The sequence below is a fragment of the Podarcis raffonei genome, chromosome 2 (genome assembly GCF_027172205.1).
Source record: "Podarcis raffonei isolate rPodRaf1 chromosome 2, rPodRaf1.pri, whole genome shotgun sequence".
Classification (NCBI taxonomy): Eukaryota; Metazoa; Chordata; class Lepidosauria; order Squamata; family Lacertidae; genus Podarcis; species Podarcis raffonei.
In genome coordinates this window covers 43,926,408-44,214,765 of record NC_070603.1, presented here as the reverse complement: position 1 = coordinate 44,214,765, position 288,358 = coordinate 43,926,408, and the positions used below count along the sequence as shown (strand labels likewise).

At 45.2% G+C, this 288,358-nt stretch overlaps 2 protein-coding genes and 2 long non-coding RNA genes across 11 annotated transcripts; 1 reads left to right on the top strand and 3 right to left on the bottom strand.

Moving 5' to 3' along the window:
• Positions 1-620: 620 nt before the first annotated feature.
• Positions 621-9,383, bottom strand: ASF1B (anti-silencing function 1B histone chaperone). Its single transcript, XM_053376334.1, has 4 exons — positions 9,161-9,383; positions 4,428-4,543; positions 2,807-2,983; positions 621-1,721 (listed from the first exon to the last, which is right to left on the bottom strand). The coding sequence occupies exons 1-4, from the start codon at positions 9,267-9,269 to the stop codon at positions 1,524-1,526; spliced, it is 600 nt and encodes a 199-aa protein (XP_053232309.1). The 5' UTR covers positions 9,270-9,383; the 3' UTR covers positions 621-1,523.
• Positions 9,384-119,016: 109,633 nt separating this feature from the next.
• On the bottom strand, positions 119,017-139,265 carry LOC128407676 (uncharacterized). The gene is made up of 3 exons (XR_008328856.1): positions 139,171-139,265; positions 121,174-121,371; positions 119,017-119,196 (listed from the first exon to the last, which is right to left on the bottom strand). It is a non-coding gene; the product is annotated as an uncharacterized LOC128407676 (long non-coding RNA).
• Positions 139,266-139,319: 54 nt separating this feature from the next.
• On the top strand, positions 139,320-260,411 carry ADGRL1 (adhesion G protein-coupled receptor L1). Of its 8 annotated transcripts, none has more exons than XM_053376328.1 (24): positions 139,323-140,688; positions 201,685-201,830; positions 211,005-211,221; positions 219,031-219,140; positions 231,824-231,838; positions 239,596-240,396; positions 242,041-242,355; positions 242,876-242,979; positions 243,104-243,289; positions 244,564-244,602; positions 245,994-246,177; positions 248,869-248,991; positions 249,129-249,334; positions 249,643-249,813; positions 250,219-250,428; positions 251,057-251,277; positions 252,040-252,106; positions 252,861-252,952; positions 255,250-255,418; positions 256,130-256,258; positions 256,403-256,499; positions 256,892-257,020; positions 257,539-257,556; positions 259,298-260,411. In XM_053376328.1, the coding sequence occupies exons 2-24, from the start codon at positions 201,761-201,763 to the stop codon at positions 260,074-260,076; spliced, it is 4,452 nt and encodes a 1,483-aa protein (XP_053232303.1). In that variant the 5' UTR covers positions 139,323-140,688; positions 201,685-201,760; the 3' UTR covers positions 260,077-260,411. The 8 variants fall into 8 exon arrangements, with proteins under 8 accessions (XP_053232298.1, XP_053232306.1, XP_053232305.1 ...); XM_053376324.1 differs by having other exon boundaries at positions 231,821-231,838; XM_053376333.1 differs by having other exon boundaries at positions 139,324-140,688; positions 231,821-231,838; positions 257,539-257,587; positions 259,298-259,485.
• Positions 260,412-260,513: 102 nt separating this feature from the next.
• LOC128407675 (uncharacterized) lies at positions 260,514-269,116 on the bottom strand. Its single transcript, XR_008328855.1, has 2 exons — positions 268,581-269,116; positions 260,514-261,656 (listed from the first exon to the last, which is right to left on the bottom strand). It is a non-coding gene; the product is annotated as an uncharacterized LOC128407675 (long non-coding RNA).
• Between the last annotated feature and the right edge of the window lie 19,242 nt (positions 269,117-288,358).

The following is a 288,358-nucleotide window of genomic DNA, read 5'->3' as shown; positions in this document are numbered from 1 at the left end:
GCTTTTCCCCTGAAGTGATACTTTTGTCATCTTTGCATTACTATCTTTTACATGCTATATTACTGTTTTACTGTTTTTCTATTTTCCTGGGGCATTGGCTTGAGTCTCCTTGGGCAGGGAGGACTCACTCACACACTAGAACATGGTTTGGCATTATATCTGATCTAAACCTACCACAAGTTATTTTATATAAAAAATTGACACTAACCTATGACACTATATTAACTGAAAATAGTAATCTGGTCGTGACCATCATCAGGGGTGGTATCCAACTTGCTCTTTCCATCAGCATAAAGACTTACACTCGCACAACAAGTGTTGTGCCCTGCACCCTCCCTAATTCAGGGTCAGGGAAATCCCTAGGACAGATTTAGGGGGCATGACGTGTATTGCAGTAGGTTGGACTAGATGACCCTCAGGATCTCTTCCAACTCTACAATTTTCTTACAGATCTTTAACACTGCATACAACTATATTTTGCCACTCCTGCTTTAAGGAAGCAAATTTTACCTACATATTTTTTAACCTCGCCAAAATGAGTAGTCCCTTGCAGCAAAATCTTTAATAAGGTCCTCTCGGTATTCAACCAACTAGATACCACTTAAGAATTCACAAAATAGTTTATTCCAAAAAGTTTTATTGGTCAGACATACAACGCAAAAATGTTTTAAACACCTATATGCTGTGTTCATCTCTAAAATACCAGGGAGAGAAAGAGAGATCAAGTATCAGGGCAGGTAATAACAGAAAAGAAGGGTGTGCGACTGGAGGCAGGCCAGGAAAAAACCAAGTGCAGGCCTTTTGAAGAAAGGCATGTTTCCTCTGTGGAGGGATTTGTAAACTTAGCCACTGTCTAAAGGAGTTGATGCAATTCCTGCTCACTGTGGCCTTAGGCAGATTTTGGGTCAGTGGTAGAAAGAAGGCCAACTGGTGCAAGCTAAAAGGGGGAGCTCTCAAAAGCAGTGCTGGGACCCCTGTGCAAATAGGTAAATTGTACAGCTTAAATCTCATAATCCATCACCTTTTACTAAGCACAGATTGTAAAATTGGGACAGGCTTATCAACTCCTGAGAGGCATCAAGGCCTGACTGTAATTGCTAGCTATTCTGCCAGCAGAAACTCATCTAGACTTAGCTGTGTTGCAACAGAAAACTGTCCTGAAAAGAAGGCACCCACTATGCTAGATTCCCAGGAAATGGGTGCTCAAAATAACAAGGAAGCTCCCATTGCTCAGCCTTCTGGAGACCTGGAACAAAGGAGGGAAACACAGGGTTCTTGTTTATGCAGCTAGACTAGGTACCTGTCAAGGGTTAGTGGCAGGAGGATCCAAGTATCAATGAAGAAATACTATGACAGAACAGACCTGTAGATCTGTTACAAACCCCAACATGAAAAGGACTCTGAATTGTCAATCTCCATAGACATACCAGTTGCTTCATTATCCCAAATCCCTCCTACATCTCCCACAAAAACTTGTCAGCTGCTCTTCACTGCGCAGGGTCCTCAACATTATTGTGGTTGGATCACATACAGTCCATGGAATTCTCTGGTTGCAGACCCATGGAATGGACCAAGCCTTTGATGTAGACACAGCTAGGAGGCAGGAAGCTATCAGGTTCTGGGTCTACATTTTCAATATTGTCCATCTGGTCTCTAGGACCATCCCAATTGATGTGGAAACGGGTGACTCTGGGGTTGGATGCCAAGATATTCCTCTGGAGCTGGAAGTAAGAAAAACAGGGGTCAAAGTTACATAGGTTTATGTTTAGATCAACTTTCTAGGCTGACAGCTACTCAATTCCTGCAGCAATATCAAGAAAGGAGAGGGGTAACAGAAGTAAAAAATGGTTTTAAAAGTTAACACTATTTTATTTTATGACAACATAGAGAGAAAATTCATATCTGGGTGTAATCCTTCCAATTCTATTTCACATTGGTAATCCTTCTTACTTTTTGACATGTACAGGGGACCTACTTTACCTTGCACATTGGGGTTCAAAATGGCAAACGACTTGAACCAAACTCCATAGTCCATAGGCTCTGAAAATCTGCTTCTGTTCCTCAGTAACCCCAATTTTCTTTCAATGCTTTGAAGCCCTTTGTCAGAGCACGAACCTTCCCAGGAGGTAATCATCAATGTCTCCTCAACTCACGGAGCCGAGTAGGTACCTCACTAAACATATTAATCTTCTCTTTGAGATTTAAAGCTCCCTCAAACTACTCTGCTGCAGCCACATCAATCAGCACGTAATATGATGAAGATGCAAGTACAAACAAGGTTTTATCTGAATGCAGCTGTAGCAGGCCATTATCACTACTCTATTCTACAAAGTGTATTTAAGTTGTGCTATAACTCCTGGAAAAAAACAACAAAGCTCCATTCTATATCACAAGGGCTGCCCACTCCACAGGTCAAAATGCACTGTCTTATTCAGAATGCAGGCAATAAATTAATACTGAGCTGAACTCATTGTATAACTTTCTGCTTCATATCGTCATCCAAAATAACATCTACCCTCCCCCAGCATAGCATTTTCCAACACTGCAAAGTGACTGGGTCTCAAAGGCTACTACTCTGGCCTTGCAAGGATTTTGTACTCCCCAAAAGAAATGGGAACCGCCAGGCTGGGGGCCAAATACAACCCCCCCCCCCCGGTCTCTCTATCTGGACTCTCCCCAAGCCACACCCCTCACTTGCCTTGCTTTGCATCCTGTTAAAGGTCCCCAATCCAAATTCCCAAGGCAAGGACATGGCCTTCATTAAGGCCAAGATGGACAACCTGCTTTTATCAGATCAGTGTCTCACCTGGGAGAAGTCTGGCTTGAGGGGTGGGTTTTCTCTTAGCTCAGGATCCATATATTCATTGTTGACATAGTATCCAATGCGGATGAATTCTTGGCCCAGATAGGTACAAGTGATAAGTATTACTGTAACTCCCACAGCATCACTTTCAGGGATTAGATCAGGGTTGGGGGCATTGGCCTGCAGAGAAAACGGCAAAACAAGGTAAGTGACATTTTCATCTTGCCTGTCTTTAAAAGAAAACTCAGGACAGCATGCTAGAGGCTTTTCCATTTCATCCTCATTGCAATTCTTGAAGAATATTAAAACTTTAAATTACCCATTCAGTTTCTGGGCTGAGTGGAGATTTGAACCTAGGTCTGCCTGGTCTAATCTTGAATGACAATACTACAGAGTCCTCATTCAAGATCCATTGAAGTGTATATAACCAGGAATGGGCTTATGTTGGTGGAACAAAGTGATACAGTTATAGAAGAAATGCCAACAGACTGGAGTTCATAATCAAGGCTTTTTTTATTTCTCTCGGTGTTGTGCAACAACAAAGACAAGCAACAAAAATATGTAATCTCAGAAAACCAAGCAAAAGATTCAGGTAATTATCCTCATGTCAGTTCACCATGATTGTAAAATTATTTTGGAGAGAGAAAGCTAGACTACAGGTGGTAGAAAGGCCAAGGATGGAGTTATACTTCAGCACAAATTGAAAGCAAGTAAGCAATGCAGTTGCAGTTCCAAAGCCAGTGAACTGGGCCACTAATTTAATCAGCCTCCATCTTAGTTTAGTGTTCTAACAAGAATTGCTATCCTGAAAGCACTGGCTAACTATGTCGTTAAGAGTTGTACCACCCCAGAATGCAGCAATGCCCTGTAATTACTACAGTAATGTTATCAACACAGGTCAAAGAGCCACATTTTTTTTTTCTTGAGCAAAAAGGATATGAGACTTTGATATTAACACATTTATGTGTTTATATCAGGAGCAGCAATTCATTTTCAATAATCACTTTTTCCTCTAAAGGGTGGAAAAGCATTTAATCAGCACCCCCACCAAAATGAAACAGCTTTCTCAAGCTGCAATTTCCCCCAAACACCGAGTAACACTAGAATACACGGCAGGGCTGTAATACGCCACTCTCTCTCCATTTCCTCATATTAGTATAGCAACACCAGGTGACTTTTCATGACTAATGTGGCCCATGTTTTCTCAACCTAAATAGCACTCTAGCCACACACAATATGGATATGCTAATGATGGACTTTATTTGCATGGTACTTTAAAAAAATGTTGACATACTCAGAAAAGCATCATAAAAAAAATGAACTTAAATCAGAGTTAGAACACAAACTCCTGTACTTTACAGCTACCTTTTAATTTTGGTGGACATGCTATTGCCCAGTTATAGGTAACTGAGAAATCCAGATTTTAGTGCATTTTCTCCAGGTAACAATCACTTCTCTATTAGGGAAAATGAAAATTAAAAAAGCTTAAAAATGAAGCAGGAGGTCCCTTTCCAATGAATCTGTCAATCTTTCTCCATTGTCTGAATCTAAAGAGAAAAATCTAGAGATTGGAGCCTTAGGCTTATCTTTCCTATCCTTCCCCAAGAGCTAGATCTAAACTTACTTCAAACACAAACATATGCCTCCCAGCTGGAACAGGTCCCACCAGCACTGAGTCAAGAACTTGGTCATATTCCTCACTCTCTGCAGAGCCCACATAGATGATCTTCCACTCCAAATCTGAAAGGTAAAAGCAACAAGGATCAGTTGGCAAGAGTGTGGGCATCAGAATCCTAGACGTATTGAGGGAAATTTCCCTTCATCTTCAGAAAGCCAATTGAAATACACCATTGAAATACACATTGAAATATACCATTAGCACCAGTGTTTAGAGAATGTGTACACCAGTTCAAGAGCAGGGCTGAATAACCTCTATTGTTTTCCAGTGTCTCAAAAAAACCTTTTCATATCCACAATTCATATTGTTAAACGATGGGGGAATACTGATATAATGTTTGCAAAGCAATGGGCTCAATCTGGAAGCACTCTCACAGCGTTCAGTACAGATGCCTCTCTCTCTCTCCAGGTCAAGGTCTGCAAATCTGCCATTTAAGTCAGCAGTGGGCATCACTCATAATCTCATCAAGATTCCTCACCACAATCCTTGGAGCAGCTTAGTAAAAAGTTTATTTTACATGTTTCTTTTCTTTTTTTTAAAGAAGAGATGCAGATGCAATTAAATGCAAACATACAAATAGAGTTTTAAATTCTTTTTCTTTAGAAAAGCCAGATAGCTTTCCTGCATAGGGGAGGAGCCAACTGCAAAGGCTCCCACCATGGGTGAAGAATCTGCTATGCAAAATCAGCTGTGACTTCCAGTTAGCTATTATGTCTGTCTTGAACCTTTATGGATCATCTCATTAGACAAGAGTCAGAAAATATTGTGCACAATCTGCTATGATAGACCATTGGTGCAGCTATGAAGGCTAGTAGTTCTCTCACATGGAACCGTAATGCTAATTAACAAGAACTTGTATCCAATGATGTGAGGTCATGAATAAATAAAGTCCACTGTTCCACATTTTTGTGCCAAAAACAATGCAAGTCAAAAGGGATGTTAGCAAACGGAGCAATCATCAGGAGCAACAATAAACTATAAGGAGCTGTGAGGAATGTGCAAAAGTACCCCCGTTTGCTCACCAGAAATCCCTCTTTGCTGTCATGGCTTTTTGCTAAGAAAGAACTCTGAACAGGAGATGAGAATCTGAAATAGGAAGTTGTTCCTATGCTGCAGCTCACTCTCATGTGTCTTCTTCTACAAAGTTTACTACTTTGCAGGTAGCACTTTTTTGGCATTTGTCCACGGAGGTTATTAAATTTAGAAAACTTGCAGCTGCTCCTAAGTTGAAAAGGCCATACACATCCTGCCCCAAAGTAAAGGATCTCACTGTGATTTTCTGTACCTCCATTTCTCCCCAATCTCAACACTCTTAAGAGAAGTCTGGTCTTAATAATAATAATAATAATAATAATAATAATAATAATAATAATAATAATAATAATTTATTATTTATACCCCGCCCATCTGGCTGGGTTTCCCCAGCCACTCTGGGCGGCTTCCAACTGAATATTAAAAACAGTACAGCATCAGACATTAAAAACTTCCCTAAAGAGGGCTGCCTTCAGTTGTCTTTTAAAAGTAAAATAGTTGTTTATTGCTTTGACATCTGCTGGGAGGGCGTTCAACAGGGCAGGCGTCACTACCGAGAAGGCCCTCTGCCTGGTTCCCTGTAACCTTACTTCTCGCAATGAGGGAACCGCCAGAAGGCCCTCGGTGCTGGATCTCAGTGTCCGGGCTGAACGATGGGGGTGGAGACGCTCCTTCAGGTATACAGGACCGAGGCCGTTTAGGGCTTTAAAGGTCAGCACCAACACTTTGAATTGTGCTCAGAAACGTACTGGGAGCCAATGCAGATCTCTCAGAACCGGTGTTATGTGGTCCCGGCGGCCACTCCCAGTCACCAGTCTAGCTGCCGCATTCTGGATTAATTGCAGTTTCCGGGTCACCTTCAAAGGTAGCCCCACATAGAGCGCGTTGCAGTAGTCCAAGCGGGAGATAACTAGAGCATGCACCACTCTGGCAAGACAGTCCGCGGGCAGATAGGGTCTTAGCCTGCGTATCAGGTGGAGCTGGTAGACAGCTGCCCTGGACACAGAATTAACCTGTGCCTCCATGGACAGCTGTGAGTCCAAAATGACTCCCAGGCTGCGCACCTGGTCCTTCAGGGGCACAGTTACCCCATTCAGGACCAGGGAATCCCCCAGTATGTGAAGGCCCTATGCTTTATTTTTAAAAAGCAATGGCAAAACTTTGCATGATGTATAAATTATGTGCAACTTATCCCTGAGGGAACCAGGGCAGTCAACATCCCCCACTACAGCCCTGACACTAAAACATGCCCCTCTGCCAATCCTGCTCTGCTCAGCTGACTCCCTGCTTGCAACTTCTGAAGCTTCACCAAGCACTGCCCAAACACTTTCAAATATATCTTTTCCAGCTGTAAGGCTAGCCATTCAGTTCTTCTAATAAAAACTACAATTCCCAGCATACTGAACTATGCACCCAATACCAAATTTCATGGTTGTATAGAAAAACAGTGGAATCAAAAGAACAGCATGTGAAATGATAAGAAAGGTGAGAATAAGATGCTCACCTATATTTTATGGCAGTGTTCCCCTTTTTGCATGCTATTCCCCAAGTTTATGCATCATAAACTCTATTTTAAGAGCCTGACTACAATTTTTCTCTGTGGAGAGGGCCATAATTTAGTAAGCTCTTGATTTGCACTTGTGCCTGCTGCTCATAAGAAAATCAGTAGCCTAAATTTAAGGTTAAGGAAACCTTGTAAACCTTCAAGAGAACAACCATTTAGAAAGCCAGATTTCTCACTATGTCCCACAATGACATTTTTAGCCCACTCCTACCCTGGGACAGAAGCAGCAACTTTCCATCAAAGCAGTCCTGAACCAAGTCAAACTTGCTTCACACAATCCAATGTAGTGGAAGATCACCAAGGAGTAGAAGTCAGGAAGGCAGTGATTTTCAATTTAACAATCCAGAACCCACAATTAAAAAGGGACTAGTAGGGGAAGATACTGGTATGGTCCCAAGGAGTAGGCAGAATAGTACCACAGAATAAAGGGGCTTTGGCGTTCTCTCAGAAGAACAGTTGATAGGGCTAGAGCCAATGACAGGTAGTCAACTTATTCTAGTTTTGCCCCCATGTTCATCCTTGTTGAGTACTGAAATGGTAACAGATTAAGGAGGAGCAAGATGATATCCAGTGCTACTGCCTGGATAGGATGCAAGTGGCAGGTGGGGGTTAGCTGAGGGCAGGTTGACTTTAGTGGGCCACTGCCCCATTTGACCTAACAGACCAGCCTTCATGATTTTCCACTAGACCACTGCAACATCTAGTGAAGAATTATTAAACACCATAAGAAATTGATGACAACAATAAACATTCAACTGAAATTGAAAGAATTCAGATAAGAAGTTACCAACTCTATAGAGTACAACTCCTAGTTTTGCTATGTTACTGCCAATGAATGCCTAGGAAGGCATAGCTTTTAACCATGTGCATCTCCCAGGCTTACTATTGGCTAATGACCAGCTGTATTCCCACTATGGCATTCAAGAAACTCTTCCTATAGGAACAAATAAAGAGCCTATGATTTATTGGAGAGAAAGATTACGGGCACTCATTCCGGAGCTCTCTGCTGATCTCATCAAGCAGCTACACCTTGCCCCCACAGGGCTGCTGGCATTGAGGTCAGGACATGGCCTGTGCTAGGGCTCCCAACAGTGTATAACCCCCACCCCAAAACAGCCAATGAGGCAACCTAAGGCCCATGGGCCGAATGCGGCCCAATTGCCTTCTAAATACGGCCCATGTATGGTCTGGGAATCAGTGTTTTTTTACATGAGTAGAATGTGTGCTTTTATTTAAAATGCATCTCTGGGTTATTTGTGGGGCATAGGAATTCGTTCATTCCCCCCCCCAATATATTCTGGCACACCACATGTTCTGAGGGACGGTGGACTGGCCCATGGCTGAAAAAGGTTGATGACCCCTGATTTAAATCCTACCTTTACCCCAAGGAGCTAAATGAGACATGCATAGCTTTCCCCCTCAACCCACTTCTAAAAACCCTGTGATGTAGGTTAGATGCCAAGCTCAAGGTCACCCAGGGAGCTGCCTGACTGAGTAAGGATTTGAACCATGGTCTCCTCAGCCCAAATCTCCACCCCACACTGGCTCTTTGCCCAGAGCAACAGTATTGCTGGCTGGGGCTTCCTGGCAGAGGCCAAGGCCTCATTCAGAAGAATGGTCAGAAGGACACCCCACATCCGGTGGCATTTTGAAGTCTCTGTGTGTATTTATACGTATATGCGCGCGTGCGCGCGCGCACACCCCCCCCCCCATCTCAAGAGCATCCTCGCCCCAATTAAGCTGCTAAGTCTCTGCAGGCCAAAAACTTAAGGCACCAAGTTCATAAAAGCTGTATTTTTATTTTTAAACGTAGTTAGAAGGTATAGCGCCCACGTAGCAGACCCTGTGTGGAGAGCCGCGTCCAGGCTGGCAAAATAAAGCCACAGCGGAAGCCCCGGGAGTGGAGGCGCGCGCGTGGGGGGGCACCCAGCCCTGCCATCCTGGGCGGAGGGGTGGGGGCTCCCGGGCGTCGGTTGCGGGCGGGCGGCCGCCTCGTGCGACGGAACCTGGCTCGGGCTGAGGGTCGGTTGGGGAACGAGGCTCCTGGCGCGGGAGCTTCTCCCTCCCCCCCCCCCGTACTCACCGTGAGGCAACGCCTCCCCGCACTCGAATTGCACCTGGAAGCGGAGCGGGTGGCCGAAGGGGCTCGGGTTCTCCAGCAACGAAACTCCCAGGACAGACACCCGCGCCATGACAGATCTCTTCTTTTCCCCCCGCCCGCCTTGCCTGCTTCCTTCTCCCTCTCAAGCCCAAACGCCGAAAGCCCACTCCCCGCGCGCCGCCGGCTTAACGACGGAACGGCGGAGCCACCAATCCCCGCGCGGCGATCGGAAACGCCGCAGCCAACCCCAGAGCTTCGCGCCTCGGCTCCCCCGCCTACTCCTCGCGCCCGGCCACGCCCACCGCTCCCTCCGCCAATCCGCCTGCCCGACTCTGTCCCTGGCGGGAGCTAAATCTAAACAATAAGCGTTCGACTCCGAGTCTTCCTCCCTCCGCTCCCCTCCCCTCGCGCGCGCTGACCTTCGCCGCCCACCGCCAATCAGCGCGCGTTCTGCCTGTTCCGTTCTGCGCGCTCAAAACGCGCAGGCGGCCAATTGGTGCCTTTTGGCGAGTTATTAAGGGACCGGAGCCAACGAGGAATTCGAAAGACGGGCGAGGAAACGTTCTTTGGCAAGCCTAAAAGTCCCACGTCACGTGCAGATCAGTTTTGACGTTCTACACTGGCTTAATAAATGAAATCCCTGCAGAGTTTCGAAGAACGTTCAGCAAATCTGAGGTGAAGCTTCTGCAACTAGCTTCTGTCTCCCTCTTTCCGTCTAGACAGAACATGAAGGCCCCTTAGTCGACAGAAGGAATGTTACATTTAAAGTACACGGCTTCCCGCAAAGAATCCTGAGAGCTGTGGTTTCCCCCATTTAAAAAAAAAGTAAAGGTAAAGGATCCCTGACAGTTATGTCCAGCTGCGAACGACTCTGGGGTTGCAGCGCTCATCTCGCTTTACTGGCCGGCGTTTGTCTGCAGACAGTTTTTCCGCAGCAGAACACCAAAATCAGAGCAGCACACAGAAATGCCTTTTACCTTCTCCTCCAGACAAGTACCTATTTATCTACTTGCACTTTTTGGCGTGCTTTGGACCTGCTAGGTTGGCAGGAGCTCACCCCGTCACGGATTCGAACCACCGACCTTCCAATCAGCAAGCCCTAGGCTCAGTGTTTTAGACCACAGCGCCACCCATTTCCCTTAGTTTTCCCTATTACAGAGACACAGTTCCCAGCACCCTTAAACTACAGTTCCCAGAATTCTTTGAAGAAAGCCATAGATCTTAAATGTATGATGTGGAGCGGCCCGGGGGGGAGGCGGGATATGCTACCCTAAAACAAGGCAAGGTAACATCTTTATAACCTGCTCTGCTTCTTTATCAGTATATGAGCAGCACCATTTCTCTGGCTGTATCTTCACTGCCACCAGTGCCCCCCACGTCCGATTGTTAGCCCTCAACTTTTCCTTAACCCTTGTCTTTTCAGTAATTGCAATACCTTTTTTGCAGTATTGCATCATATCTGTGTTAGGCACAGCAGCTCCTAGTACCAAATATACACAAAATTGCTGTGCAGCATATTTATAAATGGCATATACAATATTTTGATGAGAAATAGCTCAGTAGCCACAAGTTGATTATCACAGTCATGGACTGTTTGGATGCAGAGGAGGGGTGGGAGGTGCCACCAGCTGGGGAGCTCCCAAAGGAACCCCCATGGGAAGGAAGCTCAGAGCCAGGGGATTGGTGGTGGGATGATGATGAGTGGTCAGAGGGAGAAGAGGGGGCAGTCTGGGAGATGTCAGAAACTGAAGAGGCAACAGGGTTTAGTGAGCAGGAAGAGGCTATGGCAGAGGGCAGTCCAGACTCAGAGGCAGAAGTAGAGGCTGGAGAGGAGTGGGGACAGGCTGCTGAAGAAGCCAGGGGGTCTCTCCCTCCTGCTGTGACCGGCTCACCTTCCCGCTGGTTTCCCAGAACACGCAGAGAAATGAAGAAGGCAGAGCAAAGAGAGACAAGACAATCCTGAGATTGCTTGGGAGGGATCTGGGGGAAGAAGATTCTTAGGGAATGGTGGGGAGGCGGGACCCTCAGTCCTTGCAACTACCTCATTGGGGCAAGATCTCAGAGCCGTAGCTAGGTGATCTTGCGCCCCTGGCAGAACTGTCCAGAGTGCGCCCCCAGCCACTGACAAATTGCTCTTCTTTCCGCCTCTCCTCCAACCCACCCACCCCATTCAATTCACCCTTGCCACCCCCTAGCTATGGCCCTGCAAGACCTACTGGAGTTGCTGTGATCGCTAGGCCTACACTGTTTTGGTTTCTTTGAATAAAGAGTTAACTTCACTGACACTGGGTGTTTTATTGCTGATCTGTTCCTGAGAAGTATAGCAAGTTTGTATTTAAGTTTGTTGGTAGTACAAACTTAACATTGCCTTGCTATACTTGGTAGTTAACTTATGGCTGTTGAATTATTAGTTTAAGGCTGTGTACACATTAATGTTTGCTCTGATTCTAGTGAGCTCCCATGGCTGACATTTGAAGCTACAATGTGTGTCGCAGGTGTGAAGCAACCAAGCTGATAATGTGCATCAGGTGACGACAATCCCCACCCTCTCTCTGGTATGTACAGCAACATAAAATGTGACTTAAACTGTGAGGTGTATGTGTGATCTCACTGTTTTAAGATACTAATGTGTATATAGCCTAAGTCAGGGGTAGAGAACCTGTGGCCCTCCAAATCAGCCCCTACTAGCATGGACAATGGTCAGGGATAATGGGAGTTGTAGTCCAACAGCACGTGGCGGGCCACAGATTTCTTCACCTATGGTTCAAACGATGGTTTGGGATTTCGGGATTGCACTTGCGAGTTCTTGTTAGCCAGGAATGAAGTGATTATGCAAGGCCACTGAGTATGTTGCTTTCATTGACTTCAATATTAGTTTGAGGTACAAAAGTGTCCCTCAGAAATACCGAAAACCCTCCAAACAGTGTGTACATGCCTAGATGGCATAGATAATGGCAAAGATGCTAGGGTTGTCAACTGTCACCCATATGGGGTTGCTATAGCTAATTCCACAAAGGGTGGAATTGCAGCATAGCTCTAAAGCAATTGTTCTGTCATTGCAAGAATTTCTGTTTGCGCAATGGAAGATTCTCTCATGGGCCCTCTAAATCTATGCTAGGGGTTCTCCCAACTCTCTAGAGCAAAAATCCTTGTGCTGGTGTAACTCAGTGTATTCTTAAGCCTTATGGGTTGTATTCTACTATCTGCATCATTTTATGAAAAAGCTGGCTGCTTTTCAGCTTTAGATGGACTTTATGTGGGACATGGAGACGAAACACGGTCTTGTGAAATTACACAGCCCAACATCAGATTCAATTGGGTTGCTGTCCCCTGCGTGCACAGTATCAGAGCACCAAGACATTCTGATCTGGGTGCTTACCGTACTGGCACACTAGCACAGCAAAAGTCAGTACAGGGGAACCTGACTTAAAGGTAACAGCACCCATCTGCTGTAACTAAGGACAGATTTAAATCAGGCCTAAGAAAGAGCAGTTTAATCTCAAAACGCAACTACACCTCAACAAGATATGAGGTCTGCTTGTGCAGTGTGGGTCACTGTCTGCTGCCTAAATTCCCTGATCAGCATTTGGGCAAATCACTATGAATCCCTCATCCCCTTCTTTGCACCAACAGTTGCATTTCTGGCTAGAAGCATGCAGTACAATATAGCAATATTACAGTTTTGCTAGCAAAACAGATTTGTAGATAAAGGCCTATGGAGTTAAATGTATATACAGTGGTACCTCAGGTTACAGATGCTTCAGGTTACAGTCTCCGCTAACTTAGAAATAGTACCTCGGATTAAGAACTTTGCTTCAGGATGAGAACAGAAATCGTGCTCCAGCAGTGTGGCAGCGGTGGGAGGCCCCATTAGCTAAAATGGTACCTCAGGTTAAGAGCAGTTTCAGGTTAAGAATGGACCTCCAGAACAAATTAAGTTCTTAACCCAAGGTACCACTGTATTGTATACAAATGGGGTTTGGGCCTCCTTACCACTTAATCTGATGTTGATTTGAGTACATCCATGAGCGTTGATTTCAGTGGACATAAATACAGTATGCCTGTGTGCATAGGATTCAACCCTGGACGTTTTAATAGACCAACAGCTGCACATGGCCTTGTGCTCAGGCACTCTATACCTTCTTAATCCCAGCTGCAGCTTCACTCTCAAGCTCCATCTGCCGACATTCAAACATGGAGGGAGATCAACACTTATCCATACTAGGTTTGCCAACTACTGTGCTATGCAGGTGGGGAGGAATTGTTCAGGACAACCTATGCATTTGTGTTCTACCCCCTGCCCCCAGATCTGCCTTTTACCATAATGTAGGGCTGTTGAGAGGCATTCTTGCAAGTTTTAGCCCACACCTATCCCTGTTTTCTCCAAAATAAGTTAAAGTGATCTCAATTAGATTTCCTTCCAGGTAAGTAAGCTAAGGAAATCTATTCACCATCATCTATCATCCCTTATGTCCCTGATGGGTTAACACACTTATTGCATCTCAGCTGTCAAACCTGTCAGAGCCAATGCTTTGGCTCCCAGCTGCTGGCTGGTTGGAATGGCAATGAAGTCAGTATCCTGGTCCCACCAGCAGAGAGCAGGAGTCATCCTTATCTGAGCTGCAGTACTTGTGCTGATGAATCTGGGCTGGGAGTGACTTGGTTAGGGGGCAGAACAGTGGAAGGGCTCCCAGAAGTTCCCAGTTGGCTCAGATTAAGACCGACCTAGCATAAGACATGTGCCAACCGATATCCATCCACGTATACAGAAACCTTTATGTATGCATACATGTGTATTGGCATGTGCATTAAAAATGCAACTCTGCAGCAGAGAAAAGTAAGCCTTTCCTCTGGGTACCCCAGCAGATTATTTTTGCTGCACACCCACACAGTTCCACACATGCACGCCCAAAGGAAACAGCATGAAAATAAGCCTCCCATATGCACAAACCCTTTCTCTCACTGAGACATTTGCATCCTCCCATGGTGTGCTCCTATTATATTAATGGTAGAAATAATCGCGCTTATCTCTAGAGTAACCTTGAGATTCCTGTGTAGTGTTTGTCATAGTAATGATCATAATTGTTATGTTATTTATATAGCCCCCCACCTATGCCAATTGGTGCCTGGGGAGCTTAATATCAAAATTCAACAATAAAATACAACAAGGCCACACTAGAAATCTATATTTTTATATATAAAAACGTTTCTGGGTTTTTTTAATAAAGAGAGAGCATGTGATGAGACATATGGTTCAAATCCCTCACATCCCTGCAAAGCTGCTTGTGGCTAAAAGCCCGTCAAGAGAGAGAAACCACAGGCTTGTAATGTCTGCAGGTAAGTGGTTAGATAGCAGATGGTCTACACCAATTAATATCTGACCACAAACGAGAGGGTAGCATGTTAGGAAGCTCCTAGGCATTCGTGCATCCCCCCACATGCCCAGTACAGCTACATAAAGCACTCCCACCCCAGCACACTTGAACAGCAGAATATTAAAGCACACATCTTGAAGGCTGAAGCTGCAATCCAGCACAGAGCTGAGTGTTCTCAAGGTGTGCCTAAATTGTGACCCGCGTGACTCTTCCTACCTCCAGCAAGTGGCATCTCGGCTACCACTAAGAGAAGTAACGGGGTTCCTACTTGTGTGTGCTAGATGCTGTGTGGTGCAAGTCAGACTTCCTTAGCAACATCCACTATAGTGCTGGAGACTAGAGAAAGGGGAAGAAAGAGTGGGAGAGGGTAAGGAAGGAACTAATGGAAGGGAGGCTGAGGAAGTAACAGCATAAAGAATGTGACAAAGAGCTGGAGAGGAATGTGCATGGGGGAGGACTCTCTCTGCAATAACATGGCATCAGACTAAAAGTAGAACAGAAGCTATGTTCCTTGGAATTCACAGCTCTCTGGCAGCAAGCAACAGAAAACCCCTAATTCTCAGAGTATTAAGTAAACAAGGAAAATAACAATGAAAGTCCTTGGAAGGAATCCATCCCAATATGATGGATTAATAGAGGTCTTGGAGGAGAGATGTTTTCCCTTCCCAGTTACTGATCCCTACCCCATCGTTTAATACGCACATTTAAGATGGGCATTGCTAACTCACCATGGGCATTGCTAACTGACCAATCACATCGGTTCTGTCCCCCTAACAAAATTTCTGGCTACGCCCATGGCACTCACCAAAGGCACATTAACTGCTGTACAAACCCTCAAATCTACAAGTGGCAGGACATGCAGACAAGGCGTCAAGGAAACACCGAGAAATAGTCACACACAGTGCTTCAGGGTTTCAAGTACTTTGGAACTGCAAGAAAGAGATGTCTGAAGCAATTTGGAAAGAACTGATTGAATTTTCATTCTGCGATGGAATTGAAATATAGCAAAAGGGACTGTGAAGTGAAAGATGAAACCCAAAGCCCAGCTCTTCCCAGACTACAGTCCAACTTGTCCTTGCTCAGAAGCACAGCGTTCCCACACCTTGGCAGAGGCCCCTTTATGTGGTATAATTAGCCACAGCCTTGCAACACAATCAGATTGTTGGTTTCACTAATAGCCTGGAATTATGTCAATTTGGAGCCATTTTGGAAAGATCCGTGAGAGCAGGGGAAATGTTAATAAGGAGCCTGCACTGTTGCTAATGGACTACAGGGGGGAGGGCTGTGTGATGGCCCATCTACATCTGGGACTTGATAACATGCAAGGTTCTTGGTGGTGAAAACTAGAGGCACAGGCCCATCAGGTGACCTAGGAATCTCCCAATATGTTAATGAAGATTTCTGAATAAACAGAATCCTTGTACGGTGGTACCTTGGTTCTCAAACTTAATCTGTTCCGGAATTCTGTTCTAAAACCAAAGCATTCCAAAACCAAGGTGTGCTTTCCCATAGAAAGTAATGCAAAATGGATTAATCCATTCCAGACTTTTAAAAGCAACCCCTAAAACAGCAGTTTAACATGAATTTTACTAACGAGACCATTGAGCCATAAAATGAAAGCAATAAACAATGTACTGCAGTCACACAATCAGTAGCTGAACTGGGTTCCACACAGTCAAAAAAACAAAACAAAGAAGCTGCAAAAACGCAAAATAAATAGCAAAAGTAGACAGACCTCAGCATAACACTCAAAACGGAGCACATTCAGCTTCCAAAAAAAGTTCGCAAACCGGAACATTTACTTCCGGGTTTGCAGTGTTTGGGTTCCAAGTTGTTTGAGTACCAAGGCGTTTGAGAACCACGGTACCACTGTATGAATCTTTCCCAGCAGAAGCACCACCTAGGAGAGGCTCAGTGAGAAGCACTACCTCGGAGAGGGGTGACCAACAAGGTGTTATCTGGATGTCCCATCATCCCTCACCATTGGTCACACTGCCTGGGACAGATGGGACTTGGAGTCCAACAGGCTCTAGAGTGCCCTGCATTAGCTACCCTATCTTAGAAAACAAGGTTCACTTGAAAGTCGCCCTAGCCCAAGGTGGACTTCATTTGGCCTCAATGAGAGAAACGCTTTTAGCCAACCTTCAAGAAACAGAGGAGAGCAGCTGTGGATTGTATCCTGCCAACTTGGTTCCAAACCCTTTCACCAAGCAGCTAGAACCAGTTCACCACCAGAACATGAACATTCCCCGTAGCAATTGCTGCATGAAGATAAACATTTCCTCTCGGGGTGCTCAGTGCTCTGAACCTACAGAAATGACCACTGATCTAGTTGGTTGTAAAAAGGCACCAGGACCCAGCACCAGCCTCTCAGTTGCTGTTCCGATGCCATCTAATCTCCTGCGATTCCATCTTCGGGCTGCCAGTTCCAGCTCATTGATGCCCTTGCCTTCTGCAGATGAGCCCAGCGGTGTGTCTCCAAGCTACAAGTCCCCACCTACAATCTTCCTGACATCTCAGCCATGGCCTCGCTAGAGTCCTGCGAGATCTGGCAGCGTCGAAGGGAGAAAAATATCCTCAGATAGCCTGTTATTAGGAGAGGACCATTACACTGCAGCAAGAAGCAGAAATGAATTTAATGAGATGGGGCTGTTGCTACAGCCTCAAAGACAGCTGTGCGGGATCCCACTTTTTAGGCTGCGTCTCCAGTCTGTGGGCACCAGATGACAGCGCTCTGCCACAGCCTCAGCTCCTTGGCTGACACGGACTCTTCTCTCCTTGATGTGCTAAAGTCTCAGAAGGGGCACTTGATTCAGGAGGTCTTCAGGTTTCACATTTCAGACTTGGGTGTGCCCCTTTAGGTGCTTTGGTGGCAGCTGTATTTGGCCGGGTTTCTCCTTGACCGTTCTTGCTGATGTAAAAAGTTGAAGTATAAGAAGCTTCTGGGGCAACCCAGAGGGTGCTGCTGAGACACTCTGGGAAACAAGGAGACGGGTGGGAGGAAAGCGTCTCTCCATATCAATTTTTTTATTTTATTTTTTTAGTGAAAGCCTCAGCTTTGTGGTCTTCTTATTGAGAAATTACCACGTTTCCTGTGGGAAATTGGAAGATGGGCGAAGATTTTCTTTATTTCACACACTAGGGCTGTTTTCCAATAATAAACTTGCAGACTTGGAAGACAATCAACGCTCTCCCCGCCCCCCATTCCTTCCTTCCACTTTAATAATTCTTGCTATATTCCTTTAATTTTGATGTTTTAAATGTGTAACTGAATCCCCACCGAGCACTGTCTGCACAATATTTAAAATATATATCACTAAGCGCCAACATGGAGGCTCACATTGCATAATGACGAGCCGTCACCCATACTATCAGCACACACCATATACATCCAGCAGGGCAGGCCCTTGCCAGGGGCACATCCAGCACATAGGAAAGCTCATGGCTTCCCCCAAAGAATACTGGGAAGTGTAGTTTGTTTAGGGTGCTAAAAATTGCACCTCAGTGGGGACAAACTACAGTTCCCAATATTCTTTGCGGCAGGGGTGTGTGCTTTAAATCTATGGTGTGGATGTGGCCATAAGGAACTGCTGCGTGTATGTGATCTATGGGTATGAGCTGCCTTCCCCACCATTGCCCCAGCTTCATTTTACGTCGATTGGTTCTCCTTCCTCTGTTCCTGCGCTCTTCTTTGTGCCGTCTGAAACAGGAATAGACAACAGACAAAAGGCATACAGTGGTGCCTCGCAAGACGAACGCCTTGCAAAACGAAAAACTCGCAAGACGAAAGAGTTTTCCGTTTTGGAGGTGCTTCGCAAAACGAATTTCCCTATGGGCTTGCTTCGCAAGAAGAAAGCCCATAGGGAAATCTCCGCCGGCCTTCAGAAGAGGTCCTGGACCTCTTCTGAAGGCCGGCGGCGGGCCAAAGTCTTTGCTCCCCCCGCCTGCCTTCCCGGGACAGCGGAGACTTCTCCGCTGTCCCGGGCGATCTGAAAATGCTGGCGGGCGGCAGCGAAAGGTTCCGCTGTCCTGGGGGCTTTTAAAATGCTGGCAGTCGGGAGGAAAGCCCTCCTGTCCCCGGAGCTTGCGGGGTGGGAGGTGGGGAGAAGGGCTTTTCTTCCCACCGCCAGCCTTCAGAACAGCCTTCTGAAGGCTGGCGGTGGGAAGAAAAGCCCTTGTCGTCCCCCCAGCCTTCAGAAGAGGTCGGGGAACAGACTGTCCCCGGACCTGGTCTGAAGGCGGTTTCCATAGGAACGCATTGATTGATTTTCAATGCATTCCTATGGGAAACCGTGCTTCGCAAGACGAAAAACTCGCAAGAAGAAAAAACTTGCGGAACGAATTAATTTCGTCTTGCAAGGCACCACTGTATATGGGGTGTTATCTCTGTGAGTAAATCTGCAGGAACTTCATGGGGTCCAGTCTTCTGTGTGCCTGTCTGTTTACTTATCCTCACAAGGAAATGCCTCAGCCTGCCCTTTGAAGGGGGCAAACCTGCAAGTACAGTGGTTCTCCTCATGTCACAAGAAACAGTCCCTTTCATGGGGGACTGAGGACCAAAAAATCCCGTGATACTTTCTCAACAAGGTTTTCAATCAGCCAGTCAAACAAAAACCAAATAACAGAGGCTGCATCCGCACCATATATTTAAAGCCCATTGCTTCACTCAAAGAATCCTGGGAACTGTATTTCACTCCTCACAGAGCTGCAATTCCCGGCACCCTTCACAAGCTACAGTTGCCAGGATTCTTTGGGGGAAGCCGCATGCTTTAAATATGCTTCAAGTGTGCTTTAAATGTTGGGTGAGGTTGGTTACAGAGTCCCCAGTTCAAATCTGACCCTTATCACGAACTCAGCAGGTGGTCTTCTGCAAAATACTATCTGTCATCCTCATCACTTTCTATAATGCAGGGATAATAATCCCAGCTTACTTTTCAAGGTTGCCCTAAGCCTTACTGAGATAATATATGTGAAGCATTGTCAGCCTTCCAAAATGCTATATAGATGCTAGGTATTATTGTTAGTAGTAGTCATATATCTTGGGAAGTACCAGATATAGGCAGTACCTTAGGCCTCCTGAAGCCTAGAATGACCCTCCAGACATTAAACAGTACGTGTGCTTGGCTCGTGGTCATTGCTCCATACTTTGTTGACAGAAGTAACAGGCTGGGTTTTTGAAAATGGGCCAAGCACCATATGGTGGTGCTGCTGCTTCAATCTGGGCCAGGACCAATATTTTTCTTCCAGATTGCTGGCTCAGTGGATTTTTTTCTAAGCAGGGTGCACCAGCTACTCAGTATACCTTGCATGTCCCTGAATTTGTTGTCAGCTTTGGAGGGCAACCAGGCTACGATCCTATACCTGCTTACCTAGGACTTACTTCTGAGACGACACGCTTCAGATCGTGCTGTCATTGTGAAGTGTGGTGCACCTCCTCTCCTCTCTCTTATATGCAGTTGTGAAGGCGATTTGGGGCAATGGTCTAGCATAAGGCAAATGAACATTAAAATGAAATTGCTATTTTATCGCTCACAGAGACATGAGACTGAGTTGCACGGAGCTTTGAAGCAGCTCTTAGATGCTCACCAAAAGGGTTCCATTAAGAAACGTAGCCCACTTTCTGAGGTGCGGCACCTGAGCACATCACCCTACAAGAAGGCTGGGCTTGAGGGACATCTCCTTGGGGCAAAGAGAACCCGGAAAGGCAAAATGGTGCTCCTAAGGAGTCGGGTGGAGGGAGGGAGAACAAGGACTTGCACCGCCTGTCCCTTAATGCTGTGCTCTAGCCCCTAGGCCATCCCACCTTTTTCATCAGATAATAGCAGCAGTGACTTATTCCCTGTCTGACAGAAGATTGACCCTTTCAGCTCAGCCTCCCCGTGGGTTTAACTCCTTCCAAATAGCCCACGGCCAGGCTCGCTCCGTAGGCAGCGGGGGATGCCCCCCTCCCCTCTGCTATGCAGACGGGTGTGCGGGAATTGGCTGCACAGCTGCCTGGCAGGGAAGGAGCCAGCTCGTCTGGCATCGATTAGGTTTCATGTGAAGCTTTCAAACCCTGGGTAACTTCCTGGGGAGCTGGGAGGAAAGAAGGGGAGACCAGGGTTCTTGGGGGGGGGTAGCTGGTGTTTAGGCTGGAGAGAATCCCAGAATTCGGGTGGGGGGGAGGAGGAATGGGGCAGGATAGGGCAGGGTGGGAAATACCCCGTGGAAGTGCCAGCTGACAAAGGAGGGAATTAGACCAGTCAAAACAGTTCAAGTGCCAGATCACAGAAGACCAAGTCCAGAGTGGGGACTTACTAGGAACAGGGGCAACGTACCACAATGATACCCGGCTCATTTTTGGTTTATTCCAGCATCTTTTGTAAGGGGTCGGGGCTTAGGCCTGGGTGGAACACACACACACCCCACACACTCGGGCCCCCACACATTGGAAGCCCCTCTTACCACATGAAAACAGCCCTTCCTTTCAGAACTGAGAGGAAGGCAATCCATACATTCAGTGGCACTTCTTGCTATCTTTTAAGTCTAGCACTGAAAACAAATCCTGAGGCAGATTCCCGGCAAAAATGAAGTGCTCTTTAGTACCCTGGCCTGACTTTAAGCCTGCTTAATTCATGATTTGGTGCCAGGCAGCTCTGTAGAACTCATGTATCTCCTAAAACCTCCATTTTCAGCATCCGCCTGGTTTGTTACAACCTTTTTAATGAGACAATTTATACGGTCCCTGCACAGCTGAGGGAAACCTCTCCTAATTTTCAGACCACAGAGCACCTCTTTATGTCAAACCCAGACAAGATGGCTTTGCCGTAGCTCCCTTTTCTCATTTACCCTTTCTCTTTGTTTCCTTTTGGGGGTTGGTTAAAGTGTGGCAAGACGCTGCCACTGGTTTGTACTTTTCACTGCATAAGGTTGGTTGAAATATTTTGAGTCGGGATTGGGAATTGCCCAGATGATTGCTGACTTCGGTTTTCTCCTCTTCCTCTCTCATAGGAACTTTCCAATCAGTTGAAAATGCATGAGTCTTTATATATATATATATATATATATATATATATATATATATATATATAACTATATCCATGCTACCTCTAGACCAGCTCTAGATCTTATCTTTATAAGCATCATTGTGATAGGGTTTCCATATTTCAAACAGTGAAAATCCAGACAGAAAAGTTTTTGAGGGTTTTTTTGTGCAAAGTTGTTGACATGGGGGGAGGGGCAAAGGTGTTTTTTTTGAGTTTTGCCCAAAGCTGTTGTCCTGAGCTGCCATACATCCAGATTTTCCTGGACATTTTGCCGATTTCCACACAGACACTGCTAGAGACAGTAGTATTCCGGATATGTCTAGGAAATTCCAAATGTATGGCAACCCTACATTGTGAGAGGATGGCCATATTCCTCTTCTGTGCTTTACTTTGTTTTGAAAACATGAATGCGCCCCTCTGCTGGAAAGACACATTGCCTCCTAAGACCCAAAATAATTAATTAAATAATTTCTATATATTTCCAATATTGAACGAATTAACAAGTTTACAACATGGTAAGGGCATCATGGGAAAGGCAAGAGGCACTAGAGATGACGCAAACTAGATTCCATAGACGCCCACCATGACATTTGAATAACCACCTTCCATGCAGCAGTTACAATCGAGTGGATGTGTTGGTTGGAAGTGGGGGGGGGAAGCCATATTTTCATACTAATCAGACATTGACATTTGCATGCTGTGAATATGCATTTTGTCTGCAACAGAAGCACTACTTTTGAGGGAAGACATTTAGATCTCAGGCACCAAATGAGACTAACAACTGTCTATTTATTGAGCAAAATAAAGACTGGCTGGGATGACTATCATTCAGTTTGGATTGTTGTCTCTGCTTTGTTAGGAGATTGCTTGACCTCGGCAACTCTTGGGTTCCAAAGGATGACAGGCCAATTTGCATTCCACCTCTCCTCTGCCAGGAGTCTTTGGGTCACACAGGAGAGTTGACTGGCAATATTGGACCCTGTGCCCATGCCAGCTGCCAGCTGGCAGGGAATGGCCAGTGGAGACTGGGCAGATGCTTCAGCCACCCCCTTGTGGTTCCCATTCAATTTGTAGCTCCTTGGCAAGTGTGCAGATGTTTCTCTAAGCAATAATGTCACGGAAACCTTCAAACACCTGGATCCACAAGTGCACAAGGAGCTTCATGATCTGTTAGTCATTAGCAGTTCATCTCTTGGGCTCTTGGGCTGCCCTTCACATGGTTTAATATTGTGAAGTTGTTGGCATTTTCAAAAGGCTCCAATTTCTCAACTTAGAGGTGCTGATATCTTAAAGAAGGCTGCATTACAACATTGAAAATCTATTGACAACTCAAGCAACAGTTCTTGATCATTGACACTATGTGGGTCCTTGTGATAGTTTTTTCTCATGCCAACTGTGCTGTAACAACATTTCTTTACTACCAATTGACACAAACTGCCTCTAGTAGTTCCCTTCAATGAATGGTCCAATCTGTGGAAATGCAATAGTCTCGCCTAGATTATTTGACCTGTGGGTTCCCCTCCCCCCCGACACCTGAACAGGGCCAAGAGCTCAGAACCAACTTTACAACTCAGTGGGACTTACTCCTGATTAAACCTGTTAATTATTAAACCAGCTAGCAAAGCCCAGTCTGTGCACCCACATTTTATTTGTGTGCTGCCTTTCCACAGTTCAAAGCATGCTCAAGACAGCTTATAATATGAAAAAATACATAGCCGCAACACAACAAAAATAGTCCTAAACAATAAACCAAATAGCAAAAAAATACACAACCGTATTAAACGATTTCCATGTAAGCCACAAGGTCTAAAATAACAATGCATAAAACCAACAGCAATAACAGCAACCCCACCACCATCGACCCCCCCCACCAAACAACACCCCAGCCCATGTTGTTCCCTAGGATTCTAATACAAAGCATCTCTAATTTAGCAGTTCATCTGAACTCAGCACCTCCAGTGCAGCACGTAAACCAATCACAATGCAATTAAAAATGTACATTTATTTCTAAATGTCCTGGAGATTCTAAGTGGAAACAAAGGAGACAACAGGAAGCAAAGACGTCATAAAGAGTGTATCTTTTCCAAGTATAATTGTATCTAAGTTTACTCCCATATTGATTTCAGTGGTAACTATTTCACCTTTGATTCATTTACATTTCCAATCCAATGTAATTACGCCTGATTTGCATTGCTTTCATCTTCCCTGCATTTCATTCCGGTAAAAGATGTTGCAGTTTACTAACACTCCATTGACCCTCACTATCTATTTTTACTGCAGTTGTGCAAATCTGTGTGGCTTCTTGTGGCAAGAAGATTATCTTCATTAGACGATATTCCCATGGAAAAAGAAACCTCCTGGGGAATCACAAAATCTCCATAAGGCCCCAGAGCAGGTTACAGCAATTTAAGAATATTAAAAACAGTTTAGATGGCTCAGATGGCTTTAAAGGGGGGTTATTTTGACAAATTCATGGAGGGCATGGCTACTAGTCATCACGACTGCTTTGTATTACCTCAAGTATCAGAGGCAGTAGTCCTCTGAGCATCAGTGCTGCAGATCATGTGTGAGAGAACAATATTGCCCTCTTGTCCTATTTGTGAGCTTCCCATAGGGATCTCCACTTGGCCAGTGCTGGAAGCAGGACGATGGAATAGATGGGCATTTGGCTTGATCCAGCAGCTAGACTCTTCTTAAATTCTTAAATTAAAAACTTATTGTTGGCAGCACACAGTTTATGACCAACAGAGCTGCTGGATTTCCTATGAACCCACCCAGTTTCTGAAATCTGGTAGAGAAACCCTCTGAACAGCCCCATATCCACCTAGTGTGTGATATGTGTTAACATGAGAGAAGGTATTATCAATCACAGCACCCCATGGATTGCCTACTTGTCATCTTCAGAGATTTGGCTGGTGCCAACCCTGCTGGGCTTTTAGATGCCTATTGAAGGCCTATTTATTCATCCAAGCCATTGGTTAAGATTGAACATTGAGAAGCACCCAGTATTCTGCAGTTTTCCTGTGGTAAGTTTTAGATTGTCTGGGATTTTTAATGAAGAGTAGGCTAAAAGTGCTTGAAATAACCACCATTTAGGCTGCAGCTGATAGAAGCGAACTACTTGATAAATGGTCACTCAGGAGTCATTTCCTATACTGTATCTAGGATTGCAGCCTTAGTCCCTACTTGTAGGGTTTGTCCCCTACTGTGTCTAGTCCTACTGTGCAGAGCGGAGTCAGGTGAACTGCCCTATCTATTGCTGCCAGTGCAAGGATTAGCACGACAAGTTAAAACTCTAGTTTATGGACGATACCGAACTCCCAAAGCTTTCGTTTTCTACAGACATCCTTATCAGTGTCTAAAGCAACCCAGCTTATTTCTTCTCGTGGTTACTTCAGCGTTCAGGTTCTCCTAGGCTTCTATCAGCTAAATTGCAGTTGAAAACCAGAATAATTGAAATGAAAGCCTAGAAGGAACTTGCATTTATCGGGACTTCTAGACTTGCTCCTTGGTATGCATCAATTAAACAGCGAGATTGCTGGGAGGAAAATCTAACAGAAGTAGGCCAAAGTAATGCCAGAAGGACATTTGCTGCCCTACGCTACTAAATAAGACCATCTATGCCTTTGGAGGGACAGTATTCAGAAAAGCCATACACCCAGAAACTCTTTGTATTTGTGGTGCTAATTGTACCGAAGATTTACCACTTAGCGCTGCAGCATCATTTTGATCAGAAAAGGCTTCCTTGAGCCAATTCTATGTTAAACCCTGTACTCGGGGAAAAATAAAGTTACAGTTGCATGGAACAGAGCGTACGTTCTAATTGTTACAAACCGGTACCGACTCAATGTTGGGATTTAACAAACATTTTCACACATACCTGAAAAACATCCCCTTCGCCCTTTCTGGCAATTTTTCACACTCCTTTGCAAACGAATGTAAAACCTCTCCCTCGGTCCACGCAGGATGTGCCCTTGGAGGAAATTCTAACATAAACCTCACAGAAGAGCAGTGTTGCATGGTTCAAGGAGGTGGTGTGGTATGCCGTATCACTAGGACAGATGAACACAAGCATATTCTTACCGCAGGTAGTGGGTGCCCCTTGGTGTGTTCAGGCACTGCAAGACTTACTCAAGGGCAAAGAGGGTCCACTGGCAGAGAGGTCAATTGTAGATGGAGCCAGAGCCAATGGCAGGCACATTCAACTATTTCTGGTTGGGCCCCCATCCTCCCGCTTGCTGAATTCTATAATGGCAAAACTGAGAATAAGGAGAAGCAAGGTGACAGCCAGTGCTACCTTTTGGGCAGGATCTAAGTAAGAAGGCAGGCAGGTGGGGATTGGCTAAGGGCAGAATGAGTTGGGTGGGGCAGTGCCCCGTTTGCCCCAACAGACCAACCTTCATTGGTCATGAGGAACTGCCCAATAAGGGAGCTCGAGTGAAGTTGCATGGGCTTTATAAACATAGCTACATACTGGGCCCATTTGTTCATGGTAGATGTACTAAAGGAAGGGCAGAAATAAGCTGTTGAGGTATGAGGCTGGATTGATAAGACATCTAGTGCTGGACCAGCTGCTGTGTGCTTTTGCTTCTGTGGCTTGTATCTGTACAACATTCTAGGAAAAGGTAAGAAGCAACATGGCAGGTTCAAGGGACATGGAGGCAAGGAAGAGGAAGTGCAGAATTCCAGGGCGATGTAGAAGGCAAATAAATGAATCCAACAGGTTCTCTAGTGGTGGGAGGTGGGCAAAGCCAAACCCGATTGATGACACTTTATAAACCAGCCCTAAGACAGGGGACTCGGCTATACAGCCGCAAATAAAATGTTTTAAGTGTGTTTTAAGTACAATATATAATGTGACACTAGATGGTGATGGCGAGCCTTACTGAAAATTCAATGTGTTTTTAAAAACGCTTTTTCAGAACGGTTTTTATATGTGTGTAGATTCCACCAGGGTGATATGACAGATAACCCCACACATCACAGAGAAAATGTTTCACTCTGCATCACAGAATTGTAGTCAGAAGAGACCCTAAGAGTGAGCTAGTCCAACCCCTGCAATGCAGGAATAAAGGAGGAGTGTTTTGTATAACATAATCGGATGTCCATCAACAATGTTGTAACCGATGTATTGCTTACGTATTGTATTATTTGTGTAATAAAATGCAAAATGTGTGATAAAGCTGTAGTGCAGATGCAGTTAAAATATAATTTAATTAGAGTGCAGCTCTGATCCATTCAAATCAGTGGTGGTTTCATCTTTCACTTCAGCAAGATGTGGGTTGCTTTTTTTGACAAACAGTGCCCCCAATCTTTTCCCGCATTTCCCCCCATGGATGGGCCAAGTTCTATGATCCAGTGATTAAGTGGTTGATGGGTCTGGCTTCCCTCTCCTACTGTCATTCCATCTCATTTCTTTCTCCCCCCCCCCTCATTTATATATTCCTTTCTTCAAGAAACCTTGACTCTCAGCAGGAAAAAAATAGCAAAGCAAAAGCAGCATCCCCTCAGCAGAAGCATTTAATGACAGCCTGCATTGTGCGTAATGAACCACCCTGCCTGTCTTCCTACTTTGCCCATTTGTGCACACTCTTATTTGGGAGGGGGGAGCGGGGGAGGGGAGAGAACTACCAGGAATGGCAAGCCACAAATTATGTTTTTAAAAATCCTGAAATTCTGGGGGTAGGGGGAAGCAGAAATAGGTTTTTGGATGGCCCATAAACATATATTTTCTAGTTTTCTACTGCAACTTTACATAGAAAACATCAAAAACCAAGCAGGGGGAAAAAACCCTGAGAAAAAAACTCCTAAATTTTATCTATGTGATGTTGGTGATTTCAGGCACGTAAAATCTCAATAGTTCCATGCACACATTGTATACATTGTTTATTATTATTATTATAACTATTAATGTATATACCACATTATTATTATTAGTTTAGATACCACTTCCAATCAGTTTGCAAGTTCATAAACCAGTTGCACAAATGTTAAAATAGAAACACCCATAATTTAAACAAACAATAGAACAATACCATTACAACCATTAAAACCATGTGTAATTTCATCAGCTCCATTCTGGGCAAGTTGATCAGAGGCTATAGGCGCAGCAACTACTTATGGCGCTTGTTTAGACACTGTTGTGCCCTGCTAAAAGCACAAGAAGTGCCCAGGCAACTTTCTCCCAAGGATACCCCTGTGCTAACTGCTTGGCTTAGTCCAGTCTCATGATTATCCCTGCTGCCAGAATAGTAATTAACCTTCACACCCTTGGCAACGGTGTATTACATTGACAAGTGCATGGAATGGACAGTATCCCATACAACCTAATTCCTTAATGCAGCAGTGTAAGGGGAAAATAATACAGGAATGTGCATCATGTAGTATTGTACAGTTCATATTAAAGGCTTATATACCTTCACTCTTGGGAATGGTGTATGTACGTTCTCAATGCACAGACATACACTCTTGCAGTGGCACATGCAAATGTGCATCTTGTGTTATGCTTTGTGCAAATACTTCATTTGGTGCTTTGTAGATAGATTGTGTCAAGAGACAGCAAACAAAGAAACACTACATGGAAAATTACATATTCAAGAACATTTATTCCGTACAAAAAACACTTTCTGACACATAATTACTCTAACTTTGTACGCACAAAGTATAACTCATCGCATATGTCCGTGTGCACACACACACACAACAAAATATGCCATTGCTGATCAATACAAGCACACATACATAAAGAATAACTAGGATATATGTAGTTACAGATAAAATATTCAACTGTACAGGCATGGTATGCCCAGAGTACACAGGAATAAATGCACATGGTAAAATATAAAACACAGCTCTGCCAACAGATGCATATACCCTGGCTGTGTACTACATAGCTACTTCATCTCCCCTTCATCTCTCTCCACTCCAACGCAGTTGTCCCAGAAATGGTGAGGTGTAGATAAATATTTTATCTTTCTTTTTGTTTGACAGCTGAGTAGGAATTTGTCAAAGTTTGAATTTTAATGTGAAAAGAATATTCTGAAATGCATCTAATTTAAAAAGGCAGCTTCAGGTGTAGGTGGCAACAGAACCCAGGAGCTTAGATTCACAGGGGCTAAGCTACAATGTGTGTGTGTGTGTGTGTGTGTGTGTGTATTACACACATACACACACGCAAACACACACAGGTCTGTAGAACGCTTATCGCGGATGTAACAGAACAGCCTACCATTTTCACTTTAAGAGAAACTGTCCCAAGCATTCAATCTAGGAATTTATCCATTTATGCCCCAGAATAACCACACAGCAACAGGTGAGTCACTAGGAAAAATTCACATCCACTCAGCTGCAGTAGTTGCTACTTCATTGCAATAACATGAGTAAAGAGCAAAGCAGCTTCTCATCAAATGTACATTCAGTGACCACGTGCACGAAGATGAAATTAAATAGAGCAGCCCAAACCTTTTGAAGGGAAGAACAGCTTTGAAGAACACACAATGAAGAAATAACAACAACAAGCAATTATAATTAATTGATTGATTAATAAAAACTGCAAGTGATCAACGAACAGTTGGCGGGAGTGGGTAAAGCCAAGAATTCGCTCTGTTCTCAGGGAGAAACAGGCGGCTGGAATGCCTGCCTTACAATCTGTGTGAATTGTGAGGGACTGGTTGGAGGAACAAGGGGTGCTGAGCCAGGATCCCCAACTCTAGTCATTAAAGGGACATCCTCACTTTTTGCTTTTTCTGGGGCTGCAAGTGACCCATAAAGTGAGTGGTGGCAGAATCTACCAGATAGGAAAACACTGCAGGGCTGTTGCAGAGTAGTGGGGCAAGGAAGCGGGCGAGAGTCTCTTTCCTGAGCATTCCCACTTCTATACAATCCCTACCTGACTCTGCACAAAATAAAAAGGGCACTGCACTGCAACCTTCTGCCAAATAAGGAAGGAGACAGCATGCTAAAACCCAGGGGACTGAACCTGAGATTCACAGCATGTGATTCCATTCCTTGCAACGTACACCTGGTCATATTTTGCAGGAACGCCTTTTATAATTTCTACTCTCGTGATGTTGGGATGGTGGCCTTGGTACAGAATTTTGCATTGCCTTGTTATGACCTTGTAAATCCACAGCTAAGCTTCTCAGGTCGGAATGATCATCTAGCTAAGAATCAGAGATCACAATTTAGTAGCAGTTTTTTTTTTTAAAAAAAGGTTGAAGTGTGGAAGATACTTGTCTAAGGAAAATATTTGTACTAAGCTAATAACAGTTCCTTTGTTCTTTGAGACAAGAAGTTTGCCAGCTACAGCAGAAGCTAGAAAGCATAAAAACCCAGACTCTTCACTTGTGTACATGTTAAGTTCCCATAATGGGTCAAACAGGAGCTATAGGTGAAATTTTCACTGTGTGTGTATGTGTGAGTGAGTGAGTGACGGGACAGTGCTGGAAGTAAGGGGGTCACCTCCCTGCTTCCCCATGCTTCAGTATCTTGAGTCTGAATTTAAGGTATGGTGAAGCAATTATATGCTAAATTCTTAATGCGGCTAGTCAGACCAGGGAGCTCCAGTGTCACACCTAATTGAGTACTCAGTGTGAAATACATTTCACAATTCTCATCTGAGTACTGTGGTTTACTATTGCATTTTTATTGGTATACAAAGTCTGTGGCTTTTGTGACTTCCATTCTTTAATTGCTGTAAACCAAATTTGCCACCTTAGTTATATCACTGTGTTGGCCTATTGTGACATGGGACCCAACATTGTCATGATATATTTGCAGCATGATTCTCTGTCACAAATAGAATGGAGTAGCCATTATAAAGCAATGGAAGTTCTTTCCCTGTCCTGCTAATCTTTTACCTGAAATCTGGATGCTACAGAGAGCAGTCACTCTGCTTTTTATGCCGAGCAGCTACCAATATTTTAAAATGTCTCTACAACTGGGAACAATGCCACAATTCTCTTGTCATGTGGTCAAGGAACAGTCACTGAGAAGAATTTTAAAGGGCCCCACACAGACCCATTCTCTACAGAGAAATAATTGCATTCCAGTAGAGACCCAGTATGGCGGGGACATTACTCAGTAACGTAAGCAGCATAATGATTAATTCAGTTCTGGCTTAGTGTGCAACAAATTTCCTTGCGAATTCTCAAGAAATCAATTGATTTTGCTGTATGCTAAAATATATACAAATATAGTTCCCTAAAGAAGAATTGCGCTATCTGAGAATAGCAGATTGCTTGTTGGCCAACATCAACTTATTAATAGAGTAGCAGCAACAATCAAAACTAACCACCTAACGACTAGGGATGAGGGAGATAGTCAATTCAGTTTGCATTAAAGGTAAACCTTCCTAACCTGCGCTTGGGCCAGGTTTTAACTCAGTTGTTGCATGTATGGAATGAGGTCCATTCACGCAACCATATTCCCCAAATCTGTTCTGGAGGGTTTGTCGAAACCCCTGAACAGGTTTAGGGGGCAGGCAGGGGACAGGTGAGCGGCGGGGGAAGGTCTTGCTGCATGAGCAGACCTCGTCCTGTGCATGTATACCCCACTTAGTGCTATACTGAGTTCCACCCCAAACACAGCCATTCTTCAAAACTTGAAATGCTCCTAATTTTGCAATGCAGTTCTCCACCCAAGTAATATGTACAGAAATGTATAGGCTAAGTATGCATAAAAATTCAAAGTGAAAATAACATGTACAAAAATTTAGGGGAACTGGTTTGCAATTTTCCCCAAAATTATATTAGACAAATTGTATTATATTAGACAAATTATATTATATTAGACAAAATTGCATAGAAAAATGTGTAGGTTAGGAGAAAATGTCAGTAAAATGCTGATGAATTCTCATGAGGACCTTTTTAGAAAAATGCAAACTGATATGGAAAAGTGGGGAACTGAACTTAAGAGTGAAAAAATGATAAACTGAAAGAAGCTGAAGTTGATAGGAGTTGGCTCCTGTGGAGCAGGGAAATAGGGGTTCAGATGGTCCCTAAGATATGCTGGACCTAAGTTGTGTAGGGCTTCATAAATTAATACAAGGACCTTGAACCTGGCTCAGTAGTAAATGGGAAGCCTGCGCAGATATTCTACACTAGCTGAAGCTTCTGCACTGGGCTCAAGGGCAGCCGCACATAGAGCACATTGCAGTAATCTAATCTCTCACCCTGATCTAAGGTAAAGTATAGGATAGTTCAGTTAAACTCTTGAAATGCATCAGATTTCTATACATATCTGAGTTTCACAAATTACCGTAACACTTTCCCCTCTGGCAAAGAGATCTATTCTTCACTTAATCCAGGAATGACAAACTTGTGGCCCTATAAGGCTTTTAAATGTACCAATTTTGAAAATGGTGTTATTAATTGAAAGATTCAGGTTGTCTGATTATTATAAGATTAATAGAATTAATAAAAGCTAATGCTGAAATAGGTAACAGGGCATAAGCTGACAATGGAAGATTCCTGGAATTATTAAGAGCTGATATCTATAGCATCACAGTTGTTCAGAAAGAAGTGAGAAATTGCCCAGTACAAAAATTGGAAAGAATTGTGTGTCTGAGGGTTCTGATTTTTGGACAAGAGATAGGACATTTTATTTTAAGTGACCCAGTTGAAAAGGGTGGTGGTTCTGAAACGGCATGCTAAAACATGAAAATAGGCGATGTTAACTAGTTTTGGACCATCAGCAGACTCCTGGTGGATCATGAAAGAAGGGGTTACACGAGGGGTTGTCAACCTGGCCCCTACTGCCCACTAGTGGGCATTTCAGGATTCTAGGTGGGCGGTAGGGGGTTCTACGGCACAAGTTGAATCCTTCCATCGAGCGCTGGTGGGCAGTAAGGAAATTTTACCATCAAGAAAGATGCATTAGTGGGCAGTACCCACTACCCCTGGTTTACACGGTATCATAGATATGAATTGTCCAAGCATGAAACCTAAAATCTTGGCATCATTGAAACGGGACCTAAATTAGTTTTTTGAAACTACCTTTTTGAAACCTTTTTGAAGCTACCATATAAAGGCTATGTATTAAGCTCAAGAAGCACTGTTCTCTACTAATTGAGGAGCCCCACCTCCAGGGATGTAAAATAGGGCTGCCATATGTCCAGAGTTTCCCGGATATTACCAGGATTTCAAAGGATTTCAACAACTTTTGACGTGTCCTGGTTTTTACTTTTTGAAATATGGCAACCCTAGAAATGTTCTTCTGACTGAGGGAAGTCCCACCTTCAGAGCTGCCTTCCTCAACTTTAAAGCTTTGAGACAGGTTTGGGGTGTTGCTTTCAGGGGGCACTAAGGGGGAAGAAGGGGGTAAGCCCTTTTGTGCAAGCGGAAGGTCTCACACAGGGCTTGTGCTGATGGGGTTCCTTAAATGAATCCCACCCAATAGCTTTAATCCCTGACAACCCTCCAGATGTTGTTTGGTTCTGGCTCCTATTGTCCCCAGCCAGCATGGCCAGTCCTCAGGGATGAATGGAGCTGTAGTCCAGGAACATCTGCAAGGCCACAGGTCTCTCAATCCCACTTTAATCCTTTCTGGTATATAAACATTTCTTACTCCATTAATAATTTGATTATTTCAAAGTGCTAGAAAGAGCAGTGCTAAGCTGTTCAGTGCCATTTTCAGGGCTCAGAGGTGCCATTTTTTTCACTTCTACTGTCAAGTAATTTACTACGTGGAGGGGAAACAACAACATAACATGAGTCAATGTGAAAACACAACATAAATGTCAAGCTATGCAGTAAGCTCTGGTATTACAGTTTGCAGTCATTAAGCTACAAATCACATATCAACACTGTGTTTTATGCATCTTTGTTTCACTACAATTATATGTCCTGGGAAGCAACTGACAAGATTGAGCATACTGCAAAATAATAGATGTGCAGTCCTCACACATGACAATTTACATACCAATAGCTTGTTTCCCTGTATGGAAGTGCCAGGGTCAGTATCACAATGCTGTTGGAATCAGGATTGGATTGGCAGGTGGTGACACAAGAGGTAAGAAGAAATTGGGGTGGGGGCTAAATGGTGGGAACCTGAGTCAGAGGAATGGGGAATATTCCCTTTTCACCCTAACCTCCGCCACTTCAGAAGGGGGAGTGGGGGTGCTGGCTCTGCTCCCCTCCACACTTTCCTCCCCAGCAGAGAGCCTCAGAGGAGGCTAGGGAGGGCTTGGAACAGCCAAGGGAAGAGGAGGAACTAGAGGCAGCAGCAACTAAACAGGAGCCTGAGAAGGAAGGTTCAGTTTTGTCACCTTGGACCAGTGACTGCCTTCTCAGATGGGAGCAGACTCCCCTCCCCTCAAAGGCGTGTGCATTTGCAATCCTGACATTTGCACAAAGTCAGCGAGTTTCACATGTAGGCAAACCACATCTTTAAAAGCTGTTGGAACATCTTCATTGTTTCCATCCAGTTCTGAACTTCTGGCCCCTGTTCTTCACCTCCTAAACCAAGACGCCTGAGCCTTGTGTCTGTTACTGAGCCTGTACCCTGAATAAATATCTATTTCTTACTTACAAGTAAAAGTCTCTGCTTATGTGTTTGGGTTGGGAAAGATACCTGTCTTTCGGTTTGCAGATTGTTTCAAGGAGTGTGAATTAGATAGTTTCTCATTAAAATGCAAACAAAATTGAATTTCTCCTCCATCCCTACATCTATGGGGGTGTATGGCAACTTCAGGTGGGTTCCTGGACGTATTCTTTGAACTACGGTATTTATTCTGAAGAGGGACATGATCAAGGGAGCTGACACAGCTTCTTACAATGGGAGAAGGTACCTGCCATGAATAAGCCCCCAGCTCCACTGTGCCAGAGGTCCACCGGGACTGCTTTGAATATTTTACAACTTCCTTGAATTATTAACTATACGTTACTGACTTAATTGAAGGGGGAGTGGCTGCGGTTCCCTCGGGACATGTTGGTGGGGGGTCTTGAAGACAGCTAATGTGTCTGAGGCCCATGAATAAAGGATGGCAGTGCTGTGTGATGAGGTGTTGGTGATGGCCCCACTTCCCCCATGCTAGGAGGGAATTGGGACAGGGAACCAAAAGGGCAAGGAGACACCAGCTGCTGTGACAGAGGAGAATGGAGCTATATCAAGCCATCTGCTTCCTCCCTCTTTCTGTGATGCAATTAGATATTTGGTCCAATGGTGGGGAAGGGAGAGAACTCCTGAATATGTTAGCTGATGGATTTGAAATGGTGGTGAGGTGCATATGTGTGTGTGTTTGTGAAGAGAGGAACCAAAGCGCACCACAGGAGGCCATTGTCCTTTGTTTCAACTTTGGTATCGTGCTTCACCTCTCAGATGTGAGTTCGATGCTCAGTTTGGGGAAATGAAGGAGGCACAGCTTGAGTCTTGCAGTCTATGGAGAGTCGTGGATTTTGTCCCTCAGAGACACTTTCCCTTCATGGTTTCATCACAGAGAGGGAATATATATCTGTGCCTATCTGCCCCAATGAATCACTTTTGGGGTTCTAAGTGCTGAGGGGGTGGGTGGGTCTTGAATGGCAGCCTCCTTAATCTCTTGCATCACAAGCATTCTGGGCCTTTATCCAGTCAGTCAGGCTAGGCTCCATGCCGCAAGGGTGACCTCTAAACTGCAGCGCTATCTTGAGTACTCTCTGCTTGCCCCACAGCCTGAAGATTGTCTGCTGACCTCCCAAAGCAATGGAGAGGCACCGTGCCCTATAAATCCCTTCCCTTTGGTTTGGGCTAGTCCGGCAGCCTGAGCAGCTTGTCGTACTGAGTAGCAATGCAGGAGCCCCTCAAAGACGCCTCATCGCACCTCTCCAGACTGGTATTTGACCTCCAGCCTGCCCGTAACTATGTCTTCTGCTCCCTCCAGCCCTTGGTTTCCTGATAACCTTGTCTGGTTCACGACCTTCAGCCTATTCAGGATTAGGCCTTCCTCCTCTGGCTCACGTGGCCTCTGTCAGAACCTGACCCTGTGGCAGCCTGTCACAAGCTAGGCCTCAAGCCTGACATTTCCCAGTTCCTGGATGCGACAGCTGATGAAGAAGCTCACTTTAACCCAATAACATCTACTGACTTTTCTCCCAGAGAAGATTTAATAAGAGATTTGATCCGGTTTTACAAGGACGAAAGTGGGTGAGTACAAGAGGAGGCTTCTGCTGGAAGATGGCTCTGCAGCACGGTGGGGGAATCCTTTGGCTGGGGAGAATTGGCTGCTCGACAGAGGGGAATTTGCAAACTTTGCCATGAAAGGTGGAAGTTCCTCCATCTTTACCGAAAAGAGATGGGATTGAAATTTCTGCCTTGGATCTTTCTTTCTTTCTTTCTTTCTTTCTTTCTTTCTTTCTTTCTTTCTTTCTTTTAGGAAGGCAGGATAGAATTGTCAAAAATAACTGCAATGTGTTATATATTGGTGGGTGGGGGGTAAGGAAAACAAATGTATGAATACAAAATAAGGAGGGCTGTTTAAGCTGTAGTTCTGTTCTACTAAAAACAACAACACAAAAACCTCTAAGGGCTTACAGCGGATCATAAGAGCATCTCTCCACTACCCTGCGGCCACCCTGGAGCTCCTCAAACTTCACTGCCACCACGCTGCACCATCCCAGTCCCTGCGAGCCCAGCACCACTTCTGCTGGGAAGACATCAATGATTGCCCCCCTCCCAGCTACTGCTGTGTTTCAGACATATGGAAATAAATTGCAATAGACTTGAAGAGTATGCAAAGGTAATACAGAAATATTTCGGAATGCATGATATCCAAGGAAATGCTGAGGGAATATGGCATTTTTGGCTTAGGAACAATACTTCAAATACTTCAGGGTGCTCAATGGATTCCATGTACATTATGCTAGCAATCATTCTCTGCATTCAAACAGAGTTCTCAATTGTCTCCAACAGGGATGCATGAGAACTTCAGTTTGGTCTACGTGCTATCCTTTGAAATTCATACTTCTCCAAATTTTGTGATGCAACTTTCCAACCAAAATATGCATGAATATGCATATATGAAAGTGTGTATGTTAGTGGAAATAACATACAAAAATGCATTAAATTTGGGGAGAGAAATTGCTTGCAAAGATGTTTACATTAGGAAAAATGTATACAAAATGTATGTGTTGGGAGGTATGCTCGATAAAATGCCGATGAACTTTTCTAAGAACTTTAAAAGAAATCATCAATTGATGTGGAAGTGTGGTGGACTGAAGATAGGAAAAATAAGAAATCAAATCTAATGCATCCACCCCTAGTAGCCTGCTTAAGAAAATAAAATTATTATATTTATTATTAAAGCTCAACAGCAGCCAGAGCATGTGTGCCGTGAAGTAATTACGGCACCGCGCGGTACTGACTTTGGGCACCCACAGCAGGGGGCCCAAGTTGGCACCCCTGCCTGGGACACAGTTAGAGGCAAGACCAAGGCCACACCCACACCATACCTTTAAAGCACAATTATACCTCTTTAACAAGTGTGGCATCCCCAAAAGAATCCTAGGAACTAGTTAGTTAAGGGTGCTGAGAGATGTTAGGAGACCCCGTTCCCCTCACAAAGCTACAATTCCTAGAGTGGTTTAATAATCAGTCCTTTTCCCTAGGGAACTGGGAATTGTAGCTTTGTGAAAGGAATAGGGGTTTCCTAACACCTCTGATCATCCTTAACAAACTTCTGTTCCCAGGTTCCTTGGGGAAAACTATGACTGTGGTATAATAGTGTTTTAAATATATGGTGCAGATGTAGCCTGACTAATAGGTAGGGTTTAAGTCAAATATCAGTAGGGACGCGGGTGGCACTGTGGGTTAAACCACAGAGCCTAGGACTTGCCTATCAGAAGGTCGGTGGTTTGAATCCCAGCAACGGGGCGAGCTCCCGTTGCTCGGTCCCTACTCCTGCCAACCTAGCAGTTCAAAAGCATGTCAAAGTGCAAGTAGATAAATAGGTACCGCTCCGGCGGGAAGGTAAACAGCGTTTCCATGTGCTGCTCTGATTCACCAGAAGCAGCTTAGTCATGCTGGCCACGTGACCCGGAAGCTGTACACCGGCTCCCTTGGCCAATAAAGCGAGATGAGCACCACAACCCCACAGTTGGTCACAACTGGACCTAATGGTCAGGGGTCCCTTTACCATTACCTTTAAGTCAAATATCAGATGACTGGATGGCTCCAATATCAGCCTGAAGTCTATTGAGAGCTGAAATACTGCCATCAGGATGTATGTACTGTAGCCTCGACCTCCCTGGAATTGATCAGCCTCTGCTTCTGAGCACGGCTGGCATCCCTGCTGCTGCCTCAGAATCTGGCATGGTGGTGAACACAGGATGCCCAGAACTAAAGGAATTTCCATAGAGGATTCATCTACATCTGTGGTTGTTGGCAATATAACATTATCGGAACAGGAGGTAGAGAAGACATGGCTCCTTGGAATTTATCCTCTCCTTCTCTATGTCTGAGAAAGTTTTTGTAACGGGTTGCCTCTGTGGCTGCTTCCTGAGATGGCCCAGTGAGAGGATCCCCCTTATTATGATGGTCCCTGATGTCCTAGGATTCCTCTTCTGATGCAGATGCAACATGATGACAAGATCCTGGAAGACAAGATGAAAGCAAGTGCTCCCCAGTTGCATTTTGTGCACAGCCACCAGCCAGGAGAATGCATTATGACATTTGGCCGTTAATATGCAATAAAACAATCTTTGTAAATTTCATTAAAATTGGGTTAAGATAAAAATATGCCAGACAGAACACAGCCAATAGAACCTTAATTGGCTCCTTCCCAGAGGAGAGCTGTGCTCCGTTTTCAGTGTTTTTGCCACCAGGACCTACAGAAACAACCACAGTTCTTGCGGCTCCAGAGAAGAACTGTGGCCATGGAGACCCTCCCAAAGGCCACACCCACAAACACCTCCTGTCCTGAAGCCAATGAAACTCATGAACTTGGCTGCTTATGTATCCATTTTGAAAGCCTGTCAATATCTTCCACTGGCCTAGAATGGTTGGTTGTTTATCAGGAAAACTGAAAAATCCATCCTGACAACTGTAATGTTTACACATCTGCTCCAGGTCATCTGGTTGTGTGTTTTATTATATTTTTCATTAGAGGAGAGTAAGAAGGGAGGGACTTTTCATGGAAACTTCAGACAGTAGAAAAACATTCCACTTTCATCAACTAAAGGGGGGTGTTTGCCCATTCAGAGTGAGGACAGTATTGATCCAGGAAGCATTGTTGTTTGGCTTTCTGAGATCACCATTTAGCCAAATCTGATTGGCTATAGAGCATTTTAATATAATGTTCGCTATGTGGTCTCTTATTGGTTGGGATTGCCCATATGACTATTCCTAGCAAGAAGACTCCCCACAAAATGGTGCTGAAATAGCAATAGGCTGTGAAAGCAGCACAGTGCACAAGGTGCATATTTGCTTCATTTGGGTGTTTCCCCCTAAGAAAATGTTTTATGTCCCTGTCCCTCCACTCTGCTCTGGAGAATGAAACAGCTTAACATCTGGCGGAGCCCTGTTTTTATTCTAGATCATATGTTATCAATCGCTCAATCTCTCTCTAGCTATAGGCAGAGTCTGGCCATGAAACAATGCAAGATACTAGTTGGCCACAGTCTACATTTATAATTAGTGCTGGCCTTTTCCCCCCATTAAAACCTATGCATTTCCACTGACTACCTCTCTGAATCTTCCTGGGTCCATGAGGTACACATAACCAACTCAAATCTCTTTTGCCCAGGGGGAAGAAAAGTGTCGCAAGCTATGCCCTTGTTTGCCAAGTCCCTCCACACGGCCAATTCATTTCTTAAACTGTGGTAAAGGAGGATGGGGAAAAACACAACTGAGGACAGTAGAGAAGAACTATATCCTATGTATTGGATATGATGTGATACCAGGTAAGCCAAAAGAGCCTTTTGTCTTTTTGAACTTGCACATCACACTGTTATTTCATATTTAGTCTGTGATCCGCTGTCCTCAGTAGCACTGATATTCCCCAAATGAGGTCAACACACTGTTCTGGCAGGCGCTGCAGACAAAAGGTGAGAGACAATCTCTGCCTCAAAGAGCTTTCTGAGCCTGTGTAGAGACAGACAGGAAAAGAGCTAGGGATTGAGCCCAGGTGACCTGCCTGTCAGCTCAATAACTGGTGGGTGAGGAGGAGAGACTGAAGGAAAGCCAGGTGCAAGGGGGAAGGTCCCCTGCAAGGAGAGTCGATGGCCAAGAAGAAGAAGAGAAAACACTCGGCAAACACATAACAGCATTTTAAGGCATGTTCCTGTTTTGGCTTCAGGTATAATATTGTCAGTCCAGAGTGTGGCTTCCTGCTGGCTAAAAAGAGATAAAGAGAGGCTCTCCAGCTGCTTGATCCTGCCATGCTAGCCCTGAGAATTTTTATTTTTAAAAAATCACATAAGCCACTATTAAAATCATTCAAATGGAATAATACTAAAAATGGGCTACTTTCCTTGGCTTCAGAGAGCTGCATAAATACGGAGCAAAATCCAGACTAAGTTCAGCGCGTTTCAGTCCTGTTGATTTTAATGAGAGAAGAGTGTTTAAGCATATTCTTGACTTTGTCCTATTGAAATCAGTAGACTTTTAAGTGCCTAACTATTGTGCTAGTTTTAGCTGTGTTCATTCTCATGCATTTGCTCAGACAACTGGACACTTTAAACTCACACCTAGGAAAGGGACTACAGATTGAAGCTATGCGGGTTGCACTGAGGAATTAAAACAGAGAGGTGGTATGATTTACATTTGGAGCTTGGCAACTTCAGGGCTGCTTCCAGAGATAGAGGGTGTGTTGGCTAGGGTGAGAGGAAAAATTCAGCATGGTGCACATTTGAATGGGAATCTACCTAATCCACATTTTCTGGAAACAACTCACAAACTAAAATGCAACTGTTCTTTTAAATCTGCACTACTCTGAATTTTGGAATGCAGTTTTCCAACTGAAACATGTGTACATAAATAAATATATTAGAGAAAAGTGTGCATGGGGGTTGTTTTTAAACGATGATGATAATAATGAAAGATTTAATGCAGAAATGTTGCCAACTGAGCAAGACAGAGAAATCAGAAACTGGGAAAAACCAGAATTGATAGATTCATCTATCCTGAGTGTTGGTCGTTATTGATGGCACAGTCCCAAAGAGGGCCGTTTTTGCAACACCTTAAGTCACACTTGCTTCACATAGTTTAAGATTATTCACTTCTATAATCTCCGCATCTCCTGAATCATTCCCTGGTATATGAATTCCAAGGTAGAGTGCCATATTGAAGCACAGTATGAATGGGGCAGAGCAGAGATGGGGAATGTGTGCCTTGTCTCCAGATGCCATTGGATTCCAAGTCCCGATAAGCCCCAAGCAACATGGTCCAGAGGAATGGTGGGAGTTGCATTCCAACAACTTATAGAAGGTTACAGTTTCCCCAACCCTTGATTATACAGTGGGATTTATAATATTTTGCAAGGCCAAACAACACTATTTGCCACAGAGAAAGAAAGCAGGGAAGGCATGACCAGGAACATAAGAAGACCCTGCAGTGACCCACCTAGTCCAGCATCTTGTCTTCGCTGTGGCCACCCAGATGCCAGTGGGAAATAGACAAGAGGGCTCTCCCCTCCTGTGGTTTCCAGCAACTGGTATTCAGAAGCATTACTGCCTCTGACTGTGGAGGCAGAGCACAGCCATTGTGTCTAGTAGCAGTGGAGGCATGGAAGGAGGGGATAGGAGGCATTGGGACATTTCTTCATTTGCTCTGGCAAGAATTATTTGCCAGCAACCTTGTTTTCACCATTAGCCATTGAGATTCCTTCAGATGCCGACGATGAGAAGGTGGTCTTCGGTGACTTGTATAGTGCAACAAAAGTGGGACAAAAAATTAAACCGGAACATATGTCTACCCTGAAACTTTTGCAGCTGCAAACAGGGTTGAAAGGGAATTATGCATAACCACTCCAGTACAACCATGAATGCACAATAAACAGGATGTATTGAGGGACCATTAGTATTTATTATATGATTCTTGTTTTTTAGATGAGCTTCCCATGTGTTATTTAATCAATATTATAGCAGCTCTTTAAAGTAGGCAACTATTATTATCCCTTGGACTGCTAAGGCTGGGAGCAAGTGGTTCGCCTGAGGCCACCCTCTGAGCAAATGGCAGAGATGAAGCTCAAAGTAGAGACTGCCCAGCACACAGCTCGATTTTGTAACCACAACACTTTCCCACTGCTGTGGACAGCGCTAAATTAGAATAACAAAATGATTTTTGTATGTGTCCACCACAGGCAGGCCCCTTGCGCAGCAGTATGTGGTTGAGTCTCCGCCACTCGGAACAGATCGTGAGTGTGTGGAGGAAAGCTAAATCCCTTCTGTGACTCACTTCTTTAGTCTCAAGAAGGATCGGAATGGGTTGAAAGCTTTTAATTGAATTGGCTTTCTGACACAGGAGTGTTTGCATGATGGACAACATGAGTACCAAATGTCCAAGTGCTAAAAGTTCTGCTGTGGTTCTGAGGGTGGAACTGTGCATTACACACAGACACACACCCATGTAAAGAAAGCCAAAACTTCTTAGGGAAAAGCAGGGGCAGGGGATCAGGTAGGAGGGGAGGAGGAAGAGGAGATGCTTAATCCATTCCTCACCTGTTACTTCTCATAGCTCTCAGTCACTTGCCTCTTGCCTCACAGGGTTGCAAAAGTATGTTTGTGGAGGCAGTTTTGGAGTCCTGCATCTAGTGAAGAGCAACTAGGGGAGAAGGATATGGGCAAGGAAATGATTAAGCATGTACATATAGGCTCCTTCTTTACAACTTTTTGTTTTTTGTTCCATACATTAGTGGTTGCATGCGCCCTAAGGCTGCAGTCTGAAGCACATTACCTAGGAGGAGTAAACTCCAGTAAACACACCAGGACAAAGTATGGTGACTTTGCTGCCAAGTAAACATGCATTTGTTTGCATTGCAATGTTCACATTAAGTCCCAGTTGCTCAGCTTATATAGAAATCAGTGGGCCTGCTGGCTTCATTACCAAAAGGTGCAAACACTGATTTTCACAGCAGCAACAGAATGTACTCTAAGTGTGCCTCTGATGTAGGTGGGTTTCATCCCCGCCCTTTCAAAACTGCTCCTTTCTGACTGATGTAAGCTGCTATGTAACATTCCCTAAAGTGGGAGTCACCAGCCTTCATTGGTGCCCCCATGCAGGTTCAGTCCCTGTCGTTTCCATGTAGGGCTGGGGAATAGCATTGTCTGGAAACCCTGGATAGCCACTGTCAGTCAGTGTAGACAATAAGAACGTAAGAAGAACCTGCTGGATCAGACCAGTGGCCCATCTAGACCAGCATCCTGTAGCCACCCAGATGCCTGTGCGAAACCCTCAGGCACAACCCAAGTTCAGGAGCACTGTCCCCTCCTGCTGTTTATAGCAACTGGTGTGCAGAAGGATACTACACTAGATGGACCAATAATCTGGCTTGGAATGAAGAAGCTTCCAATATTCCTATGAAGCAATTTCTGGCACATCAGAAGGCCAGGAGCAGGGTTTTGGTGTCTCCGATCTTTGATCATCTGAGAACTGCCAGCCCCTCCTTCTGCATTATTTCAGACTAGCAAAGCAGCTAGAATATTCCTTGCACTGACAGCTGCCTATATATTTTTTCATATCATTTTTGGATCTGTTTGTCCCACTCGTTTTCAGTAGCCGGTTGTGCTTTCGGGGAGAGTCTGGTAAAGTTTTGGCATCACACTGCAGCGACACAATTGACGGCCTATTCTTTCCCATGGGCATTTACCCATCATATTGCATTGTTGACATAGTGTAAATCTGTTACCCGTGGGAGATTGTAGCATTGTGTGAAGGCGAGTGTGTGTGTAAAATACAAATCAGTGTATTCCGGGGGATGTGGAATATGAGAGAGAGAGAGAAAGAGAGAGAGACCAGTTTAATATAGACACTGCAGTTTCAGGGACAATTTTCACCTTCCTCTGCCCAATCTGTCTGAGCTGTGGTTGCTAAGCATCACAAAGTATGGCATCCCCAGGATCCGTTTTTGTCGAAATCTTCTCCCCAGGATGCTAAGACCTGCCTGACAGCTGAGAAGGCAGGCTGGATTTCTGCTCTCTGCTTGCAATGCCTTTTCTTTGGGGGGGGGGGACGACTGGCAGGATGAAGCAGGTTGGTGGGAAGGCTAAAGAGAGCAGCAACGTCTTTCAGCAGAGCCACAGATGGCTGCTGTGCTTCCCTTTAGCTGCTCCAGGCCCTCCTAGGAAGCTGAGTCCAGGACATGATTATTTATCATTTATTGAATGCTGTCAGTGCTGCAGAGCCCTAGAGAGAGACAATCTCTGCCCCAAGGAGGTTGCTGTCTGGATCAGACAGGCAGGGCAAGGAGGAAGGTGGCAAGGGAGGGTGTGGAGGCCAGGCTTGCTGACAGATGCTTGGCTGGACTTGAGGAATCACTTTGGCTGAGAGCATACAGGGCCAGCTGAAGACAGAGAGCACAAGGGAAAGGGATGGGAGTATTTGGGCTACTGTAACTCTAAGTGTGAGATAAAATAAGGGGAAGGACCATAGCTCAGTGGTATAGCATTTGCCTTGCATGAGGAAGGTATCAGGTTCAATCCCCAGCATCTCTAGGTATGACTGGCAAAGGCTGCTGCCTGAAATCCTGAAAGCCACTACTAGTCCATATAACCAATGCTGAGCTAGATAGACCAATGGTCTGACTCAGTATAAGGAAGCTTCCTAATAAAGGTATGTAAGAAGGAGAGGCAAGGATTGTGTCTGCAAATGGATGGAAACCAGGGTGCTATCTCACCCTCAGGATTGTGGGTGCCTGCCACTGCAACGCAGGCATGTGACATCACATGCAGATGCCTGCATGTGTGCATGTGATGTTGCATGTCCATATTGCAATGGCAGCCGCTGGTGACTCCTCTTCCTCCTCCTATCCCCTGCTAGCAGGGCACCCTTTCCCATGGGGAGCGGCTCTGACTCAGAAGCAGAGAGACTTCTCTGCATCTGAGCTCCACCCCCTGGAAAAGGGTGCCTCGCTGGCTGGCTGTGGAGGGCAGAACTGAGCTTCTTTTCTCTTGAAGGAAGCACTGCTGCTGCTTGCCAGCTTTTTTGTTGACTTTGTGGATGCCCAGCCCCACAATTATATTATTGTGGGTGCCCAACCTAGAGTTGGTTCCTATGATGGAAACCAAGAGTAGGGATGGAGAAGGAATTCAATTCAATTCACATTTAAAGGTGAACCTGTCTCATTCACACTTCCTGGAACAATATGCAAAATGAAGCCTTTTGTTGAAATTTGACTTTGAATTTTGCAGTGCAGTTCACCGGCCAAGTGATGTGTAGAGATATGCATATGCTAGGGTAAATTGTGCATACAAATGCTTATATTAACAAAAATAACATGCCAATATGTGCAATAGTAGAGGAAAATGCATGCATGTATGTATGGGAAATTTGCACCAAAATGCTGATGAATTTTCATGAACAAATCTGATGCAGAAATGCAAAGGACTGAACACTGGAAAAATAAGAAACAAAGAAACCACCCATCCTTGTCCACGGGTGGGCAGAAGGTAGACAAGAGCCCTACAGCTGGGGGGGGGCAGTGGGTAGACCGTGTGGGCAGGCCCCGCAGTGAGTGCTGTCCAGCATTTTGTCACTCCCCTCAGTGGTGACACCCGGGGCGGTCCACACCCACTGCACCCCCCTTCCTTCACCCCTACCCCATAGTTCCCTGTGAAGGGGGATTGATTGTTAAACCACTCTGGAAATTGTAGCTCTGGAAGGGGGTCAGCACCCTTAACTACAGCTCCCAGAATTCTTTGGGGGAAAGACATGACAATTTAAAGTGGTATGATACTGCTTTAAATGTGTGGTGTGAATGTGGCTTAAGGTGTACAGTAGATTGGCAAGATCTCCCAATTGTTCAGCAACAACAAAATTATTCTCCTCCACCTTAACCCCCCCCCACCATATTGCCCCAAATGAAGAAGACTTTCCTCAGAACGTATTTTCACACTGAAGGACCATGAGCTCAACTCAAAACAAATTCCTGTGCTCACTCAGCAGCTGTTCAGAGGCAGCATATTCTTCACATTCCTAAGTAATGTAGGCTCTAGTCAGTGGGCCCTGGCTCCAGTCAGTGGGTCTGAGGGCTCTAATGCGCACAAAGTGGATCCACAAGCCTGAAATCTGCTTTTTCTTACAATCAGCACAGCTGGGAACTGTGATGCCAGTGATGGGCTGGACTTACTAGGTCATCCCCACATTGTTGATGGGGGTGCTCTCATCTTCTCTGCTGCCTACGTAATGCCCCATGCACAGAGGATCACTTGGAACTAAATAAATGCCTTAATCAGAGGAGGGCATTTTATGATAGTCCCTTAGCTGCTGTTTTAGGCAGTTGTGGGGATACATGTGATTTATCTCTCCTGCCCCACATGTTTCCCAGTCTCTCTGCAGCTCTGTGCCTGGCTAAGGAGGGCAGTAAGAGCTGTGGGCACACACTAGGGTGTTAATGTGCACATGAATCTCTGTTTCCATGTGATCTCCAGCTCTGCATTTTCTTACTCAGGCTATTTCATTTTTTATTTAAAATATTTATATACTGCCTTTCTCATTATATATTTCTACACCGCCTTTTTCAGGGTGGTTCACAATGACATAAACATAACAATACCCAGATCCACTCATGCTGTGTCCCATGGGAACTCTATTTAGCTACCTGCTTGGCTCCTTCTCTCCCTGATGCACTTGGTTTGGTCAGATAATCCTTGCTGTAAATCAGAGTGTTCTGCCACCTTCCAAGGGGCCCAGCAATCATGAATTCTGTGTATTCTGGCTGACAGGACTTTCAAGCCAAGTGGAATAGCCTCACTAAGGGCCTCTCCAGACTGGTGGGTTTTGTGTGTGGGTGTTTTCTGCAATGGAACATTGTCGCAATAATAGTGCATTAGTGCTGAATTTATGCTGGATTTTCCACACACCATTCTGCTTTACTAGTTGTTCTGTGATGTTTCCCCAGTTTTACCACATTGTTGCTGCCTGGGCACTCCTGCACTGTCCTGCCTCAAGAGCAGGGCAAAAAATAAACTACAACATTTGTGGTATGAAAAGTGACAGTATTTCAGGAGGGAGTTACGGAACATGCACTGATCAGAAAAAAAGTAGTACGTCTGCCTTAAAACATTCGCAGGGGCAAGCAGTATTGAAAGCAGGATCATGTACAACTGCTTGGATGCCGCCATGAGTGCAAATAATGTGAATGCACAATAGAAAGGATGTCTGGAGAGGCATCAGCCTCTCAAACTTTTTTCTCAGGTCCACACTTTCCGAATAAAATTTTTGCTTGCGCCACACCGAATTTTTTATTGATTAAGAAATACATTGGAAAAGGAAAAGAAACAACTAGCACTGCTTGATTTATAACATAGAACAAAACTGTTTTATAATATGATCATGGGACATCTATAAAGTATAAAACAAAGCAGCTAAAATTTCTGCAAAAAAATAATATTTTGATACTATACTGTACTGCACTGAAATGTTTAGATGTTTCTTTGAGTGCCCTTGAATCTTTCCGCCACACTTGCCATTGTTTCCTGCCATACCAGTGTGGTACCCCAAACCCTTTGAGAACCACCTTTAAAACTAATTTGGTACCTGGGCCCTAGATGCAAGATGAGTTTTAAAGCAATGTCAGGATCTGAAAGAACCCTCGTTCCAAGGTGAGCTCAAGGTGAACAGATGAATGAACAGGAGAGGGCTGGGCAGAATCCAGCTTGCTCAGCCACCATGACCCACACAGAGGAAGGTTGGATTCTGCAGGCCTCCTCCTGCAGAACACACTTAGGCCTAGCTAGCCTCTTTGCTTTGAGATGATAAAGAACTGGAGCAAAGTAATGAACAAATCCGTGAAAATTTCCTTGTGGAATTAAAAGGGATGGCAGAAGGATAGCTTCCTGCCAAAAGTAGGCTGAGGCTCCTATGACTGTTATGCCCCTGCCCACCTGCTCCTCCTGCAACGATCACCATATACCTTACCTCACTTGGAGGCTTCATAAGGAAGGACAGTGCAGAGCACCAGCCTCAGGTTCTTTTTACAGTGGCCTTGCCATTCCTCACTTCCTGCTTGCTCTCAGCATGCCATGGCTCCTTCATTTATCATTCCCAAGTCCATAGCATGCTTGACATGCCTTTCTCCTGAGGCTGCTCCTGAGTTGGAACGGCTTCCATGCCTTGGATCTGCCCAATTCTTTCAAGAGCCTAGTGTTGTTCAGATTTCTCACAAAGCCTTCTCCTTGCTCCTCCACCATCCCATAGCCATAGGTTCATGCTGCTTTCCAGAGCTCCAGCTTGCTCACATGAGACCCATTGTTATGAGCAGCAGCAAGCCACCTAAGCCAAATGTTTTGCTCTAGACTGGGAGTAGCCAGGCTGGGGCACTCCAGATGTTCTTGGACTCCAACTCCCATCAGCACCAGCCAGCATGACCAGCGGACAGGGATGATGGAAGTTGTAATCCAGCAACATCTGGAAGGTACTGCATTGACTACCTCTGCTCTAGACACTAGGCCTCAGTTGCCCTGCCTACTGAAGAATTACCTGATATGGCTCATTCACTCCGCGTGCAGCTGCTAGAGAGGTAATATGTAGGATTGCCATTTTGGGGGAGGATGAATTTGCATGCAAATGCAGGTGAATGCTCACAGCATGAGAATGTACATGTAGATCTGACTGCGGCTGGCTGTGTCGGCTGTGGCATATCCAGCACTTCAGTCTCAGTACTTGAGCCACTGGGTAAGCCAGCTCATTCACATATTGCCTTTTTGCTAATTTGATGCTGAATAACACACAGGAAGTAGCCCAGGCAGTGAGCGAGAAGATAATGGGATCAACCTGGCATCCCAGTTGGCGATCAGAATCCCCAGCCAGTGTAAACCAGACCTAAAGCCAGTAGATAATTCTAAGCAAAGTTGGGGCTTAGCTCCAGCAGCCCCTCAAGGGCCAGAGAGTGGCAGGTGTCAAGTGAAGGCGGTAGGGGGACAGGGGCTGCCACGTGCTGAGATGGCGCATTGCATGGGGCCTGGAACTGATCCCAGCAGCCTGACTTCTTGTCTAGCAGGCGGCTGTTCCACCTGTTCCATTTGGAGTCTCCCCACACTGTGTGTGTGTCTGTACAGGAAGGAGGGTGGTTGGGGCCGAAGAAGCTGGTGAGGCCAGATCTTCCCAGCAAGAGCCATGTCCCTGTCCTGCTATTACCATATTTATGAGGCTCAGCAGAGCGTAAGCATCCTAACCTGCTGCCGACCTCCCCCTTCGCAGCGTCCTTCCCCTTCACCAGCAAGGGTGCCATGAGATATTCATGAGCAGCCTCGTTCCTGTCGAGCTGGGGCCTAAGGCTGGCTGGCAGCGAGTGCATTTTTTATTAATGGGCTTCTGGAGTAAGGGGTATGCAGATGTGTGTGCATGCGTGCGCGTGCATAGAGCCCAGAAGTGCCAGCACGCTAGAGCGAGTCACAGGGAGAGACAGATGCACGCTGCAATCATGGATCGCCCTAATATCCATGCTGTACATGTGGGTGCACCCATTCTGTACATATACATGCATCTATATGTACATGCCTAGCCCTGGTAGGAAGTTGCTACATATATACAAATACACATGCCACAGAAAGACAAAATACAGACGGGACATCCCAAGTGCCTGTCCATTCCTTGCAGCAATTCCCAACATTTACAGCACATTTGCATTATTCTCACTCTGGATTTAATGTGAGAGGCTCCTGGTTTGGTGGTGTGGCAATCTGGCAGCAAGCAGAACTCAAACACACCACATAGCAAGCACAGAAACATATGTGCATATACCCTGAGTAGCATTGTGGGGTAGGGGTAACACATGCTTGATGCAACATTGTCTAACTTCACTGCAAACAAATCAGAATGAACGCTCAGTAAATAGCTGATGTTGTCTAACCTCCTTGCAAACTTTGTGCTCAATAAACATGTCATCAGGAAGATGAGAGAGAAGCTAGTTCCCCATCATCACTGTCAGCTGGGATTGTGAGAGCAGTGTTGTTTTTTGTTTGTTTGCTTGCTTTCCTTTTCTACCCTAAAGAATAGCCATAGTGGCTGTCTGAGTACTGCTACCAACATTAGGCCCCATGGATACCAATAATTGCAGCATGTGCTTTGTAGAGCTTAGGGTGGCTCTGCAGAAACATGTAGGTTGAGTCTCCAGTCCTGCCCCACTAATCTTGTACTGAAAGCTGGAAGCCGTGTGTCTTATTGTCCTACAGAAACAAATGAGTAGGTAACAAGAATAGTGCTTCGCTTATCTCCTTGCACAAAGACCGCTCAGGCCTTCATTGTGAGACATTTGGGGCTGTTTTCCTGCCACTTTTCTTTTGACACAAGTGTGTTACATACAATTCCCTGGAGCAGTAGGGACATTTAGGGCACTGATTGCTTTCAGACAGTGGGGAGGGCGGAAACATAGACTTGTATTCAACTAAGTTCCACTCAGAGTAGACCCACAGAAATTCATGAACTTAAGCTAGTCATGACCATTAATTTCAGTGGGTTTACTCTGAGTAGGACTAACACTGGATACAAGCCATTCGTACCAAGGGTGCAATCCTATGCACATTACTTGGGAAGAACTGCAACTGAACTCGGTGAAGCTTAAATTGAACATGTAAGGCTGTAAGGTTATTGCAGAGGGTTGCATTACCAATTTTAGTGATGCACATTTGTTACGTGTACATTTTATTGAATTCTTTTATTGCCGAACCTTTCCTGTGTCTATGCTTCTTCTCCAACAGTAGCAGCAACAAATATTTAAGGTTTTGATCTCTTAGCCTCATCCGGAGAAAAATGGCTTTTAAAATGCAGCTGTTTAGCACTACCCTCCTGCCCACCTCTAATGCACCTTAAATCACTCTCACCTTTCACATTATAGCCATTTGGCAGCAGTCCTGACCTGGATGCTTGTTCTGCTGCCATGTGCTTTGGCCCTTGTTTATGACCTATACTCCTCTGCATGGCTGCTCTACTCTGCTTCTCCTGTTCTCCTTCTCCAGCCTAACTCGATGTTCCTTTCTCCTATCCTGCTGCACCTGCATGCCCATTTCCCTCCTTCTTAGAAATCCCAAGGAGCCCAGCTGCTGCCTCCATGAGCTGATCTCCCTTGCTATGATGTGTGTCCTGCACTATATTACCTTGAGGGATATTCAGTTCCCTCCTGGATCCCTGCTTGGATGCAGCACCCCTATAATGCAGCGTTAACTTCATCTTGGACTCTGTCCAGCAAAGACCACACATGCCTGGTTTGCAGCATTTGCTGCCTGATCTATGTATATTTACTCTGAAAAAAGTCCTGATGCTTAGGACACTTCAACACAGCAGTTTATTGTGGACTTGGTCCTGCTCATGTGAGCAAGTTTAGTGCAGCATCCTCATAAAAACACTGCCCTGTATTATTTCCCCATTTAATCTGGATTTAGCACTTTTGGTAGAACGGTTTGATGAGAATCAAGGTGGCTTTTTAATAATATTTTTCCTGCATATCGGTATACATAGGAATATTACACACTATTATTTCCATCTTTAGAGAGTTGTTGCCTAAGTTTCACTAATGTTTCACTCTTTAAAAGTGATGTCTCCAAAAGTGCTTTTAGACAATCCTAAAGTGCAACTCTTCAAAGACTGAGGTGTGTACAGACCATTGACCATATTCCCCACAGTGACTGGCACCAGGTCTGTGGGGTTTCCTACTGGGGGCATTCTCGGCTCTACCTGGAGATTCCAAGGATTGACCAGGATTGACTAAGGGAGTTGGACCAGATAATTCCTGTGGTCCAAGGAAATTATGGCTAAACATATTGTTTGCATGTAGAGCAAGAGGGAGGAATGTCTAGAATTAATTCTTCTTTAATAAAGTGAACTTGTGTATAGTTTTAAACAAGCTCCTGTCTCTAGTGTTTCCTTGGGCAGTCCATCCCTCAGTCTGGATTTTCTCATACCAGAGATACTCCGGAAAAGAAAACGTATGAGAAAATCTAGACTGAGGGAGAGGAAAGAGTGGCCGTGATTTGAAAGGGAACATCATATGGACATCAGAGAATTAATGGAGGCACAGAAAGCTTACTGTCCACATTAAACAACAGCATAGATGAATCCAGAGTGAAACCACTGGTCCACCTAGTTCAGTATTGTCTATACTCACTGGCAGTAGCTTTCCAGGGCTTCAGGCACAAGGTTTCCCCAGCCCCACCTAGAGATACCATGAACTGGGACCTCCTGTGCTCTATTGCTGAGCTACAGTCCTTCAGCAAAAGTATAGCTCCCCTTCACCTTTCAGCAAGGAAACCACCGGTGGTGAGACTCTTACAACCAGTAGCTAGCTGCACAAGGGACAGGATGCTATTGGCTGGTTTCGTCTAGGAAGACTGGCTCAGAGTTCTATAGACCTCTGATCATTATGGTATATCACCTTTGGTTGTCTGTCCACATGCAGAGGTGGACAAACCCAGAGGAAGTCCCCAAACACAAGCAACTGCTTCCTACTTCTTATGCTGTTTGGGCTAATGGGCATTCTGAAAAGTGGGAGCATGGACCATCCTTTCCTTTTGAGTTGCATGCAGAGAATCTCATTAGTGGTAGCAACAGAACTAAAGATGGAACTGGAGAAACTCCCAGCTAATAAGAAAGACTTTAAGAAATGCCAAGTTCCCTACTTGAGGGTTGCTATGTTATAACCTGGAAACAGCAAACTGGAATTTTTACTTTTATGCAAACATAGTAAGATTTGGATTATTCCAGTGGTGGAAGTTGGTTATGGATGGCGGTTATGGAAACTGGTTTTGTATTATGCAGGGCAGGATTCAGAATTATGTTAAGTCAGCTTTAGTGCAAGATATGGTGTCATCTGGAGAACACACCTTTGTCTGTAAATGTAGTGGGGGAAATTGCTGCAGAAGTACTTCCCACTTCTTTCCTTTCCAGACACCATTGCTCCTCTGTTGAAGCAGGTGGGGCTTCAGTTTTGCCCTGTAGCTGATGGGTGAGGAAGGTAAGCAGTAGGTCCCAAGAAGCAATGAGATGAGAGATCAGCAGCAGCAACCTCTCCCAGTATAGGCGCTGCATTCAGTGTAAAGTTGGTGCTCTCCAGGCTGAATCCTCGCAACTTTACCTGCTCTGCAGCATCTGTAGCACAACTGTAAATCCTGCCCTGCCTAATCCCAAACCACCTGACATCACACATGAGTAGAAACTTGTTTGCCCATTAACAGTCATGAACCCTTAGCTAGAAGAAGGTCACAACAGCACCACCTGGTGATCCCTGTCACAACAACCTCAGTCACTACAGGTGTTAATAATGATTACCAACACATACAATTATGGATTATCATAATTAATTGGCATAGAAGAAAGTGGTAATTATTCTCATTGTGCATATAGTTATCGGCAATCTTACATATTTCCGTAATAGCCAATTACAATTATTAATCAATTCCTGGGGTTTAGTAAAAAATGATGAGTGTTAACAGCCCTGCCATAAATGGTCACTGATGTTGAAAATATAGGCTATCTGCCATCATTGGTCTGCTCAGTAATTATTGCTATTTGTTATTAATTATTACGATTGTGTTTTAACAGTCTCATTCCCGTTGAAAGCACAATGGTGTGTGAATTTGTCCTTGAGGGACTTTGCCAAGAGTAAAAATCTCATTAAGGGGCTTGAGGTTCTTTTTATTTTATTTAAAAAAATAGATTAGGATTTCTGCGTTGTGTTTTTTCCCTGCCTATTTGATTTGAATTAGTGAGATAATGAGCTCCCAGAGGTGTGAGATGCCGACAATTCCCAATCAAAGCACAGGAGAGGAATTAAAGGGAGTGAGAGAGAGAGAAAAAGTAAAGGCCTTCCTATGCTCCAAAAGATCTAAAACATCATTTTCAGAAATGGAACCAATTGCTCCTTCTGTGCCTTGTGAGCCATATAGTTCACTATGAGAACCCAGGATGGGCTCATCAGTAGTTGCTAAATCGCGCCTTTGCAGCCCTTTGCTCAGGTCTGTTTATGGCAGCATCCAATAAAAACCTCCCTTTCTGCTGCTACTGGAAAGTGGCATATCTGAGTGTGGGAACTGATTGCATGCATAGGATATTTGATTTTTTTGTTTATTATTAATTTCACCTCATCAGCAAGAGCTGCACCAGGAGGGCAGCATCTGAGGTGGAGTGAGGTGGAGCTGCTCACACAATTGCTCGCGGGGCATGATTTCACTTGGCAAGAATAATAAGGCTGGGTGGATAGTTTAGCAGGGACCGTCTGCCATCAGTGCATCAGAGACTGCCCAGCAGTAACGTATCTGTTGTCTTTTTGGTGGCTACTGAAAACCTTCCTCTTGCAACAAGTCTTGTACATAAAGATCTTTCCCTGTCCGGTACTGGAATTGTTTTTCATATGCTTTTATTTTTTTATTGCCTGTTGTTTGCTACTCCAGGCCCCTACTCCAGGCTTAGGAACAGAGGCGGGGGGAATATACATTTAAATAAAAGTAATCCTTATCCTCGTCTCACACCCTGTTACCTTTGCTGTAAAACTGAAATTAACTGTCTGAGTGGGAGGGGGGTACCCATAATTATAAACATTTATGGGACCAACAGGGATACATGCACATCAAGCTAATTTCATAAGAGAATTGATTGAGCAATGCAATGAGACCCTAGTGTGTGGGAGCACTCTGACTCGTTTGAAAGAGAGGAAGAGGAAGAGAGTGGTTTTGTATATGCTCTCACCATCTATTCTGATCTCTAGGAAAGCTGGTATTTATTGGTATTATTGTTCCAGATCACATGACCAAAGCAGCAAAACTGTGCCTGGGATTTTAGCCACTGTCTGCCTAGGTTCTCCAGGGTCAAGGGTCAAGCTTTTCCCCAGTCTCGCTGCCTGGAGATGCTTGGACTGAACCTGGTCCATCTGTGTGCAAGAATATGCTGAGTTCTGACCCTGCCTTCTTTGAAGGGGCTTCAGGAGCCAAATGTGCCATCCTCTCAAAGCATGGATACATGTACCCAGACTGTCACTGTTTAGGTTTGCAAAATTAAAGTGGATTATAGTGCTTTGTCCCAAAGTACAACAAATGCACTTTTAAAAATACAACAGACTTTTTTGCAGTTAGAGAAGTGACAGGGAAATGCATTGAAAGTAGATCAAGATGAATGCTAATAAAGACCAGACATAAACTAACCTCTGTCTAAGCTTTGTGCAAGCAAATAAGGATGAATGCTCAAGAAATAGGTTGTCTGGAAGTAGCCCCAAGACTGTAGGAGGGCAAAGGTGTCAGGAAATGTGCTTTTATGAAAGAGATATTCCAGGATAAGATGAGATCACATATCAGTATGGTTTTTAGAAGCAGCTTCCAGGTTTTTGTTTTGTTTTTAAATCAGGACATTTTCATCAAAGTTTAGTGTGAACCAGCAGAGAGGTCAAGGGATTAGCACTTATTAGGTCAGGTCTGGTGGTCATTTGCTACTTCCCAGCAAAGGGGAACATAATCTTTGCAAAATGTTATGAATTTGTGCCACCTGGAAAGCAGGAAGCTTAACCTGAGCTAAGGATGTAGCAGGCAGGGCAGAAATGTTGCATTCACCTTGGTGCTCAGGCCAAATAAATCAAAGCATACTTCTACTCTGAATGCAGCTTATACCAGACTATGTCTTATATATTAACCAGACCTGTGAGCCCAGGGCTCTTAATCTTTCCACCCAAACCTTCCCTGCTCCTACACTTGTCTGGCACAGCTGGAGATACTGTTATCCACCCACTTGCAACCTTGGGGTCATCTTTGACTCTACTTTGTCATTTTCTCACATCCAAGTGGTCGCAAATCCTGCTACTTCTCCCTTTTCAGCCACTCCATGAACAGCCTTTCTCTTTCTTTCTAGAGCTAGTGGTTAAACCTTGTCTATGCTCCAGTCACGTCTTATCTATATTACAGTAACCTCCTCCTTGCTGGTCTGGCTGCCAAGTCTCCCCACCTCTCCTGTTCCGCTAAATTCATTGTTCTCTCCTGCTCCTATGCTGTAGGTCTCTGCACTGTCTACATCAGTTCCAAACATCTAGCCCTTACATTTATAGCTTTTATTCACGCTGATTATATGTTATGGCTTATCTTCCTCTACCATACCAGCTGCTCCCTGCTTCTTCAGACCTGAGCCCCACACCTTCTTTGCTGCTCTGATCACTCCTTCCTTTTTGCAAAGTTCATCTGCTCTTGCTGTCCCTCCCGCTAGAAAGTAGGTGCATACATAGCCCCATATGGAGTTCACAGGCTTCCTTAAACTCTTTGGGGTGAACAACGGACAATTCCACAGAACCACACAAACAGATACACTTGCTTGACAGATGCCGTAGAACTAACACTGACCTCATGCCTCCATATTGCCCTGTGGAGCTGACAACCCCACTTTAGCAAATTCCTATAGAACAGATCGTCATTGGCCCCACAGAGCTTAATTCAGTGTTCATGCATCATTCACACACACACACATGCAGTTGTCATTTGCTAAGGCTTAGCCTGGTTCCTTCCTCCCCGCCTTCGGCACCTGTGCACCGTGTGCTGGGGGATTAGGGGCTTTGCTGGCTCTGAGCTATGCTGGGCCCTCCCTGCTCTGGTTATTTCCCCAGGGATGGGGGATGTTTGCTCAAGGTAAACACTGTCTGGGGGATGAAGCTGGTACAGCATTCTGCTTTCTCTTCCACTCTTCCATGCTAGCCTTGTGCTACAATTTGTCCTTGTTTACTTCCAACCTCTGCCCCTCCCAAGCCCAAGCAGATCCAATGCTGCAAATGCCCTCCAAGCCAGCTGCTCCCCACAATTCCAGACCTGAATCCCTCCCCCTTCTTCGACATTATCCTTTATCCAGCTGTAGCCTCCCTGCCTTGCGATCTACGCCCTGGACTTCCTGTAGATCTGCTAATGCCTTTCAGTCTTGACATGCACACAAGCTCTGCATTAGTTCAGCTCTGGACTGCCCTGGCTGATTCTACTCAGTGTTAGTCTTGATTTACAGCCTTCCACATTTTTTGGTCCGAAATGTGACCAAGATACTTTTCAGCAAATCATGGGACCTTGTTGCCCTTGGTTCCAGGTACTGTTTTACTCACACCAGAGTAATGTAGCAGGGTGAAGCGACTTTCTTCCAGAGGCAGCATGAAAGGGGGATGGTGAGGAGGGAATTACTGTAATGAAACCAAGAATCGGTGTCTGTATGGTACACTGAGACTTCTTAAAGCCATTCCCCTTAAATCCCACTCCCCATTCCTTGTAGGGGTGAGGAGTGGTATTTAAGAACTTCAGAAGAGCCCTGCTAGATTAGACCAAAGACCTATCCAGTCCAGTACTCTGTTCTCACAGTGGTCAACCAGATGGCTATGGGAAGCTCACACACAATTGGGCTCCAACACTGGCCCACCCAGTCAGAGTACGAAGAATGGATAGTTTCTGCCCCTGCCAATCCATGTGAGACTGTAAGACCAAGGTCTGAGAAGCCTTGTGAGTTCCATAGAACGAAAACAACAGATGAAGGTTGCTTCCAGGCAATCTGTTTATTGAGCATTTGTTCTTACTTGTTTTCACAAAGTGTGCAGGAAGGTCAGATGGCAGTGGTTATATATTGAACAGCCATTCTGATTTGTTTACAGCGTGGAGCTCAAGGTTCGCCTACATGGGTTTTCATCCACCCCATTTTATCCTCACGAGAACCCTGTGAGGTAGGTTAGACTAAGAGACGGTGGCTAGCCCATGGTCACCCAGTGAACTTCATGACCTAGTGGAGATTTGAACCCTGGCCTCCCAGGTCCTAGTCCAGCGCTGTAAACATCCTTCACCATACTGGCCGGTGTTATATGATGCTGCGTCAAAGCAATTGTTATCCCACATGAGGGATGTGGGAGAAAATTGATTCAGTTTAAGGTGATTGTATCAGATTTACACTTTCTGAAACAGTATGAGAACTGAAACACAGCCCTCCTTTCAAATTTATGCGGATCCAAATGTTGTGATGCAACCAAAATTTTTACAAAAATGCATATATTAGGGGAAGTGGACATTAAAAAGTATATTTTGAGTGAAAATAACATGCAAAAATGCATTATATTGGGAAACATGCTCGTAATAATAGGTAAATTAGTCAAAACCACATACAAAAATGTGTTATTAGGAGAAATTCACACTCAAATGGTGATTAATTTTCATGAGGGTTTCTTTTTTTAATTATAAATTGCTGCAGAAATGTGGGGAACAGAATTGAATATTGGCCAAAAAAAAACCTTCCACCCCTATCCCACTCTCCTGTGTGTTTCCCTATCAATTTTCTTATTGTAAAAAGTCTGATTTTGGGGAGAGGGGAAACAGATTTGTTGCACAAAAGTGCCAGATAAATTGTGCAACCCAAATTACCCAGTCCGTGACAGAATCCCACCTGAAAATAGTGACAGTCTGGAAATGCCCCAGGTTAGATTGTGCCACTTGCTGGAATAACTGATGTTCAAGAGCAAAATTTCACACAGAAATCTTCTACCAGGGTTGCCATATGTCCAAAATTTCCTGGACATAGCCAGAATACTGTATTCAGAAGCAGTGTCTGGGTGGAAATCGTTGAAATGTCTGGGAACATCCGGACATATGGCAACTGATGTCGGAAGGCTAGATTTTGGCAAATTTCCTTTAAAATAGCTCAAAAGGGTCTCTTTTTTGAGTTAAACAACTTTCGCCAAAACCAAAAAAGCTCAACAACTTTGCCCACCCCACCCCCCAGCTTTTTGAAATATGGCAGCCCTACTTCAAGGGGTTGGGGGTGAGACTTCCAGGGGTTGGGGTGAGACCAGCAACCCTAAAGTGATGTTGTTACATAACAAGCAGTGTTAACCTGGTGAGATTTGGTGCTGTATAAATAAATAGGTGGCCCAGAAGGTTTTGAGGAGGATCTATACATTGCATTCAAGAATGGAAAACCCTATTCTTTCACTTATGGATAGCCAAGGTCGTAGCCATCCAGATGTTTTTGGACTCCAGCTCTCTAGCCAGCATGGTCAATGGTAGCACAAGGTTAGGAGTTGCATCATTTTATTTATTTATAAAAAATATTCGTATGGCTCCGTATCATAAAAATGTATCACAGCAGTTTACAACATAAAACCAGACAATGGAATCATATTAAGTTAAGAACAAGTTAAAAACAAAAAGAAATAAAAAAACAAACATCAGTAGACCATTGTAGAGGATGTCCTTTTAATTGCCTGCATAGGTCACGATCTGGCAGAACAGAGAAGTTTTCAGAAGGCATTTAAAAGTTGGCACAGAAGGCACCCGCTGAATCTCTGTTGTTGTTGTTGATATTATTGTTTACTCATTGCTTACTACAAAAATGTCTCAAAATGATTTACAGTCATAAATGCATGCACATTTAGAAAATGCAAAACACATCAACAAAATAAAAAGAACATTAATTGACTCATTGTGCTCATTCTGCAGTAACATAAAAAGGACAAATCCTATGCTACCTTTGCAGATTATAAAACATCTGCACTGACTGCTCATCTATTACTGAGCAAGGGTGTATTAATTTACAAAGCCCTGAGGAACTTAGGTACAGGGTACTTTACGGACGGCTTACAGTCTCATATCCCAATTTGATAAGTGAGAACATCAGCAGGAGCACTGTTGGTTGCCCCCCGACTTGGCGAGGCTCACCTGACAGCAGCAAGAAACTGAGCCTTTAGTGTCATCACCCCAGTCCTGTGGAATGCTCTGCCAATTGAGATTCAGCAGGCGCCTTCTGTTTTAGTCTGTAAATGCCTGCTGATAAATTTTCTATGCCAGCAAGCTTATGCAAGCAATTAAGAAAATATCTATCTGTAATTGATAGTTGATCTCTGATTTTAAATTTGTACATGGCTTTTTTATTGTATATAAGTAGGTTTGCTGCGGATTGCTTTGGTATTTCTTATGACTAGCAATATACAAATATTTAAATAAAAAAATAACATAAAAAGTAAAATATTGGTTCTAAGAACACATTTGCAACAGAGAGAATTAGCTGTAAGAGTATTATTTTCAAACTGTGCCTTAAGAAATATTTCACTCCTCATTCTGAAAGAGAAAATGTTTTATACAACAGTTTTCTCACCCCAAGTTTTGAGTTTTTCCATCTCACACCTTGGACAAATATTTTCATCCCATCCCCCCTCCATTTCGCCCTCAGGCCTTCATATCTCTCGCACCATATCACATGATGGGCCTCTCTGAATATCACTTCATAGAGAGGCCATTTTTGGCAACATCTGCAGAGCAAAACTAAAATAAAAGTTGGTCCTTGGTTAAATGGAACACACACAAAACAGCAGGAAATCACTATAGTACATGAGAGTGCAACATTTCTCAGATCTCCATCCTCCATGTATCTGTCTTCAAAGCTCAACTGATGGAGAGCCAGACCTCTACTTTGTGAAATGACCCCCTTAGTTATGGTTTTGAAGTCTGGTGGGGGTGAGGAGATTATTTGGCTAAATCGAGTGAAGTCATGGGCTTGGCTTGTGAATTTCATGAACAGCTCTTCTTTTTCCCTCTCCAGTCCTAGCACTTTCTGGCTTATTCAAAAAACATTGTGCAAATACTGCTTAAAATGCAACTGGAGGGGAAGTGGGGAATGACCTTGCTGTGTTTTAAGCTGCTAATGTGGACATACTCTTAGCTTGGCCATTCTCTCAGTTTTGAAAAGAGTTTTCCCATTAGTGGTCAGTAAAATCGGTAACTTGGCGATGACTCTGAATGTCTTTTCTGCACATGTTTCTAATTTTAAAGGGAGACTTTTCCTTTAAACATTTACCTGAGCAGAGCAGCACTAGGCAACCAATAACATGCTCCTGGCAGGCCAACTACTTCCTGCGTATTCACAGAACAGACATTTTCTCTCAAGCAGAGTTTGTTTACAATAGGCAGGAAAGCTTTTGGGGCAGTAAAACAAAGGACTCTTTAATTTAAAACACATCTCTAGCTAACTTAATTTTGCTTGCCCTTAATATTACTAGAACAGGCTACTTTCACACTTGCTTTGTTGCGTTGTCATAGGAGAAGCTCTTTGTTCCCAGAACTGGCACAACTGCCTGTGGCCAACCTCAGCTACAGTCCTCCCTTAGACGAAGGAGGCATCCATTTGAGCCAGCAGGACAGGAGGGACCCAGAAGCAGATCATAGTTCAACCCCACATCTAAGGGACCTGAAAGTGTGTGTGTGTGTGTGTGTGTGTGTGTGTGTTTAGCAAGATTATTCCTCTCCCCTCATTTCTCTAGAATTCCAACATGACATCCTTCCTAAGAACCAATAGTTCTTGGGCAATCTCTTATGCAAATGTGGTCTCAGTGTGGAACTGAAAATATGTGGGAAACCACAGTTTGCAAAGCTCCCAATGGGAGAGTAACTGCTTGCACAAGCAATGCACATAACATAACTGTGAATGAGAACCACAAATTGCTCCCATGAAGGAACTTAACCAGCTTAGCCAACCAACTAAATCTGTGTTTGCACTGGACTTGCAACATTGACTGTAGGAAGATAGGTGAAGGGAACAGAAGGGAAGATTCCCCCCCCCCCCTTATATAGTCAACATGGCTTTTTTGTATAGTTAACAGAAGCAAGTTATTAATAACATCGTGAACAGAAGTACATCATAATGAGCTACAAGCAAGTTTTGTGGATGGCCAATTTGCATGACATATTTTCACACATATGAAATCATGATTGCAGTCATGCCAGAAGTCAGTCAACCAGTAGCTGCTAGAACTGGTCTAAAAGCAACAGTAGGTGCTTTTGTGTATAATGGCAATACTATTATGGTTTACTCCCCTGCTCCAGCCACTTCCAAGGTGGTGGTGGGGTGGAAAATGTGCTTTAAATGTGTGGTGTGTTTGCAGCCAATGTACTGATAGAATGGGTGTCTAAGTGAGTGTTTTGGTACTAGTAACTATCTCTGTGTGATTAGCGTACCAGAAGCAAGCAGAGATTGGTTGTCAGTTTCTTAGTGCCAACCCACTGCATCTTGCAGCAACAGCTTCTGTGAACAGGAGGAGCAGGGTGGAAATCGTTCTTGGATGTGGATGCAGACAACGATCCAAAGAACGATCCATTATAGGCCTAAATGATGAACAATCTAAATTAAAACCCAGAGTTGATTTTTTAATCCAAATTTCAAGGCAAATCTTTCATCTCTTTATAGCATCCTCTCTGCACAGCTACCAAACTAATTGCTTTTTAAAAAATAGTTGTGTGTCAAAATAGACACCCGCTATTCCCAGTTAGTGGACGCCCAGTAAGTATGATCTGGACACATAATGTTAATATAATGAAATGGGGAAAAATAATGATTTCAAATATGAAATGAATAGTAATATATTTAAGCATACCATTTTAGTAACATTCTCACACACAAAAAAACATTTAAAGTGAAGTGGACTGGCTTTATTTCAAACACTGTTAGTAGTTGTATTGTTGTTGTTGTTTAGTCGTTTAGTCGTGTCCGACTCTTCGTGACCCCATGGACCAGAGCACGCCAGGCACTTCTGTCCTCCACTGCCTCCCGCAGTTTGATCAAACTCATGCTGGTAGCTTCAAGAACACCAGCCAACCATCTCATCCTCTGTCGTCCCCTTCTCCTTGTGCCCTCCATCTTTCCCAACATCAGGGTCTTTTCCAGGGAGTCTTCTCTTCTCATGAGGTGGCCAAAGTATTGGAGCCTCAGCTTCACGATCTGTCCTTCCAGTGAGCACTCAGGGCTGATTTCCTTAAGAATGGATACATTTGATCTTCTTGCAGTCCATGGGACTCTCAAGAGTCTCCTCCAGCACCATAATTCAAAAGCATCAATTCTTCGGCGATCAGCCTTCTTTATGGTCCAGCTCTCACTTCCATACATCACTACTGGGAAAACCATAGCTTTTACTATACGGACCTTTGTTGGCAAGGTGATGTCTCTACTTTTTAAGATGCTGTCTAGGTTTGTCATTGCTTTTCTCCCAAGAAGCAGGCGTCTTTTAATTTCGTGACTGCTGTCACCATCTGCAGTGATCATGGAGCCCAAGAAAGTAAAATCTCTTACTGCCTCCATTTCTTCCCCTTCTATTTGCCAGGAGGTGATGGGACCAGTGGCCATGATCTTCGTTTTTTTGATGTTGAGCTTCAGACCATATTTTGCGCTCTCCTCTTTCACCCTCAATAAAAGGTTCTTTAATTCCTCCTCACTTTCTGCCATCAAGGTTGTGTCATCTGCATATCTGAGGTTGTTGATATTTCTTCCAGCAATCTTAATTCTGGCTTCGGATTCATCCAGCCCAGCCTTTCGCATGATGAATTCTGCATATAAGTTAAATAAGCAGGGAGACAATATACAGCCTTGTCGTACTCCTTTCCCAATTTTGAACCAATCAGTTGTTCCATATCCAGTTCTAACTGTAGCTTCTTGTCCCACATAGAGATTTCTCAGGAGACAGATGAGGTGATCAGGCACTCCCATTTCTTTAAGAACTTGCCATAGTTTGCTGTGGTCGACACAGTCAAAGGCTTTTGCATAGTCAATGAAGCAGAAGTAGATGTCTTTCTGGAACTCTCTAGCTTTCTCCATAATCCAGCGCACGTTTGCAATTTGGTCTCTGGTTCCTCTGCCTCTTCTAAATCCAGCTTGCACTTCTGGGAGTTCTCGGTCCACATACTGCTTGAGCCTTCCTTGTAGAATTTTAAGCATAACCTTGCTAGCGTGTGAAATGAGTACAATTGTGCGGTAGTTGGAGCATTCTTTGGCACTGCCCTTCTTTGGGATTGGGATGTAGACTGATCTTCTCCAATCCTCTGGCCACTGCTGAGTTTTCCAAACTTGCTGGCATATTGAGTGTAGCACCTTAACAGCATCATCTTTTAAAATTTTAAATAGTTCAGGAATACCATCACTTCCACTGGCCTTGTTATTTGCAGTGCTTTCTAAGGCCCATTTGACTTCACTCTCCAGGATGTCTGGCTCAAGGTCAGCAATCACACTACCTGGGGTGTACGAGACATCCATATCTTTCTGGTATAATTCCTCTGTGTATTCTTGCCACCTCTTCTTGATGTCTTCTGCTTCTGTTAGGTCCTTACCACTTTTGTCCTTTATTATGGTAATCTTTGTACGAAATGTTCCTTTCATATCTCCGATTTTCTTGAACAGATCTCTGGTTCTTCCCATTCTGTTGTTTTCCTCTATTTCTTTGCATTGCTTGTTTAAGAAGGCCTTCTTGTCTCTCCTTGCTATTCTTTGGAAATCTGCATTCAATTTCCTGTATCTTTCACTATCTCCCTCGCATTTTGCTTGCCTTCTCTCCCCCGCTATTTGTAAGGCCTTGTTGGACAGCCACTTTGCTTTCTTGCATTTCTTTTTCATTGGGATGGTTTTAGTTGCTGCCTCCTGTATAATGTTACGAGCCTCCATCCATAGTTCTTCAGGCACTCTGTCCAGCAAATCTAAATCCTTAAACCTGTTCCTCACTTCCACTGTGTATTCATAAGGGATTTGGTTTAGATTGTATCTTACCGGCCCAGTGGTTTTTCCTACTTTCTTCAGTTTAAGCTTGAATTTTGCTATAAGAAGCTGATGATCTGAGCCACAGTCAGCTCCAGGTCTTGTTTTTGCTGACTGTATAGAGCTTCTCCATCTTTGGCTGCAGAGAATATAATCAATCTGATTTTGATGTTGCCCATCTGGTGATGTCCATGTGTAGAGTCGTCTCTTGTGTTGTTGGAAAAGCGTGTTTGTGATGACCAGCTTGTTCTCTTGACAGAACTCTATTAGCCTTTGCCCTGCTTCGTTTTGATCTCCAAGGCCAAACTTGCCAGTTGTTCCTTTTATCTCTTGATTCCCTACTTTAGCATTCCAATCCCCTATAATGAGAAGAACATCCTTCGTTGGTGTCACTTCTATAAGGTCTTGTAAGTCTTCATAGAATTGGTCAATTTCAGTTTCTTCAGCACCAGTAGTTGGTGCATAAACTTGGATTACTGTGATGTTAAAAGGTCTGCCTTGGATTCGTATCGAGATCATTCTATCATTTTTGAGATTGCATCCCAGTACAGCTTTCGCCACTCTTTTGTTGACTATGAGGGCCACTCCATTTCTTTTACGGGTTTCTTGCCCACAGTAGTAGATATGATAGTCATCCGAACTGAATTATCCCATTCCCGTCCATTTCAGTTCACTGATTCCCAGGATGTCAATATTTATTCTTGCCCTCTCATTTTTGACCACATCCAACTTACCCAGGTTCATGGTTCTTACATTCCAGGTTCCTATGCAATATTTTTCTTTACAGCATTGGACTTTCCTTTCGCTTCCATGCATATCCGCAACTGAGCGTCCTTTCGGCTTTGGCCCAGCCGCTTCATCAGCTCTGGATCTACTTGTACTTGTCCTCCGCTCTTCCCCAGTAGCATGTTGGACGCCTTCCGACCTGAGGGGCTCATCTTCCAGCGTCATAACTTTTATATGCCTGTTGTCTTTGTCCATGGAGTTTTCTTGGCAGGGATACTGGAGTGGCTTGCCGGTTCCTCCTCCAGGTGGATCACGTTTGGTCCAAACTCTCCACTATGACCTGTTCATCTTGGGTGCCCTGCTCGGCATAGTTCATAGCTTCTCTGAGTTATTCAAGCCCTTTCGCCACGGCAAGGCAGTGATCCATGAAGGGGAGTAGTTGTATACCAACTATTATTATTATTTATTAAAATTATATACTGCCCTTCATCCAAAGATCATAGGATGATTTACAGTATAAAAACATAATATAACAACAACAACAACTTACTAAGTATATCAGCAGTAAAAACTATACAGTGGTACCTCTGGTTACGTACTTAATTCGTTCTGGAAGTCTGTTCTTAACCTGAAACTGTTCTTAACCTGAAGCACCACTTTAGCTAATGGGGCCTCCCGCTGCTGCTGCGCTGCCGGAGCACAATTTCTGTTCTCATCCTGAAGCAAAGTTCTTAACCCGAGGTACTATTTCTGGGTTAGTGGAGTCTGTAACCTGAAGCGTCTGTAACCTGAAGCATATGTAACCCGAGGTACCACTGTACAAAAATGTGTTCATTAATACAATGGGTGGGTAGTGGATTTGGATGAATCTCAAATCTTAAACCAAAGTGGATGGTTTGAAGAGATTGTGCATTTGTCAGAGGCAAAGAGGGAATGGTCTGAGGCACCCCCAAACCGAAGCAGGAACTCATGAAGTGCTTTGTGGTTGCATTGTGGGTGGACAGTGGACTTCCTGTTTCAATTTCTTTTAAAATGGCAAGAGAGATACAGAAGTGCTATTATCATAGAATCCAGAACTACTAGGGGAACATCCAGTGCTGCCCTCTCCAGAAGCCAAGCCCATTCACCAACTTCCCACCGACAAGCAGTGGCTGGATATAGATTGTGATCTAGAAACAGGGTTATATTTCCTTCCAGGTCCAGATTCAAATTTGCATGCAGATCTTTTCTCCTTCTGCTGCTTTTCCATCTTTAACACTGTAATTCACAAGCAGCCTTGAAAGAGGCGAAACCTGCCAAGGCTGCTAAGCAACAAAGCACAAAGGAAAATGGAAGCTGTTGCCACAAGCTTTTGGCGCGCACACCCTTGAGCCTTTGCCCTTCTTTGGCTTTGCAGAGCATGCACCTATCCCCAGCATCAGCAGAGAGAGGAGATGCTTGGATCATCTGCCCAGGTAGAGATCGAGTGGTGAATTTTAACATCTGTTGATTGCCTGCAGTCTTTACCTGTGGTACATTTGCAGGGCAGTTTGGCTTTGCCAAGAGCTTGGATTCCTGGAGGGGCCAACCAGGCCTGTCTCAGCAGTTCCTGACTGCAGCGAGAGGGTGCATGTGGCTAACCCAACCTCTTGGTGAGAGGTGGAACAGTGAGCTGGTGAGAGGATGGAATCCATTCATGAAGCTGGGTGGGTGGTAAATAATGCGAGGGTGGGTTGGACTTGTCACTGGAGTCTCAAGTAGCTCCTGTGGCTTGGAGTGCTTATGCCCAGCTCAGGCTGGCCCCCCATCTACAGCCATCCTTGGCCTGGGATATCTTGACTTCAGTTGCCCATGCTCTAGTGACTTCCTGCCCAGTCTACTGTAATGTGCCCTTGAAGGTGGCCTGCTAAGTGGGGCAGCCCGATGGGACCATGTGACACCAGTCCTGAAAGCCCTGCAAAGCCTGCCAGTGAGCTACCAGACCCAATCAAGGTGTTAGTACTAGCATATATATTTGTTTAATAGCTTGGGACCCAAGTACATAAAAGAGGACCTTTCCTAATATTGGCCATTTTGGTCTCTACGGTCAGCAGGTGAGCTGATGTTGGTGCTGCTGCTACCAGGGACTGTCCAGTTGGTGGCAGGGTCTTTTCAGTGGTGGTCCCCAGTTGTGGGATGCCCTCCTTAGCAAGGTGGATCCATCTCCATCATGATCAGCTTTCAGGAGGAATGTGAAAACTTTCCTGTGTACCATTTGGTGGCTGAAGAATACTGGCCCTGGCAAGCACTGCCGGATTTATGTATATGCTAAGTAGGCTGAAGTCTGGGGCCTCGCCAGCCTGCCAGCCCACTCCCCAGAGGGCAATCTCCCCTTTCCCAAAATTGCAAACCTAAGACTTCATGCAAGGGCAGGGCAACTTGGGCCTCTAAATCTAGGGGACCTCGCCAGCCTGCCAACTCCCCAGCAGGCAACCTCCCCTCTCCCAAAATTGCAAACCCAAGACTTCATGCGAGGGCAGGGCAACTCAGGCCTCTAAATCTAGGGGGCCTTGCCAGCCTGCCCGCTCCCCAGTGCCACAGTCTCCCCTCTCCCAAAATTGCAAACCCAAGACTTCATGCGAGGGCAGGGCAACTCAGGCCCAGCAACTATGAGACTCAGGGCTAGTCAGTGGGGCCCAAGTTGAAGCAGTGGGGCGCAACTTGATTTTTTTTGTAGGGCCCCAGTTCACAGTCAAAGTGAACTGGGCGGTCCGCAGGGCCCAATTTGGCCAAATTGCTCCAATTGCCTTAAGGTCAGCCCTGATGAGATTGTGCAGGGGTTGGACTGACAAGCCCTGCACCTTCTAGGTCCCTGGTATCACTATTCAGAGTACAGACTCAAGGACTTGTTATGGAAATAAAGGCAGGGCACTTATTGGAAATCAGTTTTGTAACCTCTTCCCCCCAAAACCCCGAGACAATGAGCCCAGCCACCTTTTATTCACAGTCGCATAAGCACTACACTACAGCATGGCCATAAACCTGTACGTTCAACTGCTAAAATATACGCCTAATATGTAGCAATGGAGATATATGTTGCTGCTTTATGAATGAACACTGTGTTTTATGAATGGACTCTGTATTTTGTGAATTACCTAAGAGCCACCAATAGGGAGCTCTAGAATCTGACAGCTAACCAATTGCATACTACCAAACAGCGACCCTTATTGCTGAAAGCAGGTAACCAGCAGGGAATGCTTCAGCTCAGCCTTTGCACTATTGACTGAACACCCCCTGCTGTGCAGATAATGGAGAAAGCTTGTAAATGGTATCCCTTCTGGCATCCAGGCCAGCTCTATTACGCTGGTGTAAACCCTGGTGCACCAGAAACCCAGAATAACAGCAAATAAAATCCGCTCATACATCAGCGACTGATAAGACTTGCCAACCAGTTTTTCCAAAGTCTTCCTAAATTATAAAGCTCCAAAATACAGGCCAAAAGAGAACAGGTCTGGGAAGAGCAAGGCATACAATGGGCACCACCAGTGAAAAGGCCCTGCTCCATGTAGCTCCTCCTCTGTCATTTGATAGGATGCCCACTTGCCCTCCTTCTTGACATGGAATGCTCTCTGTTGGAGTCTCCAGGTCCAATACAAAGACCATAAGAAGGGAGAGCAGGGACCTTGAAGTTCCCAACAGCTGTTATGCAAGCAAGCAAGCACACAGATCACCTTTGTCACAGCCAGAATGCCTATGTCCTGGCCAGGCCTGTGCCCAATCTTGTTTTTGTACAATCTTGTTTGTTCTCAGTAACCAAAATTATATTATCAAAATATACAAGCAGAAAAGTTGTTTTCCTTCATTTGCAAGGAATCGTACAAAACAAAGAGGCACTAATAAAGAAAAGTTCCAGGGTGGCAACAGAAAGCAAACTAAAAATCCTTTTGCAGTTCATCAAAACTATCCAGCAATATCAAGTTACAGTGATACCTTGGGTTACAAATGCTTCAGGTTACAGACTCCGCTAACTCAGAAGTAGTACATTGGGTTAAGAACTTTACTTCAAGATGAGAACAGAAATTGTGCTCCGGCAGCGCAGCAGCAGCGGGAGGCCCCATTAGCTAAAGTGGTACCTCAGGCTAAGAACAGTTTCAGGTTAAGAAAGGACCTCCGGAATTAATTAAGTTCTTAACCAGAGGTACCACTGTATAGGAAAACTGGTGCTATTAACAGTAATCCTTCTAGTTGGTTAATTGGTTCAGCAACTTGCATGCACATGACGTGTGATGCTAATTATTTCCTCAAAGAGTTAAATGATAACTAATCAGAGGCAGCTGCAGTTGCAAATGGCAACAAAATATCTGTGAAAGGAAGAGGAGCAGGTTTTCTCAAGTGTGTTGCAGGTAGAAATACTGTTTGTAATGAAGTGAGAGCAGTAGTTTACTTGCTCAAATTAACAAATAAGAAAGTTTTGAGAATTTAAATTCTAGATTAAAATTGATTACTTAATTGAGAAGGGGATTGTAACAAAAACACAGAGGCCTAATTTGAATAGTAGAGTGCCTGGTATCTGGTGGGCAACCTCATCCTTTATTTCCACACTGTGGCTGCAGACCAAATGATCTGTCAGGAGAGTTATGAGATTCAGGTGAGGGTCAGATGCCTTGTCAATCCCAGCAGGTATATAAGAGGCATTTGCCCTGGCCAGGCCTTCATTTTTTTAAGAATAACATTACAATTTCATTTTCCTAAAAAATAATGCTTATTCCACAAAAGGTTTGCAAAGTTCAGTTATTGCAAAAGTTTTTCAGTGTTAATTTTATGCATTTTTAAAAATCACCATGGTATTTAACAATAATATCTTATGTCCTTTAGAGGAGAAAATGTGAATTGCAGAATTTTAAATACCTGTCATTACCCTTGGCTTCACTCAGTTTTGTTTATAACACTCTGCCATTTTCTTCTAGTTGTGAGGGTGGGGGATGGGGAGGGGCCTCGCAAGTGGAGTAGCCTAGGGCCTCTCTTCATCTAAGTCTGGCCCTGGTGGCAAGCCTGAGATCACTGGGAGAAATCATGTTTTTAACTATAACGGAGAATGCCTTTAAACAAAAACCCATTGTGTATGTGTTTGGCCTCCTGAGCAACTTTGGAAGGAAAGGTGGGATATAAATTTAATAAATACATCAATGTCCACCCAGCCTTGTCCATCCCTACCTCCCTCACCTCTGCAAAGGGCAATATATCAGCAAATATGCTTCTACCTAAATACAAATCCAGGCACCCCTGACTTTGGCACCATTTTAGCCTATACACTCCATCCTCACCTCCTCACCCTGACCCACTATTCTGTCTTGCATGTCATAATGACACCTGGAGACAACAGATTGGCAGGGAACCTGCAAAAGTCACATTTGGAGCACAAATCCAAACTGCTGTCAGTCCCAGTGTTTTCGAAATGGTTGGCCCCAGGAACTTTGAGGGTGGGTTGTCAGGCTGTTGGCAGTCAGCAATGAGGACAGTAAGCTACAAAGGACTGAGGCTGCGCGTAGCAGCTAGCTTTTCAAAGAGCTGGAGGCGGTGTTGTAGAGGTGTCATTGCCCACGGCACACATGCTCATTTTTTGTGTGTCCTCCCATGATCTTTGGTCAAATCAGTTTTGTAGGTTTTCTCACTGCTTCAAGCTGTCCTTTGGAAAAGCTGGCCTTCAGCTGATGTTGTAGCAGGCCTGTATACATTTCACTGTGAGGGTCATCCACTTGGATAGTGCCCATCACAAGTTCTAAAAATATATATGCCCTGTCCTGAGAGGGTTGGTTTTAACAGTTGCTGCTTTAAAAAAGAATGAGAAGCAAAAATACAGGTGCTTATCTGCATGTCCTTCTATAAAGGGGTGGTGGGGTGATGAATCAGTGCAAGGTTATTTGCAACTTCTCTGCAATCTTCTGCCATGCAAAAACATTCTTGTCTCTTCCTCCTCCCCGTTAGGTAGGGCTGTTGGCCTAATATTGGGGAGAGGTATCTCATGAGATTGGGGCTCAGATTTTTCAGTAGGCATGCAAATTTCATATGCATCTCTTCCGTTCTCTTCAACCCTGGCATGTCGCCAGGGCCTCCAAGTCCATCTAAGGTCATGCTTTCATTTTGCATTGGGAGGAAAAAATATTTTTGTATGCTGTTTTCAGTCTGGCAGACACCCCTGCCGAAGTTTGGGGCACCTGGGTACTCCCAGGGGCCTTTGGGCACATTTTAAATTCACAGTGTGGGATAACCACCCTCGTATAACCAACATGCTTGTCAAATTAATGTATGAAGGGGTTAAGACCATAGAGTAAGCTGTCCTGCCGGACTTACCTCACCTTCCAAGGAACTAGGTAATCAGACCTATTGTTATTCCTCTTTGGTCTACCTGAGAAGCTCAGCATGTAAAGAAGTCTGAGCTGGTTGCTCCAAGCTCAGACCGCATGGCTCTAACAAGGCTTTCTTGTGCTCCTATGCCAATAATTTAGGAACCTTTACCACTGTAACTAAGCCAGGTTTCACTGCCTATGTTACCTGACTGGTGTGTGGAAAAGCACATGAACCTGCCCTTTGAAGAGTTTGTAAGTAAACCAATGTTGAACTTACCAAATGTGTGGCCTTTTTCTGTGCTGGGGAAAAGGGGAGCTTTGGAAGGAACTTAGAAGGACATATTTTAAATGCCTGACACTGTATTTCCATGCTTTACTTTGCTGCATATTTTGCGATTTTAAATCTCTGCTAGGGTTCTCTCACCAAATAGTGCTTGCCACAAACCTGGATCTTGGTGTCCAGAGAATTCTCCTTTTATACAACCTATTTTTTCCTTGCTACCAACATGGCAGGCAGCCCTCCCCCTCTGAAGAGTTTGGGACACCTGGGTACCCCCAGAGGCCTTTGGGCAACTTTTTACTTCACAACCCCCTTGCTCTGCACAGCTCCTTTGCTTAGGATTACTAACATCTGGTACCTTATAACATCCTCAGACCAGGGGGACAGAGCAAGGAGGAGAGACTTGCAGCCCAAGGACCACATTTCCTTCTGGCCAACCTTCTGGGGTCCACATGCCAATGGCAGGTGGGGCCAGAGGCAGAAGTGGGTAGAGCCAGAAATGCAAATTTTAGCTCTGTGCAGTTGGGTAGACACCCCTCTCTCTCCTCCATCCAGACAAGCAAGAGGCATATTCCAGAATATATTCCAGCCAGGCAAAAACACTTGAGTTGCAAAGCAGAACCAGTGAGTGGCATGGCCTGGGGAGTCTTCCAAGGGCCAACAGAGGCCTGGAGAGTCATAATTGGTCCCCAGGCCTGCAGTTCCCCAGGCCTGCCCTAGCAGATACAGTGAGTTGAGCATGGTAGAGTTGTGTAGGGAAGTACGTGCATCAGCAATCCCTATAGCTGCCATTGCCAAGTTGTTGTTTGGTATGCCACCATCCCCTGGTCCTGCTTTGTTCCAGAGAGTCTGTGGGGTCAGTTATGGAGGAGGCACACTCATACGTTCTGCCGTCTGTCATGTGAAGTGGTGTGCTTGGGCTTGAGCTCAGCTATCTAGCTCCTTAGTGCTCATACTCGGGTCACTCCATTCAAGCATGCACGTTAAATGCAATCCTGCTGATTTTTATTCAAAATATTCTGGCAGTCAACCCAAAACTTCTGGCTTTTGTACAAAAAATTCTGGCAGCTGGCCCAGAGTCAAAAGGGGGGGGGGAGAAGCAGCTGATAGTTTGATATTCCTGGTTGGCAGCCCTACCCTCACTGGTGGGTGCTTCTGGTTTAAGCTTTGGATCAGAAATGGCTGTTGTTTCTGGTTGACCTCTCTTGGGAAACTGCACCCTTTAGGGAGAAATGGACTACACCAGTGATCCTATGGGTTAGTCAATTTCACCAGTCCATTGGCTTGCAGCCGTAGGAAATAATTAGAGCAAGGCAATCAGATTAGGAAAATGGACCTTACATGCTGCACTGTCCTCTTATTATTTTCCAAAGACTAAAGTTAATTGATTGGTCAACTCAAGCACAAAAAAGTTTGACGAACAGGTATATCCCATCTGTTTGTTCAGCTACACATACTTCCTCTCTCTTCTCAGCTATCACATCAGGCTCTCTGGAAATGCAAGTGTTTCTTTTCTTCCCAAACCGCTGCTTATGTTTATATTTATTAATGCTTGTTCAAAAGCATTTTTAAACTGCATAATATTTTTAAAAATCTCTAAGCAGTGTACAATATGTTGTTAAAATTTGTTAGTGACCTTATCTTGCCCAGGGTGACACAAAGCGACTTAGAACCAGACAACCAACCAGACAATAAACCCCACATAGATACATTAAAACCAAGAGGAAATAAATACATTAAAACATCCCGCCCACTTCTAAAAGGCTGCAGATAGTTAAAGGACAAACAATATCATTCAAACAAAAAAGACAGCCTCAAGCAAATAAAGCAGCAGTATAAAAGGCATATAAAAACAAATAAAAGAGGAATTCAGGGCATTAAAATACATCAAACAGGGTCGGATCTTATGGGTCAGGAAAAGTCCAGGTAAAAATATATTTACAAGGCAGTTGAAGAAACTGATGGTTGCTGATTTATATATATATGGCAGAGGGAAGAGTATTCCATAATACAGGGGCAATACCAGAAAATGCCCATATTCGGGTCACCACCCAATGATATTCTGTAGGTTATGGTATGTTCCCTAGACAATCTAAGTAATCTTACAGGTCTATACAGGGGCAGATGATCTTTCAGCTCTGAGTTATTCAGGGCTTTATATGTTAACAAGACCTTTAACATGGCCCAGTAACCATGCTATGCTATTTAGATTGCTATGCTGTGCTGGCTCTGTTATTTGGCTGGTGACTACAGACATTTTGAAAGAGAAAATGGAACAAAGTTCTGAGTGAGAAAAGAACTTGGTCTTTCATCACAGATACTTCTTGGAAATCTCAGAAACCTTAGTACTTTCCAAATAATCAGCCAAGTCCAGCAAATGTCAGATTGTGCAACAAAATGGGCAAAAGTGTTTCCCGTTAGTAGTGTTTACATGGACAATAGTGAACTTCTGCTCTTGCTGACAACATTGTATCACCTCTGTAAGAATTATTTAGGAATGAGCACCTGCCTAATTTCTGTAGCTGTCATAGTCACTATGTACATTGCATGCCCTGCTTTCTCTCAAGAAAGAATCAAGTTCGCTATAGCCATGTGGGCCACCAATTGGCAACCACTGCTCTATTGCATTTTACTATAATTCCTTGTCAGCTCTCAGTGTGGAAGACAGTTTCAACATAGGACTTACTGGCATTTCTGGTACTGAATTGAACTGGGAGTCACTCTCATTGCCAATGCCAGGTGTGTAGAACTTTAATACTATTATTATTACTAATTCAATTTATACCCTACCCAAAGGAGCCCATGAGAGATGCAGGGACAGAGTAATGACTGTGGCCATACAGTTTAATGGCCAGTGGCTGTTGCAGTCCTTTCCCCCACTAGTCTGTATTTCCCTTACCTAAAGAAACACCAACAATTATCTCTCCGCTTCATGTGTCCTTTGAGTTTTTGGGTTGTTAACTAGGGCTTTCAAATCTCTCTGTCTCTTTCTCTCTCACTCTCATGCACACACCTGGCAACATTGTGCCTGTTTTAGATTCCCACCAAACATAAAAATTGCTCCTCACAAAACACACCTCAGGTTTTAGCAAATTGCCCCTTCAAAGGGTTTTTGAAGTTCCCCCACAGAATCCAAATCCAGCAGACACCGCACGCACCATTCGCTGGCAGGCAGGTGTCTTGCACTTTTGGCTTTTACAAAGTGTAAAATGAACATTCCAAATCAGGCCAGAAGCTGGGAACTGTGTGCGACTGTTGTCTTCCTAGTTCTGTGACCACACTAGAGTAAGAGGTCCCTCTCTGAGCCCAGTCTGGGTAAAAATATTGTTTGTGTGAAGCAAGTGCAAGAAGCCCACTTCCACAGCAGGCTCATAAATTTTGTATATCTGCAAACACCCCAGCACACATACATACACACACACACACACACACACACACACACACACACCAGAAAAGGAAGGAAAGCAGACTCTAAGATTTCCTTAAAGTAAAGTGATTTATTTGTTCATGCGAAGCTGGCTGCAGATTCTTGCTGATTCCAGAATTAGTGGAATTCTGGAAGGTGGAGGGTCTTTGTCAGTTCAGAAAAGAGATCTGATGAAGTAGGTGGGAGGGATACAGGGACAGATACTTTCCCCTGCTCGCTTGTGACTGTGGCTTGCCTGGGACCCAGATTAAAATATATTAAAGAGATGCCCCCCATTTAAGGGTGAGCCACCAGGCAGTCCTGCCCTGTCTTGTCCTGGGACTCTTGGCAGAGACAACAGGATTTCAGACTCACCCTATGCTTGGCAGCAGTTCATATTAGCAATAATCACCTGCTTACCCTTTTATTGTATAAAAAAACCTGTTTACATATTGTATCCGATCCCTTTGCTTTATACTTTTTGTTCATTTTTGTTACATACATAAATGCTTAGATGAAGAACAGTTTAAGATTAAAACAACAATCAATGATTTACATAATTTGATAGTATCTCGTCTATCTGACTTTAAAAAAGAACCTTTCCCAAACTCTAATTGCCTAACTGCCTATGTAACTTCATTACAGCATCCACAGCCTGTATTTTTACAAGCTGCAAATGTATAAGGGACAACTGAGTTTCTTTCCAGTATTTTGGCATCTCGTGTTTTTGCAGCTGCCAGTAAACAAAAGACAGTTTCTCTCGAGTTTGTCTCTCTTGAAGTAACAGACATAAAAGGGTTACTTGCAGATCCAAAACAGAAGCAAAATGTTTGACAGCTTATTAATGAGTATGAGTATATGAGTATTCTTTGCCAAACCCTTCTGAAACAGGTGAGGGTGAGCTCATCTCTACCTACCCCTGGCAGTGGGCTGGAGCAATGAGAGGGCCGCATCACGGGTTAGGGATGAGCAGCACTGGCTGAGTCAGCTCTGCCTCTCCTGGAAGGAGGAAAGGTCTTTGGCAAGTCTCTCCTACAGCAACCATCTGTCCCCTTGAGGCATGACCCTCTCTCCCTCTGGGGATGGAAGAACTGTGTTGCTCACAAGGCAAAGGAGGCAGGGTCTGTAAACTCCCTGTCTTCACACACACACACACACACACACACACACACACACACACAAGCATACACCCTCTTGCGTGTCAAGCTGCTTGTGGCAGATGCCCCTCCTTCTCTGTTCTCGGCACACATTGCCCAGGAACAGAGTGAGATCATTGCATCACTGTCAGAGTCATTTGTTTGCAGTGTCGCCACGCGGCGTCTTCCGAGTGTTGTGCTTGCTCCCAGATGCAAGGAGCATGGCTCATGGCTGGCCTCTGTCTGACCTCACACACAGCTGACACTCTCAACAGCTGGCTAGTGGGCTACCCTGAGTATAGAAGAGAAGGAGTCGCAAAGGAGGCATTGGGAGGAGACAGACTGCGGCATCAACTTTCTCCCCCCCTCTCTCTGTGTATTATATTAGGTAGGAAGGGTGGGGGATATGAAGCCAAAGCCCCAAGCTCTGAGAGGGTATCTCTTGATTAGGAGAGGGTCTAAGACCTAGGAGTCTGCACTTGGCGACAGTGGCGGAGGAAGCCACTCGGGCACCTGAGATGGCGTGCCCAGGGGCGGGGCGAGCCACCCATAGGAGTGGGGCGCACCACGGGGCCTCTGGAGCCTGCCTGCCTCCTCCCACCCAGCCACCCTCAGCTTGGAGGAGAGGCAGTGGGCAGTGCAGAGGCTGTGTGCGCCTAAGCCACCACGTCTCTCCCAGAAGAGACGTGTGGCTCGGGTGCGCTGCAGACCCTGCGGTGAGTGCCGCCTGGCATTTTATTACCCCCCCCCTCAGTGGGGCGGTCCCAGGGCAGTCCGCACTCACCACACACCCCTTCCTCCGTCCCTGCTTGGTGATGCTCCCAGCAGATATACGTAACTCTTGGGTTTGGGGTGCTCTCCTTGGAACCATTTGACACCCCCAGCTCTCCACCCACCTCTTCCCTTTCTCCTTTTCACCTGTCCAATCATAGGTTGCTTCCAGATGACTTGTTTATTGAGCACCCAGCCTGGTTTGTTTGCAAGGAGGTTAGATGACACCAGTTACGTATTGAGCATTTGTTCTGATTTGATTGCAGAGGGGTTAGATGAAGTTCTGTCAAGCCACACTTCCCAGTGCATTTTCCTGTCACTGTTCATATTGCTGAAAGTCCAATCTTCTGGGAAAGTAGCTTTCATTGTTTAAGCTGAATTTACTGGGATATGATTGAATCCCACCCTGAAATAGCAACGGAGTCTGCACCAGGGTCACCAATTTTCTCCACTCTCTCCCCTTCCTCTGCTGCCTCCGACCCCACAGAATCTGCCGGCAGTTAGCTATTCACAGTCAAGGCTGGTTCCTAGGACAAACGTTTCATAAGAATCTGGGCAGCATTAGCTGGCAGGAGTCTCTCTCCAATCTCCCCGCTCACCGCTTCTTTACAGAGCAGCACCCTACCAGCCACATGCCAAGTGCTGATTGTTACAGGTCTGGGGCCCTGGCTGATCTGGAACAGTCATGATTAGTGGGCTGGAAAATTGAGAGGGGTGACTCTCTGAGAAGAGGTCAATTGGCTGTGGCCTGCTATAGGATTGGCTAAGTCCTGTATATAGCGGGGTGGGGAAGGGAGTCAGTGAAGAGAGAAGGAGACAAACAGGAAAAGCAAAATTTATCCAGGATTGGCTTCTTTTCCCCTTAGAGGAATTTAGAGAGAACAGGACTCAGCTCCCCTCTTTCCCTTCAGAGCTCTCTCCCATAGCCCAGCAGATGTAAGTCCTCAAGACCATTTGGGACTCTATGCTCTATGCACTGTAGTCCTTCGAAAGCAGAACTGACCCTTCTATTTCTCTAGAACTCCTGCACTATTCCCTGATGGTTTCCTACTTCTCTGTGTCCATGGATAAGATTCTATGCAAGATGCTAGATGATTTTCAGGCTCTCAGTTTATTGACAATGTGAGGTTTTCCCTCCGCTACTGGTCTCTGAGTAGAGATTCATGTGGGTCTCCTTTTTGTTACTAGTACAACACACATGTAGACTGTGGGCTATCAGGCTAACACAAATAAACCCACAATCCAAGAGCACTGACACATTGATTAACCTGCTGACCCATTATTTTTTGGGGGGTGGATTCACACAACTACTTGTTTGCATCACAAGTGATTTCTTGTAATCGCCTTGTGGTTCTGGTTGAGATCTTTCCATTAGACTGCAAAAAGTCACACGTGGTACAAACAAATGGTTGTGTAAAATCTACCCAGAAAAACCAAGCATGAAGTCATGTGTGAAATAGTTTTTGACCCTGCTGAGGGGCAGAAGGAGAGAAGGAGATGGGATTACCTTTTCCACTGATTGTGCATGCGCAAACATACACAGAGAGTAAATGCAACCCTTGGCAGAAAAAAAGGTTCACCACTCCTAGAAATCTCTTACCTTGCCTATCTCCCAGATCTAAGATTACCTGGAAATAAACATTATGTAGAAGGGGAATCCTTCAGACCTTTTTTTTTTCCCAGAACAGAAGCAAGCTAAATGACATATTGGAAACAAATTACCAATAGTCAAGTAGGGAGTGGAAGAGAGAGTGGGCTTCAAGTCATAACCCTTGGATTGGTGGTTTAGTGTATAGTGTGTGTGTGTGTGTGTGTGTGTGAGAGAGAGAGAGAGAGAGAGAGAGAGAGAGAGAGAGAGAGAGAGAGAGCATGCACCGCAAGCCAGGGATGGTAATTCCTGGCAGTCACCAGAGGGAGACAGGGCATGCCCTAACAGCAGGAGAGTCCCCTCTAGGCCAGTTCTCTAAGGGATTAATAACATGGCACAGCAGGAGGGCAGCGTTTTTTAGCCCCAGCCCCTGTGCTAATATGTCTAATTGATGCATTAATGAGGGTTCTAATTCCTTGCTAACAGGATGAGATCACCAGCAATGAAGGGTTACAACAGCCCAGTGTCCCACCCACTCCCACCTCCTCTTGCTCCACGGTTGCCTCTGTCTCCACTCTTTTCACCCCTTGCCCATCCATCTGCATTTGCCTCTCTCCACTCCGCCCTCCTGAACAGGCTGGCGCCTGGGGCTTCCTTGGCAGCCCATTAACTCAGCAGGCCCCTGCACACTGACAGCTACCCTGTCTGTGATTCAATGGGATTAACACAGCCTTTATATCCTAATCATCCATGCTGGCATTGTGCAGCCTCACCACTCAGAGCCATGTGCCATAGGCTTGTTACTAACAGAATGGCTATGTGTTTGCCATATTGGCCCCCTCTTTCCCAGCCTTTGAGAGACGAGTGAACCCAGGAATCCTGGCTGGTACCCTCTTCCAGTTTAATCTATCCCTCCTAATTATCCTTTGTTGGTGACCTATCACCAACATGACACATGCAGGCACCAATGTACCCACCAGTGCCTCCTAAGGTGTCCATGAAAAAGCTCAGCAAATATCCCCTAAAATTCCAGACTGCATGAGTGACTGTTTGCTTTTTCTGCCCATTTCCTGGTTGCACTGGCTCAGCCTCTCGTACACTGATTTTACCCCCTTAAACTTGCCCAGATTTCATTGGATGACAGGACCAGATACCCTTCCTCCCTTCTGATAAGAAGTGAAAATACATTCTCTTTGAGAGGGCACAGAGGAAGCTGATATAGGTGTCTTGTTTATATTGATGGGAGGGCATGGCCACACCATTCTGTGGCCCTGTCTCTTTTTCTGCTATTTTAAATGTGGCAGCCATTTTATGTTATGTAGCACCCCCACAGCAGCCATTTTCTGACAGGTGCTACTGCACCTTATCAAAATCCCAAATGTATCCACTGATCCAAAAATAGTGACTCCTGAACTTGGGGGAGGGAAGTGAATCCCTGGAATTCCTTCTTAGAATTTATAGATATTGACCTTCAGTTGTGGATTCGGATCCACAAGTGTGGTTTGTGTCAACATCTAAGGTGGGTTAGTGGTACACAGCATTGCTATCAACCCCACCACTAAGGCAACAGTGAATTAAATGGGGTTTTTCCAAATTGCAAGCTGGGTTGAAGGTGTATCCTATGTCAGACAAATTGGAAACCATTGCAATAGATTATGGGTGCAGGGAGCTGAACTTCAGTCAGAGAAGACTTTGCCCATTTTTGAATCTGTCTGTTTATACTTTAACACTGATGGCATAATGTTAACTGACATGTTTATTTAAACCTGGCTTCCAGCATCTCCCACCCACCAAGCCTTTTATGACCCTCTCAGAATCACATGCCCTTTACAGCATTTCACCCATCTCATCTCTTGAAACAGTGACATCCAGAAAGCCCAATCTTGTACATTTGGATGCAGGCAAGAGACCTGTGTGATCTGCTCCCAGTTTATTGAGGAAACCCTGCTGTATTCCCTTCATTAGCTGGGCAGTTGTACATTCTGATCGCAGCAACACAATAGACTTTCCTGCCTACCCCATTGAAAGGGCTGCTGGTGCCCACTCTAGCATCAGCAAGCATCCTGAGGGATGATATGAACCCATAACCTCAGAACCCAGAGGCTCCTGGGCTGCCAGCTGAGCCACATCACCAGGGCATGAGGCATTCTCAAAAAATTGAGAGATTGGACAGTCAAAGCACATAAATCCCACCCTTGGGCATGATGCATTGTTCAGGCACAACCCCTCCGCCTTCTGCATTCCAGCCAACCTAACCTAAAGTCTCATTTGCTGATAGGAAAGGGCTATGTAAAAATGTCCTTCGTCCAGGGCATTAAAGGAAAATGCCATGCCCTTTCCCTTCCCAGGAGGCACTGTTGCCTTGAGCAGCTCTGGCTAGATGAACATTTGTCCCCTTTTCCCTTTCCTCCTCCTATAATATTTGGTTTCACGCTGATTTTGTTTCCCTAACTAGATATTACTGAGCAATGCTTTACCTAGCATGCAGCAAATTCAAGATGATGGAAGGGTGTGTGCACTGTTGGGGGTCAGAGGGACTGGGAATTAAAAGTTGTTGATGTGAGGTGGAGTCATGCAAATAACTCTGCAGTCAAAAACATAGGAAGGGTGCAAGCAAGCAATACTAATTTACAAATAAGTGCACATAATTAGTGTTTGTCGCAGGACTGCAAGGATGGCCAATCTTTAAGTATCAGGGCAGTGCTTTTAATAGTTGTGCGGAAGAGGGAATGTAGGAGGAAGCTGCCTCAGTGTTTAGCTCAGTGTTGTCTACACTGACTGGCAGGGCTGCAGGCAGGGAGTCTCTCCCAACCCAACTGGAGATGCCAGGGATTATTATGAAGGTTTATTTATTGCCTACCATCCGTGTCTCAAGGTGATGTACAAAATACAATAAGAACAGCTAAAAATAAAACAGGTAATAGCAGCTTCCCCCCTAAATCAAGTAAATAAATAAAAATACTTTACTAACTGACCAATCACAGAGAGCTCTGTTCTGCCCCCCAACCCAAATCCAGGGGAAAAGCTCACACCTCTCATTTAATTTGTATACATACTTAAGGTACATACGTAAGAGGTTCGTTTTTAATTATATTTTTGGAATGATTCATGTTCTTTTGTAGCTACATTGTTTTCTACTTTCTGGGTGTCCCATGATCATATTATAAAATAGTTGTGTTCTGTGTTATAAATCAAGCACTGCCTAGAAGTTGTTTCTTTTTCTTTCCCAACATATTTCGTATCAATAAAAAATTCAGTGTGTTGCAAGCAAATTTTTTTTCTGAAAGTGTGGCTCAGAGAAAAATGTTTGAGAACCACTAGTCTAGATGGACTTTTGTCCTGATCCAGCAGGACTTGCCATATATTCCTCTAGATCCAATCTTCAAACTATCCAATTGGAAGAGTGAGACAGGTGGAGACTGCTGCCCCTTCTCCTTAGTCCTGTCACTGCTCACTGACTGAGAGAGGGCAGGTGATCAGGCCTTAACAGTAAGGAGTAGCAGTAGCAAGGTTGGGAGACTCTGGGGGTGGATCCCCTCGTGGTGCGTGGGTCTCAGCAGGTGGCTGATGATGCTGACCTCTGAGAATCCCCTATATGTGCAAACCACAAAAAGCAAGCTGCATCAACCATTCAGTTTTGTTGTTGTTGGGGTGCAGACTGTATGCTAAAGCAGCCTGCCATGCTCAGTGGTTAAATTCCTGTATCAGTACGATTGCAGGCTATCCTACATGGAAGTTTTAACATGAGTGATATGGTGATAATGCAATCCTGTGTACGGTGCACTTGTACAGAACGGGCTGGTCATAATCAGGTTGCCAGTTTTCGTGGCAATTTCAGGTAGGTTTCCATCTGCCCAGTGGGTATCTGTACTGGCCTTAAGATTTTGGCTGTGCAGCCAAATTCTAGTCATTTCTAATCTCCAAAAGGGCTGCTGAAAAGCATGGGTCAGAACTGTGGCATGGGGGGGGGGAGATGGGTTGCTAAATAAAGCACCACCAACGTGCTGCAGCTTCAGGGATGGGGCATAAGAGTCCCTTCAAAGCTCCACAATATTGCTGCCTGTGCATTTGGGAAGGGAATAAAGAAGGCCCCAGTGCTGCAAGTCAGCCTTCCAGTCCTCTTTACAAAGCCTCTAGCCTCAGGCTGCAAGGACCGCTTCTAACGGAAAGTAGAAAAATCTTTAGCACATCATTTCCCCCGCTAGAAGTCTGAAGAGGGAGGCACGATCAGACCTTGGCGTGCGCAAGCAGCACTGCCTAATGAGACCATATGCAATTACTGCAATATGCCGCCATCACTTTCTGTCACACACAGCCGGGTATCACAGCCTCCTGAAACCAGTCCGGCAGACAGACCAAACAATAAACAAGTGGTGTAACCACAAACTGCACACCAATTGAGTGGGCAAGGGTGGGGATGAGAGGCTGGGAGTGCAGGAAGGGGGAGGGCAAGTGCATGCATGGGGAAAGCAGCTCTTTTGCAGGAATGAAAAACAATATGCACACAAATGCGTATTATCCATCGGCAAACACAAGGCCAATTTTAGTACAATGTTTTCAAATTGTAACAGCTCGCACAGAGGAAAAACATTACATCAGAGACACCTAGATTAGAATAAAAAATCTATATTACGATGTAATCAAGATAAGACTATTGCCTGTTTGGATTTCTGTCTACTCCTGCTCACAGATTTTTTTTCCTGGGGGGAGCTAGGGAAATCCATGGTGGATTTTGTCTTCAAACACAATGTTGTTCGTACACATTTCTCCACAGATACATGTTCATCATCCTTAGCATCATTTATTGTTTCGAGTGCACTTAACATGTACTAAGCATTTTACAATAAATCAAAAATATTGGCCTGTAATGGATGGGGGAGGGAAACTACACTTGTCTGGGTTATGGCATGATCAAAATTAAAACCATTAAGGCAAAAGCTTTGTCTCCTGTGCCTCTGCATAACCCATATGAGTTTTTAGCATGTCGGTGTAAAGTTCTTCATGTGTATTTGTCAACTGGAAGAAAAGTGCTATGTCAGAATCGCCACACAGAGCCGTTCACAGCCTGCTTGTTCACACTTGTGAAAACACATTTTTGGTTGAATTGTGCTTGTTGTGACTGCTAATGAAGGAGCCCTATTTCTTGATTTTTAAATTTTATTTAAGAGGTATTCATGTATTAGTATAGCTCTCTCTCACCTCCTCGCCCACAAATGCCTCTTCGCAAACCAATTGTGAGACTGCTGCATGAGAGGATTAGACCACAAAAGGGGTCGAGAAGTCTCCTTCCCCGTTTTTGCAGCGTCTGCTCGGATCCTGGCCGCGAGGTTTGGGGTGCAAACAGTTGCATCGATTTACGTTCCCTAATCCTAATCTATACATTCCGGGCAAGAAAAGTATATAATAATTCCACCCTTTGCATCCAGCCCTTTGCATCCGTTTCGGTGAAATGTTTGTCATCCTCCCCGGCCCCTCCCCGCGACAGAAATACAGCTGTGGGGAGCGCGGGGGGGACGACACACACGAGGCGGCAGCTCCAAAGCCCCTGGGCTTGGCGTGTGCCCACACACCACCCGCCAGCCGTCATGCTCCTGCTGATGATGGATGAGACACAGTGAACGACACCTCCTGGAGGGGGTGGGGGGAGGCGGGAAGAGGAGCTGAAATTCATTTCCAAAGAGAAATAAATAAACTTGCCCACCCTGGGGCTGCCGTCACCGCTGTATTAGCCAGGCTTTAATTTCGTTTTTGATTTGATATGATTTCATTGCAACTCAGGTTTTTGTGTGTGTGGAGGGTGTGTGTGTGTGTGTGTGTGTTTGACGAGGGGGGAATGGAGAGAGAAGGAAATATCATTGGGAGAAACGCAAGTGGATCTGGTTGTGTTGAATGTGAGAAGAGCAGCAAGTCCCGGACACTCACTCTCTCTCTCAGTCGGAGGGAAGAGGCTGGAGCGGGAGAGGCGAGGGAGGAGCCAGGAGGAGTCCGGCAGTTCTGGGAGGGAAGCCGAGAGGCAAGAAGCCCGGAAATCTAGAAGCTTCTTTTGGCTGCTGTGCAACGTTAGGCCTTCCTTCGCTCTTGACCTCGTGCATCCATCCTCAGTGGGTTAGGAGAGCTGACCTACAAGTAGCGAATCCACTTATTTGCTTTCTCTGGTTAAAACAGAGCAAAGCGCCTTGGATGTCCTATATGTGAGTGATGAAGTGCCTCAGGCCATCATGGATATTAGGGCCAGACTGCTTTCCTGGTGGAATTTTCCAGCTCTGCTTCCTGTCTGTTCCTCTAAGGGCCCTTGAGGTCCCAAGACTTACTCTATATTTTACACAAAGAGCTTTTAAAAAATCTTCTCTGCTGGTTTTAATAAATCGAGGGATTGAATGTCGGAAGATTCAGGACATATAAAAAAGAAAGCACATCTTCACACAGCACATAGTTAAACTTTGGAACAATGGAGGAGGCAATGTTGGCTGCCAGCCTAGATGGCTTTAAAAGAGGATTAGACCAATTCATGGAGGAAAGGGCCTTTAAAGGTTACTAGCCGTGATGGCTATGCTCTCTCCCCACAGTTAGAGGCAGCCATGCTTCCGAATACCAGTGGCTGGAAGTCACAGGAGTGCTGTCATGCTCAAATTCTGCTTGGGGGTTTCCCACAGGCGTCTGGTTGGCAACTTGTGAGAATAAGATCAGAGGTTGATTTAGGAGAGCACGACCGGTTTGCTCGCACTGGGCACTGATCCTAGGGAGCGCCGCTTGCAACCTGTGTTGGGGTGTCCCATCTTTTCCCCTAGCAAACATCTTGTGCCATCAACAGCTGGGCAGATGGGGAACAAGCACAGCTTTCCTGGCACGGAGATACAGCTGTTAAAAGCACTGATCCTTGGAAATGTGTGTGTGGCCAGAGTGGCAACTGAAGCCCACAGAGAGTGGAAGGGTTTGGTGTGGTCCACAGTCATCCATGGAGCTCTCTTCGGTTAAGCAAAAAATAGAACTTGGTTAAAGTGTGCAAGGAATGAAGGAACTCCAAGTTGTGTCAATCCCATTGTTCTCCCAGCTTTGGTTGCAGAAAGTCAAACCTGACTATGATCGCTTCAGTTCCAACTTCTGACCAGTAGTGGGCATAGTAGGAATCCAGTGGCAGCATCTGATATGAGTTGATTTCAAACACTAATCTCTGGCTCACGTCCTTTCCATGGGAGGATTTTCTGAGCTAACAACCCAGAAAGTCCACTTCCCCCTGCTGTCATCAACAAGCCACTATATAAAGAGTTTTCAAAGAGAATAGAGGGCATCATATAATAATCTGTAGGGATGGAATTACCTGAGAACTACAGAATGTCCTTATTTGTGTGAAGCAGAGGGGGGTGGGGAGAGAGACATCAGAGTCCTTCACAGCAGTGATTGATTCCATTTATTTGTAAAAGTATTTGTATACTGCAGTTTCATAAAATATCAAAGTAATGTACAACAATGATAGTACAATAAAAACCACACAAAAATTAAAACAGATCACTAGCTGAATATTTCAGAAAATGTTTTTCTTAATTGTCTGCATAAGCTTGGTGGCAAGGGAAATTTTTCAGCAAATGTTCAAAGGCTCAAACAGAATGTGTCTGCTGAAGAGTATTCCATAGGAGTGGGCCAATAACACAGAGGGCTCAGTTTTGTGTCAATGTCAGATAAGCTTCACCAACTTGGGCGACAACCAGGGACATTCCCACAGATAATCTCAGTGATCAAGCTGGGATATGAGGGTTCAGGTGGTCCCTAAGGCACCCTGGATATAAGTTGTTAGGGCTTTGTAATTTCATACAAGGACCTTTATTTGCCAGAGGCTATGCTGTGGTCTCAGAGGTGCCATCAATGCAGAAGTTTGTGGCAGAAATCCAAGGTACCATTCAGCAAGTTCTTGTTATTAGAGAGGGCCTGGAGTATTTTGCAGCAGGTCCCAGATATGCCCCTTCCTCTCCTTTAAAAACATTTTATTTTTACTTTGCTTAAAAGCAACTGGGTGCTGTTCTCATGAGACCCCAGCTTCCCACCTTTTTAATTTCCTAGAGGCATTCACAAAGATTAAAAAGCATATCCAAATTCATTCAAGTTTGTTTCATGGGCCTGTGCCTTGAGTCCCTTAAATACCTAGTAATGTTACTGAGCAAGGGGATCCCTCTAATGCAGCAGGGTTGGCTTTCCATATTTTAAATACACATTAACATGTAAAGAACACTCCCACGAGCACCCCCTGCCATACACAGTAAAAGCAGAGCCTAATTATCTAACAGTACTACTGTACTCTGCAGGGAGAAGATTCCCACTGTAAGCTCACCTCAGCATGGTTGTGCGAACATTTCCTAGCACTCTAAAGGCCTGTCTGCAAAGGACTCGCCACTCCTCAGTCCTTGGCTCATTTGTGCACAGAAATCTTTGCAGCCACCCAGCAACCGTGCATTGATTGCTCCAATCTCCTGCCCATCCACAAGACAGATGCAGAGAACTGTGATCTCTGCACAGGTGGCACAGCCCATGTGAGGGAATGAATGATATTGATGTGCCAAATCCTCAAAGACAACATGCCTTCTTTTCTGACACCCTGGGCGCTTCCAGACTGTTGCTATTTTCAGGTGGGATTTAATCACATCCCAGCAAATTCAGGTCGAGCAGTTATAGTTGTTTGGGATGTCTTGCACAGCGAACACACTGCCCCACTTCCAAATTGGACTTTTTGCCTTAAGGAAAGTGATGGGGAAATCCACAGGAAAGTGTGAGCTATCACTTACTTTGATGCAACACATGTAACTTCTTCACAAATCAGAAAGAATGCTCATTAAATAGCTAACATCATCTAATCTTCCTGCAACCAAATCAGGATCAATGCTCAATAAGGAGGTCAATTGAAAGGGCCGAATTTCCTACACCTGGATATGAACTTAAGCGCCAAACTGAGAGCACAGGAAGATGTATGTGCAGGTGTACCTACAATTATTCTAGTACACACTGAGAGTCCCTCCAGACAGGCTGGATGAGGATGATGGGGCAGTGCCCCATTCACCCTAAAGGACCTATCTCTGCTGATTTACTCATTGAATGTGTGGAAGGGGGTCCTGAATGTTTTTGGGGGAGGAAGGAAACTTCAGCATACCAAGCCATAACTCAGTAAGGCCCTAATGTTTCACAGTATGATCCATTGAGAAAGGCAGCCATGCCCTTCACTTCATTACACAGAGTGCCACACAGTGTGCTGCTCTGCCAAGGAGTCTGGATCTCCCTGGTTCAGAGGGAAACAATGAGGAGCTAGTAAGGGACTAGACACAGGCGGCAGCAGCAACAACAGGATGCCTCATCCCGCCTTGCCCCGGTGTCTGTCTGTGTTTCCCTCTTGGTGATGTCTTCATGAAGCTGCCAGCTGCACAGCTGTCAGGGCCAAGGGGCTGCATTCAACTCCCACTATTCAGTGCTTTTAAAAAAAGAGGAGGCCTGCCAGGCTCAGTTGAAGCCCCTTGAGCCCCCGCCCTTGGCACCTGATCGATGGGTTGAGTGATGGGTTTGTGGGGCTGGTGTGAGAAAACCTCCCATAGCTGTTCAAGCATGCAGCTGCTGTACCTGGCCCTCACCCCATCTATCAGCAAGGGTGGCAGGCAGCCAATCCTTTCCCCTCTCACACACACACCCCACGCCCGACACACACACATATATGCAGAATCATAAGACAAGACAGACTTGCTCAGTCACTCTGGGGCTCCCCATATAGTATGAAGATGCAGTATGTAGCAGGGGGAAAGAGTGACATAGTTAGATAATTTTAGACCCTGGATTTAATGGACTTATTTCAAAATGTGGTCATCCAGCCTTTCTACATTTGGATCACACACACACACACACACACACACACACACACACACACAGCATTCCCCCTCCTCATTCTGCTGAACTTGGCCCTAGACTCCTGCCCCCAAGTCCTTCCTGCCCTGATGGCACCATTGGGTAAAAAGGTGGGGATCTGGGTCATGCTCATCAATGCACAGCACTCTTCAGATTAATTAAACCAGAATAACTGGCACCTTCTTGCCCTGCTGTCACAGTCACTAATGTGGGTTAGAATCACCATTGCACATGTTTGTTCAATGCAACAGCAGGCAGAGGGCTCACCCTTTTGTGACTTTTCCTGTTTATGTTGACCAAAAAAGGGCTAACAACTCAACCCGAATGGTTCCTGACAATGTGCTCCAATGTGCTCTCAGGCATCAAGAAGATCCCATCAAACTGTCACAGGTCTCATCACAGAGCAAAAGAAAGCAGCTCTGGAAAATCCCCAGCAATGCAGATATATGTGGCATTATCATGTTACAGAGCCTTCTGCTTCTGGATATGGAGGATGCTGGTAAGGAACAAGAACAGAAAGCAAGGGAACCCAAACTTACAGAGAGTGGTGATCTATGAATTGTACCTACTTTCAAAGCAGAGATGAATCTGTCGCCCTCCAAAGGTTGTTGCTTTACCACAATGTCTTAGTCTTTAATGTGAGCTACACTGGTCTGCCATATTTGGGGTGGGTGGGAAGACATATGTTACCCCCCATATGCTCCATATATATGCAGCCAGGACAGTTAGATGCCATCATTATTTGTCCTTATCAGCATTTCTTGAAGTCCAAATGGATGCCAGTATTGTTAAACCACAAAGTCACTGAGGCTGGAAAAGGCAACCAGATATCCATTAAAGAGAAGTCTTGTCTGAAGAGGGGGGAAGTGAAAGAGCCAAGCTCTGGCACATCATTTATGATAATACAAGGCAAGCCAAGAATAAATCAGGGAAGAAAATCACTAAACAAATTAAACTAATAATAAACATGTATTTAAATGCACAATGATCAGGAAACCAGCTAGAGGCAATAGAATCCTTGGAAGATAAAGGTGTAAGAGGAATATTAAAGGAAGATGGGAAAATTGCAGGGAAGCCAACTGAATTATCTGCATCAGTCTTCACTGCAGAATGTGTTAAAGAGATCCCCACACCTAGAACTTTGTTTTGAAGTATTATGTCAAACAGGTGTGTGAGAAGAGGATGGTTTATGTAGGCATGGGGAACCTGCCACATGCTATTGGACTCCAAATCCCACAGCCCTAGCCAGTGCTTCTCATTCCGTCAGTCACTTTGTTGGAGAGCAGGAAGGATTTAAGTACAATACATAAACAGAAGGAACAACCTACTCTGCCTGTATGTTCGTTTACTTATTTCCTTCCTTCCTTTGCAAAATGATTTGTTAAGTTCTGCAGTGGGGCAATGCTGGCAATTTTTTCATTTTCTGGACTGAACCAAGTCACTGCTCTGCCTAAACATTTGCCTCACGACTAGGTGAAATGGCAAGACATGGTCCTGCACCACAAAGCTCACAGTATGAAATCAAGGGTGGCAGAAGGGAAATTGGAAGACTAGAGGGGACAAGATGATGCAGAAGTTGTCTGGCTCGAGACAAATGCCACTCCAGTGTGGTTTAGCTAGCAAGGCGTTAGCGAGCAGAGCAGTGTGTCTGCACAGAGGGAATTTGAGGACACATTGCCACTGCCTATAGAGGCAAGGATTGGATTGTTCAAGGACCCGGACAGATTCATAGGACACCAACAACGTTGTTGACAAATTCTTTTCCTTTCTTCCCCGCTCCCATGGTGATCAGGAGCCATTTTTGTTGTGAAGATATTTTTTTATTTTTGCAATGCATATGTCACCCATCTGAAATCTGACCACTCATATAGAAACAATTCACAAATAATTCTATAGACAAAACCGCTAAGCTCAAGGAGAGCCAAGGAATTTTACTTTGGAGATCTCTCCATCCAGCTCACAATGTCAGTTTCAAACCTTCCTATTTGCCCTCTCTTTACCCCACCCAGGTGAGTAAGCAGTAAAGATCTTTGCAGAAGGCTAAAAATTAAAGGGGGTTGTGTTTTGCAACTTCAGGTGTGATATTGTCAGCCCAGCGTGTATCCGTTAGTCTGGTGGCTTTAACTTTTCAAAATGTGTTTTGGGGACCTGTAAGTTTCTGGGCAGCTTATTGGGGGTTCCTCAATGAGAAAGTCCAGTAATGACAGACAAAATTCCTTGAAAGGCAGCATTTGGTTCACACGCAGACCAAGAAAGAAGCTCAGTAAGAATGGCCAGTGACAGGTATATTAGGAGGGATGTATCTACAGATTCATGTATTAATGAAAATGACACATGCAAATGCATTATATTAGGGGAAATTGCATGCTAAAAGGTGTACATTAGGAGCAATGCACTCTAAAAAATGCTGAGGAATTTAGGGGTGACATTTTTTTTAAGTTGTAGACATGTGGTGAACTATGACTGGAATACTTAGAAAAAGAGAGACCTAAATGGGAAGATTTGCTCAGTCCCAGCTAAGGGTACATCTTAGATTTGAACACACCTAGAATCCTCTGTGATATCCAAAGGTGTCCACTATCTGCACACTCTGCCCCAGAGAGTAGTCAATTTCCCATTCAGAGTAGTGAGTTAGGAATAAGATACTGTAAATCTGGTTTTGATTCCAAACACTGCCTACTCTAACCCAGGGGGAATCTACTGGTAGATTTCAGGGTGGCTTACAGTAGATCAGCAAGAGTTTCTGACTCTCACTTATTGAACAATAGTAACGCCACACTGAGAGTGCACCCCACCAACCAAAACAAAGAAATCAAAAACAAAAGCAAGCTGCTGAAGCCAAAAGGCTTGCAGGGGTAGGGGAAGCACAAAGGCTTTCTGAGGGTGCTTTAGAGCACCATGAAGTTGTCCCCGCCCCCCCCCCCCGATGTGTTTCACGTCTCTCCCCCCCTATAGCTGTTCACATCGCCATGGCTTCAATTCTTTTCTGTTTGTGTACACACCAGGGGACATGAAGGGGTAGAGATGTCTTTACCCTGTGCAAAGGGGTTCACACCTTGACTAGGGATGAATTAGGAATGCCTTAAGGACTCCAATCAGTGTAAAACTGGTTTGAGAAACAAGACACCAAACAGTAGTATCCTATAACAAAGTACAGGATATATATGCATTTTGGAAAATGCATACAATTAACATTAAGAACTCAGCACTGGAAACGCCATGAGTACACAGGAAACGGGAATGCAAACACAAGTGTATGTGAAAGAATTGTGTGAGGCTCAGTTCCAGCACAGGAAACAAATTCCTGGACTTACGTGCTCAGACAGACTCTGTTCCTTTGTTCAATCCCACCAGCTTGGATTGTGCACACCTTGTAGGTCACTTTTTGCATCCCTTCCAGCAAGAAAATAGATGGGAGAGATGGTTAGAGCAGTCCTTTCTCTTGGAACTAGGGAAACTTCTTTGACACAAAAAAGTACGGTAGCTATCACACTATCCAGGCAGATTTCAGTTCTGCTGCCACCTCTCATTTCATAGTTTGACAGGTTCTAAAGTGCCCACTTTTATATTCTGGTGCAAAACAGGAAGGAGCAGAAGAGCCAGTGTCTGAAAAAAAGAAGAAGTTACCTTGTTAGGCAGAGAGAGTGTGTCTCCTTTCCCCATTACAGGTCTGCATGATTCTGAAACTGTGCAATGCAGATGACTGGGGAATCAGGTGTGTGTGTGTGTGTGTGTGTGTGTGCGCGCGCGCTGCCTATGCAAGGATTGGATGCTATGAATCAGTCACAGAAGCACACCCCCACCCTAACCCTGCACTCCTGACATCAAAGAAACGTGGGACAGACACTTTCAGAAAAACCTGCTTCTTCTAGAACTGCCTAAGCAACATGAGCTTGTCAAGAATACATTCTTCCGATTTCCCTCCATGCGTCATTCCCAGGAACTGCATTTGCTGCACCATGTGCCATAGATAGCTACATCATCCAAGTCCAATTAATTGTGTGCAGTTATAGCAAGTGGGCTTCTTGCTAGCTCAAGCATTTTCTCCAGTTCAGTTTGCCAGTTATCCCTCTATCAGTGTGATTCCTTAGAAGCCTTTCTGTCATCAGGGATCTAATCTCTCATACATAGCTGCCAATGGCCATTGGTCACTGCCATTCACCTCTACTCTCCTAGCCTTGGACCGCTAATCTCCCTCGTTTGATTTTACCTCCAAATCCTAAACCCCAGTCCTCTGATGTTCCATCCTCAGATAGTCAATGAATTACCTAGGTGCTTTCACACATTACATAAGAAGCACCTTTAAGAGACTTTCTCACACTATTCTGCACATGTGTGTATGTTGTTAATGAAAGGCAGAAAGCAGAGCAGAACCTCTCTTTCAAGCAAATGGACACCTACCCAAATGAGGTTTTACATTCTCATTACTGGAAATGCAAAGCTCCATTCAATCATAATATATGGTTGTGAACGTAGACACCCCCCCTTTTTTTTCTTTTTTGCTGAAGTCCTGGATGTTGCTGGGGGCTGCCAAGTCAGAACATGTGACACAATTTTGCACCAGTGTGTTTCCAGACCCAATCCAAAGTGCAAGTATTGACCCTGAATAATCCTACTTTAAGATCAGCTTCTGAGGTCCTGCTGGTATGCCTGTTTGTAAGATCAATTTGGCTGGCAGAGACGAGGGACAGGGCCATCTTGATGGGGGCCCAATGGTTATTGAACTCCCTTATGAATTCTTGGCCTCTATGGTATAGTCTTACAAATGGGCCACTTCTTGTTTTCCATGCTCCCTTTCCCAGATAGTTTTCCTGTGATTCTGAGTTGTTTATATTTGTTTATTGGCATCCTTATGTTATTATCTAGATCTAAAATAAGGTATTCCACTCTGATGTCTAATACATCTGTTCTTCTGTGGCAGCTGCTTTGTGAGGCAGCCTGCAAATACATCCAGAAAATAAAGAATACCACCAAGAGCTGTTTGACTCCTTGAACTTCCCTAAAAAGCTCACAGGGACACACAGACAGGATTACACTCTTTACTCCAGATTAATTAATCCGCCCAGAGGCTTCCCCTGCTTGTTCTTGACACCCCACATACTATAGCAAGTGCCATAAGAAGTACTAGCTAAGGAACAAGTTGGCTTTAGGCAGAAACAGATCCCCACCCCCAGCCCCTTGATGGCAGGCACCAGATAGCAGGAGATTATTCGCTGTGAAATTAGTTGTAGGACAAAGAGGAAACAGATCCTCTTCAGTGCCCCTTAATTTCAACACTTTCCCCATCCTCCACACCTAGATTTACCAGCAAGTCTTTGGTTCTGTACTGTTACAGTCCCTCACATCTCTTGCAATTCTCCTTCTTGCAATCATAGCCTTTGGGCTTTATCCTACACACACACACACACACACACACACACACACACACACACACACAGTTAGTTCATAGCTTTTATAAATGCCATCTGCTAGGGAAACTAATGCTGGGCTGCTGTAATCCCTCCCTATCCACTGAGCAAATGCCAGTGTCAGGCAGCTGCCATGTGTGGCATTCATTGAAGCAGGTTTTGTGCTGGCAGCCCAGTCTGGTCAGCTGTGCCTGCTACACCCACATTAGGGGCAACAGGCGCTGAGGAGAGAAAGGAAGCAGGCACTGTCCCTTTACAGTAGCTCACACCTCAGGAAGTGGTGGGTGGAAACTGGAGAAATAATAAACAGGGAGCATGACTCCTTCCTATCCACGAAGCACCTTCCTTTGCTTCTTCCTTCCTGGAAGACCAGGTACTCCCTACTTGCCCATTCAGACTTTCCCTAGGCCACGCCTCTTCTCTCCTAGCCACACCTCTCCCAGGCCCTACTGCAGGCCCTCAAGTGCTTTTGCCTGGCTGGAACGAATCTTTGAACTGTGAGAATGCCTCTTGCTTGGCTGGTGGAAAGGGTAGGCGCGCATGCAGTTGCTAGTTTTTGTCTGACTGGAATATATAGCCTATAAGGTAAGAGTCACAGCCCATGTTCAGGCCATGTTTCCCTCCTACCATTCCCATGTGGCCATTGGAAGGTGTCCTACAAGCAAATGCAACCCTCAAGCTGAAAAGGGTTCCCTAGTCCTGAGGAGGAGGAATCGAGGAACAGTTTACCTGCCTTGTAGACAGGTGGATGGACCAGGCTGTTGGGGAGGCAGCAGGATTCAGGGAACACCAATGGGAGTAAGTGGCTTGAGGGTTTGACGAGGATGTTGAGTAGGCAGTAGAGTTGCCAAGTGACCAGAGGTTAACAAAAAACATCCTGGCCCGCTATGTGCATTAAGAGCAACTTGATGCAGATAGATAAGCAAGCAAAAGTTTGTTTCATAGCATGAGGGTAAACATTATTGCTTGTTACTGTTTGCGAGTTAAGCTGCTATTAAAGTCATAGTTGCAGAAGTCAGCTGAAAAGCTGGCAACCCTAGTAGCAATGGAATATTAGGTGTTGGCAAACAAGCTCTGTTATTCCTTGCCTCCCTTTTGTTCCAGCCTCAGACTCACTCTCTCTGGTGCTCTTCTAGAGAGCAAAAGGTGGAAGTGTGTGTGTGTGTGTGTGTGTGTGTGTGTGTGTGTGTGTGTAGGTCCCAACCAGTCCAGAAGTAAGCCTCTTTAGCTTCACACTTGCACAATCTTGGTTACCACAGTAGCAAGGCCTTAGCTGCCTCTGGCCCTTTAAGTCTAGGCAGAGGGTTATATATATATTTCCCACCTTTTTGTCTTTTTTCCCCTTTTATAAAGGAATCAAGGTATCGAGCGGCGCCTTGGGGGGGCTCACAGCTGCTGTTGCTGTGGCAACCAGCCTTACTAACCTGTAATTGGTACAGAAAAGCAACCTGGTTTAAAGTTATTACAATGAAGGCAGACCAGATTTCTAGCCGATTAGAAACCTCCCCAGGTGCTGGTATAAATAGAAATGGAGAGAGGGGCATGGGGATGACTCCATGCAGGGCACAGAAGCTCAATAGGGGGCACTCTCCTCTTGCAGTCATTGTTGGTCTTGTCTGGCACAGGAGGAGAGCAGGGGAAGGCTTGGTTACCCCCTAGGAAACTGTTGTGCCACACCTCTAGGGCAGGGGGCGCTGTATTGCAGAGAACGCCGTAGGTGGCCTCTTAGTCAAATTAAGATGCGTCAGGATTCAAATCTAGATTTAGATTGAGGGAGGCTGCAGCAAAATGTTCTTGTTTTGTTTTTGTTTTAGTGCCAGCTCCTCTCCTTGGGTAGTCTTAGGGTTTTATTCATATCATTAATTTTATAATTGATGCCCCACTTGGAGAATCTTTTTGATTGAAAACTGGGCTATAGTTTCATCATCATCATCATCATCATCAACAACAAAATGTTTCAGTGTGGAATGGTTTTGATCAGGTTCTAGTCATTCAGCTTCCCTTCCCCTTATTTCTTTCTCCCTACAACTCAGTACTCCATGCCCAGTGAACAAGCACATTGGGGTGTTTGGGTCTTCTCTCCCCATTTGGTGCTTCTTATCCTTTTCGTTTCTTTTTTTCTTTGGAAGGGGAGAGATGGAGTAGAAGGTCTGGTCCCTGTTCCATTAAATTATTTGATTTCTCCATTGATGCCTTTGGGTAGCTTTCTCTTCCATCCCAGGGGACACTGAAAAATAGCTTGTCAGTGTGAATCAGGAACTGACCTATCCAGACAACAATATAGTTCTTTCTGTCACACATCCACACACTCACACACACACACCTGTGTTTCTATTGCAGACATTCCCTTCTATTCCTCCTCTTACCCAGTTCTCAGGGCTTTTTCTCTCTCTCCCAGTCTCCCAAAATTGCATGTCAGCAAGTCATTATGAGGCTGTTTAGGGGTTCACCTTCCTAGGATTTTCCCTTCAGGTTTCTTTAACTTGTGCATACCTTGATGTTACCCCAAATCTGCTGTTCTCTCTTGGGCAGCATTATTATGTTTTTGGCTACATAAGCACAAAATACTTGAATTGGTATTATTAGTATATAGATATTTGGCACAGCAAGGTATACATGTGCCACTACAGTGTGTGCTAGGGAAAATCCTACATGTTTTTACCGTGTGTTGTTGTTTAAAACAGAAGTAGCTGAGGGAGGCACCTCTGAAATGTCAGAAGGGCCTGTTAGAAGTGTGAAATCCATTTTGTAGGTCTCTCTGGAAACTTCTCTGGACTTCATGGTCTCTCATTCACTAGTCCCCTGAGTTATTTTCTAGCCACTTTCCTGTATACATTTGAAAAATGCAAGGAGTGGGCAGGCAACCTCGTAGGCCACTGTCACAAGGATCAAATGCACATCTGTTTTGAATTTGAACACACACACCCAAATTATGCTGGTGTTCAGCTTGTGCTGGTCTCCTGGTTGGTCAGCATTACAGAGAAAGGGAAATTGTTCAAACCTGTAAGGGTGGAGGAAGAGAAAAACAAGAAGTTGGAGGAGGAGGCAATACTGATACCGTCTGTTATGTGCTTCAAAATGTCAGCTTGCATTCTTGCATTTTCCTCAATTGCGCTTGGAGCACAATATATCTCTCACCCTCTTTCCTGCCATGCGGCCTCTACCCTCATTCCTTTTTGGTGCTTTCTTATTTCAAAGCCCAATTTGTGGCGTGTCTTTGATGATGTTGCAGAACAGAAGGGGGCACTAGGGGGCACTGTGCTGCAGGGAGTAAGATAGGTGTCTGTTTGAGTATTGTGCCAGGGATATAGGTGCTTCAGGTGGCAGGGAACCTGTATCTGTTAGTGGTTGGTGAGAAACTCCCACCCTCCAAAAGAAAAAGAAAAAAGCAGTAGGAAGCAAGCTCTGAGACTCTGAAGGACCACTGCCAGTCAGAGCAGACAATCCTGGGATAGTTGGATATACAGTCTCACTTGCTATAAGGCAGCTTCCTATGTTCCTAACCACATACATACATACCCAGCTGCTCTGTTTCTGAAGAAAAGCATATTCCATCTTTTTACAGAAAAAGCTCATTTGAATGAGTGAAACACTGGAGGTGGCTGGTATTTTGCTTACAGTTTTTCTGGTTCCTGTTTTCATCCCATCATTTTCTTTTACGAAAGACAAGTCAGGTTTGACTTTTACATTTCAGGCTACATTTTAGTTGGACTTGCACCTCTGATCTACTAGCAGGTGTGATCCTGGTTCCTCTGAGTCTGTTTAGAGAGGTCATGCCCATCAGTCCTAGCTTGAATGAAGGTCTTGCTCTATCAGTGGGGAGGGGTCTTATGGGCTGTTTTTTCCTACTTTGCAGAAGGGAGATGTGGCAAAAAAAGCAGAGTTCAGGAAAGAACCATGGCTTTCAGGGAAATGATTGAGCATGACCAGCTCATTGGATCAAGCAGTCTCGAATCCTGTCCCTAAGGTTGCCCAGCACTAAATGCATTGCTCCATGTGGGTAAAAACCATCCCTGTCCTGGCTCTCACTAGTGGACACAGTACTTGGACTCTCAATGCAGTTTTTGCCAAAGGTTTTCATGCATAGAACCCTGTGGTACAGAGGTTACATAGCACATCGGTCAGGTTAAGATACATGGCAAACCACAAGCTAAGACATAGTCCCAACACTTGACATGCCCCCAAGGCTCTCCTTTTGAAGAGCAGGGTGGGCACAGTCATTCGCCTGGTTGGCAAGCAAGTGGGCACTGCTTTGAGTAGGCTGGGTTTGCTGAGTCTCTTTGCATCAGCACGATCATATTCACGTTATTGGCACTGGAGGTGGAGTTGATGAGGCTGGCTGATTGGAAAGCCAAAAGAATGTGAGGGCCATTGACTCTGCTGGGGATTGGGTAAGTTCTTTTCTTGCCAAAATGGAAGCCTGGCGGTGGCGAAACATCCCATCTGAATTGTTCATCTTGAGCATCTTAAAACCAGTGGCAGATAAATAAACTGGGAAAGACTGCAAATGTGTGGGTGGACTTGCGCAGATGATCTTGATGAAGCGGAGAACTGAGCTGAAAATGGCAAAATAAAAGCTGAACAAAGACTAATGTGCAGTGTGTTAACCAGATGCAAGGAAACACAAATGCACAAATATACAAGGGGGAGAACAGCTGCTAAGAACAGCGAAATAGGATAGGGGGCTGCAGTGGTTCTCAGACCATGTGGTCCATAGAATGTAAGAGTCTTGGGAGGTGAGGAATATCTAAGAGGGGCAAGGAAACCTTTTTTCAACCCAAGAGCTGCATTCCCTTCTGGGCAACCTTGCAGGGGCTACATCCAGTCGTGGGGGGAGGCAGAGGCAAAAGTGGGCAGAGCAATGAATGTGCTTTTCAGCTTCCTATGGTAGGCTACTTTTCAGCCATAGAAAGGTCATAGGTGTCTGCACACACCCACACCCACACTGTCCATTTAAAGCACATGGCTTCCCCCAAATATGAGAACGGTAGTTTACTCCCTTACAGAGCTACAGAACTGTCAGCTCATTTGACAAACTTCTGTCCCCAGGATTTTTTTTATTTTTGGGTGGAGGAGTGTATGGGACAGGACACCATGTGCTTTACCTGGATGGTGGGCCTGTGATCATAGTCTCTCTATTTTCCATCCAGGCAATCAGCACACAGATCAAGGGCACATTCGAGCCAGGCAAAAGCAGTCCAGGTCTGGTGCAGGATGTAGTCTTTGCATCATTTGCATGCAAAGAATGTATTCTATCTCTGTGCCCATCATGCTTGCTGAACTCAGTTCATTCTTGGCCTCGTATTTTATTTTATGTTGCCTTTCTCCTCTAGAAGGGGCCTTATAAGTTCTGACCTCCAGCAGTCCAGTATCATACTGGTTCCTGGAACTTGGCCCTAACCCTAAAAGCATAAACCACCTGTAAGCAACAGTGGATGCTTTTATGAGTCTAGGTTTATATAACATGGTCTGTTTTCCTATATTATGCCTTGGCAGGGGTCCTCCCCCAAAGTGGCCTATAAATAAATTAATTGATAAAACTCAGTCCACAACAGGACCCTCTTTCTGTTTGCCAGCCCTTCGTACGGTAAGCACTCAGATACATGACATAATGTTTACACGTGCTATATGGGAGATCCCTACACTACATCTAGGTGCAATGATCCTACAGGACTCTCTGCACACTTTATTTAGCTTTCTGTGGGGTTCATGATTACTGTTATGGCAGTGCTTAGCACACAGTCTGTCTTGACATATGCAACACTACAAAAACAAAGGGAAAAACCTCCGGCTTCACTCTAATAATGAATCAGCACCTGGAGCCCAACCACAACAGACTGGTCCTTTAAGTCCATGGAAACACAGTAGTGTGCCTTGTCTAATAATTTAATCTTTGCAACCCTCAAATAACAAGCAAGTGTTTGTACCTTAGCCATGGCTGAGCAGCATGCTCAGGTGTACAGGGATCCAAATACTCTGGCTGACACCTAAGGGTGCACCTGCCTTTGCTGGCTCCTGTTTGGTCATGGAAATGCACATATTCTTCCTTTTCTGGGGCCAAGGTGGGGGCAGACCCTTGCCTTGGCTCAAACAAAGCAGGAAGGTCAGGGACAGGAAAGGAATGGGCAGGGAACAATGGCTCAGAATTGAGAAGCTGAGGCCGTCTCAGTGAATGGTCCATTGTGCCACTGACACCAGCTGTTTGCCTTTCACCAGCAGGCGGCAGGGGACAGAACTTCCTCTTTCTACCAGGGAATTTTTTTTAAATAGCTAAAGTGGAAGAATTGACTGTCTCCCTGGCTTCCTCCAGAGCTTTTCAGAGACAGGTGTGAATGAGTTTCAAAGCACCCACTGAAGTAGAAGCCAGACAAACAAGAGTACAGAAGGGAAGGGGCACTCTTCTATGAGGAAATTGAGGCAAAGAGAAAAAAAAGACCCCCAAGCAGGCAGCAACAGAGCGCAGAGTGGAAATAAGGCATTCCCCTAAGCCTTCTAGGTACAACAAGGGTGACCTGAAATAAATTGTTGAAGTGTCTCCTCACCTCCCAGCAGGATGGCTCCTGCTCAAGTTTCCAGACAACCATACTTTCCTCCATAATACTATAAAATGTGAGGAGCTTCAGCAGGACATTTCACTGCCTTCCCCCCACCCACTATAAGCCCAAATTTTCTCTTTTTGTTTTCCAGTTGATGCTGAATATCCCATGCTGTTTTTTGCCCCCTTGGTCATGTTTTTGAAAGCATGGGTTCCCCTTCCCATATTTCTGAAAACCTCAGGGTTTACTTGCTTTACTTGTATGGTGTGGATGTGTGGCAACCAGCTGACTTTCCTGAGAAGGCTTTCAGCCTCTAGCTGGGCCTTCCTTAGAAGCAATACTGCCGCAGGCTTGGGTGCTTACTAATGTGTAGGCCTTTTGGTAGATGGGAGCTTTGTCACTTGTGCTGATTGGCACCTTCAACATGTGGCTTATGGGTGGCTAGCGCTGTGATTCAGAGTGCCAGTCACTCACAAAATACATTACATCTGTAAGTGTCCTAAAGGGGCAGTTGAAGGGATTTAGGAGGACAACAGGAAACTGCCTTAGAGCAAATGACTGCATCAGGCCAACACGGCTACCTACCTGAATCTAGTGCCTTAGAGCAGGTTCCAGCTCAGCATTGTCTGCACTGATTGTCTGCTGTTTTCAGGGTTTCAGGCAAGAATCTCTCCAACCTGAAGATACCTGGGATGTTTTGCATATAAAGCAGCCCTTCCCCAAAGAATTGCCTGGGGTGGCTGAGCTTTAGAGTATACATGCTTGCAGGTGATGGAGGAGTGATGCATCCCCTTCCCCTTCTCAATGCAGATTCCATACCACAGTCTATGAGTCGGGTGCTCCATGTGGATGCCTCTCTCTTTTTGGAGGAGAGACAGCAAACTATGGAGCTATGAATGTGTTTTCTTTACTGTGCATTTTGAATCCGAGTGGTGCCAAACCTGTCTGAAATGTGTGCAAACTTCCCCTCCCGTCTTCTTCTTGGAACCAAGTGCTACTGCTGAAAAAATTAGCGTCTTGATCCAACGACAACTGTATGCTGGAAACCAAAGTTGTGTAAATCAAATGTTCATAAGCTGTTTAATTTGCATAAAGTATTTTGCTTATAGCAAGCCTGCAGACTTCAGCTTTCCTGAGTGCGCAAATCTTTGATTTTGACCTGCAGTCAACACAGATCACACTGGGTATTTATGTAGTTATGAATCCTGTGCTCTTAAAAGCACTTGACTGGGAGATAGAAGGATTTAATGACTCGTGTGGTTGGAATTAAACCCAGACCCTACAGGAACTTTTCATGGTTTGTGATGAATGCCCTTCAGACTGTGGCAGACCCAGTCTTGGAAAATAGGGAGCTGCCTTATTATACCAGGCAAGTTCAATGGTCCAACTAGCTCAGTATTGCCTATGCAAATCAGCAGTGGCTCTAAATGGTTTCAGACGGGGTCTTTCCTAGCTCTACCTGGAGATGCCAGGATTGAACCTGGAACGTTCTGCATGCAAGGTCTGTGTTCTACCACTGAGCTATGACTAGTCTGTCTTTCAAAAGATGGTAAGAGAGCACCAGAGGAGTATGTCTGGGTCTACTATAGGTTATCCACACAAACCCGACTCTCCTTCCATGGTTAGATTCCAGGACCCTTGGCATTCAAATCCCCTAGTGTTAACCATTAGACCTCCCTCTCTCTCTCTCCTTAGAGATGGGAAATCTAGACTTCCCAACCGTCTCCTCTAAGTCTACAAAACCCAACACTCCTCCAGAAGAGTGAGCTGTTAATGTTTTGTTTTGAACCCAGGCAGTCTCAGAAGCCCCACATTTATAGCACTGGAAGGAATCACTGCAGACCCAGTGTCCTAGCTGTCACTATGACTGTCCCCCTTTGTCTTCTCTCCTTCCCGATCCAGAAGGAGGTTCTCTCAAGACGGCAGATTAATGTTGCAAAATTAAATTTTCTCTGCTTCCTAGCAACGGTCGTCACGGTGCCAGGGTGGGGGTGGGAGGGACACATCAGGGTATCACATCCCTTTTTTTCCCTGTCTCCCAGTGTCTCGTGTTATTCATACTGTGTTGACATCATTAGAATCCAATTCCTATTTCCTAGGGGAGCCTCTGCCATCGACAGCCATGCATTCTTGTGTGATGGTTGAGGGCGTGACACACATACCGTTCCTGCACATGGAAACAAACTCTGCTCCCTTGTACATATATACACAGAGGAGGCTGCCAGGCAAAGAAGCTTGCCATGTGCACAAGGTTGCATATACAAGCTAACGAATATGCAAATACAAACCCCATCACAAAGGCAGGCGTGCACACAGTCTTTGAAACAGGCAAATCCATAGATGCACATGTTTCTGCACACAGATGCTCAAGAGCAGCACACAGTTATACAAAAAATGAGGGCACACACATGCATTGTCACATCCACATGCACAAACAGTTGCACACCCATGCCTACTCAGAACAGAACCCATCTGTTTACATGCCAGAGCAGGTGAACACACAGATGCTATCTTGCTAAGAACATCAGTGCAGCTCAAGAACAGCCAGAATTTGAGAAGATTGGGCTTCTCTGTGCCAAAGGGAGTGACGTGTTTGAATGACATGTTAGATGCGTGTGCAAGACTCCTCATTTCTCTTGATACCTGTATGGTATCAGGGTGATTAAAAATATATACCTATATATATTCAAAGCCCGCCCATAAATGCTAAAGGCGGCTTACAAAAACATAAAATAGCTGATGATATAAATAGTACACAGCATAACAAAAGCAACAGCAACCATAAAACATTAGCAGCACAAATTCCTTTCCTTCTCACGGATAGCACTATTAGATCATTTTCACCTGTTCAATTCCCCCAAGCTTGCTTGAATAAATAAGATTTAGAAAGCTCTCTGTATAGCTTAAGAGGGAGGCATACTGACTCACCTCCACTTGCAATTCTTTCCAGAGCCTTGGAGCTATTTGGGGAAAGGTCCAGAGTCTTCCTGCCACCATCAAAATCTCTGAGAGTGGAACCCTGAGAGGTGTGAGGATGCCAGGTCTTGAAGGGCCTTTAAAGGTCAAAAACGACACCTTTGGTTTTGAAGCTCAGGATTCTTTGAAACCTATGGATTTCATGCCCTCCTGTTGTCATAGCAGGGACTGGTGGGGATTTAGGGTTCCTGGACTTGTAAGGGGCCTGCTGGGCTCCTGCTGTCTTTGCAAAAGGATGACACTGAGCTATGGTCAGCTCATTCCCTCCGTTGCTTCTAGCAACGGGGGCAGAAGCCTGGAGTTAATGTGGATTCAGATTCAAGATGGTCTGATCCTGCAAAACAGATGGTTTGCATCTATTTCCAGTTGTGCATTATGCAAACACCACAGGTGCATGTTAAGTTCACCTCAACAGGAGAGCATTTCAAACAGCCAAAGAGCTTAGAGTTATCTAGACTGAGGAATGAGTCACTAGGCCAAGCAACCCATATGGATCCACTTTATTCTGAGGCAGACTCTTGGTCTACCTAGCAACTACTTGTTGGAACACCTTGCTCCTCAGGGTCTGCACAGCGCTGTTTTTGTTGGTCTTCACTGCTTTTTTCTTCCAAGGGCTATGTTCACTCAGGGGTAATTGGTTTGGGAGACACATGCAGATGTAAAGTGGGCCTCTCCGCCTGTATGAATTTGGGGTGCACTATAGTCTGAAAGGGGACGCAGGTGGCGCTGTGGGTTAAACCACAGAGCCTAGGACTTGCCAGTCAGAAGGTCAGCGGTTCGAATCCCCACAACGGGGTGAGCTCCCGTTGCTCAGTCCCTGCTCCTGCCAACCTATCAGTTTGAAAGCACGTCAAAGTGCAAGTAGATAAATAGGTACCACTCCAGCGGGAAGGTAAACGGCATTTCCATGCGCTGCTCTGGTTCACCAGAAGCAGCTTAGTCATGCTGGCCACATGACCTGGAAGCTGTACGCCGGCTCCCTCGGCCAATAAAGCAAGATGAGTGCCACAACCCCAGAGTCACTCACGACTGGACCTAACGGTCAGGGGCCCCTTTACCTTTACCTATAGTCTGAAAGACATTTTGTTGCAGTGAGCCATTGGTGAGGTTTTTTTTTAAAAGTTGCTTTCTTTGATGTACTACTTTATTGATTGCCACTGTTTTGTTGCTTTTGTGATTGCTTTATTGTTTATGTGTTGTTGTTGTTGTCTTTAAAAAGATGTTTGCTGCCTTAAAAAAACATCCCACAATAAAAACAACATCTGACTGGCTCTGGATTTCAGAGGTCTCAGGCAGAAAGGGGCTGTTTCCCCAGTCCTGGTTCCTGTGGTCCTCCTCCCCACCACAGCTGAAGGTGCTGAGGCTGAAACTGGGGCCTTGTGTGTGCCAAACGATTGCTATGTCACAGAGCTATGGGTCCTTGTCCATCAACAGCAGCACATTAAGTTGAAGTACTCGCACGCAATTCTCTTTTTTTGTGTCAGAGAACGCAGACTTTCTCTTTGAAATAAAAGCATCCTGTTTCCTGATCCCATTTTCTACATTTTTCACAACCCAATTAGATTTTGCTGGTGTGGTTGCATCCTGAAAATAGCTGGCAGTTTTAGAATCATTACAAAACCTCCACACTCCTTTATCCTGCCTTTCTAGCACAGCCAGATACCACTAGTAGCTACCATTTTTGCACTTTGCTTGTGTTTAAAATGTATCATCCCCTACATTCTTGTCTGGGCTAGAGATAGTTGCACCTCTGCAAACAATTATTCATTATCTTGTAAACCACACTGAGGATTTTGTTTTAACAATCAAGCGGTTTAATACATTTTATTAAAGAAATAAATAAATAAGTATCTGGACTTCTAAGCAACTTACCTTTCTCTCCCTGAGCAATCCTCCATTTCACCTGCAGTTCTATATTTTTAGGCCCTTGGGCACCTTGGGGTTTGTAAGCAAGTACTGTGGTCATCTTCTCCAGAACAACCTCCACCCCAAAGACACAGAAAGAAAGTGTGCACCCACTTTACTTTCCTAAGGTATCTGGGTAAAACTAAGATCCAGCAGAATTTATCTCAGCCTTGAAAAGGCCTTGGAAGTGAAAAACGAAGTAGGAAAGAGCATCACTCTTCCCACTTCTTCCTTCGGCTCTTATGTCCTTCTTGAAGAAAAAAGGTAATCACCATCACGACCAAGATCACTCAAGAGGCTTTGTTGACATCAGGGGAAGAGCTCAAGGGTGCCACTGCTCCTGCAGGTGCCATATTGGCAACTGTTCCTTTATACAATAATATTATAGTTCCATATCTATATGTGATGATGTCATACTGTCGTACGTTCTCTAACCTCTTCATGCTAAAACTCAATGCAAATAGAGTTCTGTATGAGCAGTGGGCCTTCCGCATGGCTGCCTCTGTTCATCATATCAGCAAGTTGCAGCCATTGCAAACAATGTATTCCATGGCAGAGCTGCTTGTGTAAACTTGGCCTTTAAACTTGGTATTTCTGCCTCTTAATAGATGTTGTTGGAGGGCTCAGTTGTTTATTCTGCTGCCTTGAGTGGTGTCCGGTCTTCTTTTCATCAGCAGAGCCACCTGTTTGCGAAATCATCTCAAAATGAAATTGATGAGCTTGAGCTTTCCAAACTATTTTTGCCACCATGCATAATGGTGTGCCTCTAGATACAACAGCTGTGAGTTCCTGAGTTCTCCTTCAGCCTTTATGAAATGATTATTATTTTTTTAAGACTAAAAAAAAAAACCCTCACCAGCTGTCATAGCCTCAGCACATCTCCACGAAAAGTGTTAGTTCACAAGAGGGATGGGGGGAGAGACATGTGGCCTTCCAGATGTGGTTGAACTTTAGCTCCCATCAGCCCCAGTCAACATGGCCAACTATTAGGGACGATGGAAGTTGTAGCCTAACAACATCTGCAGGGCTCCATCCCTGGATTATAATGGCTCATCATTTCCTTTCATTCCCAGCCTTATTGTCAAAATTCATGTTACACATGAGCCTTCTAGGTGTCCTGTGTCCCTTCCTGAATTATATTCTCTAATGAGGTTAGTTATCTATCCCATTTTTGCATCCTTTCCCGCTAATCAAACTGGCTACTTTGTAGCTGTGTCACTAGGAAGATGGCAGCTACAGTAGAACCTCGTGTTACGTACCGTCTCCCTTGTGAACGCTGCGGGTTACAAGCTCCGCTAACCCAGAAGTAGATGCTCCTGGTTGCGACCTTTGCCCCAGAATGCAAGTGGAATTCGCATGCCAGCAGCGCAGCAGCAGCGGGAGGCGCCATTAGCAAAAGCGCGCCTCATGTTACGAGCGGTTTCGGGTTGAGAACGGACCTCCGGAACAAATTAAGTTCGTAACCAGAGGTACCACTGTATACGGAAAGAACAGACCTTTCTCTAGGACTGTAGTTGAATCCAAGGATGGGGAAATGGTGGCCCTCTTGATGCCACTGGAGTACAACTCCTGTCAGCCCTGACTTTTGGCCATGCTGCCTGGGGCTAGTAAGGGTTGGGAGGGCCACATTCCCCACCCCGGCTTAACCAGACTCTCTGATAATGCTTCGAAAATTACCGTGTGATATGGCATTCAGGGCTTTCCTGTTGTTCTCCGATCATTGGGTGCAGCTTGTGGGAGATGGGGAAATGCTGGCTGTGATGGTGACATATCATACACACATTCCTGTTACTACTTGTTATAACAGAGAGGCACATGAGGAGATAGGCTCCTCCACGCTACAGCCCTGTTGTGCCTCCTGATGCGATGCGTGGTAGTAGACCAAGAACTAAGAGCACCAGCCATGCGTATCCTGGGATGCAGCAGCCTGGATGAGTCATGTTGAGGGGAATGATGATGTACAGCAGGAGGTTAGAATGTCTCCAGGGAATCAGAATGCCTGAAACTGCCCTAGACGAAGACTCAGTTGAGTACAGTGCTACCTCGGGTTAAGAACTTAATTCGTTCTGGAGGTCTGTTCTTAACCTGAAACTGTTCTTAACCTGAAGCACCACTTTAGCTAATGGGGCCTCCTGCTGCCGCCGTGCCGCCACTGGGCGATTTCTGTTCTCACCCTGAAGCAAAGTTCTTAACCCGAGGTACTATTTCTGGGTTAGCGGAGTCTGTAACCTGAAGCATCTGTAACATGAAGCGTCTGTAACCCGAGGTACCACTGTAGTCCACTTTGAGGAGAGGTGGCACTTAAGAATAAAGCAGCTCATGCTCTTCTCTTCTGTTCAGTAAGACATTAAGCCTGCCACTGGTTCCTTACAATGCCTTTGTGAACACAGCAGCAAAGGGAATGCTGTTTGTGGAATCAAGTGTCCAAAAGAGACCCTTAAGCTCAGAGAATTCTTAGCTGCTCCTGGCCAGCACTGCTTCTTGTTTCTTGTGCCACTCATTGTTTGTTTTTAATTTTATGTCAGCTCTTAAAATACCATTTAATCACCAAAGTTTCTAAGCATAAAAATTACAAAAAGCATATGGTGGATAAAATCAATTAAAATTAATCATAAAAGCAGAAAAACAGTCTGGAAAACAGAAAGACTGACTGCTCTAATAGTCATTCCATCTCCCCCAGGGAAGTCAGGCAACTGTATTCTGTGATGGGGCTAGAGATCTAAATAAACAATAATTAAAAAATAAAAAGTGCTCCACTACACTCCCTTACCAGACTACCATTCCCAGGATTCTTTGGGGGGGGGGGGCTAAGCCTTGATAATTCAACTGATACAAAGCCAATATATATTTGTAGTTTAGTAATGCTCATAGCCTGAAGACTCTTCTCTTAGATTAATTACAATATCTCCTTCTTCACGTCTCTTCCAGAATACCCAGCAGCTTCTCCTCCATAACTGACTAGCCGCACAGTTCTGGGGGAACTGGAATAGATTTTCATTTTTATTATTAAATTTAAATACCACCTTTAATTGAAAGATCACAGGGCAGTTTACAACATAAAAATACAAAATGAGAACACAAAATACATAATAAAACAGAAACCAATAGCCCCCTCCCACAAACACATTTAAAAGGACAGAAAATGTTAATCAGTCAAAGGCCTGGTTATAGAAAAACATTTTCACCTGGCACCTAAATATATGTAATGCAGTTGCGGGCAGGCGATCCTCAAGGGGGAGAGCACTCCACAAATGGGGAGCCACCACAGAAAAGGCCCATTCTTGTGTTGCCACCCTCCAGACCTCTCATGGAGGAGGCACATGAACAAGAGCCTCAGATGATGATCACAGGGTCCAGGTTGGTTTATATGGGCAGAGGCAGTCCGTGAGGTATGGTGGTCCTGAGCCATTTAAGTAGGATCATTGTAATATGCTCATACTGTCTTGTCCCAATCAGCAAGCTGGCCACTGAATTCTGCACCAGCTGAAGTTTCCGAACCATCTTCAGAGGGAGCCCTACATATAGCGCATTGCAGTAATCTAATCTAGAGGTTACCAGATTAACTCTAGGGAATAAATAAATATGCAATTTGAATGGTATATTCCACTCATATGAAAATATCTGAATTCTAAACAACAAAAGAAACACAATTCCCAAAATTGTACTTTTAAAACATTTATGCTGGGTAGCAGTGCTCCAATTGATTTTCAGTTTATTCACATTTGAGTTATTTGCTTTCTATTCAGAATGTTTCCTTTCTTTCATTATTGTCATTTCCCCCCCTGTTGGGTTTCTTTTAGCTGCAACAATGGTCCGTTCATTTTCATAACTGGTGATGAAACCATTGTTGCTGATGATGGAGGACCATAATAGGCTTCTAGTTCTTTTCCTGCCTCCCTTTGGCTTTAGCTACTAGCCTGGTCTCTTGGGCTGCCAAGAGCGAGTGGGGAAGACCTAGCTATGAAAGGCAATGTCCTAGGAACAGAAGAGTCCAGTTGTGTTGGGTTGACGGCCATACCTTCCTTGGCCTGATCTTTCCCTGGTTACCACCACCCCTATCAGCATATGCCACTGGAAGCCTTAATCAAGCAGAGGCAGCTGCTGTGCAACGCAGGGAACCCAGGCGGCTTTGTTACAAGGGCATGGGGTACATAGCATTGGCAGGAATCTATTTAGCAATAACCCAGAGGCAATGACAGCTGCTTGGCTCCAATCCTGGCTTCACAGGTGGCTGCCACAGCTCCAGGATGAAGCTGGCAGCAGCATGGACCTCCTTGACTGTAGATCTGTGTGAATTGCTATTTACCTGGAGACATATCCAAAGGAGATGTGTCCCATTCCTGCTTTCAGGACTTCAGTAATGTTGAGCACCATGCAATGTTTCACCAAGGAAGGATGGGAAGGTCATATCTGTAAATATCGTGGGGCCAATAACTGGCAACAAATGCCATTCAAATGTATTATATATTTATATATCAATGGAAGAGGTGCCTGAATATTTTCTCCCTCAAGAACTCAAATTTCCACAGTCCTTTAGCAATCTAGGTACAGGACTTATTAACAAACTGAGCTAATTTTAACCTGCCAAATCCAAATCTCAAAATTAAGTTTACTCTGAGAAAAAGTCCTTGTGTTTGTGTGTGTGTGTGTGTTGTTAAACTCAGTGGGGAGTGTTGTAAATAAAAATATGCCCTTTTCCCTTATGGGGTATCCAAGAGCCCATATAGAGTCCTTACATAGGTTCCCTATTGGTAGGAGAAAATAACAGAGGCCAACCAGAGAATATTGAGAAGCAAAGCAGCTAGTAAGCTTGATCTTTATTGATCTGTTGCAACAGGGTACTCCCCTCACACGCAGGAGAGGAAGAGGACCCCCCAAAAATGCTGTGCAAGGGCTTATAAAGACTTTTGAAATTCCCATCCTCTAGATCCAGACCACCCCCAGAAACATTATGCATTCATCACAGAAGGGGTGTAACCTAAGACCACCCCTCAGATAAGGCGGTCTAAAACAGAACATTTGCATGTTGTTTTCTCCTGTCGCTTTGTTTATTTCCTGTCTGACAGGTTACTTGATTGGATTTCTTGGGGAGCCTGGGCAGTCTTTTGTAATGATAAGGCTCACACCCTTATTCAAACACAGATTAAGACAGGATTTGTGAAGGAAGAGACAATGGGGAGGCTTTTCCGTTTTGACCATGCAGAGAAACATTTGCTCAGTTTAGGAATCAAAATGGTTCCAGGTTGGCTTTCCTGTGCTGTTCTATGTACGTGTGGTTATGAACACTGCCATATATCTAAGACCATAAAATTCCTATCACAGGAGGAAGGTCAGACCTGATGGGGAATTCCTTCTTTCCCCTCCCCTTGAGGATGGGAGTTTTGTTTCAATACTTTGTAACCTTTCACCTTCACATTTGCCTTGAGAGAAATGGATTTCCATGAGAAATGATGGTATGAAGAGTAATTAAGAAGGGTGTTGGAGATATGAGGAAAGATGGCATCTGGTGCTAAGTAATGTGAGATGTGAAAGCTAAGTGCCCTGGTGCCTTCCAAAGATGTCCTTGGAATGAAAGAATGTAGGTCAGAGTCTCGGAAGAGTTTGCGGTTCCCTTGAAATCAGGGAGGGTCTCGGTGCATTGCTGGAAGTGCCCTGCAGTGGGAAGAGGAGAGGGCTGTGTCTGGCCCATGGGAGTCTATGAAACTGGAGCTGAAGGAAAGACCTTCGAAGAAAAGGATGGACTACATCTTATGAGTCTGTGGAGCTCAGGGTGCCTCTTCTAAGACTCCCATTCCCCCTGCAAGAGAACATTTATTTGAGGCTAGATGGATTTGTGGCGCAAGTAATCTGAACCATCATGGAACTGGGGTTTGTCAGTACTGGGGAAGGAGGCATATCCCATATTTCTCTGCCCACTTTCCACCAGTAAGGCATCAGCCCAAAAATGCTGTTTTCTGAGGGGTTTGGTGCAGCCATGCAGTTGAAGCAGCTGTTTCCTCTGTGCATTTCTTCCTTATGTCCTCTCCTTTCAGCTTCCTTCAAATCACTATTTAGCCAGCATAAATAGTTTGCCATTACAGTGGTCATTGAGTCCTGGCCTCAATAGGTTATTATGGGATTGTCTGATGAGTTTTGCACAAACACAGTGATTTCTCAGCTCGGTTACTTACCATAGAAGTTACTTAAAAGAGGAGACTGCTTCACTTATTTACAGTTGTGCTAGGGTTAGACTCTGGGTCAGTGAGAATTATCTGCCAGCTAGCTGAGGTAACAATGATAACTGAATCACTGGGTTAATGATTGGGATCCACAGTTAAGTAGAGACTGCGGGAGGGGAGAGACTCTGTGGGAGGGGAGAGTCTCTTTTTATATCACAAGAATCTCTCACTCTCTTAATGCTGCAAGGGATCTTTTTGTGATGTAAAAGGAGAGAGTTACAACTAAATTCTCAGCATGTTAGAAGTAAGTCCCCCCCACTCCTGCTCAGTTCAGTGGGATGTATCAGGGTAGAGGAAGTTGTTCAGCCCACAGGCTGTTTCCTCATTGACAACCTTTCAGGAGCTGCATATCAGTGGGGTGTGGGGGTGTGGCAGGAGCAAAAGTGGGTGGAGCAGCAGGTGTGACTAGGCAGATCCACACCATACATTTGAAGCACATCCAACACACATTGAAAGCACAGTACTTCCCACAAAGCATCCTGGGATCTGTAGTCCCCCCCTCACAGAGACAGAACTCCCAGCATCCTTAACAAACTACAGTTTCCAGGATTCTTTGGGGAAAGTAACATTCTTTAAATATGCACTGGATTTGCTTTCAATGCACAGTATGGTTCTGCTCTTAGTTCAATTGCCTACATTCCAAGCATAAAGGTAAAGGTAAAGGTACCCCTGCCCGTATGGGCCAGTCTTGACAGACTCTGGGGTTGTGCGCCCATCTCACTCAAGAGGCCGGGGGCCAGCGCTGTCCGGAGACACTTCCGGGTCACGTGGCCAGCATGACAAAGCTGCATCTGGCGAGCCAGCGCAGCACACGGAAACGCCGTTTACCTTCCCGCCAGTAAGCGGTCCCTATTTATCTACTTGCACCCGGGGGTGCTTTCGAACTGCTAGGTTGGCAGGCGCTGGGACCGAGCAGCGGGAGCGCACCCCGCTGCGGGGATTCGAACCGCGACCTTTCGATCGGCAAGCCCTAGGCGCTGAGGCTTTTACCCACAGCGCCACCCGCGTCCCGCATTCCAAGCATACAATCCTAGAAATTGCTAATAAACAAACAGACCCCCACTTCTCCAGGCAGGCAAGCAAGAGCTCAAGGAAACGTTTCAGCCAGGCACAAGCACTCAAGGAGGGTGAGGAGCAGGACCTGGAGGAGGGTGTCTTTCCTTGCATTTCTTGCTTGTATCCTCTCCTTTCCACTTACTACAACCCCTGCCACCCCACTGCCCAGGCCAGTTCTTTCCCACCCTTGCGATATACAGCCAGGCAAACATGCCTACAGTTGTGGCAATGGCATTAGTTGGAGATGGTGAGAGAAGACATTGTGCAGGGAAATAGCATTAGTTGGTTACAGCAGAAAATAAGGAGGTAATGGGTTTAGTAGCTTAGAAGAGGGGTGGGCACAGTTAAGAGCACAAGAAGAACCTGCCAGATCAGACCAATGGCCCATCTCGTTAAGCATCCTGTTCTCATGGGGGCCAACTAGATGCCTGTGGGAAACAGCAAGCAGAACTTGAGCTCAAGCAGACTTTCCCCTCCTGCAGTTTCCAGCAACTGGTGTCAGATCTCTGGGTAGTTTCCAGTAGATTGTTGTTGTTTAGTCGTGTCTGACTCTTCGTGACCCCATGGACCAGAGCACGCCAGGCACTCCTGTCTTCCACTGCCTCCCGCAGTTTGGTCAAACTCATGCTGGTGGCTTCGAGAACACTATCCAATCATCTCGTCCTCTGTCATCCCCTTCTCCTTGTGCCCTCCATCTTTCCCAACATCAGGGTCTTTTCCAGAGAGTCTTCTCTTCTCATGAGGTGGCCAAAGTATTGGAGCCTCCAGTAGATTAGCAACAACATAAATACGTGTGTGTGTGTGTGTGTGTATGTGTGTCCCCTAAATTAGGCTGCTGAAGCAAATAAAGCTTGGTGAGGGGAAACAGGAGTGGCTATTTATGTGAAAAGACTGTGAGCTCAATTCTAGTACTAAAAACAGTTTCCTGGTCTGGACTCAGAGGCACCCCATTCTTTAATTCTACAGCTCTCTTGGTTAGAGCATGATGCTGATAACACCAAGGTCACAGGTTTGAACGTCATATGGGACAGCTGCATATTCCTGCATTGCAGGAGGTTGGACTAGATGAACCTCGGGGTCCCATCCAACTTTATTGGAATCATAGAATTCTATCTGTTCCTTGCCTGCTACATTACTGTAGCATTGTTTGGACGTAGTACAAAATCAACGGCTGAAGTCTGCTCATCGCTGGCATGGGAGAAGGGAGCTTCTGGGGTGGGCGGGCGGCTGGTGCCTCCTTGTTTCTGCCCCCACCTCAGGAAAGAAAACTGAGCCGAGCTAGTCTAATCAAAGTGGGACCTGGGACTCCTATTCAGGGCTGGTGCCATTGTGTGTCAGCTGTGAGCCTCTCTGAGAACTGTGCAGAGAAACGGGGTCAGGAGCCAGGAAGACAGTTCAAACACAAAAACCAATGCAAGAGGGGGAGCCAAAGTCAGAGTCAAGCAGAGCCAAGGTCACAGCCAAGGAGTCTGTCAAGCGGAGCAGAAAGCAGGGAGTAGCAATGAAGCTAGAGACAGGCAGGTCAGAGGAACAGAGAGACCGGGAAGTGGAGATCAGGAATTCAAGCACACACTGACGGATAAAGCCAATGCAAAGCCACTCGGGATTGCAGGCGGCGTTTGTGTTTACCAGGGAGTGCAGGCCTTGCCCTTTCAAAATGATTGTGGCCACCGCCTCTCCGAAACGAGTTTCCCCCGGTGGCAATGCCCCCCTAAGAAACAACTGCCTCCTCCTATGGTTCTTAAGGCGGTTGCCACAAACAAAAGCTGCCCCTGTTCCAGTAGCCAATGCCACCTGCACCTGCCAGTGGGATTAATACACCAAAGGAGGTCTTTGGGAAAGGAGGCCACCATTTCTGTTTGTCTCCTCCTTCATGCTGCTTCTGGGAGCCAGTGTGGTGTAGTGGTTAAGAGCGATAGACTCGTAATCTGGTGAACTGGGTTTGCGTCTCCGCTCCTGCACATGCAGCTGCTGGGTGACCTTGGGCTAGTCACACTTCTCTGAAGTCTCTCAGCCTCACTCACCTCACAGAGTGTTTGTTGTGGGGGAGGAAGGGAAAGGAGAAGGTTAGCCACTTTGAGACTCCTTAGGGTAGTGATAAAGCGGGATATCAAATCCAAACTATTCTTCTTCTCTTCTTCCTAACTGCTGGTCCGTGATGTGATGGGGCATCCGCTACTAATGGATCACCGAGGATGAAAGCAGACTGTTCTTATATTGCACTTCTGGAAAACAGAGGGCGGTATCAAAACGCTGATTGAGAAGTGATTGAGAAGGATGGGAGGCAGGTATGGGCAAAGCATGCCACAACCTGACCAGGGCAGCCAGGAGCTCTTGATGCTTCAGACCTGTAATCAGAGAAACATATTGCAGGGCATTTTCCTACAGCCAGAGGACTTGGAACACACACAGGCTGAGGATGATGTGCTTGGAGGAGGGGTCTCTGGCACCCTCAAGCCTATTTGCCCCTCTCCTCTTGCCAGAGACAGGGGCAGTGAGATATTCCACAAGTGCAAAAGATCTAGGAAATGTATTTCTTCTCCTCCCACCTCCCCCACCCGCCACGCTCCCCAGGAAGATTAAAGCCCCATTGTTCTCTTGCCAATTTTAGCCCATTAAGTGAGCTAATCACAAGGAAAGGCCATTATTAGCTGAACAACACGGTGTAAATTATTAATGCAAAAAGCAGGATTGCATCCCTGGAGAGACATCCTGGGCTTCAGCCATCAGGGATAGCCCTGGTTCAGGGAGCCCTTCGAAGAGAGAGAGAGAGAGAGAGAGAGAGAGAGAGAGAGAGAGAGAGAGAGAGAGAAGGCAGTTTTCTGCAGAAGGTAGCACTCATCACCTGCACCAGCAGGGAAAAGGGAAGGCGTGCAAGACGTCCATATCCAGGAGGAGCAGCGATGCAGCTGTAGCCCTGCATGTGAAGGAGACAGTAGTGGCTGTCTTAAAAGATGCAGGAGTCTCCAGAGGGAGTCTTGGATCCAGTCCAGACCTCTGTAATCCTGGGGATCAGGTGTGCTGGTTCATTGCTCCCAGTCAGGCTTTCCACTGGGCTGAGAGGGACCTAAGCATGCTTGCGGTCTCTGCCATGAATCCCAACAAACTCTATTCAGGATGGGTTTCAGCTTTCAAAGATGCCTGATCTCTAGTCAGCTTAGTATTCAAACACAGGCAGGAAACAGGCTACGGTGAGCCAGGCCATTGCTTCTCCCTGCCTGCTTACTGGCAGCTGCCTCAGGCAGGGCTTTTTTCCTGCTCTGCTCCCTTTAACTCAGGGATGAGGGACCTTTCTCAGCCTGAGGGCAGCTGCATTCCCTTCTGAGCAACCTTCCAGAGGCCACATGCCAAGGGTGGGCAGGGCCAGGGGCAAAAGTGTGTGGAGGAATGACCGTCATACAGCAAGCTAGTTTCTACACACCTCTATCCTTCATCTAGGCAAGCAAGAGACATGATTGGAATTCAGGGACACATTCCAGCCAGGCAAAAATACCCAAGGAGTGTGCGAAGCAGGGCAGTGAGGGGGGTGCAGCCTGGGGAGAAGGGGAGTGTCCTGGGAAAGGGGGAGAGTTCTGGGTCAGTTAGAGAGGCCTGGGGAACCACATTCAGCCCCCCAAGTCTTAGATCTCCCCACCTTAACTGGAGATGTGGATGAAACCTGGGACCCTCTATGTTTAAAGCCAGTTGTCTGCCACTGAGTTATGCCTCCCCACCCTCCATGCTTTATAGAGCATTACATTTTTATTTCACTTTTCCTCCAAGGAGTCTAGGGTGGGTGCACACGGTCCTCCCACTCTCCCACCCAATTCTGTATTCACAACAAACCTGTGAGGAAGGCTAATCGGAGAGGCTTGTGAGCTTCATGGCTGAGTGGGTGAGATTTGAACCTGTGTCTACTGGCTGTGCCCTACTTTGTGCTTCCTCTGGTGGCAAACAATTGATGGATGCGTTGTGAGTCAGCAGGGCAGCTCCAGAGGCAGGAGAGAAACAAGAGAATATGAAGGGCTCTCAGCCGACAAAGGCACACTAGCTCCTCCTCATGCCCACAGGTGGCAGAACCTTGTCTCAAGGATGGACAGTTTCCTGCCCTGCAGTGGGCTGTGTTTGTGCAGACGTGCAGCGCATTCCCAGGGGCCTCGGTTCTCTGAGCTGGAGGGAGCATCATCCTACATGAGAGCACCAGGGAGGGAGCCCTGACGCGAATCTCAGCTCTGCAATGTCTCCTTTATGCTTGCCAAGAGAGGAGGAGTCTCTGTTTGTCACCCTCTGCATCTTTTGCCTCCACTGATGCTTTAAGATAAATGTGTCTCCATGGGAGTGAATGAGCAATTAAGAACGGAGCTGAAGAAACGGGGGCAGCTTGTGAAATCTGTGTCTCTGTCACGGCCTAGCAGCTCAACGGTGCAAGGCACCACCTATATGTTAAGAGTGCCTTTCAGGAGAGAAACAAGCACTCGGGGCAGAAGGGAACTTGCCTGCCGCCTTGTTGTCGTGTTTTTTGTTTGTTTGTCTGCTTGCTTGCATGCATGCAGGATTCCACTTCTGCTCCTGTCTCAGACAGATGGGCGGGATGGAAGGAATGCTGGACCTGATGCCATTGCTCAGTTTTCTCTGCTGCTGCAGAGCTTGTGGCTGCTGCTGCTGCTGTTGTTGCTGCTGCTGCTGCGTTTGGCCAACCAGTCCCCCGCCCTCCGCACTCGACCTTCTTTCTGGGAAGCTGCACCCTCTGGGCTCCCCCCTGGCCTGGCACCGGCGCCATTCTCTCAGCCAATGTGGTACCCGACTCTCCTGCCAGACTGGAATTGGCGTTGCCTTCTCGTAAATCATGCTCTGAGCAGCGTGGGCTGGGAAATACAGTTGTAGGAGGGGAGAGTGGCAAAACCCAGAGGTGGGGCGGCAGGGAGAGTTATAACAGGGAAGGGCCTGCAAGGCCATTAGTAAGGCAGGGAGGGAAACACTAATGGAAGAGCCTTGGGAGTAGGGAAAAGGGAAAAGGGGGGGGGGTTGATTGAAGAGTTTAATTAAAAAGAAATAGAGGCTGCTTCTTGTGGATTTGCCTCCCCTCCCCGAATCTGCAGGGTCTGCAAGGCTGCATTTCTGGCTCTCTGCAAACAGTACATCTGTGTGCGATATTAATTCATTAAAGTCATAAGCAAAAGGCAATACCTGAACTATATACTCTTCTGCAAAGCCTTGCAATTTTTTCCATATCGTTTTATTCAAACATTTGTATCTCATCCTCCTGGTGTAAAACAAAAACAAAAAAACATAACTCAGGGCACTTTGCCGCATACATGACATTACAGTTGTGTTAAACAATATAAAACAATTACCAAAAAGGAGACAGATCAGCAGTTTTTAAACAAAATAAAAATAAAGAACACTGTCTGCCTCATGAAATAAAAGTCTATTGGAAGGGGGAAATATTCATAGATATACCTGGTGAAGAATAGCAAGGGAGAAGGTCATTCTTCTGAAACTGGGTAATGTCATCTAACATACATCGCACCTCCGTGGAATGTCACCTACCCACCATCCTGCATCTTTGAGCAATGCAACATTTACTTGTACTGTACTACATGCATCTGCACACCTGTGGACAAGGAAACATGTGCCTCCCAGTCATATTGCAGGTTTCCTAGGGTGCTTCTGGGTAGGTGTTTATTGTGGGAGCAGTACTCCTCATGCCTGATAGTTTTTGCAGTGTACATATGACGTCATTGACATCAAGACACCAGCCTGTATTCCACCCCCGCCACCCCCACTCTAATCTGGATTTACCCTCTCCAGAGGAAATTCAGTCAGTGAAAAAAGTCTGCTGCCAACAAAGCATTTGCAATATCTCAATGTCTCATTTGCAACTTAAGCTCTCCCCCCACCCCACCCCGTCCTGAAGCATCCCATGTCATGTTGCATACCTCCACATCCTCACCTTGTAAGTGCAACACAAACGCAAAGCCGTAAAGTGACTTCTCATATCCTAATAGTGAGTTGCGATTTCAGTTAAGGAGGAGGAAGCAAATCTTTACTAATTAATCTTTACTGATCTGTTTCAATCTATGCAGGGGAGGTGGGCGTGAGGGAAAAACCAGTGAAAGTTAACATTAAGCAACCATGACATATCACCCCCTCCTTTTCCTCCTGAGAGCGGAACTTTCACTCCACAAATATTCTAAACTGTATATTGCGGCGGGTGGGGTGGGGGTGGGGAAATAGACCAGGGATGTGATTGTATTATTACAATCTCCTCGCTTAGGAAAGGTCAAAGCTATTATTTATTTATTTCATTTTTGAGTCACTTCCCATGACGCATCCTGAAGCGATTTACAATATAATCGGTGTATATATATATAAAACAGTTACATATATAAAAACAGTTAAAACAACCTTTAAAATAAAAAAGCAAGTAGGCCTTTCCATATAAATAGCTGGAAAATAACAACAGTACACATATAAAATCAATTCAAATCCACTGCAGATACTAGCTGAATCATAAATGGTATGCTTTTAATGCTGAAGGTCTCAGGTTTGATCCTCGCCATCTCTAGGTAGGGCTAGGGAAGACTACTGCTTGAAACCCTGGTCGGATTCAGCATAAGGCGGAAAGAGGTTTCAGGGGCAGCACGACAGATTTGGATGAGAGAATAAAGGCAATTTCTGCTGTCTTTGTAATATTTGTTTTATCTACAAATAATATTAGCAGCACCTACTGGAAGCAAGCAAACGCCTAAAAATAGGCAGCAGATCCAGAGAAACAGTGGGAAGCTGCACCGCTGCCTGCAGAGAGGTGCAGAGAAAGCTCATCTCATACCCCACCTGTGAAATGGAATTGCTTATTCAGGAGACCATCCACAATCATTAAAGAACATTAACATTCCTTTATCAAGGACTTGACCACTCATTCACAGTGATCAAGCCAGCTGAGCTCACAACAGTATATTTGAGAGTACTGGAGAGAAAAATACATGATAAGCTACTAAGGGCGAATGTGTTTCCCTAATATGTCTCTTAAAGTGAATCATAGTCCATTATTCGCCATGTGGTTTCTCACATTACTGATCTATAAAGGTGCACTACCACTCCCATCACAGCATGTGGGACAGATGAGAAGGGAAGTGTTCTCTTTCTCCCCTACCCTTTTTGCTTGGTCTCGAGCCTCGTGTAGCCATTGCAGAACTGGGGAAGTTCATTTTAAAAAGGAACTAGTTCTAGTTCAAGGTTGACATGTCCCAGAAGGAACTAATTCCAGTTCACTTTTGTTTCTTTATAAAATAAACTGGTTCAGTTCACATTCAGTTCGCAGTTCGATTCAAATTGTTTCAAATGATTCTTCGCATCTCTCCCTGCACCCAGACTTCAGAATGTTACAAGCTACTGTGCTGAAGTATAAACTATATTTAAAGTCTATAGTTAAGACTAAGGAAGCATCAAGGCACGCACACACAGCAGAATGTGAATTGTTTGGTTTATTTCCCCTACCAATTCCTATCTTTAAGCTTAAAGGCCCCCCAAAGTCAAAAACACATGCAAGAGAATGAACTTGATGATGAACTAGAAATAATTCAGTGAACTTAATTCATGCTCTGTGCACTGCACAATTATGGGGACTATTTTCAGGTGTAGTTCAGAGATTTTGAGCTAATTCAGTGAATTTTGCTAAACCAAACCAGTTCATTCCAAGCACATCTTTTTCTTAAAAATTGATATATTATTGCTGGATCCATCCTGCCCTCAGAGGACTTGGTTTTAATTGTTTAATTCATGCTGTGGGAATGCTCACTTATAACAAAAACACTTTAGTGAGCACTTTAATGTTACGGCAGTGGGGAAAACCCAACGTAGAAGTCTGTTGTCATGAAACCACAAAGGAAGGAAATTACCGGTAATCTCTGGGCGATGCTTTACAGCCACAAAACAAATGCTGTGCACCTTACATACAACACCCCACCCTGCCCAAAAAGTCCTAAGAATCCAGCAGCTCAGAGGCTTATTTGTCTGCCTTGGTTATCTTTAGCTAAATACAAATGATAATTTGAAAGACTTGTGCTTGAGACTGCTGCCAGTCGGAGGGAATACTGGACTAGATGGGCAAATAGTCTGACATGGTGTAAGGCAGCTTCCTATGTGGGCTCTGACAACATGGAGGGAGACAAGGCCCTTGGGGCATGCAGGAGAGCTTGCTGAGGGGGGAGCCTGTTTGCCTCCATCCTAAAATAAAAGTAGGTCATAAAGTGCACATCCAAGAAAAAGAAAGAAAGAAAGAAAGAATAAGGAAAAAGGCTTCTTCAGAGTGGAGCACAGGAGCTGGGGTGGTTGATGTTTGCTACTTTTAGAGAGCAAGATATCACCCTTTCCAAAATTAAATAGGATATCACCCTTTCTAAAATTAAATAGGAGCCCTCCTTTCAAACCTTGAAAATAACATGATTATTGCAGAGTGGGGAGGGATTCAATGTTGACATCCGCGATGCCTGTGTCAGCCATCCCTTTTAGAAAGGGCAGCTTTGCCATCAGTGGAAGCGAAGGCTGTCTTTCTCACAAGGTGGGGCTGCCACCTTTCTGAGGAAGAAGCCAATAGAAAACCAATTATTTCCTTAAAACCAACAGAGACGTCAGTAGCCATGTGGCCAAGCTCAAATGCTGATGTGTAGGGCATGGCTGTGTGTGGCATGCCAAAAAAGAGGGCAAAGGAGGGCAAAGGTTTGCATCAAATTTACATTTGGTCATTTATAGGCATTGATTCAAATTTATAAATAATTCTTACAGTTTAAGTAGAAAAACAATAAATCTCACCATCGTGGGGAAAGGCCATGGCCTGTGTGTGGCTGTTCAGTCTGCTGTTCAGGTGTTCGCTGTGGTTGGGCAGCATCAAGTCCCTCCCTGATACTCTCCCTCTAGCTCTAAACCAGATTTGGACAGGACCACTCAGAGGGCCTTCGCCTGACAGCCCTTCAGAATTGAGGACCATCCTCTGTAGAGTAGGTCTAGAAACTGGTAGGATGAGAAACAGTTTTAGTTACATGAGGTGTGTTTGTTTTAGTTCAGAGGTTTTTGCCTAAACTGAGCATCTTCCTTAAATAAGGAAACATCTTTTGAAAAGGACAGATTTTACAGGTGAGTTTAAAACTGAGAATCAACCACAAACACCTTGATCTCAATAACTGGTGCATTTTTCATAAGAATTAAGGATGTTAACTGTATGCAATGAACAAAAGGCAACAGAAGATTTAAAATAAGCACAAGCTTACACTGTACCTAAGAAGTGAAAAAATAGCTGCAATATGTTCTTTAAAGAAAAACAAAACAGTTTCATCTTGCACTGCACACCGATACAAAAGAAGGGTCAAGAAACAGAGTGAGGATGCAATCCAACCAAAGTCAAGCACTTTCGCATCTTCAAAGGGAGATTGATGCTGAGCACGTGCTTCATTTTCCTGTTGAAATCAATGAGCCTTCTTTTGCAATTTGCCGAGCAGATTTTTTTATTTTTTGGTCTGGTAAAGCAAGGACAAGCTTCCTGCTGCTGTGAGCACATTCTGGAAGATCATGAGAGGCAACGTTCGGGCAAGTGGGTCACTCTGGGAGTACTCACAATTCCCCATGAAGCCAGGGGATGTGGGGCTCTACTTGCAGTGGGGTGCCTGCCAGTCAGCCTTTCCTCTCCCTCTTCTGGGCAGGACTCCTCCTTTCGTTCCCTTTATCAAGAGGGTGGCAAAGGAGCAGCACAAAGTTTCCAGCCCTGAAAAGGAAGGGGAGGAGCTGCTGACTCCTGCCTGCTGTATCTGCCTACAACAGGTGCATACAATCCAGATCACTCCGAGGGAGACATTGACATTTCCTGATTAACGCAAGGGGCCCACATCACCACAGTAATTGCCGGGAATTATTTTTGCTACATTTTTAATGTTTTCTTTTTAACCTATTCTCTGTCTCCCCACCACCACTGCCAAGCCCATTTCTTTCTGTACCTCATAGCATATTACAGTGGTACCTTGGGTTAAGTACGTAATTCGTTCCGGAGTTCCGTACTTTACCTGAAACTGTTCTTAACCTGAAGCACCACTTTAGCTAATGGGGCCTCCTGCTGCTGCCGCGCCGCCAGAGCAAAATTTCTGTTCTCATCCTGAAGCAAAGTTCTTAATCTGAAGCAGTGGCGTAGCGTGGGGGGTGCCAGGGGTGCCGGCCGCACCGGGCGCAACATCTGGGGGGGGCGCGAGTCCAGAGGGCCCAGCCGTGTCGTGCCCTCGGCCCGCCCCTATTGTCAGAGCGGCCGGCCAGCCTCCGCCTGCTCCTACCTTGCCCACCCGAGGACTGCGGCAGCGCCCGCCCCCGTGGCCACCTACCCCCGCCTCGCCCATTGGCTTGCCTCCCTCGGCCCCGCCTCTCTCCGATGGCCGCGGGGGTGTCCTGCTCGGCGCCGGCGCCTTTTTTCAGGAGGTAGGGAGGCTGGACGGGGAGGTGGGGTTGGAAGCGGGCAGAGAAGGAGGGGAGCTCGTAGCCAAAAGGGCTGCGCCGGCCGGCAAAGGGCCGGGGAAAGTTTGGAGAGGAGAAACGCACCATCATGATTTCCCGGTGGAAGCGGCAGGATTAGGGATGGCGAAGCGTAATTACGCACTAATTTCGCTGGGTGAGAGCTTCGGGGATCGATCGGCGGAAATGGGAATCAATTGGAATATGAGAAAGAGAGAGAGAGAGGGACCATCATTCATAGGCATAGATTTGTAGGGTTAGGGGGCGCAAATCCACGGGTTAGGGGGCGCAAATTACTTGCCTTGCCCCGGGTGCTGACAACCCACGCTACGCCACTGATCTGAAGCACTATTTCTGGGTTAATGGAGTCTGTAACCTGAAGCGTATGTAACCTGAAGCGTATGTAACCCGAGGTACCACTGTATTTGTTGTTGCCCTGTTCTTTTTGGCACCAGGTCTCTGTTGCCCTCTTTTTTCTCCTCTGCACACACCCAAGTATTATTTTCTCTCTTTGTGCTGTTAGAGGTCTCTCTATTCCTTCTGTTATCCCAGGCATAGGTTCTTCTGAACCCTTCTTTTCATCTGCACCCCATAGCACTCTCCTCTCCCTGCATCACCATCATAACATTGCACCCCCACATCTCTTACCTTTCCCTTTTCTCTCTTTTGGTCTGTCCTCCCATTTTGCACTTTCTCTGTCACCTCCACTTCTCTGTTTCTCCACCCTACTGGTGTCTGTCTACCCCAAATTTCAAGTTATCACTATTTTTCTTCCCTTTGTTCCCTGTCTCTGTTTGTTCTTACTGAGCTCAGCAGCAGCAACAGCACACAAGGCTTTTACTCCCCCAGCAATTCACAGCAGTAAAGGAGAAACTGGTAGGCCATGCGGTGAGCCTGCTTGGATGTAACAGAGTGGAAAAATACAGAGTATTGTACTGTCCTTAAACATGGAAGTTGCATTTCTATGGTAGGCGTGTTCTCCGTGAACAATATGAACACAGGGCTAGCTTGTTTAGAAAATGGGGGGGGAAAGAACATCTCGAAGCACTTTAAACAAATCAGAACACACACCAAAAAAAGACGATTAAATTGCATATGTGATTCAAATTAAAGTAATGGGGGAAATAACAGATGCCACACTCTTCCGCAGAAAGAGAATGTGCTGACAGGTATGAGCTAACTGTCCATTCTCTGTCTGCACAACGTATGACCTGGATTATTCCACTGGCTCAGTTATCTTGCCAGGTGCCACTATCAATTTGTCCTTAGTAGCATTATGCAGGAGTTTATTGGAGACCAGACTCAATTTTCCTGGCCTTTTTATCATAGCCAGATTTATGTGCTTTATTTCCCCAACCTTCAGGTTACCCAGTTCTGTTCCACATTGTAGCTATTAGAAGATTCTAATACATGTATCGCATATGTGAGCCTTGTGTTCACTAACAACTCTGCATCATTCTAGTAGTATAATAGTAGTAGTCGTCGTCTACACAGGGATGCTAGGGGCAGAGCTCCCAGGCTCAGGCACCTCCTATATGTGGTTTGTGTGCCCCCTCACATAGAACCATAGAATCTTAGAGATGGAAGTGACCCCAAAGGTCATCTAGTTCAACCCCCTGCAATGCAGGAATCTCGGCTAAAGCATCCATGGCAGATGGCCACCCAACCTCTGCTTAAAAACCTCCAAGGAAGGAGAGTTCACCACCTCTTACTGTCAGAAACTTTTTCCAAATGTTTAGTCAGAATCTCATTTCTTGTAGCTTGAAGCCATAGGTTCAAGTCCTACCTTCCAGAGCAGGATAAAACAAGCATACTCCCTCATCCATGTGACAGCCCTTAAGATATTTGGAGGTGGCTATCATATCTCCTCTCGGTCTCCTCTTTTCCAGGCTAAACATACCCAGCTCCTTCAAGCGCTCCTCATAAGACTTAGTTTCCAGACCCTTGATCATCTTGGTTGCCCTCCTCTGCACATGTTCCAGCTTGTTAACATCCTTCTCAAATTGTGGTGCCCAGAATTGGACACAGTATTCCAAGTGTGGTCTGACTAAGGCAGGCCCCTGACAGTTAAGTCCAGTCGCGAATGACTCTGGGGATGCGGTGCTCATCTCGCTTTACAGGTCGAGGGAGACGGCGTTTGTCCGCGGACAGGTTTTCCAGGTCATGTGGCCAGCATGACTAAGCCGCTTCTGGCAAAACCAGAGCAGCGCACAGAAACGCCGTTTACCTTCCCGCCAGAGCAGTACCTATTTATCTAATTGCACTTTGATGTGCTTTTGAACTGTTAGGTTGGCAGGAGCAGGGACCAAGCAACAGGAGCTCACCCCGTCGCGGGGATTCAAACCGCCGAGCTTCTGATCAGCAAGCCGTAGGCTCAGTACTTCCCTTGATCTGGACGCTATAATTCTTTTGATGCAGTCTAGAATAGCATTAGTGGGGTTTTTTGCTGCTGCATCACACTGTTGACTCACGCTAAGCTTGTGGTCCACTAAGAGATTCTTTAAACACCTGAACAAGCTCATTTCTGTCCAGCCCCCTGAATAGCATGAACTTCATGGAGCCTCACCAGCTAACCCTCAACTGCAGCACTTCAAAGCACCTGGCTTGATTAGGCATTTGAAGATCTTTGCCTGTGAAATTAATACAGTGGCTAATTTGCTTCAGGATGTTGGGGGGGGGGGTGAAACAAAGGTCAATCCTGATTGGCCACTCCGGAGGAAGACAGGAATGAGGACAAGGCAGGAAGGAATACTGAGGTCTGGGTGGAACAAAAGATCAAAACCAACCTCAGAACTCCCTAAAATTCCTAACTTTTAACCCCTGGCTTCTCAGCACTTAAGGGACAGGGGACATCTCTCCTTCCTGCACCCTGCCTAGCCAGCTTCAACTCAAGGGATCCTCAGATATTAACAGAGGTAAGGGGGAAAGGAGGCATGTCCTTCTGTCCCAAGTCACACACCCCACATTTCTCTGGAAACTGCAAAGGGCCTTATTCAATCCCTGCTTTGGACTTGAGCTTCCACTTTGGCCAGTTCTGTCCAATGTGTTGCTCTCACTTTGTCACTTCTCTGTTCCAAGGAAGGAGAGGGTGAGAGAGAGAGAGAGAGAGAGAGAGAGAATTTATACATGCAGAGTTGTAAACTATACATTCTGTGTTCTCATTCTAAAAATAACCCCTCTCCCAAAACACAGAAGGAAGCATGTGCACACACATATATAGTAAAGTGTGTCTGGTAACTCACAAACCTGTCAGCTGCTATGTGGCAAAATGGCAGCCTCCTTCTAGATACTGGGGACTGCTGATTGGTGTGCAGTTTAGTGTGTTCCAGATAGGACTGCTCGTCTGCTCACGACTTTTTCTTTTAGAGATGGTGAAGTGGGGCCAGGGACGAGGTCACTGCCAGGAGGAGCATCTGGCATAAAGCAGTGACTCGTGCATGTGCCCTGGCTGCAGCAGAGTAGCCCTGCTTATTGATGATCATCCCTGTGGACTCAAAAAGTGTGCTGTATCCTGAATTGGAGGGTGAAGAGGTATCTGGGTCACTCTGTCATTGTAAGCCTATTAATGGATTATTATTTTTTAAGAAATAAGCATTTTTATGCATGTGTTGGGGAGGGAGCGGGAACAAGTGAATTGCTCAGTTTGCATTCTAATAAGGAATGTTGCAAAGCCTACATTTTTGCTGAGGCAGGTGGAGGGTCAGTGTGCCCATTTTATCATCGATTTTTAGAGGGTTCGTTATCATTGATGAAGTGCTTGGGTGAGATTCAGGGAGAGGCTTGTGCATTCCAGCGCAGGTTTGCAACAGAAGATGACCACTGTAGGAGGAGGAGGAGGAAGCCAAGGTTAAGGTACCAGAGTCTGCTCTTTGTGCGTCACATACAAACTCACAGGACTTCTCCATGGTGCCTTTTCACACTAGATAACCATTTTGTCCATTAAAAACCAGATGGAAAAGGCACCCTGGGGTTCCAACAACAGTCAAGAGTAAATGTGATGAAGAGTTATGCAGACTCTCATGTTCAGCTCTTGTGGAATCCCAACTATACTGTTAAACCCCCACTGATGCTCAGAACTAACATAGTTCCCAGCAGCTTTTATGGGTATTGATGTTTCTGTAGGATAGGAAAAAACCCTGTTGAACAAAATTAAGCTTTATTTAGTAAGAAGGGGGGAGGGAGGTAAAGTGGCTTATGTGCGCACAGAGGGCTACCTAGTTCTTGACTAGCCATCTTGATCCTATCCATGATTACTTTGAAGCAAACATTGTTAATTTCAGTGCAAAGTACTTCAAAGTAAGTGCACATAGGATTGCAGCATCTCAGTACAAGTTGTTAAATACCACATACTAAGGCAAAACTGAAATTGGAGTTACAGTACCTGATCATTCTTCTAGAAAGAAATATCTGTTCCCTGGACCCATATGCACATAAAGGTCCTGATCAGTTGGTTATGCCAAACTTATTTCCTTGTTAAAGGACCTTGTTAATGTATAGTTGTGTGATAAGTCCATCAGTAAATATGTGATCAGCCTTACTGAAAACCACTCTTGGAACAGTGCGTTAGAGAATGTAGTTTTGGGCTGAATGCTTTTACTTTAGCTTTTATGCACCTGACCTCTTTCAAGCAAACCTATCCTCTAAATAAGCTGCTACAGACAGACTTATAAACTAGCAGAACAGCAGTACAAGTCAAACAGCAATAGAAAGAATGCAGGGCATTGGCATAATATTCTCATAAATGCAGTTCTCCAGCGATATTCATAGTGCTGATTCAAAATAGATAAGACACCCTCAACTCTTAAGAGGGGTGTGTACAAAGTCCCTCCATAGAGCTGAGTTACTGCTCCCATGAACACTGTCAATTGGTTCAAACTCAACAAAGAGTATTTTGTGGCACCTCCAGCATTTTTTCTATGAAAATGGTGATGTCCCATTCCATAATGATAATTTTACTATTTATATCTCACAAAACTTACTGAGTTGCCCCAGCCACTCTGGGCAGCTTCCAACATATATAAAAACATAATAAAACATTAAACATTTTTTTTTAAAAAAAACCTTTCTCTTTACAGGATTGCCTTCAGATGGCTTGGGGTTCGGATAACTCCATACCCTCCAATATTTCTCCAATGAAAATAGGGGTGTTCTAAGGAAAAGTGGACATTCTGGGATCAAATCAGAAATTCTGATTGCTTCTCTAAATCAGGTAAGGTAAAGGTAAAGAGACCCCTGACTGTTAAGTCCAGTCGCGAACGACTCTGGGGTTGCGGCGTTCCTCTTGCTTTACTGGCTGAGGAAGCTGGCATTTGTCCACAGACAGCTTCTGGGTCATGTGGCCAGCATGACTAAGCTGCTTTTGGCAAACCAGAGCAGCGCACGGAAATGCCGTTTACCTTCCCGCCGGAGCAGTACCTATTTATCTACTTGCATTTTGACATGCTTTTGAACTGCTAGGTTGGCAGGAGCTGGGACCGAGCAACGGGAGCTCACCCCGTCACGGGGATTCGAACCACTGACCTTCCGATCAGCAAGCCCTAAGCTCTGTGGTTTACACCACAGCGCCACCTGCGTGGAAAATAGGAAAATGGAAAATAGGGACACTTGGAGGGTCTGCTTCAGGTGGGATTCTACTAACAATTCCCACTAGCACAAGCTTGCGCAAGGACTTCTGCTCACACAACAAGGCTTGCTCTCCTCTATCCCACCCTGCCCGTGCCCCCCAAATTGGCTCTGGGGTAGGGTTGGGAGAACCCCAGAACCACACATAGTGGGGAGAAGAGGAGGATTGAACCTTCTGGCAGGCTAAAATGTTTGCACTGACAGAACGATTGCCATAGCTCCATGCTGAAATCCTCCCTGAACAAATAACAGTTTTATGATGACATGCAATTTAGTGGACTAGAGTCCAGTACATCAGATGCATCTGATGAAGTGGACTCTTGTCCATTAAAGCTTGTGCCATAATAAAATTGTTAGTCTTTTAGGTGTCACCAGAATGTTTTTTGATTTTTTTTTTTGCAACAGACCAATATGCCTGCCTCTCCGGAAATTGGTTCAAGTTGCTGTTGTTGCCACCACCACCGATTAACTGGTTAACTGAATACTCAATTAAAAACTCAATACTCCATCATTTCAGCACACCCCCTGGGACTCCATCCAGAGAGGAATTGCTTTTCCAGTCCTGGAGGGATTCTCCGTGCTCATAGGGAGGCAGTCACCCACCCAACATAAACAGCTCTATCTATACCCGAGAATTCCTGCTACGTAACTTATATCCTGTACAGCTTTCTGCACCACAATGCAAGAGAAACCCCAACTGGGAATACAATCACTTTTGCCTGTAGTTTTGGTCCTTTCCTTTGCCTCCATCCACTTCATGAGCACTCAAGACTGGTAAGAGTGTTTTCCCCAGTATGAATCATCTCGAACTCTGTGATCAGCGGGTGAGGCCTTGTTGGTGGCACTGCCATTGGAGGCTGCCCTGCTTGGCTGTGACTCACTTTTCAGTGGCAGTTCCCCATTTGTAGAATGTTCTCCCTAGTGGGATGTGTATGTATCCCTCATTATTAACTTTCAGGAGGAATTTAAAAACATTACTGTTTATTCAGGCATTTGATGGCTGAAAGACACTGTTCCTGGCAACCTTGAGGTCACTGGTTGAGATCAAGTTTTTAGCTCTTCTTAGAATGTTTTAAAACTTTTTAGATTACAGTGTTACATACACATACGGGTTACATACACTTCAGGTTACATATGCTTCAGGTTACAGACTGCCCTAACCCAGGAATAGAGCTTCAGGTTAAGAACTTTGCTTCAGGATGAGAACAGAAATCGTGCTCCGGCGGCGTGGCGGCAGCAGAAGGCCCCATTAGCTAAAGTGGTGCTTCAGGTTAAGAACAGTTTCAGGTTAAGTACGGACCTCCGGAACGAATTACTGGTAAGTGCTTAACCCGAGGTACCACTGTATTATTTGGGGCTCCCCCCCCCCCGTTAATAGGCATGGCAATTCAAATAATGCATTCACGCTATATCTTGTGATTGACTACGCAGGTGGGGCTTACCTGAGTCCCCCCAATATTTTATTCAAGTTGGCACCCCTGGTAGCCAACAATCAAGCTTTTCAAGTCACAATTATACTGGCCAGGTCTCAGCAACGGCAATGGCAAAGAGCAAGGCTGTGATACACTGTAATATATTTCTTCAGGTGATTAATCTAAGTTAATTACAGTAGTAGACCTTTGCTTTCTGTCCTAGTTGATTCTGTTACTGAAGGCACACATGGCGGGTCCCCCCGGCTATATTTCGGGGGCCATGTGCTTTGCCCAACCCCTTTGGCCTCAGATGAGAAAGTAGAGACCTCCAATTCACCATCTTCTCCTCCTCCTGTCCACAATTTCCCTTTTTTCCAAGTGGGGATTATGTAATTATGACACTTTTATATTTGGTTCAGCAACTATGAAAATCTGATGTTGTAGCCAGCTAAATCATTGCATCATTGCATGCATGGAACAGCTTCCATGAGTGAAACAGAAATTACCATTCCTCTTTCCTCTGCTTGGATTTCCACCCACCTTCCAGAGCAGATTGGTGGGGCGGGGGGCATGGGTGGGAGGAGGAGTTCCATTGCACTTGTGGAACTCATTCTGCTTGCACAGGGACTTAATTGAATCCAGCCCCTGGTGTTAACACCAAGGAAATAAGAATGGAGGCAATGTTCACACATAACGAACATTCAGATTAGGAATGTGAAAATAGTGCTCATCAGGTCTTCCATAGGTTCATAAGACAATCTTGGCTATTAGTTTCACGCCTTTTCTCTGAGACCCCCTTTCTGTTTGGCCCTTCACCCTTATGCAAGAATTGCTCTAGTCTCATAAGACCATATCTCACGTGGTGCATTTGCTCATTTCCTACCTGAATGTTCTCTCCCCAAATTTCCAGACTGTTGCTGTGTAGTAGTCACCTCTGGATCTCTTATCAGCACCCTTTCAGTTTCCACATTTCTAAGGCAGGCCACTGTGCCACATCAATACTTTCCAGTGTTTTAAGACTTATAATTAGGGCTGTCAGCCTGTTAGAGAACTGTTAGTTCATTACAATAATCAGACCTTTACCCGATCAGTTAATTAATTGATCGAATTTAAATAAATGTGCATATTACCAAAAACCCCTCAATACAGATGTTTTTGAGATATTGACGGAAACGTGAGAGAGGTAACAATTGAATAAACAAAGATTGCAAGAAGGAAAGGTCATCATTTATGTCCCCCACCCTTTACATTTCCAGAGGGGTAGCCATGTGAGTTCGCTGCAGCAAAAAACAACCAGGAGGCTAACATGCAGATCATGGAACAAGCTTACATTTATTTATGTATTTTTATTTGCAAAAAAATAAAATCATTCTATGCACCCTCAAGATTAAGAAAATAAATTGTCATGGCAGTGAACAGTATCAGATCAACAATAAAATTACAGTCACAGAACAAAGACAAAATATATCACCAGTCAGTAGATCAGACTGATAGATTCACATAGCTGGATCACCTCCCTCCAGGGTAAACTGACCATACCCTGCTGGCTACATTCAATTAGCCAGGAGGGACAGTTATCAGGAGAGCAAATAGTAGAGCACATTTACTGCAAGCATCTTCTGATGATATCAGGTCACATAAGCCAATCCTATATAACAAGGAAAGATGTGATATTGCATGCCTTGCTAGGAACTGCCAAAGCCATGGTGTCAAGATTGCTCCAAAGGTGAGCCATTGTACCTTCAAATTCTTACACAAATATGTGTCATAGTGCGCCTTCAAGGGTCCAGTGGCGTGTCTTCCAGGGACAACCACCTCCAGAGCACGCCTCAAGAATGCAACAAAGTATGTCTTCTTTGCTATCCTCACTGTCACATGATGGTGCAATTACGAGCTCTAACCAGTGTTCAGTCAGTCTCAGAACAAGATTTCCACCACCTCTCGTTGCAATCCAGGCTGTTTTATTACCATAATAAATCATACCATAATAAATTTGTTAGTCAAGAGAGTCTTATTTTTTCTTTATAAGTTGAGCTAAGACACCAGAACCAAAATAGCATAATGTCTGTGCTCCCCTTCCCAACCCCCCCTGTGCTCTCTACTCACATTCTGCTAATTAAAACTTGCCCCACCAGTTAATCATTTTAAACTTTACACTCTGATCCATGTTTGATAATTCAAATTGCACTGAGGAAGCTGCATCAGGTGTTTGATACTTGGTTGGAAAGGTTAAGGAAAGGCTAAGCAAAGGTGTGGCTTATGGAAAACTAGTATTGTATTCCAGGATTAATGAAAAGTATAAAGGTAAAGGACCCCTGGATGGTTAAGTCCAGTCAAAAGTGACTATGGGGTGTGGCGCTCATCTTGCTTCAGGCCAAGGGAGTCAGCGTTTGTTCACAGACAGCTTTCCGGGTCATGTGGCCAGTATGACTAAACCACTTCTGGTACAATGGAACACCGTGACAGAAGACAGAGCGCAAGGAAACGTCGTTTACCTTCCCTCTGCAGTGGTACCTATTTATCTGCTTGCACCGGTATGCTTTTGAACTGCTAGGTTGGCAGAAGCTGGAACAAAGCAATGGGATCTCACCCCATCATGTGAATTTGAACTGCCAACCTTCCAATCAGCAGGTCCAAGAGGCTCAGTGGTTTAGACCCCAGTGCCACCCACATCCCCTCAAGGATGAATAAAGTGTTAATGAACATTTATGCACCCCAAGAGCCCTCTTAAAAGTCCATGAGTAAACAGTGGGATAATGATCTGCAAAAACAACCCCGCTTAAGCAACACTATGGAATGCTGTTCCTGGCATTGAAGGTATTTGGTGAAGGAAAAAATTACTGTGCATATTTGCTTGTTTTCAGCTTTTGGTTTGATTTTGTGATGAATTTCTGCTGCTTTATTCTCCACATGGTTTATGTACACTGCTTAGAAATGCTAATGATTAAGTGTTATATAAATGCCTTAAATAAATAATCAAAATGTTCATTTAATCCATCTGCTTTACATTGCTGGAAGACTTGTTTAGAGGGTTGTTCAACAACATGGACTTGGCAGAAGAGCAGCTTGGCCCTTCAGTAGAAGCTCAAGTTCAGCAGGCAAGGGCAGAAACCAATCAACAGAAGGATACTAAGTTTGAGAAATGAATGTAGAAGTGTTGAGAAATCAAAATATTTGTTTAAAAACCAAGGAGGACACAAACTCACCCAACCCTTTGGCATTATTCTTTAAAAAATTGGGCAAGATTCTCCTAATGAGCCCCATCAGCGGATGCCTTGCACAAGGACTTCCACTTGGGAAACAGGGCTTTCCCTTCCCCCTCTTTTCTTTCCCAGGCATTCCCCACAACGTTGGTTCTGGGGGGAGAACACACGGGGGGGGGGGAGCAGAGAGATAGGATCATTCTATCTGGCAAGCAGAGATGTTTGTGCAGATGGAAAGACTGGAAGAACACAACATTGAACTCCATCCAACATGTTCTTTTGTAACAACATTCTTTGAGTAACTTGAGTGGTAACAGCTGTGACAAAAAGGTGGAGGTTATGCATGATGCATCTGTAGAGGCAGCCAGCCCCTAGGACGGGTGGGGAACCTCAGGCTTAGGGGCCAAATAGTCCGCCAGGCCTCTCAAGCTCGTCCTCCTCTAATCCCCCCTTGAGTGCTTTTGGTCTACCTGGGATGTGCTTTTGAACCATTTGCCTCTTGCTTGCCCAGATGTAGAGACCTCTGACTTTTGCAGGCCCAGAATTTAGCCTAGCCTACAAAGGCAAGAGCCCCATCTATTGTTCTGCCCACTTTTGCCTCTGGGAAGAATTCAAAATAGTACTCAGGAGACTGTCTAGTCAGCACAAGCATTTCAGCTTGCCAGACAAAATGATCTCCCCTCTCCCCCGCTCTTCTGGGTTTCCCCCCGACACACACACACACCAGCCAATTGGAGAGGGGCATGAGAGGAAGGGACAAAAATCCCCATTGCACCAGCAGAAGACCTTGAAGACCTCTGGTTCCACCCACCATAAACATGCAACTCCCATAAGGGAATGTGACCTGTGGTCTCAAAATGTTTCTCCACTCCTGCCCTAGATTGAGGGATGTGTGTGAAGAGACTGTCCCAAAAGCCAAAGAGAATTCTGGAAGCTGGAGAGAGGCATGTAGGGGGGTGGGAAAGAGACAGAGAGGAGGGAGGAATTATTCCGAGAATGGGTGTGTGACAAGGGTTAGAGTGGCCTTATGTTTTGCAATCCAGGGTTGACAAAACACTCCTGCTGCTCTCTGAGTGGACCACTGTCATCTCTAAGGAGTGATCTGCTTGGCTGAGCCACTGCAATAGCCTGCAAAGTGATACCACACAGCCAACATGTACTGCCAATAACTTATTCCCTTCAAAGGCTGTGGCATATTTACTCACATTGGCCTTAATCATCAATGCACTCTGCCTGTCGATCTGCAAAATAGGAAAGCCTTTGAGGCTCAGGGTAGATTGTCAATAAAGCTCCTGTCCCTTCTTCCCACTACAGAAGATGTTGCAACAGTGTTCCCTCAGCAGAAACCTTACAAGGCTACAGAAGTAACATCTGGATTTCACTGGTGAATTTCCCCTGGAAACAGCCACCAACTACGTCTTGGGAGGAAAAGGGTAAGTTGAAACCGGTGGCACATGTCACAATAGCTCCCTCCTTGGCCAAAGTAGTAGCAGGGCTGGATTTGCTGGGGCTTCCAGGTAATGGCTCATACAGCTGTTGTGCATTCTCCTTTCCTTCTCCAGATTATACTACAGATGTTATTCTGGGAAATACTAGCATAGAAGAATTGATTCCCCAAGACTACATAACCATGACTTAGCCCAGATCTTTGGAGGACAAAGTGTATTATGTGAGCATCTCAGATTCATTTTTTAAACAAAATGAATTTCTAACCCTTGTGGCAGCAGAGAAAAGCTTGAAAAGGTGAATCCAAATGACACAAAAAGGGATTGGTTTAGTGGAAAACCTGGACTGGATTTGTAAGCACTGGACCATAGAGAGAAAAGGACTTTGCCTCCAGCAAGCAGGAGGGAAAAAATGGTCTGGTTTTCTCTTGGTGGGAATGAACAACGATGATAAAAAAACCCGGAATCATTTAGGTTGGCAAGGGAATTACAGGCAGCCCCAGTCCTGTGCATGTTTACTCAGAAGCAAATCATAGTGAGTTCAATTAGATATACTCCCAAGTAAATGTGCATGGGACTGTAGTCTTAAAGTGGAGATAATAAATGTTTTCAGACATTTTAGTTTTGGAAAGCATGTAAGAGAGATGGGCTGTCTGATCTTTCATTTATTCGTGCTCTTGGATGGAACATTTAAAGAAGGATTTTGTGCCTGTGTGTGACAAGTGCATGTGGGCTGGGTTAAATGGGTTTTACAAACACAAAGAGCTGCCTCAGAAAACCAGATTCAGCTTCCATATGCCACTTCTTTGTAGAGGTTTGCTGAGACTTCTAAAGCAGATAAGCCCTGATTAGAAACACAAGTAAAATGCCTCAAAACAATATTGGTGGAGGGGGAAAAAGAGAGATAATGAGTCGCACTATCCAAGACAGGGAGATGGATAGTGGTGTTGATTTTAAAATTCTCCCTATTTTGTCATCTTCTAGTTACAAATAACAATATTTCTTTTTTTTTAAAAAAAAATTATTAAAATGTTCCATTGTAATACATTAAAAAATCAAAAAACAAAAAACAAAAAAGTTTAAAAACACAGAATTCACAATCCTTATTTTCAATAACATATTTCCCTGACTTCCCCACACCTCCCCCTCTTGTATTCCAATTCATATTGTTGGTTCAACAAGTTCTTATCCGTAATTTTTAACCTTTTTATATTTAGTTCATTTTAAAAAACCAATTTTGCCTTATAAACATCAATAGTAATACATCAGTGCTTATTCTTAAAACCTTTTTCTAAAGTCGGCCTAAATTCCCTTCCACGATTTCCTCAATTCTCAAACAGATAACAAAAGTAAAAACAAAACAGATTATAATTATACACCCTTTGGATTCCCAAACTCCACCCCCCCTTTCCCGGTTTCAATCCCCAACAAACGTCCATCAATCAATCAATCAATCAATCTACTATCAGCCTGGAGATCTCACGTCCAAGGCTCTTAATTCTCTCTCAGTTCCTCTCTGCCGGTTTTTTTGATAGTCCTTGGTATTAAACACCAAATCTCGGAGAAGCACTAGTCCAATAGGGTCCATGTTTCTTCCAGCCAGACCTCCATACTTAAAAGTGGAGCCTGAATCTTGTTTCTTACTCCTTTCAAGTCCAAATGTCCCCAAAGCTCCAACTTCCACCTTAATCAAATTTGTAATCCTTGGGTCTTCCGATCTCCACATAAGGAGATCTCTCCATTCTTCAGTCTCCAATTCGACCAAATTTTCACCATGAAGTTCTTATTTTCCTTTGTAACCATCATGTCAGGCCTCTGGCTCTCCTTTGTCATCTGCAACATTACATCTCCTCCTTCCTTTTCCTCAGAAACAACATATATCTCTTTCTTCACACTCTCAAAACTCTCAAGTTTCTCTTCTTGTCCAGCTGCATGGGCTTCCTGAGTCAATTCCTTATCAAATCCAATGGATTTGTTTACTGCTAAGTCCAGAGTTGCAACATTTGTAGCCAAAACATCAATTTGGCCTTGTAACTTTCCCAAGAGAAGAAACACTCTGTCCAATTCAGCCTGAATTTTCCCTCCTTCAGCCATTCTTGTAATGTCCCAAAATCCCTTCTAGAGGGATTTTGGTTACTTAGTATTCCTTCCAGTTCAAATCCAAAAGTCAAATTAGTTTGTATCAGTTCTTCCTTATTTTCAACAAAGTATAGTCAAATTGTAACAAATATAGCCAGCAGAAGCAGCAGAAACAAAGTTCTCTTTTTCCGTCTTGACAGCTAATTTGACAGCTGTCAAACTCTTCAATGCCTTTTCAACAGGCTCTCTCGCGGATCACTCCCGGGTCCGGGGGGGTGGTGGCACTTCAGCTCCCAAAATTAGCTCTTATCCTCCAGTAAAATTTCTTCTAGTGCCAAATCGTGAAATTAATGTCTTTTACCCAATAATAAAAGAAAGAATTCTCTCGACCTTAGTTAGCAGGTCCTTGCTTTAGATTGTTTACAGGACGGGGAGACAGACTTCCTGTTTACGCCTTCCCCGATCGTGCCTAATTCACGAAAGAAAAATTTCTTTAGAAATCCAATTTCCGTAATACTCACGGGTTGTTATTTTAAAGTCCAAATCACAAGAAGAAGTCAGCACTCTCCGGCCATGGCAGCGCGGCTTCACTCCGCAGGAGAAGCAGTCGACTCTCAGCACCGTGCCGCTCACCCCGTCCCCCGTTCCGAAGCCTTTAAAAAGGCTCCTTCGCAGGTCGGGGGGGCACAAATGGTGCCCGCCGAGTCACCAGGTTCACAGGCTTCACCGCCTGTGATTTTTAAGGGTCCCCGCGTCGCCGCAGCGGTAAGACCCTAATCCTGTGGAGCCGATTCCCTCCGGAGCTTGGAGGGAATCCGCCATTAGCCGATGGCGCTAACCCGGAAGTCTTCAACTAACAATATTTCTTACAACTCATTTATGTGAGATGACGCTTAGCCCTCGGAAACTACCTTGCCCTTTTCACTTCCTTGCTTCTAATTCTGCAACCCTGCGGAGATACACCTGGGAACATACACAGGGGGACTTCCTTCCACATAAATAGGCATAGTGTGGTGGCTTTGTTTTCTAATACAGGGACGGGGAGTCTGTGGCCCTTTAGATGGCGTTGGACTCTCAACTCCTATCAACCCCAGACAGCATGGGCAGTGGTCAGGGATGATGGGAGTTCTAGTCCAACAACATCTGGTGAGTCACACCTCTTCTAATGTTGCTGCTCCCACCACCACTGCATTTGCTCCAGCCAAAATGGCTCGAGGTATTTTCCTGGAGTAAATGGCAAGTAAGACATGCCCAGTGGTGGAGCATGTGCCTAAGATGCAGACTCATTCCTCAGCACTGCCAGTTTAAGTAGCCCTGGAAGCAGAACTGGGATAGCTAAGCAATTGCTGCTGGGGGTACCTTTACCTTTTTATGGCAGATACAATAGCTCCTGCCTGTCAATTGGACTGCAGCATATTTCCCCACAAAAATTACTAGTTACGTGTTTCTCAAATCTGTGCTTTATCTTGAGAGAGGCAATTTATAAAAGGGCAGGTAAGACACTCACTTCACACTCAGAGGTTAATAACTTCACCTTTCTCACAGAGCTCCTGGGAGCATCTTGTTTTGTCACTTGGCATCAACAATGTATACAAAATGGCACTGAATATGCCAGGGATTGAACTCTGGGACTCTCTGCATGCTATGAGATACATAGCACCTTCCCATTTCTGTCCAGAGGACTTAAGGTTTGGGGAGCCAGTGCCCTCACAAGCATTGTTTAGTGTGAGTTTCAATAAACCCCAGTCAGCATGGACAACGGTCCGGAATGACAGGAAATGAAATCCAACAAGATCTAGAGGGACCACAAATTCCCTTCCCCTGATATAGAGGGACTATCAGGGATGGACTTGCGAAACATGCAAGCAACCACCAAAACTATTTTGTATTAAAAAATGGCAAGCTAAGCCACAAGTCTCTGCAGTGGTGATACCTTTGTGCAGGAATTAAGAAGCTGTGAGTCTAGCTTTAGGCCAAACACCTTTGGGTTCATGGAGAGAAGTGTGGAACATGGAATTCTTCCTTTGGTCTGCCAGCGCTCCTGTTCTGCTGACAAGCAGGCACGATATGCACCAACCCTCCACTAGCTGCCATGCAATACTGCAGCACAAAGCAATTCGGAGAGGGTTTTCCTTTGTCCCTGCCTCTCACTCAAAGTCCCACAGCTTGTGAATCGGGAACAGGCCTTTCATTCTCTTGTTACCTACTTGGGTGTTTCAGCCAGGTAAAGGAACAAGCCCTGACCATATTTTGAACCTGCCGCCTTCCCCTCCAAGCACATTTGCCTGAGTGTCCTCTAAGTCTAGCCAGGGTAAACCCAGTTCTTATGATTTGCTAGAAGTTAGCATTCACCTGGCTGGCTCCAGTCCTAAAGAGAAAGTCCGTCTCTCTCTTTTCCCCGCCCCCCTTTAAAGCCTGAAAGTCCAGTGTCATGGTGCCAGCCCACTCTGGCTCTCCCGCTTCACACCTGACCTGAGCCACGGTCCCTTCGCCGGCGGCGCGAGGTGGAAGTCCACTTTCCCCACCACTCCTTCCCCCGCTCACTTCCCGCTTCCATACCTCTCCAGTGCCGCGTTTTTGGCCTGGCTGGGCTTATCCCTCTTCATCCCTGCAGCGAACCTTCCTCCCGCTCCCCCATCTCTTTGCCCTGTTCTCCGGGCTTCCTCCCCTCCCCGCCGCGCCATTCCCGGCCGGATCTCCTCAAGATCTTTCCTTCTCCTCTGAATCCCCCCTCCTCGGTTCCGCTCCAGATTTTCCTCCCTGTGCGATGCGTGCGTGTGCACCTCCCCTCGGCCTCCCAGGTGTATCCGTCCCTTCTGGAACCCGCTCTGCTTTTCCGTTCCTGCCTTCCCCAGCTCGGAGTGGAACTGGCTGGCCCGCCGCCGCCGCGTGCGCAAAGTAGCAAGCTTCTCCCGCCACCCCCGGGGCATTCTCGCTGGAGGCTCCTGGCTCTGAGGCCCAGTATCTAGCCGAGGGCGCCGGACTAAGGAAGGGGGCTCGCCGCCGCCGCGGAGCGCCTCTGCGCGCCTTCACCTTCCTTTGGCGAGCGAGTCTGCCGGGAGGGGGCGCCCCAGCCAGAGGAGAGCGAACGGTTCCTTTGGCGAAGGGGAATCCGGCGGCAGGCGAGGCAGCCGAAGCCCTCACGCCGCCGAGAAGCACCGGGGGCCGCTGCGACGCTCGAGGGCGCAAGGCGAGGCCCGGCGGCCCGACCTCCTGAGGAGCACCGAGTCCCCCCCCCCACCGCCCGGGGTTGGCGGGGAGCGCGCGTGTGCCTGTTTGTGTGCACCGAGGCGGGGGAAGCGCAGGAGAGGAGCGACGAGCAGGCAGACGGAGCCCCCACCCCGCCGCCGCCGCCAGCGCGCGCGCGCCTGTGTGTGTGTGTGTGTGTGTGAGAGAGAGAGAGAGAGAGAGAGAGAGAGAGAGAGAGAGAGAGAGAGAGATCGGGGGTGGGGGTGGCTCTCGCTTCGCTTGCCTCCACCGTCTCCAAAATGCCCGGACTGCTTTCCACGGATGGATATATTTTAAGACTTCCTTTCGCATTGCTAGGCGAGGCGGTTCGCCGGCTGGAGGCGTCCGCCAGTGACATCTCATCGGGGGAAGGAGGGCTTTGATTTGGCCCCTTCTCTGCCTGCCTGCCTCCCTCCTCCTCCCCCCCTCCCTTCTGCTATTTTGGGAGGGGGCGGCTGCAAACAAAAAAAATTAAACCCCACAAAAAAAAAGCCAACAAAAAGGGACGGCGCTTGATTTATAACAGAACGCCCCATCTCTCTCCCCTTGTCCCTGCTCTTTAACTCGCTGTCCCTCCAGGGGCAAAACAATCCGAGATCAGGACGCGTCGTGGTTTTTGTGTGTTTATGTGTGAGTGTGGGGTGTGTGTGTGCGCGCCCCCCCTTTCCACGTTTCTCTGAAATCGACGCCCCAAGGGGGAGCAATCGGAAGAAGATCGAGATCGCGCATCACGCATCCGATCGCCTCGTGTTTCCGAATACCTGAGGGGGCTCAAGCCCTGCCGTCCTGGCGGCGGGATGGATTAGGGATCCCTGAATGGAGGAACCCGACGGGGCTGGATCGCAGAAGGTAAAGACGAGGCTTGTCTTCTCAGGGGATTGCGCGTGGGGTTGGCGTGCTGGTGGCTGGGGGGGGGGGACTGGGCTGGCGAGCCTTGCCTATCTCCACCCCCCCCCCGGTTTCTCATCGATGACCCTTGCTGGCTTCGGACACCTGGCTAAATCGGACTGATGGCGAGGCTTTATTTGAGAGGCGGGAGGTGCTGGTGGCTTTGGCACAGGTTTCATTTTAAATCGGGGTGGTGGTGGTGGTGTGTGAGAGGAAGTAGGAGGTGCAATCTTTTTTTATTATTTGTTTGGAAACCTGATCTGTCCTCGCCTTGAGATCTGCCCGCTCCCCGGTGGTTTGGGTCTATGTTGGTGGACCTGATGTTTGGTTAGCGTTTCTCACAGACAGGCTTTCTTTGCGCTACAGAGACTTGTACGGGGGAGGGGGGGGATGATGCTGACTGGACTACGAGGCTGGGAGGAAGGGACCATTTCCTCCTCTTCTCTCTCTCTCTCTCTCTCTCTCTCTCCCCCCTCCGCATTTTCTCCGGAGATTTTGTGATCGGACGGGCTCTGCAAATGCGGAGGTCCTTTTTCCGCCCACGGATGAGGCGGCCGCTTGTCCTCCGCTGGGTCTGCGTATTGCTCAAGACAAAGCCATCTGCAAAAATAAAATTAAAAAAAAACACCCCTTCCCTTCCCCTCGTCGCGGTTACTGCGGTATTCCTCCCCCCGCCACACACACACAAGAGCACGCCTTTTATATATATGTGGCGGGGGTGGAGTTGGGGGGGGTTGAGAAAAAGAGCCATTACCCTCCAAATACCGTAATGCACAAAGAGGAGGGAAGGGCTTTTTCTCCAGATCTTGTCTCTCTTCTTATCCTTGCTCCCCACCCCTCCACTCCGGTCAATTTTGCTGCAGGAGGGGGGGGGGAAAAGCCGGAACCGGGACAGGTTCGTGGTAGTAGCTGCCCCTTTGCCGTCCCCTGTAATGTTTTCCCCCTCCTCCAAATTTCCCTGATACGTGTCTTTATGTAACAGACACGCTTTATAGGAGGCGGACACACATACACACACGTGCGCGCGTGCGCATATCCTTTTTCCCACGTACAGTTTCAAGATGGGAGGAGGATGCAGGCGGAATGGTTAATCAGGCGGGGGGGGCGCGCGCATTGGCTTGCTGCGATGGCTCTTGGGCTTTGCCATCCACCCCCCTCGATGCCCACCCCGCCCCCGCAGCCGACGAGCATCTCGCTCTGGGGGCGGGCTGATGTGCCCCTTACTTCACCTCAGGCCAGGCCCTTCTGGAAGCAGCCCACCTTCTGGGCGGCTGGTGGGTCCCCTGAGCCGGGAATTTGTCTGGGAGTCCGATTCTGTGGCACCGGGGGCCCTGATCTCATTCTGCTCCCTCTAGTCAGGATGTTCTCTGAATCAATGGGCACCTTGTATAATGTCTCCCCGATTCCCACTGACCCATGTGAAGGAAAGAGCTAGCAGAGAATTCGGGGAGGGAGATAATCGAGAAGAAATGTACCTGATATTCTTAAATTACTGCATCCACAATCATATAACACCCCCCCAACCGTTCTCCATGCCACCTTTCCCTGCCAATAGCTTTCTGGTCTAAGGCTGCCTCCTATTTCAGAAGGACAGGAGATTCTTTTAAACTAGCATTATTTCCCCAAACCAGTATGGTGGAAAAAGCAGAATGGTTAGATTGATGATTGCTGCAAACCCAGTTAGATTTCAAATTCTTCCAAAGGGGTGGAAGGTGGAGGGAGGTGAACAGGTCCAACCTTATTATGATAGGATGCTGGGAGCTCTTCCCTCAGTTGGGAAATAAACAGGCTGGGGAAAGATTTATTTATTTATTTATTTATTTACCATTGGGAAATAAGATGGATCGAGAAGGGGCTCTCTCTCTGTGTGTGTAGACACAGAACGATTAGCAAAAGGCGAGTGAGAAGAGATTGACAGATACAGACGTGGAAAGGGGGGGATGGGGGGAAGAGATGAAGGATGAACAGATGGATGGATGAAGGGGGAATGGATGATCAGATAAAGAACCTGTTAGTAATCGCTCCATCCTCCTCTCTTTTCTGCCTCTCCCCAAATTTATTGTCCATAAGGCCCTCCCTCCCGGACCAATTTCCTGTGGTTGCTTTCTGCTTTCAGCAGTGATTGAATGGTATATATCCCCCCCCCCCCGTGAATGTCTCTTCACAGTGCTGTCTCTCTTGGCAAAGGTGAGTCAAACGAGGAGCTGTAAAACATCTTTGGGGGTAGGAAAATATGAGGGTTGTGTTGAAAGGAAGGAATTGCCAGCAGGAGACAGAAGTTGGCCTGGCTTGATGAAACCCTCTCATTTTGGTACTTGGAGAGGAAGAAAGGCAAGGTTGTTCAGCGCACTGCTAAAGGTTTTAATTCTGCTCTGATTTTCCAACCCCCCCTTTTTTGCCTGGGGAAGAGCCATAGTTCAGTGGTAGAGCATCTGCCTTGCATGCAGAAGGCCTCTGGTTCAGTCTGTGGCATTTCCAGGTAGGAGAAACCCCAGAGAACTCCGGCCAGCCAGTGTAGACAGTACTAAACAAGATGAACCCCCCCCCACTGGTCTGTCTTGGTCCTCCGTTTCCAGTCCTGCTCCTCATCTTTAATCATCTCTTCACAAAACAAGGAAATCATTGCTTGGACCAATAGAGGGTACTTGCAAGTCTCCACCTGCAAGTCTCCAGTTTGAGAGTGTCTCACAACATATTGTATATCAAATATCCATGCAGCTGAACTCCTGAGAATATTGGTAAAGAGATGCACCAGTTCACTGCTGTTTGAGCATTCCTAGGGTAGTTAGAGGCAATGCAGTTCAGGAGATGCTTTAGAAGCTTTCAGAACATTTGTGTAGCAAAACAACAAACAAACAAACAAAAAACCCAGGGGAAAATAAAGAAAGACAAACACCCCTTCTAAAACCCCTCTGGAACAAGAATGATCATGGGCTAGGCTTCACTGGTTGGATGACATCTGTCTGTTTCGAAAGACATATTGAGAAAAATTGTGGAATGTTCGTTTGGGTTTGGGAGATTTGGAATCCAGAACACCTGGGCTCTTTTTGAATTTCTTAACAGGCAGGCTGTTGCTATTGCCAATCTTTAATTGCAAACATCAGATGCGCTGGGGTTTAAGTGTACCTGAGAGTTGTGACTCCTAACCTGGAAGTTTATCCCTCTAGTGTGATTCGATTGGCTGTATGGAGTCCCTGTGGGGTGAGGGAAAGTTACTACATTTTTCATAAGATCCAGAGCTTCACCCTTATTATTGAAATCTGGTTAAACCCTGAGCTCTATGATGTTGTATGTGGGGTGGGGCATGTTTTTGGAACAAAGGCTTGGGAAGTATTTTGCATGCATTGCTCAGAAAGTCCCAAACATTGAGTGAGCATCAAGAGGAAAACTATATTAATGGGTACCAGTCATTGCAGGTTCAGAGGCAGCATGCTCTGAAAACTAGGAGCTGGAGTGTCCTCCTTGCGGTTATTATGGGACACAGGAAGCTGGAGTAGATGGGCCTTTGGTCTGATGCAGCAGGGCTCTCTTATGTTCTTGTGGGAATAAGACCTTCATTCTAGGTGCCCCCCAAATAGTAGCAGGGTTTGGTTTTTTATCTCCCCCTTTGGATGTTAGGCTGCTGAGCTGCTTTTCTTTACCCGTGTCTTCCTTGCATTGGCCTGATTTAAGAAAGTGATGAGACAGAGAGGTAGGATCATATTATTTTTGTTATTTATTTAATTTCTAACTGCCCTTCACCACAGGGCAAATTACAATATGAAAACACAAAAATACACATAATAGTAATACAAACATGCATACCATAATAACAAACAAAACAACACAAACACCCAATTTAAAAGGGCATAATAGTTTAATTAGCCAAAGGCCTAAGAGAAGAGGAATACTTTTGCCTGACATCTCAAGATTTGTAATGAAAGTGCCAGGCAAGCCTCCCTAGGAAGAACATTCCACACTGCAGAAAAAGCTCATTCTCATGTTACCACCTTCTGGGCCTCTCTTGGAGGGGGTACACAAAGAAGGGCCTCAGATGATGATCACAGGGTCCGGGTTGGTTCATATGGGGAGGGGTGGTCCTTGAGGTATTGCGGTGCTGAGCTGATGATTTGTCCTATATACCTGGAGACCTTTTGGGGCAGGAATGCCAGTCTGAATTGGGATGGGTAGTTCCAGCCATGAATTCCATGTCAAGGGCCTGTAAGGCTCTACAGTGCCGGCCGTTATTCATGTTCAGTGACTCTGATAAGCTAGAGGGGCAAAATTTTAGGTTGGGCCTCATTATGTCAGAAAATATCTGTAATTGATATAAAATTGGTCATATTTCCTTACCTTCTTTCCCCCTCTACTCAGGATGTATATTTCTTGAGATCAAAGATGGTCTCTTGCTGTGATAATATGGCACCAATTGGAAAGATAATCTAGGTGCAACTGAAATTCAAGTAATAATCCTAGCCCTTTTCATATCTGCAAACTCATTGAAAGCAGCCGATAAACATCCTAGTATGATGAGAGGAAAGGAGATTGTTTATACCTTTACAGTGTTTTTGGGAGCACATCCCTGGTTTTTGGAAGCCCTGTGTATTTATCAGATGCCTACAAAGCACATAGTACTTTTTACCCACCAGAAATCTAATGGAGGAAGATGAGTGAATCTCTTTTGTCCTGTAATATGCGCAAGCATATGCCCACCCTCCTTACAAACCACATTTGCCGTGGCTTAATTGTACCCCAAGTACTGCAGCTACTTTTGAAGGTGCTTTGCTGGGCATAGGCCCCATTCTGTCAAATGAGTCCAGGGGGCTGTGTGTAAAGGGCCCTAAATGCAGGATTCTGTTGTTTGCATGGAGGATGGGGATATATGGGCCCATATTATAAATTTTCAAATTCAGCTAGGATGTATCCTGCATCTAGTGGATAATACGTGCTATGTTCTTTGGAGACAAACAATAAATACGTGAAAAATGATATTTTTAGATAGACTCTTTCCAGTGATAAGCATCCAACTTAGCATCCAGAGGCCAGGAAGATTTCATTTCCCCCCTTGAATATTGTAACACTGGAGGGTGTTTCCATGGATGCTATTTATTTCCCTTGGAGGTGTACAGTTTCTTTTTGGAATTGAAAATAGGGTTTGGATTGTGGAAAACAAGTCCTTTCCAAAGCCCCTATTTGCTAACTCCCATCTGGAAAGCAGCAGATTCTTTCACTTTTAGTAATATGGTCCAAAAATGGATTCCCCCAAGATTTCCTTTGTTCTAGTAGGGAGGAGTTCCATAACCCAAGTATATGAAGGAGGGTGGGGGTGAGAAAAATGCAGGCCTGAAGTAAGTGTCCTCTTCCCTCTGACGCAGGGGTCCATTTTGCCCTCTGAAAACCATGCCTCCGTTTTTGTTGCAGCTGTGGAGTGTGCTGTATGTGGTAGGTACAAGCATAGTTCGTTTTTGTAGCTCGGTGCAAATGGACCCTGGCCCCAGTTTGGTGTGAGTTGGCTTCCCTTTTCAGGAGCCAATACAGCTGGGTCCCCCCGGCCGATATAAATCAGCATTGCCTCTCTTAAATGAATGGAAACTGTGCTGATGAACGCCAGCTGGAGGTGTGTAGCCTTTTGCCAAGCACCTTTGTGCTGCAGCCCCTGTGACAGGGCCTTCGCTTACGTGAGCCTGTGGCATTTGCCCGGAGCCAGTATCCTGTTATTTTTAAAGAAGGCCATCTTCTGAAACTGACATTGCAGCACAAAAATGCCTCTGAGCAGGGAGCTCTTCAACCAAATCTAAATCAGCATCTCCCTGCATAGGCACAACCTTCCCTGAGAAACCTCACCAGCTCCTATAAGCCCAGGGGGTTGTGTGTGTGTGTGTGTCCGTCCGTCCAGAGCGACTGATGTGACAAGAAGAATTCCCTTCCATGCCTGATCATGTGGGATGCAGATTCCTACAGAGATGTCAGCCATTTGCAAGCCACCAAGTGTTTCCTTTGAGTTAAGGAGTTTGACTTTCCAAGAGAACAGAGACAGCAGTCTGGCATCTGATGGCTTGTTGTGCAGACAGACCATGGGATGCAGGCAGGGGAGGGGGAGGGAGCAATTATTTAAATAATAATAAAGTATTTTCTCTTCCTCCGTTCCTACAATGTGTGGGTGGCTTTTTCTTAGATTGTATATAGAAGAGGTTTTTATTTTAATGATTATTATTTAGCTGGGGAGCGTGTGGGCGTCTGCAGCCAATTTCTGAAGCTGCGCTACCTGTCTCGTGTTCAGCGGGGGGGGGGATATTTCCCCCGAGGGCCTTCTGCAGTGGCACTGAATATATTAGTGACTGCTCACACGCATGCCTACATGATTGTGTGTGAGCGCACGCACACACAAAAATGTGCAACTCCACCCATGTTCTCTTCAGCATGCATGTGCTTGTGTACATGCCCTCCATCACTCACGTGTATACACTGTCTCTTTTGTCATGCACTTTCCTGTGATCAGCACAGCAGAGGAGTCTTTCCTTTTTCCCCCGTGTCAGCAAGTGCTTGGGGATTAGAATAATATGCTGGGGATGATTAAGGGATGGCAATCTGCTTGGAGGTGATGCAGACAAATGGGAGGGAGGGGATAGCCTCATCCTCCTCTCCTCCCCTGTCCTGTCCTGTCTGTTATCACCAGACAGTATCTAAGACCAACCTATCCATAGCCAGATCATCTGTTCTCATAGTCTTCATTTTTAGTCTTCTCTCGTAGTTTTCAACCATTTCGGTAGTGGGCTCCAAACTCCCCTTCCTTGGTTCCACACCCCAGATCTTTCAGCAGGACTGGTGTTGTCTTCCGGCACCCTCGGGCAGCTGCTGGAGAAGTCCCATGCCCTGGCAGGGCCCACCATGGACCTTTGTACTCCACAAAAACAATAACAACTCCAATCCTTTTTATTTTTGTTTTTTTGTAGGCTTGAGTCAACTATTTTAATTTCCTGCAATGTACCAGTGTAACACCACGTCGGGGGCATTGTGGGAAATTTGATGGAAGCAGCTGCCGGCAATGCTGTTCAGAGTATTGTGGGGGTAGCTCTTGACCATGACTGCCTGCCCTGGTGGAGCAGAACTGCAGCAAAAGTCTTCTGGAAGGAGAAGTGGTGGTGAGGTAATGGTGCCACCCGTGAGCTGTTTCTCACCCAGGGCCCCCTCAGACCAGGAGGGGGCCTTCTCAAAGACACTCATAAATGCCTACCTGAACCTTAAGATGCTCTTTCAATCTCTAGTCTGGGTGCCCCCACCAAGTTAAATGGAGGAGGGCTGTCAGGGAGCAATAGCCCCCTAGCTATGGAATATTCTCCTCAGAGAGACTCACCTGGTACCTTCTTTATGGTGAAAAGTACATTTTTATTCACCCAAGGATTTTCATTGCATTTTGAATCTGAACTGTTTCGTGCTGGCCCTGTTGCAATGAAAGTTTTTTTAACCCGTCTTTTGTTTTGTAATGTTTATTTTAATTCTTATATATTGTATTTTTAACATTGATTTGTAAGTCACCCAGCGAATATTTATTGACGGGCTGCTATATAAATGCAACAAATAAATGAAAAACAGAGAGAGGGGGAGAGAGAGTCTGTTACCTTCCTACAACAATGCATTTCACTGTGTCAGGTACCACTAAAGATATTTATGGCTGGCCATGGAAAGGATAGTGGTTAAGTTAGATCTTCCACTTCACTGCTTGACACATTGGTTAGGCTCTACATTCAAATGAATAAGGCTTCTGTAGTACTTTCTATCCCATATTTACACTTTTTATCATAGCAATGATATTCACACATAAGTACAAGGAGCATGAGAGAGTTTCAATATGTGCTTTTGGTGTCAGTTTCCCTTTTGGCAAACCCAATCTGCCAATACCTATGTATCTTTGCATCTCTTCAGGCAAGCAAGAGGTTAACTTCCTGCAAAAGGATGATTAGTTAAGGTTGTTATTGCTCTAAGAAGAAGAAGAAAAGAATTATACTATTGCTTATTTGCATGTGTTGATTATCATGCATGCAAATGTGAAATTGCTTCTCGCCTAGCAGTGATATTGAGTTTAAAAATGCACCTGGTTCAGCTGAGTCAAAACTGGCCTGGTGGAGGCCCCTAATGATGACTGAGCTGTAGGATATGGGTGAAACCTATTTAGAGTGGAATTATAAATTCAGTCCTTCCTGCTTGCTTTGGGATCTCCATGAAAAAGAAGGGGAGAAGGAATAGTGATGGATGCCCTGGAGTTGTAGAAATGGTTTGATGCAGTCGTTCAAAGGAGAAGAAGAGGCAGAATAGAGGGATATGGTACCTATGGTCATTGCTGATCCAAGATGATCCTAGGGAGTGTTGTGCTACAAGTAGCCTTGGAGGATGTTTGGAGATGGTCTCAAAAGTTGCTATCTGTCACAAGCTGTTTCTAGACTGTAGGACAGTATGGTGAAGCTGCCTTCCTTGTTGTAGGAAGCACTGTAGCCAGTTGGCCCACTGACATACCAAAGAAATGGAGCATAATAGAAGAGATACTTAAATATAAGGCCAATGAAAAATTACGGTAAGCCTACCAAACTTGTGACTTTCATGGTATGGTCTGAAGGCAGATGAGGCTCCCATCTTGCTGAAGCTAAGCAAGCCTGGGTCTAGCCTGTACATAGGTGGGAGATCACCAAGGAGCTACATGTATACCACCTTGGAGGAAGAAACGAGGGATATAAAGTGTTAGGAAATCAATACAATGTGAATGTGATAATGAACATGAGACACCTGGATCAGACCAAAGGCCTCCTGGTCTAGCTTTCCCTCCTGTGGGAAATTAGGATTATCTTTTTGTCTCATCTATTTAGCAGATTTATACACCACTTTGGGAGGAAATCTCTTGCCACAGTATCGTCCCAACAACACATTTACACTAAGTCACATGGAACTACATTTGCCATGTTATTGCCCATTCACTCGTTTTGGAGAGAGACATTTGGAGCTAATCACATCCTAAATGATCTGGTTTCATCAGTAAACTTGGCCACCTCGCTGCTCAGTCCTAACTTCAGAACGTTTAGGAACAAGATGAAATGCACCAGCTCCAATACAGATCCTTGGGGGGCTCTTATTTCTTACACTATTCCACAGTGGGAAATAACAATCTATTCCTACCTTCTGCTTCCTGTTCTTTACTCAGTTGCCAATTCCTAAGAGGACTTCTCTTATTCCACAACTACAGTGGTACCTCGGTTTACGAACTTAATCTATTCTGGAAGTCTGTTCTTAAACCAAAGCCGTTCTTAAACTGAGCCACGCTTTCCCTAATGAGGAATCCCGCCACTGGTGCCCTTCCACCATTCGGCTTCCATTCGTAGACCAAGGTAAAGTTCGCCAACTGGAACACTACTTCCAGTTTTGCAGAGTTCGAATTCCGAATAGTTCGTAAACAGCGCTGTTCTTAAACCAAGGTACCACTGCACTAAGTTTGGACACTGGATCAGTCCTGTCTTATGAACCTCTTACATCACCTCACCATGTGGCACAAAATTGCAATAAGCTGATGTGTTATGTGAAGAAGAATTAGTTGTCCATCAAATTTACTGGGTAACCCCAAGCATGAGACAGTCATGAGGAATAAACATAGTATATATAACACAAAGTTGACTTGGTAGGATTGCAGTATTATATAAGTGAACAATATAAATACCGGTAATTGTCTTAAAAGAGCTTTCCTTTAAGAACCGAACGCTTTAAATTTCAAATTGTCTGTTCTACCTCGGCTTGCAGATTAATCCTATGCATGTTTACTCTTTTAAATCACTGGGTAATGGTTGAGGGCAGGGAGGAAAAGAGAGTTGGGCCACGCTGCTCACCTTTTCTAACAGATAGGAAAGCAGAGTGAGGAGCTGGCATCAACTTAGGTTTTTTTCTGAGTGCTAGGAAGCCACTCCAGTTTGTTCACAGTCACTCAGCAGCCAATTTTTCCTTGCCACTCGCTCCCTTGGCTTGAGTGAGACTTAAGACTTTTTGCCCTGGAGCTGAAGTAAGGGGGGACCAGGCCAGCTGAGTCTAGCTGAGTCCAGCTCTGTTGCAGCTTGTAGCCACACAATGAAAGGGGGACGTGACAGTCCAGCTCATGGGTAGGCAAACTAAGATCCGGGGGCCAGATCCGGCCCAATTGCTTTCTAAATCTGGCCCGCAGAGGGTCCAGGAATCAGCGTGCTATTACATGAGTAGAATGTGTCCTTTTATTTAAAATGCATCTCTGGGTTATTTGTGGGTCATAGGAATTCATTCATTCCCCCCCCCCAAAAAAAAATATAGTCCGGCCCCTCAAGGTCTGAGGAACAGTGGACCGGCCCCCTGCTGAAAAAGTTTGCTGACCCCTGGTCCAGCTCATTTACACCTGGAGCTGCATGCTCAGCAGCACTGACACTGACAACAGCTCAATCACTCGTGGGTGGATATGGGAGAGAGAGAGAGAGAGAGAGAGAGTGAGTGTGTGCAAAAACTCACTGTCTGAGACTGGTGGCTCATCTTGCCTAATGGTAGGGCTGGATCTGAACTCAAAGAGCCCAACAAAGATGGTGGCAACAGGATTAGCTTTTTCAGAAGCCATGCTGATTTTTCTCCAGCATGACTATATGCTTAATAATTTTTCCTTTATTAATGATTTCCACCAGGAGAAGGCATTGAGCTAACTGGCCTATAATTTCAGAGACTCACACTTTTCCTTTACTTCTCACTAGCCCCACTACCTACCCAAGTCCCCCTGTTACACTGACTTTACAGGCATAGAAAGTGCAAGGTAGCCTTGTCATTAAGCAGAGTGAATGGCCGCCTCAGGTGATGGACACAGGTGGAGTTGGGGGGTGGCACAACAGATTTGTGAGTGTGGTGTGGCCTTCCCTGCACCTTAAAAGTTGGTCTGCTGCCCTGATGTACAGTGGAGGATGTTATCTCATTGTCAGTGAGATTCCACTGCCAGTCTAGTTGACTTCTGTATGTAGAATAGGGGAGGCCATCTTGCCCTTTGCCTCAGGCAGCTAAGTGTCTTGGTATAGGCCTGAGACAGTGAGATCACATTCCCAACTCTTTGCCGTTGTTCCACAATCTGCCTTGGGATGACACAATCTTTGGAGCTCAAATGGGCTCATATCATGGTTAAGGGATTGTCTTTCAACATATTGCTCTTTTTTTCCAGTGTCTTATGGTGAGTAATGGAAAAGAGACTTCCTATACCCTGAGATGTCCCTTGGCTGAGGAAAGAGGGCTCCCTGCAGAGTGAGGGGTCCTGTTTCCCTCGTACCCTAGCAGCAGGGAGGAATATTTTTCGGTATTTACATTTTCTTTCAGCTCTCTTGCTTTCCCCAGGCTTGGGATAGCTCAGCTGAGCAGACATGCATGGCACTTTAGCAAAGGACCTGTTCTGCTGCCAAAGAAATGTTTGGGGACAGTAGCCACATACTTCTAGCCAGTACACAGTAGCAGTGCTAATACTGAGAGGTCACTGTGGCAGCTATGGACCTTACTCAGGCTGGCTTCAGCTGGACAAACTGCACAACGTGGCCAGTAGTTCCACTCTTCAGAGCAGAGATGGGAAACCCATGGCCCACCAGACCTTGTTGAACTCCAGCTCCCATCAGCCCCAGCTAGCATGACCAGTAGTGCGGGATGATGGTTGTTGAAGTACTGCTTTTAGATGTGCCTGGAACACCTAAAGTCTGGGCATATGAAGGCAGCTTTCCATCTTTCAGTGAAGACTCCCTTATAGCAATAAGATACTGCACATTCCAGAATTCTTCCTCTGTATCTCTTGCCCTTTTTTAGATGAAGGGAAGATATATTTCCGAATCTGTATTTTTTAAAATGAGTGAGCTTTTAAGAACTCTTCATGAATAGGGACTGAAAGTAAAATAAAAATAAAAAATAGGAATACACAAGGTTTTAGGAAAAAGGAACCAATATCCTCCCACTGCGCCCCAAATTGGCATCTTATAAAAATGTTTAGTATCTTATTTGCAGGTAAAGTGGTAAGTGGATGTGTAACCTTCTACCATGTGAAGGTTGTGTGCTGGTAATCTTATTAACCAACCATGTTTTTAAACAGTCGTTTGATAGCCATAGGAATTGCAGGCAAGCAGAAGAGCAAGGCTGGTTGGCGGAGGAGGAATGGAGCACTCTGTCCCTCTTCTGCATCCAGGATAGAAACCATGCAGGCAGTGAGAGGATGGAAGCCCCCTCCTGCTTGCACAGCCCAGTCATACAGTGGGCCGTTGCAGGAGAGATGGAGCTCTACCCCTCCTTTGCCAGCCCACAGCAGGCTAAAAGCGTTTCTTTGCAGGCCAGTAACTTCTGGACTTACTCACAAGGCTGTAGTTAACAGCCTCTATTTATGCCATGGAGGTGGTGGGAAGGCACATTCCTCCATAGCAGCGGGAAGGGAGATAAAAAGTGCACAGAGCAATAAATGCAACTTTTGCTTTTGCACTGTAGGGTAAATTCCAGCCATGCAAAAGTTAGAGGTTTCCACACATACCCTCTATCTCACACAGTATTTTTATCCAGGCAAGCACCAGGCATTATCTCAGTTAAAGGAAACCTGTCAGCCAGGCAAAAGCAGTCAAGGAGGGCACAGAGCAGGACCAGTGAAGGATGTGGCCTGGGGATGGTGTGTGTGTCTATATGGAGAGGCCTTCAGGGCTGCAAATGTCCCCCAGCCCTCAAGTTCCCCCCTCCTGAATTAGGCCAACCCATTCCTTTGTTTTAGGGAAGACTCTACTGCTTTTATTCCCCCCCTTCTTTCAAGCAGCACATATGGTCATTGCCACACTGTGTTATCATCACAACTCTGCGAGTTAAGTTAGGCTGAGGAGAGGGGGCAGGCCAGGTGATTTTTGACATCTGAGTGAGGATTTGAACCTGGGTCTCCTTGTTCCTAGTCCAGCACTCTAACCACTACACCACACCACATCCCTAGTTCACTGCATCAACCTCAGCTCAGAGAAGTGACTTAATTCATTTTTATTAAAAAAAATTGCTTTGAGTCAAAGCTCTGCCCCCAAAAGAGCTCTGCCTAGCTCAGAATCTTATATCCAGCACTCTGGTCATTAGTTAGCTCAAGAAACATGTTCTTCTGGTTTAGGCTATCTCTGTATTTTAATATACAAATGAGTGTGACTAGAGAACAAAAGTTGCCAGTATAAATTCCTCCAAGGCAGATAGATGCCCATCAGGGTTCCGTGGGTTCTTTTGTATAAATACCTGCCCCAATCACACAGCATGACAGTGGCATCTTAGTAGCGATGCTGACAACTGTAAAGCCAATCTGATAGCTAATTATTGAAAAACACAAACAATTGCTTCTCATTTACCTTCCCCCCCCTTGTTCTCTTCACCCTCTCCACCTAACTTTTCCACCTTCCTTCCAATCCATCCCTTTCTCTTCCTCAGCAATCTTCCCATCCATAGCTCCCACCCGCTTCTCTGCAAAGGCTGCGGCTAATTGATAGGATAACTGGGCGCAGACGTGATTATGGCGATAATTGGTTGGAGCCAAGCTGGGGAGAAGAGCTCCAGTTTAATTTGGTCAGGGGCTCAGAGCGTTTGGTGGGGGGGGGGAGTGTCCTAATTGAGTTTCCGACAAAGCAGCACATTCCCTTCCTGCTGCTGGGGGCGGGAAGACAAGGATGAGCACACTTGTTGTGTGATGTACACCAACTTTCTTTTGTCCTAGAAGGGTGTAAGTTGGAGCAAGAACAACAAAGCTGGAAACTCAGCTCTTTACCACTTTGATACGTTGTGATGCAACTGTAGGTATGTTTGGTTTTTTGCAGGGTTTGCCAATATTTTGCTCCTCAGATTGTGCTGGACTCTGGCTCCCATCAGCGAATAGGAGGATGGGAGCCATAGCACAAAACAAGTCTGGAAGGCCTAATCTATGGCTCAACAGTTTACAGCTGGCACCATTAGTTGCCAGTCTATAAACAAGAGAGCCACTATTTTCCTGCAGGCCTACTTTTGAGAAACGGGGGTGGGGGATCGACCTGGCATCCTGAAAGTGGCCTGTCCATGAAGCCACTTGCTGTATGGGGGAGCTTGCCCCCCACAGTACTCCCATGCCACATGGCATCATGGATCATAAGACCCAGGAGCCTTGGCTTCCTTGCCCATTGCCCCTCAGTGCTGGCCCATCAGTGAACAGAGCTTTGCCTCCTGATCACCAGGACTGCAGGTGACACATACACATTTCACTCCACTCGCACATGTGAGGCTGAGAGGGTCATTGACTGAAAACTGTAAAGCCAAGCTGTAAACATTGACTAAGTGCTCCCAGGACCGGTCCCTGCAGGAGCCATGTGGATTAATGAGCATTAATTAGCTCCTGCTTGCCTGTCACCAGGGGATCCCAACTCACCTTGCAGACAGGGCTGAATGTGCTCAGAGAGGCAGAGCGGAAAAGAGAACCTTTCAGCCAAGGCTCTGAGTTCTTTGCTTTCCTAGCCCCTCTCTACCCCCCACTGCTAACCTCCCACAGAGTGGCCTTGGCTTTCAGGACTTCTTAACTCCCTTGCCCTAGCAGCTATCTGTGGTTAGGAATTTGCTCCAGAGCAATAGGTTCTGTTTCAAGCGTACTATTTGATCTACTCTTAATTACAGTAGCTACCCAGCTTCAACTTGGACTTTTCACTAATTTTGTTGTACAGCAAGCTTCTGATCATGGCAAGATTGCTGGGAACATACTAAGTGCTAAATGTATTTCTGCAGTTGGTTTCTCCTAACTCCACTATGTTGGGCTGTGACCGAAGAATAATCTCTAATGCAAACTACCTCAAATGGGTGAGTGCTGCAAGAAATCACAGGCTGCTTTGGCAAGTAATGCTCTCTTTTTTCATTAGTATTATATTTAGAAGAGGAGGAGAAGGAGATGGGACCTTAACTCAGCATGTGCTCCTTTGCATGCAGGTCCCAGGTCCAATCATTGGCATCTCTGGTTAGAAGCATCAAGAAGCTCCTGATATGCAAGCCCTGGGGAGCTGCTGCTGCTACTCAAAAGTGGAGAAGGTTGGTCTAGGGCAAGTGTTGGGAACCCTGGACCCTCTAAATGCTGCTGAGCAACAGCTCCCATCAGTCCCACCAGCAATCATAGCCCATGGCTGTGGATGATGGGAGCTGTAGTTCAGCAACACATAGAGGGCCAAAGTTTCCCCACACCTGGGATGGTGAATCAATCATCCATCTTGCCATGTCCATCTCCCTGTTTTGAATGAGAGTTTTCAGTCTTGAGGCATGGTCTTAAACTACAGAAGGATGCCAGACCTTTTCTGATAGAGAAAGTTTTTGGTCTTTGTCATCCTAGCCTTTTGTCTTCAAACAAAACTTGCAAACGTAACTCTGGTTGCATATGTATGTTTGTGTGGGAGCGGCATCTTGTGACTAGCGTAAAGTCCTTACCAAAAAGACACAGTGAACTAATGTCCTCCATATCTGAAGTTTGCAAACATATAAATTGGGAGGTGAGCCTTGAGGAAGCAATGGTGCTAGCAGTGTAAGAGCTTTGAGCTTCCACATGTGTGCCTCTGACTCCTCCCAGCAACAGGGGAAAGGGATGGAAAGCCATGTGCCTGCAGGACTTCATGCTTCCATAGAGTCAAGCCAGTCTAAGACATTGCTCTCACACCACTTCTTCCCATCTCAGTCCTGTGCCAAGATGTGCTGCCTCTTTCCGTTTCTTCTCCTAAGTGGTTTGCCAGTTGAGCTGACCCTGAGAAAGGCTGCCTTTGGGCACACAACAGAAGCCGCCCCCCCCCATTGAGACTGGGGTTTGAGCAAGCCAAGGTTGTCGTTTCCCTGGTGTAAGGTGCAGATCTTGCAGTGAATATCAGTTTTCTCATCCTTGGGTTAACCTTTCCAGAGATGGACACTTTCCAAGGCTTGGGTTTTGCAAACTAATTTAGCCTGTTGGGCCACAGTGCCAGACTCTTTGGCTGTATCTGTCACAAAAGGCTGGAACTCTGTAGATGTGCAGCTATTTTCCAGCTTGCTTGGACTTTGGGTGGATGTCAGAGAGGGCAGTTCTGGGAAGAGTCTGTTGCAATGTGTTCCTGACTTTCAATGGGATCCTTTCATTCTTAATAAGTTCACCCCCGTATTGTCAATAATATCATTCACTGCTGAGGCACAAGCAGAAGCAGAGATGTCATCTCTTCCAGCCCACTCCCCAGTGAAGTAATATTTCAGGGAAGTGATATTCCACAGCGATAGGAAAGTCTGAGGGCTAATTTGGACGAAGAACATGTTTAATTGGGGCATAGATGACAGTTACAGCTATATTCTTCTTAATGAAAAGGCAAGGGGAGGGAGTTTTCACTTTTCTCTTGCTTACCAAAGAGTTGTGATCTGCTACCACACATCTCCATAATTTCTCAGAAAAGAAGCCTCCTCTTTAAGCTGGCTGTGTATAGATCAAAAACCCCTCGATCTGCTGGCTTAAACCCCCTTTGGTGCTTTGGAAAGCGCCATAGCTCACAGGTCCAGTATCTGCTTTGCATGCAAAAGATCTCTGTTCAGTCTTCAGCACCTCCAGGTAGGGCTTGGGAGGAAAACCTTCCTGGAATGCCATTACCATACAATGTTGGCAGTACAGAGCTAGATGCACCAATGGTATGACTCTGCATAAGGCAGTTTCCTATGTTCCCTTGTAAATTGAGAGAAAAGAATGGGTATCGGCAGAGGCATAGCATGTGCGGGGCCATTGGCCTGGATGCAAAAATGGGGTGCACCACTGCAACTGCCATCCCAGCGGGAGGTGCTCCCCATCCCACATGCCTCACCTGAGCAGCATGCCAAGCAGCAGCTGGGAGAGGGCGAGCTCTTACATCCCTCGGCCGTGCAACATCCCCAACCAGTGGGAGACGCAGGTAGACAGCAAGCCTTGTGGTGGAGCCCCAGCCCAAGTTGGTGCACATGCAGGTCCTTTTGCTCTTCCGCAGCTCCGTCCAGCAGTATGGAGTTAGGGGCTGCAATACTTGCCTTAGGGGGCAGAATACTTGCCTTGCCCTGGGTGCTGGCATCCCATGCTACACCACTGGGCCTCAGGAACAGGGGTATACAGGGGAGAAACAGCTGTGGGTTGTACCTTGGAGGCAGCCCCCAGGCTGCTCAGTGAAAGCAGCTGGGTTAGTTAAATCTTCCCAGTCTGATGATGGTTGGAGCGCGTTACGCTTTGCTGTGGTTTACTTTCTCACATATACCAACAATCCACAAACAATTACTTTTAAATTAAATCATACCCTGCTGTTGCCCCACCGCAAAGGAGTTGCTCAAAGCAGCTTACAAATGCAAACATAATATTTCAGCCAGACTCATGATACTTTAGCCATGCATTGTTTGGGCAGCTTGTGCAAGATGCTGGGTAGGTAACGGCAGAGCTTTCACACACACTTGTGATGCCCAGTGGATGATGTAAGGCTCATGGCTTCCTCCTTCCTAGCTGTACTGCCAACCCATCCTCCCCAAGCATGCAGGGCAGCTGTAAATGAAAGTGGTTCCTTCTGTCCACTGCAGAGCTTTCAAACAGTATTGACCTTCTGTTTCACTTTATTGACACGTCACTCCTGCTCTTTGGGGGCCAGGTGCTATGCAGGTTAAAGAAGCAACTGCCTCTGGCCCCAAGTCAGCTGGATTATAAAAGAAGGAAGGGGAATGATTTTTGTGCATGGTTACGGCCAGAGCATGGAACAGAATCACAGATCATTAAAATATGCTGTATGCTCTATGAAGTTTACAAGCAATGCTCTACAATGTGTGCCAATGGGCTCTTGGGTCATTTATAGCTACCAGTCGCCCGCCTCACTCCCCAACTGGTTTTCGATGAATCAGAGCACCCAACAACCATCGCCTTTTCATTCTGACACAAAGCAGTGAGCAGGAAGTGCATCTCTGGCAAAAGTCATGGTTGGAAAGCCAGTGGCAACAAAGGAAATTCTCATACGTTCCGTGTCATGAAATTCCTGATAAAAGGGCCTTCGTTAGATTGTGAGCTGCTTCAGCAGAGACCTGCTATTTTTATTTTTGTTTTATAAAGGGTTGGTAGAGTAGGAGGTTTGGTGCTACATAAATCATAAATGACCCTAACTCTCCCCCAAGTGAAAACGCTCCGATAGTTACAACAAGCCAGTGCTTGCAGCTTTCCACTACGGAGAGATGTAAACAAGGTTTGTAGTTAGGCTTGTCAATCAGTCTGTAGTTGTCTTTACTTGAGCATAAAAAAGGACATTTGTCACAAAGCTAGGAATGCTCTCTCTCTCTGTGTGTGTGTGTGTGTGTGTGTGTGTGTGTGTGAGAGAGAGAGAGAGAGAGAGAGAGAGAGAGAGAGAGAGAGAATGAGAGAATGAATAACACTCTCTCTGCCCCTTTTCATCATGTACCCCATAGGCCAGAGTTACAAATCATGTGACTGTGCATTAATGTAGAGCGACACAGAACTGGAAAACAACCTACTGCTGTTGGCAATTGGTACAGCAGCTCCTGAAGCTAGCTAGCGGGCAAAGAGTTTGAATCTTACCATTGACCTAAATATGCCAGGGCAGTTGTGGTTACAGTGCCTTCAGATATGATGGCACCATTCACTAATTAGAGTCTCCTCAACAAGCAACAAAGGAACAAGAACCCAAAGCTCTGGATGTTTCCCCATTGCAACCCCCCACCCCCCCCAATAATGAATTCGTTATTTAAAAGCAAGAAAGCAACCCTCATTATCATATCTAGAAAATTACCCCCGCTCCCCTGAACCGGCAATTTGCCTGCCATGCGGCTCCGCTCCGACTTGCCCATTAATTACAGGGATGAAAAATCATTTAGAAGCCAGGAAAGGAAACTAATTGGATCTTCCCCCCAGTAAGAATTAATGAGAGGCAGAGAAGATATAACAAGGTGGGATCCAGAATCCATAGTCATTGGAAAGGTTCAAGGTCTGGTTTACCCTGGATTCTTGCCTCCCTCCCATCCTTTTTTTGTGTGCTATAATTTTCCTGCCCTTACACTTCTAACAATGATTCCCCCTCCTTCTGTCCTGTGATCTTTACTAGCTGGGTCTCTCTCCCCCTGTGCATTCTTCATGTATCTACACCTGACACAAGTGTGGTTCTAGTTGTGTTCTCTCTGGAAAACAGTGGAGTGTCTAGGAACCTCAGAAACATCCTTGGAAGCCGTTTCATGTAGGAGTCTGAGCTCCTGGTTTGACCCCCCCCTCCATGCTAGGAGGAGGGAGTCTGCTCCAGTGGGGTGGAGTGCCACGCTGTCAGTGTCTCGTGTCTTAATTGTATGCACGTGCGGCTAATCCTGCTCCTCACCCTGCTGAGATGACGCCTTGCATGTAAGGGGCTGCTTGCTCTGGGTATCTGGGTCTGTCATTTGTCTGCACTCTCACTACCAGAAGGAAATGGCTCCAGAGAGCCAGGTTATTCCCATTGTCTTCTCAGGGGCTTTGTTAGCCTCGTCCCCACACAAAAAGCCAGTGTAGCATGATGGGTAAAATGCCTGAATGGTGAACTGGCAGGCCCCCCAGTTCAAATCTCACCCCTGCTATTAACTCGGCAGGGTGCTCTTAGGCAAGCCATTCTCTCTCTCCTGCTCCTGTCAGCCCCGTCTGCAGTAAGTGGATAACTATACTGACCTGCCTTATAGGGCTGGTGCAAGATAATGCTCTCCGAAGTCCTTTGAACATTTGAAAGTGCTATATAAAGCATGTGAAGCACTGTTATTACTATAGGCTAGGCTGGAGATGCATCATCAGACCTCAGAGCAAAGCAACCTTCATGAGAATGTGACCGGGTGGCATCGGATAACTTTTGCTGCTTTGGAGCCCTGAGACCAAGGCATCACTATGAAAAGGCTGTGGTTCTGGGCCATGCTGCCCATGGATCTGTGAGCAGGTTTTTCTTTTAGATCAGCCTTCCCCAACGTGGCGCCCTCCACTTGTTTTCAAACTACTGCTTCAATCAGCCCCAGATGGCAGGACTATGGGCCATGATGGCTAGGAGTTGTGGGAGTTCTCAAAATTATATTGGAGAAAGTTGGGGGAGTGTGTTTTGGATCTAAGCAACTCCGAAGCAGCTCAGTTACAATTGGAGGTGCAGTGCCGTGGCTCAGGGTATTGTTGTTAAGGCATTATACCTCTTCGTTTGTCTTAGAGGGAGCGATTTAAGTTGGCATTGCAGAAGTTCTGCAGCCCTGAGCCAAACTGGGGCCCCCATGGCTGCTTCTAAGTTTCAAACCAAAGGCTCAGTAGGTCTCCCTGTTCATGGATATCTCATGTGATGCCCAATTTGGCCCGCCAGATGGAGTTGGGATAGGAGATGGTTGCCCAAGATTTGGTCAGGGAACCATTACCTGCAAGGAGAGCTGCCACCTCTCCCTCTGTTCTGATTGCTGCCCTGTGCCCAGATCAGGTCAATGCATTAGAGGTGGCGTAGCTCCCAGCTGTGTCCTGACCTTCATTGACAGGAAAGTGCTGATGAGTGGGAATCTGACACTGGGATCTCGGGGGGACAAGATTCATTTCACAGTCCATGCAGCCAGGCTATCTAATTTCCTTTGCCCTGTGCATCTCTTAAGTCGCTCCTTGGGGACCACTGGCTCCACGAGCCTGCAAGTCTGGGGCTTTCTGCTACCAGGCACCGTGGCCGGGCCTATGGACAGGTAAGCCATGGCAGAGAATAATCCAGCTCCTACGAAAAACAGCAGTGACTCAATCACGGAAGAGGCAGTGTGTGTGAGAGAGCACATGTAACACTATGAATAGTGTTCTGATTCAGCTAGACGGACACAGGCCTCCCACATACAAAGGCAGGCAGGCAGGCAGGCAGGCAGGCATGTGACCATGCTCACAAATTAAAATACACACAGACTTTGCGAGCACTTCAGTTAATTTCAAAATGGATGCACTCGCCTGTATTGTTTGTGTCTGATCTGGAGATATTTCTGTGTGAGCATGCTTGCTATTTGGTTTTCTCTGCTTGGGTGCACGTGTGATGATATCGGTGATGTGGTAATTTGCGCACTTCCCAGCTTACGAGGTGTGTGCGTGTGTATGGGGCGGGGGCGGGGAATGCAAGCTTCTTTATATGTCTGTTGCTGATCAGAACATAGGCAGCGGCCTTATACCAAGTCAGATTCTTGATCCACCTAGCTCACTGTTGACTGACTGGCAGTGGCTCTGTAGGGTTTCAGATATGGAACATTCCCATCCCATCCCTACCTGGAGATGCCAGGGGTTGAACCTAGAACCTTCTGCACTCCAAGCACTCTACCACTGACCTTCTGCACTCCAAGCACTCTACCACTGCACTCCAATGCTCTACCACTGAGCTGTGGCTCTTTCCCTAAAGGATGAATGTTAGAAGTAGAACTTGTCAGCCCAAAGGTGTATAAATGTGTGTCTGTGTAAGATTATGATAGGATCCTAAGTGTGACAAGCTGCATGAAGATGGATACAGGCACTTACCAGGTGTGTGGCTGAAGTATATTAGTATCATTGGGGGCTGTATGTATAAAAAACAAAGTAGGAGCATAAGAGAATCTTACTTTGTGTCTAGTTGCATACGTGAATGTGTGTGTGAGACATTGAAGCTGTGCCCAGTGGTCAGGGCATGCATTAATGGAGTCTGAGCAAGGCAAATTTATACTAAGCACACACATATGTGTGCTTTATGAAGCAGCTCATTGACCTGTGGGTTGCTCTTCCAGTGTGAAACCGTTCCATCATTACAACCCCTGTAAATCTCTTATGATGGCAGCTGACACCTACCCTGTCACATTAGGGTGATCAGAAGTGTACTACAAAGCCCAAACCAGAAGCCCTGAGTGGGGAGAAAAAGATAATGTGGCAAAGGCCTTGTCTTGGTCTCTGAGGTTGTGTTCATAGCCCCTGCTTGTGCCCTAGCAGCTATATCTGCCCTGGTTTGGAAAACTAGGGCCACCTCTATGGCACGGATTACCACATAGTGTCATTCCAGCAGATGACCACTAAACTAGGCAGATTTCTTTCTGCTTGGAATCCAAATCAATCCATTCCAGACCTTTGTAGAATTTGCAACATAGGAAGCTTCCTTGTACCAAACCAGGCCTCAGATCCATCTAGGTGGGTCCTGTCCGCATTGACCAGCAGCAACTCTGCAGGGATTGAGGCACAGTATGTTCCCCATCCTACCCAGAGATCAAACCTGGGACCTTCTGCATGCAGATACTCTACCACTGAGATATAGTTCTTCCCCTTGCTCCTTGTCACAGTAATGGTCTAAAGCTCAAAGCAAGGTAAATGTAAGTCCTAGCCAAAACCCTCTCCCCTTGGGGCTCTTGCCTGGAAGAGCTGCTAGCTGGATGCATCCGTTGTGCCTGCCTGTGGTGGCAAGGAGTGAAGAGTATAAACAAAATGCCTCTTCCCTTCTTCTCCAGATACTAGTACTGTTGCCCACTTCAGGAAACATTAGTTTATTAATCACGGATTGACCAGTTAATTTTGCATGTGAGTTAAGGAATTGCCCCAAAGCAAACAAACAAACAAAATGTAAATCCTCGGTGCTTGTTAGACGTATATGTATATGTCGTATCAGGTGTCATTTTTTTTAAAAGAGGCCTTCCTTCATGCATTCATGGCTGGTGGGGCAGTGCAGGTGTGGGGCTGTGTTGTTCTCCTGGCTTCTCAACACTGTAAGTCACTGCTGCTTACCAGGAAGGAGAGGGGCAAGGCAGTGGGTAGCTTGGCCAACCCAATAGTCCTGCTGCTGCACTGTCACCATGCTGTGCTCCCCATTGCGTTGTCCTTCCCATTGTCTTGTCAGCTGCTGCTTCCTTCCTGTATGGGGAACGGGGATGATATATATAAATATATAAATGTGTGTGTGTATGTAGTGTGTATGATGCTACTCACCTGCGTGTCTTATAATTACATTCAATTAAAAATAAATGTGTTGGTTGCGTGTGTTTTTTTAATTTAACCCCCCCTCCACTTGCCTGATTAATCAGGGCATCTTTTTAGTCAATCAAAATAGTTTTAAAGCAATTAAACGCTGCAGACCTATTGCTAGCATGTCATCACTAGCACCTGCCACAGGTAGAGTCATGGAGAGAGGAAGAGGAAGGGCAACTCCCAGGAATGACTGGATAACACACAGGAAGGAAGGGCCTGCGCCCAACCAGTTTCCTTTGAGCAGGTGCCGATTCCCATTTCCTTTCCACAGAAAAACCAAAGAACAGCTTGACACGCCACACAGACAAAAGGAGATCCACATGCAACCTCCCAACTCACCACAAGTGCGTCACTCACATGAAGTTGCCTTATAGGGACTTTGGCCACCTGCCCATCTACTTTGTACTCCACAACAGCAATGGCCAGTGCGGTGCGGGCTGATCTGTGGAGCTGTCCTCCTGACACAGGTGTCTACAGCTTACCTGGATGGGGATGGGGATGGGGCACGATGGCGGCCACACAATCCGCTGCTCCCATAATTCATGCATGTTGCCCCAGTCCCGCCCAAATGAGGTGCAGTGACACTGGTCTCGGGAGGGCAGTTCCGCTTCTCTGCCGCACCACACCAGCCCCTACTGCTCCAGGGACGATGTCCTCCAGATATTGTTGGACTGCATCTCCTGTGAGCCCCAGCCAACATGGCTAGTGGTCAGGGATGATGGGAGCTGTAGCCCAACCACATTTGCAGGCCACCTTGTTGGCATTCATCTGTCTCAGGAGATGATGGAGGAGTGCACCTTTGACAGTTGAAGTCAAAACAGTTGGAGAATTACAGCACCTGCTGTGGCTGTAGGGACAGATACGGGAGAGACATGTTTTGTTGCAACTGGGGCAGGAGAAGACGTCAGGTTGTGCTGCTGCAGGTGCAGCATGGTGTTTTTTCCTCTCTATGCTCCTCCCAGGAGGATGGAGGGCATCACACAGGCTGTTTCTGCTCTACTCAGACTGCCAGTAACACCACAGCGCCTTAGGCAGAGATCTTCCCCAGCACTGCTACTTGAGATCGTTCCGGGGGTGAACCAAGGACCTAAGGCACACGAAAAGCCTGTGCTGTGCCACTGAGCTATGGTCTCCAAGCAGTCACACTTAAAAAAATAATCATCATGCAACTGTTCAGATTATTTCTGTTCCCTTGTTTCTGAGCCTGCAGAATGACAGTATTCCAGCTTTTCTCCACAGCTAGTGGGGCTTGAACACTAAAGTACCAGATGACAAAATTATGAGAATTAACACCCCAGTGGGAGTAAGCTTAGTCCTGCTGATAAAATGCCTTTGAATTTAAGAGTGAAGCACTGAAATCTGTTGCCTTTATTGAGAAGTGAAATTTTATACAAGTGTTTTCAAAGAATGATAGGTTCTATGGGTAAGGTTATATTTGTGCCAGCTATTTTTCAATGCTTACTTGTTTTCGCCGACTCCCACACATGCGTGGCGAGAGCCTTAGAGGGTTTTGCAAACACTGCGCCGGTGAGGTAGTCTGATTCTAGAAGTATTAAATGATGGCACCGATTTGTTGCTTCTTCTTCTTCCAGCGCTTCATTGCTTTCATATGGAACAATTATCTATTGCTCTTTGCTTCCTCTTTCCTACTGTAGGTCTGCAAATCAGTGGTGTACTTCAAAAGCCTCACTGGGTCTGCGTAAAGGGCAGAATTGTGTGTGCAGCATAATCAGGCAGGTCATTAAAGCAGCTTGACCGGCACAGACAATAGCTATTTTTTTCTGTCTAGGAAATTGAGCCAACAACTGTTTTTCAGAAGTCTTCTTTCACCTTTTCCCCAAAACGAGGACATTCCTCTTCTAGTTTCAGTTGCAGCCCCCATGTATCCAGAGGCTAACTCGATAATACAGATCGGAAATAACAAAGCAGTTTATTGTGTGTGTGTGTGTGTGTGTGTGTGTGTTTTAAAAGGTTCTTAAGTAGCAGCAAAGCTAAGAAAAGATGTAAATTCCTAATAACAGCTAAGGCAAAACAGCTATCAATCACTTTGCTGAAAGAAACCATTCATAGGGCATACTCCCACAGCTGGCAGAGCACTAAGATAGCTATCATCGGATGATACTTTCTGAAGCCTCATTTTGGTGATTCTTTGAAAAGCGAAGCAGGGGGAGGAATTTGCAAACACATCTAGCTAGATTTTATAACCAGAGTGGCAAAATGAATATGCAAATACACAAGAGTAGTCAATAATGTGCTTCTGTAATACATTTGTAGGTCTTGTGGGCATATCCAAGCACTAACAGCATCCCCAGTGCTATGTTACCAGGTAAAAGTCAGCTTGGACCAATAAGTTACTGTGGGTTTCTAAGCTGTCCTTATTCTGTATTCCAGCTCATCTCCCTGGTAAAACTCTAACCTTCTTTAAAAAAAAATATCTTTATTTTCCCTTTCAAGAGCGATGTTGGTGATGTCTTTCAAAATGCCGGTGTGTGCATGCAGGTACCATAATCCTGTTAGGTCTCTCAGCTCCCTTCTCTGGGTCTCTAGGCATTAAATATCTGAGTGGGGATCAATGTATCTTGATTCTTCTCTTCACTGAAGTCAATGCACAAAATTCCTCTGCACTGCTTCCCTTCTGTTCTTCGGTGTAATCTCATACCAAGAGAGTAAATGCTGCTCAGTGCGTTTGAGTTTTGGGTATTCCATGATAAACACAGGCAAAAGAACCATTGTGAGATTCTTCTTCTTGTTGTTGTTTTAAAAAAGGAAGTACTTATTTCTGGTCACTTTACTAACACACCTGCTTCAGAAACCTGGGCAAGGCAGGTTACGGCAGAGTCCATATAGGAAGCAGAAGCAAACCTCCAGCAATGTGTAATGAGAGGGCAGAGTAGGACTAACGCAATTGGCCATTAGTGGGAAGACAGGGATATTTCATGCACATAAAAATATACTCGTTTGCATTTGTAAAATACAGTGGTACCTCGGGTTAAGAACTTAATTCGTCCTGGAGGTCCATTCTTAGCCTGAAACTGTTCTTAACCTGAGGTACCACTTTAGCTAATGGGGCCTCCTGCTGCTGCCGCGCCACCAGAGCACGATTTCTGTTCTCAGCCTGAAGCAAAGTTCTTAACCTGAAGCACTATTTATGGGTTAGTGCAGTCTGTAACCTGAAGCGTATGTAACCTGAAGCTTTGAGTATGTAACCCGAGGTACCACTGTACTACAGGGTATGTGTAGGTAAACTCTGAGGGAGCTGGGGAAGGTGGGTGGGAGTGGTGGTTGCAGATGTGCGAGTGGGATTGTGGGTAGCAGGGGGCCTTTCCTCTGATCTCCAACTGAAGGTTGTATATTGGACACAGAAGTAGAATCTTGGTGGGGCGGACAACCAGTAGCACATAACTCCAGTGCTTAAAAACTTGCACAGGTTGCCCATAAGATACTGGCCCAAGTTCAAGGTTCTTGTGTTTATTTAGACGGCCCTTATATTATACAAGGGATTCATTGGGCTGGTTTGCTTCCCTTCCTTCCCTCTCACAAGCTACAGCCCCTGTTGTCACAACCTGAAGTCCTGGTGCAGGGATGGGATACCTGTGCCCCCCCGCCCCCGATGTTGACAGCTGCCATCATCTCTGTTCATTGGCTTTGCTGATTGGGTTGGATGGGAGTTGGAGGCACATGTTACCATCCCCTGTTGTAATGGCCACCTGGGCCATGTCTTTGAGATAGTGGGAATAATATACCGTAGTTTAATGTGATGGGCATAGAAGGTACCAGGTTCTTGACATACCTGGTTACAAGTATCTCAGGTAGCAAAAGAGTCTAGAAAGCTGCAGTTGGTCAGAGTAATAGCAAATGCTGAGTTAGGTAAGCCTGGCAGTACAGGGCACGAGTGTCATCTATCCACAGCCTCCTTGCCAGTTAAAACTGAAAGGCAGGTTATGCATATTTTAAAGTAAATTAACAGAGCACTGTTTGTTTATCTTGTTATTATTTTGAAATTCTAAAATTGTGGTGACAGATATAGAGTTAGACAGAAAGATATAGAGTTATTTATTTTTGTGTTGCTTCAGTGAGCACCTTATGTGTTAAAGTCCCTTCATGACCAAAATCTCCTGGAAAGGAGAAGTCTGATAGATGTCTATTGAACAGAGACTAGGTTTGGACCTGGGGTTGTTTGGGACATTTTTTATGCTTTAAGCATGAACTCAGCTGGGAAACACCGGACAATCTACTCTTAGCCACATAGAATCATAGAACTGTAGAGTTGGAAGGGACATAGAGAGTCTCCTAGTCCATCCCCCTGCAATGCAGTCAACTCTGTTCCAGTAAACTGGGAATAAAAGCGCACAGCCCTCATATGGTTGTATGCCACCTGTTGTATGCTACTCTGGAATCAATTTGGAAGAAGGGCAATTCAGAAATATTTTAAGTAAATAAATGAAATGGTTTTTTTGAGAACCAGCTTTTAATAATAATAATAATAATAATAATAATAATAATAATAATAATAATAATAATGTGCTCTACATGCTTACAGTCAAATAGAAGTGATTACTAATAAATTGGTGGTTCTTCCTCCAGGGTTTTGGATTGAGTAATTTTGGCTCCTTCCCAGCCTGTTAGCAAAGGTGTTACAAATAGGAGATTTTCCTTAGCCTCCACTGGTTTCTCATTATGGCACTATTTTTAGCTCCATAATGAGGCATACATGGCATTAAAAATACAATTGCAAAGTTGCCAAGCCAGGATCCCCCACCAAAGACTGACAGTCCTATGATGGCTCCCTCATACTGGGGGAATAATCCACACAAATGTGTCCTTATGCTATCATACGTACTAACACCTGATTTATTCTGACATAATTATGTTTCTACGTCTTCAAATATAGTTCTCAGGAGATGGGAGCGGATTTTTTGTTTTTTTGTTGTTTTTTGTGTGAAAGAGCAGCTGGGAGAGGGTAGTGTTGACTCCTCTCCACTCCTGTTTCCCCCTGCAGCCCTCCCCTCTTGCTTTTCTCTAAGCAGAACACATTTCCAGTCACGAGGGCTATATCCAGTGCTCCATGCATGTAGTTCTGCTGGCACAATGGGAATTCCGTATGCTCTCTTCCGGAGGGCCCCCCAACCCCTCAGAGCCATTTTTCAGCTCAAAACAATCATCTCCTGCACCTCTTACTTTACATGTCTTTGGCAGCAATCTGTATTTTAAGAAATGGATCTACTGCCATTAGGTCAAGGGTGGTTTGTAGGGTGGAGTTGACCTCCCAACTGTGGCCACACTGCTGCTTACTGGGATGGTGTGGAGGTACATCAGGATGGCAGCGAGGTAGGAGCAGCATGGGCACACCATTAGGATTGCCATCTTGGGTGCACCTGTGTAACTCTGGCCTCACCATCACCATGCTATCTCGGTAAGGAGCAGTGATCCCGCAGCACTGCTGTACCCCACCAACAGCTGCTGCATCAAGTGCCATCTTGCCCGAATTCCCAGCAGTAAGTGGTAATGGATTCTTTGGAAGGGTCAGCCAGAGGCGGATGGGAGACTTCATTGCCATCAGGTAGCTTGTTTTTCAAGGCTGGCAATCATGCATTCAGGAAGCCTGACTGGCTGCCCTTGTGTAGGCTTTCCTAAGAGGCAATATGGACAGAACCACTTCAGACAGCAAATGGAGGGGTGGAATATGGGTACTCAACAAAGCACCCAACAATGAGTTAAAAACAAGAACAAAGCAAAATAAAAAACCCATCCTTTCAGCATATTAGGCTCTAGCTTTCCTTTGGACACATTAATTTAACATGTACCGGTACATCAAGGTTTTATTTACATCAGGGAGGGGGATTCTCCTCAATCCCTCACTCACCGCCTGAAATGGTATAATCCAGAAACAGTGATGTGGCAGAGCTGCCAATGGTTTGTTTTGCCTCTCATGCCTGGTTCAACAAGAAGTTGGGAGCCAGTTTGCGCAAAAGCTTTGCTTGCAGGGAGTGGTCTGCTCATTGGAGCTGGTGTGCAATGCCAGTGAAGTATGCAAGATCTTGTGCCCCTCCTTCTGTTATCCGATAAATTTCAAGTTGCCATTCTCCATTTCACAGAAGGTGAATCAACGATCTCATCTTGGTTCATGCATGGCACTGCTCACGCAAACCAATCGCTCATGGGCAGAGCTTTTGTGCAAGTTGGCCTCCAGCACCTCACGTGGAATTAACTTTAGAGCTGCTGTCCTAAACATGCTTAACATGGGGAGTAAGCCCCATTAAACTCAGAGGGACTTAACGTTTCAATCAACATTCATAGGATTAATCTGTAAGTCTTTTCTGGACCCTGTTTTAAGAGCTGTTTAGCACATTGCGCCATTGAAGCACCAGCTTTGCCAGAATGTAGACTCAGAAGTAAGGAGCTGCAGCCAGTCCTGGCTTGATGGTGAGTGTGCCTGGGTGATATACGAGATCACCATCTTCATCTTTTAAAATTTCAAGTGTCTGTTTGAAACACCATATAATCACATTTTTAAAAAATAGTGCATGAGGCGGCTCTTTCCACTTCAGAGGGGTTGTTGTGTTCACCTGCCACTCTCCATCTGCACATGCCTTCTTCCTGAGCTTGGAAGCTGTGCTCAGGTTCATGCCTGATTGCCCCTCCATGATGCAGAGGCTGACTGGGTGCACTGGCGGAGGAAGAGGAGGGGGGGAGCACACCACCCCCGGCAGCGCGACCCCCAGGGTGCCATCCTGGCTGCCTCCCCCGCCCGCTGCGCGCACCACCCTGGGACACATGCCAGCCCCGCCCCCACCTGCTCTCCGCCCCCGGTGCTGGAGCATGAAGCTCCTCCACTGACTGGATGTCCTGACACTGTCCGGTGGCAACTTGGCAGAGCAGAATTGAAGGTACCGTGGAAACTGCATGGTTAGGAATGCCAGATATCTTGAGGAATGTCAGATCAGGAAAGATACTGTGCCAAGGGAAAAGCAGGGGCTCTTCAGGGGTGGCAGCTGCATTGTAATGGATGCTAATTTTAAGGTTTGAGAGCAAGCCCTACAGTTCGAAATATTTGCATGCAGCAGCGGGGGACGTAAAAACAAAATGCATCTTGATTAATCTCTGTGTTGGAAAACCAAGCCACAAATGTGTTGCAGCTGCAAAGAGGGCGCTAGCATCAGTTGGCTATATTTGGGCATGGTCTGCCCAATAGGAATAGCTTAAGGGAGTCTTCTGGCCTTCGACAAGGCACTGGGTGAAGCCCACATACAGCATATTGTTTCTGGATCACCTATGTACAAGAAGGGATGAATTCACAGTAGAAAAAGTGCAAAGGTAAGCAATTGCTGTGATTACAGGAATGGATCGTTTATCTTATGTGGGGAGATTAAAGAGCTTGCCCTGTTTGACTTAGAAAAAAGAAAGAAAGGCTCAGTGAATATATAATAGCAACTTTTCTGTAATTATTTGCAAGGCTGCGCTGTGAATTTTTGTTGCCATCTAGTTATTGCTTCAGGTGCGGCTCATGCCTTCTCCCAAGGCCTCCCTTCTTTCCCTGAACATAGCAATTGTAGAACTAGAGCCATGTTTTCAGGAAACTCCCCAAAGTTTCCAGGGAACTAACTGACCGTGTCAGATTTGTGGTTAGGAAGAAGCTTTCTCCTAGGCAAGAGGGGCTTGTGGGTTGGCCCCAGAGAAGCTGCTTCTCCTTGCAGTACATAGCCTGGTTCAGTCACTTGGATCCCACAGACCTGTTTGCATTTCCACAATGCGTCCTGCAGGGTTCCTGGTTTCTGCTAGTGGTGCACAGCAATCCAGAGTGTGTAGGCTTATTTGTGAGGACCTGGTGGTTGGGTGGTTATGGCAAGGAAACTTGATCTAGGCTTTTGTTTCTTTCAATCTAGGAACATAGGGAGCTACCTTATATCATGTCAGACTGTTTATTCATCTAGCACAGTATTGTTTTATTCTATTGGCAGCGGATCTCCAGGGGCTCAGGCATAGGTCTTGCCCCTTCTCACTTGCTCCCTGCCCCCTTTGGCAAGGATTGAACCTTCTGCATGGAAAGCCACTGAGCTTGTGGCCCCTCTCCTGTCATTCTGTGGTCTGCTGCAGGGATGGGGGTCAGGAATGATTGGAGTTGTTGTCCAACCACACCTGGAGGGCCCCAGGTTAGCCACCCCTGTTTCAGTCATTAATATTTGTACATTTTTGCTCTTTTTCTGTCTCAGAACATTTTGCCCTTGCCATCCATCACACCTTTCCTGCTGCAGGAGTCTCTCTCACACATGTACTCTGCGCTCCAGTAAACTGGGCATCAGAGGCGAGGACTCTGTGAGTTCTTTCTCATAGCAGCCAGACACAGGAAGTATTTTTCATTCTTTAGTTTCTCTCGAGAGCTGGTGGACTTGGCCTTCCCAATGTTCCCAGGCATGACAGGAATACAATGCACTGCTGAGAATCTAGAGCCCTTTGACTTCAGCCTCCTCTCAAAGAAATAATACAGTGTGCCATCAACCCAGACTCAGACTCACACTCAAAGAACAGCAGACCTTGAAATAACCTAACAATGTAGAAAGGTCTGTGTTGAGGCTTAAGGAGGACTGTACACAAGGTTGGGAGAACATGAGCTGAGCTGAGGAAAACCTCCTCCTAGTCGTCGTCACCGCCCTCCTCCTCCTCCTTCCCTGCCCATCTGACTGTGTCGCCCCAGCAACAACACATCAGAACATTAAAAAGTGTACCAATACAGGGCTGCCTTCAGTTGTCTATGAAAGGTGGTATAATTATCTCTTTGACATCTGACTGGAGGATGTTCCATAAGGCGGGCATGACTACCAAGAAGGCCCTTTGCCTGGTTCCCTGTAACTTCATTTCCCGCAGTAAGGGAACTGCCAGAAGGTCTTCGGAGCTGCACCTCAGCGTCCAGGCTGAATGATGGGGGCAGAGACGCTCCTTCAGGCATACTGAGCCAAAGCTGTTCAGGGCTTTAAAGGTCAGCACCAACACTTTGAATTGTGCTTGGAAACATACTGGGAGCCAATGTAGCTCTTTTAGGAACAAAAGAAGCTGCCTGGTCCACCTAGCTCTGCCTTTCTTAACCTTGGGTCCCCAGACGTTGTTGGACCACAATTCCCATCATCCCTGACGACTGGCCCTGCTAGCTAGCGATGACAGGAGTTGTAGTCCAACGACATTTGAGGTTGAGAAAGGCTGATTTAGCTCAATATTGTCTGTACTGACTGACAGCAGCTCTCCAGGGTTTCAGACATTCTGCATGCATTGAGCTATGGCCCTTCCCCTTGGAGAGGATATTATAAGAACTGGAAAAATGATGGTAAGCACGATTGTATCTGGAGTGACTCGAGCACTTTAAGAAATGCATTATGCTGCTGCTTCCTACCTGGCCCTCACTCTGTATGCAGAGTATGTTTCAAGCAAAGAGAATACCATCCCCCCGCCCTGCCTTCCCCCAGCAACCCCTTTCCCAGACATTGCCAGATCACTCAGTTCCAGCTTTCAGGGAGCTGTAGGTCTTCTGTGGATTTATGATTCTAGTGCCTCCATGCAAATGAGCTATGAGCAAATGCCTTTTCTTGGCGCAAGAACTAATCTGCGGTAGCACCATATCACCCACAACAATGGTACCACCGAGCTGACAAGGAAATTTAGCATCTGTTGTGTCCCAGCTCCATTTCGGCCTGCTAGTGAGAAACGCTCCTTCAGGCAGTGGTTCCAGCAAACGTAAAATCAGCCTTCATGAGTGCCACAGAAAATGGAGAGGCTGCAGAACTGAAACGTGCAAGGAAATAGACCTGGCCCTGCCTTATTTTAAGCCTGAGCCCCTGGCTTCTAGCGCTCTCCTGCTATTGCCAGCGAACAACATTTTTTTAAAAGTGTCTTCAGTGAGCTGAGGATGTAAGCAGTCATAATCTTCGCGTTTGTAACCTACGTGAGGCAGGATGGTGGGATGCGAGAGAAAAGAAAGGGATATGATAAATAAATAAGCTTCTTTCAGGTCTTCAGTCCCCCCCCATGTGATTCACACTGTATGAGGGAGAGAGCATGGATGTGCTGGCTGCCCCTCCCCATCATGTCCCCACACCTGGCCATGCTGCCCTCCACACGTTGGAAGACAAATGCCTGCAGTGAAGAGCCGTGCTGCGTTTGGGGACGCTCCCAGTGTAATTTAGGCTTCCAGTGCATGGAGGTCAGCAGGGCTAGGCAGCAGGATAACCAGGGAAGGGAAGGGGCCATCCCTACTCTGTCCCTACTCTCCCTCATGCAATTCTAATTGTTGAGAGGACTGACTGTCTCAATAGGCCTATGGTGGAAATGGAGTTAAGCAGAGGAGAGGCACTGGAGTGTGCAAGCGGCAGGAGTCTTAAGGCGGTTCAGTAAAAGGCATTGCTGGGTTTTGAGGAGCTACTTGATAGAGGATCGGGAAGTGGACTGATGAAGAGGAAAAGGGAGGGAGGCCTGTTTCTGGCAGAGGAAGCAATGTGGGCAGGAAGGCACCCAGCGCCCCCACATAAAGTGTTGCCACAGTGTGTGCAGTTCTGGTCACTCCATCTTGAAAAGGATATCAGAGAGCTGGGAAAGTGGCAATTCAATAAATCAGTCAAGGCTTTGGAATACCCTTTCTCCGAGGAAAGGCTAAAGAGTCTGGGGCTTTTTAGTTTTTGCTTTAGTTAAAAAAGAAAAAGAAAAAGATGACTGAGCATGGACTTGACATTATATAATTATGAATGGTTTGGAGAGAGTAGCCCCCATCTTCCTCTCTCATAATATTAGGACAGACAAAATGAAGTACTTCACCCAGTGCATAATTAACTTATGAAATCCACTACACAAGATGTGATGGTGGTCATTATCTTAGATTGTTTTTTTAAAAAATATAGACAAATCCACCAGTGATGGTTCTTTTAACAGCTATTACCTATGTTATTTAAACCAAACCTCTTGTGCATTATTATTATTATTAATTACTATTACTATTATTTTTTCTAGTGTTCTTCGGGAGTATAGCTTTGGGCACTGGGTGCTGGGGACAAACAACATTACATTAAGCTAAGGGGCTATCCATCCCCTTCATGACTGATCCCACGGTCGTAGGCATGCATACTCAGAAGTAAACCCTAAGTCATTCAGTTTGGTTTCCTCCCATGTAAAGGGCACTTAGGATTGCACCCTTACAGAGCAATCCTAACTAGGGCCAGAGAAGATGGGAGTGCTGAAGTTGCTGCCACATCCCAAGACCTGCTAGCTCTTGCTAGTCAGGACAGAAGGAGATGGGGCAGGGTTGTTGTTGTTTTAGTTTCCATTTTACACTCTGCCAGCTCCAGGGCTAGCACAGCAGAAGGCCTCAGGAGATCTACAGGGCATTGGATCCCCTGGATCCAAAGCCTCAGTGCCAGTGTTAGAAATTCAGATATATAAGCTAAGCACCAAATGGCTCCTTAAACCAAGGTTACAATTGCCAAAACAGTATGGTCAGTTGCCATTTTTGAGCAAGACAGCCCTAAAGTCTTATTTTTCAAATGTTCAGATGACAACCTTCATCTGGGTTAAAAACTTTGAGAACTTAAAGAAGAAAAGTCACTCTATCGAGGGAAAGTCCACATATATATGTGGCCTATTCCCATAGCATGTGATATTAGTGTGTGAACACAGTCCAGATCCAAGGATCCCCTGGCATGCACCTCCAGATGTTGGAGATGACAGGCACCACCTCGGCACCGAGACACCTTCACTTGGTTCCAAGTGGCCAATAATCAGGTGCAGAATGTGCCTTGCGTCTGACTAGTTTTTGAACACTGCCAGCGCCCTGCCCTGAAATGCTGTCTTTCAAGACTTTAAAGCCTGTGGGAGACCCACTGGGAGAAGCTTCCCACTCGCTTAAACAGAGCTTGGGTCTCTGTCAAAGTGAAGATCACCTGCCCTCCATCAGTGGTGCTCCTCTCTGCTAGTTGCGGCTACAGCTCCTGGAGGTGTCTGGGTGTCCACTGCTGGAAGCAAAATCCCAAAGGACGTGGACTTCCATTTTTGTAGAAATGGAAAGGAGAAAAAGAGTTAAAGTGGGCTTGGAAACATTTGGGGTTTGTACAGAGAGTGTACATTGGGAGTGAGTAGGGACAGGAGTGGAGGCTTGGACAGCTTTCAGCATAAGGACTAGAAATGTGGGGTTCATGCAGAGAGTTATAGAGACTCTAAAGAAGGCATATAGAAAGAAGTGGTAGAGGCGAACAGCAATAAGCTTCACCCTCACTTTGAAACTTTGCAAGCATCCTGTCCTGTCCCCGCCCAGTCCCACCCGACCACCTACTGCCTCTGCCCCCCAATTTCTACCTGCAGCGCCACTGCCGTCTTAGCTCCCATACTGGCACTCCTAAATCCTGACCTGCTGGAGCCATTTTTAAGCCTGGGGTTAATTGATTTGAGACCATCCCTCTCTTTTGTCCTTTATTTACTACCTAAAATCTCATTAAAAATAAACACAATGGAAGCGGAAAGGAAAAGCTCAAGGGGCAAAGTAGCAACACCAGGCATTATGAAGCAGTGGATTAAAAAGAACACAGCAAAACAATTTCCTGATTCTTATGTAGCAGAGCAGAGCTGCAAAGCTTCCACCTAGGAGGGGAGCCATCCCAGTGTGAGACACTGTTGCAATGACACCACAGCCTGCGCTTGAAGAGAGACCGAGACAATGGCGACTTCAAACCTTGCCCACAGACTGCAATTAAATCTCCAGATTCCCTTTCTGGATCTCAGTGTGTGTGAATTTCCCAACGCAAATGTCTGCCAGGAAGGGCCCTTCATGTATCTCGGAGGGACCGTGAGTCACTCAGCTCCCATGCATGTGGGCAAGATTACTTTTATCTCCTGGGCTGCCTTTAAACAAAATCCCATTCTGCTTGCTGCAGGGAGGCAGCCATTTGTTATATTTTATTTATTTTAAACCACTTCTGCACCGCCTTTCTCCTTTAACAAAAGCACTCACGGGAGCTAACAAAATTAAAAGTCAGATATAAACATAAAATCAACAATTGAACCAGTAACATTAAAGCAACAACTACGATAGCAGCAAGAGCTTAAATACCAAAAATCAGCAAGGAGGCACGGGAGGAGGAGGAGGAGAAAAAAACTGACAGCGTCAGAATCCAGCTAAGAGCCCCACCCCAAATGCAAGAAGAGGAGAGGAGAAGCAATGAGGTGACATTACCTTCCTGAGGAAGAACCTCCAGAGCAGGGATGGGGGATGTATATCCACACACCCTGATGTTGCTGGACAATAACTCCCACCGTTCCTGACTGTTGGCCCTGGTGGCTGGGGACTCATGGGAGTCCCACAGCATCTGGAGGGCCACAAGTCACCCATCTCTACTCCAGAAGCTGGGTACCATGATTGGAAAGGCTGTGGTTCACTTCATGTCAGATGGCGGGTGAATACCAAGCAGGGCCTCAACAGAAGGCCAGAGGGAACAGGTGGGCTTGTATGGGAGGAGACGGTCCTTAAGAAAACTTGAACCCAGGTCACTGAAGCAGGGGTGCCAACTTGAATAAAATATTGGGGGCCCCAGGTAGGCCTCGCCTTGCATAATCGATCACATGATGTGGTTGGTTCACATGCTCCATTTGAATGCCAATGACCATCAACATTTGGGGGGGGGCCTGGTCCCCTCAAATATTTTATTGGGAGGGGTGAAGCCCCCTCAGCCCTAGGAGTTGGCTCCTATGAACTATAGGTAAAAGCCAGCACCTTGAATTGGCCATGGAAGCAACCAGGAAGCTGACTTGAAATAATAATAATAATAATAATAATAATAATAATAATAATAATAATACAACAAACCTTGAATGGAAGGGACACCTTTTACAGATCAAACTGCTATATATGGACTTGCATTAGCTCTCCTTGCTGGAGGAGCCTGCTTTTCTCCCAGTTGTGCCTTTGCCTCTGGATAGGCTCTGGCTTAGAGAAAGGGCTGCTCTCTGCGTCTGCAAAGGTTCTGGTTGATGTGGCCCAGGGGTGGAGAATCCTTTCTCCACCCAAGGGACACATTCCCTCCTGGGCAACCTTCCAGGGGCCAGATCTCAGTGCTGGGCAAGGCCAGAGGCAAAAGTGGACAGAGGAATGGGCGTAAATTTAACCTTTACACAAGGTTAAATTTATGCCCATTGCTCTGCCCACATTTGCCTCTAGAGTAGGCTAGTTTCTGCGTGCACGCCATCCAGGACTGCAAAATGCATTATTGGGGTTTGGGGACATGTAGGCCAGGCAAAAACACGCAAGGAGGGTAGTAAGGATCCTGAGAGCCAGAATTTCCATCCTTCCTCTAACCCATCAAAGCACTAATCCAGAAAGGATCAAACATTGCCTGTGTATGATTCCTATGTGTGTCCCCCCCCCCCCCCCGCCGCCGCCCACGAGCCACTTGGAAAATGGCATTACCAGAGTCAAGACAGATCCATGCCAGTTCTCTGATCTCCTCAGTGCAATGTTAAAAAGACCCTTTGGGACACTCAAGCCACTTCACAACACCTTGTGGGTGAAAGAAGCACCTCTCATCATCAGGGAAATGCCCTGTTAGTTTCTTGGGGGTAGGATAAAGATCCACATTCTAAGAAGGGCAGGCCATACAAACATGCAAGCTAGTGTGGTGTAGCAGTTAAGAGTTTTGACTAGGACCTGGGAAACCAGGATTCAAATCCCCACTTAGCTATGAAGCTCCCTGGGTGACCTTGAGCCAGTCACTGGCTCTTAGCCTACCTCACAGGTTTGTTGTGGGGACTAAATGAGGAAGTGGGGACGACACATCTTGAACTCCTTGGAGAAAAAGGTGGGATATAAATGCAATATATAAAGAAATAAGTCACACACTCCATGCAAGGGCTAAGAATCCAGCCTCCCTTCTCCACCAGCCCTCAAATATTTTCCCCAACCCACCTGCCCACCTACAGAAAATTCAGGGGAAATCTTGACTATCGGTCTCATCATGCTCAGCCAGATTGTACCTCTCCCACTCTGATCCAGTCCTTGAGATGGTTTTAAACATGCCAATAGACTAATCAGCATTTATGCTGTCATCTCAGTCATCGCTGGAGTTGCAGCTACTGTTTACGCCACCAGCTCTGTCAGTGGACTTGCTACCCAATTGCCCCATGCTTAATTTTAATTTCAGGTAGGAACAGCTGGTTGATGCAAACGTGGCACCTGCAAGCGGGATGAAGACTACATTTTGTTGTTGTTTACTTGTTTAGTCATGTCCGACTCTTCGTGACTTCTAATTTTACATGTTGTGGCTCTCCAGCGTCCATCTTCCTAATGGCTTATTATTTAAGTAAAACAGAACCAAGTAGTTTGAGTCTTATTTGGGTTTTCTGAGTAACAAACAGCAAACATTTTTTATATTTAAAAATGGATTGTTATTTTTTAAGAGAAAAGGGAACAGAACACAGAGTCAAGCATATATGAAGAATATAAAATAGCAAGATTGCTTAGCTGAAGCTCTGATTTAGCTGCAGATGGAAAGTGCTATTGAATCAAAGCAAGGTACTTGCATGACGATGTTTTTATTTGTTTGCTTTTTGGGGCAATCCATTCTTATGGAGCAGTAGTTCTTCTCCAAGAACAAGTTACAGTTTCTTTGAGGGGGGGATACTGCATCATCCTCCCAAGCTGCTGCCATCAGCAAGAAAAACGACAACCCATAACCTGGATAGTGGAGTTTGTGTATGTATATATAGCCTCTTTGTGCACTTGATTGTAGTTCCGTTGTTGATGTGGCTGTTCATACTTCGCATCTTGCACTTTCATTATTTTGCCATGAAATGAAATGAGTATCTCATTTACTGCTCTTCCTTTATCACACAATCAAAAGAAAACATGAAGAGCAACAATTGGAGAAGCCCATATTTTACACTGTGTTTTCCTCTCCCCGTTCCTCTAGCCACTCGTGGCTTGCAAAAATTGCATATTGCTGCTCTGTGATTCTCACCCTTTCGGTTGTTCTCAATGGATGATACTACCAGCATTAAAATGCTGCACTTTACACTTATTTCTGACCAGATTAATACATCCACTTATGAGTTGGCAAACCTTCTCCGGAGCTTGGCTACACATCCTGCTTTCTGGGATTACATCTTTCCCACTCATCTATCTTTTTATTTTTGTGCTCCTCGTACACATAGACTGTTCCTGGGCTGTTGTAATGAAGATGTTATTTGTTCTAGAATTAGAATTAGCACATTTTGATAGCTGTATTTGCACAGCGCATGCCAAACCTGTGCTTAAGGTTTGGCATATATTGTGCCAGGGAGCCGTCAAAATGAGATGTGAACAACACCAAACAGCGCACTTGCGTTCCAATCCTTGGCCATTGCCAGTCAGGCGTGTTTCTCTTGATGCCTAGAGCTGTTTGTTCAAATGAACTGTTAGCACTGGTTCAACAACTTTTAAGTCCCTAGCAGGGGAGTAATACCCTCATTGCTGTCCTCTTTCCTCGTGTGAACATTCATATGGAAGGAGGGTCCATTCTCCCTGCTCACAGAAGTGCCTCTGTTCTTTGTATGCCTACTTCCTCTGAGGGAATCTCTGGGATATTGCCATGCGACTTCACTGAAAGCTGTCCTACTTAGGAAAAAAATACCATACTCCCTAATACTGTATACGGCTATTCTTAAAACATGCATGATAAAACATGCATAGTAATATATTCATGTCTGCTTGATAGCCTCGAGGGCAGAGATGGCCAATGTGGTGCCCTCAGTCCCACCCAGTGTGGTCAGTGGTCAAGGATGATGGAAACTGCAGTCCAGAAAGATCTGAAGGGCACCATAAGGAGAATTACTTGACACCATTTTGGCTATATTATTGTGACTGCATTCACAGGAGGCAATGGCTATTGTTTTCTCAGGTGTTTAGTTTAAGGTACATTGTGCATGTTCACACTCCTGTCTCAGTGACGCCTATGCTGACTTGGTCATGTCGGCAGGATGGAAGATTGCAGGATCCCCAAGGACATGCTCTGCGGGGAGCTGGTTTCTGGCACCAGGCCCATTGGTGGACCAACTCTGTGTTACAAAGATGTCTGAAAATGTCATGTGAAGGCTGGCAACATTAACCATGCCATGTGGGAATGCCTTGCAGACAATCGCAGTGCCTAGAGGCAGACAGTCAGGTCATGCATCCATAACAGTGACCAGAAGAGGAATGACCACTGGAAGGAGTGCAGAGATGCAGGAGTGCAGACACACCATGATACATCTGCAGCAGCAGAACTGGACACCTTCAGCTGCCCCAGCTGCAATGAAACATGTCTCTCCCGTATTGGTCTGCAGCCACAACAGGCATTCCAACACTTTGACTTCACCTGCAAAGGCACATTCCTTCATTGTCCCCTGAGACAGACGGATGCCAACCCAGCCGTCCAACCCAGCTATGCAACAAGAAGTTTCAGGAGTATATCATGGCTGCTCAAACCATGCCTGTATTCCCACAACAACCTCGTTTTGAAGGCTTGGCTTTCCTTGACCTTGTTCCAGCATGTCTTTCCTCAGCACCAAGAATCAAACAAGTGCCTCTCATGTGATCACAACGCTCTGCGTGAATGGGCTGCTGAATGAAGACGTCTACATACGAACTACTAATGTAGTTTCCACATCAGTAAAAATAAAAACAATCCACAGATAGTTTTGGCAGGAAATAAATTTGGTGAGAAAATAGGAGGAAAAACTCCAGGTGTTTGGGAAAAAAGGGTTTATTACAGGCCCCAAGCATTTCAGAATGATCCTTCCTCGAGGGTAGGTTTTAAGTAGCAATTCTCACCAAGTTCATAAACCATTATAGCAACTAATTTACCAAATGAGTTACTGTAGTGGTTTATGTACTTGGTGAGAATTCCTACTTAAAACCTACCCCCAAGGAAGGATCATTATGAAAGACGTAGAACCTGTAATATCCCCTTTTTCAAGCACCTGGGGTTTTTGTTCTCTTTTCCTCCCTGTTAGTGGTGTCTTCCTGGCATACAGGTGGTTCTTCTATAATTTTTTGGGACCTGGACACATTTCTGTATTAAAGTTGAGTATGCAACAAGCCATCGTTAAAGTTGATGTCAGAGCAGATAGCGTTTCTAGAGGATAAACGACGATCTCTCTCCCCAACATGCCAAGACAGGATCAGTTTGACTGCTGTCGTACAAATGCCTAAATCCTACACTCAGTTAGGCATGTTTAAGCCCACTGAATATAATGAGCTTAAGCGTGCCTAAGATGGTGTTGGATCAGGGCCAATGACTCCAGGACAATGTCCATATCCAAACTTGCTGAGTTTGTTGCACTTCTGCCATCTCGCCTTGCAGTTCTTCTGTCATCACAAGCAAGACCCTGAAGGGCTGGCAGAAATCTTGAGTCAGAAACAAAAGCCAGGCATTTTCCACCTAGTACCTCTTAGAAATTCCTTCTGTGTTGCTGGCATAAGCCATAGCCTGTTGGCTCTCTTGCTGCAAAATCTGCGAGCTAATAAAACACCTCGACAAGATTTTTCCACCTGTTCTAAACAAAAGATGGAAGAGCAGCCGTGCTGAGCACAACAGGTATCCATCCTTGATGTGGCTGCCCTATCAGTTTGTGCTTGTATAAACACAAACACACACGCTTCTTGGTGTCAGCATGTGTAAACATTGGAATTATGGCAGGACCTGCCTGCTTATCAAAAAAGCCCTTGAGGAGCTATATGGATAGATTGGATATGCCTCCTGCATTGCACGCAATAGCTATAACTATCATGACATATAGTGCTACTGGTGTAATTAAGTAAATCTTCGTATGCTAAAGGGGTTGTTGCAACTGCAAGGAACTGGAGGAGTGATTTGGTTCTACCTCCAGTGCAGCCCATAGGTGAAGAAGGAGGAGGTCTAGTAGCCCCATGGAGGAGCACTCCAAGCCTGAGAGGAAACTGGTCGCTCATCACATCATCTCGCATTGGGTGGCCTACCTTACTGAGAACACTCCTCTATTTGAAGAACTGACAGTCCTCTCTTTGAATGCATCCTCTGTCTGGAGGGCAGTCCAGCCCCAGTCCATTTTAAAGAACTCTTAAGAAGAGAGAGCAACAGGACCCCGAAGAGTCATATCAGCAGTTAGGACACGAGCAGCAGACTGAGGTCATCTGGTCACAAACTCCTGCACTATGGTGAGATGTGGGTTTCTGTTTAGATTATGGTAATTAGTTTTGCGTTTGCATCAATAGATACCAGCCTGTGGACATATGATGTAAGTCATGCTTTGGTGAAGCATTTTCTCTTTTCTGGCAATGCATAAATAAGTGGCCATCCTAAATCTCACAGTCAAGAAATCATCTGCTCTACAGCGACTGTGTGTGAATTACTCTGTGTTCATGGGAGTCACCAAAGACCATAAAAGAACCACACAACACACACCTTGGCAAACGATCTGATCAGGTGACCATATAAAGCGACCTTCACTCCTTTTAATTTCCCTAAGGAGCCTGCTTTCACAGGGAATGTGTCTAGATTCCAAGAGGAATCAGCAGTGTGCATGTGAGCAAATGAATTATCCAGGGACAGAATAATTCATGCTGATGAACCCTGAGCACAGTGATAAATCATCATGCTTGAGGGCACAGATGGTAATTGACGGTCAAAGGCCCTCTATCCCATACAAAAACTCATGCTCAAACCAATTAGGGTCACTTCACAAATAACTTTAAAAAACACACAGGGAGAGACCTCATTGTCTGGAAACAAGTTTATACCTGTGTAAACTACTGTGTGAGTTGCACAACTGTATGTCTTCTCTGATTATATATTTTTGGAGGCCACATTGCTTTCCACATGTGCATAAATGTGCATAATTGTGCTTAGCTAAGTTGTATTTAGTTATTTAGACAATTGCTATAGTTCTTCAGGGCAGTGTATATGGAGGTTCTGGGCTCCCCAGACGACAGAATCACCCCTCTTGGCTGCAGGAATTGCCGGAAGGAGGCTTACAAAACATCATTCTTCTCCCAGATGGGCTACCTTCCCAGGTTGATGAGCCCCATCTGCCCCTCATTTCCCTCTACAGCACATGCAGTGAGTGCCTTATTGACTGTTGGTCCCACTATTGGTCTCATCTGTACCACCCTCCATTATACAAGTGATCACATGGTGGTTTCCAGCATGGTATGAAAACAGTATAAACAACAATTAAAACACAATCAGCAATAGAACCAGTCATCATGAAACAGAGCAGCATCAAATAAGACAGGGTCGTTGACAATCTCAATTAGTTTCCTCCAAAAGCCCAGGAGAATAGATAGTGTTTTATTTGGCAACGGAACACCAACAAAAATCTCATCTTCCACAGGTGGGGCACCACAACAGTAGGCCTTGCCCCATATCATTGCACAGAAAGCTATGCTTACCGGAGGGACAATGAGCAGGGCCCCAAGATCTGGGCAAGCAGATGTGGGAGGAGGTGCTCTGACAAATAGCTGAGCCCCAGACCTTTTAAGTCTTTAAAAATTAACACTGACTTCTTAAACTGAGTCCAGTGCAGGCAACAAGTGCAGGTCCCATAAAATGACTTCCTGCTGAAGCACCTGTCATTACTCAAGCAACAGCAATCTTCACTGGATGCAGTTTCTGGGCTGTCTTCAAGGGAAGCCCCATGTAGGGCACATTACAGTTATCTAGTCCCTAGGTGCAAAGACTGTCCTGTACCAGGAATAACCAAAGCTAGTGCACCAGCTAGAGATGGTCACAGAGACTCTTTGACAGCAAAACCACCTCTGCAGGAGTATCCTCAAACTATGAATCCACTCCTTCAAGCCATACACCCAGTTTCTAAATATGACAGCCACTCATTAACATGCCTCTATTTTGTTAGCAGACCTTGTAGCCTGGGTGAATTAGATTGGAATAATGATTTACAATTTCTGGAGTTCAAAGGCTTTATTCATGCAGAAACTACTTACAGGGTATTGGGAGTTTAGCCCAACAACATTTGGAGGGCACCACACTAGTCTGAATTCAGGATTAGGAATGTAATGTAATCTAAGTGTTAAACTAGGAGTTATATTTTCCTTGTGTGTGTTTTGTAGACCTTTTGCTTTCCTTTTGCTCCAGCATATTCCATGTCTTCTTTTGTAAACAGCATCCTTATTTTGCAGTAAATTGGTTTCTTAAAATGCTTCATCTGAAGTGAGCAAGCTATTCCTAAGGGCCCTGAGTACTCAGAGTGAATGAATCCTAAATACTTTGGATGGATCTCAAGGAGTTCAGTGTTTAAGGTGCATTCCTCATTTCATCTGTCAGGCAACTCTACTAGTGGCAAAAGAGAAGCCTGATGGGCGGATTGACTAGATCAGAGTTCTGGCAGCCAGGTTTAATTGCATGGGCTTCAATGATCAAGGAAGCCACACTTTGAGTTCTGATTTCTCAAGAAAACATTGCAGGGTTAATAGTGTCATTTGCCTGTCAGAACAAGACCTGGGGCAGTTTATATATAAATTGCCACATAAGGGATCTTCAGTCTTGCCCCTAAAGATTTTGGGTCCAGTGTACATGTAGGTGCATGTGTGCGCCAGTCTGCCACCATTTCACATTATCTCTTCCAGGGTGGATTACAAAGTGAGAACAATTAAAAGAATGAAATCAATAATGCAACTAACCACAATAAAATTGCAGAGCTGTAAAAACATAAACCTGCAGCACGTAGCAGATAAAAGCCAAATGCAGCAGAGATGTTAAAAGGCATGGCTTATCTTTGACTTGTGCCAAAAAGACATAAGAGTTGATGCCAGGGAAACAGTTGTGCCCACTGAGACTGGCAGGGCAGGAGGCAGGGCAGGCAACAGTAGGTGGAGCCAATGACAGGTGGAGCCAGCAAGTTCTCATTTTGTCCCACTCCCTGCTGAGTTCTACAAGGGCAAACCTGAGACTGGAGGAAGAAGCTGGCAGTGCCCTGTTGGCTCTAATGAACCGGTACCAGGAAAGTACCACAACCGAGAAGGTCCTCTCCCTGTTAGTTCACCAGCAGACCCCACCTAATAATCACTGAAGGTGAGTTAGCCAGAAAAGAGCTACCAAATGTGATCTTAGCATGTGGGCAGATTGATGTGGTCCCCATATCCTAAGCCATATAAATCTAGGTAAGAACCAGGATTTTGAATTTAGCTTGGAAATGCACCATCAGTCAGTGGAGTGGTTTTACAACTCCTGTTGATAACCTGACTATTGCATTCTGCACTAAGTGCCATTTCTAAGCAATCTTCAAAGGCATCCCCACATACAACACATTGCAGAAATCTAATGTGGATGTTATCAGAGCAAGAAGAAACCGAGGCCAGACTACGTGCGTCCACCAAGTACGTTAACATAGCCATCAATTACAGAAAGGTAGCCGTGTTGGTCTGCCATAGTCTTTGCTCCACCACATCTGAATTTCAACCAAGGGAGTAAGAACCGTGGGAGGAGATAGTGACAGAGCCAGAGTAACTGGAGGAAACGTGCAAGGGCGATTGCACTTGCTTAGGGTTAGTTTTATTGGGAGACGAAAGCTAAAGGGATGAACTAACACTGGCTTCCCCCATACTGATGCCCTCCAGCCCCAGCCACTGACAGGTTTATTCTTACATTTTATAATCCTCTGTGATGCCTAGAAAACTTATTTTCTAGGGCGCCTCATAAATATATTGGACAAATGAATAAATTGCTCTTCCATTAGGCTTTGTTTTCTCCACAATTGATACGATAGAGCCTGATGGGAAAGGGTTAAGCAACTCTCTCTCTCTCTCTCTCTCTCTCTCTCTCTCTCTCTCCCCGCCCTCTCTCCACTCCTGTGTCTCCTGATCACAGCCTCAGAGGCTCCTTTTCCTTTTTTTTAAAAAAATAAATAAATCCAATCCATTAGGGGAAAGAGAAGTGCAACTTCATTTCATGTCTAGTTTGGTCCTTACAAGACTTGAGTCCCAGTGTGTAAAGTTAGGAACAACAAGAACAAATTATCTCCCACCCTATTGGGCTTCTTAATGAGCTATCGGTATTCAATGAATAGATCTTGGAATAATTTCCATAACGTGGTAGCATTGCACAATGTGTTTTTGTCACCAAAATGGGAAATAGAGTGTTAGGGCTTGTGTTAATAAAAATGGGCTAGAAAACAATACAGAAAATATCCTTATTGCTCTGATCCAGCTCTGGCCATTAGCCTCACTCAAAACCTAGTGATCCTGGTTATGGATGTCTATCCCTGTCCACATCCAGTGGGGCCCAACTGAGCACTGCAGTAGATTTTAAAATATGCATCCAAATGTGGATCTGTGCCTGCATCAGCTGTATAGATGTGTCCCTGCTGTGCTATGTGGTTATATCTCGCTGAATTGGAGTATTTTGAGATGGTGCACAACTCAGCCGCTCTGCTTGAAAAAATGAAAGAAAAAGGGTGTAACAGAATTGGGAAAAGATCAGGCAAGAGCAATAAATATATATGCTCACACCAAGAAGTGAAAGCTAAAGGACACCCCTTTTGTTTAGAATAGAGACAACTAAGCTTGTAGGAGATTTTGGTGACATACATATAACATTATTCATGGAACTGAGTGGTTTCCTTTTTCATTTAATATCTATCCAGCAGATATGGTGACAGGCAATTGTATAATTGGTTAAAAAGGGGCCAAGACAGAGTTGTGGAAGATGGTATCAGCAGCTGTTAACTACGATGGTTAGGCCACTCATTTTGTTGCAGATGCTGACCCTAAACATTAGGCTGTCAGAAGCTGCCATTGATTGATAAGGACTTAACAATTCTGTTAGTATCCTTTGCTGTCAGGGGTGCCAGCTGGGTTCTCTGGAACCAGTACACTGAATGTGGATTGGGCCCTCTGACCCACTCACAAACGAGGACACAAAAGATTTGCATAACATTTGCATGTGCTGTGTCATATGCAAATTTGAATTCTCTTTTGCAGGTGAGTGGAGGGTCCAAAAATAAATCAGTGGCCATGCACATAATAAAATGTCTTGACAAGCAGAATGAGGATAGGGGAGGCTTTCCCCCATAATTATATTCCCATAGTAGTCTTAAGCTGTTGAATTTCTGCCTGCCACACAGCTGTTATGGTCATAAGAACCCTGCTTTCCTCCAATGCCAACCCAAAGCCTAGGCTGCAGTTCTGTAACCACTTACCTGGAAGCAAGCCCCACCTAACATGAAGCTTCTGTGTAGACATGTATGTTAACTGCACAGTGAATTCTTAATGGATGTCCGTAAGTCCTGCACAGCAGGAAATATGCCTAAGCCTCTATGCAAAGTTTTCACATTTTGCATTTGCTATTGGAAAGGGCTATTATTTTAACACCCACACCCACCTATTGTGCAGTAGTATTTGCAGATAGTAGTATTTGCTTGATCTCAGACGAACCCATCACAGGAAAGATGCATCCTGGTTGCTAGGGGGAGAAGGGCAAACTATGGAGATATCATGGACTACTTGAATACAAGAATGAAACAGGAAAAGTGCACTAAATGGGAGGGGAAAACAGTAGCTTTTGAGGATCCCAAGAATTCCTATGGCCTGCTGTCCAAACAACTCACTTGTCAATCACAGTTCTGACTTCACTCATTGGCTAAAACCATTGACTGGCAGGAGCAGCCAAGCTGGCTTATATCACAAGAATTGTTTAGAAGGTTACCTGTACATTTTGCTTCATAACTTTCTTTCTAGAAGGTCTAGAGAATTGCCCTTAAAAAAAGAAAGCTCAGAGTCTTACCTTTCTGTTGGCTGAGAGTCCAGTATATCAGTACCCCTTGTACCAGATTATTGGCAACCCTATTTTCTGCTATACACCTGTTTAAGTATGAGGCATGTTAGAGATAAAAATGAGGCTAGAGAGACCATTAGCCTGACACGGTAAGTGTGTGTGTATTCCAGCAATAATTATTCATGAATGGTCCAAGAGAAGACTCAGCCTGAACTCTTCACTTTTGCCCAGGTATTTCAGTCTGTCAGTTGACTGGCAAAATGCAAGAATTTAGGGAATCTTGTTATTTGCATTCTGATTTCTAAGCTCCCTCCCTTCATATTGGCGTCAAATCTTCTAGCTTTCATCCAGAACAATGATGATTTTAACCAAGCTGCATGTTGATTCTGCTCTCTGATCAAGGTTAGGCAGCAGAGCACACATTGTGTACATACTTGCGCATTCTGTGGAATCCTAGTAAAAATAAAAACATACAGCTCTCATTGACGCACACTGCAGTGGGTGGGTGGGGGAGACCTTTCTCCATATACCCTGATGTCAGTGTCCCTATTCTATCGACAGGTAACAACTAAGAGCTAAGCTCTGGCCTGCTTGTTTTCCTCTTGCTCCCTTGTATTGCCCAGTGAAATCCAGCAAGGCTGGAAAGCACAGCTTGAGGAAACCCAGTACTCTGTGGATGACAACTGTTGGTGGTTGATTCTCTGATCTGCCTTTACTTTGAAGCCTTATCTCCTTGCTAAAGGCTTGATGACCTGCATCCAATTTCAGACCTACATGCCAGGTAGATAAAGGGTTACACCTTAGCCGTGGCTCTAAGCTGTGTGAGGATAATTTATCAGCTGGCAAGTGCATTGGCTTATATTGATCCATGCACAGCCCCGTGCAAATAGAGTCAGAAGGAGCGAGAATTAGTCCCAGCATGATGGTGACATTACTGTTTCTATTACAGAGCAACCCTGTTTGTGCTCAGGGCCCTGCTGTGCTAGGCAGTGAGCAAATGCAGAACCAAAGGTAGTCTCTGCCCCAAAGTTCTCCCAATCCAGGCAGTCGAGGACAAAAACACCTTCTTAGGGTCACCGTGTTTCCACTGTGGCAGAGAATGGAGAGAGGCTAGAGTTTTTCAGCAACATGGACATCTCTCTGAACTGGGTGTTTGTGTGGTTATCTCTTGGAGAGACAGTCCAATTAGTTCCTGGTGCAGACTATCCCAAATGCCATTCTGAATCTGTATTTCCCCCCTCAGCTAAGCTTCTGTGAATATTCCCCTCAATAGATTTTATATAAAATTATATTCAAATATTTTCAAATGTGGATTTTAGGTTCCTCTCTGCCCTCCTCCTCGGTTGTCACATTTCTTTCTATTCCCTTCTGTGCTTTGTGCTTCTCAATTACAATTTGTAAATACTGAATCTGGTAGGAGCCTGCCTTAATTGCTTATTTCAGGGATGCGGAACCTGAGGCCCTCCAGATGTTAGAGGGCCTCCATTGGTTTGGTATGGCCAATGGTCAGGGATGGTGGGACTTGTGGTCCAGCAACTAGAGAACCACAGATCCCTTGCTCCTGTCTTACTGTTCTGAAGCCACAATACTCTTCAATATTCAGGAAGCACCCATATTGTTCCTAGATCTGTCCCCAAACACATTTTGTTAAAATTGGCTCTAGGGCACGACCTGCTTTCAGGGAATGAATGAAGGGCTGGGGGCGGGATGAGATACTTTTCTAGTAATCACTCTACTTTGAGATAAAAAGGCAGCTTTATATCTCTCCATCAGGTGAGAGGCACATGTCCCATCTGTGAGACTCTGGGGACAATCCAGGGTCCCAATGTGGGGGAGACAAAACTGTAATCAAGTGAGAGGAAATATAGAGAAGTTGCCAAAAATGATTAAAGGGTTTTAGAGGATTTAAATAAGTGTGATTAAAAGAGCTCAGTTTGTCTAGAGCAGGAAGACTGGATATGCAGAGAGGCAGCCTGGGATCATTGTAGTATGCAAACTTAACAGGTGAGTAGATGAATGGGGTTTTTAAATTTCTTTTTTCTTTTGCATAGAAAGGGTGGAGAATGTATCATGTGATGTGGGGAAAACAACACTTCCCTGCCCTGAAGGGACTCTATAGGAGTACAAAATGTCACTACTCTTGCGGGAGGGGAAGAAGGAGAGAGCATCTGCAGCCACTGCTCATTTGCATAGGCTCATCTATTTAAATATAGACAGCGGCTGTATTTTCTCCACTGCCATCCGCAAAAGCACTCACCAACAATGCCATGGTGACTTCCCCTCCTTGTTCTGCCAAGTGCCCCTTCCTAATGGATAACACAAGGCTGAGACAAGCTTTGGAGTTGTTTGCCATTTTGTCTGAATCATCAAACTATCACTTATCCTTTCCTTGCTGCAAACCAGGATCAACCCCTGATTTCTAATCCTGGTTTCCAGGGCAAGCTCAATTTGCTGGTTTGGACAAAATGGCAGACTATAAGAACATAAAAAGTGTGTGTGTGTACTTCAACCACAGAACCTTACATTTGCAGAACCTTACGTTTGTCCCTATTAAAATTCATTTTGTTAGTTTGGGCCCAGTTCTCCAATCTGTTTAGGTCATCTTGAATCCTGATTCTGTCTTCTGCTGCGGCATAAGCTGCTGCTCCCAGTTTGATGTCATTTGCAAATTTGATGTGCAAATCCTGCCCATCTAAGAAGTTGGGGCTGAGTACATGCCTGCTCCACAGTTTTATCCTCATAGCTAAGTGGAGATGCAAACTTAGGCTTCCTTGGTCCTCATCCCAGCGTTCTACCCACTGCAGTCATTATGTGAGCTTAGTGCAGAATGAGGTTGCCTGAGAATCATGGACACCTGCTGGGTTCAGGTTGTGACATGTGTCCTGACTCTCTACCTCACAGCTGAAATTATTTCATATATCCTTTAGGCTGAACATTCTCCAGCTGCTCCCATGGCCTGGGAGCTTTTTTGTTACTCCTGAAAAGCAAAGAACAAATTTGTGCTGACCATCAATGTTATCCTTTATTGCAATGTTCTGCTATTTGGAAATACAGCTTTGTCTTAATTCTAATTTTGTTGTCAATCACCCTATTCTTGTGCTGAAGCGTGTATCTCCCTTTGCTTGGGGGGGGGAAGATTCCCCCTCCCGACCCCACAATTATCTTGCCACCTACACTATGGATAAAGCACTGCTGCTGCCGAAACAATAGCACTTGGGTTGGTGCTGGCCAACCCAGTGATGTGCTGGGCAGGAGGCAAGAGTCAGGTAGAGGCTTCCACTGGGAGAGGAGCCAGTGCTCTTTCTGGCAAGAGATGATGCAAGATGGCCCTGGAGTCAGGGGGAGGCCAAAGTCACAGTGTGCAGGACTGCGGACTGGCTAAGAGCATCCAGGCTGGTCATGGGCACTGACAGCAGCTGGTGCAGAGCACTGCTACCTAGTTGGCAGCTATTTACATTTTTAAAATAGTTTTAAATAATGAATGAATGAATGGGTAAGTAAAGCATGCGGAGTGCTGCCCCACCCCTGCAGCCTTGCATCTCGCACGTGATGGTGGGTCCTTGCAAGTCGCAGTGGCCTCTTACCTCCCAGCACACCTCTGCACCAGCTGCTGTTGGCAGCAGTAAGTATAAAATGTGGGGGTTTCAATCATCTTGAAAGGCCCCTGGTGTCATTTTGGAAAGTGGCCTCAGATGCTGAACGGCGAGGTGAATTGAATGAATTGCAAGCTGAGGAAATAGCCATGTATTGCAGCAAGAATACATCCTCCGTACTGTACCAGTTTCTCCTGTTTCTCTTCTGCAGCTGGAAAGGGAATGCAGAAACCCTGAGTTCTGTGCCAGCTGTCTGTCCGTGAGGGCTCTGCATTTCCTCCTAATAAAAACTGTGATTCTCCTTATGCAAAGCACAGGACACACTGAGGGGGAAGCAGCTTAATGCCAGGAGTTGCCAGGGCACCTTTGTATTTGGAAGAGGAATCCAGACTTCTGAATGCCAATAAATCCACTGGAGCTGGCCTCAGCGTTCCAGAGGACTGTCTCCCCCCCCCCTCTTTTTTTCTTTTTGCAGCTCTTTGCTTGGGCCATTGTGAGTTGCTGTTGTTCTAAAGTAACTATAAAGGGGAGGTGGGACTTGACAGAATGGAGAAAATATTGTCCCCCTGTCAAATGACTTTAAGGGTGCTTAATAATTAGTTTGTTGTATCTTTCCCCATTTTCCCCAAATTAGAAACATAATGCAGCCATTTGAAGAATCAAATATGACAGCTGAGTTAACATGCTGCTTCTAAGCATAGTCCTAAAACAATGCTAGCCATAGAACCACAATGTATCAGTGCTTTTATGGTAGCAGGTTGTTATTTAAAACATGAATATCCCCTACTGCCAGGTTTTGCTTTCAAAATGGAGCCATTCTGTGCACAAAATAGTTTCCAGCTTGAATAAATAGGTTGAAAGTAGGACTTTGATCAGTTTATTCCACAACCAATGTGCAGTGGTAGCTCATTTGATACACAGAACGCAACTATCTTCCTACTGGGAAGCACCTTTCTTTCAAGGATAATACATTTTATTGGAGCTCCATTTGCAGGGAAACCAAAATGCTTGTTTACAAAACTATTGTACTACCAACCTTACTGTATGCTTGTGGAACATGGACCACTTATAAATGCCATCTCCAACTCCTCAAAAGATTCCATCAATGGTGTCTCTGAAATGTTTTTATATATCACTTGGGAAGACAGGCGAACAAATATCAATGTACTAGAAGAAGCAAAGATCACTAGCGTTGAAGCAATGATTCTTCGACATCAACTTCATTGGACTGGTCATGTTTTTCAGATGCCTGATTATCATCTTCCAAAGCAACTACTCTATTCCAAACTTAATGCTGGTGGTCCACAAAAGAGGTTTAAAGACTCCCTCAAGGCAAATCTTTAAAACTGTAGTATAAACACCAACAATGGGGAAACTGACCTGCGAGCGCTCCAATTGGAGAACAGCCTTTACCAAAGCTGACATGGACTTTGAAGAAGCACAAGCTCAGGATGAAAGGGAGAGACAAGCTAAGAGGAAGGCAAACCCTTACCATGATCAACTCCCGCCTGGAAACCTATGTCCCCACCGTGGAAGGACGTGTGGATCCAGAATTGTCCCCCACAGTCACTTACGGACTCACTGTTATGATCATGTTCAAGGAAGACAATCTTATTAGTCTATGAGTGATCGCCAAAAAAGAAAGATTTTCTTGCAGCTCCAAAGTTGCTGGGGAAATGCAATTCTTTACTTGGGTTGTGGGTCACTGCTGCAGTTTGGAGCAATGAAATACGATTGTACCTATGGCTAGCGCATGTGATATTTATCTCCTGCTTTTCCTCCATGATGGAATACATCAAGGCAGTGTGCACAGGCACCAAAGTACTGAACAGTTTCAAAAGCTGCTTAGCTTCAGCAAGGTAACTGTATCACAAGCCTTGGGATCTACTCCCGATAAGCAGCACAACTCAGCTCCCCCACATTGACTGCACCACATTGTCACTCTAGCATGGCCTGCATAGGAGATTTTTCATTAAAATGGAAATTGATTGGCCTCAAGGCAAACTGTGGAGAAGCCACCCAGCATTATCACCACCTTTTATTTAGACACGTGGGCAATTGACCTAACAGGTGATCAGCAGTAGGCTCATCACTAGATTGAGGAGGCACCAAGTCACATAGAATGATAGTGCTGGAAGAAGCTGGGGAGGACATCCAACCCAACCCATTGCTCAGCACAGGACCTGCAGTGCAAGGAGCTGCTACAGTATCCATGACAGGTGGCTGTCCAGCCTCTGCTTAAATACCCCTACTGAAGTTAGGTTGGATAAGGGATGTAAAAAGAGAGGATGCTAATCCTGTGTGGAAATAGGTATTGGGCCAGACAGGTGCTCCAAACATGGTAGCTGAGGTTAAGCTGCCAACCAAGCTGGAGAGAGAGGCGAACTGAATTCCTGTTCTGGGACCCTTTGCTGCCTACAGAGCTGCCTAAGAACTTGAGACTTGAAAGCAAAGAGGTCTCCTCACATGCTGCTGTCTTTTCAGTCATGCTTAGGAACATAAGCCCCTGCCTTTTAAAATATTTGCCCATCTAGGCCAGTGTTGTCTGCTTTGAACGGCAGCAGTTCTCAGGGGTCCCGGTCAAAGGCCTTTTTGATCATCTGCTACCTAGTCCTCTTTACTTTGTTCTTTGCCTGGGATTGGGACCTTCTATGTGCAAAGCATGTGCTCTGTCACTGAGCTACGCTTCCCCCCTCTCCTCCCAGGGACTTCCTTGCAAGGGCTGTATCATGGAAAGCAAATGGCTTGAGTCTGCTGTCTGCAAGATGGGGAGAGAGAAGGCTTCCCTAATGGTCATGCAGCAATAAACAGGCATCGCATCCGTGGGTCCATCTTCCTACCGAGCCTTTTTCTGCTTTCGCCATCCAGTCCCTACTCATCTTCCAAAGCTGAGAATTAAAGGCCCATTGTTTTTGTTCCAACTCTAGTGTTCAGTCACTGGATCACACTGCGCCAGCTACAGACACGCTACAAATGCCCTTTTGCTTCCCTTGTGTAATAATCTCTTCCAGGCCTACATCTGGCTGCTGTCTCACCCTGGTGTACATTACAGAGATATGTACATCGCCGCCCTCTTGGGGGTAATGCAATAATTTGGCAGTTTTAGATGTAATTAGGCAGTTTCTTAAGAAGCGGCGTCTTTTCCCAAGAGAGAAAGAGTGAGAGAGCAGCCTTGTGGAGAGATGATAAATCCATAATTAGGGAGGGTTTTTGAAGTGTCTTTAATGCACACAGCCCTGCCTGGGGAAGCGTACTCCTGGCCCTGCTTCACAAAGCCCAGAGCAAACAAGGTGAAGTGCTGCAGGACAAAGACATGGGACCCTGCTGAGGCTGGAGTTGGACAGCATTCTCTCAATAGTGGGAAGGGGCAGCATGGGGGCAGTTTTCAGCCTGCTTGTTAAATCTCTAGCTTAAGCTGGGATTCTTTGGGTCAGTTTGCATGGTGAAGCAGGAAATTAACATGAAAGGCTCTGCAGGGGATAATCTCTCCCATCAGTTTGTGCTGACACAATTGCTGGGGAGTATTGTGTTGCAAGAAGCAAGGGAATGATGATGTGAGGTAGGGAAAAGGGGGACCAGGCCTGAGAGAGGCACGAACCAGATGCAGCTGCAGGTATTTTCCTTATTGATTGTATATTCAAATGGGAGCGAACAAAAAAGTTTATAAAGTGCTCTGCACTTTAATAAAAGTGCTGCACAAATTGTGGCCATCATGATGATCAATAATACTTCTTTCCAGAGTAGTAAATTGGGTAAGTGCTAACTCCACGTGGTACATGGTCATAAGAATGCTAACATTCTTGAATAACATTATTGAATACTGATGACAATCAAGAGTCACTGGTTGGTTGTGGACACGCTCCCTTACAGGAATAAATACCACTAAGCATGGTTACATGGTTACATGGTGCTCTTCTGTCAACACTGATAGTATGTGAACCAATTTGGTCACAGAAACACTGTTGTACGCCATGCAGCTAACCTTTTTTTCGCCTGAGGGCCACATTCATCCTTGACCGGACCTCCTGGAGGCTGCGCACCAATGGTTGATGTGGCCCCCTACACCTCATATGTAGTTCAGTTTGTATCTTCTCTGCCTACCAGAGTTCTGTGTCTGCTTTAATTGTCTCCCCCCTTTTTTTTTTGCCACTGCCAAAATTTGTGCAGAAGTTAGCCAACTCTGCCATACAGGTTATAACTATTGTGCCTACAATCCTGATAAGAAGGTAGCCCCACCCATGCTGTATTACCAGTCTTACAGAGTAAAAATATATATGAGTATATGAGGCCTCAGTCAAGAGACTGCTATGCTTTGGGAAACAGGGAGAGTGGTGGGCATTCTCATCCATTGCATAATTTTAAAAAGATGTCGTCTCCTGTGGGCAAGGTTTAGTAGAATACATTGTGCTGCAAAAGTTTAGCTTGAGCTTCTGTATTGTATATTTTGCACAATTTTTGTTGTTGTTGTTAATGAATGCTTGTTTTTGTATGGTCCTGCCTCCTTGAGCCTCAGTTGTGCCCCTTCATAGCAGGCTTTCTCAGGCTGGAGACCCATTTGCAGTTTTATTAGTCCAAGATGTTATTAGTCACTGCAATGGAGTATGGAAGGTGCCACTGAAGTGGGGATTATTTCTGCATCAGCCGTTGTTCTGCCTGCATCCCATATTAAATTTGGGCAGTGTAGGGAACGGGGAGAGAATGGCTCTTGTTCAGGACACGGTGTTCCCTGGCTGTGATATATATGGTCCTATTTCACCCCATCTCTTGTCCTGCTCTGAGCTAAGCCATACTCTTTTATTCTATGAGGAAATTTACAACTGCTTGCTCATGTTGTGCCCTCAGCTTCCATGGGGAATCACTGTCTTGTTGCCAGAGACCCAGGCAAGGAAGCCAAGAGTGGGACAGCTGTATGTCTCTTCCCTCTGTGCAGTAGCTGTCAGCATCCCCTTCCAAGTTGGGGAAACTTGCAGGAGTCAAAATGCTCAGGAGGAAACACTCCTCCTGCTGTGATTGCAAGCACCCATCTGCAGCACTAGGGAGAATTCAACAGCAGGGGGCATGGGAGGCAGGGACCACTGGAAACAGCACTTTTATTTTATGTTTTCTTGTTCTCTTGCATTTCATTAAAAATACAGAGTACTTTATTGTGGCTCCCTCTTGAAAAGTGACATGCTTTTTCATATCACATGTGCAGAACTCAAAACACAGACTGTGTGTGCAAACAACTTGGGATGGGCCGGGTCTGGTGTATAGACCCCAGGAGTCCTGACAGCTCCTATCCCCACTTCTCTAAAATCTGGTTCCCAAGCCTTTTCCCTGACACTCCCACAAGATGTCATTCCTCTTTCAGGTCAAGCTGTGCAAACCAAAAATTCCTGTACAAGACAGTGGATATTTTTCTTAGCTTGGCAATACAGTGTACACATTCCCATTATATGAGTGGACATTTCCTTGTCCTTAACCTACAAATGAAATTGGCATTGTGGGTCAGAGCACAGGGGGTGGGCCAGAAGATGGAGAAGCTATTGTGTTTAATTCAGCAAAGGCCCCATTGTAGCTCAGCTGGGGGGCGAGTAGCAGCTGTCAGAGCATCTGTCTGCCAGCAGGGGCCTGTTATCAGGTTTGGCTATGGGGATTATGGCTGGGGAGTGGGTTGTTGTTTCTTCTGTGTCAAAAATACTTAATCCCATGTTTACACCCTTCTTTTGGTGAATAGAGACTACAGGACAGCCCAATAATGGAGCAAAACATCTCTCTATATGCCATTCCCCCCAGAGCTGGAACACGCCTGGTTCCTGCCCTCTGTTATCACCACACATTGAATTTCAGATCCCAGGGGTATGGGGCAGGAGAAATATATGAGCCTTGGGTAGGCACTGATCAAGTGTCACTTTAATATTTCCCTTTGACTGAAACAGCACCAGAAAGGCCTTCTGGCTGTGGGCACACTGGATTTCAGGCCCGTTTCCATGGCAACGTAGGTAGCCTAGTGGCCAGAGCAATATCCACCTCACATGAGATTTAGACTCACAGCCTTTGATGAAAGAGGACCACTGTTCAGTATTCATGCAAGAAAGTGTGAGCTGGGACTTCTGATTTCTGTCCCCAATTTATTAGCGTGGAGGGTGATGAACATTTCTTCCTTTATTTCAGTATGACCTCAGTACTTCCAAGGATAATGCATGCTAGGCTCACTCTATACTCAGTGCTCTCCAGTGCTGACTTATCCCACTGGGTTATGTGCTAGTTATGAGGGGAAAGATAACCGTGCATAGTAAGTTTAAAGCCTTTGCTGCCATTGCCTGTTACTGAATTCTGTATTGAGATTGGGCCTGCAGAACATAAGGCCGCAAGGCCAGAATGTGGCCCTGGGGGAGATTCCAAAAGCCTGTTTGAGGCCTATGGAAGCAACCATGGCCTATGCAGGCCCACCACTGGTGGTGATGGGAGAATGCACAGATCATATTTTGGGTTGCTGTTCTCCTTCCTGGATTCAGAGCCACATGTTGGAATTGGTACCACTTTTCCCATCATGTTGCAGTCATGCATGGCTCAGCCTGCCTGCGTCTGATGTTCCCTCAATGTGTGAATTGCTAGCAGTATATATTGTTACAACAAAACTCAACAAGGAGTAGAAAAGTAGGGGAAGTTGACAGAAACACAACAACAGATGCTCAATGAAAAAAGGAGTTACAGATATGGTGCAGAATGTGTACTTTGGGGTGCAGGGAGAAAAAAGGGGGATTTCAACCTTCCAAAAATTATCTGGAGTCACAAGTTGAGGTAGCAACCATGGAATATACCAAATTATTCAGGATGGTAGGATCCCAGACAGACTGAGGGGGTGGAGAATCCAAAAGGATGTCTCTAAACTGGGTGGATGGACATTGGCATGTAACACTGAATATAAGTTAATGAAAAGTTATGCACAATGGGATTAAAAAAAATCCTAGTCCTTTACAACACATGAACTAACCATGACTTTGCAGGAAAGAGAAACATAAACTTAAGCTGCACCAATTGTGAAAAATGCAAATTCCATATTGGAAATTACAAGGAAAAGAGATTGAAAATAAAATAGCAAGTATCATAATGTCTAAATCTGTGGTACTGTCAAACTTGAAATACTGTGCTTACTTCTGGTCATTCGTCTCAAACAAAGATAATGGAACTGAAAATGAAAAGCCAAATGACCAAGGGATCAGAACCTCTTTCCTATGATAGCTCAAGTGTCTGGGGTTGTTTGGTTTTTTTCTGTTTAGAAAAAAGAAAAAAGATGACGAAGGGGGACCTTATAGAAGTTTAGAAAATTATGGTGTGGCAAAAGTAATAGGTTTCCACATCATAGTTGAATTTGGGAGTCACCCAATGAAATTGATTGGCGGGAGATTCAGAACAGATAAAAGGAAGTGTTTGCTCAATTAACCTGTGAGGTTCACGGCCGCAAGTTGTAATGGATGCCATTATCTTAGATAGCTTTAAAAAGAATTTAGACATAGTTCATGGAGGATGATAGAAGCCCCCCCCCAAAAAAAGAGTGATTTAAAAATGGGTACTGTGATTTCTGAGTTTGGACTCATCACACCAAAAATCAGGCGAACTCATGCCCAAGTCACATTTTGGTCCACCATCTTGATTCAAAATGGTACCCTGCGTCCAAACTATGATAAAGACAGCTGCTCTCATCTTGGGAACCCTCATGCCAAGTTTGGCGATTATATCTCAAGAGGTGTCCAAACAAATAAGATAACAAACAAACAAACAAACAAACAAGCAGGTAGACAAACCATTTCATAAAATCTAGAACAGATGAACAACAGTTATAATGTAAGTCTCTTTGGGTCACCTTTGTGAGGAAAGTGACTAATAAATAGCAATAGAAGAAAGAATGAAGCTTCTGCACACAGAAGTGTATCTCCATATTCCATGGAGGGGGAGGGGGGAACGCTTCCTGGAAGCACTGTTGTTTTGTCCAGGGAGGCAAATTTTCAGAAGGAGTGCAGAGAGAGGGTTGAGGAACAAGAGGACTGAGCATAGCTTTGAGAGGGAGCGGCAGAGAGACAGACAGGCAGACAGAGACAAAGTCATGTTAGAGAAAAAAGAAAGCACTGTTGGGCACAAAAAGAAGGGCTGCAGTGTTCCAAGAGAAAACAAGTTGACAGAGAATAGGCTTGGAAAACACTGTGTTAAAATAAGTAACAAAAATGCCTTTTTATGGTTAACGAGGCAGTGTTATTTTCCTGAACTAATAAGAATGTAAGTGTAGCTGTCAGGGTGATTTGAATTGTGCCCCCCGCTTTAAACACTGCCCTGATGGGCCTAGTGGTCATTAACCTCCTCCTGCCCTGGCTCCAATGATCACTCATTGGGTCCAGTGTTTTAGGCCCGGGTGGGGAACCTCAGGCCCTCTCTAGCCAGTCCTCTGAACTCTCCTGAAGCCATACCTCCTTCCCAAGGCATACCCCCTCTAGATAGGCCACCCCTCTTGTGTTGCAATCATAAACTTCCATTGGTTCTTTACTGTTCCTGTGCAGCTCTTTGCATGTCCGCGCCAAGTATTTGTGCTTCCCCTTCTTGGACTGAAAGGGTTGTACTGTATGTAGGCTTGTGTAACTTTGCAGCAAGGCTGGCTTTAATACAAAGTTTTTGAAGCCATTACTTTGGAAAATTCCAGAAAGGGCATCATATTTCTGTCTCCATCTCTCTGTTGTCTTGGTTTAAATGAGCCCCAGTTCATAGTGGACGTCATTGTTGCTCGTGTGGGAAAGTGTACATGGCTTTGCAGACATTGCAAGCATAGAGAGGCGGGGTAAGTGGGGCTCTGAGAAAAGTAGGGTAGGATTAGAGTGGAGGATGCCTTCACATCTATATGGTTGGGAGCCATTTCAGCAAGGGCACTGAGAAAGATGCACCACCAAAGTGGTTGTACTTTTCATGCATGATGAAACAGCTGCTACTATGCTGCAGTCGGTGTGTGTGTGTGTGTGTGTGTGTGTGTGTTTACCAGCTCCTAAAATTAGTGGGGGTAAGGGGAGTACCTGAACAGAGCCTGGGTATGGAGGACTCTGGGTTTTAAGGTACAGCGCAGAACAGGAATAGGGACACAGCTTTGGGCAGGTCTGTTTTGCAGCTCCTGTTGCATGCCAAAAATGAATCTATTTACCCTGGCCTTTGACAGTTAAAAGTATTTTGTTTTGTGGGACCCACCTCTTTTGGTTTTGGCTGGAACAGTTTTACTTAGTTGCAATTCTTTTCAAAGAAAAAAAACTTTTGTTTTTATAACTGTATATTCTGTTGTCTCCTGTTCTGGTGCCTTACAGTGAAGGGCAGATAATAACTGATATATAAATAATTTCCTTCCTTTAAAATTTAAATGATGTATACTTTTCGAGGGAAGTGGCAACTTCATCACCTTATGCCCCTTTCTGTTAGAACCCCCTCTTCTAGAGAAAAGGCTTCCATGATTGTATGGGCATAGGTAGATGTGTTGAGCTGTAGGGGCTTCCTAGGAAATACACTGAGTGGTGGTGGGCTGATTGGGACAACAACGTATGGGTCCTAGAGCAGGGAAGACAATGCAGAAGAGTTGTGACTTTTACTTGGGGCAAAGTAAGGGCAGAGGGTAATCACTGCTTCTGCTGCTAACCAGACTCAAGACTCCTCTTCTTTCTTCCACCAGGCCTGCTGTTGTGTCCTCCACTCTGGGATGACCAGAGTGGCTCCAGGTTGCTGACAGCTCCAGCATCGAGTGCAGCATGGCCCGGCTCATCCATGCCCTCTGGAGTCTCTGCATCACCACTGTCCTTGTCACCTCAGCCACCCAAGGTAAGGGGAGTTCAAGAGAGGCAGCCCTTGGAAGGCAAGACTTCTTCCTGAGTGAGTCCAGGCCTTGTGATTAATTGAGTCATAAGCTTTTGTCTTGCTGCCACAGCAAGGCCAGGAGAAAACAAAATGAAACTCTCAACTGATACAAAATAGAAGTGAGCAATCCTGCAGTTCCCAGAATAAAACTTTTATTTTATTTTTTTCCAGAATAAGCAGTAAGATAATTTTTAGAACAGTATTTAACTGCTTCTGTTGAGCATGTCAAAATATTTTCTAATTAAGTACTGGAAACAGAAGTACTTTATTTAGAAATGTACGGTGCTTTGCAATTACAATTCCTGGCCTTGTCATAGATATATATTGGTGCGTAACCAAAAAGTGCTTCATGTTAAACCTTCCCAATAAGAAGAGGACAATGCCCCTGAAAGTGCAGAAGGAACCCTGGAATTATGACTGGCTATATTTTGGTGTGCTTGTGAATCTTGATTGGATTGTTCCTGAAGTTTTGGAGTAGGACATGATATGAACAAGTTAAAATTAGGAACCATGTAAAACAGAGGGTCGAGTGTGGCCCTCCAGCAATCTCTATGCCCCTCAAGTCTCTCCTCAAGCCTCAGCCCTTCCTTAAGCCGCACCTGCACTACATCCTCCTTGAGGGCCTTTTCCTGGTTGGAATGCATCCTTGAAAGGTGAAATTGGCTCTTCCTTGTCTGGATGGAGAGCAATGTGGGATGTATAGAAGTCTCAGACTTTTATGTGGCTGGAATATGTACATAGTACATAGGTATATGTACTGTACATAGGTAAAGAGACACGTCCTTTGCTCCGCCCACTTTTTGCCTCTGTCCCAGCCCACCAGTGGGCATGTTTCTCCCCAGAAGGTTGCCTATAAAGGAAGGCAGCCCTCAGGCTGAAAAAGGTTCACCACCTGACACACATAATCTGAAGCTGCTAAAGCTTTTGTCGGAGAGCTTTCACTGTAGTGTGGCATTGCAAAAGGAGGGGGGGAGAGAAATTTCATATGCATATTAAATGCAGATTTCAAAATATCTGTCATAATTTATGAAATACAATGCATCTCACTAAAGGTGACCCACCTGTCTGCTCTGTCTTACGTTCAGCTGCTAAATGTTGATAAGCAGCATCTCAGCAAATCGTGCCTCTCCCTTTTCCCTAGTCAAGGGTCAGAGTATCTTGGAACATCACCTGAATTGCCTTTTAGGGAACATTTTATTTCTGATCCTCAGGCGGATCAAACATAATCCACACTACTTAGCCGTCTGCCACCAGGGGGTCAAATATATGGGCCTCCAAAACACAAACTGAGGCAAGTCTAAATATAAGTGGAAGTGGGGTTATTGATCGGTTTTGCTCTTGTTTTATTATGTATTTTGTGTTTATATTTTGTATTTTTATCTTGTGAACCACCCTGTGATCTTCAGATGAAGGGCTGTATACAAATTTATTTATTTTTTTAAATTAAGTATTTGCCATAAGCTACTGTCTGTCCTGTGGGGAGGTTGCATGCTTTGCCCTCCCTGCACTTTGGTTTTTTTTTTGTTTTGTTTTGTTTTGTTGCATTTACCCATGAGCAATTACTTGTGCATCCTGATCCTGAATGCATCTTACTAGTGCAGCCATCTTGACTTGTAAGTGGTACATAAAGTAATAAATAATAATAAAATTCATCATCACCCTATACATGCTGCTTGCTCAAAAGCAAGTGCCACCAATTTCAATGTGACTTGCTGTCCAGCTGTGTCACAAGTACAAAGCAAGAACACTTGGGGTCGCAAAGCAAGTCAATTCCCCAGACCAAATAAATCCGTAGTTTCCACTCCCACCCCAATTTTCTTCATTTCCTTCAACAATATCCCACATAACTCCTACCTTCAAAAGCCTCCCCCAGTTACTTAGTAATATACTTACATTTTCAAGCAATCTTACCCCCAATCAGAAACATAGTGAGCCACTTCTTCCTTTCATTTCCTTTCCCTTGCCTTGTGCAGTGCATAGCTTGGCTTACTTGCTTGAATTGTCATGAGCTATTTGTTCTGCAAGCACATGGTTCGTGACAGGAGTGGGGAGCCTTTGCGGGGCAGCTTTGACAGGGGCAACCCACCTGTCAATCACATTACATAATTATAACATCATATAAAGGCCACCTGTCAAAACCCGAAGATTGAGAAGCTCTGCACAAGGGGTGTTGCCAGCAATATGCCTTGCAAGCCTCCTTGTGCTTCTCCTTTCTACCTCAGATGTTGGAGGTGGAAAGAAGTTGCTGCACAGAGCAGTGTTAGGAGGGATATGACCTCCAGCAAAGGAACTATCAGGAAGCTTCTTTAAGCTCCTAGTTGTTCCTTTGCAGGATCATGTTTTGCCTGCAGGCTGGAGGTTCCCCACCCCTGGTCTGTGGGGTTCACTAGCTATAGCTTTGTAGGACACCATTCAGAGCAGAATGATAGGAATGAGACTGGGGCACGTAGATAGAAGTTCCTGCATTTGGGCAGAATGTTGGGACTAGATAGCCTTTTTCACCTTTCCAGCTTTCTGATTCCATATATCTTTCGGTCATGGACACTCAGCCACAGCATTCCATGCAGTGAAACAACTTGCCTCTTAACCCTTTGGGTATATGGTTGCATTCCTGGCATAAATTTGTCAGCCTCAGCTTGTCCTGTTTAGTTTTGCTGGACAGGAAATGTTGACTGTAGGTGCAGCCCAGGAGGAAGAAGAATTTGTTAACAGGGACTGGTCACATGTGAATTAGCATTGAAGGTGGTCAGTTCATTTTTTAAAACAGAATGTTCATCATTTTCTTTGAGAATGGAATGCTCCAGAATCACAGATGTGCCTTTTAAAAATGGACAAGTTGCAACCCTCTTTGGAGATTTTGCAGATGTAACATTAGTTCTAAGAAACCATTTCCAGCCAGTGTACGAGATGTTAGTACCAATTTTATAAAATGCCAGGAACTTATGACTTATCCCCACCCCCTTGAGAGCAGATGTCTCCCAATACTGTGCCACCTCTAAGGGTTTTTTTTTGGGGGGGGGGAGGGGGTTGAGGGGATGGACTTTTTTTTTAATCGGATCCATACAGCGCCATCTGTCCCACCTTCTAATTTTAGTCTGGGTGAATCTGACTTGGAGGAAAATGGTGTTGGCTGGAGGTCTTGAGTCTCTTGCAGGAGAGGCAATTTTGATATGAAATGAAAGGGTGTGCTTAGCTTTGGCCTTTCAGTAGTCTTTCAGATCCAAGCATCTCCTTTACCAAGGAAAAACACTGGGGTTTCATAGACTGTTAGCCTACCAGGCTGCATCCCAAGGGAAGATACAAAACTGCCAACTTCGTTTTCGGTTTGTCCTGATATTTTGGTTGACAGGCAGATGGGCAACTGAGTACTGCCTATTGTACCCACTAGAAGGCAGCTGTACTTAGGCATAGCTACCTGCACTCATGTGAGAATTGCATGACCACACCCATAATCTATGTATCATAGGCCACCTTAAACTCAATTGTGCAAAGCCCCAGCACATATAAACAGTGTTTTAAAATGCAAAGAAATGTAAAGAAGTCTTTCTGAAGATGCTCAAACTAATGCTGTGACAAAGGTACAAGGAAGAGTTTAAAAATTTGTGAGGGGAAGCCCAAAATTTTGTATATCCTATGTTTTTTTTAAAAAGAAAAGCTTGCAAAAATGCACAAATAAAATCTGAATCCTATGAGGATCTATATGGATTGTGCAAATTTGCACATATTTGCTTGCTCTGCATTCTTTTCTTCTGCTCCTCATGACTTACATAAATTGCCTTTGCCAACTAGCCTTGCACTACAGTGCATTTGGATGTAGTCAAGAAATGAAGAGGATTGTGGGAAGTGAAATGACCTTGTTTTTTGTAACTAAGGTGATTGTCTATAGTTCTGTGACCTGGATCCTAGATCATACTAAGCTCTTGGGTCTCTGTTCAACCTGAATCATATAAGTTTATCAGTGGTGGGAGCTCATACACATAAATCAACGATTTGATTTAGACTCAGCTTCCTTATTCATGCCTGGGTGCATTTATCTTACCACCCCTGGGTTTGGAGAGAGTAGACTCTGCTAAAATAGCTCTTGATCTCTGTAACTTGGAGATTGTGAACATGCTGGCATTTGAATTCAGCAGCAATATCTGTGCCTGGACGGTGCAGTTGCAAAATGTGGAATATTCACAGGCTATGGGTCTGCTTTTCTACATGCCTTTGCTGTCTAGCCTCAGCCTTTTGATGGTGAACTCAAGGAAGCATTATTTTTTTATCTTAATGCCCATTGTAGAGAATTTGGCCTTTTACATATGATAGGCACAATTTGTTAAGGCCCTTCCAAGATCTGTTGAAGTCTTTAAGATCACGTTGTTGTTGTTGTTGTTGTTGTTGTTGTTGTTGTTGTTGATGATCTATCCATCTTCCCCAAAGATGAAAGCAGTTCAGTTTGAGGTCTCTGTATATTCATAATTTCTACCTACCTTGAGCCTTCCAGGCACAGGTAACTAAATAATGAAATGATAAATGTGTAGAAAAATACTTCTGAAGCACTGTAAGACTGCAGAGAACATGGGAACACTGGTACACTTAATATCCAACCAGGGTTCCTGTTCCTCACATTCATCCCCACATTTTCTACCCATGCCCACATTATACCTGGCCATACTATTGGAGATTGCTGTATGAGAGGAGTGTTTGATCTCCCTCCTTCTTTCAGCAGGAAGCTCTAGCAGTCAAAGTCACTGGTGAATCTCCCATAATGCACCTGGCCTCTCTTTAATCAGTGCTTTTCTGTCCCATGCTTCCCACTTCAAGGCACTATTGTGGCTGCTGCTTCTGGCGTTTCATCTCTCAGGCCCCTTTGTGTTCCCTTCCTAGGGCAACTGCATAGCACTTGGGTCCAGCTTCAAAGCATCAGCCACATGGGTTTCAATAGGCAGGGGGTGGCTTTAAACAAAGCCAGTTTTCTTCACTAACCCATGGTTCATTGTATGGCTGAGCTTGACAGTTTGGGTAGGGAGGGCCTAATGCCCATCATGATGCCCACCAGTAGACAGCCATATATTCATGTTCCTGCTTACGTGGTTAGAGCCAGGATGAAGAGGCCACTGGTACCCCAGGAGGAGCACTGGGCTGGTCATTCTGAAACATATTGAAAAGAAACATTTTCATTCCCATTATTTTCTTCTTTTATCCTGCTAAATTCCAAATTGCTTCTGCCATCCAGTGCTGCCTGCCTGGTATACCTGTTTGCAAGATTCCTGTAATCCACCATTGAGAATCAGTGGGCATAGTAGCTGATTGTAAGAGCATCTCCTTCAGTCTGAGTAGGAGGTTTATGCTTTAGGTGTTAAATATTTTACCCCTGCTAATTGCAGCTTCTCCACCATCCCCTCTGCCCAGTTCCACGAGGGACACATGTCCCTTGGTCCCTTCCTTCGTGTGTCCACATACAAGGAATCTGTCTTGGGACTTTCCAAAGTAAACTTACCTCCTCAGTCCCAAGAACAGCCAGGTTTGCCCAGCTGCTAAAGTGGAGTGGTGTGTGGAGGAGCAGACAGACCAACAACTGATAAAAGGGCATAGAGGGGATATAATGTCACTCTTCAGACCCTATTGAGAAGAAGCAAGAGGTTGGTAGCTGTGGCAGCTAATAAAGTAAGGAGCTGGAAGCAAAGCTTTCCCCGCAACACTGTGCCCCTGTGAATTACTCAATATGTTTAGGAAAGTCTCGGATCACACCTACAATTAGCTGCAACCAGCTGTCTGCCCTGAAACCAAATAGGTGCCATAGCCCCAGCTCAGTGCAAACACATCCAGATGCAGCTGGGAGACTCTTAGGGCTTTGTTCATGAGCCTATCCTGAGGCTGCCAGTGTGGGAAATGCATGGCTTTTGGCAGCCGTATTTTGGTTTCTACAATACTTACTGCCAAGGTCTGCTGTCCCTTCTTCATTTACTGTCCTCCATTCACGTATCCATTCTCGGCTGCCCTTTCTTGCTCTCTCAGCTCGTACCTTCTGTTGTCTGCTGGGCTCCCCCACCAACACCGCCTGAAACAACCACCAGCACTCGGGCTGTTACTAGTTAGTTACTCAGCTAATGGTTTAATTACAGACTCCCTCCACAGGGTCCTTCCATTAACCCAGCAAGGGGGAAGGAAAAATTACACAAAGAGCAGCTATGACATGCTTGCTTCCCAGTCCCCTCTCTAGCCTGCCTTTAAAGCCCTGAGTGCCACTAATGTATGTTCCCCACTAGGGGCTCTGACTCTTGCCCTTTGCAGCTGAAGGTACAGGTCTCTTGGCTGATTAGCTGCGACAAGCTAAGAGGCTATGTGAAGCCCGCAAGGAAGGCTTAGGTGCCGCCACAGTGTACCCACACATACAACCGAGCGACTCCCCTTGCAGTTTTCTTCTAGCAGTGTACATTGGGTGTACATTCTTCCCACCGTCCCCATTTGGGAGAGGCAAAGCTGATGTGCTACCCAATGTCACACAGATTATAATGGCAGAAAGAACACATCAAAGCAAATGGAGCACAGGCCAAATTGAAGGTTTGTCTCAGGGCATTGTCCCTGAAAGGCCTGCCAGACAGCCTGAACATAGTTGCCAGTTCACACCTATGCTGTCCAGGTATGTGGCTGCTGTTTCACTGCCATCTTGGCCCTTCTGTCAGGTTCCAGGCCCTGCTACCTCAGCCCCTTGGTTAATAGTGAATGAGGGGTGTGGTGCTGCTTCTTCTATTGCAGGCATTGCTCCTAGAAAATGAGGGGGGTATTTCTTCCCAGTTTAGCATGAGGAGGGAGCCATGTGGATAGAGAAATGCAGCGGTTGGGAGTGGGGCAGAGACAGCAGTAGGCCATTAAGTATGCAGTTTTCAGCCAGCTCAAATTGTAGCTGGGGAACATACTACTAGGGTTGTAGGAAACCATAATGCAGTCGTTGCAGGTAGCTGTCCTTCCCAAACTGATGTTTGTAGCATGTAGTGACTATAAACAGTCACATCACTATTCTTCAGTCTCAAAGACCCAGCTGTAGGGAAGCCTGGCCCCAAGACTTTTATTTGTCTCAGGTGGCGAATCATCAAAGGCAGCTGATGGGCACAGACGCTCCACCGTCTCCTTCTGCTCGCTCCTGCCACTGGGTTCGCTGCCCCTGTTTTCTGTCTACCTAGTTTTCTGTTTCCTACCATTCCCTCCAGCTCACTTGCTGGTACTCCTGCTGCTCCCTCCACAGTAGAAAGCTTAGTCCAGGATGGGGCAGGATCCTTCATAGGAGGCGGAGCATGTGGAAGCTCCATTCCATGTAAGCGGGCAATGAGGAGAGGCCAGGATAGAGCACAGAGCAGCTTCCTGATTCCCTCCAGCCTCCTTTACAGTGACTCCTCTCACAGCTGTGCTCAGTTAACCACTCTGAGCTTTTGAGCATTTGCCTGGGAAACAAGCCCCCATCCATAACTTGACTTCGCCAACATGGAACTGCCAACACTGAGGTGGAAAAGCTGAGGGAGATGAAGCCCTGCCCCTTCTACAGCCAGTATGTTAAGAGGTTTGAGGGAACTTTATTTTGGAATAGCATCATTTTTAATTGAAGGAGTGGAAAGAGTGTGTTTTCTTTAGTGAGGTGTGAGATTTCTGAGGAGACACCATGCACACTGCAGCTCAGTCTTTATGCTAGTTTGAAAGGAGAAGGAGGATCCTCTTGGACTGTTAAAGCAACTATTTTTTTTTAAATGAGACAATTTAGGCTCAATTGAATTAAACAGGGTTTACATCTGAGTAGAGGATTGTGTTGTTAGGCCGCAATCTTAAATAAATGCACAGGCCAAGGTTGCAATCCAGCACCTCCTTACCTAGGCGTAAGCGCCATTGAACTCTTGAGTGGGCATGTAAAGTATTGTGCTGTAACTTCCATTGAGTTCAGTCAGATTTGCATCTGGTTAAACATGCTTAGATTTGCACTGTTAAAGACGGATAGGTTAATTTGTACCCACAGTACTGACTCTACCATTAGATAGAATGAGGGGGCTGTCTCAGGCTGCTGATTTAGGATGTCATGAAAAGGCAGCAAATTGTTAGTTATTTAATGCAGCATTATTATTATTATTATTATTATTATTATTATTATTATTATTATTATTATTATTTACTGCTAGGGAGGGGGACGGGGAGATGTGCATGTGGGATTTTCTGCCTCAGATGCCAAAATGCCCTTGACTAGCGGGGGTGAGGCATTTGCTGCTTTGCCTCAGGCAGTAAAATGTTGGTGGCTGGCCCTGGCTGTGTGGATGGATCCCAGTTGCCCTTTTTCTCCTTCTCATCCTTGTTCAGAGGGATCCAGGAGCCTGAGCTCTCAGCCCGGCAATCGTGCAATATCCTTCCCATAATAGAAATGAGCAGAAAGCTCAACCATGAATCTTTCTAGAAACCTCCCTAATATCCATGTTCAGATCTCAGTTGGTTCCCCCCCCCCTTGTTTACTTCCCATCTCCACCTCTCCAGTCTCGCAAAACCTTGCAGGATTCAAAAGGATTGCAAAGAATTTTTCTCAGCACATTTCCCAGACCCTTTCCTCAGCTGCTGTCTCTAAAGTGGGTCACGGGTGGTGCAGGGAGCCAAGAGCTTTATGAAAAACATGTCTGGGTTTTTAAAGGCACATCTGCCTAAGTCTGTAGAGCTTACTCTGAATATGCAGCTCAGCTCAGCAAGGGGGGGGGCAGATCTCTCTCTCTCTCTCCTCTTCTTGGGTAGTGTCCGGACAAGCACCCTTCCACATACAAAACATACACCAGACATGCCACAGTGGAGGTAGAAGGGAACCCAGAACCCCTGCTGCTGTTCTCCAAAGATTGACATGGAAAACAGAGACTTGGAAGTACATAAACATGTTATAGGTCTTGCAGCATGTGTTGAAAATGCAACAGAAAAATAAGAAATCCTGATTTACTAGGTTCTCTTTGTACAAGACTGCAGAGTTGGAAAAACAACCCTGGAGTCCTGCTTTCCATGCTTTAGTCTCATGGTGTGTGCTGTGCATATCTACGGATTGGTAGGAAATTGCAGTGGTCCATCAGGAGATAAACTGGAATTGCTTGATCGAGTGGCATAATAAGCCTGTAGCCCTGACCCTCTCATCTCCTATCTCAGCAGGTCTAAGCCGTGCTGGCTTACCCTTTGGTCTGGTTCGGCGGGAACTGGCATGTGAGGGCTACCCCATTGAGCTGCGCTGCCCAGGCAGTGATGTTATCATGGTGGAAAATGCCAACTATGGGCGTACGGACGACAAGATCTGTGATGCTGATCCCTTCCAGATGGAGAATGTCCAGTGCTATCTTCCAGATGCCTTCAAAATCATGTCCCAAAGGTAAGAGACTCTGTATTTCAGTGGGGGGTTGAGGAGGCATTTCCCTTCCCTAATTTCCTTCACCTTCAAATTGCTCCCAGGCCTGTTGTCTTCCTCCAAAGTCACTCTTGGGTTTTTTTAACTATGGGGTTGTGGCCACTGAGCTCCAGTAAGTTTCTTAACCCATTATGTCGTCCTTTGAGCTGCCATTTCAGATTGAACAGAGGGAGGGCAGGATATAAAGGCCTGTAACAATAAAACAATAATAGTAATAAGAACAACAACAATTAATTACTAGCTGTCCCAATCTGCATCTGGCCCAGATTACCACCCAGCAGTCTACTGTCTGGTTCGTTCTTTCCTCATCAACAACTCCCTTGAGACTTCCAGAAGCAGCTTGCCTGGTGGGGCAGAGCCATAGCAGTGGCCTCCCCATCTAAAGATTTGCACTGGAATGCATAGGGAATGTATTTCCCAATATAACATTCATGTCACAGCCTGAGCTTAATGTTATGTCACAGAACTGAGAAGCTTAGACTGAGTATTCTTCAAACCTTTTCACAGCAGTCATCCCTGAGTCTAGAAAATCTCTCTCTATCCCTTACCAAATACTACTAAAACAGAGGCACCATTTACCTAACTGAGTTGCCATATTTTGCTGGTCTCCAGGCCATCTACTGCTGTGTTACAGACAGGAATTCAAAAGGCGAAGTTTTTTCCAAACTTGAAAGAAATAGTGTTGAAACCCTTACCCCAGAATCTTTTGGTTAAGCAGTATAATACCTGAGATTTAACATGAATCATACTTTCACTTCAACCAACCCAGCAAAAATACATTTGCTGAATAAGCACCACCCAGGAAAGGTTGGGTTGTTGTTGCTTTTGTTACTTTGTGCCAAAGTCACCTTGAAAGAAGGCAGGCTTGGTTCCTTGGTAGTCTGTCCCACCCATAGGATTCATCCCTCACTTTTGCTTAGTGCGCCATGCGCTCCTGCAAATTTTACTTCCCTGCTGAGCAGGATTGGTTACCTGAATTATTTAAAGTTCTAATAGCAGTACTGTCACTAGCCATTTAAAAAATGATTTCATTTATTGTTAGTTAGTAGGATATAGTAAATAATGTTACTCAAGCACTTAGAATACAATTAAGTGCATCTACAGGCAGTTTTTCAGGCACTCTACCGCTGTGACACCCCAGCGAGGAGGTGCCACTGTTTGCAGTGCATTCCATGACTGTTTAATGCAGCTGAAATGCAAGGCTGGCAACTTGTCATGAGACAAGTGAGAAACGAATTGGGCTGCATTTGTCATTCATTTTGTCTCCACAGAAACAAAGGGTGGTTTGGAACTGGTTGCAAAGTATGTAAGTGTAGCCTTGGGTGTAGACTCATTTGCTGTGGAACTCTGAGAATCTGCTCTTTTATTTTTTATTTCTTTTACACAGTTTTACTGAAGTCCTCATGTTGTTATTGTTTTTAAAAAACCTTGCATGTGGAGCATTTTTGCTAAATATGGATGCTGCTTCCGTTAGGACAGCAACAGGTGCATCCTTCATTTGATACGATTCTTAGCTTCTCGTTTTGAGTAGGAAGCCATTTGTGGCTTATGTGTTGCTCCTTCCTAAGGGAAACTGTTACCAGTGCGCGTGCAAAAGAAACATGCATGTCCCTTAAAACAGCTCCTTGCACCAAAGTACTTTTTAAGCCAAGAATTTAGGATGCAGTTTAGGAGTTCTGGTGGGCCACCCATAGAAACCCTCCAAAAATTGGGGTAGCAGTGTGGGTGTTGTGCTCTTGTCAGACCCTCTGGGATTGCAGCCTAGGTGCAGGAGCAGATAAACTCCATGTGAAATGTACATGTAGAGACTTGGTAAGTACTGTATGTAAAACAGAAGAATAACAGAGAATAGGGTGTGATAGAAACCAGATTGTTACCTTTGAAGGGGGGTGGGGTTAGAAGTTGCAATAAACACACATAATTCTACAATGACATGATATGGAATCTATTCATTTTTCCCTCCCCTCTTGTAAAAGCTTGCTGGGGACATTTGCCAAAAACAAAAGACTAGAGCTAGTGAAAGCACACTACATTCCTCAGGTACTGATTCATACAATGCTTTTAGGGGGCTTGCTTCATAGTGGCTTGTTTAATAATAATAATAATAATAATAATAATAATAATAATAATAATTTATTTATTTATTTTATACCCCGCCCATCTGACTGGGTTTTCCCAGCCACTCTGGGCGGCTCCCAACAGAAAATTAAAAGCACAATAAAACGTCAAACATTAAAAACTTCCCTAAACAGGACTGCTTTTAGATGTCTTCTAAAAGTCAGATAGTTGTTTATTTCCTTGACATCTGATGGGAGGGTGTTGCACAGGGTGGGCGCCACTACCGAGAAGGTTTTTATTTTGCTTAGCCTGCTTTGAATTAACAAGTTGTTAATTCATGCGCACAGGTTTGCCACTCACTTAGTGTAACATTTTGCACAGAATTGTGTCTAGACAATCTGGGCATGTGGTAAACTGGTCTGCAAAACCAGTCAATTAATACATAGGTTTTTCTCCAAAGAGGGTTTTTCATGGCTTAATCTAAGCCATATTTCATTAGAGTTCAGTTCCAGAAAACATGTTTTTGGAGCCAGGGCTCAGCCATGGAGCAAATATAGTCATTATAACATGGAAAACAGTGACTCTGAGCATGTGCTCTCTACACATTTGGGAGTATGGTCCCGGCTTTCAGGCAGCTTGAACACTGGGGTGGTCTTCATGGTTTTGGAGTGAAGAAGAATGAAGAATAAAGAATGCTTGATTCTTTATCCCCACATTAATCACCAGTTCTGGTGCAGTATCTTGATTGATTTTTACCTGTATGCCTTACACAGAAACACCTGCCTCTCTTTCACACACATACATTATTTGACTTAAGCAGCTGTGGCCTCTTGAACATCCCACTCCAAAAAGTCCCATCTCACCTATTTTCACACAGCTCTTCACCTTTCTAGATTGGCAGAGACCCTGTAGGCTGGTGAGTGGCTTCCTTTACTCCTACTCACTTTTGCTAGTGACTGGCTGCTTGCTAAGTTATTTCTCCTTTTTTGTGCTTCTATCAAAATCCATTGGTGAGTTTCTTCAACAGCAGCAGCAGTGGGCAATCAAGAATCCCCGAGAGCTTTGAGGATTGCTAGCAGATTTTTTAAATGCAAGCTAAATCTAATTGCCCTTAGCAGCAAAACTCACTAATGTTTTAAACAATATTCAATGTTTAATTTGTTACCAATACCATTAGCAAGGCATTTACATGCTGTTTGGATTTTCATTTCTGTTACCAAATATTATCTACTAATTATACAAGCAGAGTTTCTGCTGCTAAGCAGCTATATCTGCTGCCTAAACACCCATCTACAATCCATTTACACCACAGAGGAGACCTGTTGAAGTCAACAAATGAGTTGCAAACCGGGGGGGGGGGCGCATAGGTGGTGGTGAGTGGCTCATAGGTGGGAGGGGAGGTGTTCATAGGTGGTACAGACCTAAACCCAGGGCATTTTAACCCCTGACTGAAACAAGGCCCTCAAACGATGCCTGATGGATCAGACAGCTGTTCCATCCAGACCAGCACTGTTCCCCGCTGTGGCCAACAAGATACCTCTGGGAAGCCCCAAAGCAACCTGTTGTCCTTGTGTTCTGCTTGTGAGCTTCCCAGTGACATCTAGTTGGCTACTCTAGGAAACAAGATGTTGGATTAGATGGACTATTACTCTGATCCAACAGGGCTATTCTTAAGAATTTATATCAAGAGTTTGTGTCAAGATAAACCGCCCATTTGTTGTGGTCTACAAGGTGCTTGTATGTCAGTCCTATAGCTTTTGTTCCCAGGAAAGCAGCAAAAGCAGGAAATTTAATGAGCCTCCCTGGTAGGTTGTCATGTATGGCTGGGGAGCCATGTTTTCTTTGACAGGCTAATAGTTGTCCAGGCCTGGCTTAGTCCTATAAATTCCTTTCAGTGCCTTGAAACAAGTGGAGTAATAAGAAAAAATATTTGAATATGTACCTTTTTGCTATCCCTAATTATGGAGCAACCACAACCAGGGACCATGCAGCTAAGATTCAAAACCAAACTAATTGTTCAGAATTACCATATGATATGTTTCTTCCTAGCCTGTACCACTTCAAATTGTGGGTTGGCAATTACATGCTTGAATGCTCCAGCATTATTATTTTTTAAAACCCTTTCACATAGAAAATAAATGCATAAGGCAAAAGCCTGGCCTGGAATTCTTTTCCTTGGTGTGCCATCCTTCTCCATGTGTGGAATTTTTGTTACGGGGAAACAGCCAAACTTGCAGTTCCTCTTCCCCTTTCCTCTCCCTGCCTTCTGAAATGGCACAGTCCAAGGGGTGCTGTCACAAGTAGTACAGTCCATGCTAGATGAACTTTTGTACGAAGGTCTTGCAGGTCAGAGGGTGTGACTTCTAAGCAGGTTTAAGCCTTTGCACACCTTAAAAATGAATAAATGCATGTTCCTAAATTACTAGCATTTTGAGGTTTCTGTGTTGATATTGAACTACCATATTTACTTGAATCCAATGCTCACCTTTCTTGGCCAAATTACGTTGCAAAAATTAAGGTGCACATTAGATTTGATGGAACATTTACATTCGCCAGCAAATACTTTTGTTGTTGTTTCAAGGTTCTGAAAATTGAGGTGTGCATTAGATTCAATGGCGCATTAGACTTGAGTAAATACGGTAATTAATATATGGATTAAACAATGAGAAAATGGCAGAAAAGAGTGTGGCCAAAGAGTGTGCTAAAATCTTTTTAGCACAATTAGCCAAGTCTCTAGGTTTTTTGATGTGATATTTGCCATGAAGCCAGCTAAGGACAGCTCAGGCAGGTTAGCATAAACTTTCATCCAGTGGAGGTTTGCACTTATTTTATAGTCATGATGGCTCCAAATATAATAAACATGTTCATCTTATGCTGCAATTATTTTACTTTCTCTCTCTTCAGAAGCTGAGCCATACTAAGTTGATAGGCAATTTTTCTGCCATTTCCAGTGCTAAGGAGAATACACTCTTTGCAGTGCAGTAGAAGTGAAAATTCCCAATTGGGATTGGTTTGATATGGTTAGCTTCATTCCTCTAATCTTACCTCAAATTCTGTCACACATTGGGTTAGTTGAGGAGTGATAATGGCCATTCATGCCGGACACTGTCCGTAAGCACAACCCATGCTTACAAAACATTTATTTTTTGTTCACTGTTCCCCATGTAATGCTGGTGTTTAGACAGCTGAAGTTTCCTTGTTTTTGAGGATTCATAGTCTTCTGTTTCATGGGTGCAACATTCTGTGAGCCGAAAGATGAACCCAAAGTATTTAAATTACTGCATAAGATTTCAGAAACCTTTAAGTGGTGCCAAAGGTACTATATATTTTAATGAAGGTGCTGGATGCACAGTAAGTAAATGCCAAAAAAAGAAGGTTAGGTAGATATCAAAGGTGCTGCTAGACAAACCCCAAACAAATGTAGCTTGTATAAGACTTCAAGATAGGACCTGTTTTGTTCAGATCAATATATGAAACCTCCCACTCCTGAGCTTTTTGGCCTTTCCTGCCTGACAGTTTCCTAGTCTCCAGTGTTCCATCCCTTTCATTTTTTTAACCTGCCAACAGCATGATGTTTTGCCTGTCTCTAAATCCTGGGTGCAGTTTTCTCCTTTGTTCGTTTCCTTTCCCTTTGTATCTCCTCTGCCTCTTACCTGCATTAGTCTCTGTGTGTGCCTCCCCTGACCCCTTTCTCTCCCATTCTTGCTCGTCTGCCCACTGCCTGCTTTGTCTCCCTCATCCTTCAGCCACTGTATTTTAGGGCTCTCTTATCTTCCCAAACCTCAGCCTCCCTGCCTGCCCAACAAATACCGCCTGCTTCTCCTTTCCTGTCAACAGCATGTGTTCATTTGTTTTTGTTTTTCTTACCAGATTGTACCCAAAGTTGCTTGCATTATAGCAAATGAATAATAGTAAATACAAGAATCCAAAACATAATGGGTGGTGTCTGCGCATAATGCTAAGCCAAACTATGGCTCCTCTCCCAGTCCTCTTGCTACTGAGAGCAAAGTTATGGTTTGGCTTAGTGTGCTGAATGGACACGAGCACGTGCCCCAAATTCAAGAGCAAACCTTGGTTGCAGCTCCTGGTTTGTCATAGAATCATAGAGTTGGAAGAGACCACAAGGGCCATCGAGTCCAACCCCATGCCAAGCAGGAAACACCATCAGAGCACTCCTGACATATGGTTGTCAAGCCTCTGCTTAAAGACCTCCAAAGAAGGAGACTCCACCACACTCTTTGGCAGCAAATTCCACTGTCTGGAGTGAGACAAGCCCTGAGCCCAGGCTCAGATAACCATAGCTTAGTTCAGAGCACAGCAGCAGGGGGACGCGGCAAGGAGCACAGCAGCCACAACTTTCTTTGAGCGCATAGCCCAAAGATAAGCCATGCAGTGGATGGGCATTCTGCACAGCACCATCTGAGAAAGTGACTAGCTATTGGGTGGGGGTCTACAGAGCTGGAAGCGCCAGCACCTCAACTCTCATCCATCCCACTTTGCTGACAAACTCCGCTTCAGTGAAGCAGGTGGTGGCTGTCCTGCCCCAGGGGCCTGAGTTGATACCGGCTCCAGTTGCTTTGGCAGCCGACAGCCCCTGGGAGTCCCCCTTCCAACCTCCCTTGCCTGTTGCATCAGCCTTTCAAGGGAGAGCAGGTGGCAGGAGCTAATGAAGTGGGAAATGGGGGGCAGTGCTTCTTAGCTCTACTTCTGGACCTAAGCAAGGGTGAGAGGCTAACAATTCTGCAACTGGCTATTGAGAGGACTGTCTGATTAATCTGCCAGTTGTGATCTGGGTCAGTATGCTAAAGAGAACATAAAAATAACCACCACATAGGGATTTCTGATTATGCAGGGGCCAGGTTATAATATTCTCCCCCCCCCCTCGCCACACACCCAAGGATTGACTCACAGTGGTGTGCAAGTACAGGGTTTTCTTCCAGGATGGGGTGTTACTGGGCACCATTACCTGGTGCCAGGGGAGGGAGTGGCAGAACCACGTCTCCCTGCTGCAAGACTGCATCCTGGTCTGAAGGTCTGTAAATACTCAGTGATTATACGGTAGTTGTCACCTTGGGCGCTTGCACAAAAATGTATTTGATGTCGCCTTTGGACAAACAGAGGAATATGGTTCACACTCACATTGGTGTATGCAGACACTCATAAGGTTATGGACATGTACGAAAACTGCAGGTTGTGAGTTTAGTTTGAATTTGAGGAGCCATGATTGCACATAAATAAGTCTGTTAAAAGTTCCTAGGTTAAAAGAGTACTATAAAAAATAATACAATATACTGTAATAAAAAATATAAAGATACTGATATATACTGATACTGTAATATAATACAGTATCACAACAATCAAATGTTGGTGACAGTCTCTGGCCCCATAACCAGAGCTAACACAGGCACAGAGCTGTGTCTGACATCCAGCAAGTCTTCTGCGGACAAATCCTGGAATGGGGTTAGTAAAGGGCTTCCTGTCTGTGTATTTGGATTATCCGGCTAGTAGTTGTGCCTGCTCACTGCTTGCATCAGCTTCATACCTGAGATTATAATCTGCATCCCAAACAAAATAGTGGTGCAGCAGTTTTTCAAAGATTCTAGGAAGTATTTGCAATGCAGTACTAAGTATCAATCAGTGCCACCTAGTGGTTTCCTTTAGAACTGCAGTTTGTGTCAGTAGCTTAACAACCTGCCCTTCTTTCTTCTCTTTCAGGTGCAATAATCGGACACAGTGTGTCGTAGTGGCTGGCTCAGATGCTTTTCCAGACCCTTGCCCTGGCACCTACAAGTACCTGGAGGTCCAGTATGACTGTGTCCCCTACAGTGAGTCCATTTCTCATTGAACTCTGATGCTTCATCTTATTTCAGTTACTGCTCCAAATAAGATTCCCACCTGACCCAGGAAGGAGAGAGACTCCACAGACTGGCCCCCTAATACACATCCAGACATGGGAATAGGATGCACTTAGAGGAGACACCAGCTAGACCGGGAACTAACAGAGAACCCTGACATTTTTGTCTCTTGTGCTGGAGAGGGGTTTCCAATGGCTAGAGTCGAAGTGGACTAAAATGCCAGGGTTCTGAGAAAAGAATTAATTCAAGTGGTTTGGGCCTTGATAACTGGGCAGAATGATTCCTGGTTTGTAATTCTGTCTCTAACTCTCCATGTTTGGCTGATCATTGCCTTAGTTTCTCTTTCTTTTCTTTGTGTACCTGAGCCCTAAGGAAAGAGGACCCCAATAAGGCACAAGCTGGACCAACCATAACCTTCCTCCATTTCAGCACCTGATGCTGATTTTAGCCAGGGTAGCTGCACCAGTAACAGGACTATTTCAGCATCTCTCCTCAACAACAACCAAAATTCTTGAAATTTTGAGCAATACAAAACCTCCACAGTAGCACAGACCCTCAGGAGAGATACTATCACTGTGTGTTTGAACCGCCACATGATGGTGTGTGCAAGGTGTCGGTGCTTGAAATACATGCTATTTGTGTGCACTGTGTGTTTGCTTGTTTGTGATTGATGAGGATATGTGTGATTCTATAGCCTTTGGCTCATCCTTAGTATATGTACATACTCAGTGCATCAAATGTGGACAATAGACATGTATATTAGTACTTAACATGTCCTGCGTATATATGCATTGCGTCTGTGCATATATGGTCTGTATACCCATATGAATGGCAGTGTATTTGTATGCACACTCAGATGTATGACCATCTTCATGCTTGTGTGCAGTGCATATGCACAAACTCGTGTGTGTGTACACATGCATGTTTCAGTGTCCTGAAATGTGCTTCGTGTTGGTTCTGTGAGCCTTTGCATCAGGCAGTTGGTAGCAGAGTTGATATCTCTTCCCAGCAAAAAGCACAGCATTCTAAAAGCTGTGGCTATTATTACAGGGCTAGGGCAACAATTCATGTTTCGAATGTTTGTGGGTAGGTCTTGTATGTAGACTGGTATGATTGTGTGTGTGTGTGTGTGTGTGTGTACACGTGTACACCTCTGTTATAGAAGTATCTTTATGAATGCTCACATGGTGTGGATGAATTCATGAGCACAGGGATATAGATGGCTCTGTCTTTCAGTGTGTGCATGTTTTTTGAGTGTGGGCATGTGCGTTCTGAATGTGCTTGTGCCACAATTCCCGTGTTTTTAAGCACAAACCCATCTGCATCCATACCAAGGCACCTGAAATGGAGTTTAGCACCAGCATTATTCCTTGGAAAGAAGAAAAATGGCATGTGGTGGGGGACAATCCTAAGAAAACCTCTCCGAAGAAAGCAGTTGATATACAGTTATTTTTCTCAAAACAATATGTGAATTTTGTTTGTTCAAGTCTTCTGTTCATAAACTTAGTGCAGCTCTGAATTTGATTTTTCTGGCTTCTGAGATGAATACTAGGAGTTGGTCACTACAGAGTGCAAGTAGCAGGAAAATTGTTAATGTGATGAAGGCCCTTTATCTCCTGGAGCCAATCTGCTTCATTCCTGTTGATGGAACAAGCCTGGTGCTATGGCTGCCACTCCCTAATCTGGTTTTGTATGTTAGCAAACTTCCATGTTAGGGGGGTTGCAGAGGTGTCTGTTATTTACCATTACAGCCTTTATTCGAAAAGATTACTCCCCATTTCCAAACAGCCCCACAAATCATAACTGAAATCCCTTATTGATGGCACCCCTTAGCAATAGCATTTTGATCTGGCAAGCCTAAATGCAATCTACTGAAGGGCTAGGTTTGTGGTGTCTCTCCTCCCTGGGTCAGCAGCTCATATGCCCTCCTCCTTTCCTTCTCTTGTGTTGCTTGGAGTGTTTGGGAGGTTTGTTCCTTGCCTTTGGTGTCTTGCACACTCTCCACTGGGTCTAGGGTCCATGTGGGTGGGTCAGCCTCACAGGGTGTGTCCCCTTCCCCTCTCCGCTAATGCCCCTTTGGTTTCTCCTCACAGACGAAGTGGAGCAGAGCAGGGCAGGCGTGGCCTCTTAACCTTTTAACCTTCATTCCTGCCCCTTTTCCTTCTAGCTACCAGGTGGCTTCGAAACAAATCAACACTCATCTCAGGGTGCAACCAGTCCTGACCCCTCACAGTTTAACAGCACTGGGGAATACCCCAAACAGGCAAAGGGCACTAAAAGGCTGACCAGGATATCACCTGCATCGTGAAAGTGTCTGGGGGGAGGGGGAGGCAGGGATGGCATGGAGGATGTTGGGATCAGCTATTAGGGCAAATGGCCAGGAAGTGTAACTGACTATGGCAGAGCTGTTGACACTGAGGGTGCCCCTCTCAGTACAGGTTGCATATCAGCACATTGGCAAGCTCATTCTTATGTTCCCATAGACATACACATGCACACGCTGATCCCCAGAACCATGTGAAAAGCTATGGACTTCCATGTCTGCATGTTTGACTAGTTTTGCAGGTGAGCATCCTCCTGCACCTGCGCATTCTCTCTCTTCCTCTCTCACACAATTATATATACATGTGTGGATGTATGTGAGCATGTATATATATTACTCACATGCACATATATATGGTTGCAGTCAAACATAGGTGAACAAAACACCACTCATGCAATGTGGCTTTCTTGGCACTACCCCCTCCCTTTCATCTCTTGAAAAGCTTCTCCTGAGGACTGATGGACCTTCTGGAAGGGTACATGATGGAGTATTGTTGTGGATCGGAAAATTAGAAGCATTTAACAGGGCTGCCTTGCACAAGCAGAAACACATTTTCTGTTCTCAACAAGACATCTCTGGATCCAAGACGGGAGGACATTTGTATACATTGCCAGATATGTAAGCAGAGTTTGTGCTTGCTTGCATACTCTGTATTAACATACCCAGCTATATTTGTTCATATATATGCAGTCATACATGTAAACCCTCTTTCCCGGACTCATAGGAACTTTCATTGGTCACATCCTGCCATTCAACCCATGGTTTCATAAGCCATAGTTTGTGAATCTATGGATGGGTGCTATGGTCACTCACTCCTACCCTACCCTTGTCTCTTCAAGTAATGGCTTTGGTGTGGGAATCCTAGCTTGCATTAAGCCGTAATTCCCGGTTATGTCCAATACAGGGAACTCTGGTTTAATGTTCAGTAAACAACTAGGCTAATAAGTCAGGATGGAGAAGTGCTTGTCCACAGTGAAGAAGGAGGACACATTCACAGTTCTTGTGTGCAGCTTTGTAAACCATGAAACTGTGGACAAATGTCTGAGCAAAGCCATTATGTCTTCACTTAAAATCCAGGATCATTTTCACTATTCATTATATGCATAGCTGAGATAAGAATGCTTTTCTGTCAGTGTGATAGGATAGTTAAGCCCACAGTGTGCTCCTATATCCTTTTGATTCAAATCTACTAAGGCTACATTCTCTTCCCAGCTTATTTGCATAGCTTCTCTCTTCTCCAGAAGAGGCAGAAACCTTCTTTCTAGCTTTACCACACATTAAGAAATACATTATTTCCTCAACACTGGTAAATATTTGACATCAGTCTTAGTTACATCAAATGCTCTCCCTGCTCCTCGAGTCAGGACTCCTGGGTTTCAGTATGCAGGTGAAATGGAGCCAGAAGCAGGAAACAGTTAGCCCATTCTCAAATTGGCAATGGCTGAACTGAAGAGGAATTTTGCAGTAGTTCTCGCCTTTAATTAGCACAGACATGTTCCCAACTCACATCAGATAGGAGAAAGCATCACCCGTCCTGGACGTATCCTGCTTTAATGCTGAACCAGGGTGGCAGTCATGATAACCATGGTTGGACCTCTTTCATTGAAAAGTATCACGGCTGGGCATTTCATCCACAATGGTTTGTGCTGGATATGTAGCAGAACCTGAACTCAGCTCTTGCTACAGTCATACCTCACTCTGCCTCTGTGTTTCTGCTGCTCCCTGCTGGCTGCCCTACCATGCTTCTTTAAGCAGGAGAGTGGTTTGATCCAGTGCTGTTGTCCTTGGGGGTCAGGGCTGGAGCAGCTGATGGAAGGGGAAAGCACAGGAAGCTGGAGACCCATGGGGAGAGGGGTGGGTGACAGAGGGATGACAGAGGTGGGAGGGGCCTATGTTGCCAGACCCTTTTGCTTCCTTCCTTTGCAGCTGCCTCCACTCTAACCAGACACTGATCTTCCTTCCTCAGGGTCCAATCTGACATGTGGAAAAACAAAACAATTCATTTAATGTGTCTGATTTTTGGTTTTGGATTTTTTAAAGTGAATTGTTATTATTGTGTCAATATTTTTCAAAACGCAACCTCCCTCTCCCCTCTCTTCTGCCAGCTCCTTCCCCCAGCTTTCCCTTCTCTTCTTTCACTCTGTTTTCTGCTGCTTGCTCTCTTTGCTTTTTCTTAGGCCAGGGTTGTTCTGGTTACCAGGGGTATCACCACTCACACTGGGAAATGGTTGCTTTTAGTGCCTGGATTCTCTCCTAAGAGTGAGTGGAGTTTAATGGGCTTTGCCAGGCAAACACTTCTGGAAATCAGGCAAAGTAGTGGGGACATAGGCAGACCAGTCACTTGATGAATCTGGGTGTAGGTGCTTGAATGGAAACTCCAAGATCCAAACAGATATTTGGGGGGCCAAGTCTTAGCCAGTCCCCCAAGCCTGACTGCAGCCTAGATAGATCTTACTAACTGTATCCATGCTGTGCAGATTTAGTTTGTACAGATTTAGAAAAGGCCCACACTGTCAGCATTTATACACTACGAGTTGGAAACAGACAGATCATTTTAAGGGTGAAGCTAAGATATAATTTTTAAAGAGAAGTCATAGGAGGTTCTTTATCCTTGCGGTGGGCTTAGGTTCCTCCTCATTTGTCAGTTTGCATAAGAGACATATATTCTATCAAGCTAAATGGTGTATCCTGACCCTCTTTAGTCAGATTGCCCACTTTTTAAAAAAGTACCATAAGCACATGTATGTGTTTGGTTTGCTTGAAAAACACCACAGTTTTGTTTTGTTTTTAATTGCAAAACTTCCCTGAGGGGTAGGGGGAGAAGCCTTGGTGAAATTATGCCAATCAGTACTGTCCACCACTGACTTTGGCAGGGTGGTTTGAGACAGTTATTGCTTCCTCTGTTGTGCACTTATTTCTTGTGCCACTAGTCAGGCAGGTTTTGCAGGTCTCCAAAACAATACAAAAGTGCAAAACCTTTCATATAGCTGTCAGGGAGGAAACTGTTGGCTGCTGACTAGCCCAGTGCAAACTAGTTTGGGATCAGATTCTTAAACAGTTTTAATCATCATGACTTCTCTCACAGCGACTTTGTGAAATGTCATCATTTTATAAGGTTGCTGAGAATGCCTTGTTAGAAGCTCCCCATCATTTTGGAGAGCTGCATTTCTGAAGATTTCTTGGTTGGAAGCCATGAAGTTTGAGCAGGCTTGAAATTGGTTTAAATACAGAGGTGTAGATGGAGATGCCCATAGACATTGCTGGGCACAGCCAGGGGGAAACACCAAGTCATTAGTGCTGCAAAACCATACTGAGGCGTAGTATAGTTTGGCACTGATTAGGCTACGGCAAGAAATCTGTGTTCCATTTTGGGTGCTACTTTGAAAGGAAGATGAGAAAAAACGAGAAGCTGTTCATCATCCAAGGAGAATAATAAAGAGTGGAGTTATAAGGAAGTGCGAAGGAGCTGCATATAGCAGCCGCAAGAAGAAAAGATTAAATGGAACATTCTTAACGGTCTTCAAATATTTAAATTCAAGATGTCAAATAGCAGTTGCTACTGCCAGTGAGGGTAGGCCAGAAATGAATGGTTCTAAGGAGGGCAGTAGAGCAGCTAAGCGTTGGAATAAATTTCAAATGGAAGATATAGAGTCTCTTTCCTTGGGAGTGTTACAGAGTGGCTACATAAACATACATAGGCAACAATTTGGCACTCAGTGAATACTACTCTATTTAAAGAGTTTTTGTCTTTGTTTATATGATAAACATTTATTCAAACTTCAGTATTTTTTCCTCTGCCCACCTTCAGTGTTGGCATAATTGGAGGCCCTAGCTGTTCCTGCCCACGTCCCTGTGGCCCTGTTTCCTTGACTACATTCATCATCCTTTGTGGATGTGGTCCCTCTTTTCCCTTGGTTTCCTCCCCACTCTTTCTCCTCCATCTCCTCTGCTGACTACGCTTCCAACTAGGGAGCCAGGGTGGTGTATGGCCTGCTGAGCAGCCTCTGGGCCCAGCTAGCTTGAAAATTCCCTTGCTGACAGGACCAGTGGAGCTTCGTCACTGATTCTGCAACTCACATAAGACAAGATGCATATGTGGACCTCAGTTTTCCCCCAATTCTAAATGAAGAGAGCCTCTCGTGCACACAGGAGACTGGTCTGTTTGTTCATTTGTATGAATTTGTGTGCTTCATATGCAGCTAATTCCAGATATAGAGAGGTGTTCATTCATTTGGGGGAAGAATGCTTAAAAATGCAGTAGAATGGTTCCCCCCTTTTTTTCTTTTTGCTTGGATTAAATTTGTGCATAGCTTGTTTCACCCTTATCCTAGGTTTGCATGGTGGGTCAGGCCCCATTCTTTAACTGGGACATCCAGTTAAAGAAGGTTAGGATTCTGAAACCTATTTTCTTAGATGATTTAAGAGACCACAAACCTAGCCAAACATCAACTGAAGTGCAGTGGATTCCTTTCTTTTTAAACAGGCCTTTCTTTTATTTCCCACTCGTTTCCTAGGCCCTTGTGTTATACAGGCCTGACATGGACAATCTGTTTTCAAATTAGTCCAGAAAAAAGCCTGTCTGGCATCCATGACCCTGCTTGCTTCAGTTTCTCAATAAATCATAGTCTTATAAAGATTCATTTTTATACATATCCCCTAAAGCAATCCAGAGCCGTTATCTCCTTTACATACATGGAGAGCTCAAGTCCACATATGCTCATAAATGATGGTTATATGGTGACACTCTGGTAAATCATGAAATGAAGTTCTGGTCTTCTGAGCCACACAACGGCTTGTCTATTTAATTTTTCATTCCTTTACTCAGTCCAAATTATGTACAAGTCAGCACAAATCTGGTATCACTTGTATGTTTATTCTGACTCCTGGCATCAACTCCTTTTCTAACTTTCCAGGGCCTCACTGACCCGGACAAGAAAAATATTCTGTCTGGGTTCATTTTAATGTTAAGATGTCACCAAAGTCACAAAGTCCTTCAGAAACTGAATAAAATCCTCAAATCACAAATTTGTTTAAAACATTTTAAGGGTTTTAAAGAATACATTTTGTTTCTTAGCTGCTGGGTATCATTTAATGGTAACCCTGAGTGTGAGAAATCCTCTGCTTCCCTGCAAATGGAAGATGAAGTTAACCCTTCATAATGAATACACACAACACCCTCAAAAGAGGATATGGGAGGCAGAGTTTGAGGATACCATGAGAGTCAAATAGTATATCCTCTTTATATCTCTTTTCCAGTCATCTGGGGCCATGCAGTGTTCCCTGAAGTTTCCAATATAAAACACCACATATAAAATCCTGAGTTTTCTTCAGTGTTCTAAGATGGACTCATCAATGAACCATAACAGGAAATTATCAATAGCAAAATAATAGTAAGGATGTTGATTACTTTCCTTACCTCTGGTGACTGGTTGGTGGACTGTATGCACAACAGTAAAATTTGTATTAATGTACAAGGAATTTATCGGAATGCTCTTTTGTGCACTGGGCAATCGTTCCATTTCCTTTCGGGGCTGTGCCAATTTTTCTGATCTTATCAAAGTTTGCTTTTTTCATGAATTCTGAGGAAAATTTCAACTAGGATTCTATGATTCTTTTCTAAATCAGCCTCCAACAATCCTGCCCACTTGTACTACTATTGTTAACACTTCGCCTTCCCAAATCAGCAGGAGCTCCACTATAATCTTCTTACATAAGAGCATAAGCAGAGACCTGAAGGAATATAGGGAGGAATTCAACACTGTGCTTTTCTGACCATCCATCAGTGCAAGCGCTTATGCTTTCCAGATGAAATTATTCCCCCCACTCCTCCCCCCATGTGGTGCTCTGAGGGTTCTCCTGACCCCTCTCTCCAGAGCAGATTGGGGGAAAGCATGGAGGGATGATGATGATGATGATGATGATGATGATGATGATGATAATAATAATAATAATAATAATAATAATAATAATAATAATAAATTCAAAAAAATTATTTATACCCTGCCAATCTGGCTGGGCTTCCCCAGCAACTCTGGGCGGCTTCCAACCAAATATTAAAAATACAATAAAACATCAAACAGGAGAGGAGGGAAACCTCATTGCACTAGCAGAATCCCTTATGCAGCTTTCTGCTAGTATGCCAAGTTAGTTAAGTCCAGGCCAGACCAATGTTCCATTTAGTCTACCATCCTAAAGCATTTTCTACTTAGGCCAGATGCTACCAGAATGCCCATAAGGGCTTGAAGGCAACAGCTCTTTGCCTGGCAATTTGTACTTGGTGATTCACCATCACTGAACCTGAAGATTTATTTTAGTTATGATGGCCAATAGCCATTTATTTATCCTCCATGAATTTCTGCAGTCTAAAGTCATGTTTACATCTGACATACTTTTATACCCCTTCTCAGGCTAGCTTACTGGAGCAAACCCATGTTACCTGTTCTACACAACAATGCACAGCTGTTCCATACAATCTGGATTGCAGTATGAGCCAGTTGTGTGTTGGCAACCGATAGATCACTGGTGGTTATTGTGATTGTTGTGCCTGCAGCTGCACAGGTTTGGGAACAGTATGCTTTCACATCCTTCATTTTGCTTCTTATTTTACTTTGTGTTGTAACAATTCCTGCAGAGAGTGGAGACATGTTGTTTCTAACATCTCCTTTTTTGTGCCTCTGCCAAATTTTGTTCATATAGTATTGTTGTTGTTGTTTAGTCGTTTAGTCGTGTCCGACTCTTCGTGACCCCATGGACCAGAGCACGCCAGGCACCTCTGTCCTCCACTACCTCATATAGTATTACCATGACACAATGTGGAGGACTGTGGAAGAACATTCAAAGTTACTGGGATCAGCAGAGCTTCTGTTTAAATTATCAACCAATCGATCCCTCAGTCTCTACCACTTTTGGCCGGTTCTAGTAGCTCTGTCTAGTCTCACCAAAGCTTGATTTTTGCTCATAGAAAGCATCCTGATCCTTCCAATCACATATATGACATAAATCCTGATCATGTCTGATCCCTGGAAAGTTCCTAAGAACTGCCTGGAATATTTCATTTTTGCTTCTCTAAATTCCACTAGAATTCCAATAATGTAGCCAGTGTGGTGCTCTTCAGATATTTGTTGGACTACAGCTCCCATCATCCCTGACCATTGGCCATGCTGACTGGGGCTGAGGAGAGTTGTTCAACAGCATCTAGAAGACACAGTATTGGCTACCCCTGCAGCAAGATACAGGCTTAGAAGTGCAATTTGTTGAGGAAAGTAGAATCTGCCTTCTATCTTAGGCTCCTTGAGACAACTGGTATCCTGGACTCTATAATGGATAATGAATGAGAATACCTGCTCCAATTTTATCAACAAAATTGTGCAGTACCAAGCTAGACTGGAGTGATGAGATGGGAGGGTTGTTGTGGTTCAGCAGTTTATTCTCCATTACCAAAAAACCCCTCTTCTTTGGAGCAGAACTGTGAGAGGCCTGAATTTGGTGCTGGGCCAAAGAGACAGACCAGGGATGGTGTTATTTTGCCACTCCCCTGCTGCCCAGCAGCCTCCCTGACTGGGCTGGCCAATGTGGTCATTGGTGACTTCAACATTAGGATTGCCATATTTCAACAAGTGGAAATCCAGACTGGGTTTTCCCTGACATTTTAACAGGCTTCCGAAAATTCCGCCCGGATGCCATTTTTGAAGGGCACATCCTGACTATGTCCAGGAAATTCCTATAACATCCATGCTGAGGATGCCTTGGATCTAGCTCAGGATTTTGTGGTCTTCATGGCAACCATGGGACTGTCTCCTATAGTCATAAGTCTAACACACAGCAGGACATACCCTTGACATGTTCTTTCCTCCAAATTGGGAGGGAGATTGTCTGGAAGTAGAGTGGATATTATCCCATTCCCATGATCCAGCCACTATCTAGTGAAGTTTGGTCTTACAGCAAGTATTCCCGTCTGCAATGATGAGGGACCATATGATCTGTCCTCAGAGGCTGGTGGATCCTGATTGATTTTTTATGGCTCTGGTGGATTTGCCAGTGGATAGAGCATTGCTTCACTGTGGAATGGTTGGAAGACTTGGGTCATCAACATGATCACTCCCAACACCTTCCCATTCCCTGGCGATGTACAGATTTCAACTGTTAAAAAACTTGTAGACAGTGTTGCAGAGCTGTATACGTCACTTTTTTTGCTTCACCACTGTCCCTAGTCAAACCAGCTTTGCAGGTTTTGAAAGCACTTTAAAATGTATCCTAAAATAATAAAGATAACCATAACAACACCCACAACAATAAGTAATAATAATAATAATAATAATAATAATAATAATAATAATAATAAAAGACGACTAACCTAGCCCTTTAAAAAGGAATAAAAGGGCAATATACTTTAGGGGTAAAATTGACTAGACCAGGGGTCAGCAACCCGCGGCTCCGGAGCCGCATGTGGCTCTTTTACACCTTTGCCGCGGCTCCGGGGCAGATACTAGCGAGGGGAGGAGGCACATTGTGCGCCCCGACACTCCCCACTGTGGCGGGTGCTGTACTGGCTGTGATGTCGCATGGGGGCGGTGCATGCGTTAGTCACGCACCGTCCCAACGTCACCTGCCCGCCCGCCCGCTACATTGTAAGGGGCATGTACGCTGGTCACTGTTTTGAAGGGGAGTGAAGAACACACACACACACACACACACACACACACACACACACACACAAAGGTAACTTGTTAATTTAACGTTTATTTCTATGAGGAGGAGTAATTCTGAGGGGTCAAACAAAGAAATAATAAAAAAGTGACAAAAAAGTTATTTTTATAATGACGAGTTTTGCGGCTCCCAGTTTTTTTTTCTTCGGGAACGGGTCCAAGTGGCTCTTTTTCTCTTAAAGGTTGCAGACCCCTGGACTAGACCAAAAACTTTGCAACATGGTCTAGTTCAGGCCTAGGCAAGCTCGGCCCTCCAGATGTTTTGGGACTACAACTCTCATCATCCCTAGCTAACAGGACCAGTGGTCAGGGATGATGGGAATTGTAGTTTCAAAACATCTGGAGAACCAAGTTTGCCTATGCCTAGTCTAGCTGATTTCACTATTTGGGATTTGAATGGGATGTAGGGGAAATTGCTGTAAGAAACAGGAAAAATTGACTCCTATTCTGCTTCTCTTCATGGTATTTGTATAGTTGTAAAGATATCGGTTTTGGATCAGGACTAGTGGCTTAGTAAAGGAAAAGACACTCATTTTGTTCCATATAAATAATTGGACACACCCAGAGAGAGCAAAGCAAAGGACTACTTCCAGTGTCTTAAATAGTGGCATATTTTATTTTTGAAGAAGAGGATGTGATTTGAAAAGCTATCTAATTGGGGATATAATCTGCATGTAATAGCAGCGGGGTCAGAGTTCATGATTTGTTCTGTATTCATAACGTTCTAGGTCCAGTCCTTGAAGTCCCTAGTTTTTAGGACTCGAATTGACTTCCCCCCCTAAGTGGCCCTGCAGAGCTGCTGCTGGTCAGTGTTGGACTGGCTCTGTTTAAGGCAGCACCTTATACATCAGCATTGACATCAACAGCTGCAAGTTACGTAACTACTAGGGTAAAAGAAGGTAGTGAGATAAGGATATGTGTATTTATGAATATAGTACACAGCAATTATGAGTTGGAGCAAAGGAATAGAAGCATGGGAGGATTTACAGATAGATAAATAGGCTGATTGATGTGGGAGTGAACTGGATAGGCAATGCATTTATGGTCATGATAGGTCAGCCTTTCTTGGGGGGGGGGAGGTATTCTGGGATATTTTTCTTTTCAAACTCTTGCTCTTTTCCTTTCTCCCCTTTCTGCTTGCTCTCCCTGATCCTACCTTTCCCCCAACCTCACCTTCCTCCCTGCCAAAATGCTTTGAGCCAGCAAGCCAACCCCCTTTTGTGTTTTGTTCCTTTGTCGTCCTTTCTGGTTGGTTTTGATTTCTGACTTTTCTTCTGAAGGGCAATGTCGCCAGCACAAAATTAAAAACAACAACAAAAAAACCCTCCAAAAACTGTAAACCTCAAACCGATCAGACGAAAAAAGAAATGAAAAAGTACAACTACCACCACCAAACCCAACACGCTCTCTGCCTTGAAATGATTCCAAAGCGGGAGGGGCTGGTGTTTGTTGGGCTGGTGGGGGGAGGGGAGGGGAGATTTACAGTTTAAGAAAGAAAGAAAAAATGGTTTCTTTAGGGTGCGGGGAGAAACAAAAGCAATTTAATCTCTTTTCTCTTTTTTTTCCTTCTTGCACCTTTTTTTTTCAATATATTTTTCTTCTCTCCCTTCCGATGCATAAAGTAGAAGTGGAACAGAAAGGTAAACAACAACATTACCACTGACCCCACCCCTAACCCAGCACCTTGTTTTTTTCTCTGTGGCCATATTTAATGTGACCTTCCTTTACCTTTTCTCCTCAATCCTCCTCCTCCTCCTAACCTCCCACCTCCCCTCCCCTTGGTTTCCCCACCTCTTCTCTCTTTGGTCTCACTAATTCCAATTGGCATCCCCCTCCCTGTCCAGAAACAAAGCTTCCAATAACTAAACAGCACTCAGCAAATAAAGGATATAAAGTAACCCATCTAACAACTGCCCTTCCAAACCTTTTCCATTTCTCCTTGCTCACATGTGGAGTGGAAGCACCATTAATGTCTGGGTCCTCTCTCTGGTTTTGCTTCCTTCAGGGGAAATAGACTTTTTCCAACCCGTTCTCTGCGTCTTTTATCATTCAACTGATTCTCTCTGCTCCTTTCTTCGTGTTTCCATGGCAACCAACTGGGTACCTTGGCCTACCTCAACCACAACTTCTCTCTTTCTTTTTCTTTTTTTTCTAATCCCAATTCCTGATTTTTTAAAAATAAATGCTTGAAATTTTATGGGATTTACATATAAAAATTTGCCACAGTACAGAAGAACAATGGGGAGGGTGTGTTTTTATTTTAAATTTTTTTATTTTTTTATTTTGGGCCCTTTCAAATGATACTTCCAGGCCTTCCTCCACATTTTTCGAGATTGTTACATACTTAGAACTTTGTTTTAATTTTTATCAAAGCGCCATTCTGGCTTTAAGCAGCCTGTAAGATTGCAGTGGAAATGTACATCTTAGATCCTATACATTGCAATCAGTGGGGCTCCCCTCCCCCGCCACTCCCAAAGCTATGTGTTCAGGATCAGGATGTAAGGCACAGAACAAAACACTTTTTTTCTCAGTTATTGAATAGAGCAGGGGTCCTCTTTTGAGCCTCTCACCATATTTAATACATTATTGTTTGTGGACTCACTTTTATGTGAGGAACATTCAATTGCACATGCTGAGTGGTGCCACTTTTAACCAGGGTAGCTTTGTTATCTACTACTGTCTGAAAATCAAAGTGAAACAAATGTGTGGATAAAACTGAGCATCAGTTATTCCACTTGTGATCCATCTTTTAGTGGGAATTTTACCCTAAGCTTGGGCACTTCTTTGGAGAGAATCCCCCAGCTATTTTTTTCAGTTGAGTCATTCCACACACACCCAACCTCCAAGTAATGTTCTAACATGTCTTGAAGGGCCTATTTCTCTTTTCTTAACTCTTTTTCTCTGCTCTACTATCATGATAATGTGAGAATCAGATAAACCCATAGAAAATAACATTTTCTAGAATACATATACATTAATTATACCAATATACTAACCACTTTGATGTGGGAATTTTAAATTTTCTTGCTTACTGTTTCTTTTTCTTTCTTTTCTTTTTAAATTCCTGATCAATCCTGGGTGATTTTATTTGTGGATCTTTTCCCCCTTTTCTGCCTGTTTTGGTTTTTTTTTTAAAGAAAGCTGCAGTCATGATCATTGACTATCTGTCTGTTATTGGGGGAAGATGGGGGTGGTGCATGAAAGAAGTGGGGGTCAGTCAATGTATTTTTAATTTGAATGTCTTGGCTAGATCTGGAGGTTATATACCTAATGTAAGTATCAGGACTCACAACTGCAATGAGCCTGTCTTAACAAGGGACAAGCTGTCAGGTTAGCGCTAGGAATCGAGCAAATTAATTAATTTCAAAGTAGTAAAACTCAAAAGCCAGGCTTGATTCCACCCAACCCATGTCTCTCTCTTTTTCTTTCTTTCGCTCTCTCTCTCTTTCTCTCTGTTTAGTTTGCTCTAAAAGCACTGTTGATTTTTTTTTCCTGCATTGGTTTGGAATTTTTTCCCAAGATTGGGGATGGAGGCATATACTTATACTTTTCTTTTCCACAGGTTTCCATGGTTTTGGATGTGGATTTTTACTGATTGTTTCCTTCTCTGTTTCTGACATCTTCTCCCCCAACCCCAGAGCACAGTTGCCCCCATCCCGACTTAGAAGGCTGAGTCGACACTGCCCCATCCATGAGGGATCGGAACCAGTTAACGCTTTGTGCTGTCCCCCCCTCGCCAGCGCTTCATTCTTTAATGGTGTGTTTCTCCTCCCCGCTGCCAGGAGTCATCCATCCCACCCCACCAACCCAGATGGGAAGCTGGGCTGAGCCGAACCTGTGAGACTCCATGAAGCTGCTTTGTAGCGACATTGTCAGGCAAGGTGTTCAGAGCAGGCAGGCGTTAGGCAGGATTAGAAATCTGAAATCTCTTGGATTTTGCTCCCATCCAGCTGCCCATCTGTGTCCTCAGCTCATCATACGTAGGCAAGAGAGGGTGGCATGTACATAAAAATAGCATAGAGGTGTATTTGTGCAATGTAAACCATAGAGACACACAAATCACACAGCAGTAACAGTCACCCAAGGAACCGAAAGTAATGCATAGAAAAGTCCACATGAACACAGCCATATTGATAGCTCTACATTCAGAAAAAGATAGAGATATATGATTAAACACATGCATTGATAGCACAAACACAGATGCATTTAACACACATTCAGGAGCAAACAAATGCCATCTACACACATACAAATCCATAAGACAACACTAGCCACCTTGAGTGCTTCAGTGGTCTGGTAGATAGTACCATTTAAAACAAAGTTCACATGCTCCTGAAAGCATCTACAGAACTATATAGGAATGTGGATCCATCTCCATGAGCACATCCTGGGTGTCCACTGACTAGGCCTTCACCCTTTGGCAACTCTACATGCAGCCTCTGGGCACATGCACTGAATTATGGCAAACATTGCTGTTTCCATTCTGGAGACTTCCTCTCTCTTGCCAAGCCACTGCTGTCCTTAACTGGTCCTAAGAGTACACTTTGAGGAAGCTAATCAGAGAGTGGCTCCAGACAGCCTATTCACTCTAATGCTGCTCCTTTCCAACCAAAGCAATAGACAGCTTGACCTTGAGAGAGAAATGAGAAAACTCTGCAATTCATGGCACAGTATTTAGGTGAGCTACATCTAGGTTACTGGGATGGTGGTTGCATCCCCTGTATTTGCCCCTCAGGTGGATATCTATAGTTAGAGAAGCCTGTGAGACTAGATAGAAAGAACCATAGAGGGCTTTAGGAAGTGGAAAGAATAAGCTGACAAACCATGATTCTAGATTCAGGTTGGTAGCCGTGTTGGTCTGACGCAGTCGAAATAAATAAAAATTGTCCAGTGGCACCTTAGAGACCAACTAAGTTTGTTCTGGGTATAAGCTTTCGTGTGCATGCACGCTTCTTCAGATGCCCAGCTTATACCCAGAACAAACTTAGTTGGTCTCTAAAGTGCTACTGGACAATTTTTTGTTATTTTTTTACTGACAAACCATGACTGCCGGAGCTCACAGGTTCAGGCTCCACACCCTGGCTTGATGATGATGACTTTTTCAGTTCCAAGCTGTTTCCCTGAAGCATGACCATCAATTTGCAGGGAGAATTGGATGGGTCTGGGCATGATATAAGATGGGTCCCTGGCCATGTGGCAGCTTTGATCCCCCGGGAAATAGGGAGGGGAGCTCTACTGACCTGGGGATTCAAACACTTCCTCTTCCTAATAAGGAAAAGGAATGACCTTCCTTTCTGAACAAAAAGAAATGAGGGGTCATGATAAGAGAGTGATAAAGTTATCAGGCCAGCCACTTTGACCAACTTGGTCAAATCCTCTCTTTTCCCAGCATTGATCTGGAGGTTCCTTCACATCCATGGGCAGCTTGTTCAACAGTACTGTATTTCACTCCAGCCGTAGACTATCTTCTGGCCTCAAGTCCCACAAAAGCCAACAACTTTGCCCTGTTATTGGCTTGTGGAATGTGGCCTTTGGAAAGGTGCAGAAATGGGGGGGGGTGAGGGAGGATACAGGTGTCACAAACATGAAAGTGACATGTGCATCCAGCCACTGTGAAGTGACACCGGCACAGTCTTAAGAGCTACGGCTTGAGACCGGTGCCAATAAAAATAAAACCTTTGAGGCGGCCACTTAGTGAGTCTTGAACGCTTTTTATTTTGACTTGAAAGAGACTCACTATGACAAAGTTTGAGAACTATGGACTAGACAGAGATAAATAGCTAACACAAGGGACACCTTGCAGCACTACAAAATCCAACTGCTCCACATTAAGCTGTTCTTGTCTGATGAGTCACACCAGAAAACACTACAGGGATCTTTAACAGACCTTGTCATTAACATTTAGGCTAGGCAGCTCCCCTTCCCCCTGACTCGCTGTCATTCACTAGTGAACCCATCCATCACTTTACATCCCTCTGCACCACAGACCATATCAGATAGCCGTACTGTTTTATGCAAGGGGACTAAATAGATGATCTCTGCACACCTAGTATACTAGGATTGATAAGCTCTCTTTCTTCCTAATTAAGGGAGGAAAGACAAGTAATTTACAACCCGTCCTCCTTGGCCTATTTCGTCCATGCATTCTTTAAAACAAGTTAAAGGAGGGAAGGCTAGGCAGCTCCTTGCATTACAGCCCCATAGAGGAACATATGAGGACCAAAAAAAAAAAAAAAAAGACCTCCAAGCTTTTCAGAGGTTAGGGTTTTATCAGATACTCAGTTTGGATCTGTAAGCTGCACCACTAAAATTGTAATGTGAAATGCAAGCCTCAAAGGACTTCTGTCTCTCTGAGCCAGGATTCCTGAGTTCTGCCTCTAGCTCTCAAGAGGACAAATAATGTCCATTAGTTAGAAGGCGTTTGGAAGCAAAGAACTCCTGGCTTCCAGACCAACAATTGTCCATCTCTGTGAATCATCTCTTATCCCTTCCATGTGCCAGTACTCCCCCATCACCATGAAAGTTAGAATGTAGAATTTTCCAACAATGACAATGATAATAAATCAGTCGTTTATTGCTAAGAAGGATGCAACATGCCATCTCCATGGAGACCAAAACACTGTGAATAAGAGTGAACTCCTCAGGTTGCTGACTCAGCCCTGCTTTTTCCCTCTGAGGTTACCCAAGGACTGTGACCATTGGAAACAATGGGAGCAATCTAGCATACACTTAAGCCCACATAAATCCCACTGGTTTCTATGGGACTTAAGCTTGCTTAACTGTAGTGTAGATTGTGCCAGAGTCATGAGACCCAAGATTCCCTTGTCCTCTCCCTTCACTTAAGCAAAAGTGGATGAGAAACACATCTCTGGCCACTTGTACTGGTATGGCAGCATAAAGGTTCTGTCTGGATCTGGGAGAGCAGGGGGGGTTATTAATAAATGCTCCGTGGGGGCTTGGCATTGCAAAAAGTGCTGTTCTCCTCCCCCATGGCTGGTGCCAGACAATTCCCGTCCTCCTGATTTGCCATTAATTTTGGAACCCTTGGCACACCTCATCCACTTCCAGGTGTGTTGTGACAGGGTTTGATGGTACTGACCCCAGCCCAAGGGAGCAGTCTCTAAATTATGCCCATCCCCAATAAGCTTCAGTGCAAGCTGTGTCCAGAGTCATGTGGCACATCATAGCGACTGTGCGTTATTTAGTAAAGCCAGAGCAGAGAATTCACTTCTGCATTCACAGAATATCCCACATATTCTGGAGTTGATACAAGGCCCAAGTAAAACCCTGCTGACACTTCGGTGCGAAGTATATTTGATCCCACATGCAGAAGCAGTAAGCCAGCCCCCAGCAGAAACTGGGTTGCTTGGGATCAGGTTCCACCCCACCCCCTTGTACTGTGACAGCAAACCCAATTTACTGGCCTCTATATCATGAGGTGTGGTTAACAAGCACACTGTGCAGCCCTTTAAAGCCCACAGCCTGGATTTAGTGTGATGGCTCCTATGGCTCCTCTATGGCCGCTCAGTAACACTGTTCTGTAATAGACAAGGTGAATTCTCTGCTATGATGCTGCTCTCCTCACCCCACCCCACCTGCTCCTTCCACCACTAAATGCTTTTTTTCTCCCAGCCTTGCTCCAGCTAACCGGAGGCAGACACTTGCAGAATGCCTAGCCTGATTTGTCTTCCTTTCAAACTTTTTCCTCCCGGCTTTTCCCAAGATTCCAGGCTGCCAACTGGGTGGTTGTGGGTGGAAGGGAGGGCTTTCCTTTCCCATCTGCCCAGGTCTCCCTCCCACTGTCACATCACTCCTTCCACCCCCTGCCATGTGCACTAGTCTCATGTCCTTTGCTGATGTGAATCAAACCTGGCTGATAAGTTGCTCCAGTGGCACTCAGGATATGGGGGAAGCAGAAGCTGTTGGTTACTTCATCCTTCTGCTACAATACCTTTAGTTCTTCTTTTCAGAAGGGATCCAGTCCCTCAGCTAATCTACAGCTCTCTGTCCCCAGGGATTGAAAAATAGTCTCTTTCAGCAGGAAGAGGAAACACCCATTCTTTCATATTCAGGGGGATTTTAACTGGCCAAACATTGGATCTTTCTTATGCTTGTTTTTCATTCCCCAACGTCCCGTTGAACAGTGTTTTGATATCAGTAGAGGAAATTTAGGGCTGGAAGCCCCTCACCTTTTCCAACCCCCTCCCCATGGGAAGGCATTCCCACAAAGCTGTTCTAAAGTTGCAAAAAAAAAAAATCTAATCCATTCCATGAAAGTTGGAAGGGTTGAAACAGCTATTTCAAGAACACTTTAAGTTTCTAAAATTGAATTAGAAATCCCTGAGAGAAATTAGAACTATAAGAGTCAGATGCAAAAATAGGGACCAATTTCCATCTGTCTCAGTGCTAACACAACTGGAATTTAAGTGTTGCATGGCGGCTGGCATAAATTAGCCTTGATCCATAGTGAAACAGTAATTCCCTTTGAACATGGAACAGGATAGCTTTTGGATCATCTTACCAGCCTTAAAGGTACTCCTTTGCAGCTCCAAAGGAGCTCCATAGGACAAGCAACCTCAGCTGCTTCTAGATCAAGTGGAACAGAAACTCTGTAGGAGTCCAGTTGAGTAAACAACAAACATGTCCCTCCTCTAGAGAGACTCATAGAATACTTGGTTCCACCAGCCCCTCAGACCAGATAAGCATACACTATTCAATGGATCCCATAGGACAAACAGCCTCACAGCTCCATACTGAGCCCTTCATTTTTGAAAACCTGATTCCCATACCATTAGGTGGTATTGCCCCATTTGCTCCAATGTAGAGCATCTGATTTAGACCATGCAGGGTTTAGCTGGTGCCAATTGCTTTCCCATAGCTGTTAAACTGTTGCTGTGTTGACTTCTAGAAGGTGATGCAGAACATGCAACCAGAGAGTAGGGGCTAGAATTGTCAGTTCAACAACACTCCTGCTCAGATTTATGGGTTTCCCAGATGCTGCCACTCAGATCTCTGCAGGGAAACAATCTGACATCCTCTGCTTAATGCCAGAGAATGTAGCAAAAGGAAGGGAGGGAAGGTTTGGAACCCCTAAATTCCCTTTTTAATTTGATCCGGAGAAATTGTTTCTTTCCTCTGATGCTCCCCTGCCCCCAGTATTTATTTAACTTGTCACTGAGCCGTCTCTGCTCAATAACAGATAAAAGTCTCATGATTGCAGCTGCTCTCAAAACTCAGCGCGGATTTCACTTCTCCTGCCAACAGCCTTTTACAAATTTATCCTTTCTTCTCTCTTTCTCTTTCTCTTTCTTTTTTTTTCTTCTTGCTCTATCACATTCTTTCTGGATTTCCCCCCTTTTACCCAATCACCCTTTCCTCCCTTACATCCCCTCCCTAGTATTCGTTTGCCCGGGGACACTGCACAAGATCCTGGAACCTACCTCGGCCCATGAATCAGAACACCAGTCTGGAGCCTGGTGCAAGGACCCTCTGCAAGCCGGAGACAGAATATACGTCATGCCATGGATCCCATACCGGACAGACACACTGACAGAGTATGCCTCGTGGGAGGATTATGTGGGTGCCCGGCACACCACCACTTACCGCCTGCCCAACAGGGTTGACGGCACAGGTTTTGTGGTATACGATGGAGCAGTCTTCTACAACAAGGAGCGGACACGCAACATTATCAAGTATGATCTGCGGACGCGCATTAAGAGCGGAGAGACAGTCATCAACACAGCCAACTACCATGACACCTCACCCTACCGTTGGGGCGGGAAGACTGACATTGACCTGGCAGTGGATGAAAATGGGCTATGGGTCATCTATGCCACTGAAGGCAACAATGGCCGGTTAGTGGTGAGCCAACTGAATCCTTACACGCTGCGCTTTGAGGGAACGTGGGAGACTGGCTATGACAAACGCTCAGCATCCAATGCCTTCATGGTGTGCGGAGTCCTCTATGTGGTGCGGACAGTTTACGTGGACGATGACAGCGAAGCAGCTGGTAACCGTGTTGACTATGCGTTCAACACCAATATGAACCGGGAGGAACCCATCTCGTTGACCTTCCCAAACCCCTACCAGTTCATCTCCTCCATTGACTACAACCCCCGTGACAACCAACTTTATGTGTGGAACAACTACTTTGTCCTGCGCTACTCACTTGAGTTTGGCCCACCTGACCCAAGTACTGGTGAGACATAATCCTTGCACCTGAACATGGGGTGGGGTAGAGAAATTGTCACTGACTTGAAATCATGGGCCCTTGGCTTCTCCTCCCATTTTCCATTGGGTTGTCAAATACATTAGGGGACAAAAAAAGCCGTGTTCATTTGCTTAATGCCCATTTTTAATTGTACATTTCTGCAAATACAGCATTCACTTGAAATTACTTCTTAAATACATGTATATTTAATATATATACATTATACTAAAGATTATGTATAGGCAATCCCAAATGTACTGCTTAAGAGTGATACATTTTCACTTGAGCTAACCACCAACACACACTCTTAAGGTACTCGGCAAGCAATCTCAAGTTATTGAGCCATTGTCTCTCCCAACTTCTACTGTTCAATATCTCTGCCATCCTCTGCCATCCATCACATTTCAGGAAACATCCAACTATATAATGGCAAGTTCATCTTACAAAGCAAGGCTTCAGTCCCAAAGCTGGCTTTTGAAAATATATTTCATTTTTGCCATTTTGCCACAAGCAGGTCTTTTAGTTCCAGTCGTACAGTAAGCATCAGAGAATCTGCTCAGTTCAATTCAAACTCTCTGTGACCCCAAAAGAATTAATGTGTGCCTGAAATTCTGACAGTTAGCATCACGTGGAGTTTAAATTGACAGAGATGGATTGTCTGATGTGCAATATTTGGCAGAAGCCTGGGGTCTACGAAAACTAATTCCTTGAAGCTGGACTGAAGGGGGGGGGGAATCTGTGCTTATTTTGAATACAGGAAATTCAAGATCAGTCATGCTCAGGTGCGGTGGCAGATTCAGATTTGTTTAGCGCAATATGCAGCTAATTTGTTTCTCCGTTCGCCCCCATTGCACAGCTGCTGCCTGTGCAACACTAACGGTTAAACTTGAATAAGGTTACATTTGCATGTACAGTTTACTTGAAGGGTTGGGGTGGGGAAGAGCGAAATGTAGCCTTCTTTTACCTTGGTCACCAGATGTTGTCCTTTAAACCTGGGGTTGTAGCAAAAGAAAGGCAGTCACAGCTCCTGCCACCCACCCCCTCCTTAGACCTGCTGCCTGGCCCCTTCAAATGGGTCTCCAGGTGTGCCAGGAAGCACAACGGATGCTGGAGTGTGTATGCACAACAGGGCTCTGGAGTGGAATAGTTAGGAGAAGCTGCACCTGCCTTTTCTTCCACTTTAGCTGGAGATTTAAGAGTTTGGCCAAGGTACCAATCCTGGTCAGGTTAAAGAGAACAAAGGTGATTACTTTCAAAGTGAACAGAATTTTGCTAAACTTCCCAGATAGAAACAATTCCATTGAAATTGAGCAAAATATTTGGTTCTGAGGAAATGTCATTCAGCATCATGCTCATGAATACTTCTTTTAACATTTAAAACAGCAAGTGAGGATTTAGCCCTTTGTGTCCCATCCCTTCAGGAAGGACCTGGCAGATATATACTTTCAGAGATGTGAAGAATTTAGTAGGGACTCGTCAAGCTAACTGGTTAGAGACCTTTGCTTTGATGCAAATCAAAAACCAATGCTACCTAAGAGCATAGGAACCTGCCTTATAGTGCGTCCAACTCTGGCTGAACCTGTGGGGATATTTTGTACGTGGGTGGAAATCTATTTGCCTTTCTACCCACAGGCCCTGTCACCTCGACACCCCTCAGCACTACAACCACCATTCGTCCCACCACCATCACCAGCACAGTCTCACCTGCCGCTACAACAACAACACGGCAGGTGCCCCTCACCACCCACCCCATAGGTGCCATAAACCAGAAGGGTACAGAGCTTCACCCCGTCACTGCCATAATGCCCAGCACCCGGCGTCCACCAGCAAACAATCAACACGTCTCTCCAGAGCTCTTCTGCGAGGCCAAGGAGGTGCGGCGTGTCCAGTGGCCAGCCACACAGCAAGGCATGCTGGTCGAAAGGCCTTGCCCTAAGGGCACACGAGGTAATGAGCTGGCTTCATTTGAGTCCTAGAGGCATCAAGATGCACCCAGTTTCAAATGGGAGAAGCTGGGACTCCGGCAGAGTGTATTCTCGCCAATGGTGCAAGGAGCAAATGGGGCTTACAGGATATTGCCTGTGACCCCACAGCACTCAGCTCAAGGAAAGTGTGACAGCTTGAACTGTTGCTATGACTTAATTCATTCACACAACTTTCTGCAATGTGAACTCAGAGCTGGCAATTCTCAGTGGGATGAATTGGTTCTTCCATCCCCTGCTAACAGAACTCATCTTGTTATTGCCACAGAACTAAGCCATTTATCCCCACTCTGTACTCCTTGCTATATTAGTTAGATGTGAGAACTGGACTGTCAAAGAAGAGAGCTCTTCATTCACTACTAAGGTTATGATTGCTCTCTGAGACCCTTAATCTCTGGTCTAGTTTTGGGATAAGGTGGGGGTGGAAGGGGGAAACCAAGCAGCTGGAAGCTGACTGAATTCTCCCCCTGCTTTCCCATGCACAGGTATTGCTTCCTTCCAGTGTCTTGCTTCGGAGGGAAACTGGAACCCACGGGGGCCTGATCTGAGCAACTGCACAAGTCCTTGGGTCAACCAAGTGGCACAGAAGGTATTGCTTTCCCCTTCCCATTACAGTGGTCTTCACTCAGACAGTTCACATTTGGGCTTCATGCATGCACAGCTCCTTTTACCTGCCTGAGGCCAGTCTGCATTCCTTTCCCCTCCTTTGGCAGATCAAGAGTGGAGAGAATGCAGCCAATATTGCCAGTGAGCTAGCCCGGCATACGCGTGGTGCCATCTACGCCGGAGATGTCAGCTCCTCTGTCAAACTAATGGAGCAGCTCCTGGACATTCTGGATGCACAACTTCAAGCGCTACGCCCTATTGAGAGAGAGTCAGCTGGCAAGAACTACAACAAGGTGCATAGTAGTTTAATGGCTTAGATCAGAGGTTTTCAACCTTTTTGAGTCCCACTGGCCAGCCCCAGAGGAACCATTCGCCTGGGGAGCTTGTAGTCAGGGCTGTTGCAACAAACAGCTGTGCAAGACTTTGAGAGGCAGAGACGCAAGAGGGCATCAGAGGAGGGAGGGGAGAAAAGAGGGGCAGAGGCCAATGTTGCCTGTGACATCCCTGACCATCATTCAAGGCACCCCAGGGTGCCACAGCACACTGGTTGAAAGCCACTGGCTTAGATAGTGGTTCTAGGGCTGGCAGGCAGGGAGACTGACCCCAGTTCAAGCAAAAAAATTGGTCTTGGGAGGGGGGATAGCAATTCATCAAGTAAAGCTTTTTGCATGGTGAAGGTGTCACTGGTTGGATTTCTGCTTGTTGCACAGCTTTTAAAAGTACAAGAGTCGAATAGGAAAAAAGATGGCAACATGGTGTTGGGAGACAAGGAGTGGTAAAGGAGGATTGGTGCTTATAGGCATTGGGAGCAATGCATGTTGAGGCAGAAGGATGCCACTGAGAGTGAAGGGTTGGAGCTACAAACCATGAACCTGCATTCAGGTTTTACAATAACCATGGGAGCTAGAAATGAAAGCTGAGATCTTTGAGCTTAGTGAAATATTCTAGTTCTGTAATGGATGCCCTATTTCAGGGGTCGCCAACTCCCAAGAGACTGCAATCTACTCACAGAGTTAAAAACTGGCAGTGATCTACCCCCTTTTTGGGGTTCAGGTCAAAGTTGTTGAGCTTTTTTAGGGGGAGCCAGTTATCTGCCACAGACGTCCAGTGATCTACCAGTAGATCACGATCTACCTGTTGGACGTCCTTGCCCTATTTTATTATGCTGTGTGATGCAATCCTAATAACAAAGTTCCCTATACCCACTTCTTAATAAATAGTCTGATGTGAGACTATTCAGCTTCTGCTGAAAATGGCTACTTTTGAGGTGCAGTCCACCAAATGCTGCTGCTGTACAGCCACTGAAACAGTCTTTCTAGCAAATGTAAATAAATCTTATCTAAATGTCCAATAAGGTGTTGCTTTGGATCCACACTTTCATTCAGGATATGCCTTCATTATCTCTGCCTGTTGATGAGTGAGTTCATGGCCAGAGCAAATGTGCTTAAGATCCCCATTGAACCTATCCCTGTGGACCCTTCTTGCAGAAATTACGTTCTAATCATTTTCTCTCTCTTTGTCCACCTGAACCATTGCTTACTTTGGGCATGGCTGTATCACCTTGCAGATGCACAAGAGAGAAAGGACATGTAAGGACTATATTAAGGTGAGTGTGATTAACAGGTCCTGTGGTTGAAACCCAGATAGGAGCTGCTACCCAAGAAGCAAAGTTTTTCTCACAGAGAATCTCACAGAGCAATCCAGGTCCTCAGTCAAACATGCTTGAGTGGAGCAGAGCTGTCCCCATGGGCAAGGCATGTCCCAAGGCCCCTGTCCAGATGATGGGTGGGCTGGTATTAACCAGTGGAAACTCCCCAAACACAGATGGGTCAGGACCTCAACAGAAATGGGCCCAATCTGGGCCTCTTTAATGCATCGGCATGGGAGCTGTCACAACATAGGGCCATTTTAGAGTATGGATTCATCCAGACTGCATTATTAGGCACAGGTCTGCACTTTAAAGTTCTGTGTCTGAGCATTTTTTTATTTTTTGGTCCTAACATTTTCCCTGGGAAAACCCACCTCCACGTTCCTTTAAAAATCATGACAGATGCCCATTCCATAACTGGAGGCGGGGGAGGAAGAGAAAACACATAGATTCAAAGAATATAACAAAACAATATTTATTTTTTATTTTACTCTAAGAACACCACATAAAGACAACTCTCATAATACTAAAGGAAATCATGGTACATTATCATTATATTTCTGGTTCCAATAATGTACGAATAATAGCAGTTTTCAACAGTGCTATCCATTTGTTGTTGATTTTCTTTTACTCTGATATAATTGGATAGCTTCATCATTTCAGCTGTTTTCCATAACTTCCCTAAATAGTCATCAAGTACATAATAAATTCAGCTACATTTTAAAAAGGAAAAGCACGAAATGACAGGGCATTTCTGTGGGCACATGGGCGATAAATATGTGCTCTAGTGAAGAAATAATACAATGGAGAAGTGTTCAGACTCTAAAATGTGAAGGGAGAAAAGCAACCTAAAACAGTTATAAATGGCATAGGCATTTAGATACGGGATTGTTCTGCTCATCATTGAGCTCAACAAAGGCAATTTCTAGTAGGTGCCTGTGCAATACACACAACTGCATTACCAAAGGCAGTTGATTGCAATGCCTGTGCTGTTCAGGGGAAGAATTGCTTTTTCCCAGCTATGGAATATTTGGAAAATACTATACCCCCTTACAATGGAAGGGCTGCTTGGAGGGAGAATGTCTAATTCCTTTACAACAAAGGAGTAACAAATACGTGGTTCATGCACAATGTTTTATTTTATTTTTAAAATCCCAATACTACTTGTAAAATTATACTCAAAGCAGCCTGGAAAGAATTGTCAGGTGGTGACAGCAATGCCACCACACAAAGACACGTGAATGTTTTCTCTCTGTGAGAGGGGCATCTGTAGCTGGTTTATTATACAATGGGAAGCTAGAGGAAGGGGGGGTGCTTACATCCTCTCTCAGAGCTCTATGTCATTCTAGGCTGTGGTGGAGACGGTGGACAACCTGCTGCGACCTGAAGCTCTAGAGTCATGGAAGGACATGAATGCCACAGAGCAAGTGCACACAGCCACAATGCTCCTTGACATCCTGGAGGAGGGAGCCTTCCTACTGGCTGACAATGTCAAAGAGCCAGCCCGTTTTGTCACTGCCAAGACTAATGTGGGTAAGTCTTTATGCTGGGCTCACATAGAAGAACTAAAGGGGGAGGCTGTTATCCCTACTCAGAGACCCCAATATTTTGCTTCAAAATTTTGCATTGAATGGAGCAGACACAGTGCCTGAGCCTTCTAAATGTAGAGAGGGAGAAATATCAAATACTGGTAGTAAAGGGAAGAACTGTCATTTAAGTATGGGAAAAGGCCTTATTTATAAGCACTGGGATTGTCCTTAAAGCACGTCTACTGCTACCATACAAACGTACCATGGAAATCTGTTGTGTAGTGCATTGGACAAATTTCTTACCTGAACATTGCTGCCATTTAGAAAGTTGCACAGATTCTGATTCCTATGTGTCCAGTAAGAGGTATGTGTGCATTAGTTATTCAGGACAATGTGTACGCAGGGTGCACACACCATTTCCCTTGTGAACGCAATGTCTTTAAGAGAAATTTATCTTGTGTAAAGTGGTTCTTTGGACACAAAGCTTACTCAAACAAGTCAACTTCAGCCAACCTACTTGACTAGATTGTTATGATGAGAAGCTGATGAGAATTGGAAAGTGCTATAGAAATAACAATCATAACATAATAGATCCAGTTCCCTGGGTTCCATCACTTTGTTGTGCTGTAGAGTGACCAAGATATATACTGGTATACCTCGCTTTATTGTGCTTTGTAGACATTGCTTCTTAAAAGGATGTGGAAGCCTGGCCACTTCCAGGGGAAGGAAGCCCCCTGCCACCACTGCCCCTCTTCTGCCCACAGGAGTAGAGCTGGCTAGAACTGGAGCTGGGTTCTTCCCCTCTTGCCTGTGAAGCAAGGGGGCCCTGGCTTAATAGACTACAGTATAGTGTAAACATAACTTTTATATACACTGGGAAACAAAATAAAATAAAATTGTGTGATTCACTTTATTTTGGTGGCATGGAAATGAACCCGCAATATCTCCAAGGTATGCCTATATTGCAAGCACTAGCTTTCAGGGGATGGAAAGAGGCATTGTATTGAAGATGCATTGTCTCTGCACCCCAACCCAGGAACTAGCTTCGAGTGGGAAAGAAGTTGAAAATGCATTGCCTTGAAACCTGTGAGTGTCTGGGGAGGCAGAGTGTCTAAGCCAACAATAGGAAACCCGTGGCTCTCCAAATATTGTTAGACTACAACTCCCATCATCCCTGGCTGCTGGCTGTGGGGGCCACGGATGATAGAGTCGAATAACATCTGGAGAACCATATATTCCCAATCCTTTCTCCTTGCCTGCTGTGACGACACCAAACCATACTGTTGTACCTGGAGAACCTTCAAGAGGGCAGAGCTTCACTGAAGAAACCCAACCCTAGTGCTACACTGAAGACAGTTCTCCTGGGCAGCAGAGTGAAGAGGTGCAGTTTGAGGTGCTGAAGCAAGTAGAGCAGAAAAGGGCAGGAGGAGCTGGAGCAGATGGAGGGAAGAGAAGGCTGGAATTAGGGGAGGCAAAAAGAGATAGAGTAGACGGGCAAAAGGGCGAGTAATGCGAGGAGGGAGAGATGGATGTCCTTTCCGCCCCCCACCCGCTAAATTCCTAGTGCATTTCCCTGCACACATTTATATAAGCACCGGTCTTCTGTGGGTCTCTTGTTCCTGCTGGATTTCCAATGTAGCTCTCTTCTATGGCTGTGCACACACTGAAAGTCCCACATACTGACAGGCACTGTACTGCTTAATAATACATGTCAGTATCTGTTGATGTTCACTCTAAATTGTTTGGCTCTTGCACAAGAAGAAGGAACTGCTTATGGCAGAAGGTAAGGCTGAGGCAAAAACTATAAAATTACATCAGGGAACCAATTAAGCATGTTAGCCTGCACTATTGAAGGAGAAAAAACCCACCCATATTTTATGCCTTGGATAACCACTAATGAGATAGAATCCATTAGTGCAACTATTGCCAAACCTTTCAACAGCATCATCCAAACCATTTTATTACAAGTGAGCATTCTACCAGGTGTTACAAGCTTGGTCAGAACTGTCAAAGAATCTAGACAATTATGGTTGTGCAAGCTAATTCTCTTTTTGTGCAGACAATTCTAGTAGTCATGTTCTTCAGCACTATAAACTGACAGCTTTCTCAAGCATCTTCTAGGGGGGGAAAGGACTTTCATTTCTGGTAGGATACCTAACCCAAAGCTCTTAAAACAAAACATTAAAGCCGAGTCTTCTGAAAATCCTCTCTTGTATGTCACTGCTGCTTGGATTAAGTGACCCCAGAGCAGCAGTGCAAGCAATAAAATTCCAAAATAGCTCAGGCTATTTAGACAAAGAAAGAGAACAGCAATTCATAAGTGAGTGGAAATAACAAATCAAAGGAAGAAACAGGCAGGAGTGGTAGAGATGCCTGCACAGAATTTTTGCATTTAGCACATTACTTCACCATAGAGATGTGGGCAAAACAAAACAAAAACTATCGCCAAATATAGTGTTAGCAGCCACAAAATAGGGATGGCAATTTGGTGTCCACAGAGCATTTTGAGGACAGATGTATAATTTGAAACAGGCTCACTCCATGTCTGCTCAGGTAGTCCAGAGATGTGGTAACATGTGAAAGCTCCGCTTATGGAGCAGGGAATCAAATTAAAAAGAGGATAATTAAAAATTGTTCTGAATATTGTGCCTATGTTTCCTGCTTGTATTCATCTCGCTCTTCCTCCTCATTGCAGTGCTGGAGGTGTCAGTGTTGAATACAGAGGGGCAAGTGCCAGATATTGTTTTCCCACATGAGTATACCACCAAGAATTCCATCCAACTCTCAGCCAACACTATCAAGCAAAACAGTCGTAATGGTGAGCGGGGAACGAAATTTGGGGAGGGAAAGGGACGCCAGGATCTCAAAGACCTTTTCTCTAATGTGATGAGAACCACATTTGCCTCTTTTTGTGGTGCAATATCATGGCCCTGATTCCCTTTCTTCTCTCTTCAGGGGTGGTCAAGGTTGTCTTCATTCTCTACAAAAATTTGGGGTTCTTCCTCTCTACCGAGAATGCCACCATCAAGCTGGGTAGTGAGGTTGGTTCAATTAGCCCCTCACTTGTTGTCAACTCACAAGTTATTGCTGCCTCCATCAACAAGGAATCTAGCCGCGTCTTCCTGATGGACCCCGTCATCTTTACCCTCTCCCACCTGGAGGTGAGACTTGCGTGACATCTGGAACCAGTGTGCTCATTCTCCTATTTTTGGCATATCCTAGGGCATGCCCCACTATGGCACTTGGTGGCCTGTATCCTACTTCTGCACACATACGCCCAACATTGGAAACTCGATGCTTTGTAAGTGCATTGATGCTGATGTTTTGATTGTGTACCAATTCACTCCCATTCTCTCCAGAATGAACCATTTTCCTGTATCCCAACTTCTCAAAGCCTAGGGCCCCTCTACTGCTCTGGCTTCACCCCACGTAATTGACGATTCTTACAGGCATATTTTTTTCCATGTAGGAGAAGAACCATTTCAATGCCAATTGCTCTTTCTGGAACTACTCAGAGCGCTCCATGATGGGTTACTGGTCTACGCAGGGCTGTCGGCTGGTGGAGACCAACACGACCCACACCACCTGTGCATGCAGCCATCTCACCAACTTTGCTGTGCTCATGGCACACCGTGAAATTGTAAGAATATCATTCCCACTGATGGGGGCTGAGGGAAGATGCTCCAGAATGGTTGGGGGGCAGAGAGAACTGGTTTTCTGCCACTGTCAAGGTCCCCCTTCCAGTTCATTATGCACCCGGTATCTTCTTGTCCATACGGGTAACCCAGAAAATCAGGGTGGTCATTATTATTACATGAAACACTGGGAGTTGGTTCTTTCCCTGTTCGCAATAAAGATGCACTGGATTAACAATTACTTGGAGGGTGGCAGTTTATTAGATGGAGACAGTCCATTGGCAGAGAACGGTAAATTAAGTGCTACCAGTATTACAGTCAACCTAAAACTTCCACTCTACAACAGGGGAGAGTACATAACAGGAGAGGAAAGCTGTGCACATCTAGCCTCATTCCGCTTTTCCTTTCAGTACCAGGGCCGCATCAATGGGCTGCTGTTGTCTGTCATCACGTGGGTGGGCATTGTGATTTCCCTGGTCTGCTTGGCCATTTGCATCTCCACTTTCTGCTTCCTGCGTGGGCTGCAGACTGACCGTAACACCATCCACAAGAACCTCTGCATAAATCTCTTCATCACTGAACTCCTCTTTCTCATCGGCATTGATAAGACACAGTATGAGGTGCGTGACAATCTCCCCTCAGAGCAACACCAAAATCACCACGGCATATTCCTCTGCATGGAGGGAGTTGAGAGAGTCACCAAGGGGCATGTGGTACAATAGGACAGGATGGAGATCCCACTGGGGAACATTTGACTTTGCCAAGTCAGTGCAGCCACAGAGGGGAGGGGGTAACAGGAAGGGGATATCTGCAGGAAGCTTCAGCTCACTCTAGAGCAGACTCAGTTTACCAGGCATGGGCATGTGCTTGTTTTGTGACAGAAGCAACACCTGGGAAGTGGACAGTTAACACAATTGTTCCCCTCTGCTTAAGTCACCACTGCTGCCGGGAACAGCCAGGTGTCATAGGCATGTCCAGTTGTCATGAGGAGGTACTGCAGACCCAGGGACGAAATTGTGTGCGTTTGCAGGGTACAAGGGTGGGCATTTTCCCCTTGTGGTCACTACAAAACTTTTTAAAGTGCAGCACCTTTTCCAATCATCACTGCCTTAAAAAAAAAATTATTGTGTGCTACTTTTTTTTTGATTAGTCAGAAAAACAGGATATTTTAAATTAATTCAATAAATGCATTACAAAACGAGGCATTGTGCTGATGGGATTTTTTCTGTCTCTCCCCTTCCATCCCAGATTGCCTGCCCCATCTTTGCAGGGCTGCTGCACTACTTCTTCCTGGCAGCGTTCTCCTGGATGTGCCTGGAAGCCATCCACCTTTACCTCATGCTGGTTGAGGTTTTTGAGAGCGAATACTCCCGCAAGAAGTACTACTACTTGGGGGGCTATTGCTTCCCTGCGCTGGTAGTGGGTATTGCTGCCGCCATTGACTACCGCAGTTATGGCACCGAGAAAGCGTGAGTACATGGAAGGCCAAAGGGAGAGGCTAGTGGAGGGTGCATGGCAATGATAAAAACAGGAGCTTGAGGCATAACTGGGGGATGGGGGGGAGGCTAGTACACTGCACACATAACTCTACGCCAACTGTGGGAGGAGGAGCGCCACAGCAGAGGTTGCCAATGTGACATTCTTCCCCTGACACCCATGAAGCTTCTGAGCTGCCCTGCCCCCTTGATCATGAGGTGGCGAGGATGATTACCTTCTTCTCTCTTGAAAAGTACATAGTAGGAAGTTGGAAGAGTGACAGTCTCTCCCCCTTCCTCTTTTAGTTCTATGCTCTTTTTCAGGCTTATATTTTCTACTATAGCTGACTTACCCAGACTTCCTCTCTCTCTCTCTCTCTCTCTCTCTCTCTCTCTCTCTCTCTCTCTCGGGAGGCAGAGCAGGGCAGAGAGTGAGGAGAGATGTGGCCAGAGCGGATGGTGCCCATAGCACTTGCTCAGAAACCCAAATTTGCCCATGAGCCTGAAAAGGTTGGCAACAGAACTGGCAGAACAAGATTAGAGGTGGGTTTGGGTGACTTGAAAGATACGGGATGAGAAGTCCTTTAATGGATGTTATGACAGAGGGACAGGGCAGAAGAATGAGCAGAGAACAGGCAAGGTTTTGACAGCACATTTCTGGGTGAGTGTCATCTCGTGCCAATAAGCACTCAGGCAATCAAGCCTTGAGGTGTTTTTCCTGCTTCCATCTGACACTTCCCTGCTCTCTTTTGGCAGATGTTGGCTTCGAGTTGATAACTACTTCATCTGGACCTTCATTGGGCCTGTCTCTTCTGTCATTGTGGTGAGTCACTAGGGATTGTTTGGGAACAGACACTCAAGGATTTCCCTTATCAGTCAAAGAATCAGAGTCCCAAAGTTGAGGAAAGAACCGGAGCCCTTGCTCTCCTCCTCAACCCATCATTAGACCTCCCTTTTTCTTCCCAGAGTTAAGAAGAGTGCCTGGGTGTAGGGTGTGTTTTCAACTTTCAAATTCCAAATATGAGAGGTGCTTAAAAGTTGCAATATGACTTGGGACTTCAAAAGACATTTTGGTTACATAAATATAATTTAGGTTTTCTTGGTAAGCAGAATGTGTGTAAAATTGTGTAGAAATCATTGAAAGTGGTTGCCAAGTACTTGCAGTATTATTATTGTTGTTGTTGTTGTTGTTATTTATATTACCTGACATTTTCAGAAGGTAAAATTAAAATTCTTTGGTTTTCTGAAAGCAGTTTATTTGCTTCTTCATCAAGTGTAGTCTTGCCAAGCTGAATGTTGTCCAATCACAAACATAATAGCAGATTTGAATTCCTCACACCCCAAAGCTTATTTTTAAGGCCCCTCACTGAAGAAATTTGCAAAAATTAAGTTTCATCTCCTAAAATGGCATGTCCTAGCCTGGGATGTCATGTTGCTCATTCCTTCCCATCACACACTGACACTGACAAACCCTTTCCCCTGCATCTGGAGAAAGCCACTAGCAGGGGAAAGTGGGAGGTGCTTTTTGCAGAGGACTCCCTTTCCCCTGCTCACATCCATCTGTACACCTCCTTCAGATCAACCTGGTGTTCCTCATGATCACTCTGCACAAGATGATCCGCAACACGTCGGTCCTCAAGCCTGACTCCAGCCGACTGGACAACATCAAGTGAGTTTATGTTTGGATTCCTTTTCATCCTCTGGCTTAGATCCAAACTTCTCCCTACCTTAATAGCACACCTCCAGTGCCTTCAGATTCCTGTGGTGCCTTGTATTTGGTTCCTCTAAAACAGCTTAGTGGGACAAAACCAGAGCAGAGAAAACAGACAACTTGGGGTTTAAAGGGACCGGACACTTGCCCAGACCATGATATCGAGGACCCCATCTGTCTCAGCAGTGTCTCACTCAGCTGAGTGACCTACAGCTGGGAGTAAACAGGCTAGAGGCCAAAGCATAGTGCTTTATGGGCTCAGATGATCCTTTCAGAATGCTGGGATATGGGTTGACTCACTCAGCTTACACTGGGTAACATTATGAAGCTTTTGTTTGATCACTTCACCAAAGGCTTTGGACTGCTGGCCATCTTTATGTCGAGTAGATCTTTCTTTTCCTCACGACCCACCACGCTGCAAAGGGTCCTGTGAAACCAGCATTCTCTCATTTTAAGAGAGTGTCCTTATATTCAGGAAAGGAATTGTCACCCTCTCAGATGAATAGAGTGAGGCTGCTTCATTCAGTCAGCACAGTGGAACTGTCTGAGTCAAGCAGCAAATGAGGTTAGAGTTCTGACACTTTGAGGGAATTTGTCAAGCTCAGTGCTGCAAATAGCCTGCAAATGCCAGTCTGTCAAAAGCCATGTGTTACTCACAAGTTCACATCTTCTTACACTCATTCATACAAAATAATCTAGAGGTGGGGAGAACACCCTGGTTAATGCTGAGTTAAGGTTAAAAAAAAATACTCATAGCTTAAAGTCTACTAAGCGGAGAAATGCAGTTCAGCTAATCCTAACAGCTTTATAAACTCCCTTTACCTTGGCCAAGTGACCCAGAACAATACTTAACCCAAGTAGCTGGAGCAAGTGCTGTGGACAGAGGAGGCTGCTGAACCTCTCAAGGATCCAGAGGAGCCCAGTAAAAAATAAAAAGAGAGAGAGCTGGGAAGCTCAAACATTAATGAAAACTGAACTAAGAAAGTATGAACCTCATGGAACCAAGGAAGGGGGGAAAGGGTAGACCACACTTTCTCTGTGCTATTGCCCTGATCCAAACCACACAGCCCTCTGTATGCACATGCACACAAACGGTTGCTCTTTGTTAAAAAGAAAAATTAAAGTAACAGAATTCCAAGTCACATGTATTTTGATCCTAATTTGCAGGTTACCTGTTACAAAATTTATTAGAGCCTAACCATGTAAACATGGAGTAAACCTTACTGATTTAAGTTGGCTATATTTCAAAATAACCATATTTTTGATTGCAGCCTTAATTTTGCTAATTAACATTGTTACCTGCAATATAACCATTACTTCTATCTGCCAGCCCAGTTTTTAGATGCTTGCTGGTCCTGCTCTTTTTAGTTCATTTACCAAAGAGTTCCAGTGCATTTGTTTACTGCTGGTGTGGTTTTGCAGCCTGCTTCCTGCCGTCTTTCTGTGTTTATTTTAGTTGCCAAATCTCAGTCAGAAATAAACACAGCAACACTTTGAGGTTTTAGTTTTGTCTTTTTCATCCAAAGTACAAATAGACAGTTGATCACTTCTTTCCACTCAAAGAGCAAAGACTGGGAGAACTGACAGTAAGAGGATACTCCTGAGCCAATCCTAACCATGTTTGCTTGGAAGTAAGTCTAGCGTCCGTCTCTTGGGCACCTACTAGAGAGTGCCTTTGATCTCGCGGCTGACGAGTGACAAATATATGGCCATGCCATTTCACAGCCTTTCATTTTGAAAAGCCCCTTTAGAGTCTGAGCACACTCAAGTGTGGAAGTGCTTATGAAGCTTTAAGAGAAAGAAAACAAAAAACAAGCAAACGAATGGTCGAGCGACCACCAAACTAACATTTGGGACTATGGTGTGTTGTTAGGAAATGGCAGGTAGTACACAAGTCCCATGATTTGTGTTTGTATTCAGCAAATGGAAGCCCTTTGTAACAACAAAGGTTAAATGTAAAGGAGGCAGTTTGGTCAACATTTCTGGGCCAAGAATAACTGGAGGTCTGTAGTAACAATTTGGCTGGTAATTCTTAGACATACAACTCTCTCACTAGCAAACTATGGGAGAATCTCCCACATGCTGACTTCCTTGCCCATCTTTCTCTCTCCATCCCCCTAACATTGTCTCACTGTTTCTTTGGTGCCAGAAGTTGTACAGAGGCATCTATAGCATAACAGCCGGGAGATGTGAGGCTAGTTTTGCTCTGGTGAGGACTCCCAATTCCCTGAACTCACTAGTGTCTCCTTCTACAGGTCTTGGGCACTCGGAGCAATCACTCTCCTTTTTCTCCTGGGCCTCACCTGGGCATTTGGTCTCCTCTTCATCAACAAGGAGTCTGTTGTCATGGCCTATCTCTTCACCACCTTCAATGCTGTCCAGGGCATGTTCATCTTCGTGTTTCATTGTGCACTACAGAAAAAGGTGAGTACTGTATCTGTAGTCCAGAACTGAAGGACAACACTTTTTGCTTAAAGTTGTGGAGAACAATGGGAGCTGGTATTCTGAGGTGCTGGTTGAGGGACTTAGGAGACCCAGGGTCATTGGGAAGAGCTGTCAACCTTGCTTGCATGTTGGGAATGCAGGGGCCTTAAAGAGAAGAGAACCATTGACTCTGCAAAGGACTTTGGGTCCAAATTGAAAGGAATTGCATAGGACAATTGCCTGATTAAAAAACAAGAAACACCGAGTCAATTAAACAAGTTTTAGTCCATTAATTAGTTAATTAATCAATTAAGTTTGCATAGAAGTAAAGAAAATAGTTTCTGAATGAAGACGGGTCTTTGTCTTTGTTTTAAATAACATACCCATGTATCATAGCAGGCATCATCTTAGAAGAATCATTCCCTCCTGTGCGTGAGAGAAAAGGGGGGAGTGCCCCTTTAAGATGATGCTTGCCACCTGCAGTTTTTAATAAGTATTTCATCTTTAGAAAATATCTGCCTGATTAATTGTGACCCTTTTTAAGTAAATGTTTCAAACTCATAAATTTAAGTAATTAATTGATGGAACACTGCTGCCCTAGTGAAGAAAAGGCTTAGCTAAGAGGGCAGAACCAGCTTGAATGACCATGCTGTAGCCAAGACAATTCATGCCTTGCCCCCTTCCTTGACTCTCCTCCCTACAATGCACCAGGTTCACCGGGAATTCAGCAAATGCCTGCGACACGCATCCTGTTGCCTACGGAGTCCGCCAGGGGCCACACTGGGCTCCCTCAAGACCTCAGCCATCCGCAGCAACAACCGTTACTACACTGGGACACAGGTACCATTGGGCAGACTGGGCTGGGGGGGGGAGTGCTGCTGTTACTGGTCTGGAGAACAGGAGAGGCTGGGACATATTCTTAGGCCACAATACCCCTGGGGGTCTAGTTGCCCTACTGAATCCAGAGTGGGACTGTCTTTTCAGAGCCGAATCCGGAGAATGTGGAATGATACTGTAAGGAAGCAAACTGAGTCCAGCTTTATGGCGGGTGATCTCAACAGCACTCCCACCCTTAATCGAGGTGAGCAGTCACTCTGTATTTTCCATCATTTCCTGCAACTCCTTTGTGAGCCAGAGGGCAGGCCTGTACCCCCCCACACCTGACTAAGAGGTTCCTGCCCCACCCTTAAAGCTGCTCCCCGGCCCCACTCTCTACAACCAAGCAAATGAAACAGATCCCTACCAAACACCACTCCGTATCAGTTTCTCCCAGAGAGTCACCTTTTCTCCTCGGCTATCTCTGGTGGCCTCCAATGCAGTTCTGCTCACATGGCCATGACTCCCCCCCCCCCCCGAGCCAAGCTACTCAGTCTCCTCCCCATCTCCAGCCTTTCCTCCAACCCCAGATGTGGAGGCTCAAGTCACTTTCTACCTCCATGGTGCTAACACCTTTGCCTATACTACTTTTTGCAGGCACAATGGGGAACCACCTGCTGACCAACCCCGTGCTGCAGACACGGGGCGGGACCAGTCCTTACAACACACTCATTGCTGAGTCTGTGGGCTTCAACCCTGCCTCACCACCTGTCTTCAACTCCCCAGGTAAGGGCATCGTCACCCAGGATAACATACTTTCCCCTCTAGATTGATGCCCCAGACTGAATTAGGGTTCCATTTGCACACACAAATACAGAGCTCCACATTTTCCTTATTGAAAATCGGGGGTGGGGTAGGTAGAAAGCAGAAAAAACACCTGAGATTTCTGCTTTTGAGTCTGGTGAAAAAGTAATTCCTCAAGCCTGGGCGCTGGGAGGAATGGGTCAGGAGAAGTGGCAGTGGAGGAGCTCCTCCTTTATTCTCCCGGTGCATAAGATCCTGCCTTGTACTGAGACAGACCATTGGTCCCTCTTGCTCAGTATTATCTACACTGATTGGCTGTGGCTCCCCAGAGTCCCAGCCGTACCTAGAGATGCCAGGGAGCAAACAGCTGGTGCTGTGCCACTGAGCTATGGCCACAGAGAGGATTTGGGCCATGTCTTATTTTGCATTACTGGGCCCAGCCACCTGGATAACCCTCTTTCTCTCTTTTCTCTTCCTCTCCCAACTGTTGCTGCCTGCAGGGAGCTTCCGAGAGTCCAGTACGTCCCTCCTTTCCAGTTCCATTTCGCAGTAATGTTTCCTTCATTGCTAGTTTGACTGGCAGGCTGGGGGTGGGTGCAGCACAGACGTGAGCCAAGTAGCGGGTGTGTAGGGAGAATAGGAAGGAGTGCTGGCTTTTTGGAGGGAACTCCTCCCTTACTCATGTTCCCATTTCTCGGAGGGTGGTGGTGCAGCATGGTTTGCGCAATTCTGGCTGTGGGCACTAGATGGAGCTAAATGCATCCGCAGAGCTCAGCGATACCCAACCTTCCCATCCCTGCATGCTGGGTTGAAACCATGGGCCCGTTAACCTAGTGTGCACCCCGTGCTCTAATGGGCTGACTGTACGTCTCTGACAAATGGTCCCTCCAGCCCCAGAGGCCACCTTTGCTGGGGGGAGACCGCAGGCTTCTTCCATTGGCAGATCAGATAACTTGCGTGCTCCGTGTTAAGCATGTGGCTGTGTGCGGCTCAGCAGCCATGCCAACGTGGCTATTCCCTCTCACGTCACCTTAGAGGTTATGCCTTAGTTGCACTCTTGCTATCTTACTCAACAAACCACATTCCTCTTTCCCACACGAGTATCAGTACTTTCACACATGCATACCTAACTCACATGTAGTTGAATCCTGCGCTTATTTCCACACTAGACAATAAAAAAGAGAAGTGAACTGCAATCTGATGCTTGTTGGAAAAAAAAGATTAAATTTAACAGAAGAGTATCCCAAAGATCATCAACAAATACATCTTATTCAAGGACAATAGTTCTATATGTTCTTTTTAAAACAAACAAACCCCAAACCGAAGCCACATCTTACCATGTGCATCAGAGTCCTCCTATGCTTCCTATGTAGAGAGGAGCAGTGTCTGGTTAACCCTGTACTGACAAGAAGAGAAGAAGGAAGATAAGTGGCTGTTGCTGCTGCTGCTGCACAAGCATCCCTGCCCCCTTCTGGCTGGCTGTGCTATCCTGCTGGCAAAGGCAAATGCTAGAATTCTGTATATAGCTGTGGCACCTTCATCTGCTCCCTGGAGAAGAGCTAAAGCTTGAAGAGCAGCTCGGTTAGTGGCCCGTTGCTGGGAGCCTGCCTTCTTGATCTGAACTGGGCCCTGGTGGAAAAGGCTCTGCCTCCCTTCCCCGGGATTCCGAAATGAAGGGGATTTCTGATGCACGTAGTCATTGCCTTGTTACTGTTATTATTTCATTTTTATTAGATTTCTATACCGCCCTTCATCAGAGGCTGAGGATGGGGTGGTTTACAATATAAAAACACAAAAATACATAACATAGTAGCAAACCGAAACAATAGCTCATCCCACAGTTATTATTTGTGTGAATCAAGTCTTAGAGAATACCTTGTCAATATAGGAACTCTCAGAGAAGCCTTGCTTGCTTGAAATGTGCACTGACCCTTTCAATTCGGTTAAATAAATTACCCACTCATGCAGCCTCAGCTTCAGGTTCATCTCTCTTAGCTTCTACCTCCATTTTTGTTGCTGCCATCATTTCCCATACACACAAGCCAGTTCTCCCCGTGTAAAAACCCTACATATTTCTTACACACACTTCTTATCCGCTTTCTTCCTCGGCACACACACACACCACTTGAGCGGACTGTCTGCCCAAGTGGAACTTAGTTCCCAAGTGATGGCTTCTGCTCTGTGGCCTAAACATTAGTTGCTTATGACCTCCCTCCCGCCTCCTCCCACTAATACCCATCTATGTGCCCACCTTTACAGAGCACCCCCTGAACAACAGCCGAGACGCCTGTGGCATGGACACCCTCCCGCTCAATGGCAACTTCAATAACAGCTACTCCCTCCGCAGTGGCGACTTCCCAACCGATGGCACCAAGATGGCCGACTGCCGACGCAACCTGAGTGACGCCGCCGCCTTTGAAAAAATGATCATCTCCGAGTTGGTGCATAACAACTTGAGAGGGGGAGGCAGTGGCGTGGTCAAGGGGGGCGGGGGTTCTGCCGAGACCTCCAACCCCCCTGGGCCCCCTCCCCCTCCCAACGTAGTTGCAGGGGGAGGGGGTACCAACAATGAGGATGACGCCATTGTGCCTGACGCCCCTTCCTTGACCCATGAGGAGAACATGGAAATTGAACTCATGTATAAGGCCTTAGAGGAGCCGCTCTTGCTTCAGAGGGCACAGTCCATCCTCTACCAGAGTGACCTGGAGGAGTCGGAGAGCTGCACAGCTGACCTGACAGAGGGGGGCGATGGCCAAGCCCCTTCCCCCAACAGGGACTCTTTATACACCAGTATGACCAACCTGAGGGACTCCCCATACCCGGACAGCAGCCCTGAGGCAGTTGGGGAAGTGCTTCCTCATGCCCAAGCCATCAATGAAATCTACTATACCAATCGGCCAGCCTTGGTGCCGCGCAACCAGCTCCAGGCCTACTACCAAGTCCGGAGACCCAGCAATGATGGCTACTTGGTCCCAGGAAGCTTAGAAAACCCAGCAGTGGAGGGAGATGGCCAAATGCAGCTGGTGACCAGTCTCTGAGGGGCTGAGAAGGGACTGAGGGACCATAACACCCCCCAAAAAAACCCCCCAATGCGGCACTGTTGCCGTGACCTGAACATTTTAATTTTTTCCTGGAAGAAAGGGTGGGGAAGAAGAGAATGGCACAGGGCTGGGGAATGAATGGAGGAGAGAAGGTGGAAGAAAGAGCTGAGTGAGGCAGAGGGCTTCTCCGAGGAGAAGGGAGGGGCAGCCATTTTGTCCGTCTTTCCTTCCATCCAATTAGATTTCCAGACAGAAAGTGGCACGTGGCCTATCTGGTTATGTCCGTTTTCCTTCTCCAGGCAAATAAATGCAGTGGAGGAAAGAGAGCTGAATCTAGGCAAAAGGATCAGACTTATTTTGACAATACCTTCTAGACAATTGGGGGGGGGGATGAACCAAGAAATTAGGGTGGGAAAGTTAAAAAGCTGACATAATAATATTTTTTATTATTCAAAGCCATGAGGGTTCCACATGCAGAGACTGGGGCACCTGGGGAAATGCCCTGCCCTGCACCCTGGCTCAGAGCCTGCTCCCCACCCCTCGCCTCCCATAGCTTAAGAGTATGAGGGACAAACAGGGCCATGTGGCACTCGGCCTAGTCGGGGTTGAGATTCAACCGTTGCCAAAAAAGAGAGACAAAAGACAGAGAAACGTATGAGGGTGGGGGGAGAGGAAGGAGCTGTTCAGGTAACGCTATGCTGAGAACCTGCCTTCCAGTATTTGTTGGCTGTCACAGTTTATCAACAGGGTTTGCATCAAGTTCTTCAGCTCTTTCAGATTGGCAGGAAAGCTTTGCTTTGATTCTTTCCTCTCTCTCTCTTTTTTTATTTTTTTAAATTAAAGCCCACATAGGAATGTTTGAAATGCACCATTGCTTCTGGGGAAGGAGGAAGTAGCACTGAGGTGTGGCTGTCCTTAGATTTTTTTTTTCATTTGTATGGCCACACATGGTGGCCTTTCCCCCTCCTAGTTGCTTTAGGGCCACCGAGCCTGACGTAAAATTGCACAATAAGTAAGAGATGATGAGGGGTGGGGTGGTGGTAGCAGAGGGGGCATTTCTTCCCGTTTCACTCAGTTCCACCAGTCGCCCCCACGGCCTGCTAAGTTCCAGCTCCAGACATTTAGAAAGTGATGCAAGACTGATCTCACCTTCCTTCTGTTTCATTCCTGCCCACGAAGACGCAAACGTCAGGAGTATCCTGCAATGCAAATATGGCTGCCGTCAGAACACATTTGGGACTACATGGGAGAAAGTAGGAGTGTTGAACTCTCCCCCGCCCCCCAGACTGGATGGATTGTCCTTCAGAAAAATGACAAACAGAACAAACAAAAAAAACAGCAACAAAAACACTAACCCAGACTGCACTTTTTTTCCACCCAAAGGAAAAAAGAAATAGCAAATCTCCCTCTTCAAGCACAACTCCGACTTTTCTCACCAACTCTCGGCCAGGGAGAGTTGGGGAAGCAACCAGTCTCACCTAGAGGCACCATATTTCCGGGGCGGGCGGCGGGCGGGGTCCAAATGGGTTGGGAAGCGGGGGATGTGATACCAATTGAAATGCTGTAAATATGAAAACCTAAAAACAAATCAGAGAATTGATTTACTCACTTGAAAAAAGGAAAAACAAACCAAGGAACTTTTCTGTCTGGGTTTTAAATATATCTATATCTATATAATATATATAGATATATGGTACTCAGCTCTGCTCTGGCCCCATGTGTGGTATGGGAGCATGGAAGGGAAAATGGGGGGAAATATCCCTTCTTTGACAAAGACAACTGGGAGAAACCCGCCGAGAGCAGATTTTTACAATCAAAAAAGAGGAAAAAAAACATTTTGGCACAATTTTTATGTAATATATAACATATACTGCGTCATTTCTGTGACCTTGAAGCATTTCCCCTTTCCTGCCAGATGAGGTACCTTTTTCATACATCTCCACATGAAGTTGGTTATTTTCTCATTAACTGCCACTTTGGAATTGTGGGTGGGGAAAAAAACACTTTTACTGCAAGACCCAAAGATGCTGTAATGCTGTAGGTTACAGAAAAATCCTTCGCTTTTAAGAATTTTAAGAGGGGACAGAGTAGTTTCATTTCATCATCATCATTATTTTTAAGCAGCCATGTCTTACCTATTTAGAAATTTCCAGGCTAGATGTCACGTTATATCAAAAAGGGAAATGGTGTGTGGTTTTGCCACTTGGAGCCTTGAAATGTTTGTTCTCCTCCTTTTATTTTATTTTGTTTTTATTATTATTATTGCATCTTTTGTCCTCTCCCAGTTAATGGAATTGCTAAGAGACTTGGTCAAAAGCAGAAGGCGAGGGTTTGGCATTCTTAGAAGTGTACCTTCCTTGGAATAGTCAGGGGCTTCCTTTCTCTGTGCCATATTGTGGCAGGAAAGAAGAGCCATCGTCACTCCTTGTTGCCTGCTTACATCTCTTACCCCAGTGCCACAAGCTAAGACCCAAGGAGCCAATATTAAATTGCCCTGTACAGTGGCAGCACAATCAATCAAGTCCTCCTTTTCCATCAGGAGACAGCACTAACCCTGATGACAGTGAGCTTTCTTCTTTCTTTCGGTTTCTTGCTCCATGTTCGCCTGTGTTATCATTGTGCAAGGCCTGTTCATATGGTCGCTTCCCCTAGCAACTGCATGTTTGCAGCATCCAAGAATGCCCCTTGATCATGTATGGTAAAGAGAAGCTTGTCGTGTGCCCATATTGATATTTTCTGCAAAGAACCCAGTTAAAGGCTGGCCACAAAGAAAGAGAAGAACACACGTTGTGTAACCCTAAAACCCAATAGAGCTGTAGCTCACAAAGCTTGATCTGACATCATTTAGATCTAGGGACATGGCATAGACTTTTTCACCTAGAGCCATCTCCCCCTCCACCCAACCTAATGTAATTATACTTGATTCAGAGATAGGGACTAATGGTTTTCAGAAGCATTTTGTTTTATATCCGAGTCATACTTTCAAAGGGCACAGGGAATTGGGTTGTGGGGCTTTTGACGCCCTTGTTGCTGTTTCCACAGGTTTGGGTTGTATTCTTCATTAGGATCTCATTGCATGAAAGTTGGAAGGTTAGTGTGACAAATCCATATTGGCTCAAACTCCTTCCTGCCGCTCTTTCGATCTTGGTCCAGAAGCAACTTGCTCACTCTCTTAGATGGACAGCTTACCCTTGTGAGGACAAGGCCCCACTCCCGTTTACCTGATTCTATCACCAAACCATGGTTCTGATCAATCCTCTCCCCAATACCAAATGGCCTTATTCACCCCACTTGCATTTGCTGCATTGGCCCAAGGAAGGCCCTGTGTTCAGGAACTGCCTTGGCATGATCACCAAGAGGTACCTCCATTTGGAAACCTCACGTGGAAAACAAAAACAAAAAAACCAAAGACATATCTGCCCTCATCCATCCTGTTGGAGCGAAGCGGTAGAGACTTGAGTCTCTAGCAGCCCAACCTCAAGGCTTTGCGCTTTCCAGCTTCATGTTAGCTATGAGTAGTCCACACTGTACTTGAGATTTGGACTTTAATTGAAGTGAAAAGATTGACACGATTATGAAGTTATATCAGTGTTACGGCATGTTCCGTCCTGGCACAAGAGGAAGGGGGCGCTAACACTATTGAAGTAACCGCTGTAAGAATAGTCTTGGAAACCAGCCACTAGAATCAGCCCAGGTGCTCCCGGGTGCTGGGTAGTTAGTGGCAGCCAGAATCCATATGCGTTGAAGGCATGTTCATGCTAGTTGCACTTTGCCATTGCCCTATTTCTTTTATTCCTGCTTATCTTGGTGCAAGGAAAAATCTTGGAGCTCTGTAGAGGCACACCCCTGTTTTAACTTGGACTACAGGTATAGGCCAAGAAGAGTCCTGCAGCCATTACTGCCACTGAGGAGAGAGGTATGCTCACTTGTGTGTTGGTATGCAATAAGGCCAGCCCTAGATATGAGGGGGCCCTTGGCAGACCACCTTCTGGTGAGCCCCCCCCCAACTGGAGACCCCTTACAAGCTCACCCACTGGTAGTGGTGCCGGCAGAACTTCTGATCAGTGGTGTGTTGTCCCCAGCTGGGGAGCTCTGAGATCTGCCACAAGGGGTCCCAGCAGCTATCCAAGGATACTGTATGTGGAAGCTGAGACTGTCCTCTTTTAAATGTGTACTCCCTCACCTGTTGTCAATTATAGTTCACCGTTATCATACCCACCTCTGACAATAGAGTGTGCATCCAGAGAAAGTATAGCTGTCCAGCCCAAACTTGAGAAGTAAAGCTACCACTGGGATAGAAGGGGGCTGCCCCCTCCAGTTACAAAAATATATATTTTAAAAAATACCCTGACTGGGCTATAATTATTTTGAAAGGTTATTTGTGCTCTTCACATACCTTCATGATTTCATAAATCTCTTCCCCTAACTCATCTTTTTTGTTTCCTTTGTGGGGAAGATGCTCCAACCCTCTGGTTTTAGCTGCCCATTTTAACCTATTTTCAACAACTTCCCTTGTTAGATGAGAGTTGCATATTGTATTCTACGTATGGGTGTGCCATAGATATCAAGAATGCTGTAGCGCTAATTGCTGGTTTGTTTTTAATCCTTCTCCTAACATGGAATTTACCTTTCTTCTTTTTAACTCTCATGATATCCTTGCACTTTCCATTTTGACTCCCAAGATTATATTCTTGTGTCATTTGCTAACCCTTTAACCAGTTTTAGCGTTTCGGTAGGGAACTGTAAGTTCCCCTCATATCCAACAGTGATAAAAACAGCCTTTTCTCAATCCACAACTTGAAGGAAATGCCCTATTAGCTTAGAGCAAGAATTCAGAAACTGTGACCCTCCTGATGCTATGGGACAGCCCACAGCCCATCCTAGACTTGGAGGGTAGCAGTATGTTCTGTACATTTTTCTTTGGGTCTGCATGGTGCAGATGCTCCAAACGCCATCCAGCAGCACCCACTGCAGAGTCCAGATATTTTGAACGTAAGTGGCATTGTCATTCTAGGGTGGAATGGTGGGCAAGGCTGCACATGTCTGCTCTGGGCCTTGCACAGATTGATTTCTACTGAACTTTTGTACAGAATTCATCTTGTTTTATATCATTGAAGTCTCAATCTGTGGGTTACAGAAAGGAATGAAAGGTATCAAAAGTTTGAATGTGAAATCTGTAGGATAGTAAAAAAACCTAGGAGGCATCACATTTATCGTGAAGCTTCAGGAGCCAACAGGTGCCACTCATTTTGTATGGCCAGAGGGGGCTCAAGCTTCCCCTCCTCAGCTTCCTAAACAACTCCTGCTGACACCTCCAGCCATCCTGGGCATAGCCAGAAGCCCTCTTTGCTTGCACCCCCATTAAGCCGAGGCACCTGGCCTGTCATTCTTTTTCTCTACCCATCCATCTAAGACTTATGCAAACCCATGAGCTCAACTCACTTTAGCAAAGTACTCCGCTTGACTTCTCCAGAGTTACATCTCCTTGGCCCAATGAGAGCAGTTGGGCAAGCTAGCCCAAGCTTACTCCCTCTTCAGCCTTCAAACCAGAATAGCACGGAGAGCAGGATAAAATCTAGGACAAGAATATGGCCCATGATTCCTGTGCCATGAAGCTAGTTGGGCAAATTAGTCTCTCTGCCTCACTTAAGTAAACTGTACTCTGTTCATCTAGGCCATCTTTGTCTTCTCTATAATTGGCTGTCTACAAGCCAACATGAGGGGCATTTATGCATAAGCTAGTTCAGGACAGCACTACCTCTAGGGCAACATTTAATCTCCAAATCTGCTGCTCTAAATGCCACTCTGAGCTTAATCCTCTGAAGCAGTGGCAGACATGCCCTGCTCCCCCCATGTTGGGGGAGTGAAAGACACTCCCTTCTTTGCCAGGAACTCTCTCAGGCTGCCTCCAAACTCCTCAAGCGTGGTTCTTTTGCAGAGTCCGTGAAAGGACAGATATATCGCCTGAACTAGCAACCAGCAGAGCTAAGAAGCGGAGAATCGCCCATCTTCCCCAAACTGCATGACCAAGGGGTGTGCTCCAATGCAATGGGGCCTCCCAGTTTGTGGGGAGTGAGTTTTTGCATTGGGCTCCCTGCCAGCTAAGGCTGCCATACAGGGACTCCTTATACCAGCAGCTCCTTGCTTGGCACAGGCCTCCACAAGGCAGCCCTGTGCCCTAGATTGGGTCTCCCCACTTCCGTGGGCAGTGGTGGCCTTGAAGGGGTTGGAACAACATCTGTAGGGCCACCTAGTACCAACTGGTGGGCCCAGACGCCAATTATTTTCACTCAGTCATTCCAGTGAAGGTTTGAGCACCAATATACCACGCCCAGCAAAGGTAGAGAGTGAGTGAGAAAGACTTGTGCTGGAACAGGAAGCGGATGCAAAAAGGGAAAGGGATGCCTAGCGGCATAACGGCAAATGGCAGCCTGCTTTCCATAGCTGCTAGCTGGTTCCCTGGTCAAGCCACACTGCCTCCTTGAAGCTGACCCTCCCTGCTCTCCCATCCTCATTCCCAGCTCCCTCCAGGTTTAGCAGTGAAGCTGTGCCTTTCGAATGGCAGCATGAAGGCCTGAGCCCAGGAACCCGGGGCCTGCTGGGAAGGTTTGCGATTCATTCTCTCCCTTGGCCCCTCAATGTCCCCCTCCTACAGGTTGGTGCTGATCCATTTCAATCTCCACACCGTTGCTTTTGCCCACTTTGCCTCCCCCCCCCTCTTTTCCATTTCTCTTGTCTTTCAGTCCCCTTCCCCTCCTTTCAACATGCCAAACCAATTTTGGGTCGAGTGCATTAAACAGGAAAAAAAATATAATAATGAAAATTTTAAAAATATTTAAAAAAAATGGAAACTTGTTGAGTTACAAAAAAAAATAAAACAATAAAGAAAATACAATTTCTTGGAACTGCTGGTAGTTGCGAATATTTCTTTGTGGCCAAGATGTACAGGGGGCATAAAGCGAAAACACAGCCATGGAAAGGGCCTGATGTGAAAAATCATCCCAGGCACTTTGAAGACTGTCCATGGAGTTAGCTTCTCTGTAACCAGCCACTGCATTTTCCTTTACTTATTTACTTTCACAAAATTGAGTAAAATTGTGTAATAAGCATAAAATTCCTGATTCTCCTCATCCTACCTCCTACATGGGGAGGAGCAGAGCTAAACTGAGCAACGAGGGGAACCATCCCCACATCCAGCTTAGCTTGCATCAGCTAAGGCAGAAGGTGTGGAGGTCAATTTCCTCCCATTTTCTTTGCCATGTGAGCTCTAGGCCCAGATCAGGCCCATTACTAGCAGTTGGATCCACAGATTGGTCTCTTCCCTGTCTTAGACAGACCCATTTTAGATACCGCTGACAGCTTCCTCCCTGTGTCTTCAGCAGGTGCAGTGGCAATGTCCACAGTCATGGAGCTCCACCTGCCCACCCCTCAGCAGACCTCTGACACTTCCCAATTCCACACAGACAAAACAGATTGCTTCTGTTTCATGGAGCAATTATAGCTCCTAAAGAAAAATTATGGAAACAAAATTCCGAATCTCTCAGAAAAGATAATACCACACTCCTTTAATTTTTTTTTTTAATTCCCATAACATCAATGGCTACAGATAGAAAAGGTACATTCTTCACAGTTGTGTGTTTTATCTTGTGCACCAGCAGAGATTACCATCTCCTAGGTGGACCTTATTCATATGTCTCGTGAAGATATAACCCAAATAATATTCTCTCAGAACTTTAGACAAAGAACAGCATGTAGTAATATGTGCAAGATAGTCTGCTTAAGATGCTTTAAACCACTAGGACAGGCACACTCTGAATACGACCTGTCTTGTATCTTCTAAAAAAGCAAAATGCATCACACTTAACTGAGCTAGTAAAGGCCATCCTATCGCTGAATTTTAGCAAGTCCTTTAAACAACAAAAGGAATGTAAGGGAAATTCTTATATTATGGTGCTATTTTAGAAACAGATAAGAGTTGTTTTATCCATCTGGAGGGATAAGTCAAGCAGTCTTTGCCTCAAGCTTCACAGCAAACTCTAAACTATACAGGATACAAAAAAGCCTAATTTCACTACCAGAGATAATACAAACACTTCCCTAGTGTGATTATTCATTTCCTCAAAGGCTATCCTAAGAGGGCAGCAAGGCTCACTGAAGATAATTTTAGCCATTAGTTTCACACAATCTTCACACAAACTGTTTGTATTGCTGCTGTAGCCATTTCAGCTCTACATAAAGCAGTCAGTGTGGGCGGCGGGGTGGGCGTGCGCGCTAATAATAATCACAAAAGTCTGCTGTGAACTGTCTCCAGTGGACTTAAAATTCTCAGAGACTCCACCTGGGCTCCATAAAGACATTGCAGGGCCACCTAACGTCCATAAATAAATAAATAAATAAATAAATAAATAAATGCAGTACCAGCCCAGGACACATCCTTGGTGAAGAAGTAACAACCCTTTGTGATCCTGATAGAATCAGATAAATTTTCCATGAATGCCTACCTTGGCTGCTGCCAGTCAGTGTGCAGACAATTGGTCTCACTTGTCATAAAGCTGCTTTCTACAATACTGAGGTGTGTGGGTAGGAAGGAAGTTGGACTAGTGGAATTAATCCAGCAGCAGAGGCGCTGAGTTGCATCCAACATTGGGGGGCACTGTGCACAATGTGTGTTGGGAGGAGGCCGATAATAGGAGGCCACCGCTGTGAGGCCTGGCACCACCACTACGAGGCCTGGTGCCACAAGGCCCGGAGAGGCCAACCGCCACAAGGCCCAGCACCTCAAGATTGGGGGGGGGCGGGGCTGAAAACACCTCAGCTCTATAGAGTTGGCACCTTTGTCCAGCAGGACTCTTTCTATGTTCTTAAACAGGCCCAAGCATGCTATGAAGGGAAGAAGAGCAGTATCTAATATCCAGAGAGGTACCAGAATAACTCAGGCCTGCGTGAGACGCTTGTCACCTGCCTTGCAATTCTCAGAAATAAGTCTCAGTATATTATTTGGACCTTACGGCCCTGTAAGTATGCCTAGAACTGCAGCTGAATGTGTAGGCTGCAGTTTCCTCAGCAAGTGTAAGTGACTAGGAGTGCTTTCCTTAAGCAGGAGAAACATGTCAGAGTGCTGCATTTGCATTAATTAGAGGGTGCTATTTGGGTGTATCTGGTATTGAAGCTGAAACATATAATTGTGCCCTAGACCTGTGTGCAAAATGTAAATAGCAGTCGTGGGTGGGAGCTGGGAAATATTGCAGGAAGGGAGAGTGTAAAAACTTATATTTATTACATTTATATCCCGCCTTGGGTTCACTGGAAGAAAGGCTGGGATAGAAACATAATAAATCTTCCAGTGAACTCAAGATGGCATGCATAGCTCTCCCCAAACAGCACCTTTTATCCTCGCAACATTCCTGAGAATTAGGTTAGACAGAGATGGCAATTGGCCCAAGGTCACCCAGTAAGCATCATGTCTGAAAGGGATTTGAACCAAGATCTCTCTAGCCCAACACTCTGACCACTACACCACACTAGCTTCCCACTAACTTCCTTTGTGGCACAGAGAGCATTCAGGCTGCCTAAGCTGCTGTTTAGTCTAAATCAACTACTCTTTTTCTATATTGAAGAATGTCAAGGAAGCTCAATTCAGGAGGGGAAATGAGCATGTTCATCACCTGGCAAAATCCAAAGCAGTTGAATCAAATCCATACGCTCCCTTCTCCCAATTTGGTTGTAGGCAGTGGGGTGCGGTGGCAAGGCTCACATGACCTGCAGTCAGTCATGTAGAGGAGTGTGAACCCCCCAGTGGAGACAATCTGCTGCTCCTGCTGGCATGTTTGCACCACACCAACCACACCACCACCTTGCCCCTCCCCTTCTACCTGTGAGTAAGCAGCAGCAACTGACTGGTGGCCAGGTGAGTACTGCTGCTTCACCACAGCACCATAGCTACTGTTTGTAGACCTACTTTGGCCCGTAATAATTTGGCGTCATCATAATTCAATGAGCTCTGACAGAATGAAAGTCTCAAAAACCAAGAGGGAGATTATATTTTGCTAGGAGGACAGATAGAAAACGACACACTTGCAGGGAGGTGGAGGAGAGATTTAGAGCAAAGGAGGATTAGAGATGGTTTTATCTTAAAGCTGGAGGGGGGAACTTAGAGAATTCTGGAATGAAACGAGAGCACGGGTCAAAGGATTCTTAGATCCTGAATCTCTGAGTTCTGCTCTCAGTTTTGGTAGAATATAGTTTTGAAGGCACATCTGATTGAACAGTGTGCCTTGTCATCTCATTCTCTGCCTTTCTACTCCCAGTAGAGCAGTTTTAGGCATAGCGAATCAAAACAACAGCATACAAAACTAAGGCTGCACATGAGTGGCTTGAAACACAGCCAGGTCATCCCCTCCCACTGCGTTTTACATTGCTGTAATACTGTATGCAGGGACGCGGGTGGCGCTGTGGGTTAAACCACAGGGCCTAGGACTTGCCGATCATAAGTTTGGTGGTTCGAATCCCCGCGATGGGGTGAGCTCCTGTTGCTCAGTCCCAGCTCCTGCCAACCTAGCAGTTCGAAAGCACGTCAAAGTGCAAGTAGCTAAATAGGTACCGCTCCAGTGGGAAGGTAAACAGAGTTTCCGTGTGCTGCTCTGGTTCGCCGGAAGTGGCTTAGTCATGCTGGCCACATGACCCGGAAGCTGTAAGCCGGCTCCCTCGGCCAATAAAGCGAGATGAGCGCTGCAACCCCAGAGTCGGTCACGACTGGACCTAATGGTCAGGGGTCCCTTTACCTTTACCTAATACTGGTCTACTGCACCAGAGAGGGGCAGGCGTGTCTCTACCCAGTGCACACTGCCTGAAGTGATTCACCACGCCTACAACCCCTCCCACTCCAAACTCCTCTTCCATTAAACCGCACATCTGCAATGGGTGTCCGTTTAATCACACTTTCAACTCAGATGGAAGCTCATTTGAGGGGAAAGTGCATCAAACAGTGATTTCTTTAAAAAACCACACACAACCTATTAGATACATATGAATTGTGGCTAATGTATGTGTGCTTGGCTTCAGTCACCAGTGGTGGGAGCACACTGGAGCCAGGGTAAATGGTGATGTGTAGACATCCTAGAGAATCTGGTTACAAGGGCATCTCTAGAGGCTGGAGTTGGAGGGAAAGGAATAAGGTTTACAGTGGAGTTCTGTGCATGTCTGCTTAGAAGTAATCAGTTGCATTCAGCTCAGTGGCTCTTGCCCCAGAGTTCCAGGTAACTGTGCACTGAACCAAGCCTTAGCGATGCTCCTGATCTCCACTTCCCCCTTTCGTGGCTCCTTGTGAGGAAAATACCAAGTTACGGAAGTGACCAGGATTGAACAGCTGAAATTGTTTCCCTCTAGAAAACCAAGAGAGCCTTTCTTGTTCGTTATTATTTAGAGAAGGCACACAAACATGCTGAATTCCTCTCGGCCTTTGGATTCTATGATAAACATCAGTTACCCTCTCCAGAATGCAAAAACAATGCGGAGCCATGGGGTGAAGCACACAGTCCACTGAGCACATTTTCTCTGCGACTTCTGCATTGGAACGCTGAACTCCTTTCTTAAATTAGCGCCGTCATTTTTCATGGGGTTTAAAAATAAGCAGGTGGCATGTGCTGCATTGCTGGCCGCACGCATTTAAACATCGTGACAGATGGTCTTTGGAAGCAGGAGATGGGCTTGAAGTTATTTTTAATTAGTGAAATTTGGCTCTTTGTTTGGCTGAGCATGTGGGATCTCAGTTCCGCAAAGAGGCTGAGCCATTGAACAACTGGGAAAACTTGTAAGGCTTTGGGGGAGTCTGGAGCCTTGAGAGTCAAGTGATGGCTTTAATTAAGCTTTCTTCCAGATACAAATTACCTACAGGTGCTACTCGGCTGTCTCTCAACAGATGCTTTTCTCGACCTTCATCAAGCCTTGGATTTTCTTAGTCAATTTTCTTGTTTAAAAAAAAATTCAAGTGCTGTAAGATGCTCAAATTTTGAGAGAAGCAGTGGTAATTCAGTTGTATTTCAACTGAAGCTGAAGCAGAGAAAGGGATTTTTAACCGGCCTGCATCTCCCATCACTGTATGTGCATTCTGCTTTCCAAATCTAGAAGGCACATGCAACTGAAACTCCCCCAAGCCCTGCAGTGGGGGGGGGGATGCAGGCATTCTACATGTACCAGTGTCTTTTCCACTGTGGGGCCAATTGAGCTGGGGGGGCGGAATTAGGTCTAGAAAATAGTGCACACTGGAGCACTCACGGACATTTTAAAGTTTTGTTTTTTAAAAAAGGTATTAGTAGATCTGATAATGAGACTTGGGCATCACATATGGGTTATGCCTCAGATCCTTGCCAAATCTGTATCAAACAATTATTTCTGGGGCTAGAATTAACCTAAAGGTCATCCAGTCCAATTCTGCATTCAAGGTTGGAAGACTCAGATCATTCCTTCCAATCTCCCCATCCTAAGCTGACGGCTCAACATGACACCCTACAAATGTCACAAGAATTCAGAGATCTTAGGACTTGCGCCTCCAGTCTTGCTCTATGCTGTTACATGAATCAGGTTTGTGCTGAGGATAAGGAAGAAAAATGGGGGGAAATGCCATCTCTAACCTTTGACTAGGCATATTAAAGGTAAAGGGACCCTGACCATTAGGTCCAGTTGTGGCCGACTCTGGGGTTGTGGTGCTCATCTCGCTTTATTGGCCGAGGGAGCCAGCGTACAGCTTCCATAACTAAGCCTCTTCTGGCGAACCAGAGCAGTGCATGGAAACGCCGTTTACCTTCCCGCCGGAGCGGTACCTATTTATCTACTTGCACTTTGATGTGCTTTCGAACTGCTAGGTGGGCAGGAGCTGGGACCGAGCAACAGGAGCTCACCCCATCGCAGGGATTCAAACCGCCGACCTTCTGATTGGCAAGTCCTAGGCTCAGTGGTTTAACCCACAGCGCCACCTGCGTCCCCAACTAGGCATGTTAGGATCTAGTTAAAGTGGGTTTCTAAAGAGAGGGGTGAGGTTCCAATATCTACTGACCAGCCCCCCTGTGTCACATTTCATTCCACCCCTACTCTACACTATCATGACAAAGGTGCTCTAGAGTCTTGTGGTTTTTATTTCTGCATTACATTTGCATGCAGTAAATCAGGATGAGATACATGGGAGGTTTATCCCATTTTCATACAGCAAACTGTGAAATAGCTTAAGCAGACAGATAATGACTGGCTCAAGCTTTATAAAGGAGCAGGGATCCGAAACAGATGCAGTGTTGCTCAACTACAGCTCCCATCATCCCTGACCATTGGCCATGTTGACTTAGAATCACAGAATTAGAGAGTTGGAAGGGACCACAAGGCTCATCTAGTCCAATATTCCTGTAGTGCAGGAATATTTTGTCCAACATGGGGCTCGGACCCACAACCCTGAGATTAAGAGCCTCATGCTCTACCTACTGAGCTATCCGCTAGGGCTGCTAGGGGTTGGGAGTCCAATAATATCGTTGGCTTCAAAAGGAGTTTAGGCAACTTCACTCCCATTGTGACAGCTTTGTAGCCAAAAGCACAAGAGGCAGGAACCTGCAAGGTCAGTTTCAGGCTCTGCACCATGCCATCACTGCCATTTGAAAAATCTCTTACTAAAGAGCTGCCTCAACACCACAGATTTTGAAACTGCACAGATCTGTATACAAACTGTTGTTCTTCTCAATGTGTTTTTTCTTCTAGAACTGTCAGAAATTGTACTATAAATAGCTAGGTCACTTTGTGGCAAAGCCACTGTGAAGGGCCACAGTGTTAGGAAAGTTTGAAGTAAACAAGGCACACATCACAGCTCATCCTGGGAAATCTAAATGCCACCTAGTTAAATTCCCACTATATAATCAAGCCCTTCTATATTGGCAGGCAGAACACAACAACCATCAAGAGGCCCTGTGCCACAACTGGCATAAATGGATACAAGGACAATTTTTGGAAGCAAGCTGCCTAACCTGTCTGATCAACAGCTTGTACAGGGGCCATAGAATAATAGATTCCTAGAACTGTAGAGTTGGAAGGGACCATGGGGTCATATTTTTATTGCAAAGCATGTGCTCTGTCAGTGAGTCACAGCCAAATATTCCCACCTCTTCAAAAAATTGTCTGGAAGTGCATTGTGCACTCAGAATGCTGTCACTGGAGGTAAAGGCAATGCTTAATTGGGGGTGTTGCATAGGAGGGCAACCATTTTCCCTGGGGGGAAGGCCCAGACCTTGATTCTAAGTGGGTGGGGGCAGGAAAGGTACTTTTGTATATGCTTGGTATCCCTAATCACCCAGATCTTTTTTATATTTGTAAAAATAGAATTTACAGGTTAATTTATAGTGATAAATGGGCAGTGCTAAAGAAAGGAAAGATAGCAATACAACACAGACTGTGCCAGCAGAATTTTCCCCTTCTGCTTACACTACTGCCTTATATAGATTATTAGAGACATTTCAGAGAGCTGCAGTTCCCTTGTAGGAATTCCACAGAAGCTCCTGCTCTTTTGGTATTTTGCTTGTTTGGGGGAATTTTGATCCAACAATCTGAGCCGCAATTGCAGCTCTGCAGAAAGGTAGTTCCTCCCAGGAGTGGGGCTGCATTGCTGACTTTGCTGCAAGGCAGATTTTTATAGTGGGTGAGTACAGTAGCATCCCATATGAGGGCAGCAGAGGATAATTCAGCTCCAGGCCAGAGTGCTGTAGCTGTAGAAAGGATTTGTGGTGTTAAGAGTGGCATGTTCCCCTTCAGGCCCCAAGGAGGCCCTCTGCTCACTAAAATCAGTTTCACTCAGGCTCTGCTGGATTATTTGGTAGCAGTTCCTGCCCTTGGGTGGCTGTGCAATCGCTTCAAAATGGGCAAAACCTATTGGTGCTGCCTGTGTGATTGATCAGTCCTCTTTATATGCCACTAGTGGGGATGTGAGCATAAGAATGGCTGCCTCAGTGCTCTAAAAGCACAATGTGTATGATAGACAGATGGATAGACACAGGGAGCTACCTTATACTGAATCAGACCATTGCTCCATCTAACTGAGTAATGCCTGCACTGACTGGCAGCAGCTCTCCAGGGTTTCAAGCAGGGAACCCTACCTGGAGATACAGGGGATTGAACCAGGTGCCTTTGGCATGCAAGGCCGATTCTCTACCACTAAGCTACAGTTCAGTTATATATTCTCTTCTCTATCCCTCCAGTGAAAGGTGAATTCGAGATCCCCTTAGACGCCACACATACAGGCTGAAGCTTTTCCAGCTGGCCTCTCCTCCTTGGGCTCCTCAGTCCTGCCCCACTTCACAGCCCCACTCATCATGTCTGAGGGAAAGTTGTCATTGGGATCACACTTTGTGAGGGAGAAGAGATGGTTCATGTTTAAAGGAGCAGTGTGATTCTTTCGTTGAATCCTGGATTCCAGTCAGGCGTCGCTTTAAGCAAAACTGTATTGACCTGACCCATTTAACTTATTCGAAAGCAGTATTATTCCTTTCAGGTTTCAGGCCTGAGCACAAAGGAGGCTCTTCTAGGCGCTACCCGGAGTCTAAAGTAAGAGTGAGGGATTGGAAAGAATAGGAGGCCTGTTGCAAAATGGGCCTCATTGTTGCCTTTCCTGCCTTTCTTCTGTACTTCATGCCTTTGGGATGGAAACGAGCCTGGTGTTATTAAACAGGAAATAGTTTGGATTTAGTTCTGACTACTAACAGCTATTAATGGCATAGGGTTCTGCTTTTAATTATAGTGAGGCCCAGCTTAAACCACACGGACCCTGATGCCCTCCAGCTTCAACATATCCATTTATGAACATGTAAATCTGGTCCATTAAGTAGACAACCAAAACTAATCTCCTCTTAAAACCTATATGTTACTTGGGCTGACACACAAAAGCTGTTTGCCCCACCAAAAAAATCATCATCATCATGTGTGCGTCATAACTATCAGAGCTGCTGCCACCTGATGCCTACATGTTTGTGGCACCGGCTGCAATTTGTGACTTTCTGCGTCTTCCTCTGGCTTTATAAACACTTCTATTTTCTACCTTCCTCCTTTCTAGCTGGGGGCCACCCCCAGCTGGGAGCAAGCTGGCGCCATGCAAAAGGAGAAGTACACAATGTCCATGCTTGAGAAAGATGTATGAATAATATCTAAGCACAAAATCCACATGGTGTGGAACACACACACATATATGTATGTTTTTTGGCTGTGGGAGGCTTGAGACCCATACAAATGCAGGCAAGGGGCAGCCAGAAAATGATCACATACCTCAGTTGGGTTTGCATTAAAGAACACCCTCCCAAAAAGAAATACATACATGGGCACATTGCATCTGATGCGGTGTGCATCTGTTTTGAATGTGGGTATCGTACCCAAATACAAAAATTGGAGTAGTTCTAAGCATGTGGGAGAGAGGTTACCCACTGGGAAGAAACACTCAGCACATGCTCAGAGGCACTCCTTCCTCATTAATATATTTCAGGACTCATTCCTGATATAAAAACCAGATTCCAGAGCTGGTTCCAAAGCATCAGTTATATCCCAACCGATTCCATCACAAATAGGCTATAAACAATGCAAGCAGAAGCTCTTGGGCTGGTACAGAAACTTGCAAGAGAAAACACCACTTGGAAAGACACACTGTACTGCAAGCAGCACATAGAAAACAGGCAGGAAAAATGTGTGAAAACAGATCAGAAGTCCCTGGTCTAGGGAGCAATTTCACTGAACACCAAACATTGTGAATGGACTAAAAAAAGGAGAGGTTCCCAGGAGATCATGGTGCAGGCTTGAAAAGTGTCACTAACCCCTGCCCACTCTGTTCCTGGGTTGGTCAACAGATGCCCTGTCCCAACAGAGTCCTAAGTAGCCTGACTTTCTTCAGTCTGTAGGGACTTCTGCCCAAAGGTCTTATTGACAATAAAAGCAGCATGCAACTGAGTTGGCTGATCTTCCCACCCCATGATTCTTTCACTCTTTCAGTGAGTTCCAGCCTCAGCCGTTGCTTTGTTAAAAGCAAAGACACAATTATGACATAACCCATCCTGTCAAAGCCCCTGTTATACTTTCTCTGGAGCCTTCCAGTGTGAGGCAAGAGGCCAGGGATCCTCTTCATAAGGGGAGTGAACTATAAATAGAGATGTTTGTTTTTTTAATATATATTTTAAGCCTTTCTGTCGTTAAAACCAGCTGAGATCACCCACAAATCCCCAACTGTCAAGGCCCATTTGTGTGTACTCTTGGCTCCCGTAAGTCTGATGAAAGAGGAAGCCAGAGGGGAAAGGTTGTGGCACAGATTGAGCTGCAGCAATCAAGTGTGGCATGAGCGGGACGGCCTGGTCACAGCAGGGCTCCCGAGTCACTTATTGCAGCCACACCTGTTTGTGGAGAACTGTGCACCAGTGCACATTCAGTGCGCTGCTGCTTCGGAGAGCTGAATTAGTTCTGATGCAGCCTTGGAAGGACACGGAGGTCATCTGCAGACCTATAAGCAGTGCTTTTTTAAGGGGGCACACAGTACCGGCACCTCTTCTTTGGTGTTAAAAAGTGTGACACTTACTGTAACAACTTCATGGTTAGCACCGGCACCTACTTTTCTAGAAAAAAAGCAGTGTCTTTGGGTACTGTTGTGTCCACCCCAATCTCCGAGCAACAAGAGACTCCAGGGGTGCCCCTGCTTATCCAGGGTTCCTTGGAAGGAAGGCTAATGGAGACTGTGGTTTCCTTAGGATATATCGTTTTATTTATACGTATATAGCAGGCATGTCCAACCAGTAGATTGTGATCTACTGGTAGATCCACGGCTGATCCTGGTAGATCACTGGATCCTTATCTATCACGGGCTTAAACAAAGTGTACAAAAAGTTAATTAAATAAAAAGCTCAAAAACTCTGTGGAATCCTCCCATTCCACGCACGCTCCTCCTCCCTACAATGGCAATGGGTAGATCACTGCCGGATTTTTTATACTGGGAGTAGATCACAGTCTCTTGGGAGTTGGACGTGCCTGATATATACCATAGAATGGAAGGGCTCACCACATTAACACCCCAAAAGTTGTTGCTTCCCCATCAGGTTTCCAGGGAAGCCCCAGTCTCAGCTTTGGACCCAGCACAGAGCAAAACGTGCCTCTGCCTCCTCAGCTGCTAGAGCTTCAGCCAAACTCTCCCTCCATCACTCAGGCCACCCCCCCCCCGGCCTATTGTTGTTCCTCCTCCTGGGATGACTTGGGATCCAGACAGGCAAGCTGGGAAACGGCTTTCCGGTTTTTCTCCATGGCAGCATACCTCACTCTTTTTGATGCTGACACTTTGAGATGTACTTAACTGGACAGCTAGGGTCATTGCCTTAACCAAAGGAACCACACAAGTTACCTTAGAGTCACAGGATCACAGATTTGAAAGGGATCCACAAGTATCATCCAGGCCTTCCCCCTCCACCCAGAAAACACCCCTATAACACCATATAAAATCCTTTCTGCCACCAACACTGTCAGAAACAGCCTGGCCATCCTGGACCCTGAAGGGGTTGTAGAAAGGAGCAGGATATAACTATTATCAGTGTCAGAAAGGTTATTTGGGAAGAGAAGGTGGTAGCTGGAAAAATCACTTGCTGCTTAGCTTGGTATTAAGTATTCCAGATGTGAGACTTACAAATAGGGTCAGCATGTAGGAGGACCATCCCACTCTTTTCTAACCCTGCTAGGGTCAAAACTGGAAAGAGAACATGGGAATACTGTTCCATCCCAGCAGAACTTGGTGTTTCCTTTCTCTCCCTTTTTCCCAAGCTTAAGTGATGGTTTCCTGTCACCAGAGTGGGAGTTTTTAGCTTACCCTATTTTTTCTGCTTGCTGAGTCTCAGGGGAGGGTTATGGCCAGATTGGAGACTCTGAGGAAGCAGCAATAAATGAAAGCAATTAGACAGGGATATGCCTGTCAGCCAGTCAGTGAAGCATCTATGAAACAGAACATAGGAATTCTGGGCGCTGTCATTCCTTAAGTGGTCTTGGGAATTGTATCTCTGTGGGGGTAAACCACAGTGCCCAGAATTCTGTGAGGGAAATAATGTGCTTCAGATGTGCTTTAAAGGTAAAGGTGTGTGTGGTGTACTGTACACAGCCTCGAGTCAGATCATTGGCTCCTTTACCTCAGTAATGTCAACACAGAGCATTTGTTTTAGTGTTTTGGGGTGGGTGGGTCATTCATCATGGACAGCTATGCCCCTTCCCATGCCCTCCCCGTCCTCAGTGCTTTCACTTCTTTTCCAGCCATGCTCATAACAGTTTCTGGTGTAAACAGAAAACTGCACAAGCAGAACACATAAAATGTCTTCACCAGATAATGAGCAGCAACATCAATCTGAAAAGTTTCCTAAGAATGTGTGTATGTTGTTGTTTTTCTTATGATCAGTCAGATTTGCATAATCCCAGATTTTTAATGTGTTTTCCCAGAAGCAAAACACGTTACAATTGTGTGCTGAGAATTTACAATTGCCTGGCTGTTTGCTTTTGTGCACTTTGGGGTGGGTTGTTTTGTTTTTCTAAAATACAGCATATGGTTATGTAAGACAATTCCACTAGTACGATCTCCCTCTCCCACATAGGCCTAGATGGAACTGATGCCTCTCGCTTCTCAGTAGGAAGGGAACAACACTGAGCCTGTGAAATTCTTGAAAAATGTTCCTTCAGCATTTCCCCATAAGTTGACAGAGAACATAAGTGTCAGTCACAATCTCACCCACATCACATGGCAGGTGAACTTCTGTAAACTCCTGGCTGTAGTTGACAAAAGGACAAGAGGCCTATAAGCCACAAAGTAAGTATTGACTGGTGGGATAATTCATTGGTATCCTTCACTGGTTGCTGAGGTTTTTTTGGGAGGGGTCCCTCTGTCCTATCTATAATACTTGTTTGTATCCTTCCCTCAAAGTATTCAGAGCATAGTTTTAGCTTCACAACAATCCTGTGAGGTAAATTAGACCAAAAGTGCCTCCAAACTGTCACTACTTTCAGGTGCAGGTAGGTAGCCGTGTTGGTCTCACGCTGTCGAAATACAGTAAATAAAAAAAAATTAAATAAAAATAGTCTAGTAGCACCTTAGAGACCAACTAAGTTTGTTCTGTGTATGAGCTTTTGTAAGTGTGCATGCACACGAAAGCTCATACCTAGAACAAACTTAGCTGGTCTCTAAGGTGCTACTAGACTATTATTTATTTACTTACATATTTACTTTCAGGTGGGATTCCATCACATACCAGCAAATTCAGTTGGTCAATTGTAGCTGATTGGGAGGTCTTGCACAACCAACCTATTTCCTTAAAAGACTGGATTTCTTGTAATGAGGAAAGTGGTGAGAAATCCAGTGGAATAACCTTTGCTTTGAGGCAATGTCATCCAGCCTCCCAACAAACAAGCTGGAGTGAAAGATGCTCATTAAACAGCCACTGGCAAATCAGGATGGATGCTCTATAACCATGTTGTCTGGAAGCACTCTAAAAGACTTGCTCAAGGGCCATCCAGTATGCTTCATGGCTGAGCATGGATTTTAACCTGGTATTCACTACCGGAACCAGAACTCAATCTGTATAGCACTACTACATCACAATGTTTTGGGGAGTCTGAAATCCTCCCTTCAAAGAATCACAGAATTGTAGAGTTGGAAGGGACTCCGAGGATCATCTAATCCAACTCCCTGCAATGCAGGAATATGCAGCTGTCCCAAATGGGGATTGAGCCTGCAACCTTAGCATTATCGGCACCACACTCTCACTAACTGAGTCCATTAACTGATCCGGAGATTCATTCCACCCTCCCCCAACTCTTCCTGGGAGCTCAACTCTTTCAATTCAGCAACACACAGACTGGGCAGGTCAGTCTCTGCTGTGTGGTTTTGTGTGTTTTTTTAAAAAAGTGTATACGCAGAATTTTGCATGATTTAGGATAGACCGATACAAACAAAGTTAGCTAGATAGAGACAGATGATAGAGATAGGTAGGTAGATGATAGATCATCAGGCAGGCAGGCAGATACACTAGATGGATACTGAGCTTGAGGTTAAACTCCAAAATCTTCAGCTCAAATGAGTCTAAGTCTGTCCCTGTTTTCTCTCTTGCCTCCTTTAGGAGGTGGTTCTTTAAGCATCCTAGTCCTATTTAGGACTTTAAAAGTAATAACCAGCATTTTGAATCATACATGGAAATGAGCAAGTAGCCAGTAAAGTTAGTATAGCAATGGGGTAATAAAATAGCAGCACCATGGAGCCATCCTCACAAAACTGGCATTGCTGCATCATACATAGACAGCAATGGGGCAGGAGGGTGGTGAGTGGGGCCCCATGGAGGCACCAGCAGAGCCAATCAGGTGCTCCTGTCAGTGTCTTCGCACAGCCCTGACCTGCCCCCATCACATCAGCCTCTGCTGCTCTTTCTAGGCTCAGTCTTTGATGGAGGCTAATGAGCACATATAGACAATTTGCCTTTTCTTTCTCTAAAGCCACACGGGACTGAGCCACAATCATTTGTAGAGTATCTCCCTCCACTGTTCCCACTAAAGTAACAAGAGGTTGAAGGAAATCACCACGAACACTACAGAGCCGCTATAGTCTTCACTGTAGTAATCTGATCAAGGCACGAGGTTGACGACAGCACTGCAGAAACCAGAACATAAGCCTGTGGCCAAGGGAACTTTCGTCATTTTCAGGAAATATATGATATAGCCCAAGAACTTGTGGTGAGCTAGTTTGGTGTTGCCAAGAGATTGTTGTGCGCTTGCTATGCTTATGAAATTGTGTGAGGAAATTAACCTTATAGTATTATTTGAAGACAAGGCTTGCTCTACTGATATCCACTGAATCAGTCTGAAGCAGGCAGTGGCGTAGCGTGGGGGGTGCAGGGGGGGCCAGCCGCACCGGGCGCAACATCTGGGGTTAGGGCAAATCCACAGGTTAGGGGGCGCAAATCCATGGGTTAGGGGGCGCAAATTACTTGCCTTGCCCCGGGTGCTGACAACCCACGCTACGCCACTGGAAGCAGGTGCATGAAAAACCAAGTTCCTTTTGTTGGTCACAAGGACACTTTTGGACCCCACAGCCAGGGAGCAAGGGAGTCATGATCTGTCACTCAAGCAGGGAACTAAAGCAGATAAACCAGTACGCAGACTGTTGTCAGATTTTCTAAACTGAAATTCACTTCAGACTGCAAACTTAAACTTTCTTGCTAAGAAGTAAGTCCCATAGTTCTAAGTTAATGTGTTTAGGATTGATCTATAAGAATAGCCCCTTGCAGAGAAGCCACTCACACATTCAACAAAGCTGTGAATTTCACTACAGTGCCAGATTACCAAATAGGCAGAGTAGGCATCGGCCTATGGGCCCCACACCTTTTAGGAGCCGCACGACAACGGATGGAAACAATATTGAAAGAAAATTACAAAAAATGTAATAGGATATAATTGGCAAGGTCCGCCCCCCACCCTGAGCTTTCGACTGCCTAGGGGCCTCCACAGGGTTTAATCCGGCACCGCTTCATTACCCTGGCTAACCATGCCCCCAACATTCCCCTCTGGTCACACCCAGCGTTCACACATTCAACTGAACACATGTAAGGGGGCCTCTATAATGTGAAGCTCTATGTGCGCTGAAGGTTCTCATGAATGCACAGTCTTTTAAGGAGTGCACCACTTCATGTATGGAGGCTAACCTCATATGCTAATTATAAAAAGGGAGAAGTCACAAAAGCTACAATGCCAGAGTAATAATGGATTGGTTAAAGTGACTCTTGAACTTAAGGGGAAAGTTAGACATCTCAGGCTGGTGCACAGAGCTACACTTTCTCAAAACCATAAATTATTGCTTCTTACTGCAGCGAGGTCTGGGAAGACTGGTCTTCAATTTATTCCTAAGTGGGACGCAGGAACAGATCCAAGATGTAAATATAGCTGCATTTCAAGGAAATAGATACCATAATGGTCAAAATCCAAAATGTGTAGACAAGGAGACTCAAAGGGGTGGGGGTGCGGGGGACATTCTACTTAACAGTTAACTTTCCACTCAAAGGGAACAATGCAAAAATGAGGACACTAATTAGAAGACAATGCGAAGGAATAGTTTATAAGGGAATAAATCCCTCAGGAATGCACGAGTAGTGTTTATAAAGATCAATATGGCCATATATAAATTCCAGACAGCAGAAAAAGGATACTGGAGTTGTTAAATAGTGCAGTAAAAGAAGCTATTAAAAGCAGACTTTAAAAGAAAAACATCAAAGTCTATTCCAAATGAGGGCAGAAATCCTGGACATTTAGTGAAACAAGGCAAAGATGTGGAAACTCAAGTGATCTTTTGAAAGTTTAGGAAAGATACCAAGAACAATGTGAAGAATGCATTTGAATGTAGAGACTTTAGTTTGATTTGTTTGTTCTATCCTCCCCATATATTTATGACTCAAGACGGATTATAGTATTTTGAAAAAATATTTTTTATACTCAGCTCCTTGCAAAATGTCATGAGCTACTTTTCTTTAAAAAAATATATGTTGGCACTTTATTTTATTTATTTGCATTTCATATTAAGCTTGTCCATGAGCAATTCTGAATTATTCAATGTTTCCATATGAAACCAAAAAGCACATGCCTTCTTTGGAACTCCAACCAGCCCCATCAGCAGAACCCCTATGCAAGAGCTTCCACTTGTGCAATGGGGCTTGCTTTCTCCCCTCCCATCCTGCAATTGGCTCTTGGAGGGATCAGGAGAACCCCCAGAACAGCACATGGTATGGTGGGAGGAGAGTGGCGATCATTCCATCTGGGAAGCTGGAATGCTTGTGGAGATGGAACAATCAGAAGAGAGCAACACTGAATTCAATCCCTTGAGTCTTGTACATGTGCAGAAATGCTCACACAATCAGGCGATATGGCTCCACAGCACTGTATGCAAGGGAAGGGAGAAGAATCTTGAGAGAGGTTTGCATAAGCGAAATCCCCTCCCATTGCACCAACCTCTCCTGTAGCTAAGTCCATACCCTCTTCTACAGCTCCGCCCCACCTACTCAGTGTTGGTTCAAGGGGGAAAAACACATGGAAAGGAGAATTCCCTGGATGCAAAGATCAAGTTTGTGGCAAGGACTCTTTGGTGAGAGAACCCCAACAAAGATTTCAAATCACAAAATATGCAGCAAAGTGCAGCAATATTGGCTCTTAGACCTTTAAAATATGTTCTTGTGAGTTCCAAAACTTCTATCCTCTCTCAGCATAGGAAAAGAAGGCAGGTTTGGTAAGTTAAAAGTTGGTTTACTTACATGCTCTCCAAAGGTCCTGTTCGGGTGCTTTTCCATACATCAGTCAGAAAAGTTGTGCCGGCAGTAAGATGTAGTTTAGTTCCAAAGTGGTGAAAGTTCCTAAATTATTGGTATAGGAACACAATAACGGCTTGTGAGCAACCAGCTTAGCCTCTTCACATGCTGAGTTTATCAGGTTGACTGAAGGAGAACCATAAGCTTGATTACCTAGTTCCTCCCAAGGTGAGGGGAAGTGGACATAGCTAAGCCTTGCTGGATAGATTACTCTATGGTATTAACCCCTTCATGCATTAATTAGGCTTAGCATGTTGGTTATATGAGGCTGGTTATCCCACACTCGGCATACTGGGAATATTAATATATCATTGAAGTGTTGCTTCTCTCCTAATTCACAGACTAGCTTCAGCTAACAAGCATTTCCTTTGATGCAACTCTCCATGTAGCAACCCCTTCCAACTGAGATGCACTGAGGGACAGCCCTGCCAGGTGCAGCTCATAGCATAAGCATTGTGAAGGAGAAGATGCAACACCTGAGGAAAAATCTCTCTCTGATGTAAGTCTTTTTAAAAAGTGGGTGGAAGTGGTATTTGAGCTGTGAATGGAACTCAGAGGCAGAGCATCTGCATTGCATGAAAAATACCCCAGGTTCAATCCCAAAATTTCTCCAGGTAGGAAAAGCTCTGGGGTATCACTACTAATCAGTGTAGACTAGGGGTGACAGTGGAAGGTATCTGGATGGTTTGAAGTAAAGCAGGATGGAGTTGGGGCTCTCAATTGTTTAACAGTGACAACAGAATAAATCCCACCCAACACACGCTAACTCTGAAATGAAGGTACAGGGAGAATCAGAAGTGGATATTTGGCTTGGAAGGACTGAGCTCAAAAAACAACAACCCTGGATTGAGAATATGTTAATCCTAAATTAAAACCATTTCCACCTGACTGTAAAACACAAAATAGATCCCACTAGCCTAAAGTCTGTCCATCCCTACTGGAGAAAATATTAAGCTAGCTGAGCCAGTGTTCTAACATGGCATAAGACAGCTGCCTATATTCCTGTGATATGTTTTCTCCTTTTAAATATGATACTACGGCAACTATTCCTTTGGCCCATTTCTCCCCATGCCCAAGCAAAATACACTCTTCACATGTTCAGAGTGACTGTTTCCGTAAGCCCTTTGTTTTTGCGAAGTGTGTATGGGGGGAATTCAATCCATAAAGGAAGACCAGTCTTCTATTGCCCCTAAGCTCCAGCTGTGGAGGAGAACCTCTAAGTTTATCTGCCAGCATCCTTTATTCCACCATCTGCCCGCAAGGTTTTCTGATTCTCTGGGCATGTTTTCCAGACTTAAAAAAATTAAAATAAATCCGTTTGGCATTCTGTTCCTGCCTTCTGGTCCTTATGGAAGAACTCCAAAGGAGTTGAAATGCTGTAACAAACAAAAACCAAAAACCAAACAAGCTTCTTAAAAAAATGTACTCGTTTATTATGTAAAATTGTTGTGTCTGCCTATGACACCAAGTTCCAAACCATCTGCAGCCGGGGCCTTGCAGCCCCCACATACCACTGTCATTGCTGAGCCAATATCCTTCTCACAGGCAGACCCAGACCTGGGGTGACAGGACCATGATGGAAATCACTGAACTAGCATTCACACAAGCAGACGCCACCACCGTATGCCTACTTATCTTCTTCCTTTCTTTGTAAGAGGAATTTGGGTTCTTTGCATCTTCGCCATTATTTAGTTTTCCTTTGTTCCTTATCCTTGCAGATATTATTTCTGCCCTTGTAAAACTTGCGCAGTGCAGCTGAGAGAGGGAAGACTTCCATTTCTCATTTACGGATTGACAGATTTCCCCCACACACACACCACTCCACCCGCTGAGACATAAGACAGTCCCATGCCTGTGGTGGTTGGCAGACAACCCTCCTCCCTCTCAGACTTCCATAATGTGTTCCTCTCCCACCTCTGAGAATTCTGTAGACCATGTCAAAAGCCTGTAGTACATTTCCCAGCTCAGGGGAAGTAGAGAGATATTAATTAATCCCAGGCTGCAGAGGAGTAGTGGCACAGCAACTGCTGCCTCTTGTTCCATTAATTCATTTCTGCTAATAAGTTAGAAGAAACGGAACACGTATGGAATGAACACAAAGTTACCTCAGAGCCAATACACTTGTTATTTGTTGATTTATCACCCTTCGCCCAAAAGGCCACATAATAAGCAGACGTGCCCAATTATTCATAAATTATTTCAGTCACTGTTACCCTCTGGTTGCAATAGCTCTCGCCCCATCCAGAAAAACTAAAAACTAGTCATAGGCAGTTTTTGGGAGTTGTTTACAACTCCAAGATGACTTCCAGTGCATCGTTATTTATTTAGGCATACATATCCTGCCCTCCAAGAAGGGTCCCCGGGCAGCTAACAATATCAAATTATCTGAAGGCAGCCCTGTTCCGGGAAGCTCTTAATGTTTGGTATTGTAGTTTTGTTTCTGCTATGAAAAGTGACACCAGGGTCGATTTCACCCCACTCATGTAGAAGTTTAAGCTGCAGGGGACCATACTAGGAAAAAGCCACACAAAATTCATGTTTGGATCTGGGATAGAGAGTGATACCTATAAAGATCTGTTGCAGAAGTTCTGCTTAAGGTTCTCTCAGGCTGGGTGAGAGTGTGGCCCGGGGCCTTCTCACCTCTGGCCCCATTTGTGTAGAACTTCCTGCCTGGATAGACTTACCTTAACTTCTAGCCTGTAGACATTCAGGGAGAAAGGTACAGCTTCCTGTTTAAGTGGGCTTTTCACTGTCTTTTGGATTGCATGGTCTTTTGTTTCCATTTTTTATATAGCATTTGTATATAAGGTTGGTGTCAGTTTGTCTCCTGTTCTTAGTTGGTCACCAACACCACTAACAACTTTTATTATATGGTCACAGACCTGGTAAAACTCTGGTCAGTGTTCGCTTTGTATCATATTCATGATTCTTGGAAGTGCTGTGTAAATGTTTTGAAAACAGCTTAAGGTTTTGAGTATTGTTGTAATTGACTGTAAGTGACCTTGTTTTTATGGGAATGCAGGACCAAAACTAAACTGAACTAAAATGCTGTGCAATTATAAGGGTGTATCATGTTCTAAAGTACCAGAATACTATTGATGTGGGCTGCCAGGCAACCAGAATTTAACCAACCCACCCAGTTTTAAGGCATCTTCCCCACCCCTTGTATGGTGATTTTCCCACCCGTCTGGTTTCCCCCACATTTTTACATTGTCTAGAGATGTATGCCTGCATCGTGTATGTGTAGTGGACAAGGAAAGGTGTAGAACTGGGTGTTTGAACATAGAGTAGCTTGTGTGTGCAAAATTCAAATGACTTCTGCACTGTATTGATCACTGTCTGCTTCCTATTGAAAAGAAAAGTGCCTGAAGTGTGACAGAGCTGAGGAAGGTATGGTAGGAAGCAGGGGAGGTTCAGCACCTCTGCATCCCTTGTGATGAAGGACCAAGTATTTCCATCAACATGAAAGAACCCTAACCTTCGTACTTTATGAGGGTCAAGCACCTTGCCAGTTCTCCTCCTGGCTTCTGATTCTGCACCTGTTTCTGCAAATACTTGCAACCAGAAAAATTCACCTTTTTCCTCTGTACAAAGCAGTCCTTGATCCTTCTAGGAACACAGGACGCTGCCTTATATTCAGATCATTCGCCCATCTAGTGCAATACTGTTGACACTGACCAGCAGCGGCTCTTGGCTCTCCAGGATTTCAGACAAGGGACATTCCCATGTCCCAGTCTTACCTGGAGATGCCAGGGATTGAACCCATGGCATTTGGTTAGGGAACGCAGAGGCCTGTTTTTAACATGGTTTTTGTTTCTCCAAGAGAAAAGGGGAGAGAAACAAGCTGCTGTGTAAAGCAGGGCAGGATCTTTTTTTCAAGCCTCCCACACCCTAAAATGGAAATCCAGTTACGCACAGTA

Excerpts from the sequence above, each read along its gene's own strand:
- ADGRL1 (XM_053376323.1), top strand. The coding sequence starts at position 201,761 with ATGGCCCGGCTCATCCATGCCCTCTGGAGTCTCTGCATCACCACTGTC. Across the intron at positions 240,397-242,040 it reads CCCACCTGACCCAAGTACTG|GCCCTGTCACCTCGACACCC; the intron begins GTGAGACATAAT and ends TTCTACCCACAG. Across the intron at positions 243,290-244,563 it reads CTGGCAAGAACTACAACAAG|ATGCACAAGAGAGAAAGGAC; the intron begins GTGCATAGTAGT and ends ATCACCTTGCAG.
- ASF1B (XM_053376334.1), bottom strand. The coding sequence starts at position 9,269 with ATGGCGCGGGTGTCTGTCCTGGGAGTTTCGTTGCTGGAGAACCCGAGC. Across the intron at positions 4,544-9,160 it reads CGGGGAGGCGTTGCCTCACG|ATTTGGAGTGGAAGATCATC; the intron begins GTGAGTACGGGG and ends TTTACCTTTCAG. Across the intron at positions 2,984-4,427 it reads GGCATATGTTTGTGTTTGAA|GCCAATGCCCCCAACCCTGA; the intron begins GTAAGTTTAGAT and ends TTTTCTCTGCAG.